The sequence below is a fragment of the Lynx canadensis genome, chromosome A1 (assembly GCF_007474595.2).
Source record: "Lynx canadensis isolate LIC74 chromosome A1, mLynCan4.pri.v2, whole genome shotgun sequence".
NCBI classification, from domain to species: Eukaryota; Metazoa; Chordata; class Mammalia; order Carnivora; family Felidae; genus Lynx; species Lynx canadensis.
The window spans coordinates 112701788-112990145 of record NC_044303.2 but is presented as its reverse complement, the minus strand read 5'-3'; the positions used below and the strand labels follow the sequence as shown (position 1 = coordinate 112990145).

The 288358-nt window shown below is 43.3% G+C and overlaps 3 protein-coding genes and 1 pseudogene across 3 annotated transcripts; 3 read left to right on the top strand and 1 right to left on the bottom strand.

Moving 5' to 3' along the window:
* The first annotated feature begins 72261 nt into the window (after nucleotides 1–72261).
* On the top strand, nucleotides 72262–203360 carry TRPC7 (transient receptor potential cation channel subfamily C member 7). Its single transcript, XM_030318729.1, is given in 15 exon segments — nucleotides 72262–72392; nucleotides 72907–73684; nucleotides 111728–111910; nucleotides 145984–146148; nucleotides 154336–154552; nucleotides 168217–168450; nucleotides 172923–173187; nucleotides 187877–188072; nucleotides 189970–189979; nucleotides 193572–193636; nucleotides 193638–193755; nucleotides 193758–193783; nucleotides 194427–194507; nucleotides 200987–201062; nucleotides 203191–203360. Coding segments are annotated over 15 exon segments (2715 nt in total).
* Nucleotides 203361–224899: 21539 nt separating this feature from the next.
* On the top strand, nucleotides 224900–225211 carry SMIM32 (small integral membrane protein 32). Its single transcript, XM_030299901.1, has one exon. The coding sequence runs from the start codon at nucleotides 224900–224902 to the stop codon at nucleotides 225209–225211; it is 312 nt and encodes a 103-aa protein (XP_030155761.1).
* Nucleotides 225212–235288: 10077 nt separating this feature from the next.
* On the bottom strand, nucleotides 235289–284723 carry SMAD5 (SMAD family member 5). Its single transcript, XM_030318698.2, has 7 exons — nucleotides 284610–284723; nucleotides 262999–263570; nucleotides 258019–258270; nucleotides 253713–253832; nucleotides 243815–244036; nucleotides 241659–241915; nucleotides 235289–240265 (listed from the first exon to the last, which is right to left on the bottom strand). The coding sequence occupies exons 2-7, from the start codon at nucleotides 263399–263401 to the stop codon at nucleotides 240122–240124; spliced, it is 1398 nt and encodes a 465-aa protein (XP_030174558.1). The 5' UTR covers nucleotides 263402–263570; nucleotides 284610–284723; the 3' UTR covers nucleotides 235289–240121.
* On the top strand, nucleotides 251794–252620 carry LOC115512259 (annotated as a pseudogene).
* Nucleotides 284724–288358: the final 3635 nt, after the last annotated feature.

The following is a 288358-nucleotide window of genomic DNA, read 5'->3' as shown; positions in this document are numbered from 1 at the left end:
CCCTACTTACGAGGGGTCTTCTTCCTTCTCTGTTCCCTCAGCATGTATGACTTCCCTGTCAGAAGTGGTTGCTGTGACACAATCTCCTCTGGGACCCTCCCAGGAAGGCTGCGGATGCAGTGATCGCACAGCCTCAGTCTTCTCTACCCAGAGAGGAACAGAGTAGGTGTTTTCTCACGTGATTGCTTTTCCGGCAAGAACTCCTCCACCTCAGGTCACTCACATGAGCGCATCATTTCCAACTGCTCTGGTGAGGGCCATACTGAGGACAATGTGTGTACAGGGAGGTGAACAACCACACAGGTGGGCGCTTAGCTCAAGAACAAAGCAGGAACTAGGTCGCTGGAATGGAAGCAGACTCTGTCCAGAAGCTTTGGGGTTTCCCCCTACGGCAGACCCAGAGGAACTCTAGCTGTGGAGGAAGGGGGGTCCTTTAAGGCTGCACCTATTCAACCCACAAGCAAATGAGCTTGAACACAAAGTAAAATGTACACATCAAGCTCGTGGTGCTCTATTTTCTGAACCACTTAAAAATAGCTTCTTAGAGGGGAAACAGGGAATAGAGATAGCCAGGTCTTGAGGGAACCGTCTATTTGGTCACTAGACATATGGATTAATTTTGCCCTGAAAGAAAGGCAGAACTTCACTATAGTAAGTGCTAGCAACATATTGGTTGGGGTGCGGGGGGTGGGAGGGAGCTTCTGCACTCTACTTCATAATTGTGCCTTCATGGTCCTTTAACTTTGTCCTCTAAAGAACATCACTAAAATCATGAGGCTGTACAGACTGATATAAGGCCATACTGCCTTGGTTAGAACACTGACTAGCTGCAGGATCTTGAAGAAGTTATTTCATCTCTCTGTGCCTCAGTTTCCGCCTCTGGAAAACAAAGACAATCACATTATCTACCTCATAAGGTTGCTAAGAATATTAAGCAAGATAATATCTCCAAAGTATTTACAATAGTGCCTGGTACATAAAAAGCATCACATAAGAATTCGTTAAGTGACATGATCATTTTCAGTACCATTTAACTTGTACTTAATTTGTGCCAGGTACTATTCTCACAACAGTTCTGAAGGGCAGGCAGTTTTTTTTTTTTTTCAACGTTTATTTATTTTTGGGACAGAGAGAGACAGAGCATGAACGGGCGAGGGGCAGAGAGAGAGGGAGACACAGAATCGGAAACAGGCTCCAGGCTCCGAGCCATCAGCCCAGAGCCTGACGCGGGGCTCGAACTCACGGACCGCGAGATCGTGACCTGGCTGAAGTCGGACGCTTAACCGACTGCGCCACCCAGGCGCCCCGGGCAGGCAGTTTTAAATTGCCTCTGGCATATAGCCAGGGAAATTGAGGCTCAAAAAGTAACTCACCAACATCACACAGTTGATAAATGGCAAAGTCAGAAGCTAAATCCAGGTCTGTCTGGCATCAAAACCCATCCTGTGGACTCTTTTGCTTTCCTGACTCCCCAAATCAAGTTTTAGAAAACTTTCCCTCCAAAAGTTTGTTGAAGACCTCCCTCTGCACCCAATTCCATCAGATATCCAGAGCCAGACTTGGAAGAACCTCTGGGAACTGCAGTTTACCCAGGGAGAGACACAGCCATGGGCAGGGCCAGCTCCCACCTGGTCCCTGGTAGGTGGGGTCTTAAGCCAAACTTTACTGCCTGATGATCAGCACATGCGCACATGTGCGCACGTGCACACACACACACACATACACACCCACTTTCAGTGCCTGTGTGGGAGCCAGCACTGTCATTTCTACCAAAACAAGCTGCTCCTTTCCAGCCTCTCTGCTAATTACACTCAGGAGAGCGCCTCCTTGAGAATACACTCCCATCTTTGCTGTCAAGGGACCCAAAGGAAACCTCAGATCCCCAGAGCCTGTTCCCTTCAGACCAGTCCTCCTTTCCCAGGGGAGGAGCAACACTTTTGACTCTGGGGGTAACCTGGAGGAGAGGATCAGGCAGGACAAAGGCAAGGTGAATTCCCCCAACCTAACGCCATAGCTGTTTCTGCAGATCAATAGTAAGAACAGTAAATATGACAGCGATGACCGTGGAAATAGGAACTAACATGAACAGAAAGAGTTACTGCACACAAGAAGCTATTATAGGCAACTCACACACATCATCTCTTATACTGTTCACAACAACCCAAGACAATATTAATGACCCTGTCTGTAAATGTGAAGATGAGACCCAGAAATGAGAAGTTATTTGCCCAGGACCCCACAGCTAGTGAGTGTCAGAGCAGGGGAGAAGGTGCATGTCACCTGACTTATGAGACCATAAGTCTTTCCCCTGCTTGAGGAGACATGGACTGAGGTCCCCACAAGGCCATTTCCCTCTTGAGGCTCTGAGGATCCATCTTCTCAGCAAAAGGCTTTGTTTCTCTGCCCCACCCACGTACCTGTCCCACGCCTTCCCCTGCCAAACTGAAACTGCCTAAGAATTCTCCAGAGCGCATGTGACCAAACCAAATAATGTTTCAGAGATAATTTACATAAATAAACGATTCTGTTCCAAGGTGAGAGACTGTATCAAAGCTTTCCCTGGGGAACATTAGGCTGGCTTTGCAAGCTCAGCAATCAGGCAGGATCCTGCTGCTCTGTATGATGCCTGCCTCTCTTCCTAAGTGATTTTGGCCATCACCCAAATGGGCCCCATCAGGGCATCTGTACTTTTCTGTGGACCTGGGCCTAGAGGGATGTCCCTAGGATAGCTTACACCCTCTGCTTCCTTCCACACAACCTCGGCCTATGTTGCAAACTCCCCTGCTCGTTTTTAAGCTGCTCTACACTGAGAGGTTTCCGCCCAGAGCTTTCCTGGGGTACTGAGACAGGCATTCATGATAAGTGCCCCCCTCTGCCTGGTATGTTTGCAGTTGGAGGGTCCAGCTCAGTCCCACGATCTATGCCCTTGGTGATGGCCATGAGCAGCTGTCTATGATAGGCCAGATCATTCCTCCAAAAGAGTGCACTTGGGTATGGGAACAACTCTTCACAAAGTTTCTCAGCTGATGGAGCCATGGTTGGCTGAGGCTTAGCCTCCTCCTCTCCCCTGGAGCTGATACCTCCAAATTCTTCCTCACCCTGCTAGGATGTCTCCAGGTTGTGTGGGTTTTATGGCTAAGAGCAAGCTCTGATTCCAGTGAGGCTATGTGCTAGTTACATGACCTCAAAAGAAGTTGCTTAGCCTCTCTGGACCTTGGTTTCTTCACCTATAAAAGAGAAATGATGTAACACCTAACCTCATAGAGCTGCTATAATGGCCATGTAATTTAATGCACACAAAAAAATTAGCACAAACCTGGAACAGAATTAGCGTCAAAAAACTGGTAATTGTCCATTCCATGTTGGGTGGTAACAGCCCAATGTACCAACCTCCTCACATAGGCTGGGGACTTGGAAGTCTTTGTTTCCATTACTCTGCCTCCTGGGCCTCTACATGTGGGGTATACAGATACGTCAGTCCCAGTACATCCACAAAGAACCCTCTTCTTTTCCCCAAATTAGCATTAACACATGAGACCTTCACAATCTAGTCTACTCCCTTACCTGACACATATAACTTTAACTCTCACTCCACAGGACTAGCTATACATTTCCAAAAAGAAAATAGTGTAAAAAAAAAAGAAAAGAAAGAAAGAAAAGAAAATAGTGTATTTCATGCCTCTGTATCTTTGTATGGATTTTTCCTATGTCTGGTATCCCTTTGCCTACTTTTGGGGGCTAGCTTGTTCCTATTTCTTTCCATATAAGCATCACCTTCTCTGAAAGCCTTCCTTGACATGCCTTCCACCCAAGCTGGATCAGGTGACTTCTTATGAGTTTCCATAGGCCCTTGTCCTTTTCCCATCATTGCCAATATCACATTGAATCAGAATGGCCAGTGTAGCAGGTAAGTATCTCAGCCTACAATCTAAATGTACACAAGGAACACCTTTCCTTTCATGCTCAAAAACTGAACTTAATTTCTACTGGAGCTTCCAAATCATAATCTCAGTCACTTCAAGTAATATTAGTGACCTTAACATATTCTTAGCCAATTTGGTGGCACCCTCAACACCCATATCTTCCCCAGTTTGATTCTGGGCTCTGAGGGCCTCATAGAGAATTGAGGCACGGGCGGGGTGGGGAGAGAGATGGATGGGGCACTGCTCTTCAGGTATCATCATTAATTTATGCTGGTATCTGCAGAGATATAGCCCATCCCCTTCTGATCCTCCACTATCTATCTAAAGAGGTCTTACCTCTGCTCCATCATCTGCCCCTCATGTCCAATACTATATCTGGTTATTTATGTTTCTGTGTGGGCACATGGGAATCACATTCTGTGCTCTAAGAAGCTGTCTCAAGGCCACCTACCCTACACACTCCACATACTCCTCTCCACTGCCACTATATGTCAAGATAAACGAAGAACAACTCAAGAATTCTTGCCATCCTTCCAGGCTCCCTCAAGAAAGTTAAGTGTAGGGGCGCCTGGGTGGCGCAGTCGGTTAAGCGTCCGACTTCAGCCAGGTCACGATCTCGCGGTCCGTGAGTTCGAGCCCCGCGTCGGGCTCTGGGCTGATGGCTCAGAGCCTGGAGCCTGTTTCCGATTCTGTGTCTCCCTCTCTCTCTCTGCCCCTCCCCCGTTCATGCTCTGTCTCTCTCTGTCCCAAAAAATAAATAAACGTTGAAAAAAAAAATTTAAAAAAAAAAAAAAAGAAAGTTAAGTGTAGATATCTTCCATCCACGGTGTGCCAAACCTACCTGAATACACTGTCAACTGTCCCACCCTGCCTCCCTAGAGCTCATCCCTGAGAGTTATGGAACCCCTTTTAAGGGAGAAGTGCCAATGTGCATTTCTTTTTCCCCCCAATGTACATTTCTATTGCATTCCATCCAATTCTCCTCCTTTAACCTAGATTATCCTTACATTTTATGGATCAGGAAAAAAAAAACCCAAACTCTGATTAGTCTTTATAGTCCCTGAGTCTCTTCAAGGCAAAGATTTTTGGAGTCTCAAATCCCTAAGCTTTTAGAAGTCACAAGTCTTTCCTCTCAAACTATTATCTGTGTCTTGAGTTTTCAAACATATTTTGAAACTTCAAAGCCAAGCCTTGACCCCTTGAGACTCATAGCTTTCTGTGTTCTGTTGTCAAAGTCCTTCCCAAAGCCAAGAATGCTTTACGGTCTAGTTTGAATAGGGAATGTGCCACAGGATTCCCCCCGACCCCCGCCACCCTGCAAAATGCAATAAACCAAATACAACAGTAAATGCATCAAAATAGTATCTCACTATCTCTTGACTTGTCTGATTCTCTACCAGACTGTGATCTCTGAAAGCAATTATTTCATTTCTTTGACTAATACCATCTCTGAAAGCAATTATTTCATTTCTTTGACTAATACCATGTGCTGAATAAGTTGTAGCTGAATAAATAAACAAAACATTGATTTCTGTTCATAGCATTTGAGATTTCAAGAAATAAACAATATAGTGGACTATTAAATACAGTATATATAAGCACCACAAAGAAAGCAAAACACCCTGGATCGGAATGGTAGAGCCAGCAGAATGGCTAATCTTGATTTTTCCACCCAGTGTTTACTAAGCTGTTACTCTGAGTCAGACACGGTTACATACATGATCTTCCTTAACTCCATCTTAGCAATGAGAACGTGTAATCTTTTAGGGAACAAGATTCCTAGTGGTCATGGCCCTGTTTTTCCACTAGAAAATGGGAAGGCTCTCCTTCCCCCATAATAGCCACCAAGCGTACTGTAAAGTGAGATGGAGAGCTCAGAGGTCACAGAAAACGAGCATCTTTCTTGGCACCTGTGGCTCTGACCTCATTAGATCTGCAAGTGAAAAACCAGCAAACATATTTATCATTTCGTTTCATGTTTGTATTATCAGCTCTTGCACTGAGATAAATTCATGGAAGTTAATATGGGGAAACTAGCAATAAGCTCAGGAAGGCTCTTAGAAACCTCATATTGCATTTGCCCTGAGGCTCATAATTTGACTTTCAATCAACACAGCTGAAATACGTGGCATGAAAATTTTATCGCAAGAGGGTAATGTGTGTGTCAGAAAGTAACCTCCTTTCTGAGTTAATTATTTGCTTTTAAAGGGAAAATAATATTGCAATGTAAATCACAGGTGCATTGTTCCTCGGATTCTGGCTGGAGTCTGGAGATGACTACACTCTCTAAAATCCCATGCAGTCACTGATTCAGGTTCATCCTAAAGCTATTGCTATCTAGCTGTATTACCAAATTGGAAACTAGGAAGGAGGCAATTGGGTGCAAGGGAATAACCACTAGACTTAGACAAAAAACTTAAACTCAGCCTTCCTCACTTTCTAAGTCACTCATGACCCTGACCCTGACCCTGTTTTCCCATCTCTCTCCTGGAAATAATAGTATGGACCCTGCCTATAGCGCACAGTCGCTGTGGGGACCAAACCAGCTGCTACATGTGAAAGAGCTTTGCGCACTGTGAAACATTGTGCCCTGTGAAAGGAGAGAAGGCAACCTGGCTAACAGACTGATGCTTCCTTACCCTCTTGTAGGAATTTGACAATAACAGCTTGCACTCCTGAAGTGATCACTTGGTACAAACAGGGTACTAAGTGATTACAAATATTAACTCATTTAATCCTCAAACAACCCAACATGGCAGGTTCTATTATCATTCCCATTTATACACATGGAAATGGAGTCAAGGAGAGGCTAAGTCCCTGGCCATCTGGTTCCAGAATCTCTGCTCTTCCTCCCCTGGGTAAGGATGTCTTCCTCTCTCCCAGGCTCCCCTCAGATGTCTTCATTTTCGATCCTGCTATAAAGCCATACTTCTTTGGTCCATAAAATAGCTAAAAGAATCTAAATATATTTCTTGAGGACAAAGTCTGCCTTGGGATCTGCTGCTCCTTCCCCGCTTAGTAATGTATTTATGTATCCTGTAGAGAGGTAACTTCTGCTTGCTGGTCTACCTTCTGCCCTCTGAGGTCATGCAGAGCAGTGAGCCATTCTTAAAAACCAAATATCTCAGACTCTTCAACTCTTTATCCCATCGGACATTCCTAGGACTTTTCCAGATGCTCACTATCCACTTCTGCATTCCTCTGATTTTGTCCCCTAGAACTGGAATGTCCACAATTGCACATATAGCCTCAAGGGTAGTCTGTCCAGGACAGAGGTCAGGACTACACAATCACACACCAAACACAGCTAAAATTCATGCTCAGTTGTCCCACACTGCCATAGCTACCCAAGCTCAGTTTCCCTCCAGCCTGGGGTCTGAAGTCCCTAAGGTATGGAAGCTCTTTCTGGGAGAGAACAAACTTCCTGACTGAGAAAGGCTCAGCCAATTCCATCACCCCAGAGACTGATGATTATGTGTTTAGATTATCTTGCTCCTCACCTTCCACAACCTTCTCGATTCTTCTTCTCATTCTCCTTCCCTAAAGCTCCCCTTTTTCAGCTTCTCTAATCATTTATTAATTAATCCATTCAACAAATATTTATGAAGACTCCACTAAATAACTGCTACTCCAGAACCTGGCACCATAAAATATGAGAACTCTTTAGAGGTTCCAAATAACATGGAGATGAAATGTATTCTTTGAAGTCTTTTGGGAATTTTAATAGATCGGATTTTTTTTTCAGTCACTCTCTCTGCTTACACAGATATGACTCTGCCTTTGCTTACGGTAGGTGTTAAATAAGTGCTTGCAGAGTTTAATTAAAAGTGCATATCTGTACAATGTACATACGTATGATGATCTGTGACATGTCCAAACACCTGTTGCAAAGAAAGCAACCGAGAGGCGTATCCACCTTACCTTGTGGGTTTTGACATTTATGCTTTCATCTTGCATCTGCATTCAAAGAGCAGAGGTGTTGTTAAGTCTGTCTATATTTATAAAGAGTTAGCAATTATGAAATATTTTCTTGGGCCTTGACTTTTACGTAGAATTTTTCTCTCCCTTTACGTACTATATCGCTTATCTATTGATGCGTCCCAAGCCACTTCAGGAGTCAGTGGCTTAAACAACAGCCATTTCACTGCTTAGAGTGTGGGTTGGCCAGGCTCACTGTGTATGGCTTGTGTTTGCTCTACACGGAGTCAGCTAGGATGACTGAACTAGCAACAGAAACCCAAGAAAGCCTCATCTACTTGGTGCTGGCCATGGGCTTGGATGTCTTGGTTCTCCTCTAGGTGACCTGCCTCTCCAATTGGCCTCCCTAGAGCACGATGACCTGGATTTCTTTACAGGGTGGGCTGGGTTTTAAAATAGACAGAAGCTACATGGCTTCTTAACATCTGGGCTTCCAAATACTAGAACATCATAACTACTATGTTGTCTTTCCCAAAACGAGTCACAGAGTCAGGCCAGATTCAAGGGAGGGAAAAAAAGACCCCATGAAGCAATGGGTGAAATGGCAAAGTCACATTGCAAGACACCAAAAAGACATAATTCACCGGATGCTATTTTAAAGAATCTGCCACATGCAGGCTTTCCAAATGGATGGAATGGTGTCATTCAGATGAGAACAGGAGGGTCTCTCCCTGCCAAATTTTATTAAGAAGTGACCTGCAGTGTTTCACCACGCCCAAGTATGCTTACCAGGATCAAAGCAGCCCACAAGGAGGACCAATATGAACGAAGGCGGTCCTCCTTGGGGTACACTTTGAATCTAGTGGGAAAGGTTTAGCTGAAATGGAGACTTCAAATCCCAGGGCATGGTCTTGCAGTCTGAGAGACCCAGGTTCAAATCCCAGTTTACCAGTTTCCAGTCCTGAGAAAGTTCTCAATCTCTATGAGCCTTTTTCTTCCTCAATAAAAAAGTGGACACAACATTATGAGGGGCCTCACAAAGGATTTTGCAAGAATTAAATAAAGTGTTTCAGGTAAAGTGCTTAGCACAGGACCTGATAAAGAGTGAGCATTTAATAAACAATAGCTCCCATTTCACCTGGAACAAAAGCTTTTCCTCTATGGAACATGTTCCTCCTATTTCCAGAAGCCTGGTGTTAGAAGGTAAGCTGGGCTCTCCTTGGCTGGAAGGAGGAGTGAAAATCAAAATACTGAACAACTCTCCATGTTGCCCTGGACTAGCCAGTGAGACCTGAGGCCAGTCTTAGGGCCCTGCGGTCTTAGCACTAACTCTTCAGTTGCTGGACTAGGGGGCCGGGGGGGTTGGGCACCTGGGACAGGCCAGGGCAAGCAGTGTGGCAGAGGAGGGAGGCCATGAAGAGTTTGTAGCAGTTGCAATTTACCAATAAGTACAGAAATATTTCAACATCATAACTCCACGTATGGCCATATGGGTATGGGCCAGCTAAAACAATGGCCCCCGTCTAGGACAAGAAGTGCCAAGATCTCTCTTCTGCAGGTGATTTGATTAGTGCAACCAGACTGGAGGAGAGAAGCCAAAATTTCATCCCTCTTGTCTGAAGAAGTGAGGTTGAAAAAGCAACGGATACTCAGCAATGATTCAAACCAGGGAACAAAAGTACAAACCTACAAGTTTGTCAGAATCCAGCTGCATCCAAGAGCCTGACAGCCAGCAACAGGAGATAAACAGTAGCAGAGAAACAAGGGAAGATGAGCATCAGAGGGAGTAGGACACCAAGTGTGCAACTATGAGTCCCCAGAAGCTAGGTCAGCCAAAGAGGTTGAGCTCTTTAAACTGAGTAGATGGAAGGAGAAGGGAGAGTTCCTTGGAAATGTCCACAACTGCTGCTAAGTCCAAAGGTCCGTGGTTAGTGCTGTGAGGCCCCAGAAAGTGAGACTGCCCTTGCCTTTGAGGGGCCTGTGTGTACAGTGACATGAGAGCTCACTGCCCAGGCCTTAAGTGGGGGCATCCAGTGAGGCCAGTGACTGCAATGATGAGAAGCAAGAGGCTGGAGGGTGGACTTCAGAAAGAAGGGACAGGATGAAGAACACGAATATGCTGTTAGCAAGAACCTGGTATGTGTGTGAGGGAGCCTGTCCTGGCTAAGCCTTGAAGGCTGGGAAAATGGGACAGCTTTGCCAGAGATTTTACCAAGTGACTGGAAGAAAAGTCTCCTAAGCCCACAGAAGAAGATCCTATTTCCCAAGCCTACAGTGAAGACATTCCACAATTTGGTTTCAACTTACTCTACCAGTACCATCCCCCCAAAGTAGAATTGCATGGAATAGGGAAATGAATAGCACATTCTTCATGGACAGTTATGAGGAGTAACACAGTTAATATACACATGACATGTAAGTTCCAATATGTGGAGCAAATGTGATGACTGTTTCTCCCCCATGTACACTTGAGCAAGCTGTGCGCTGCACAAAGTTGTTCAGTCACTGGAAGCCATGCTCCCATGAGATGTATCTCTGTCCAAGGGGTGCTATTTTTTCAATGCCCAAAACTGCACAGGGTAGCAGACCCTGAATTCTTCATAATATTTTATGAGAATTAACTTAGATTATGGTCATTTATATGCTTAGCTCTATGTATGACAAAAATTACATGTTCAATAAATGTTCATTGTCACTGCTTTCTTGTTGATGTTTGACGTTGAAAAATTTTTTCCCCCCCGTCCAGCCAGTTTTCCCATTGCTTGCTGAAAACGGAGCACACACTGCCCTCCAAGTTTCTCATCGGCCTGTTCAGGGCACCCTCTGATGGTTAAACCCTCTCCATGATCCAAACCCCTCTTCCCACATCCTCTGTAAATCATTCCCTGACAATTCTTGCCTTCCTCTTTTGAACCCTTGGAGCATCGACTGTCGGCATAATTCACTTGGCAATTAATCATTCTGTGCCTTGTCACAGCTCCCTATTGTAGTTAAACCAATTATGTTGAACTGTCTTTGTACCTTCCTCGATGCTTGTGTCCTCACCCACCCTCCCAACTCCTGGATGTCCTTAAAGCACCCAGCTCAGTATCTGCACCTAGGAGGAGCTAGGTGTATTCATTTGAAGAATCTCAAGAGATACGGTAATGGCCTAAAGAGTTAAGAACCAAGTGCTTATCCAAGGTTCTGGGATGACTACAAGGAAACCCGCAAAAAAGAAAATCAACCAGCACATCAATTGATCAAAACATCCACTTCGGGGGGCCTTTGCGGACAGAGTCTAAGCAGGTCGTTCATGCCTATGGGGTGCTCATTTTCCAGGCTGCTCCCAAATCAAACACACAGTCCCAATGAAACCCTGTGAATTCACAATGAAGTTCTAACAAACGATTTATTAACCAAGGGAACATGGCAGCCTTGGGCATGACTTAATGATCCTTTTGAAACTGGGGAGAAATAAACTCTTGTTTTACCCTTTGTGCCCTTGTCCCTCACCCGGCACCCCATTCAGTAAGAAAGCAGGTACTGACAATGGAATACTATGTAGCAATGTTAAGAATGAAATATGGCCTTTTGTAGCAAAGTGGATGGAACTGGAGAGTGTTATGCTAAGTGAAATAAGTCATACAGAGAAAGACAGATACCATATGGTTTCACTCTTATGTGGATCCTGAGAAACTTAACAGAAACCCATGGGGGAGGGGAAGAAAAAAAAAAGAGGTTAGAGTAGGAGAGAGCCAAAGCATAAGAGACTCTTAAAAACTGAGAACAAACTGAGGGTTGATGGGGGGTGGGAGGGAGGGGAGGGTGGGTGATGGGTATTGAGGAGGGCACCTTTTGGGATGAGCACTGGGTGTTGTATGGAAACCAATTTGACAATAAATTTCATATTAAAAAAAAAGAAAAGAAAAAGAAAGCAGGTACTGAGCATTGAGCAAAGTACAGAAGAGGACATAAGATGAAGATCATTTATGTGGACCCCCCCACCCCAGCCCCATCCCTTTCCCCAAAACTCCCTTCTCTACCTTGAAGGTTCATTCCAATACCAACTCCTTCTTGAGCCTTTTCTGGATTCTCCAACCACAGGAATCGCTTTCCTGTTAGCATCATTCAACATTTTGGTCAATACCTATAGCTACCAAACCATCTCACAAAACAATCTGCATTATGCTGCCAAATCCCACCAGGGTTTCGTTCTCATTTTATAAGATGGGCCATGAGTGTGAGCCTGGAAGTACCACCATAATGCCCGATTTCAAATATTTGTATTATTAAAGCAGACACACTGATTGACTGTAGAAACGGATGAATGAATGGTAAAACATAAAATCAATCTGTATTAATAAAAAGCGTTTTTAACTGTTTTAATGCACGAGGGGTGGCTGGGTGACTCAGTCAGTTGAGTGGCTGACTCTTGATTTCAGCTCAGGTCACGATCTCAGGGCCATGGAATCCAGTTCTGCTTCAGGTTCCATGGCGAGGATTCATTCTCTCTCTCTCTCTCTCTCTCTCTCTCTCTCTCTCTCCCATTTTTCTCTCTTTATCTCATGCTATGGCCCTCCCCAACTTGCACATGTGCACTCTCTCTCCCTAAAATAATGAATAAATAAATAAATAAATAAATAAATGTGTGAAATTTTGCTTGAAAATGGGTCCCACTGCTGACAACAAAACAAATAAAAAATGTGAAAAAGACTGCTTCCTATCATGCATCTGGTAATTAATCCTTAATGTTTTAAAGACTCTTTGGCATTGTTATCTTGTGTTTTCAATATTTAAAGACCATGCATTAATTATTAATTGTGGTGAATTTTTTAAATGTTCTGTAAATTAGGTTGTTGCAGAAACAGCAGGGAGCCGAAGCTGGCGGCTGTCATTCTGAGAGAAAAGTTCCAGCTAGGCTTGCTCCTCTCCAATTTGAGGAATTGGACCTGTTCACTTCAGAGTGTGCCCAGAAGACGGGAAAGGTGCTGACATCATTTTCTAAGCTTTCACAGAGATAACGCCATCTGCTGTGCTTCCCTAATCCATCCTAACAGTGATAAAATCAGTAATCCCAAAGGGGTCACTGGTGCTGCACCTCCTCCGGCTGAGCTAATTCTTCTTAATCAAACTGGTGTTCTAGACCTCCTTCTCCTAAGGAGCCTGCAGTGCATTGCCGGGGTTTAGAGTCCCGTGTGAAGTTGTTGGGCATTGTGGCCCATCCAGAGTTCTCTCCATGGCACAGATCAAGTACCACAGGTTGCCATGACCTACCATCAAGTATGTCTGAAATCACTCACCATCAGAAATACTTTAAATAAGACTTAAAATACTAGGAGGCAATTCAGCATGGAAGACAAGCATATTCTAGAGTTAGACTAATTTTTACTTGGATTCCCCACCAATTGGCTACATGACCTTGGGAAAGTGACATTAACCTCTCTGAGCTTCAGTTTCCTCATTTTCTTTTTTTTCTTTTAATTTTTTCAATGTTTTTTTTTTTTTTTTTTTTTTTTTTTTTGAGAGAGAGAGAGACAGAGACAGAGCACGAGCAGGGGAGCAGCAGAGAGAGAGGGAGACACACAATCTGAAGCAGGTTCCAGGTTCCAAACTGTCAGCACAGAGCCCAATATGGAACTTAAACTAGTGAACCGCGAGGTCATGACCTGAGCCAAAGTCCGCCACTTAACTGACTGAGCCACCCAGCGCGCCCCTCCTCATTTTTAAAGAAGATAATATTAATACCTGCCTCTTACACATTTTGAGATTAAATAGAATAATGTATGTAAAGTGTTCAGAGGGTGTCTGGCACTCAACAAATGGTAGCTATTATTTTTAGTGAGTGAAGTTTATAAATTACTTGCTTTTATAAAGTTAAATTCACAAGACATCACTTTCACCGACCCGTTTTCTAAAATGCTTTCTTGAATGACAGAGAAAGGCTGCAGGTGTAGTTAGTATGCAGGAAACTGCTCACAATCGCAGGAATACCAAATATAGCGCCTCACACACATAAACATTATTTGTCATGTGTTGGGGCAGGAGAGATTCACACACCCTTCTCTGGGTAAAGCCAGAGGCATTTCTTTGGAAGTGGAGGGCTCAAGGCTCAGTAGTGATTTTTCTTTCTTTTTAAAGTGTAAGGACTCAGAGATCATGTGTAGAGCTCAAACACATCAAGATTCCCAGCACTAAGAAGACATAGCTTTGGAGGGACAGAGATATGGGTTCAAAGCCTACCTTAACCACAAATTGTGAGACCATGAACAAGCTACTTAAAGTCTATCAGTCTCATTCTTCTTTGTTGTCAAATGGGACCAGCAAACATATCTTTGTGAGTTGCTGTAAGGATTAAGTCAAAATACATAAAGCACATAAGCTGGAATTTTTTCCCCTGTGTGCCATTAAAGGAAAACAACCTCTGATCATCAGTTTCCTCACAGATATGGGGATGAAAATAATCTCTTAGGGCTGTTTGTTTTACACTGTTATTACATCATAACTGACATGATAAACTGTATCTATTTCAAGTGTACAGATTCACAAATCTTGACATATGTGCACAGCTATAAAACAACTACCACAATCAAGATAATGAACACATATCCATCAACCTCAGATGTTGCCTCATATGTCTTTGCAATCCTTCTGTCCTGTCCCTCCCCATTCCGTCCCTACCTATGAATTCAGGCAACTGACAGCCACGCAGGGTACAGCATGTGCTCTATTGTTGTGTAAAATTTTTTGCTCAGCATAATTATTTTGAGGCTCATAACGGTGTGTAGGTATAGTTCATTATTTTTACGGTAAGTAATAATCCACTGGATGGATATAACACAGTATGTTTATCCTTTTGCTGCTGATAGACATTTGGGTTGTTTCCAGCTTGAGACCGTTTCAAATAAAGCTGTGCTGAAAATCTGTATACAAGTCTTTGATACCTCTCAGGTGAGTTCCACGCCTAAGAGCAGAATGATTGACTCACAGGGTGTAAATAATGTCTGACTTTTGAAGAAATGAAAAAACTGTTCTCCAAAGTGCACACACCATGACATTCCCACTAGCAGTGTATGAGAGTTCCGGTTTCTCCGCATCCTCACCAACATTAGATATGGTCAATCTATTTAATATTACCTATTGTAATCAGTGTGTAGTAATATCTCACTTGTATTTCCCTAATGATTATGTTGATCAGTTTTTCAAGTGCTTATTTGCCATTCTTCACTGGAGTGTATAATTAAATATTTCATCCATGTTTTTATTGGGCTGTTTTCGTATTTTTGAGTTTTCAGAGTTCTTTGTATATTCTAGATAAAAGCCCTTTATCAGATACAGGTTTTGTGAATATATGTTTTCAGATTCTGGGCTGTCCTTTCATTCTCCTACAGTGCTTTTCAAAGCTTTCAGTCTGTTACCATTAAGTATTTGTCTTTTTAAGGGTTTTTTTGTACATATCTTTTCAGTTGAGGAGCTTATATTCTATTTCTACTTTGATGAAAGTTTTCATCAGGAACAGAGTTTGAACTTTGTCAACTGCTTTTGCTCATACATTGACTTGATTATATGGCTTTTCAGTTTTGATTTGTTAATATGATGAATTACATTGATTTTTTAAACATTAAACCAACTTTGAATTCCTGGGATAAAGCCCCAATCTTTTTTAGATACTGTTGAATACAACTTTTAAAATTTTGTTTAGAATGCTTATGTGTATATTCACAACGTTGGTCTGTAGTTTTCTTGTAATGACTTTCTCTGATGTTGCTAACAGGTTGATGCTAGCCTCATAGAACTAAATGAGAAATGTTCCTTTTCCGTTTTCTAAAAGAATTTATGTAAGATTAGTGTAACTTTCTTCCTTAAATGTCTGGCATAATTCACCAGAAAGCCATCAGAGCAGTGACTTTTCTTTATGGGCAGTTCTCTTAAGATTTATAAATTGGATAGCATTATTCAACTTTATCTGTTTCTTAGTGAATGAATGCTGGTAATTTGAGTCATTTGGGGGACTGTCCATTTCATCTAAAGTGTCAGATTAGTAGGCATAACATTTTTGATAATATTCCTATAACATCGTTTTAACTTGATTCCTGTAGAATCTACAGCGATGTCATTTCTCTCATTCCTGATATGTGTCTTCTCTTCTTTTCCCCTTATTAGTCTGGCTTCAGGTTTAATTTTATTGATCTTCTAAAATAAATGCTTTTCATTTCATTTTGATTTTTATCTATTTTTTTTGTTTTGACTTTTAGCGATTTCTGCTTTGAACTTTATTATTTCCTTTCTTCTCCTTACTTTGACATAATTTGCTCTTTTTTTCTGTTTTCGTTTTTTTTTTTTTTTAAGGTCATATCATACCTGACGTCGTTGATTTGTAAATTTTATTTTTTATTTTTTTAATCTTTTTAACGTTTATTTATTTTTGAGAGAGAGAGAGAGAGTGTGAGTGGGGGAGGTGCATAGAGAGAAGGAGACACAGAATCTGAAACAGCCTCCAGGCTCTGTCAGCACAAAGCCCGACGCATGGCTTGAACTCACAAACGATGAGATCATGACCTGAGCTGATGTTGGACACTTAACCAACTGAGCCACCCAGGTGCCCCATCTTTTTTCTAACATCGGTGTTTAGCCCTATAAATGACACCAACTATAATACTTTTTAGCAGCATCCCACAAATCATCACATATTGCTCTTTTAATTCTTTCGAAATACTTTCTAATTTCTCTTCTGATTTATACCTTGATCCATGTGTTATTTAAAAATATTTTATTCAGTTTCTAAACATTTAAAGATATTTCAGAGTTCTTTCTGTTACTGAGTTCTTTTTAAAAAAATTTTTAATGTTTATTTATTATTTTTGAGAGAGAGAGAGAGACAGACAGAGCATGAGCTGGAGAGAGACAAAGAGAGAGGAAGACACAGAATCCTAAGCAGGCTCCAGGCTCTGAGCTGTCCGCAAAAAGCCCGACGCAGGGCTCAAACTCACAAACCATGAGATCATGACTTGAGCTGAAGTGGGACACTCGACTGACACTCAGGCACCCCTGACTTCTAATTTAATCCTATTATGATCAGATATCATATTGTTATCCTTCTAAATTCATCAAGACTTATTTTATGGCCCAGTGGTCTATGTTGGTAAATGTTCTGAGTGCACTTGAAAATAATTTTATTGATGCTAAGAAAGCTATATAAATGCCAATCAAGTTAGGCTGGTTGATACTTTTGTTCAAGACTACTATGTCTTTGATAAATTTTTGCCTGCATGTTTGAATAGAGGTATTAAAATCTGACTGTAATTATGCTTTTGTTTTTGTTTTTTTGTGGTTCTACCAGTTTTTGCTTCCTGTATTTTGAAGCTGTGTTATTAGGTGTATAAACTTATAGGACTGCTATGTCTTCTTGATATACTAACCTATCTATCATGATGAAATTACCTTCTTTATCCCTGGTAATATTCTTTGTTCTAAAATGTATTTTGTGTAACATTAATGTTACCACCCCAACTTCCTTTTGATTACTGTTATCAACACACATATTTCCCCCTTCTTTTACTTTTGATTTACATGTGTTTTCATATTTCTTGTAAATAGCATATTATTGGGTCTTCCTTTTTTATCCAATCTCACAATCTATGCCTTTTAATTAGAGAAGTTACACTGAATGTGCTAATTAACATATTAAGTTTTTCATCTTGCTATTTGTTTTCCAATTGTCTCCTTTGTTTTCTTTTTCTCTTTTCTTCCTTTTCTGCATTTATTTGCATTGGGTATTTTTTATAATTTCTATTGTTGGTTTACTAGTTTGCTATGTTGTTTTAGTGGTTTCTTAAGGGTTTATAGTATATATATCTTTAACTTACCACAGTTTATCTTTAAGTAATATTATATCACTTCATACACAGTATAAGAACCTAACAATAGCATTCTTTCATTTCCCACCTCTCAGTTTTTATGCTATTAGTGTCATAAATTTGCACATGTATGTATGTATTATAAACTCCAAATACATTATTGTTATCTTTGTGTGAATAGTCAATTATCTTTTAAACAGATTTAAATAATAAAAAATCTTATATATTTACCTATTAATTACCATTTCTTGTGTACTTTATTTCTGGGTATAGATTCTTACTTCCATCCAGTATCATTGTCCTTCTGTCTGAAGGACTTGCATCAACATTTCTTTTAATGTGGTTCTGATGGTGATGAATTCTTTCAGCTTCTGTACATCTCAAAATGTCTTTATTTTGTCTTCATTTTTGAAAGATATTTTTACTGGGTATAGAATTCTAGGTTGACAGCATTTTTTAAAGTCCTTTAAAGATGCTATTTCATTCTCTTATCACTTGCTTTTCTCCTGATGAGAAATTTTCTGGCATCTTCATTTCTCTATACACGATGTTTCATTTCCCTCAGCTTTCAAGTTTTTCTTTTGTTACAAATCTTGAGAAACTGGATTATGTACCTTGCAGTAATGTTATTTATACTTCTGATGCTTGCACTTCATTTAGCTTCTTAGATTTGTGATTATCAGGTGAGGAATAACTAACCTGGAGTTTCAAATAACATAGCGTACACAATCCACTGGTATTAGAGATAAAACAACTTATAATTTACCTACAGCCAACCTGAAATTTTTTCCTTTTTAGCCTTCCTGGATCAAAGGCTAGAATCAGGGATGGGATCAGGCTTCATGAGAGGTGCCTCAAACCTTTTCTGGGGGTCAATCCAGTACCGTAAGGATTTCTATCAATGGGAGACACTTGAGGAAGAGTCTTGTTTTCCACAAAAAAAAAAAAAAAAAAAAAAAAAAAAAGGATAGGTTGGATAAATAACAGAGACTTGGCATGGTGAGATGAGGGAGTTTTGGCAATTTAACACACATCAAATGGGACTCAGCCAATCAAAGAAGTCTCAAAATGTTTCCCAAGACCGGCTAAATTCACATGCATCTAAGGTGGATGTGGTCTGTGGTCCAGCCTTTTCTAAGAGTTTTAGAGTTCATTGCCAAATATTAATGCAAAAAGGAAGAGGAGAAGGAATAAATTGAAGAGGAGAGGAAAGGGGGACAGAAGGGAAGAGAAAATGTTCAAGTTTATAACTGCATTCTAAAATCATGGCTGGGACATATAATGTAAGAGTACCTGGCTATCATTCCCTGTCTCCTTTTACATGTCCATTGGGAATAGATGCCCTGGAGGAGAGCTGCAAATGATTCTTCAGATGCACCAGGATAGATGATATAGGGAAAGACAATTTTTAAATGCCTTTTTCATGGTAAGTGATCATAGATACTGGTGTGGAAATAACAGAGCTAGGTCTAAAAGACAGGGAAAATAATTACGTTTCTAAACTGTAGACTTTCTATATCTTTTCTGAGTAAGAGAAACAAACTTAGAAATAAAAGAACTCCAAAAAGATTTCATGATGAACATAGTACTGTCTGCTGGCAGGGACAATAGCTGGACTTGGGCAAAGTAACATGATTTTGGCAAAGTATTGAAACCTGGAACGGGCAGAATCAATACAAATGCGAGGCAGTGGCTTCTTGTGATATTGTTGATGCAGAGAGGCCTCTTTCCGCTATAAACTCATAGAAATACTTGATAAAACTTTCTTCACAAAACATATTTGAAGTTTATGTGAAAGAAACAAAGAAAAAGAAAGCCCTAGCAGTCAGAAATGAATAGGAAAGCATTAAGAGGAAGCTACTGTTGTGAATCAAGGGAGTAATGGACCATAGGCTTCAGGGTTTGGAAGCTGGGGTTTTAGATCCACTCAGGAACCTGGGATCACATGGGACACAGATCTACATGATAAAGACACAGTAACACATGGCACATAGCTGTCATGGGGATACAGAACCCCTGCTGTCTAGTATTCCACAGTATTACTACACCAAAATGTATTTTTCTGTTCTCCAACTATAACATTTCAGTGAATTCTGGTCTTTATGAATATAGACATTGCTACTATGAAAACTCTTATAAAATTCTCCTGGTGTGCACAAAAACAATTACTTCTTTAGGGTATATGCCTAGGAGTAGAACTGCTGAAATATAAGGTATTATAAGTTGTTTACAAAATAGGATATTTTCAGATGTTTTAATTTTTACTAACTGATGTGTATAAAATGGAATTTCATTATGGTTTTCAAACTACAATTGTTTGATTATTGGTGGAGTTGATCATCATTTATGTGTTTACTGGCCACTTAAGTTTCTTTTTCTGTGATATACCAGTTTATCTTTTGTCCATTTTTCTATTGAGTTTTTGAGAAGTTATTTATATATTCTAGATCCTTTTCAAGTACATGTATTATAAATATCCTCTTTCATCTTCTGGGCATTTTTCACTTTGTTCATGGCAGTTTCTGTTGAACTTTTAAAACTTTTAACTTTACTGTAGTCAAATGTAACTCTCTGTCCTTTGTAGTTTAGAATTTTTGCCACCATTTTAAATCATTTCCTACCCCCAACGTCATAATATATTCTCCAATATTGTTTCCCAAAGGTATATGGTTTTAATTTCACCCTAACTTTTAGTCATCTTTTAGGAAAAATCCAATTATACATTTTAATACATAAATGAAGCCAGTACCATTTATTGAGGTTCATCCCTTCACCTACTGATTTGCAATTCCAATTTTGTCTGAAATCAAGCTTCCATGTATGTGAAGTCTATTTCTGGATTTTCTATATAGATTCATTGGCCTATTTTTCTACCCATATACTAATACATCACTGAATTACTTTTGTAGGCTTAAAATGAATCTTAATATTGGCTAAACCAATCTCCCTCACCATATTTTTCTCCTTTGAGAAGTTGTGGTTATCATTAAACTTAATTCCCCAAACCAAGCAAAAGACCCACTACCCCCCCCTGCACACACACACAGAGACAAACCTGCTTTTACACTATTTTTTAAAAGTTTAGTAAAGAAAGATAAAGCAAAAAATATTAACAGATACATGACATGATAATATTAAATTATACTAAGGTAAAATGTACCCTTAGAGATAAAACAGTGTCTTACTTAATGGTGGAAAAAATTCACCAGGAAGATATAAAAATCCTGATCTGGTATAAATGAAACCACTCAGTTTCAAAATACATTAAAAAAAAAAATAAAGAAGTAGATGTGAGAGGAGAAAATGATCAAACCCCACGGGGTATTTTAGCACATCTCTCTTCAAAAGTGACAAGTCAAGCAGATAATTAATAAATAAATAAATACATAAATAAATAAATAAATAAATAAATAAAGGAATACAAGTTTGAACAACAAAATAAACAATATTGATCCTGCAGACATAGCCCACAAATGAAGTAAATACGTCCTTTTCAAGCACACATGGATAATTCACAAAAATTGACAACGTTCTGCACCATAAAAGAAGTTTCCATCAAGCAATCAATACCAAACACTACAGGATAATAACATTCAGAATCAATAGCAAAATGACAGCTTTGCAAAGTCCATATGTCCAGCTCCCACAGAGTTTTTCATAAATTGCCATGCTCTTGGAAAGGGACGCAGTGAATGGCCTCTTCCATGAGAGTAAAGAAAAAAGGACTCAACAATGTGGCCTGTGGAGTCGAGCAGACTCCAGGGGGATTCCAGCTCATTACTTAACAGACTTGTGACCTTAAGGAAGTGACACAACCTGCGTGTGCCACAGTCTCCTCACAGCTGGAATGGAAAGTGTCTTTTTCAGCACGCTGTGTGAGAACTAAATGAGATAATATACAGCACTTGGCCTAAAGTAAGCCCACATAGAAATACCTGATGTTTGGGGTTTTTTTAGGTTTTATTTAAATCTGTTTAGTTGTTGGTATTATTATTATACTAAGGTTTGCTCTTCAACATAACAAAGTAAACTCCTCTTAGGTTTTCTACCCAGTCACAAGGCACCCTTTTCCAAATCTACACCACGGATTTCCAGTTCAGACACAGCACCCACAGCAGAAGAGGCAAAGAACACTAGCTAGCTTCAAATTTCTCACACTTCATTTCTTTAGGTGTTCACTTCTCCTTTTCCAATTCCTTATCAAAAACATCCAAAGAGGTCATTCCGATTTGGCTACCTTTTGCCAAACATGTGGACGAAATGCCCCTGTCCTTTCCTCTTTGAAATCCTTTGAACTCTGCAGATGAGTGTGGACCTGTGGATACCTGAAATACTGATGAACTAGCAGCAAAGTGACTTGGATTAGAAATCCTGCCCTGTCTCGGTTGGTCTCTACATGACCCTAAAGAAGTCTAACAAGGAAAGTTCCTTTTTGAGAAGATTTGGTGACATGGGAGAAAGCCTGTGATTATCATAAATAAATAAATAACTGTACTGGAATGTGATCATGACTTTTGTCTTTATTTTGTTCTGCACCTGTCTCATTGTGAACCATAACCTGTGCTTCTTCTGTCATCATAGGCTGAAGCCAACCCACGGAGGGTCATGAATGCCAAAGTGAACTGTTGGACTTGCCTGGCTCAGTCTCCTCCAAAGGGCCACGGACTCACTGGGGAGAAGTACTGTGTCCAACTTGTATTTCTATCCCAAATACTTAGAATCTGGGCTTGCAGGGTGCTCAGAGCACATCTGTCCAAGAGAATGAATGATGACACGAATAGACGAAGAGGGATCGAATTGGACGTGCAATCAGGTCCATAAGAAAAAGTATAATTGACAAGAGTGTAAACAGTACATTAGACAAACACAAATAATGAAATGCACAAAGGGCACTTTCCTTTTTTCTCCCAGTGTCTCTCTCATTTTTTCCTTATTGAAGTATAATCAACATATACTTGACCACAAATATTTAAACGGAACTATAAGACAAATTTTAACATATAAACAGTATTTTTTAACCATCTGCCAAACCAAGACCACCCTCAAAACTTTCCTCCTTGCCCCTCTTTAATAGGCTTGGAAATGGGAGGTCTGTGGGTAGGTTTGCCCAGAACGCTGTCAGGAGCAACACCTGTTGCAGGAGCGAGGGCAGCACGACTGGAGGCAGGAAGGGCTTGGGTTGAACTGTGATGAAGAGATGGCTGAGTCCACAGGGAGACAAGCTGCCCCACATTGAGACAAGGGAGGCCATCCTATTGGCCACTTCCACTGGTCACTAGATATGGACTTCCCCACGAGGAGAAGCTTAACCTTGGCAGTTCCCTTTGGCCCAAGGCAATTTGTGGGGAGGGACTCAGCTGCCAACTTAGCAGGCAACATTCCCAGCAGTCGCAGGAGCCAAGAACCTGCATCCTGAAGGGGGATCTGTGCCAAGCACCACAACATACACCTCCAGCGGGGAAGGTAAAGGATGCAAGGGTAGCTCGGCATGGTCCCTGCCCTCCTAGAGTGAGGAAATCAATGGTTTTGACTTTATAGGAAAGAATCCATTCTAATGAAACCAAAGCTTCTGCCTGCATTGTGCCATGCACCGCTCTAATCTCTGCACTTCTATTACCACATTTCCACAACCACCTTATTATCATGACCCAGTATAGTAGATGAGGCACCTGAAGCACAGAGAGGCCACATAATCACCCAGCATCACATAAATAGTGAGCTCAGCTCTAACAATAGAAATTCCAGGCTGTTTCGTCCTATTCAACATCTCTAATACCACAATCTCCTGCCTCTCTCAACTTACATTTCACTCAGATTTTTTTATTATGTTTTATATTGCATATCTTATCTTGTAAAAGGTACTACTGTTGCATGTTATGTTCAAAATGGGAAACTGGCAGTTTGGCACACACTGATTCTGTAAATCATGCAATGCCTAGATTAGAAATTACCCAAGTAACATCTGCAAAGTTATGTGATATTTTGTCACTACATTAGGAAAGGATATCATTATAACTTGTAATCGTTGATGGAGTGAAAACATCACCCTAGAATTAGTCTGATTCAAAGGAATTGGAAATGGGAAACACGCACGCGCGCGCACACACACACACACACACACACACACTCCACGGGGAAGAAATTTAAGACCCAGGCACAGAACCGCATTTCTTATACCAGGAATGGTATACCAGAAAATGGTGATTTTTTACTGAACTTATCCTAGTAACTCAGAGATATCCAGCTTGAGCCATGCAGCTCTCTGACAAAATTCATTACCTATTGTGTCTGACCAGGCTCAATCAGAGAAGCAAAATCACTATGACAAATCAGATATTGCAAAAGATGAATCATATGGATTTGACTTCACACAACCAGTGGAGCAGGCTAAGTAATCTTTGAGAAACTATTCCACCTGCTTCTGGTATTGGAGGTTGAATCTGCAGACAAGGCCATCAGGAAGAGCAGGCAGATGGGCAACGGGGACAGCGAGGAGAAACTGGAAGCTATGAAGCCTAGAGAGGACTAGTACCCACTGCAGTCTCTCCCTGCCTCCAAGCTCCCACTGTGATGACGGCGGTATCCTGCAGGGGAAGCTGGCACCCTTCATCACAAAGCTAAGCACAGGTGTGATCCAAGCATCAGAGAAGCTTAAAGGCAGAAATGCAGCAGGAGCTGGAGGTGAGCCAGCAGATCATCTACCAGATGTGACAACATGTAGGAGGCAGCAGCAACACCTTGTGCCCTGTGGTGACCTTCTAGCATAAACAAATATGGCTGCTGCTTCAATTCCATCTGCCACATCTCCTGCAAAATGCCTCTGATGGTCCAAGTGACTTCGAATTATTCATGGGAAATGTAGTTTTAGCTAGGTGGACATAACATAAATTTACCACACCCATTTTTGAGGGCAGATCTGGCAGTAAAAGTTCCCAGATGCCCTACCTGAGAAAATGTTACCTTAGATCTTCTCAAAGTAGCTCTTGACATTATATAGGGTGAAACTTAGTCTTTGTTCCCCTCCTACCACCAAAAGAAATGTTGATTAGTTACTAAATACTTGACTGTGGATTTACAGCCATTACCTTAGTTAATTCTTAAGTTTAGTACTATATTTATTACCCCTACTTTGTAAATAAATGCAATAAAGCTTAGAGAAGTTAATAGGCTTACTCAAAGCAACACAGCAAATTGCAAATCTGGGACCCACGTATGGAGTTATGATTCCATAACTCCTGCCCATCACCAATTCACTCTGTTACTGCTGTAACACTAGAGAAAATTGTCTCAGTCATCACCTTTTATGAAAATCTGAGAAGATCCAGACTCTGTAGTGCATTGGTGTAGCCCTACTTACTTTTTCCTGAGTGTACACTGAAGAGTCAGAGACCCACAGAGAATTAGAACTGGAAGGGTCTATCCCTAGAAACAAAGAAGAGGGGGTAAAGAGGAATAAAAGTTCAGGAATAAAGTGAAAGGGGGAATCGTGGGTCTGTAAAGGGAATATTCAGCAGAACTAAGGTGAGAAGAAGAAAGGTGTATGAGCAGAGAAAGGAAAGTACTAGTATTTTCTAAAGGAAAAGAAAGATTTCTCTAGAGTCATGAGCAGGTTAAGACCAAATCAGGAGTGAAGGCTGTGGTGGGAGACAGAAGTTGTACATCTCTCAATAAGACCTCTGTAAACCTGCCAGCTCAGGACCAAAATGGCCCTATCATTCCCTATCTTGACTAAATGCTAGTCAGGTTTCCCTTTTCTTAGAGCATTTAACTTTAGAAAACCTGTAACTGTAAATCCTTTCTCTCTGCTTCTTTGAGATGTAAATCTGTTAAAAAGCTTCTCACCAGTTTTACAATCCTGTAGTGTCTTTCCAAAAGGGCCTGGGAGCCATTCCCTTGGAATACAAATAGGGGTGCAAGGTAGATAGCACCCCCATATCCTAGTTTCTGTGAGAAGATAGGAGCCTAATTTCCCATGGACACCTTTTTCCAAGCTGTAAAACTATCTCCTGTCACAAGGATACAGAAAGTTTAGTTTGGGGAAGGCCAATTAGCAAATACACATGGCAGATCATCCTCCCCACCCACCACCCCAGCTGCTAAAATGTGCCACCCCCATGTGTCACTAGAGTAGAACCCAGATTGGGGTCTAGCCTCTCCTCTTCTTGCAGTAGCCTTGAATCAACTCCTTCTTACATGTTGAACTTTGTCCAGTGCAACTTTTGCTTTGACTGTCATAAGCCCAATATGGAATGGGAAGCACTAAACTGTGGTCTACCTATGGAGAAGAGATTTATTATTCAAGGGAAGATAAAAGCATTAACCAAAAAAAAAAAAAAAAAAGAGGAATTCAAGCACCTGGGGAGCCAAACTGTGAGAAAGACAGAATAGAGGTTTAGAATACAGGCTTTGGAGTTCATGACTCAGGTCTAGGTCCTCTGACCCCCTCTTACTGCTTTTACTACTGTTGCAACACCAGACCCATTATTTACCCTTATTTTTTTCTATGGCCCAGCAAAACAGTGCTAGTAATAATAGTGCTGGTTGTATGGAGAATTAAATCAATGTGCATAATGCTCATATGACTAGGGTCTAACTAAGACTCCAGAAAATTATCCTTCTTATCTACCCAGAGGGAGGTTTTTCCCTCCCACTTTGCTATCTTGAGATATTTCAAACCTAGAGAAAAGTTAAAGAGTAATAAAATGCCCTCATTTCCTTTACCTAGATTCACTAATTGTTCACATTTTGAACCTCTCCCTCTCTCTTTCTGTATCTCTCTCTCTCTCTCTTTCTCTCTCTGCCATTTGAAAATAAGTTGCAAACATCATGCCTAAATACTTCATGACTGAACGCTTCAGCATCCATTTCTAGAAAATAAAGACATTCTCTTACATAACTGAAATGCATTAACCACACCCAAAAAGATGTAATAAGATCATCTGTTGGGAGGGGGGAGCAGTTAAAATGGTGAAGAAGTAGAGGGACCCTGGGCTTTCCTCATCCCTCAGACACAGCTATATTGAGGTCAGACCACTTGGAACACCCAGGAAATTGATCTGTGGAGTGGCAGAAGGATCGCCACAGTTGGTGGGAAACAGCTTGACAGGTGCAAGGGTTACATCAACAAACAAATCAAATGACACCTAATCAAAGGTCCAAACACTCCACCACCACAAGGAGGAGGAGCTCTGCAGAGGACTTACCAGAGAGAGCAGCCAAAACGCAATAGCAAAGTACACGCAGCAAATACCAGAAACACCTCCTGAAGTGCCAGGCCCTAGACAATGTATGACCCCTTTTTAATACAGCAGTACTCTCAGGTGCAGGAAACATAACAAGCTTTTAGAACATGCCAGAGACAGAAACTTAGCCAAAATGACAAGACAGAGGAATTCTACCAAAAAGAAATGTCAAGAAGAAACCACAGCCAGGGACTTGCTCAAAACAGATAAAAGCAATTTAACTGAACAAGAATTTAGAATAACAATCGTAAGACTACTAGCTGGGCTTGAGAAAAGCATGAAGACATCAGAGAAACCCTTGCTAGAGATCAAAGACCTAAGAACTAGTCAGGATGAAATAAAAAGTGTTGTAACTGAGATGCAAAACAAACTGAATATAGTGATAATGAGGGTTTAAGAAGCAGAGGAGATAATAAGTGATATAGAAGATACAATTATGGAAAATAATGAAACTGAAAAAAAGAGGGAAAGGAAATTACTAGATCACGAGGAGAGACTTAGAGAACTAACTGATTCCCTGAAATCCATATCACAGGAGTGCTAGAATAAGAAAAGCAGGAAAAGGGGGAAGAAGGTTTATTTGAACAAATTATAGCTGGGAATTTCCCTAATCTGGGGAAGGAAACAAGAATTCAAGTCCAAGAGACACAGAGAATTCCCCTCACAATCAACAAAAACAGGTCAACAACACACCATATCAAAATGAAACTTGCAAAATACAAAGATAAAGAGAATTCTGAGAGCAGGGCAAAAGGCCCTTTACCTATGTAGACACAAGGTTAGCAGCAGACCTGTCCACTGAAACTTAGCAGGCTGGAAGGGAGTGTCAGAAAATTTTCAATGTGCTGAATGGGAAAAATACACAGCCAAGAATTCTTTATCCAGCAAGGCTGCCATTCAGAACAGAAAAAGAGATAAAGAGTTTCCAGACGAACAAAAACTAAAGGAGTTCATGACCACTAAACCTGCCCCATAAGAAATTTTAAGGGAAACTCTGAGTAGAGGTGGGGAAAAAAAAGAAGACCAAGGCAACAAAGATTACATAGGACCAGAGAACATAACCAGAAACACCAACTCTACAGGTAACACATGGGACTAAATTCATATCTTTCAATAATCACTCTGAATGTAAATGGACTAAATCCTCCAATCAAAAGACAAAGAGTATCAGAATAAATTTTTTTTAACACAAGTGATTCTGCTATTTTTTCAACTTATTTTTTTTTAATTTTTTAATTTATATCCAAATTAGTTAGCATATAACACAACAATGATTTCAGGAATAGATTCCTTAATGCCCCTTACCCATTTAGCCCGTCCCCCCACCCACCCCCCCTCGTAACCCTCTATTTGTTCTCCATATTTATGAGTCTCTTATGATTTGTCCCCCTCCCTGTTCTTGTATTATTTTTGTTTCCCTTCCCTTATGTTCATCTGTTTTGTTTTTTAAAGTCCTCATATGAGTGAAGTTATATGATATTTGTCTTTCTCTGACTAATTTCACTTAGCATAATACCCTTCAGTTCTATCCACGTAGTTGCAAATGACAAGATTTCATTCTTTTTGATTGCCGAGTTATACTCCATTGTATATATATACCACATCTTCTTTATCCATTCATCCATCGATGGACATTTGGGCTCTTTCCATACTTTGGCTATTGTTGATAATGCTGCTATAAACATGAGGGTGCATATGTCCCTTTGAAACAGCACACCTGTATCCTCTGGATAAATACCTAGTATTGCAATTGCTGAGTCATAGGGTAGTTCTATTTTTAGTTTTTTGAGGAAACTCCATACGTTTTCCAGAGTGGCTACACCAGCTTGCATTCTCATCAGAATGGGTTTTTTAAAAAATCCATCTATATGCTGGCTACAAGAGGCTCATTTTAGGCCTAAAGACATCTGCAGACTGAACGTGAGAAAATGGAGAACCATCTATCATGTTAATGGAGGTCAAAGGAAAGCCAGAGTAGCCACACATATATCATACAAACTAGATTTTAAAACAAAACCATAACAAGAGATGAAGAAGGGCATTATACCATAGTTAAGGGGTCTATCCATCAAGAAGATTGAGCCATTATAAATATTTATGTCCCCAACTTGAAGGCCACAAACATATAAATCAATTAATAACAAACATAAAGACAGTCATTGATAATAATACCATAATAGTAGGACATTTTAATACCCTTCTTACAATAATGGACAGATCATCTAAGCAGAAAATCAACAAGGAAACAATGGCTTTGAATGACACACTGGACCAGATGGACTTAACAGATATATTCAGAACATTTCATCCTGAAGCAGAATATATATTCTTCTCAAGTGCAGATGAAACATTCTCCAGAATAGATCGCATACTGGGTCACAAGTCAGCCTGCAACAAGTACAAAAAAAATCAAGAATATTCCATGCATATTTTCATATCGCAACACTATGAAACTTGAAATCAACCACAAGTAAAAATTTGGAAAGCACTCAAATCCACAGAGGTTAAAGAACATCCTCCTAAATAATCAATGAGTAAACCAGGAAATCAAAGAAGAAATTAAAAAATACATAGAAGCAAATGAAAATGAAAACATGACAGTCCAAATTCTTTGGGATGCAGCAAAGTCAGTCTTAAGAGGAAAGTACATTGCAATTCAGGCTTATGTCAAGAAGCAAGAAAGGTCCCAAACACACAACCTAACCTTGCACCTAAAGGAGCTAGAAAAGGGGCAGCAAATAAAGCCTAAAACCAGCAGAAGAAGAGAAATAATAGACATTAGAGCAGAAATAAATGATATAGAAACAAACAAACAAAAACCAGAACACATGAATGATACTAAATGCTAGTTATTTGAAAGAATAAACAAAATTGATAACCCCTAGCCAGACTTATCAAAAAAGAAAAGAGAGATGACCCAGATAGATAAAATCACAAACAAAAGAGGAGAGACCAAACCAACACCACAGAAATACAATTATTAGAGAATACTATGAAAAATTATATGCCAACAAACTGGACAATCTGGAAGAAATGGACAAATTCCTAGACACTCACACACTACCAAAACTCAAATGGGAAGAAATAGAAAATTTGAACACATCCATAACCAGCAAAGAAACTGAATCAGTAATCATAGATCTCTTAACAAACAAGAGTCCTGGCCAGATGGCTTCCCAGGGGAATTCCATCAGACACTTAAAAAAGGGTTAATACCTATTCTTCTCAAACTGTTCAAAAAGAAAGAAAGAAAGAAAGAAAGAAAGAAAGAAAGAAAGAAAGAAAGAAAGAAAGAAAGAAAGAAATGTAAGGAAAGCTTTCAAACTCATGCTACAAAGCCAGCATTATCTTGATTCCAAAACCAGAAAAAGACTCCACTAAAAAGGAGAATTAAAGGTCAATATCCCTGACAAACCTGGATGCAAATATTCTTAACAGGTACTAGCACATCAAATTCAACAGTACACTAAAAGAATTATTCACCATAATAAATTAGTATTTATTCCTGGGATACAGTTCTGGTTCTATATTTTTAAATCAATCAATGTGATACAACACATTAATAACAGAAAGTGTAAGAACCATATGATCCTTTCAATATATGGAGAAAAAGCATTTGACAAAATACAGCATCCTTTATTGATAAAAACCCTCAAGAAAGTAGCGATAGAAGGAATATACCACAACATAGTAAAGGCCACATATGAAAGATGAACACTAATATCATCCTGAATGGGGAAAAACTGAGAACTTTTCCCCTAAGGTCAGGAACATAACAGGGATGTCAAATCTCACCACTGTTATTCAACATAGTGTTGGAAGTCCTAGCCTCAGCAATCAGACAACAAAAAGATTTAGAAGGCATACAAATTGGCAAAGGAGAAGTCAAACTTTGAATCTTCGCAGACAAGATTATACTCTACATGGAAATCCTGAAAGACTCCACCAGAAGACTACTAGAACCGATACAAGTATTCAGCCAAGTCATGGGATATAAAATTAATGTACAGAAATTGGGTGCATTTACATACACCAATAATGAAGCAGCAGAAAGAGAAATCAAGGAATCAATTCCATTTATAATTATTCCAGAAACCACAAGAAACTTAGTAATAAACCTAACCAAAGAGATAAAATATCTGTCTGCTGAAAATTATAGAAAGCTTATGAAAAAAAGTGAAGACACAAAGAAATGAAAAAAACATCCCACGCTAATGCATTGGAAGACAAATTTGTTAAAATGTCTATACTACCCAAAGCAATCTACACATTCAATGCAATCCCTATCAAAATAACACCAGCACTCATCACAGATCTAGAACAAACAATTCTAAAATTTGTATGGAACCAGAAAAGACCCTGAAGAGCCAAAGTAACATGGAAAAAGAAAACCAAAGCTGGAGGCATCACAATTCCAGACTTCAAGTTGTATTACAAAGCTTTAATCATCAAGACAGTATGGTACTAGCACAAAAATAGACATGTTGATCAATGGAACAGAACAGAGAACCCAGAAATGGACCCACAAACATATGGCCAACTAATCTTAGACAAAGCAGGAGAGAGTATCCAATGGAAAAAAGAGTCTCTTCAAAAAATGGTGGTGGGAAAACTGGACAATGACATGTAGAGGATTGAAACAGGACCACTTTCTTACCCATACACAAAAATAAATTCAAAATGGATGAAAGACCCTAAATGTGAGACAGGAAACCATCAAAATCCTAGAGGAGAACACAGGAACAACTTCTTTGACCTTGGCCACAGCAGCTCCTTACTAGACATGTCTCCAGAGGCAAGGGAAATAAAAACAAAAATGAACTATTGGGACCTCATCAAGATAAAAAGCTTCTGCACAGAGAAGGAAACAATCAATGAAACTAAATGGTAACTGACAGAATGGGAGACAATATTTGAAAATGACATATCAGATAAAGGGTTAGTATCCAAAATCTATGAAGAATTCATCAAACTCAACACCCAAAAAATAAATAATCCAGAATGGGATTAATGAATGGGAAGAAGACATGAATAGACACTTTGCCAAAGAAGACATCCAGATGGCTGACAGACACAAGAAAAGATGCTCAACATTGCTCATCATCAGGGAACTACAAATCAAAACCGTATTGAGATACCATCTCACACCTGTCAGAAGGGCTAAAACTAACAACTCAGGAAACAACAGATGTTGGTAAGGATGAAGAAAATCGGCAATATTTGCACTCTTGGTGGGAATAGAAACTGGTACAGCCACTCTGGAAAACAGTATGGAGGTTCCTTAAAAAATTAAAAAGTATTACTACCATGCGACCCAGTAATTGCATTACTAGGTACTTATCCAAAGGATACAAAAATGCTGATTTGAAGGGGCACATGCACCCCAATGTTTATAGCAGCAGTATCAACAACAATCAGATTACAAAAGAGCCCAGGGGCGCCTGGGTGGCCCAGTCGGTTGAGCGTCTGACTTTGGCTCAGGTCATGATGTCGCAGTTTGTGAGTTCAAGCCCCGTGTTGGGCTCTGTGCTGACAGCTCAGAGCCTGGAGTCTGCTTCAGATCCTGTGTCTCCCTCTCTCTCTGCCCCTCCCCTGCTCATGCTCTGTCTCTCTCTGTCTCTCAAAGATGAATAAACGTTAAAAAAAAAAAAAAAAAAAAGAGCCCAAATGTCCATCCACTGATGAATGGAAAATTACTCGGTGATCAAAAAGAATGAAATCTTGCCATTTGAAACAATGTGGATGGAAATGCATGTATTATGGTAGGTGAAATTAATTCAGGCAAAGAAAGACAAATATCATATGATTTCACTACTATCTGGAATTTAAGAAGCAAAAAAATTAACATAGGGGAAGGGAAAGAAAAAGAAGATAAAAATGGAGGCAAACCATAAAAGACTCTTAAATACAGAAAACAAACAGGATTGCTGGAGATGAGATGGGTGAGGGATGGACTAAATGGGTGATGGGCATTAAGGGGGGCATTTGTTGGGATGAGCACTGGGTGTGGTATGTAAGTGATAAATCAATGGGTTCTACTCCTGAAACCAATACTACACTGTATGTTAACGATCTTGAATTTAAATAAATACTGTACACTAAAAGAAAAAAATCATCTGTTATTCAGATGATATTTAAATTTCTTCAAATGTTTCCAAAATGCTTTTTATTGTTTTTGTTTTTTACTTCCTGATCCAAGATCCATTCAAGGATCACAAACTTCTCTGTGTTGTTCTTGCCTCTTTAGTTTCTCTGAAACTAGACAAGTCTGCCATGTTTTGTGTGTTAAGTGTTTTTTATGACCCTGACATTTGTAAAGACCAGTTACCTTTTAGAATAAACCAGATTCTATACATGCCAGTTATTTTCCTCATTAGATTTAGGTTTCACTGTAGCTGCAGAACACACAATCTTTTTAAATATACATGCAGCATTTGCCAACATAGATCATATGTGGGGCCATAAAACAGGTCTCAAAAATGTGAAAGGATAAAAGTCTTACTGGAGAAAAGCAACGGAAGATGGCAGCATAGGAGGACGCTGGGCTCACCACGTCCTGATGATCACTTAGATTCCACCCACATCGGCCTAATTAAGCCAGAAAACTAGCAGAACGGACTCTCCGGAGCCAAGCATAGACGAGAGGCCCAGGAAAGGGGGTAGGAAGGGCAGAGAGGCGTTGCGTGCTACATGGACTGGCAGGAGGGAGCCAGGGCAGTGGAGGGGCAGCCCACCTGGCAAGTCGGAATCCCCGAGTCTGGCTTGCAAAAGCGGAGGGGCCAGAAGGAGTGTGTTCTGACAGCCAGTGGGACTTAGTATCTGGGATGTTATAAGTCAAAAGCTCTGCTCAGAGAGCGGGAGGGAGAGTTGTTGAGCCCCGGAGGACAGAGCTCAGCTCAGCAGCGAAAAAAGGAGCTGGGAAGCGCCATCTCCCTCGCCCATCCCCCAGCTAAAATCCCAAAGTGAACCAGTTCCCATCACAGAACTTGCTTGCACTGCGCAAACACCCAACACTGTGCTTCTGTGGATCCATCTCTCCCACTGGTCGGCCTCTGACCTGGTGCTCCAGGGCCCCTCCCACAGAGGACCATGGAAGGCAAAGCAAGCTAAGCCTGCCCCTCCTGTCCCTGTGCACCTTGTGGATCCATGCCAGCTAATAGGCCAGATCCCATAGAAGCAGCACCACAAGCCATAGAAGCAGCACCCACAAGTGTGCAAGCAGCCCAGACAGGGGCCACACCACTCCACAGTGAGTCCTGCCCCTGGGAGAGGGGAAGATAAGGTACACACCAATCTGACTGTGGCCCCAGCATTGGGCTGGGGGCAGACATCTGGTCTGACTGTGGCCCCGTCCACCAACAAAGTTTCTCCGGACAGCACAGGGGAAGTGCCCTGCAGTTCTGCACCACTCCGGGAACTATCCAAAATGAAGAAACAGAAGAATTCTCCTCAAAAGAAACTCCAGAAAGTAGCGACAGCTAATGAACTGATCAAAAACAATTTAAGCAATATAACAGAAAATGAATTTAAAATAATAGTCATAAAATTAATCACTGGGATTGAAAAAAGTATAGAGGACAGCAGAGAATCTATTGCTACAGAGATCAAGGGACTAAGGAACAGCCAGAGGAGCTAAAAAGTGCTATTAATGCACTGCAAAACAAAATGGAGGCAACCACAGCTTGGACTGAAGAGGCAGAGGAGAGAATAGGTGAATTAGAAGATAAAATTATGGAAAAAGAGGAAGCTGAGAAAAAGAGAGACAAAAGAATCCAGGAGTATGAGGGGAGAATTAGAGAATTAAGTGATGCAATGAAATACAATAATATACGTATAATAGGGATTCCAGAGGAGGAAGAGAGAGAGAAAAGGGCTGAAGGTGTACTTGAAGAAATCATCGCTGAGAACTTCCCTGATCTGGGGAAGGAAAAAGGCAATGAAATCCAAGAGGCACAGAGAACTCCCTTCAGACGTAACTTGAATCTATCTTCTGCATGACATATCATAGTGAAACTGGCAAAATACAAGGATAAAGAGAAAATTCTGAAAGCAGCTAGGGATAAATATGCTCTAACATATAAAGGGAGACCAATAAGACTAGTGACGGATCTATCTACTGAAACTTGGCAGACCAGAAAGGAATGGCAGGAAATCTTCAATGTGATGAACAGAAAAAAATATGCAGCCAAGAATCCTTTATCCAGCAAGTCTGTCATTTAGAATAGAAGGAGAGATGAAGGTCTTCCAAACAAACAAAAACTGAAGGAATTCACCACCACTAAACCATCCCTACAAGAGATCCTAAGGGGGATCCTGTGAGACAAAGTGCCAGAGACATCACTACAAGCATGAAACCTACAGACATCACAAAGACTCTAAACCCATATCTTTCTATAATAACACTGAATGTAAATGGACTCAATGCTCCAACCAAAAGACATAGGGTATCAGAATGGATAAAAAAACAAGACCCATCTATTTGCTGTCTACAAGAGACTCATTTTAGACCTGAGGACACCTTCAGATTGAAAGTGAGAACTACCTATCATGCTACTGGAAGTCAAAAGAAAGCTGGAGTAGTCATACTTATATCAGACAAACTAGACTTTAAATTAAAGGCTGTAACAAGAGATGAAGAAGGGCATTATATAATAATTACAGGGTCTATCCATCAGGAAGAGCTAACAATTATAAATGTCTATGCACTGAACACAGAAGACTCCAAATATATAAACCAATTAATCAACATAAGTAACTTTATTGATAAGAATGTGGTAATTGCAGGGGACTTTAATACTCCACTTACAACAATGGATAGATCATCTAGACACAGGATCAATAAAGAAACAAGGGCCCTGAATGATACATTGGATCAGATGGACTTGACAGATATATTTAGGTCTCTGCATCCCAAAGGAACAGAATATACCTTATTCTTGAGTACACATGGAACATTCTCCAAGATAGATCACATACTGGGTCACAAAACAGCCCTTCATAAGTATACAAGAATTGAGACCATACCATGCATAATTTCAGACCACAATGCTATGAAGCTTGACATCAACAACAGGAAAAAGTCTGGAAAACCTCCAAAAGCATGGAGGTTAAAGAACACCTTACTAAAGAATGAATGGGTCTACCAGGCAATTAGAGAAGAAATTAAAAAACATATGGAAACAAATGAAAATGAAAATACAACAAATCAAACACTTTGAGATTCAGCGAAGGCAGCCCTGAGAGGAAAATACATTGCAATCCAGGCCTATCTCAAGAAACAAGAAAAATCCCAAATACAAAATCTAACAGCACACCTAAAGGAAATAGAAGCAGAACAGCAAAGGCACCCCAAACCCAGCAGAAGAAGAGAAATAATAACGATCAGAGCAGAAATAAATAACACAGAATCTAAAAAAACCATAGAGCAGATCAATGAAACCAAGAGTTGGTTTTTTGAAAAAATAAACAAATTTGGTAAACCACTAGCCAAGCTTCTCAAGAAGAAAAGGGAGATGACCCAAATAGATAAAATCATGAATGAAAATGGAATTATTACAACCAATCCCTCAGAAATACAAGCAATTATCAGGGAATACTATGAAAAATTATATGCCAACAAACTGGACAACCTGGAAGAAATGGACAAATTCCTAAGCACCCACATACTTCCAAAACTCAAACAATAAGAAATAGAAAACTTGAACAGACCCATATCAAGTGAAGAAATTGAATCAGTTATTGAAAATCTCCCAACAAAAAGGAGTCCAGGACCAGATGGCTTCCCAGGGGAATACTACCAGACATTTAAAGCAGAGATAATGCCTACCCTTCTCAAGCTATTCCAAAAAATAGAAAGGGAAGGAAAACTTCCAGACTCATTCTATGAAGCCAGCATTACTTTGATTCCTAAACCAGACAGAGACCCAGCAAAAAAAGAGGACTACAGGCCAAATCCATGATGAATTTGGATGCAAAAATTCTCAATAAGATACTAGCAAATCAAATTCAACTGCATGTAAGAAGAATTATTCACCATGATCAAGTGGGATTCATTCCTGGGCTGCAGGGCTGGTTCAGCATTCGCAAATCAATCAATGTGATACATCATATTAACAAAAGAAAAGATAAGAACCATATGATCCTGTCAATCGATGCAGAAAAAGCATTTGACAAAATTCAGCATCCTTTCTTAATAAAAACCCTCAAAAAAGCCCACAGCTAACATCATCCTCAATGGGGAAAAACTGAGAGCTTTCCCCCTGAGATCAGGAACATGACAGGGATGTCCACCCTCACCGCTGTTGTTTAACATAGTGTTGGAAGTGCTAGCATCAGCAATCAGACAACAAAAGGAAATCAAAGGCATCAAAATTGGCAAAGATGAAGTTAAGCTTTCACTTTTTACAGATGACATGATATTATACATGGAAAATCCAATAAACTCCACCAAAAGTCTGCTAGAACTGATACATGAATTCAGCAAAGTCGCAGGATACAAAATCAATGTACAGAAATCAGTTGCATTCTTATACATTAATAACGAAGCAACAGAAAGACATAACGAAACTGATCCCATTCACAATTGCTGCAAGAAGCATAAAATACCTAGGAATAAACCTAACCAAAGATGTAAAAGATCTGTATGCTGAAAACTATAGAAAGCTTATGAAGGAAATTGAAGAAGATATAAAGAAATGGAAAAACATTCCATGCTCATGGATTGGAAGAATAAATATTGTTAAAATGTCAATACTACCCAAAGCTAACTGCACATTCAATGCAATCCCAATCAAAATTGCACCAGCATTCTTCTCGAAACTAGAACAAGCAATCCTAAAATTTGTATGGAACTACAAAAGGCCCTGAATAGCCAAAGGAATATTGAAGAAGAAGTGGGAGGCATCACAATCCCAGATTTTAGCCTCTACTAAAAAGCTGTAATCATCAAGACAGCATGGTATTGGCACAAAAACAGACACATAGACCAATGGAATAAAATAGAAACCTCAGAACTAGACCCACAAAAGTATGGCCAACTAATCTTTCACAAAGCAGGAAAGAACATCCAATGGAAAAAAGACAGTCTCTTTAACAAATGGTGCTGGGAGAAGTGGACAGCAACATGCAGAAGAATGAAACTACACCACTTTCTTACACCATATGCAAAAACAAACTCAAAATGGATAAAGGACCTGAATGTGAGACAGGAAACCATCAAAACTCTAGAGGAGAAAGCAGGAAAAAAACCTCTCTGATCTCAGCTGCAGCAATTTCTTACTTGACACATCCCCAAATGCAAGGGAATTAAAAGCAAAAATGAACTACTGGGACCTCATGAAGACAAAAAGCTTCTGCACAGCAAAGGAAACAATCAATAAAACTAAAAGGCAACCAACGGAATGGGAAAAGATATTTGCAAATGACATATCGGTCAAAGGGCTAGTATCCAAAATCTATAAAGAACTCACCAAACTCCACATCCAAAAAAAACAAAAAATCCAGTGAGGAAATGGGCAGAAAACATGAATAGACACTTTTCTAAAGACAACATCCAGATGGCCAACAGGCACATGACAAGGTGCTCAACGTCGCTCCTCATCAGAAAAATACAAATCAAAACCACACTCATATATCACCTCACGCCAGTCAGAGTGGCTAAAATGAACAAATCAGCTACCGTCCTCAGGGCCTGAGGCACCATCGGCTCCTCCTCCCACCCTCGTGTCAGCACCCACTTCGGATCTCCCCACCAGTGTCTCAGGAGATGGGGATCTTCCCGAATTAAAAAAGACTCTCATGGTCCAACAGTCGCGCTCCTTGGTATTTACCCAAAGAAGCTGAAAACTTATGTCCACGCGAAAACCTACAGCAGCTTTATCATAGTTGCCAAAACTCGGAAGCAACCACGATGGCCTCCAGAAGTTTCTCAGGATCCACATAAGAGTGAACACATATGGGAGAGTGAAGGGAAGATGGCGGCGTAGGAGGACGCTGGGCTCACCGCGCGTCCTGCTGATCACTTAGATTCCACCTACACCTGCCTAAATAACCCAGAAAACCGCCAGAGGATTAGGAGAACGGAGTCACCAGACCCAAGCAGAGACGAGAGGCCCACGGAAGAGGGTAGGAAGGGCGGCGAGGCGGTGCGCGCTCCACGGACTGGCGGGAGGGAGCCGGGGCAGAGGGGCGGCCCGCCGGCCAAGCAGAGCCCCCGAGTCTGGCTGGCAAAAGCGGAGGGGCCTGACCGACTGTGTTCCGACAGCAAGCGCGACTTAGCGTCTGGGAGGTCATAAGTTAACAGCTCTGCTCAGAAAGCGGGAAGGCTGGAGGACAAAGGGAGGGTGAGCTGCGGAGCCCCCGGACGACAGAGCTCAGTTTGGTGGGGAACAAAGGCGCTCGCCAGCGCCATCTCCCCCGCCCATCCCCCAGCCAAAATCCCAAAGGGAACCGGTTCCTGCCAGGGAAATTGCTCGCTCCGCGCAAACACCCAACTCTGTGCTTCTGCGGAGCCAAACCTCCGGCAGTGGATCTGACTCCCTCCGGCTGCCTCCAGGGCCCCTCCTGAAGTGGATCACCTAAGGAGAAGCGAGCTAAGCCTGCCCCCCCCTGCCGCCGTCCACCCCAGCTAATACGCCAGATCCCCAGCATCACAAGCCTGGCAGTGTGCAAGTAGCCCAAACGGGCCACGCCACCCCACAGTGAATCCCGCCCCTAGGAGAGGGGAAGAGAAGGCACACACCAGTCTGACTGTGGCCCCAGCTGTGGGCTGGGGGCAGACATCAGGACGGACTGCGGCCCCGCCCACCAACTCCAGTTATACACCACAGCACAGGGGAAGTGCCCTGCAGGTCCTCACCACACCAGGGACTATCCAAAATGACCAAGCGGAAGAATTCCCCTCAGAAGAATCTCCAGGAAATAACAACAGCTAATGAGCTGATCAAAAAGGATTTAAATAATATAACAGAAAGTGAATTTAGAATAATAGTCATAAAATTAATCGCTGGGCTTGAAAACAGTATACAGGACAGCAGAGAATCTCTTGCTACAGAGATCAAGGGACTAAGGAACAGTCACGAGGAGCTGAAAAACACTTTAAATGAAATGCAAAACAAAATGCAAACCACCACGGCTCGGATGGAAGAGGCAGAGGAGAGAATAGGTGAACTAGAAGATAAAGTTATGGAAAAAGAGGAAGCTGAGAAAAAGAGAGATAAAAAAATCCAGGAGTATGAGGGGAAAATTAGAGAACTAAGTGATACACTAAAAAGAAATAATATACGCATAATTGGTATCCCGGAGGAGGAAGAGAGAGGGAAAGGTGCTGAAGGGGTACTTGAAGAAATAATAGCTGAGAACTTCCCTGAACTGGGGAAGGAAAAAGGCATTGAAATCCAAGAGGCACAGAGAACTCCCTTCAGACGTAACTTGAATCGATCTTCTGCACGACATATCATAGTGAAACTGGCAAAATACAAGGATAAAGAGAAAATTCTGAAAGCAGCAAGGGGTAAACGTGCCCTCACATATAAAGGGAGACCGATAAGACTCGTGACTGATCTCTCTTTTGAAACTTGGCAGGCCAGAAAGAATTGGCACGAGATTTTCAGTGTGCTAGACAGAAACAATATGCAGCCGAGAATCCTTTATCCAGCAAGTCTGTCATTTAGAATAGAAGGAGAGATAAAGGTCTTCCCAAACAAACAAAAACTGAAGGAATTTGTCACCACTAAACCAGCCCTACAAGAGATCCTAAGGGGGACCCTGTGAGACAAAGTACCAGAGACATCACTACAAGCATAAAACATACAGACATCACAATGACTCTAAACCCATATCTTTCTATAATAACACTGAATGTAAATGGATTAAATGCGCCAACCAAAAGACATAGGGTATCAGAATGGATAAAAAAACAAGACCCATCTATTTGCTGTCTACAAGAGACTCATTTTAGACCTGAGGACACCTTTAGATTGAGAGTGAGGGGATGGAGAACTATTTATCATGCTACTGGAAGCTAAAAGAAAGCTGGAGTAGCCATACTTATATCAGACAAACTAGACTTTAAATTAAAGGCGGTAACAAGAGATGAAGAAGGACATTATATAATAGTTACAGGGTCTATCCATCAGGAAGAGCTAACAATTATAAATGTCTATGCGCCGAATACCGGAGCCCCCAAATATATAAAACAATTACTCATAAACAGAAGCAACCTTATTGATAAGAATGTGGTAATTGCAGGGGACTTTAACATCCCACTTACAGAAATGGATAGATCATCTAGACACACGGTCAATAAAGAAACAAGGGCCCTGAATGAGACATTGGATCAGATGGACTTGACAGATATATTTAGAACTCTGCATCCCAAAGCAACAGAATATACTTTCTTCTCGAGTGCACATGGAACATTCTCCAAGATAGATCATATACTGGGTCACAAAACAGCCCTTCATAAGTTTACAAGAATTGAAATTATACCATGCATACTTTCAGACCACAATGCTATGAAGCTTGAAATCAACCACAAGAAAAAGTCTGGAAAACCTCCAAAAGCATGGAGGTTAAAGAACACCCTACTAAAGAATGAATGGGTCAACCAGGCAATTAGAGAAGAATATAAAAAATATATGGAAACAAACGAAAATGAAAATACAACAATCCAAATGCCCTGGGACGCAGCGAAGGCAGTCCTGAGAGGAAAATACATTGCAATCTAGGCCTATCTCAAGAAACAAGAAAAATCCCAAATACAAAATCTAACAGCACACCTAAAGGAAATAGAAGCAGAACAGCAAAGGCAGCCTAAACCCAGCAGAAGAAGAGAAATAATAAAGATCAGAGCAGAAATAAACAATATAGAATCTAAAAAAACTGTAGAGCAGATCAACGAAACCAAGAGTTGGTTTTTTGAAAAAATAAACAAAATTGACAAACCTCTAGCCAGGCTTCTCAAAAAGAAAAGGGAGATGACCCAAATAGATAAAATCATGAATGAAAATGGAATTATTACAACCAATCCCTCAGAGATACAAACAATTATCAGGGAATACTATGAAAAATTATATGCCAACAAATTGGACAACCTGGAAGAAATGGACACATTCCTGAACACCCACACTCTTCCAAAACTCAATCAGGAGGAAATAGAAAGCTTGAACAGACCCATAACCAGGGAAGAAATTGAATCGGTTATCAAAAATCTCCCAAAAAATAAGAGTCCAGGACCAGATGGCTTCCCAGGGGAGTTCTACCAGACGTTTAAAGCAGAGATAATACCTATCCTTCTCAAGCTATTCCAAGAAATAGAAAGGGAAGGAAAACTTCCAGACTCATTCTATGAAGCCAGCATTACTTTGATTCCTAAACCAGACAGAGACCCAGTAAAAAAAAGAGAACTACAGGCCAATATCCCTGATGAATATGGATGCAAAAATTCTCAATAAGATACTAGCAAATCGAATTCAACAGCATATAAAAAGAATTATTCACCATGATCAAGTGGGATTCATTCCTGGGATGCAGGGCTGGTTCAACATTCGCAAATCAATCAACGTGATACATCACATTAACAAAAAAAAAGAGAAGAACCATATGATCCTGTCAATCGATGCAGAAAAGGCCTTTGACAAAATCCAGCACCCTTTCTTAATAAAAACCCTTGAGAAAGTCGGGATAGAAGGAACATACTTAAAGATCATAAAAGCCATTTATGAAAAGCCCACAGCTAACATCATCCTCAACGGGGAAAAACTGAGAGCTTTTTCCCTGAGATCAGGAACACGACAGGGATGCCCACTCTCACCGCTGTTGTTTAACATAGTGCTGGAAGTTCTAGCATCAGCAATCAGACAACAAAAGGAAATCAAAGGCATCAAAATTGGCAAAGATGAAGTCAAGCTTTCACTTTTTGCCGATGACATGATATTATACATGGAAAATCCGATAGACTCCACCAAAAGTCTGCTAGGACTGATACATGAATTCAGCAAAGTTGCAGGATACAAAATCAATGTACAGAAATCAGTTGCATTCTTATACACTAACAACGAAGCAACAGAAAGACAAATAAAGAAACTGATCCCATTCACAATTGCACCAAGAAGCATAAAATACCTAGGAATAAATCTAACCAAAGATGTAAAGGATCTATATGCTGAAAACTATAGAAAGCTTATGAAGGTAATTGAAGAAGATTTAAAGAAATGGAAAGACATTCCCTGCTCATGGATTGGAAAAATAAATATTGTCAAAATGTCAATACTACCCAAAGCTATCTACACATTCAATGCAATCCCAATCAAAATTGCACCAGCATTCTTCTCGAAACTAGAACAAGCAATCCTAAAATTCATATGGAACCACAAAAGGCCCCGAATAGCCAAGGAATTTGAAGAAGAAGACCAAAGCAGGAGGCATCACAATCCCAGACTTTAGCCCCTACTACAAAGCTGTAATCATCAAGACAGCATGGTATTGGCACAAAAACAGACACACAGACCAATGGAATAGAATAGAAACCCCAGAACTAGACCCACAAACGTATGGCCAACTCATCTTTGACAAAGCAGGAAAGAACATCCAATGGAAAAAAGACAGCCTCTTTAACAAATGGTGCTGGGAGAACTGGACAGCAACATGCAGAAGGTTGAAACTAGACCACTTTCTCACACCATTTACAAAAATAAACTCAAAATGGATAAAGGACCTAAATGTGAGACAGGAAACCATCAAAACCTTAGAGGAGAAAGCAGGAAAAGACCTCTCTGACCTCAGCCGTAGCAATCTCTTCCTCGACACATCCCCAAAGGCAAGGGAATTAAAAGCAAAAGTGAATTACTGGGACCTTATGAAGATAAAAAGCTTCTGCACAGCAAAGGAAACAACCAACAAAACTAAAAGGCAACCAACGGAATGGGAAAAGATATTTGCAAATGACATATCGGACAAAGGGCTAGTATCTAAAATCTATAAAGAGCTCACCAAACTCCACACCCGAAAAACAAATAACCCAGTGAAGAAATGGGCAGAAAACATGAATAGACACTTCTCTAAAGAAGACATCCAGATGGCCAACAGGCACATGAAAAGATGTTCAGCGTCGCTCCTTATCAGGGAAATACAAATCAAAACCACACTCAGGTATCACCTCATGCCAGTCAGAGTGGCCAAAATGAACAAATCAGGAGAGTATAGATGCTGGAGAGGATGTGGAGAAACGGGAACCCTCTTGCACTGTTGGTGGGAATGCAAATTGGTGCAGCCACTCTGGAAAGCAATGTGGAGGTTCCTCAGAAAATTAAAAATAGACCTACCCTATGACCCAGCAATAGCACTGCTAGGAATTTATCCAAGGGATACAGGAGTACTGATGCATAGGGGCACTTGTACCCCAATGTTCATAGCAGCACTGTCAACAATAGCCAAATTATGGAAAGAGCCTAAATGTCCATCAACTGATGAATGGATAAAGAAATTGTAGTTTATATACACAATGGAATACTACGTGGCAATGAGAAAAAATGAAATATGGCCTTTTGTAGCAACGTGGATGGAACTGGAGAGTGTTATGCTAAGTGAAATAAGCCATACAGAGAAAGACAGATACCATATGGTTTCACTCTTATGTGGATCCTGAGAAACTTAACAGAAGTCCATGGGGGAGGGGAAGGAAAAAAAAAAAAGAGGTTAGAGTGGGAGAGAGCCAAAGCATAAGAGACTGTTAAAAACTGAGAACAAACTGAGGGTTGATGGGGGGTGGGAGGGAGGGGAGGGTGGGTGATGGGTATTGAGGAGGGCACCTTTTGGGATGAGCACTGGGTGTTGTATGGAAACCAATTTGTCAATAAATTTCATATATATATATAAAAAAAGAGTGAACACAAAAAAATAAAAAATAAAAAAAAATAAAATAAAATGAACAAATCAGGAGACTATAGATGTTGGCGAGGTTGTGGAGAAACGGGAACCCTCTTGCACTGTTGGTGGGAATGTAAACTGGTGCAGCCGCTCTGGAAAACAGTGTGGAGGTTCCTCAAAAAATTAAAAATACATCTCCCCTATGACCCAGCAATAGCACTGCTAGGAATTTACCCAAGGGATACAGGAGTGCTGATGCATAGGGGCACTTGCACCCCAATGTTGATAGCAGCACTTTCAACAATAGCCAAATTATGGAAAGAGCCTAAATGTCCATCAACTGATGAATAGATAAATAAATTGTGGTTTATATACACAATGCAATACTACGTGGCAATGAGAAAGAATGAAATCTGGCCTTTTGTAGCAACGTGGATGGAAGTGGAGAGTGTTATGCTAAGTGAAATAAGTCATACAGAGAAAGACAGATACCATATGTTTTCACTCTTATGTGGATCCTGAGAAACTTAACAGAAGTCCATGGGGGAGGGGAAGAAAAAAAAAAGAGGTTAGAGTGGGAGAGAGCCAAAGCATAAGAGACTCAAAAACTGAGAACAAACTGAGGGTTGATGGAGGGGAGGGGAGGCTGGTGGGTGATGGGTATTGAGGAGGGCACCTGTTGGGATGAGCACTGGGTGTTGTATGGACACCAATTTGACAATAAATTTCATATTTAAAAAAAAAAGTCTTACAAAAAGTGTACTCTGCACTGGTATTAAATTAGCGAAAAGATATTAGAATATAACAATAAGATACTTAGAAAAAAACCCAATATTTGGAAATTAAGCAACACATCTAAGTAATCCACAGATCACAGATGTAATTATAAGAAAAAAACTGAAAATAAACTGAATGTTCTTGAAAACACATCTCAAAATTTGTGGGATATAGCTAAGCACTGCTTGAAGGAAACTTTGTAACTTTGAATACTTACTTCAGAAAATAAGAAAGGTCTTCAGTCAGTGACCTAAAGTACAAGTCAAACCCAGAGTAAACAGAATGGAGGAAATAATAAACATAGATAGAAATTGATAAAACTGAAACCAGACAAACAAGAGAGAAAATTCCTCTAAAAAATAATTAAACTGATAAACACCAAGAATGATCAAGAAAAAAAAGGGCACAAATTACCAATAAAAGAGGTGACACCACTGAGAAGTTACTGATCTTAAGAGGATAATGAGAAAATGTTACAGTTTTATGCCAACAAACTGAACCACTTAGATGAAATGGGCAAATTCCCTAAAAAACACAACTTACCAAAATTGACCTAAGATTTACATTAAATATTTTTTAGCAAATATACTACCTAGATGATGTTTTTTACTTCTTCCTGCATTACTTCAGGAGATACATATGTTAGATTATCCCACTTGAAGATATACCAGGTATGATTACTTGGTTAAGGTATACAGCATCAAATATGAGCATTATAAGAACATATTTTCCTTTAGCTCAAATAATCTCTAGGGTGATACTTTGAGACCATGTAAATATCCTGTTCCCCAAAAATCTTTAACCCAATGATTTCAGCAGTCATGGATCATTCTATTTGGAATAACTGATAATTGATACTTAATAACAATTACATGATGTGAAATGTGGGTTTCTAATTGTGTTAGTGCATCTACATTTATTGGCCACTATTCTTTTATAAAAAGAGCTTTCTTCTATCTCTCTCGATGTCTCCCCCTCATCTCATCACTATGAACTCATGAATTCAGTTTTTACCTCAACATGTTATAATCAATGGTCATCATTCTTTTTAATGTGTAACTTGTACCAAGCCAGCTTTTGTACTTTTCTTTTAATGAACCATTAGTCTTTGTGCACTTACTTGCTTTTTGACATGAGATTTTTCAGGCTTACCTTGTAAATTCCCTGCTCTGGGCCTAGACATAGCCATTTCTCTAAGAAGCATCATTAGTATTTAGAAATCCAGACCTAGGAGCTAAGTGCACTCACTGCTACTGAAGTGGATTTGCTTAAAGCTCTTTCAGTGAACAGAGATAGGAAGTGTATATGTGTGTCCATGGTATCTATCAATCTATATACATACATAATAAGCTTGTATTGAGGCCCTCTCACTGAAATCCACCCTATCTATATCCTTTGTCCTCACCTAGGAATGTAAAGCTCTGCTTCCCAAAAACATCATATATTTACTCATTTGCTGTATCCTATTATGCAACAAAACAGTTTCAAAATTATACCACCCAAACCATTACCAAGAACAAAGCTGCTAAGCAAATATTAATCATTCTTTGAAGTTCTCTTTGACTTTATAATATGTTCTATTTAGGATGTATAGTCATAGCTCTATAAGCCCAAAGTTACTTTTTTTTCCTCTGTGTGATTATTATCAATTTGACATGAAGTTGGGTTATTCTTCTGTTTGTAATCAAATTTATTGTCTGTTGTTTCATGTGTTGTTAATTTTTAACTTTTCAGATATTTAGTTGAAAATTAAAACTATATAAAAATTTTCTACTAAAGAAATCTCACATTCACCCCTATATCCTCCACACTATCTCTACACACCTTGTAAGTAAATATTTTCATTAATTTCTGGTTGATATATCCCATTTCACTTTGCAAGAATAAGCAAGTTCCCCTTCTTTTTTACATGATATGTAGATATGCACACCACTGTATACTGGACTCATGGACAGCTTCTTTATTCTTCTTCTTTGGCTACACTTCATACAACTGTATGGAGCACTATATTTAATTCAATCGCTCTCCTTTGAGTCATCATTTAGAATGACTGTAATGTTTTGTTATTATAACTTATTCCTGAATGAAGACCTTGCACATATGCTATTTCATATTTGTAGGCAAATTTCTAGAAATGGAATTTCTGGTTCAAAAGGTAAATGCATATATAATTTTTGTTAAATATCATCAAATCCCCTACAAATGGGTTGTTATCATTTTGTAGTTGCAGCATAAATGTGTAAAAGTATCTGAATTTCCATAGCCTTGACAGATGTGTTCCTAGGTTTTGGACTTTCTATCAATCTGATAGATGAGAAATGGTCTCTCAATAAAGTTCTCATTGACATTTTATTATAAGTGAAGATGAATTATCTTTTTTTTTGCAATTAAAGCCCATTTTATATTTTTTGTGAATTCTTTGAGTTTTTATTCATTATGTCATATTTTGCCATTTTTTATTGATTTTAAGATTTTGTTTTTGACTTATTTATTTATTTTGAGAGGGGAAAAGAGAGAATCCCAAGCAGGCTCTGCTCTGTGAGGACAGAATCAGATGGGTTAACTGACTGAGCCACCCAGGGGCCCCAAGAATTCTTATGCATTATAGAAATTAGCCTTGTGACCATCATATAAGTCTCCTGATTTTTCTTTTTTTTCCTTTTTTTTTAATATATGAAATTTATTGTCAAATTGGTTTCCATACAACACCCAGTGCTCATCCCAAAAGATGCCCTCTTCAATGTCCATCACCAAAATGTTGAATGATGCTAACAGGAAAGCGATTCCTGTGGTTGGAGAATCCAGAAAAGGCTCAAGAAGGAGTTGGTATTGGAATGAACCTTCAAGGTAGAGAAGGGAGTTTTGGGGAAAGGGATGGGGCTGGGGTGGGGGGTCCACATAAATGATCTTCGTCTTATGTCCTCTTCGGTACTTTGCCTAATGCTCAGTACCTGCTTTCTTTTTCTTTTCTTTTTTTTTAATATGAAATTTATTGTCAAATTGGTTTCCATACAACACCTAGTGCTCATCCCAAAAGGTGCCCTCCTCAACACCCATCACCCACGCTCCCCTCCCTCCCCCCCCCCCATCAACCCTCAGTTTGTTCTCAGTTTTTAACAGTCTCTTATGCTTTGGCTCTCTCCCACTCTAACCTCTTTTTTTTTTCCTTCCCCTCCACCATGGGTTTCTGTTAAGTTTTTCAGGATCCACATAAGAGTGAAAACATATGGTATCTGTCTTTCTCTGTATGGCTTATTTCACTTAGCATCACTAAGTCTCCTGATTTTTACTGGTCTTTTGACTTTGCATATAGTGGTCTGCCATGTAAAAACATTTTTTTAATTTTTATATGATTTATATTAGCCATCTTTTCTTCTGTTGTTTCTGGATTTTGGATTATAGTTTGAAAGTTTCTTCATGCTCAGGTCAAGAGATAAATCAGCCATTTTTTTTTTTTTTTGTACATTTAGATCTCTGATCTACTTGGAATTTGATCTGGCAATTTGTATGAGATATGAAATTATTTTTTCCCAAATGACTAGCCAGTTGTCCCCAAACCATTTATTTTAAAAGGCCCTATTTTCCAGGGTGCCTGAGCAGCTGAATCAATTAAGCATCCAACTCTGGATTTCAGCTCAGGTCATGATCTCAGGGTTCTTGAGTTTGAGCCCCATGTCTGGCTCTGCGTTAACATCACAGAGACTGCTTGCTATTTTCTCTCTCTGCCCCTCCCCTGCTCATTCTCATTCTCATTCTCTCTCTCTCTCTCTCTCTCTCTCGCTCTCAAAATAAATAAACTTTAAAAAATAAAATAAAAGTTCCTATTTTCCAAAATAGAGGGAATTTGAGACACAGAATTCGTTTTATGAGTGATGGACAGCTGAGGAGCCAAACAAGCTCAGAGACTGACAACTACAGGAAACCACCACCAGCTCTGGGCTAAAGTATCAAAGAGAGAAAGAAATGTTCCTGAAGCCCTGGGTTTAGGGCCACCAAGCAAATGCAGCAATCATGACTGCCTGTCCATTGAGATCTGAAGACTCCAGAAGCTGCACTTGCTGCCTAAGAGAGAGAGAGAGAGAGAGAGAGAGAGAGAGAGAGAAATGCTTCCTTTCTTTCTGCCCTCCAATCTCCCATCAGTGGTTCCATTGGCCAAATTCAGATGGAAGTCAGTTAATGGAGGGCCTAGGACATGCATCCTACAGAGTTTAGCTTTCTTGCAAAATAGAACAGAGATGGAAGAGGGGCAAGAGTTGCCCTGAGGACAAAGGGGTCGCACAGTACTCCCTGAAAAATTAAGACAAATTCTTTATATTGTCATTAAAATGAATGCCCAGAAGATATCATGTAACTTATTTCATACTCTAGTAGCCAAATTTCCTCTAAGTAAATTTTAAAAGGTATATATGGATTTAATAGACAGACTGTAGGGGCGCCTGGGTGGCGCAGTCGGTTAAGCGTCCGACTTCAGCCGGGTCACGAATCTCGCGGTCCGTGAGTTCGAGCCCCGCGTCAGGCTCTGGGCTGATGGCTCAGAGCCTGGAGCCTGTTTCCGATTCTGTGTCTCCCTCTCTCTCTGCCCCTCCCCCGTTCATGCTCTGTCTCTCTCTGTCCCAAAAATAAATAAACGTTGAAAAAAAATTTTTCAAAAAATAAAGACAGACTGTAATACAATCTTTTTATAGGGCAATCATGTGTCCTGAAAATAATCTGGATCAGTAAGATATTTATTGTATATGTGTTTGGCATGAAGCAGGATTCAGGAAATTAGTAATGTGGGGATGCAATTAGAAAGATTTTAAAAATATAATTAATCCTGCAGAAATCAGAAACATCCAAGAAACTGATATTGAGATCAAACATAACTGAAAACAAATGAACAAAACATATTTAAATGTTACCTTAAAACATTAAAAATGAATTAAAAAAATTGTAAGTCATATACAATGAATGCAGGAGTTTCTAGATACTCTCCTCAGAGGAAGCAAAAATTTCTTCCTGAGAAGAAACTTCTTCCTTTCTTCTGTTTCTGAGAAGCATAGATACTTCTCAGAGGAAGTAAAAATTTCTTTTTTATCCTTCATAATTTCTCAAGTGCTGTATTTTTTTTTAAATTTTTTTTAACGTTTATTTATTTTTGAGACAGAGAGAGACAGAGCATGAACGGGGGAGGGTCAGAGAGAGGGAGACACAGAATCTGAAACAGGCTCCAGGCTCAGAGCTGTCAGCACAGAGCCCGACGCGGGGCTTGAACTCACGGACCGCGAGATCATGACCTGAGCCGAAGTCGGCCGCTCAACCGACTGAGCCACCCAGGCGCCCCTCATGTGCTGTATTTTTTAAGAAAGTGATTTGCTTTATTTTATTTTTTTTTTATTTTTTTTTTATTTTTTTTAAATTTTTTTTTTCAACGTTTTTTATTTTATTTTTGGGACAGAGAGAGACAGAGCATGAACTGGGGAGGGGCAGAGAGAGAGGGAGACACAGAATCGGAAACAGGCTCCAGGTTCCGAGCCATCAGCCCAGAGCCTGACGCGGGGCTCGAACTCACGGACCGCGAGATCGTGACCTGGCTGAAGTCGGACGCTTAACCGACTGCGCCACCCAGGCGCCCCTTGATTTGCTTTATTTTAAAAGTTAGTAAGCTTCATTAAATATTGATTTAAAAACACTTTTTATAGGTCTTGGAATTTTAGATATATATATACCTACCAATCATAACATAAAATCTAGACTGTATGACATACTCAAAAGAACAAATAATGCTCTGAAATTCAAATCTGGGGCATAAAATTTATATTCAATAATACATTCATCTCTGAGATTAGGCTGAATTATCTAGATGAGTCTAATCCAATATCATGAACCTTTACAACAGAGAACCTGTCCCCAGGCTGTGGTCAGAGGAAGGGATATGATGATAGAGGCAGGGTCGGAGGACCTGCTCAGCTATTGCTGCCATTGGAGATGGAGGAAGGGGGTCATAAACCAAGGCGTGCATGTGGTCTATAAAAGCTGGAAAAGTCAAAGAAAGGGAGTCTTCCTTACAAGCTCCAGAAAGGAATACAACCTTGCTGATACGTTGATTTCAGACCAGTGAGACTTTATCAGCAGAATTATCAGAAAACAAATTTGTGTTTTAACCAGCACCCCCAAAATAATAATAATACATGCCATCTCTAGGTGTTACATTTTAATGTAATTTTTTTAGAAATATGAACTTTAATAAATGTGACATTCTATATTATACCTTAAGAGATCCATTACAATAATCATCTATACATCCTAATCTAGCAAAATCCAAATATAGCCCTAATATATGATAGTTGTCATAAAACAAATATTTTGACTCTTGAAGGAATGATTTATTCTCAGAATTAATCCAATGAAACAAGATCACTTTCCCATAAGGAAACCAATCATGTATCTGTATTAAATTTCCGAAAAAAAGGCTCCAAATCAGATACCTTGCTGACTCATGATTCAGATACTCAGAAAAGAGTTCTCTAGGATTCTCTAGGGAATTCCTATTCCCCTTATTTCTTCTCCTTCTTCCCCTCTTCTTTCCTCCCTTCTCCTACTTGCCAGTGTCCTCTTCTGTACTGGGTAGCACCACCATTTGGGGGAAGAATCAAAAGGAGAAAAAAATCAGCTCAAGGAAAAACATCCTGGTACAGAGGAGGATGAAATAAACCACAATCGTGTGTGGGGCACCATTAGTCATTGTGGTTCTGCATACTCCGTCTCCAGTAAACCCATCTTAACCAAATACCCTGGATAATTGGTTCCAATGACTAATACATGCCCAATGATCCAGAGCCTGCAGATTGTGGATGACAAACAATAAACCTGCTTAGGATAATGTGATTGATTATAATTCCATTTGAAATAAATGTAACAAATGGCGATACGCTATCCAGTTAACCATGCAGCACAACTGTAATTGTTAAGGTTGTTCATTTCATTACACAGTGTCCTTTCTTAGAAAAAAATTCATCTGCTCTTAGGATGAGGAATTTTTGTTCTTACTTTGAACACATGGTTTCAACTAGTTACCTGGCTTGTTTCTATTTCACTCTGGCTTCTAGAAAATCTGGAACCTGTCTATAGTCTGCAGAGATAACTCAAAAGAAATATCTGCATGTTAGCTTAAATCAAGTAGTTTATGTCCGTATCCTTATTATTATTCTATTCTTTTTTGCCTATCTCTAATTTGTTTTGTATTTTAAATATTCCTGTAAGTCATCTGTCACAGGTTGACTTCTCCAGAAACAGATCAGACAGAGAGTTTGGGGTGCAAGATATTTATGTGTAGCCAACACTTCTGAAAGGAAGTAGAACTGGACAGAGGAAATGCAGGCTTGATCAAACTTTGGCCAAACTGGCAGGGTGCTGTGAAGTCAGTATGGTCCTGCAGCATGCTATATTGGCTGGTATATTCCCCCCTCAATTAGTCACCAGACACAGGATGCCCCAATAAGGATGTGAGCTCAGGCAAGGTAGGTCTCTAAAACTAAGGTAGACTATGAAGAAATTGAAATATGCCTGCAGATTGTAATACCCTCAGCTATGCAGCAAGTCCTTCTTTGAGGTGAAGCAGGATGGCACATCCACCTCTTTTTATTTTAATGTTTTATTTATTTATTTTAAGAGAGAGAGAGAGAGACAGAGAGAGAGAGAGTGTCAGAGAGAGGGGGAGGAAGAGATAATCCCAAGCAGCCCCTGCATTCTCAGTGCAAAGCCTGATGCAGGGATCGAACTCACGAACTGTGAGATCATGACCCGAGTCAAGATCAAGAGTCAGAGGCGCCTGGGTGGTTCAGTCGGTTAATCTCACGGTTTGTGAGTTCGAGCCCCACATCCGGCTGTGCTGACAGCTCAGAGCCTGGAGCCTGCTTCGGATTCTGTGTCTCCCTCTCTCTCTGCCCCTCCCCTGCTCACTCGCTCTCTCTCCCTCAAAATAAATAAATATTACAAAAAATATTATAAAAAGAAAAGATCAAGAGTCAGAGGCTTAACAAACTGAGCCACTCAGGTGCTCCCCACCTCTTTTTCTACTTTAGTCTCCTTCTCCTTTATAAAGGATGGAAGAGAAGCTCCTCCAGGTGTCTGGTGTGCCCCTCTTCACAAAAGAAGCTTAGGAGAGAGATGTTAGTGAGATAACTACAGTGCCTAAAGCAGAAGTGGGTCTCAGAGTCCCAAATTATACTATCTTTTTCTTCCACTATCCTTTTTAGATTTCATTAACCATTAGCTACCACCACTGCTGATCTGTCTACTTACTCATTAGTGTTACCCAGACCTTCAGCCCTAAAGATCTGAGCCTTGTCACCATGCTCTTTGGCTGGGGTCACTATACCAGCCCATTTACAGTCACAACTGGGCAAGGGATTATTAAGATAGATCCAAGTGAATCAATTGAGTTCTACTATATTCCTTCCTGCCTCCATTGTGTAATAGCAGCCCCATCTCCTCCAAATGATCAACTACCTCGCCAAGACAGTGACTCATCTTCTTTTTTTGATCCTTGAACATAAGGAAGTTGACAAACGAAGTGACAAGTGACAAATGAAGCTTATAATTCAATGGGACATTTTTGTATCCCCTTCAGACAGTATATGCACTTTGGAGAGCAGGATCTATAACCCAGAAGAACCTATAATTATGGGGGAAGGAAAAACATGACTCTCAGTGGGTCACTGAGAGTGATGGTTAAGTAGAGTCAGTACTATTTCCACCTCCTGATTACTGTGTCCATGTATTCTTCCTACTGGGATACACCAGATAAAGGTGATTGATTCAATGCATATAGAGTATTCTAGAAGATGGCATCCCAACTGTGTAGAGGATTGCCTCTGGGTTTCCAATGATCTGTTAGACTAGCAATTTTTGAGTGGAGTAGAATGTGATATGGCCAGTGAATCTCATGGTCATAGATTCACTACTGAACCTGTTTTGCTATAAAGTGGGTCCCCTGGTCTGAGGCAACCTTACACAAGTTTCCATGCCAATGAATCAAATGCTCTATAAGCTCTTGGATAGTAGTGCAGGCTGAGACTACATTGACAAGAAAGACAAACTCACCTAGAATACATGTCCATTCTTGTAAGACATATGAAAATAAACAAATAGCCCTTTCAGGATGAAATGAGTCCAATGTAGTCAACCTGCTACCTACAGGCTACTTGGTCTTCTTGAGTAATGGCCTCGTATTAACATTGTTCTCTGTTGCAGACATACTGGATATTCAACAGCAACCCCAGATTGTCAAGCCTTTGTAAATGGAAGTCCAGGCTGCTGGAGTCTTGCATATCTGTCATCTTTGTTACTGTCTTTCATGTGCCTGTTGTCCCAGAACTGCAGTGGGTGATGACAGAGACTGGCTGCGTCAGCTGGATAGGTAATTTTTCTTCCTTGGTTGTTAAGTATCACTTTCATGGTAAATGCTATCTTTTGAACACTAAGACATGGTACAATGATCTTCACAATTCATATCATATATCCATCCATATGTCTCTAACCCAGACTTTCTTGTCAACCATCTTCCATTCTTTCTTCTTCCAGGTCCCTGATCAGCTGACCAATCCATGCATCACTATCCATAATGTTGTATATATTTAACCTCAGGCTAGTTCTTTTTCTATGAAAAAGGTCTACCAATTCTCTGAGCACTGAGAAGATTTACCTTACCTTTCAAGACCATCTTTAAATGAGATTCTGGTATAGCTACCATCCATTTCTGATATGTACACAAATACTAAGCTAACTCATCTATATTGAATTCAGGCTTTTTCTCCTATTTATATTAAAATCTCCATATACGGGGAATAAATGATCCTGGTACCAGAGTGGTGGGTGCCATGAGGATCTGAGCTACCTGTTCATGCTCATGTCCCCCTATTACTCAGTCCTAGATATACCACATCCATTTTTCTATGGATTGTTCCTGGACCCAGCTATCCTTATGAATTGTCAATCTAAAATAACCTATCTCATGAAGGACCACTCTGGACATACAGTCACCTAGCTTCTCATGGTTGAATGTTCCATCTCTTCCAGGACCCAGTAACATGCCAGAAGTTGTTTTTCAAAAGGTATATAATTCTCTACTGCAAATGGTAAGACCATGCTCCAGAATACCAAAGGCCCACTTTATGATTCTTTCACTGAGGCTTAACACAAACTATACATGACATGTTTTCCCACCAGTGATAATCCCTAAGATTATTGGTCTGCCAGATTGTGTGGCCCAAGAGCAGTGCTGCTTGTACTACAAACTGATCCTACTATAGACTTTTTTCCTGCTCTGGGTTCCACTCAAAGATGGTGATCTTTCATGCTTCCTACAACACAGGCTGGAGCAGAACCCTGAGATGTACAATTTGCTGACTCCAGAACCCAAAGAGGCCTACAGTCACTGTGCTTCTTTCTTTGGGCAAGAGATTACAAGACATAATGACTGGTCTTTTACTTTGGGGGCGATGTACTGGCACACTCTTAATTCCTGGATGCCTAAAAAAATTATAGATGCAGAAAAACCATAAATCTTCACAGGTTTCACCTCCTATCTTCTGGAGTACATGTGTCTTACCAGGACCTCCAGCATTCTGGCAATCTCTTGCTCATTGGGTCCAATCAACATAATATAATCATCAACAATTTAATAAATTAATGTGATGTTCTGCAGTATGTCCAGACAGTCCAGATCTCTTTGCTCTATATTAGGACAATGAGTAGGCCAGTTAACATAAGTCCTCAAGCAAAACTGTATATTCCATGCAAATATCTGATCCTCATTTATGACCTGGGATAGAAAATAACATATTTTCCAAAACAATTACAACATATTTGAGGTCTATTAATCTACTCCAACAAAATACTACATCTAGTATAGTGTCTGTGACTGGGGCTACTATTTGCTTCAACTTGAAGTACTCTGTCACCCTGGGGACACTGGCTTCTGCAAGTATAGACTGACCAATTAAATAGAAATACCTTGTGGACTATAACCTGTGAACCCTTTAAATCCCAAAAGGTACCATTAATCTTCACTATTTCCTTCTCCAGGATGTCATACTGTTTTTCACTTTACTATCTTGGCTGTCTAGGGAGTGTGAGGGATAGTTTCAAAAGCCTTCCACTTTGTTTTCCTTGCTGTGATAATTCTTACCACAGAAGACTAAAACCCAATGTGGAGACTGCAACAACTGTCAAGCATTTCAAAGCCATTTAATATCCTGGAACTAAGGAAATGGCCATCAGGTGGGTTTGTGGACATGCTGGCCAACACCCCATTTATTACCTGGTCATTTCATACCACTACTCTAACAAGGGGACCATGATGACACATTGAGTCCCTGGATATTAATATCAACTCAGACCCTGTGTTCAACAGATCTCAAGATGGGTACTGCCTTTATTCTTTTCCCTAGTGTCAAGTTGTTCAAGTAAAAGATGGCAGGACCCTTTGGAGAAGGGCTAGATGAATAATCACCATGTAAACAACCTAGATCTTCTTTCTCCTAGGAATTTGCCCACCACTTTAATAATGGTTTCCAGAACTGAAAATAGGATCATCCAGAAGCTGAGCAAGGAATCATTATTTGTTTTATGAATACTATATTTTTTAAAGCAGTTTTAGTTTCAAGGCAAAGCTGAGAAGAAAGTACAGAGAGTTTCCATATGACCCCTGCCCCACATATGCACAGCTTTCCCCACTATCACCATCCTGTCAGAATGGTATATTTATTACAAATGATGAACCTACATTGACACATCATTATCACTCAAAGTCCATAGCTTATATTAGAGTTCACTCTTGGTGTTACACATTCTATGGATTTCAACAAATATAATTGACATGTATCCACCATTCTAATATCACACAAAAAAGTTTTACTGCCCTAAAGATATTCTGTGTTCTATTCATCTCTCCCTCCCTGCCAACGCTTGACAATCACTGATACTTTTATTGTCTCCATACTTTTGTCTTTTCAAGAGTATCATATAGTTATAATCATACAGTATGCAGCCTTTTCAGAATGGCTTATATCATTAAGTAATATGCTTTGGGGATCTTTACTTTTTATTGAAGTAAGACATCCAGGGCCTATTAGTCATCGTTTCTTAATTTTTCTGCAGCCATAAACTGAACAGTATCTTAGTCAGTTACCCATCTATTTTGTCCTTAGAGATGCTATTTTCTATTAACCATTTCAATTAGTCTGTGGGCTCTTGATTGACCCTCCATTCTTGCTAGTCCTGACAGCACTGAAACAGCCTGGTTTCAGATGTTAAAGTCCTGCCACTTGGCCTCCATTGTTTCAGGGTTCTATCATGCCCACCTCGATCAGTGAACCAAGCCCATAATGGACCATGCCACCGCCAGAATATGCTACTGCCAGCCCTGGCCTACAAAGAAGAACTACACTGAAAATTTAGATGATACTGGTGTTCTTCTAATCAGTGCATTTCTTATGACTTTGGTAAAAGATGTATCCTCTAGGGCCCATGAACATAATCGTCTCATGGGCCTTCTAGCCAAAATTACTGATCCCAGAATCCCCACATCCATAAGCATTTCATTCCCTTCCTTCTGTCCTCTGCCATGAAAATTCTTTCATTTCAACTTTGTGTATGTGAGCCACTGTTCTCTTTCAGGTTTTCAGGGGCCACCCAAGTAGTAAGTTCACACCACTTACTGGGATCCTCACAAAATAATAAATGCAGTAATTCAAGAGAACATTTCCAGGTCAGTTAACTGTTCAATATGCAATTTTTATTTCAGGCCCCCTGATCAAGCATCCTCAGAATCCAGGCCCACACTTACCTCCCTGACTCTTGCCAGTACATGTTGGCTATTTCTTGCAGCTCCTTTGGTGCACTGTCCCTCTCCTGCCTTACCAGGCTCAGAACATCCGCTATATTATGGGTCTCTAGATAATAAAGTCAATTCACATCCTGTGTACAACTTAACTTAGTTATAGGTGTTGTGGTCAGCAGAGAAAATGGTATGGGTCCTGAGACAGATACATGATACTTCATGGGTGAGAGGTCTATATAAAATCTTCCAGTCTCAGATGGGGGCAGGGGGTGGTGGTGCTAACTCTTAATGGAGATAAATGGACTGTGTATATAGCCTCAAAAGGTTCAGAAGTATACAGGGGGTCAAAATCTTGAGAGACACCCATGTAGATGTTCTCATTCCATCAGAGTCTTGGATTTTTCCAACCAAAGTGCTTGGCATGATAGACTTATTTTGGTTCAGCATTTAGTCATCTCTAAATTCAGTCCTCCAAATATTAATTCCTAGGCTTAGACCTTGACTTTCTCTATCTTCCCAATAGAGTTGATAAGAGCTTCTTTGTACACAACCAGGAGATCCTCTGGATTTTACATTTCAACTGCCAATTACACAACCTCAGCTACTCATTATCTTTCTTTTGGGTACCAATGGCATTTAACTATAGCCTCTGCTTGACATTATTATTTCTCCTGTAAGTTTCAAATGCATGATATATCACCCATGCAATGTATCCTCTTCCATAAATACAACTTCCCAATTCAATACCATTGAAAGTTCAGGATGTAGACCATCACCTTGTTCCAAGAGCTGTGAAGAGGTCTGCATTACCAGCTAGATGGTAATTCAGCTTCAAACCCCACATAATCACCTACTTTCTGAAACCACACCTACTACCAATTAACGCAGGTTCAATTCCCTGGAAACAGAAACTGAGACAGAGTTTGACATGAAAGATACTTATTAGGGAGCAACATTTATGAAAGGAAGAGAGAGTAGGTAGGATTGGACAGAGGAAGAAACCAACTATGATAATCTGGCCAATAAGGCAGTGAGCTATGGAGTTCCTTACAATAGTGTCTCTAAAATGGCTTTATATACCCCTACCTTGTTCAGTCACCAGATAAAGGCTGCCCAAGAAAAGGTGTTACCTCAGGTAAGATGGCTCTTTTCAGCTGAGGCAGACCCTGAAGGATATGAAAGCTGGGGTCTGTCAGATGACTATCATCCCTGTGCAAGTCCTTCCTTGAAAGGGAATCAGTGTGTATAAATAATTATCTATTTCACATTACTTTCTGCTTATGTTTTAGGGGGAGGAAGGAGCATAGGGAGAAAGAGAGGATCTTAGGCAGGATCTACACTCAGTGTGTAGCCTGATGCAAGGCTCTATCTCACAAACCATGAGATCATGACCTGAGCTGAAATCAAGAGTCAGACGCTTAACCAAATGAACCACCCAGGCACCCATTTTCTCACTGATTAAAACAAAAAACAAAAAACAAAAAACAAAAAACTTTTCATAAGTTACTGGCCAATTATAGCTGACATAAAGCCTGTAAAGTCACAACCACTGAAATCCACAAGTTTACAGCCCAAATTAGAAGATCAACAATTTTCCACAAAATGCATAAAATGAAGAGGATTAAATTAGCATTACTCGTAGCATCACTTTAAGACACAGCGCCATTTCTAGTCGCTCCCCACCTGTTCATGAATAAAGTCACAATTTTTCATGGCTTGAGAACAGTCTAGAGCACAAGATTTTTCTCAGATCTGTGCCCACTCTGGAGAAGCTTTGCAATGATATTTCCATCAACCAAGATGAAAGAGATTTCTACTCTTTTTTGAGTACAAGCTTAACATAGAGGCTTCTTGAAATTTCAACCAGATTTTTTTTTCCTGTAGGACTCATTTGTATCACTTTCTTAAATCAAAAATGTAAGAATAAATCTGATTACTATATTGTTGCTTCTACCTGGGAGAAAGAGCCAGGTCTGTCCAGTAACCAAACAAATTAGCATGAGAGAAAAAAGAGAGTAAGTGTCCCAAAGGATTCAGTCATTTGAAGCAGACTTTCATACTTATGACTGCAGTTTCTAAAACAAATCACTCTTCCAATGGACAAGAGCAGTGTTTCCTCATAGTATGACTTATGAACTTCCCACAACAGAACTGCCAGAAGTTCTGGAAGAAAAAAGGCAAATTCTCTCGAGCACCAGAAAATTGTATTTTTATATTTTCAACAGGCTGGTGAGGTGACAACAGAGCACACAAAGTCTGAGAACCATATATCAATAATATGTTCACTGTTCAGTCATAGAGTGAGCTGTTAAGCAATAATGAAAGCTGATGTATACTGAGCTCTGACTATATGTCTGACACTGCTGTAAGCACTTTATGTGAGTTGTCTCATTTTATCTTCACTGTAATTCTACAGGTGAGAGACTGTTATTACTTTCATTTTACAGGTGATAAAACTGAGGGACTACTTGGGAATTGGAGGATTTGGAATTAAAATACAAGAAGTTTGACTAGAATTGTATAAACTCTACTCTGAGCTAGAAGAAAACAAAGCTTAAGACCTTACACATGAAACTTAGACACCTATATAGTCTTCTAAACTTTCATCAATGACAGAGAGAACCTAATTACTTCTGTGTTTTACACACTGAAAATATTTTGATATGTATGTAACACTCTTAGATTACAAGTACTAACCCATTGAATGAAATGTGTATGACCATGATCCTCTGGAAGTGATAAAGCACTCTAATAATGTGGACACTGAAAGCTGGATTCTTCACAAATACCATCTTAACCTATCACTTTTGAAGAGCTAACTGGCCTGATTATGACCTGTCTTCACTCAATATATCTAAAAAATTAGCTCATTTCCTCCATATATAACTACTGCACTTTCATTGTCACACTTTTAAAAATATGACTTGTTTTTTAATGAGCTCACCATGAGTGGAAACAAGAACATAGTTCATATCAGAATTTCATGAAAACACTCTTTTGGTTATTTATGGCCAACAGGCACATGAAAAGATGTTCAGCGTCGCTCCTTATCAGGGAAATACAAATCAAAACCACACTCAGGTATCACCTCACGCCAGTCAGAGTGGCCAAAATGAACAAATCAGGAGACTATAGATGCTGGCGAGGATGGGAGAAACGGGAACCCTCTTGCACTGTTGGTGGGAATGCAAATTGGTGCAGCTGCTCTGGAAAGCAGTGTGGAGGTTCCTCAGAAAATTAAAAATAGACCTACCCTATGACCCAGCAATAGCACTGCTAGGAATTTATCCAAGGGATACAGGAGTACTGATGCATAGGGGCACTTGTAGCCCAATGTTCATAGCAGCACTCTCAACAATAGCCAAATTATGGAAAGAGCCTAAATGCCCATCAACTGATGAATGGATAAAGAAATTGTCGTTTATATACACAATGGAATACTACGTGGCAATGAGAAAAAATGAAATATGGCCTTTTGTAGCAACGTGGATGGAACTGGAGAGTGTGATGCTAAGTGAAATAAGCCATACAGAGAAAGACAGATACCATATGGTTTCACTCTTATGTGGATCCTGAGAAACTTAACAGGAACCCATGGGGGAGGGGAAGAAAAAAAAAAAAAGAGGTTAGAGTGGGAGAGAGCCAAAGCATAAGAGACTGTTAAAAACTGAGAACAAACTGAGGGTTGATGGGGGGGGGGAGGGGGGAGGGGTGGGTGATGGGTATTGAGGAGGGCACCTTTTGGGATGAGCACTGGGTGTTGTATGGAAACCAATTTGACAATAAATTTCATATATTAAAAAAAATTATAATAAGACTTCATCTCCAGAATTATCAACTAAAAGCCACAACCCAGTAGTCTTAAGAAAGTATTTATAATTAAGAGTATTTTATTCTATACTGTTTTGCTAATCATGATGATGAAGATCCCAATCAAAAAGATATTACCAGTGTCATAGCTAACCTACTAACTTTGTGACTGTGTAAGGCACTTTTATTGGTTTCATATATTTGCTCTACACTTCTATGTGATATTAAATAGCTCTTAATTCATTAACATTTTAATCAAGAGAATTCAGTGTATTTGTTCCTGATTCTAGTTAAAACTAAAATTATTTCTTTAAAACTAAAATTTTAAAAGAAAAAGTTTTCATTTTAAGACAATTTCTTTTTAAAAAGGTATTTTATCCAATAAAGCACAGTCACTTATATTGGAAAACCTGTATAGAGGCTTACAGGAATAAAATTAGTTTGTTGTCAAGCTTTTTAGAGAGTTGTAACTAAAGAATTACTTTAACTTGTCTAGTTATAAGGGGTAAAAACATTCTAACTTATTATTCACCTCTTAAATTAAATAACCCTTCTGGGTGCTTTGTACATGTCATTTCAATTAATAATCACCATGCATTTGGAAAAAAGTATTATTACCCCCATTATTACCCACCATTTATGTATGAGAAGACAGAGGTTCAATTAGGTTATGTATTATGTCCAAAGTCACACAGTTAATAAGTGAATCAACATTCCAGGGTCTTCCCACACACATCATGTTGCTTCCAGAGAAAATGCTAGTAGCATATTAATAAACTAATGCAACCTGATTTGCATATAAACATAGAATACCATTGTGCAAAATACATTATAAGCCAATTGTTTAACCCTAAGTATCACATTTACACACAGAGACAGTCTTTACAGACTGTTGTTAATCCATGAATTGGTTTCAAAGAATAAGCACTCTGATTTATTGTTCAGTGACAGAGGTAGATCCTGGAATTAATCCTGGTTTCTCACACACAGGCAATATTTCAGTTAAGTAGGTTTCTCTCCCATGAAGCCATCAAAATACCTTAGTGTTTAAGAATCACAGACCATTTGTTAACAAGGCAATTGGTGGGAGTGGGGACTGTGAGGAAATGGATTTTTGCATTAGGAATTTCCTTTCAATAAATGGAAAGTTACAAATGAAAGTTAATCCTTTTAAAGTCCTGTTGTTAATATCAGACTTGATCTATATCACTGACCTCTTCCTGATCCTAGATAAGGTTAAAAGATCATGAAACAAAAGGATATAGATAGAACATGCATCAGTCAGAGAAGACAAAGTCTTCTTAAAGCTTATTTAAAAAAAAAACTACTTCTGTCATTCTTCAGGTTCTCCGGGTGTTAGTTTTCTTTTCAACTCCCTTCCTGTGTAAACACACACAGACACAACAGGTAGGAAACCAATTCATTCCACATTTTTCATTTATTTAAACAGATGAATATTCTGCCTCAGGAGCCAGAACCTGCTGCCTTACATAATTGAGGTGTGTGTGTGTGTGTGTGTGTGTGTGTGTGTGTGTGTTATGCACTGTTCTGGGGCATGAGAGGGGGCAGGTAGAAATCGTGAGGATCTATGGTAGGAAGACAGAGTTGCTACCTCCCTTTCAAAGCTACTGTCTGCGAGAAGGGGTGGGAACTATACCAACCCATCACCACGCCACATGCCAGTCTCACACACGGATCCTTCTCCGTCATGTTCCCTGGGAAATTTCCCCCAGATTAGGAAAAGAACGGTAAGGCAAGTCTGCCTCGGAAGGGGAGTTTTTACCATTGCAGCACAAAGGACAGCGGAGCGCGCTTTCACATCTTCGCAACTCCACGGACTTGACCAGCTTTACACTTCAGCACCACGGAGAGCGGCATCCCCTCAGCTACCACCCATGGGGAGCCAGATTCCCGCGACACATCACCGGATTCCGGTCATCTAGAGAACAGAGACCAGCCTGCTTATTTCTCCCTCAATGTAAGCGACTATGATGATTCTTTCATATCGATTTTTCCAACAGAGATTGTTTTCTTGCTGAAATATAGAATTCAACTTTTATTTATTAGCCCTCTCCCTCCTGTCCATTGCTTGGATTTTTAGATATGAACCTGGATCTGAAATCTTTCTTATTTGTTGGGTTGGTAGAGGAATTTTTTTTTTTAGTTTTCATTGGAAGTCTAAGTTTATAAATCCATTTAAAATAGACAACTCATATTGGTAACCCAGTCCTTCTGTACTAGAGTGCAGGGTTGTTGTTTTGTTTTGTTTTATTCCTGGAAGAGAGTATATGTGTTGTCTGTTCTCCTCCTACTTCACTACTGACAGCTTTTTAATTTGCCAATTTTTTGTGATTGTATTTATCTTAACATAAATATAGAGGTAGGAAGAGGAAGAAGGCTATCTTCTAATAAGTAGCCACCATTAAAGAACTACAGGTGGGAAGAAAGAGGTTGTTCTTTTTCTTTCCTTTTATTTGTGAAAAATAATGACCTTTAGATGTCCGTTTCAACATAACGAATATGCTCTTAATAAAAGAAATGTAATCCAGGCAGTGCTTTGACACAAGCTTTGAAACTCTGAAACATAGAAACTCCTCCTTTACATGTGAAGTTGTAAATTCACTTAAGTATGACTGAATAGACTTAATCAAGATGCTATTGCTATTAATTGTAATTTAAAGGCTTAATGAATTCAGGGTAGATTTGAAAGAGGCAATAATGATTGACCCTGTCTGGTGGCACTCAGTGAATTTTTGCCTCAGAATGCCACCTGCTGGTGGGTCCTATTTCTGAATCACTGGACACACATCAGATTTATGAATGAATACACATTAAATCCAGAATATTCATTATGAACATGATACAAACTCACTCTCTAAGATTTGTTAAACAATGACATTGGTTTAATTATTTAACAATTTACCAAGTTTCTATGTCACAATTATAATTTCATAAACATTTCTTTCCAAAACACTTGCTCGAAGCTTAGGGGCATACAGACTAGCTAACTCCTTCAGGCAGCAATTAACCCAGAAAAAAAATGAGAGCTATGTGGAGCCTCACTGAGGCTAATTTCAGATACATGTGGTATCCTGGATGAGAACTGACAGGATCTCTTGCTCAGGAAAGGCAATCACCGTTCCCCCCCTCCAAAATATTCAGCATGTTACTTTTTTCAGTATTGTCATTTCACGATTTAAGGGCCTGTCTTATTTTCTTAGTAGTAGATGATCATTTCAAGCTCTTCTGTCACAAAAGTCAATGACATAGTTAAAAGGTTACATGGATCTATTTTATAACAAGACAAATCTTTGGGGGAAAGGCATGTAACTATAAGAACTTACTGTTTCAGCTCTATCTGGAGATATACACAATGAGATACAGACATCCAGTTTCCCCAGTTCCAAATAGACAAATAAGGATTTTTTTAAAAAAGAATAAAAGAAGCACACACAAAGCACTAATTATATTTGTATGGATACTATAGAAGGTAGTTTGAAAATATGGAGAATAATCTCTTCTCTAGATGACACTATTTGTTGAAAAATAAATTGCTGATAGAATCATTTGTTAACATTAAGGAATCTATATAATATTTTTCAATCCAAGATGCAATGGAAAAAATATATATCACACTAGCAGAATTGTTTGGAAAGTATATCTCGGGATAATGTATTATAATGAGTAGCAGAAGGATACTTGGCTATTCCATAGAACCTGAAGAGTAAGATATATAAACTCATGTATATTCATGGGTAACTAGATAGATATATTTTCTTTTATTCAAAATGGGTGTATTTTACAAGCAAATTGCTGTCACTAGCTTAGGTGAGAACTTGAATGCTATAGATCCACAATTTTTATGATTATATTAAACTAAGACAATTAATAGTGTCCAATGTTACTACAGCACTTACTAGGCACTATCATTTATATGTACTATCTCACCTCAGCTTCAACAGAACAAGGAAGGTGATACTTAGAAATTAATTGGATGCCTCTGGAAATACATAAAATTTTTCAGAAGTATCCTGAAGAAGTGGGAATGTCTCCGTTTTTTTTTGCCCCAGTCACCCAAGGGAATTAATACACCCTCTGGTATTAATGGTCTCATCTAGCAACCTATGGACCATTATTTACAGTGGAAGTGGAAACTAATTTGGCTTTGGAACTCATACCTAATTTTAAAACTTGTTGGCACAAATAGGAAATAATAGCAATAGGATCACATGGCTCCTATATTTAAAAGAAGTAAGACACTGGTAAACATTAACCCTTCTATTTTGTTGCTCTTCTTTAATAACCAACCCAAATTCAAGTATTTAAGAATTAAGTTATCCAACCATGTACCATATGCCAGGCATCACATGTACTGGGTACATATGCCATATAAATAAGAAATTCCCCTGCCCTCAAGGATCCTGCACTCTAGTGGAAAATTTTACAGTCTAAAGACATTTGGGAAAAAATGGAGGAAGAAGATGGATGGCAGTGGCATACCAGACCCAAACATTAGCTTTGAAACCAAAGAGATTAGACTCCTAATAGTGGGTCTACCACTCACAAGTTACGTAGCCTTAACAAAAGCAGTTAATTTATCTGAGCCTCATTTCACCATCTGTGAAATGGGAATAACACTATCAACTGTATCATATAGTAGTTAATGAGAATTTAAAATGATAATACATGTAAAGTACTCAGTATAGTGCCTGCAATATGGTTAATGTGTAATAAATGTTAATCATTATGATTAGTCATTGAGGCAAACAGCTAAGCTTATCATATGATTTGTGTGAATTTAAAACAATAATTCGCATAAAGCACTTAACAGAATGTCTGCAACATGGCAAATCTGTAATATATGTTAACTATCACTATTATACAGTCATTTAGAAAAATAGCTAAGCTGACTATATCAGTGTAGAGTAAAATGTAAGCCAATTTATAGTCATCTAACATTTGCATAAGGCTTCCTACAATCCAGGCCATTTGATGTACATTACTACATCTTCACTGTGGCTGAGGTGCACGGAGGATAGATTTTATTCTTCTCTTACTTTGGTAAGAGAACTGAGATTTTGGAGAACATTCCAAATCACTTGAATATTTCATTACTGTTGCCCTGGACTAAAACTCAGACTATGTACACTTGGGAGAGAATGCACAGACCAGAGCTGGGTTTTCCTGGGTGACTGACCTAACTCATGGATTTTGTTTGGCTCTACCTTTAGTTGTGGAATGTTACAGACTGAATTAGTTTCAGGCTTGGGTGATTTCCATGGAGCCCTATGGTGCATGTAGCAATTTTATAAAAAAAAGACAACAAATATCTCCAAAAAGACATTTTGATTAAGAGCCCTTTTCTTCATCAGTAATTAATCACAATTTCTGTCTCCAAAATGCTTAATGGTCATGCTTATTTGCAGTGGATTTAGGGTGCAGAATTCATACTTTTCATGGATCACTGACATCTGGCTTTCCTCAGACTAGCTGATGCATCTGTAAAAGCAGTTTGATAAAAATAGCAACCAAGGGATCAAGAGGGAGTTTAATAATCAGTCCTCCTCTCAAATATGGTTTTGTTTCCACTGAAACTCTTCTTCTCAATGACATCAAATGTCAATGTATGCATTTATGAAAGATGAAAAACACAGTATCTTAATTGAGGTGTTTGATGAGTTTGATCAGTCATTATCTCAGTAACATATGCAAATAAAAGGGCATTTGCATTCAAAGTTCATTTTTAAGAAAAATATTAGAGTAAGGGCAATCAAATGCTAATTGGATTTTAAGAAGATTAAGAAGATCATTTTGCTCATTACTGGTCCTGAAACTGTGACAATATCCCCACTCTCCAGCAGAGCAACACAGCTGATTCATGAGTGTGAGTTCTGGCCACCAGCTACTGTGAACCAAATGGCTTTGTCTTTCTGACATATCTTTTGTGGATTCTTCCCAACCCGTACGAAATGTATGGCTACAGACTCACTGTCCGCAATGTCAAAATTAAATAGTAAGGATATAAGGGCTAAATATATTCAGAGGTATAAAAATGCTTAAATTGGGCAAATAGGGACAGGTTGGTACAAGAGCATATTAAAACTTTCAGCTATAAGATGAAGCTCTAGTGTACCATACAGTGACTATAATGGTTGATAACATGGTATTACATAGACACAATCTTCTAAGAGAGAAATTAATGTTCTCACCAAATAGATACATGTGAGATGGTGAATGTGTTAATTAACTAGATGGTAGGATTCCTTCCATGATGTATACTTAGAGCAAATCACCACAATATACACTTTAAGTATTTCTCAGTTTTGCCAATCATACTTTAACAAAGCTTAAAAAAATAAAATACATGTTTAAAAAGCATGATTAGGGGCGCCTGGGTGGCGCAGTTGGTTAAGCGTCCGACTTCAGCCAGGTCACGATCTCGCGGTCCGTGAGTTCGAGCCCCGCGTCGGGCTCTGGGCTGATGGCTCGGAGCCTGGAGCCTGTTTCCGATTCTGTGTCTCCCTCTCTCTCTGCCCCTCCCCCGTTCATGCTCTGTCTCTCTCTGTCCCAAAAATAAATAAAATTTGAAAAAAAAAATTTTTAAAAAGCATGATTAAAGGGAAGAGGGAGTCAGCACTAATAAAAAGTCCCCACTGAAGTAAGAAATAGGCCCCCATCAATATCTGAACCAATTCATGTGGCTCTAGGTTCTGCTGTGAAACCCTATTATGTTAGAAGCAATCTCAGTGAGTAGGATGCCCCATTATATGCTTGTATGCATACATGACTTGAAGGCCCATAAGGTCTCATCAGTGACAAATTCTCCTAGGAAAATAGCAGAATTGACAATTCTGTGAGCATCCAAATGTATCTCAAAGCTGAGGTTTTAAAAGCTGGGAAAGAGAGGCTTGTTTATTTCTTACTATAGCTGGGTGTCTGCTTTCAAGGTCATTCAGAAAAACACATGTGAAGACATTTGACATTCTGGCAAATACTAGTCACACACATATATTTGTTCATGGATAAAAGAGGTTTCTAGAAACATCAGGATTTGTCCATGGATAATAGATGTTTATAGAAACATCAAGATTTATATGATGCTCTACTCTTGTGAATTATTTGTCCTAAGGTTTAGTCTTTTTGCTTCACCTAAAAAACAGGAATGCTCATACCTTGTTTTCATGTTTGTTTGTTTGTCTAATGAGGGAAATTATCAAATGATGCTTTAACAACCTTTACGTTTTTAACCTGCAGTGTCTACGATATTTATACGGACTCTGAATTTAGATTGGGTACTTACATGTTTCTTGTAAAATGTTTCTCTGCTCTGACTTGGTTCAGTAGTTATTATTATATTTCCTTTGAATTAATCTCTCCATGGCTTACTTCTGTGGATTGGTTGTGTACCTTTGACCTTGGAGTCTGACCTATTCTCCCTCTTGAGCAGACCTCTAATGGAAAAGTAACATAGAATCAACCTCAAGCCCTGGTTCCTTCTAGGACAGCCACCATCTCATCACTGACACACCACTCAGATGTTCCTGAGTGGAAACTGCCTTTTCTCAGGTTGAGTTGTAATGTCTAAATCCAGAGAGGCGCTCCTGAGCAGGGTATACGTCTCATCAGAGGGCAGATTGAGTAATTCTGTCAGAAAGGTAATTAATCTAAGGGCACCTGGGCGGCTCAGTCGGTTAAGTGTCCAACACTTGATATCATCTCAGGTCATGATCTCATGGTTCATGGGACCAAGCCCTGCATCAGGCTCTGCACTGACACCACAGAGCCTGCTTGAGATTCTCTGTGTGCTCTCTCTTTGCCCCTCCCCTGCTCCTGCTCTCTTCCTTCCAAAATAAATAAATCACCTTTAAAAAAAGATTATTAGTCTTTTGTAGGCTCAGTTCCCACCTGAGTATGTGTACCCAGATGACAGACCTTGAAACTGATTTCATGACATCCTCTGAAACAAGGCTCTTTGGGGATACAAATGAGGTGGCTGCTTAGCTTTCAACTCAGTCACTTCTCCTCCCTCTGGAAAACCTGTAATAATAAAGCCTGCTTCCTACTGTAAGTCCCTCTCTCCTCTAAAGGTCACTATTGGACTCCCAATCTCCAGTCTGCTTTGGCATCAATAAGCAGCCTCTCTCCCTGGAATGATGGCATTGTTGAGAGAAATGGGCTCAGAGGAGATCATGAACTTGAATCCCGAGAACCTTTTCTCCAGCCATCTTTTATCAAAATGCACTTTAGAAAAGTGGATGGCAGTTCTGATCTCTTCCTAAAGGAGCACAGAACTCTCTATCAGGATTTATCACCCACAGTTACCTTTTGAAGGAGTTACCCATAATTATTCCTTTTACTTTTTGCAGATGAAAAAGCTACTCCACTGAATAGTTTAGCAGCTTCTCCCAAAAAGCGTATGACTCAGCCCTAGGCAAGATTAGAGCATAAGCTCTGACCTCCAAGTCTTTGCTTTATACCACAAAGGGCCCCAGGAAGCAGCTAAAACCAAAAGGGTTTGAGCAGGTCAAAAGGTAAAATTAGCAGAAAACTAAATGGAGACGCAAAATTTAAAAATCACAAGACTGAGTTGTCTGTCGCAGACTATGAGTCTGGAGTTCTCTCTTGTCCAGCAAAAGAGCGTGTGCCAAATTGAATATGAGAGAGGCTAATGTCTGGGAGAACCCAAGAGCCCTGAACAGGGAGTTTCATCTCCACATTTTTTGAGATCACAAGGTATTTACCCACGTGGTGAATGTGAAGAAAACAAGATCTTAAACACGTGAACGTGGAGAAAGCAATCAGATAGTAATCATTAACTTGTGTGTGTAAGAAGCAAAGGATCTGGGAGCGAAGGGAGTTTGTGACAGAAGTATATATTGGAGTCAGATGGAAAGGATGTCCTACAGGTGATAACAACAAGTTACCCGTGATCCCATTACTTTATCTCGTTACCTAACCTGGGTGCTTTTGCCCCGTGGTGGCAGCTTTCCGCCCTAAGCCTTTTTCTAACACATTTATGTAAGTAGAACCTATTTCCCCACACTGAATGGAACATTTTTTTTTATCTCAAAACACAAGATTTAATTTAAAGGCCTTCCTTAAATTAAATACTGCATATTCTTAATGCATGGAAACATGACCCCTAACAAACAGACCCAGGGAAACGTGGAAAATGGTTCAAAATAAATCCCCAAGCACTTACTCTTTAGAATAGATACCATCTTATTGAAATGTATGCCGTTCTACTATCACTTGAATACTGTGAGTGAGGGGTAGACTAGAAAAAAAAAAAGAATAGAAAATAAGAAGAGGGCCAATTGGAGAATCAGATGCTCACGTTCATAGAGAGTAAGGGAACATCTGGCCCAAATCCTGCGTGACAGTTAAAGTATCTTGAGCCAGGGATCCACTCAAAGTCTCAATGCTAGCTGAAGCCGGCATATCTGACTCAAGCTCAAATTACCCTATAGCTATCTGCCCTTTTTTGAAACCCTGGGGAATTAAAGATCGGGTAATTTGCACAAAGTCACAAGGTTGGCCAAAGGTGAAGCCAGGACTCCTACTCTAGGTCCTCTGACTTCCAAGCCTGTCTCTCAGCCCTACTTGTGTCAGCATCATCACCTGAAATGAGGACAGTCATAGCATCTACCTCATGGGATAAATGCAAGAATTATACAAGTAATATATGTGAGTTTATTAACTTCTTAGTATATTTAGTAGCATGTAATAGGTGCTTAATAAATGTTAGCTGTTATTACTAGTAGTATTAGCATTAACCTCTACACTATGCCACAATAGCAAAGAGCAAATTAGGAATAAACCCACCATCTAAGCCGACCTGTTCTTCCATCCATACAAAAATCCAGGTTTGGTCTTAAGAAGCTACAGCTGAATTTCCTCAGGGGAGCCACCTCAGAAGCCACCACTAAGTGACAATGAGTCTAGGCCTGCTCCCTATCACATCTTGTCCTTCAGTATCTGCTTAGGCTGCACCGGTATCAGAAAGAAAACACAGACCCCATATGGCGTAGGCATACACTGAATGCAGAAAACAGAGGCGTGTGGCCATGCTTGCATGTTTTGTCACAGTGAGGGAGCTCAATGGGGAAAATGCACCTGAAATCAAGGCGGCAGTACCCAAAGTGGCCATCTCTACAGCAGACCACTTGGTGAACTGGGCAAGGCAACAGGAAGGAGGGTACAGAATAAAACCAACACTGACGATTTTCTAATACATGTTACCTCATTTAATCCTCCTATGGACCTTATGGCACACAAAAATCTACCCACATTGTACGGGTGAAATCACAGAGAAGCAATATACTAAAGCCCAGAGACGTTAGGTGCGGTACCAAACTTTGCACAAATGGAAATAAAATCCACAGTCTTTGGCCTGTTTCAACCACATCACTACCCCACACCCTCCCCCTCTAGCTCTCATTACACACCAACCTAAACCCACATTTCAGTTTGCCATCATTCCTCCATCCAAGCGTCACAGACGCTGGATAACTACATCAATATTCCTCTCTATGAATAGGAATAGTTAGGTTAGCCAATCTGTCTTAATCTCAGTAAGAGGAAAATGATTTGTCGTAAGATCCCGATCATGAGATTCTTTTTTATCTCAACAATTTTTGTTTGTTCTGCCCCTGGGGACCCCGCAGGCCCCTGGGAGAGTAACCAAGCATCTCTGCCTTGTTCCCCCACAGGCTGGGGAGCAGCACCTTCAAAAACATGCAGCGCCGGCACACAACACTGAGGGAGAAGGGCCGCCGCCAGGCCATCCGGGGTCCCGCCTACATGTTCAACGAGAAGGGCACCAGCCTGACGCCCGAGGAGGAGCGCTTCCTGGACTCAGCCGAGTATGGCAACATCCCCGTGGTCAGGAAAATGCTGGAGGAGTCCAAGACCCTCAACTTCAACTGCGTGGACTACATGGGGCAAAACGCGCTGCAACTGGCCGTGGGCAACGAGCACCTGGAGGTCACGGAGCTGCTGCTCAAGAAGGAGAACCTGGCGCGGGTGGGGGACGCGCTGCTGCTCGCCATCAGCAAGGGCTACGTGCGCATCGTGGAGGCCATCCTCAACCACCCGGCCTTCGCGCAGGGCCAGCGCCTGACGCTCAGCCCCCTGGAGCAGGAGCTGCGCGACGACGACTTCTACGCCTATGACGAGGACGGCACGCGCTTCTCGCACGACATCACGCCCATCATCCTAGCGGCGCACTGCCAGGAGTATGAGATCGTGCACATCCTCCTGCTCAAGGGCGCCCGCATCGAGCGGCCGCACGACTACTTCTGCAAGTGCAACGAGTGCACCGAGAAGCAGCGGAAGGACTCCTTCAGCCACTCGCGCTCCCGCATGAACGCCTACAAGGGGCTGGCGAGCGCTGCTTACCTGTCTCTGTCCAGCGAAGACCCCGTGCTCACCGCGCTGGAGCTGAGCAACGAACTGGCCAGGCTAGCCAACATTGAGACTGAATTCAAGGTAACTCTCCCACTCACCACTCTACAGACAGATTGCCCAGAGGGCTCTTCCAGGTGTGTCCAGTAGTCAAATGAGTTGTCTTCCGGTCTCACGCAGGGTGAGGGCCCTGGGGTCTCGCTGGCGCCCGGGGTGGAAGGGGACCTCCTCGACCTGGTCAGATGCAGGCCTGAAGGAAAAGCAGCCCCTTAGGTGGGATATTTGAAACCATATACATGTAAAATAGAGGTTGACGTAAGCCCAAATCCATACAAGACAAGCAGCACACAGGCAGGAGGATACTGCGGTCGTCCTGTAAATGCCTAATTCGGCTCTGCCCCCAGGGAGCTCTGGAGTGTCTAGGACACCTTGCATGTTTCCTAGTCCAGGTCTTGGACTTCTTGATTGTGTCACCTGAAAGGTTTTGTCTTGTCCATCCTGGACTGCATTGATCTGTGTTTGGTCTCACAGCCAGTGCTAGAAAGGCTTGCCTGCAGCCGTTCTCACTGTAGCAAGCTATTACTATTGTTCTGTCAAGGGGCTCAGGAAAAGGTGCATGGAAATGAAAATAAAACCATCTCTGTAATATTGGACTTGTCACCTCAGTAGACAGGCCCAGGGCAAAACTCTATCGATGCACCCCCCCTCCCCCACCTCCTGAGAACACCTAGACTACCAGGCTAGCCCAGGGGAGACCCATCTCCAAAGTCCACTGTTGAGTGGTGGAGGGATCCTGTGCGGTAATTGTCAACTGACACTCTCTGTTAAAGAGAAGACTGGGACCTAAATCTTTTGCCACTATTTAATAATACTTAGTGAGAATATTTCGTGGGCACTTATTGTGTGCCAAGCATTAACTGCCTTACCTATATGATGCTGTTTAGTCCCCTCAACAACCATTAATTTGGATACCATTATAATCCCCATTTTATGTGAGGGCACACAGGTAGAGAGATATCATACAGCTAGTAAGTAGCAAAGCCGCTGTTCTCATCTAGGCATTCCAGAGCTAGCTCTTAGCCTTTCTGGGAATTGTTCATGGGATTCTCGGGGTTCATTTGTCTTTGAATGATGAAGAAATTCTTGGCTGCAGAAGGTATGCCTGGAAGGGTAGGAGCTACAACTAGGTTCATAATTTCTCATCCTGAGCCATCTTATCAGAGCCTATGATGCCATGGAACATACAAAAAGGTGTCACATGCATGGCTGACCATGGAGCTGGGAAAAGAGGTTAACCTGCAGGAGAAAAGTGCATTGTCCAAATAAGGTGTCGCTGTAAGAGCTGTCCCTGGAGGGACACAAATAGGTGGCCGAGGATGGGTACCAATTCACAGCAAGGGAAGCCCCATGGACCACACAGTGTTCAGGGAGATCTCAAAGGAGGCAACAGAATGGGGCTGGGCCTTGCAGAGCAGGAGGAATTAGATCAGTGGGAAGAGAGAGGTGGGAATTTGGAGGAGGCAAGTGAAGGTGATATCCAGAATGGCCCAGAACAGTCAGGGGGCTTCTGAGAAGCTGCATGTGACCATAATAAAGACTTCCTGGAGGGGCACACAGGAGGCATGCTGCAGAGATGAGCTGGGGGCAGATCTCAGAGGGTTCTGTGTGTCAGATGCTATCCTGTAGGACATGGGAGAGCCACTGAAACTTGCAATAAGGGGGCTAAAATGATGAAGCTAAGTTCTGGAAATTTAGTTCACTGGTAGATGAATTAGAGGACCTGGAGTGTGAGGCCCTGGGACTAAAGATAGGGACAATTTAGTTGTGTATGCGTGAGACCACAGAGGCCTCTCTGAAGGAATAGATCACCCACAGCCACAGACAGAAAAGCCAGGCTCACAAAAAGCTGCAGGGTACCGCAGACTGTGAATAGATGAAGAGTCCTATAATTAATTTTACCCCATCTGTTCCCCCTATCTTGGACTGATCTACTGAAGCAGAGCAACTTCCCAATTCCTGCATTGTCCATAGCCTCAGCTAAAAAAATTGGTGGACGGAGATGGAGAAATTACCCAAAGAAGCTCCCAAGAACGTAGGTCTTGCCTGTTCTTTCCTTGTTTCTGTACCATAAACTCCACCCACCAGTAATAAGACCAATGATATCCCAAGGAAGCTTGGTGGGATTTTGCTTATTCCCTCAGCTTATTCCCTCAGCTAGAGTGAATCTTCACAGGCCTTGTAAAAGAAATGGCCAACCCAATTAATTTAGATATTTCTGGCCAAGAAAAAAAAAACAATTCAAGGAAAAAAATTTTGGATCAGGTTATGTGGCTAATTGCACAATCCTCTACTTATCTGGAATTTGGGAACATGCCAGCCTTACTAAATAAGACGATGCTAGACTAACATTTGGAATTCCATCTGAGACATTTGTTTCCTTTACAAAGACTAAAAGTCTAGCATATTTTAGTATATATAATATCTAAAAGTGGAAGTTTGTGGAAAGCATGATATTTTGATTTAAAAAGTAAATTAGGAAAATTAGAGACAATTAAGAACACTACTAACATGATGATAAATCCATTCCACAATGCAGTGACTTACTCAGAATAAGAGTTAGCATAAATACATTTGCTGGCTATTAACATCCCTCTAGTTACCTTTGTTTGAAATAATGTCTTTCACATTGTCGACAAATGGCGCATTATAAATTAACATAAGCGTTCCTTTAGAACTTTATTACTTATTCAACTATCCTTGTATGTGCATTCCTGACATTATAAATCTTCTCAGAGAAGAGAGCAGCTTAGCAAAAGACAAGTCAATTTGTAATAAAAGAATAAAGAGCAAGTGTGGTTCTAAAATACACTCTTTAGGAGTCTGTCCTACTTTAAAGGGACGACACACAGCTGACTGTAGCCACGTGTTATGCTGATGACCCAGTATCATCAGCTGTACAAAAAGATACCAGGTTCCGACAGGAGGTGTCATATGTCATCCTCCAGATCCTCTAAGACACTCACTCTGGGAATGGCTCCTCCTGACCAGACTCATGCATGGAAACCTCAATCAGTTGCCCAGTCTATTATTTTTGAAGTCATTGTAATTTATCACCAGAATAGAGTCTAGTCATTAGCAAGAAGTACAGCCAATGTCAAGGTCTCCAGTAAATTGTGGCTAGAGTCAGATGCCTGCTAGCAAACCATTATTTTTGTTGTGGAAATTACATATCTCCTCAAAGATTTTTCTCATGCATCTCTAATCTTCTGGGGTCTAAAAAGATGCGAAAATTCAATGAGACCTTCCTAATGCCGTGTATGGTGCTCAGTAATCTCGTAAGCATTCCAGAAATACTTGATGAAGGGAATGAAGGAAATCCTCAAAGGATAATCATTTCAACTGATGAAGCACGTGATTACTTTTATCTGTGATTTAAACTCTTCCTACATGTATGAATCTAATAGAGCAATTTGATAGACACAGTAAATGGGAAAGCTCTACAGAAGGGTACAGGGTGGGTAAGCGGATCAAACCCACACACATTAAATAACATAAGACCAATCATATGCTGCATTATATGGTGCCAGGAACCACTAAACTCCTGGAGGGCACCAATGACATTCTGATTAACTGGTTTATCTATATAGTAAGAGACAAGGAAAGGGAAGACTGGCGTGCGATGTTTTATCCTGATGGAACAGGCTCTATGTAGAGGCACCTGGAATAGCATGGAAAAAATTAGGAATTTCTCTATCCCCATTGAGTTACAGTCTCTGCCACCAAGAACACAACAAGGTCTTCACATTTCTCTCGAATTAGTCTGTTTGGCTATATTCACTGATCATCCTTCTGGTAAATCTGCTGAAGATCCTCTTTATTTCACTGGTATCTTCCCAAATTCCAGGGCATCCTGTATATGCATATGGCTTATCTATAAAGCTGATGTTTCAAAAGGATTAGAGGTGCTAATCTCTCTTCCATCCCAGAGTTATGCCAACAGCAGTGCCCAGTGGGAGCAGGAAGGGGTGGGGAAAACTGTGGAAAGAGATTTAGGGATTTGGAAGGAAAGAGAAAACAGGGTGAGGATTGGGGTATCCCTCCTGCTCTTTGACCTTTTGCTTAAATTTAAAAGTACCCCATGTTCCCAAGTCAAGGGACTGTGGAGGCCCAAACACTTTACCTTCATTACTTAAGACTTGGTCATTCTGAATAATAACAAAGCTACAACTAAGCAGGCTTTTCATGTTGACACATCAGTATGGAGGCTGCTGATTGTGCTTCCATCAGCAATTTATTCTTATAGACCAGAGATGAGAAAAGTAGGGGGGGCAAGACAGCTAAAGCTTGTAGCTTCATCTTGCTTCAAGTGTTGATGTCAATGGGTTGTTAACCACAGGTATTATGAAAAGTAGATGATGAATTATGTATCGATGTTTGTGTTGCCATTTTAAGACCCATAAAAAAAACTCTCTGGGCCTAAAATACCACAAATTAAAAATGCAAATAATGATAAATCAGACCAATTTGCCACCTGCTATGATCTCTAGTGAGGTCCCATTGTGTAAGGTAAAGGTGTTGAGATGACAGTTTGTAATCTGCTTGCAAACTTATCAAAATGGAAGAGAAAAGAGGAGGGGAGAGGAGGAGTAGTGTCTTTTTATTGTGGTAGGGAGAGCTCAAAGTACATCTGAATTCAGGCCATATGGAGCCAGGGAGCCAAGAAGCCAGAAAGCTTGAGTGAAGGCCCACCCAGGGCCTGAGGCAGTACTGAAAAGTTGAATACGTGGGTTGCCCCAGCATCCAGTGGAATCTGCATTTTGCACCTGTTTGTCGTGCTTTGAATATTTTTAGGATTTTTAAATTTTATAGGCCAACACTCTGGGAAAATAGATTTCCTTGAAGTTTGAAAGCCAGGCTGGTAGTATAAACAAATGCCTATTTAACATGCAGGAAATGACTTGAAAATTGTTTCCTTTTCCTTCAGGAAAATATTTTTTAAGCTGTCAAGGCTGCACATCTTAAAAGCAAGTTGTTGGTTTTTTGTTTTTTGGTGTTTTTTTTTTTTTTTTTAAAGAGAATCTGGCAGAAAACTCCTTAAAGCACTCACTTCTATATAAATCCCCAGTACCCTCAGGAATCAGACTGTGTCACCCAAGCCCTCTGCTTGAGCATCTGGTGATAGAGAATGTAAGAAGAAAAGGATCACAAATGTCACATGATGAACTGTCATGGGACCACCCCCCCACCTGAGCATATGCAGGTATGGTGAGAATAGGGCATACATGCCAGTCCACAGGTCCTGGGGCCAGAATCATCAGCTTCCATGTCTGAGAGCAAGATCCGGGGGACTGGCTGATCTCAGGAGAAGGGACAGACATGAATTCTGCGCACACTAGCTCTTTTTCTATTTTCCTACCTAAGCATTTGGAGGAACACTTTCACCAGGGCATTTGTTAATGAGTCATCATAGGAAGTGAGCTAATTAATGTATCCTTTCATGGCAATTTTTCATTGGGTCACAGCGAATGCCTGAAGTTATGTGATTGTCCTCTCCTAGGGTTTATGCCAAGAGTATCAGCCTCTAAAATATAGGGATAGTGTACGTTGGGTGACAAGAATTCAGGCGGGATAAGGAGGCCACTTTGCTTGATGAGGACAAGAGCAGGGAACAGGCTCTGCTGAGCACCCAGTGCAGCCATGCTTCATTTCCTCAAGCCTGTGGAATGGAGATCCAAGAACTTGGCTCTCTAATCAGACTGACCCAGCTTCTAATCCCAGTGCCATCTCCTGGTAACTGTGCAATCTTAGGCATCTATTGCAAATTCCTTTTCTTACTTTGAAAACTGGGGTATTAGAGCTGTAACATGTCTGAAATGGAATGCCTGTTTTCCCCCACCCAAACACTGGCTCTTACCCTAATCTCTGTAAATAAATAAATGAGTGGTGAGTGAATTAATGACAGCGACCTCCCAGGGTGCCGATGAGGATTAAATTAGATGAACAATATAAAACTCTGCAGGGAGGGGCGCCTGGGTGGCGCAGTCTGTTAAGCGTCCGACTTCAGCCAGGTCACGATCTCGCGGTCCGTGAGTTCGAGCCCCGCGTCAGGCTCTGGGCTGATGGCTCAGAGCCTGGAGCCTGTTTCCGATTCTGTGTCTCCCTCTCTCTCTGCCCCTCCCCCGTTCATGCTCTGTCTCTCTCTGTCCCGAAAATAAATAAACGTTGAAAAAAAAAATTTAAAACTCTGCAGGGAACCCAACCGACCCAGAATACATACATAATTCCTACCACCCAGAGCTCAGTGGAGATGAGCCCACTGGATTCCCGGCACAACTTTGCTCCCAATAAACGTAACTTAAGCTTCAGCACCTCATCTATTCAGAGGGTCTTCCTGATCTCTGCTAAGCTTCCTTCCCCCAACCCCTGAAGATCTTTCTGGAATGAGAAAAACTACTACCTGTGAACTCCCTGGTTAAAAACAGGCCAAGAGAATATTTCCAGTTGGAAAAATGCAGACCACTGAAAGTGCATAAGCCTCAAGCGCTGCTAAAATATTGCTGTGGAAAGAAATGGCATGGGCAGGAAAGATAGAGCAGCAGGGGAGGGGGAGGAAGGAAATGGGTAGGCAGAGCTCCTGCCAAATACAGACAGAGATTATTTTTTGAAAAATATCTCCGTAGAAAAGATTCATCACTACACATACAAAAAAAAAATGGGGAAAATATCATTTCCTCTGCAAGTGCAACTATCAGCGTAAAGTATCAGAGATAGGGACAAAATGGAGACAGTTCTAGAGAATATTAGTCGATGAGTAGCAGCACAAATTAAATCAAATAGAAATGAAGGATTTTTCTCTGAAAAAAAGTTATAATGCTATATAAATTAATCATCATAGGACATCATTAATCAAGTATGCTGCACACCCTATCAACACGCAGGCATGTATTTTACTAGAAGCAGTTTCATGGATTAAGTGTGGAAAACATGTCAGGAGGACAGGATGTGAGTATGGTCTGTAGGCCCAGAGAATATCACAACTGGGTGGACCTCGTTACAGAGCTATCTGAAAATCCAGCATTCCTGCAACAAACATTTATTAAGCCTGTAGTATGAACCAGGCTCTAGGCTGGGTGCTGGGATGATGATGAATAAGATAAACACAGTTCCTGCTCTCAGGACCTGATAATCCAGGGGAGGGGATAGGCATTCTTCATACAATCATACAGATAAACGGGGCTTTACAAATCATGCTGAGTGCTAAGCAGTAAAAGGGAGGTTTTATTTTATTTTTTTAAAGGGAGGTTTTAAAACTTGACTTAGTGGGACACCTGACCATGTGTGTTTAAAGATTTCTCTAAGGAGACATGTTTAAATGGAACCTGAGGCTATGGGAGACCTACACGGCCAGCAGGGAATGGGAAAGATGGCGCTAGGCATAAAAACTGCACATGAAATAGTTCGGTACTGATAGGGGAAAGAGGCCCTATGTAGAGAACTGTTAAGTCGCTCACGTTATAGGGAGGAAAAGGGAGAGGTGGCAGGTGACAGAGGCACTGAAGAACACCACCTCACCCATGGCCTTACCACCTAATAAGTTGGGCTTCATTTTCGGGTAAATGAAGAGCCACCAAAAGGTTTCAGGAAATGAGTGAGTGACTCATATGTGCGCTTTGGAAACACCCACTGTGCCTGCTGTAGAAAATGGACTGGAGGGGACAAGGCTTGGAGGAGTTGGACAAGTGCTGTTGGAAAGGGGGGCCTCCCAGAAAGGGGGTGAGTGGCACATGAGAGCAAAAGAACCAACACATCTCAGGGCAGCTGGATGGTTCAGTCAGTTAAACATCGGACTTCAGCTCAGGTCACGATCTCGCAGTTCACAAGTTCAAGCCCCGCATCGGGCTCTGTGCTGACAGCTCAAGCCTGGAACCTGCTTTGGATTCTCTGTCTCCCTCTCTCTATGCCCCTTCCCCACTCGTACTCTGTCTCTCTCAGAAATAAATAAAATACTAAAAAAAAAAAAAAAAAAAAAAAAAAAAAAAAAAAAAAAAGAAAGAAAGAACGAACACATCTCAATCTGCCGGGGACTCAGCACAGTTGGAGCAATGGCACAGTCAGAAAAGGTGACCATCTATCTCCTGGCTGTGTCCAGGACAGCCTGCTTGTCTGTGAGGTTGCAGGGACCCTGCTTCTTCTGTCCCTGGGGACTCTCCGTGCTTCCCAGCAGGGAGCTCTCACAGTGCAGAGACACAGAGAGAGGAGGCAGAGAAGTGCAGGCTCCTCATCTTCTCCTCCAAGACAGGAGCCCCATGGTGTAGCAGCAGGGCAGGAGAGCAATAAGGATTCCCATTTTCTATCCGGGTATCTGGAGGTAGAGAAGGGTGTGGCCCAGGCCAAACTGCTCATTGCTAGAGCAGAGGTATTGGAAAGTGCGTTCAGAAGTGATATCCCCAGAAGAAAAAGAATTCTACTGAGGGGCGCCTGGGTTGCTCAGTTAGTTAAGCATCTGACTTCGGCTCAGGTCATGATCTCACAGTCTGTGAGTTTGAGCCCCACATCAGGCTCTGAGCTAACAGCTCAGAGCCTGGAGCCTCCTTCAGATTCTGTGTCTCCCTCTCTCTCTGTCCCTCCCCACCCATGCTCTCTGTGTCTCAAAAATAAATATTAAAAAAAATTTTTAAAGAAAAAAAGAATTCTACTGAATTTTAATCTTTCCAGTGCATCTTCCAGATTCTGAAGATATCTTTTTCTGTTGGCTGCAATGACCACATAAACATTTCATTAGAGGAAAATAGCTAAATCTTATCTTACAGTTTTTTCAACTGGAACTAGTATTAGCATAAAAAAGTATGAAGTAGATCTCTCTCCCTTCTTCCTCCAGGTTTTTGGATGCTGAGAAAACCAGAGGAGGATACTAGGGGCAGGCAAGGCTTTTCTTGGCACTGAAAATCCTCCCTATGAACACCCAGTTGAGTATAGGGGGATATTAAGCTTAGCACTGCTGTGACAAAGTACCATGAATGTGAGCACTTAAAACACAGAAGTGATGGGGCGCCTAGGTGGCTCAGTCGGTTAAGCGTCCAACTTCGGCTCAGGTCATAATCTCACGGTCCGTGAGTTCAAGCCCCGAGTCGGGCTCTGTGCTGACCGCTCAGAGCCTGGAACCTGTTTCAGATTCTGTGTCTCCCTCTCTCTCTGCCCCTCCCCTGTTCATGCTCTCTCTCTGTCTCAAAAATAAATAAACGTTAAAAAAAATAAAAAAATAAAATAAATAAAACACAGAAGTGATTCCCTCACAATGCTAGAGGCCAGAAGTCGAAAATCAAGTTGTTACCAGGGCCATGTTTACTCTGAAGGATCTAGGGTAAGATCCTTCCTTGCCTCTTTCTTATTTCCTTGGAGAGCCTTGTCTTGTTGACAAATCACTTGAATCTCTGCTCTGTTGTCACATAGTGATCTTCTGTTTGTTTCTGTCTTTTATCCTGTTCTTATGAGAACAGGCTTATACGGACCAGTCATTTGGGATTAAGGGCCCACTGTACTCCAGTAGGACTTCATCTTATCTAATTACACCTGCAACACATTATCTCCAAATAAGGTCCCATTCTGAAGTTTCAGGGAGGATGTTAATTTGGGGGAGATGCTATTCAACCCAATATAGTGGGGTAGACTACCAAGTTGGGATAAACTGGGGAAGAGTGAGAAAGGAACCAAAACAAACCCTCAGAACAGGGCAGGATAGAAGGCCAGAGGTCAGTTATTTTAGGAAGCCAAACACAGTCCTAAAACTAGGAGGTTAGTCTTGAAGAAAAGGGAGAGATTGCTAATGCTTTCTACTGGTCAAGGTAAAAGCAGAGACAGAGATACTAGAATTCTGTAAAAGTGTGTTATGTGTTGTATTGGAGGGAAGTGGGAGGTTGCTGGCAGAAGCAATGGGGGAACCTTGGTATTGGGGCACTGCCCCTCTCAAAGACATTTTCAAGTGTTGGGTTTGGGAATGATGAACATAAAATACATTGATTACAGATTTTTAGAAAATCTAGAAAAGCAGTGGGAACAAAAAGGTCAGTGTTAATTCCCACCATCTAAGAATAATTCATATTTTGGTATTTTTTCTCCTAGTGCTCCCCCGACACCCAGGCACAAAAAAAAAAAAAAAAAAACGTGAATAGAACTATGAGTCAGATGATAAAACATTATCATCATTTTTTGTTTCTCACATACACTTTATCCTCATTCCCATTCTCCCCCACCCCCAAAAATCACCCACTTGAATGTATTTATATTAATTATGAACATACATATGTATTTATGTGTTGTTCACTCAAGAACTATCTCTTTTGCACCTACCATGTGCAGAGTCCTAGAGATTGGGAACACTTAGAGACCATCGAAACCCTAATTTCTCTGCCCTCCTGGAGCTTACATTCCAGTGGGGGTATGGAAAAATATATTGTTGGGTGATTGTTAGTTACATAAAAGGGATTACAGTACAAAATTATGACCCGTCTTCTGTTTCCCTTAACACCATGGTTTTTACGGCCTATCCATGTCAAGCTAGCACCCTGCCTCTGTCTGCTGACTATCTGCAGCCTTCCACTTCCTCATTGTCACAGTGATGGACACCTAAACCGCTCTGTCGCCACAAATGATGCTGCAAAACACACCCCCATGGCTGCATGCGGTCCTATTTAAGTGTTCCTATGACACACCCAGGAAGGAATACCCAGGGTTAACGCCACTCAGCACAGCCGACTGCTCCCCAGAAGGCCTGCCCTTGGTGGCTGTGGCCTGCCACGTGCTGCCAGCTCTAGGTATTATCCCGCTTTCTCACGTTTGCCGGTGTGAGAAATGCAGTTATTGTAATTTGCATCTCTTCAGTAGTTAATGAGGTTGAACCTTCCTTCACATAATTGATGAGCCATGTGCATTTCTCCTCTCGGTGAACTGCCTCTCCCTCTCATTCCCTCATTCGCTTTTTAACAGGATTTCTGTTTGGAGTATTTTTAAATCTTCTTTCCAGAGTTCCTCATCTGTTCTAAATACTAGCCCAGTGTCTATTTCAGACACTGCAAATATCTCCTCCCTGTCTATCACTCGTCTATTAAATCTGTCTATGGCACCCTGTTTTGAAGAGGAACCCTTATTTTTGAAATAATTTGTGTATTTACTCTGAGTAAAAAAAACTCTTCCCCACACAAGGTCACAAAGATATTCTCTGACATTACATCTCTTTTTTCTTCTATTACCTTCACGGATCCACCGTTCACTTTTAAGTCTTCAGTCCAACTGGAGGTTGCTTTTGTGTGGAGCATTGCATTTTTGCCTTTGTCCTTCTAGGGAGCTGGTTCCCCCTCATCATCTATTCAGGAACCCAACTTTCCCCCCACTGTGTGCCACCAGCACACATCAATTCCCACATATATGTGTGTCAGGTTCTGGACCTTCTGTTCCATCCCAGCATCCTAACTCTTCCTCTACCCACTCCTCCACAGTTTTATTACTAAGACTTTGCTTTATGACCTATTACCACATATGGAGAGTCCTCTTTTTCGTTTTCTGTGCAGAGATTTGTTTTGTGCGATGGTGACAAAGTCTGTTCATAAACACTTGGAATCCTGGGCTTTCTTACTGAATATTGTAACTTTGGCCTTGCCCCCATGTAATGGTCAACACTTTATAATAACAGTTCCTGGAAAATTTTGGTGTCCTGTGTGGGAGTAAACGTCTCCTTAAGTTGTACTGCGTGGAGCCTGTAAATTAACTAAGAAAAGGCAGATTAAAAGGAAAAGACCGAGTTTATTCATAGACATATAGAAGTGCAGAAAGAAATGGCTACCTTTAACAGTTAAGATGGGGGTTTCTATACCACCTTAGCAGAAAAAAAAAAGGGAGGGGAAAAGAGTTTCTAAGGAAAGAAGAGGATGTTTAGATACACATGAGCTTTTGAGGGAAAAAAAAATGAAAGCATGAGTGTTTTGTGATGTTCTCCATCTGGGTGCAAGCAGACAGTCTCCTTTTTAGCTGTTAACCCTCCCCCCACCCTGACCCACAGGATTGTGGCAGTTACATTTTGGGAACGTGCTGCTACGAAGTTTTTGTTTTGTTTTTGTTTTTTTTAAAGTAAAAGAAGTCTAGCTGCTGGTCTGTTCAGATTTTTTTCACTTAAAATAATCTTCATGACATTCTGATCAATAAAAGTCAATCTCTGACAATTAATTCACTGAGTCCCCACCACGGAACAACGTCTGCAGTCTAGTATAAGGGAAGGGTGGGCCTCAGGGACTGAGGAAAGGCCACATGATGAAGGATATCCAGTCCTGGCCAAGGAGACAGACAGACCTGTGTAGAGGAGGAAAATATTTTCCCTCCACCCTTCTGAGTGCACAGTTGAGACCCTTGTAGGAAAGAAAGATTAACAAGAGGAAAATGGAAGTTCAGCAGCAAGTATATCTGATGTATACAAGGGAAACACCCAGGGAAAAATGAGTAACTCTCTGAGGTGGCTTAGAATTCAGAATTAAATACAGTCTTGATCAGGAAAGGGAGGCGGATGTGCACCTCTCAGAAGAGGGTAAATGATTTTTAGGTAAGATGAATGGGCCCTCAGACGAAGAGATGGGAGATGGGAGAATTTGTGACTGAGTCTGTCCTGGGTGTGGGGGGGCCTCTTCTCCTATGATGACTCCACCTTCCCTGGTTGATGAGGCTCCCATGGAGGGGATTCTTAACAATTGAGTTCCTTTTGGAGGATCTATTTCAGGCAGATAAGGGGGCACTTGCAGAGACCCTCCCCCTCATTTGCTGTTTTTCAAGAACCTACAGCTCAAATAATCAATATACCAAAAGGGCATATTTTGGGGTGGGCATGTCCTGAACTTCTACAAGTCTTTTTGGGGTGGCAACATTCTGCTCTCCTTCACTGTCTACCTGGTAATGTCTGCACCAAGACTCAGTTTCCACAGTGGTCACCTTCAGTCATTTTCTCTAAAACAGAACCCACTGCTCCCAGGGGCTGTGACAGTCCATTCATGAGGGAGAACGGGGCACCCTTGTTTTGTGAGAGGCTCCTTCTTGTAAACACCCCCAGCTGGCAGCCCTGAGCAGAATCAGAAGACAAATCCTGAAATCCTTGATACTCCAGATGGCTCTGCAGGACTGGCTTGGTGAGAAGGTTGTGAGTTCACATCCATCCACTAACCACGCCCAGCCCAGCCAGCGGGTGGGCCAGGCAGGACCAGGCAGCCTCACAGTCAGCTGCCAGTGGAGTTTTCACCATTTTTGTTGAAGTTCTATGAAAAGACGCTTAAGAGACCCCTAGAAATTGGCACATTAGGGTTTAAAGGATTAAGTGTAGAACAGAGATGGGAGAAGCCTAGAAAATGTGAATGAGTGACCTGAAGGGCTATTGGAAGAAAGGAGAAGGCCATTGTCTGTATTTTCTAATGATCAACAAGAGCTGGAATTAAAAATCAATACTAAGAGGACAAAGATCACAGATTGGTTTTCCAAATGGCTTCGGCAACATGACCCAGATAGGCTTAATGTGTTTCCGCTAAATTAAGCCACAGTAAGGACCAGCACCGAATGATTAGAATAACGTGTGTTGGTCCTGCCTTGCTGCTGCTGCTGCTGCTGCTGCTGCATCCAAAACTGGTTGAAAAGTTCCTTGTCAGATGCAACAGCTCAGCCTGGAGCAGTCCAGAATTTGGTTTCCCCTTGAGGTTCCCTATATGGTGAGAGGTATACAGGAATAAGGGACAAATGAAGAAATCACCCATCTACTTCTCAAGTTTTTATCAAAGGAATGTATGATGTAAAAAATAATAATAGTAATTCAGATAGCACCCAACAGTATACAAGGAGAAGTGAGCCCCACCCTTCCTTAACACTCTCCCTCGCCCCAATCTCGACTCCCAGACTCAGCCTTATGAAAAATGTCTTTTATATCTGGGCATAAACATTTTATTCGTACACAGGCATGTATTCATATGTAGGTGTAAGTATATATGTATTCATTTGAGTTTTGCCTTAAATATATTGTGACATTCTCCACATTCAGTTCCCGGCTTGCTTTTTTTCACTTAATAATAAAATCTGCAGAGATGTCGCTCCATATTGGCATCTACAAGTCTACCCCTTCCTCCCCAAGAGCTATAATAGAAGTGCTCTAAGAAATAGACACACTGTAATTTCTCTAACACTCCCTTCTGGGTGGTCCTTTAGGTTATTTCCAGCTTTTATTTCAGTACACAATGCTGCAATGAGCATCCTTGCAGCTTTGTGTACTTCTGTGTGTATAACTGCAAGCTAAACTCCTTCACATGGGATTGCCGGGTCCAAGAACACAGACATTTAAAATCATGCTTCGGACCGACGACTGCTCTCCCAAAGGGCGGTCCCAAATTATACATGTCACCCATGGGCTATAAGAGTACCTTTTGTACTTCTCTTGCCCACAGTGAGCATTATCACACTTCCTGTGGGTTTTATAGGTAAGAAATGGCCACTCAATGCTCTTTTACTTTGAATTTTTTGACTAAAATTAAACATTTTCTTTATTATTCATCTGTGTTTCTTTTACCATGAATTGTTGGTTCCTGTTCATTGTTGGTTTCTTGGTTCATTCCTCATTTAATTTTAGTTTGTAAAAATTATTTGTATGAAAAAGAAATCAGGGGCACCTGGATGGCTCAGTCGGTTGAGTGCCCAACTTCAGCTCACATCACGATCTGGCAGTTTGTGGGTTCGAGCCCTGCGTCAGGCTCTGTACTGACAGCTTAGAGCCTGGAGCCTGCTTCGGATTCTATGTCTCCCTCTTTCTCTCTGCCCCTCCCCGCATTTCTCTCTGTCTCTCTCAAAAATAAACATTAAAAATTTAAAAAAAAAAAAAGAAAAGAAAGAAAGAAATCAGACCTTTCTCTAGGCTGCATGTTGCAAGTTTTTTCAGCTGGTTGTCTTTTCAGATCTCTGAGGGTATTCTTTCTGAACGGCAATGTTGTTCAAATTCTATAGGCTCCTCTCTGTCATTCTTTTGGTTGGGATTTCTCAGTTTCACGTCATGCTCGCAAAGGTCTCCTTACTCACAGATCATCAGGAAAATGCACCCGTGTTTTCTCCAGTGTTGTTACAGTTTCACTTTTGTGTATTCCACTATTCACTCCATTGGGAATTCATTTTGGTGTAAGGAAGAAATGCTCTCACCTTCCTGACGGCAACATTCCTCACCTCATTCCAGTCAGTCACCAAGATTTGATTCCATTTGGCAGACTCCAAGACACCTATCTACAAATATCAACCAGAGAAACTTAATGTCAAATGAAGCAGCAAGAAGGTGGCTGCCGGTCCACATGACTACCCCTTTGCTCATCAAACCCCAGCTACACAGATTTACACCATAAGTTTCTTTTCTTTCAATGTTTATTTATTTTTGAGAAAGGAAGAGCGCAAGCAGGAGAAGGTCAGAGAGGGAAGGGGACGGAGGATTTGAAGCGGGCTCTGACAGCAGTGAGCCCGATGCAGGGCTCAAACTCACAAACCGTGAGATCGTGACCTGAGCCACGAGATCGTGACCTGAGCCAAAGTGGGACACTCAACCAACTGAACCACCCAGGCACCCCTAAGCCATAATGTTTTAAAAGACACAGCCAGAAGTTACAGTCAGCTCATTTTAAATTTTCTTAAAAGGCTGCTTTTTTTTTTTTTTCAGGATATGGATGATTTTAGTGTTTTGTTTTTAGGTTGTACAGTGGTAAAAAGTCATGGTTCTTTTCTTTTTCCATTAAGCTGCTTCTACCCTTGGATGCTGCCTCCCTGGAGTCTGGTAAATGACACAGACAAAAGTCAGATTGACAAGAGAAAAACAAATAGGAATTTATAGACAGGTGCACCCCATAAACAGATGAGAGAAGTCAGAGATGAGTAACTCAGGAGGGTGAGTAGGAGCTGGGCTTAGATGGCACCTCCACAAAAGAAGAATACATTTTTAGAGACGTGACAAGGCAAAGGAAAAGGACTTTGAGCTTCTGGGGCATTAAATCTCAGGAAGACTAACGGAGAGACTAATGGTAGATGAGGGCTAGTTTCGGCAAGGCTTGTTATGTAGATTCCTCTGGCCGCTGTCTCTGGGCTGATGGGGGTCTAGAATTGTCTCCTATGATTATCTTCTGTCCTTCTTGCTACAGAGAGGAAAGGGGAAGTCCTTTACAAATTTATGTCCTGCTTCTAGTCAAATAGGGGGAGGGCGGAGGGCTTTTCTTGTATCTGCTTCTTCTTCATTGTCTTCAGCTCAAAATAATCTTTAAGCCAAAGTTGCCTATTTTGAGGTAGCACATTCTGCTGCCCGCCAAGTCCATGAATTATAAGAAGCTGGCAAATGCCACTGCGGCTTCTGGATCCAAGGCAGACTTCCACCTAATACCAATCAAGAAAACTGGCAGAACTGCATTTGATTACAAAAAGGAAAAAAAGTCTCTATCATTCAGAAATTTCATTGGGCATTGATAAACTAAGTATCTCTCCTCCTTTCCCATTTATAAATTATGTGATCAGCACCTACTGTAAGTGTTATGTACCCAAACACGGTGCAGGGATAGGAGATTCTGCAATAAATAAATCCTAGCACAGGCTTCCTTCCAAAACATGTATTGCCTGAGCAAACACACTTTTCCATCAGTTGTCAATGAGACAGATCGGGTGGTATGGCGCCACCTGCACTCTTTTGCTGACCCCGAGGGGACTGGAGGAGCTGGTAAGTACTGGCTCTGGTCACAGGAGAAGCAGTACGGCAGAAGACCCAGGAAAACTAAGAAAACGAAAGTTGTATACCTGGTCCTAAAATTACAGCAATGTGAGGATGACTGAAGCTAAAACTTTCTAAATACTATCAATTCTCACACAGAAAAGGGCTCCCCAAATGCTTGCTGGCAAAACTATCTTTCATATTATTATGATCACTTTGTCTCTCCTACCTTCAGTGTGAAATTAATACTAATGCCCTGGTTTTCTGGGCTCCAGAGCAGGCTTGCTAATTACTGATGGATAAATGCTTTGAAAATTAATAAGGGCCATAGTGAAATGTTAAGCACTGCTTCCCTCTCTCTCTCTTTCTCACATACACACACATACACACACGCACACATACATATACTGGAAATACAACACACTCCACGTTTGCTAATAATACAGCTGCTTGAAACTGGGGGTTCAGAGCTCATGCTTGCATTCTTGGCAACAGATACATGAAGCAACTGGCCTTTTGCATGAGGAAGACCAGGGCTTTGCCTGTTGAGTTGACAGCTCCCTCCAGCTTCTCCTACATAGCCTGTGAAAACAGTAGCCCAAGGATCTATCTGATGACAATTTCTCTTCTCTGGTGATGATTAAGTTTGCTAAAAGTTTATACTCCAAAGGATTCACCCCAAACCCTCCATAACACATCAGAAACTTGATGTTTTATGTGCTTAAAATGGATATTTTAACACAAACACGGAGATGACCTCCAGGAAATGTGGAGGAAGAAGAAAAATGTTTAATTTGGCTGACAAAATTAGGAGCAAGAGTTTATTTCCCTAAGTGATAATCTCCTCTAAGGTTACAAATTTGGAAACCAGATTTCAAACATAGAGTTGGGTCTTTTCTTCACCTAAAGCAAATATTTGAGGTATGTTCTCATGACGGTCTTAGTTTTGGATATTACTCAGGGGAACCAAACACCTTGAGCCTTGTGTAACATTCTCCCCAGAACATGGGAAATGTCAACAGGCGATATGGCATCATAAAAGAAGCTCCTTCAGCGCGATGCTAGGATGGGGCCTTGACCAGTAAGGCTCCAGAGCAGAAAGGTAGAAGGGAAGGGCATTGAGTGAGGAGACCTAGGGCTATAAACTGCTGTTTATATAAACAGCTCAGGCTCAGTCATTTCACTGTTTGGCAGCCCATCTTCCCCATTTACAAAGCCAGGTGCTTATAACCCCTTAATGAGTCCCCAGTTCTCTAGCCCTTTCTGTTTCTCATTTCTACAGAGCATTTTCATAAACAACAACGAAGTGGAGATTTAACAAGAGATTGGTGTTCCCATTTTACAGATGAGTAAACAACTGAGAGTGGCTGAATGATTTATCCACAAAGGGGGGTCTTCCTTCTCCATGCCAGACACTGTACTAAGAAGTAGGACTAAAAATGTGGATGAGACCCAGACTCTGTCCTCAAAGCAACAGGAGAGACAGGAGTAGTTAAAGGATAATCACAAGGTAGTAGAACGGGATCAAAATGCTGTGAGAACACACACACAACACAGAGTGCAACAAATGGACTGTGAGACAAGGCTTCCCAGAAGAGATGGTATTTTGAAGTGGTTCTTGGAGGGTGAGTAGGAGTTTGGCAAATGGAGGAGAGAAAGAGAAGCATAAAGGAAGAGGAACGAGTGTGTACAGGAGCATGGAAGGCTTAGTGTACTACTTGGTGGACAGGTGTCACCAGGGGAGAGCAGGCTTCTAAAATGGGGCTAATGTTAGTGAAGTATATTGAAGTAGGATAATAAAGATGCCAGGACTTTATCCTGCAGCTTTTCAGCCAAGGGGATGATGGGCTGGCATTTGGGTAGAAGAAAGAACTATTGGTAAAGAGACTAATCAGGAAGCTAGTTCAAAAGTCCAGACGCTAAATTACAAGGACTTGAATGAAGATCATGATGAATATGGGTGTCAGACATAAGAGATACTCTGTGTCATAATCCATAGATCTTGGTAACGGATTGGCAAAGAGAAAGATGTTCCCAGGGTTTCTAGCTCAGGAGGCCGAGTGGATAGGGATTCTACTTCCTGAAAGAGAAAGCAGAAGATCAGTTTTGGTTGTTACATGGAAAACCCATATGTTCAGTTTGGGACATGCAGTTTGAAGTGTCTGAGAAAACCAGAGGAGATGACACCTGGGAGCTGAACATGTAAATCAGCTCCTTAGAATACAGGTTGGGGTTGGAGATAAAACCTGGGAATCATCAGAGGTGACAGTGGCATCTGTGCAGATAAATGGAATCACATCGAAGCCTCGGTCTTCTTTTTTCATATTTACAAAGTGGATATAGGTCCTACTTCCGAGAGTTATTCAGTCATTCATTGGATGAATCAGTTTAAAGCAAAAAAAAAAAAAAAAAAAAAAAAAAAAAAAAACTAGAATATGATTTTCCTGATTAGATTTGAACTTATTTAAATGCAATCACTTACTCATCTTTTTCCTATGTCTTCTGGGACTTTTAGAAAGTCACTGCAGATGTCTGTGCACAAGATAATGAGCCTATAACAGTCAGCTTTGGCTCCAAGACCACCTAAAGGGCCCAGTATGCCCTCCGTCGCTGCTCCTAGGTCAATTCCTTGGTAGCAACACACTAGCCCTTTCTTGCTCCTCAGGTTTCTTCTATAAATAAAACTCTCAAATCAGACTATAGGTATAGGTCATTTTATACAGCATTTATTAATTCTTATAATGTGGCATGCCCTGAGCTGGAATACACAAATGAACAAAGTTGATTTGCTAAGTATGAAAATGTCAAAAATACAAAGAACACTTTGTCAGGGCTGCTGGGCTCCAAGAAGAAAATGCAGTGGGGGCCCAAGCATGAGATAGTAGATCTCCCCAAGGATATCAGAGAAGTCATCCTGGGGTTACGTTCAAGCTGGTCTTGACAGGGTGGGAAGGGATCTTAGAGGAAGCGAAGAGAGCACAGTCCAGGCTTAGGAACACAAGGCAAAGAGGCACCACAGTGAAAAGAACGGGGTGTGCTCCTCCAATTGGAGAAGTTATAAGTACTAATTTGCCTAACTTGGTTTTACTTTTCATTTTATGAGCAGAGCTCTGCAGTATGTATGTATGGACATATGTATTTTTAATTTTTTAAGTTTATTTATTTTGAGAGAGCTAGAGACAGCACAAGTGGGGGAGGGGTAGAGAGAGGGAAAGAGAGAAGCCCCAGCAGGCTCGGCACTGTGAGCACACAGCCCGATACAGGGCTCAAACCCACGAAACCGTGAGATTGTGACGTGAGCCAAAACCAAGAGTCGGACGCCTAACCCACTGAGGCACCGAGGTGCCCCTTTATTTATTTTATTTTTTTAATTTAAATCCAAGCTAGTTAACATATAGTGTAGTTCTGCAGTTTTTTTAATTGCTACTTTGCCATGTAGTTATTAGCCCCTCTTAATCAATAGCATTTTCAGCAATCACAAGCAAATTTTTAAAAATTACTTCTATACACACACTGTGCTATAATTACTCTTGAAAATGAGTCCCATGAACATGTACTATTCTGAATCTATAATCAGGTGAGTCATGACATAATCCTCTGGAAGGGTATGTTATCTGGTGATGCCAATTCAACATTCGTGCTTCTCTGAAATGTTTCCACAATATACAGTTGATGCCAATAACATGCGCAGGTCACATTTGCTCTGAACTTCTTTTTGGATCTTATTTTACTTTCATATTAAAAAAAGAAACAAAGTCATTCGCTATCAAGTAGAGAAGACTACCACCATGGCCAAGATAGCACCAAGGCTGGATACCACCTTGCCAACACTCAGGCTTAAGGGCTCAGCAAACGTCATCCAAAGAATATTAGACAAATTTAAACACCAGAACACACTCAAAATTTTTTTTCTGATTATACTGGTAATACACAATTAATGTAGAAAATGAATGTGTGCATAAAAAGAAAAGAAAAATCATCCTTTATCCCACCAGATGTTAACATGTAAAGAGAATCCCTTTCCAGTGTTTTACGTCCCAAGCATGCTTCACATGGAACTCTCGTTTTCTCTCCGTCCTTTAGGTCCTGTTAGTATTAATACTTAAATGTTTCCCCAATCCATTTCCATCCCTACATCCTTACCACTGTACACTGAAGCAGCTCCAACCACGATCCTATCTCCAGGCCACAATACTCCCCAACACCGAGGCTATCCTTCACACAGGGCCAGAAGGATCCCACTGACATGCAAACCAGACCATGCCATTCTCCCTCCTAAAAAGGGTTGATGGCTGCCCACTGCCTATGGAATAAAGTCCAAGCTCCTTATCAGGAAATACAAAACACTCCATGTCCCAGCTCCTCTTTACTTCACCAGACTCATCATCTTCTGCCACCCTCTACCTCTACTTGGATAGTTCCCTATATATTTGTATAGCATGGCTTTGTTTCTCTTGTATAGCATGGCTTTGTTTATGTTCTGTCCCAACATGGAATGCCCTTTCTCTACCTATTGAACTGAGTAACTCTGATTTATCCTTCAAGATTCAGCTATGACTTATTTCCTCCGAGACAAGTTCCCTGAATACCCAGACAGTGCTAAAAAACCTGTCTTTGATGTTGATGTCCCAAAGCAGTAAGCCTACATCTATCCCTTTATCGGTCCATTACTGCCACAATATCGTTGTGTAACAAACTACCCCAAACCATCAGTTGTCTACATGTCAGTGTTTATTGTGACATTCACAAGTCTAAGGGTAAGGGGAGAAGGCTCCTCTGCACATCTCATTCTGGGGTCCAGGACAGACAGGTAGTGACACATTCTTCCCTTGGTGGAAGTCACACTTCCCACAGGGCCAAGGGAATATACATGGTGCCTCTTACGACCCAGGTTTAGAAGTCACACACCATCAGTTTCATGGGCTAAAGCAAGTCCTATACTAAGCAGACATCAGTGCTGATGGAAGTATACTGGTCTTATGGAGGTGGGGAAGGAGGGAGAAATATCTGTGAAACAATGAGCTCATCTAACAGTATTCATCTCAAAGATGGTAACTATCTTTCTATTTGCTTGGACCAAAAACCTCATTCACCCTATCTCTCCTCTGTTTGTGTCTTTTCATATCCAACTCATCAGTAAATCCTCTTGGCTCTATATTGTAAAGATATCCAGAATTCTATCTATATTTCTCACCAGTTTGACCATTTACCTTTCTGGTAAATGAGGTGGTCCAGGCCACCCTCATCTCTCTCCCGGGTAACTACAACAGCCTCTTCGTTGGTCTTCACGCTTCTGCTCTTGCCCCTTAAGTTTATCCCATCCTAGCAGCCAGAGTGATACTCTTCAAGCATTCATCAGATCATGTTAACTCTGCTTCTTGAAACCCTCCAAGGACTCTCCACCTTAATAGAGTAAAAGCCACAGTCCTGACAAGTGCTATTAGGCCTTTGGCCATATGTCCCCTAGCTGTTCCTCCAGACCCATCTCTTCCTTTCGTCCTGCTCACCCACTTTGCCCCAGGAATGGGCTTCTTTGCTGTACCTCAAAAATACCAGATCCCCTCCTCTTCTGACTTTGCACACTTCTCCTTTTTTGCACTGGTAACCATCTGTCTGGAACACTTTCCTTGTACATCTTCATAGCTGCCTCCTTCACCAACTTCAATTGTCTATCCAAAAGCACCTCCTCAGGGAGTTCCTGCCACACCATCTGTGTAAAACAGCAATCTACAGTCCCCATGCCCCCAGAAAAAAATACAAGCTCCTCAAGGGCACAGGTTCTGTTTTGCTTATGCTGAATCTCAACAATCTAGACCACTGCCTGGCACAGGGTGGGTACTCAATATCTGTGGAATGAAATGACCAGCATTGCAGCCTAATACTGAAATGACTGGGTTATGTGTTGTCCCTCCCATGGGTGGGCAGCGACTGCATCTCACTCCTCCTTGCATCTCCAGTGCTGGGCACAGCTTCTAGAATATGGAAGGCTCAGAAAGCACGTGCTGAACTGGATGGAACATCTCTGTGAGGATGAATCACTGGAAAGCGCACAAGTTTTCGAGCTAACAGACTCATATTGTTTTTACTGCTTACCAGCTGGGTTTATTTGTAAGGAAATATTTTCCCAGGAATTACGATGAGACTCAATGTACAGAAACTCAGGTCTAGTTTGCACAAAAAGGTGAGATCCTCATCACACTTCACTGCAGGACCTCCACTGTCTACCTTTTCCTCTGGCCTGTTGGCTCCATGAAGACAGCAGCCATGCCTGCCTTGCTCTTCATTGTATCCCCAGGGCCCTAGCACAGAAGTCAACATGCATAGACTTCTGTTCATTTTTTTGAATAAATTAATGAATATGCGCATTCTTCCCTGAGCCAACCCACAGACCAAAGTGACTCAAGTGTGCTTGTGGACTAAGGCTTAGTAAAGATCCGAGAACAGGGAGTTGTCCATTCAGCACCACCCCACAACTATACTGTATGACAGTAGATAGTATAGTACAGTTTGGGGCAAACAGACCCCAAAAACACAATTGCTAAAAGCCGGTGCCCCATGAAGAGCGGTCACCTTGCTGCCCGCTTTGGAATTCACCTGGCACAAGCAATGGCTCCTCACCCTACCATGCTGTTTCTCTGCATATCTGAGGAATGAGCTACGAGGTCCCCCAGCCAATGCAGGGAGAAACTCTGCAAACCCTCTGCTTCCCATCCATTCCCAGAACTTCTCACCATGAAGACAGGAGAACCCGTTACAGAACAGGGGTGGGTGACATCCTGCTGGGAGTCATAAGACCAGAAATATCATGGGGGGAAACATCATTAGGGGCTCCTCAACCCATCACCATGACATTGTGAGGTCCCAACTCCTACTCTACTGGGTACAAAGACCAACCAGTCATGCTTAGGCCAGCCCCATGTGAGCAGGACAGGAAGGCAAGGGACAGAGGGCTGTTTCTGTGTAAGTGGAACCACCAGGGTCCCTCTTTCTCTTTCAACCCACACATCCTGAGCATTGTCCTGACTCACAGTTTGGAGCAATCACACCAAATACAAATCACTGGAATCGCTGACTGATAGACAGTTGATAGAGTGGTGTGTGTGTGCAGGTGAAGGCCTGGGAGAGGAGAAAGGGAGGGAGGGGTGCAGAGGTGGCTGGGAGGTGTGGGGATGGAACAAGTCTCACATGGGCACACCTGTCTTCCAGTCTCAGTTCCCTGTGGTTCCAGTATAAAAAGCAGAAAGCTGAGCAGAGGCACTGCTAGGGGTTCCATGAGAGAGAACCAAGTAGCATCTTTAATCTGAATAAGGATGTGCAGAGAGTGTGCAGGAATTCTTTGGATACCCAACCATGTTCATGCTTATTTAATGATGAGAAGTTAGAGAAAACAGTGGATAATGTGCATAATGTATGCACATACCTATGCTATGGCAAGAGTAGCTAATACCCATCCCAGTCCACACACAGTCCACATGTTCTCTCCCCTCTGGCCTCTGTACTTGCCAGTCGCTCTTCCTGGAGTATCCTTTCCCTGTTACCTCTCCTCCCCACTCCCGCCTGGTCATGCCTCACTTTACACATCCCCAGGTCTCAGTTTATACTCTGCTTCTTCTAAAGGGTAGCACTTTTAGTCACCTTGTGGTTCATACCTGGTTACATGTCATTCCTCAAGAGTAAGGACTGTTGTTTTGTTTAGGTCTGTATCCCCAGTGCCTGGCACACAGTGGGTGCTCAAATATACTTGCTGAATTAGTGAATAAAATACTTGAATTGCTCATCAGCCACTCTTCTTAGGCAGGCCTCCGACTCCATCAGAGGGGACTTATTATAAAATCAACAAGCAAAACTATCTGTTACTTTTGGGACCTCACAATGTCATGGTGATGGGTTGAGGAGCCCCTAATGATGTCAGTACCTGCCAATTAAGTAAACCAAAAACCGGGTTGGAAACCAAAGTACCACCAGAGGCACTGTCAACACTGCCTAAGAAAGGCAGTGCGGTCACCTGAGGAATCAGGCTCAGTACCTACTGTGAATGATCAGGGACTCTACTTCATGTCTGCACCTTGGTCCTGCTGTCTGCACGTTCCACCTGAGGACTGACACAGCGTGAAGCTGTGGGATTGAATCCAATGATAAAATGTGTCAACTTTACTAGAAAAGGCACTTTTCCATGCTCTCCACTAACCTACAAGGCACAAGAATCATCATACTGGTTAATACCTGTCACACATTGTGCTAAGCAACCTATAAAAATTATCTTATTTAATTTACACCTTGCAGCAACCCTACAAAGCAAATAGCATTATTATCCCCATTACACCAAATACCAACCCCCGTTACACATCGAGAGATTAAGAATACACTCACAATCACACAGGCAGCATGTGGCAAAGCTGGGATCAGAACCCAGACACTCTGATTCTGGAATGTAAACAGTGACCTCCCAGTCAGTCTTTTCATGCAAACATTGACCAGGCCTGTGCTGAAAAGTTCTGAGATCACCAATGGCTCCCATACAAACAACTTCCCCAAATCGTGAAGGACACGGAAAACCCACTGGGAAATGCAGGGAGTAAGTATGGGATGGATAAAGGAAGGCCTCCTCACAGAAGCAAATAATAAATTCAAGGAGGCAGTGGGTGACCAGTGGCAGAGTTAGAGTCGGGCCTTTGAGCGGGTCACTGGAGCAGGAGGCCAGCCCCGCCCCACTCCACCCTCAGGGCACAACCCTGGATTTGAGGACCTGGGGGCTGTCTAAATCCCCCTGGGACAGTCAAGGTGAGAAATGCTGCTATCTGAGTCATGTACTAGACTTAAACCACCTTCCTTGGATCTGCATTCCTAAATGGAGATTAAATGCTGAAGAGTATTTGTCTTTTATGATCCTTTGGAGCATGAGCTTATTGATACGGTGAAGGTTAATGAAACAATTAAGTGTATGCATGAAAGCTACAACATGGGTTGAAGCTTTTCAATGTTCATCTGCAATAATGAGCACCAGGCTCAGGTTCTTACCCCGCATCTCACATCCATTAATTATTTCAGTGATTCCAGCTACAATTAATGAGAATTCAGCCATGTGTGTTAAATCTTAACATTCAGTTTTCTCATCCATCAAATGAGTGAGGGGATGTGCAGAAGGGAGTGCTAGGGGCAGGAGGTGGCTTTGAATCCTTCTCAGCTGAAAGGTACTGAGTGCAACCTGTGTGGCCAGCACCGTGCCAAATGTTTAACCTTGCCTCACTGAATCCTCACAGTGTAAGTGTTGTAATCCTTCCTTTTGTTAATGCCATCTCTGAGGTCACCCCCTCAGAACCTGTACTCGATTCTCCACAAGGCTCCTTCTATCCCCTACTCTGTCCTCAGATCCCACATACCCTTCATCTCCAGACAGCCCCCACTTCACCCTCTGGAAGTCATAGTTCCTCCTTAGCAACATCCCCCATCACACTGCCCCCTCTACTCAGAGATGCATCACATCTCCCTCTTTGAAAGGGTGTGCTCCTTAGGGACATATTTCCCCTGTAACCCTAGCGAGGTTTTGCTCCCATGGTCCCCACACCCCTGGGCCTGGAGAAGTGGAGTGGGCATATCTCTCTTGCTGCTCCTTACTACTTCCAGACCTTCTTCCTTCTCTCCTCCCCAAGAATATTCAGCTTTGAATCATATTTCATCAGATTATATTACCCATTACCCCTCATCACTGCTGCCTACAACAGTGGATCACTCTGTCCTCCAGCAGTCTGAATGTCGTCACCAGGAGCCCATCTGAGCCTGAATCTGTCCTGATGAATAAACGCAAACTCTCCATAATCTCAGCATCGTACTCACATTCTCTGACCACTCACTCAAACTTCTCCTTCTGCCTCTAAAATCCCAACTCTATCAATCTTTTGCCTGCCCCATGTCCTCCAACCCACTAATCTTTTTTTAATAACTACTTTTATAGCAGTTTTAGGTTCCCAGCAATATTGAGGAGACAATACAGAGAGTTACTGTATATCCCCTGCCCCTCTAAGTGCGTAGCTTCCCCCATTAGCAATATCCCCCACTGGTATATTTGTTACAACTGATGAGCCTACACTGACACATCATTATCACCCAAAGTCCGTATTTTATATTATGGTTCATGCTTGCTGTTGTGCATCTTAAGTGTTTGGGCAAATGTAGAATGACACACATTGCCATTACAGTATCATACAAAGTAGCTTCACTGTCCTAAAAATCCTCTGTGCTATACCTATTTAACCCTCTCCACTCTCCTGTCCCCATCCCCTGACAACCACTGATCTTATTACTATTTCCATAGTTTTGCCTTTTCCAGGCTGTCATATAGTTGAAATCATACAATCTGCATCTTTTTCAGATTGGTTTTTTCACTTAACAACATGCATTCAAGCTTCCAACATATATTTTCATGGCTTGGTAACTCAGTTCCTTTAAGTGTTCAATAATATTCCATTGCCTGGATGTACCACCATTTATTTATCCATTCACCCACTGAAGGGCATCCTGGTTACTTCTCAATTTTGGCAACTATGAATAAAGCATCTATAAACATAAGCATCTATGTACAACTTTTTGTGTAAACACAGTTTTCAACCCCCTTGGGTAAATACCAGGGAGTACAACTGGTGGATCATATGGTAAGATTATGTTTAGTTTTATAAGAAACTGTCAACTTTATATTTAAAGCGGTATCTTGTAGACAACGTGTAGTTGCATCTTGTTTTCCTAACCTTTCCACTTTCCTCTCCACTGAAAGTCCTGTCCCCCTTCATAACAGCCTCAATTCCAAGGACTATCATTACAGTCTCTCTCTCCCTCTCTCCCTCCCTCTCTCTCTCTCTCTCTCTCTCTCTCTCTCACACACACACACACACACACACACACACACACACACACACATACACACACCCACCCCTCCACTCCTCTGCCCCTCTCCTGATCTGCTGTATTCTAATTCTACCTATTCCATGCCAGTACCCAGGGAGGTTAATGTGGTTAGAAAAAACCAACCACAATAGCTGGCTTCATTTTAAATTTCTGACCATGAACCTCAAATAAACTCTTTTTGGTCCTCCAGTAATTATATCCTATTTCCTGAATTTATTCACTCTTAAATTTTCCTAAAACCTATTTAGACCTCTTCTCAAACTTCTATCACCTCTTCCCCAATTCTTACTCTCAGCTGTTAATTTTTAGTTCCCATTTCACTGAAAAAAAAGTGATACAATAGAAAGAAAATGTCTACAGATTCCCACCACCAATTCATCTACCTAATGGCATGCTCACCCACATGCTTGACCTTCCCTCCTACTATAGATAAACCATATGTGATTCTATCTAAATCTATTCCTTCATTTATATATGAATATCTAATCTTCTGTCATATATTCTTTTGAGCTACTGGATTAATACAATGATCTACTAATATGATATACAATGCTCAGTATAATTATCCACTGAAAAGTTCCTAACAATATACAAAATATTATGGTTTCTCCCATCAGGAGAAGGAAGGAAGGAAGTGGGGAGGGAAGGAGGGAGGGAGGGAAATCGGGAGGAAGGGAAGCAAGAGGTGGGCAAAAAGAAAGCTTCTCTTGACCCTACTTCTCACATCAGCTAGTTTGCCAGTTCTCTGCCTTCCTTTGCAATAAAATTCCTCAAAAGAGCTGTCTATATTACTGGCCTAAATCCTCTCTCTTCCCAATCTTTAATCCTCACCAGTTATACCCTCTACTCTCCCAAAACTGCTCCCATCAATGTGACCAATGACCTCCAAGTTGTTAAATGTGATGGTCAATTCTCAGTCATTCTCTTAGGGGAATAATATTTTCACCATCTTTAAAGAGTAATTGTTACCACTTAATGAATTACTAAAATGTTTAGAACTCTTTTATTGTAAACTGCTATTATAATACTTTTTTAAACAAACTCTGCCTAAATATCAAAGGCAGAAAACCTCCCAGCATGCACACAAATGTTGATTTACGTCCAACTGTATTTCAGTTGAATCTTTCAATGAACATTCCTTTCCCATAACTGTGTCCCTGAACAGAGGAGAAGGGGGAGTAGACTTGAGGCCCACACCCTTGTTTAATCTAATTTCTAAGGTCTCCTCTGAGGAATAAGTGTTAATTATCCCGTACTATGTGGGTGTCTCCACAACATCAGTCTGAGAAATTCACTTAACTTTTGACCGATCAGCATAATGAGCTTCTCTTTTTCTCTTTTCATTTAAGTTTGTCAGTAGCTTTGAAAAAGTTTTAGAGTTGGGCTTTTTAACCAAAGTTAAGCAAAGTAGTAATTTGTGTTGTTGTGTAGTAGAAATTGTGGTGTTGTCGAAACAATAGCTTTAGCACTAAAAATTCAAGCATCAACATACCATGTTAGATGGCTTTGGTTCGTCCTCTGTGTTAGAGACTGAGATTCATCCCAATAATAAGTGAGCTCGTGACATTTATGAACCATAATAAAGGAGAAGAAATTCTGGATAGTTGAAAATCAAAGAATCTCTAGTAATATCCGTGTTAAAGAGAGCACAAGAAATAAATGATGAATACTCTAAAAACTGTTCAATACATTAACCAAGGAAAAACTTTTGAGCCAGTAATTTGAGGTTGAAAGACAGCAAAAATCTATTGGCAATATTTTGTTGAGACATAATACTTTATAAATCTTTAAACCAATATAAAAGCATGTGACTATTTTAGTACTTATAATAATAAATGCATCTAAGTGTTCATTCAAGAGTAAACAATCCATATTCACAGATAACATGCTGATCTATGTAAACATTATAGGCAATCTACAAACCACCAGTAAGTTTATCCAAGTCACAAAATATAAGCTCAACACAGAAAAAAATCAATCATACTTCTATACATGGTAATGAACAATTAGAAACTAAGCCTTTTAATTTTTTATTATTTTTTAAATGTTTATTTATTTTTGAGATAGAGAGAGAGAGAGGGAGGGAGGGAGGGAGGGAGGGAGGGAGAGAGAAAGAGGCAGAGCATGAGCAGGGGATAGGCAGAGAAAGAGGGAGACACAGAATCTGAAACAGGCTCCAGGCTCTGAGATGTCAGCACAGAGCCCAATGCAGGGCATGAACCCACAAACCATGAGATGATAACCTGAGCCAAAGTTGGATGCTCAACCAATTGAGCCACCCAGGCACCTCGGAAACTCAGCATTTTCAAAAATATATTTCCCATAGCTAAAAAAAAAGGAAATACTTAGATACAAATTTTACAAACCACATGTAGAATCTGTATGTTAAAAGGCATAAAACACTAAGGAAAGAAATCAAGGAAAGTCTAAATACTGTAGAGGTAGAACATGTTCATAGTTTAAAGGACTCAATGTAGTTAAGATGTGAGTGTTCCTCAAACTGATCTATAGAGTTAACACAATTCCAGTAAAAAGCACAGCAGAATTTGTCGTAGATGTGAACATGCTTATTCAAAAATGCATATGAAAAGGAAAGGAATGAGGAAAAAACAAAACAACTTGAAAAAGAATAACAAACTTGAAAGACTCAAAGTACCTCATCTTAAGACTTAAAGCTACAAAAATAAAAACACCAAATACTAGTGAAATAATAGATATTCGATCAAGGAAACAGAACAGAGAGCACAGAAATAAACCCACACAAATACGGTCAACAATCTTGACAACTGAGTAAAAGCAACTCAGCGGAGAAAGAATATTTCAACAAATGCACCTGGAACAAATGAATACGTATGTGCAATAAAAGGAACCTTGACCTAAACCTTACAAGGTTAAAAGTTAAAACAAAATGGTTCATAGACCTAAATATAAAATCTAAACTATAAAACTTTAAGAGCAAGACAGAGGAGAACACATTTGTGAACTTATGTTAAGAAAAGATTGCTTAGCTATAACACCAGAAGCATAATCATAAAAGAAAAAAATGATAAATTTAAAACTTCTGTTCTGGGGCGCCTGGGTGGCGCAGTCGGTTAAGCATCCGACTTCAGCCAGGTCACGATCTCGCGGTCCGTGAGTTCGAGCCCCGCGTCAGGCTCTGGGCTGATGGCTCAGAGCCTGGAGCCTGTTTTTTATTCTGTGTCTCCCTCTCTCTCTGCCCCTCCCCCATTCATGCTCTGTCTCTCTCTGTCCCAAAAATAAAAAAATAAACGTTGAAGAAAAAAAAAATTAAAAAAAAAAACAAAAAACAAAAAACTTCTGTTCTTTGAAAGATGATAGTAAGAGAATGAAACTACAAGCCACAGACAGTGAGAAAATATTTACAAACCTTATCTCTTATAAAAGAATTATATCCAGAATACATGTAAGAATTCTCAAAACCCAAGAAGAAAATAAACTCAATTAAAAAAAAAATGGACACGGGATGTGAACAGACACTTCATCAAAAAGATACAAAAATGACAAATGAGCACATAAAAAGATGCTTGACATCATGAGCCATTAGGGGATGCGAATCAAAACTAAAATGAGATACCACTACACAGAAAATAAGTTGACCATAACAAATGCTGGCGAGACTATGGATGAACTGGAACTTTCATAATTTGTTGGTGGTAATATAAAATAATATCCATTCCAAAAACTAACTGGCAGTCTCTTACAAAGTTAAACATATTCTTGCCATATAGCCAGCAATCCTACTCCTAGATATTTACCCTAAAAAACTAAAAACTTACCTTCACACAAGAATTTGTACATAAATGTTTATAGAACAGTTATTCATAGTTGCCAAAAACTGGGAGCAACCACATGTCCTTCATTGAGTGAAAGTATAAATAAACTGACACAAGCACACAGCAAATGTCAAATAAAAAGAAATGAATTACTGATACATGCAACAACGTGGATGGATCTCAAAGGCATTAAGCTGAGTAAAAGAAGCCAGTCTCAAAAGGTTATAAATGATTCCATTTATATGACATTCTGGAAAATGCAAAACTCTACGGCCTCTTGATTCCAGGCTTAGCACAGCCCCAGCTCATGGTCCCAAAGAGCACTGTATCTGGACAAACTGGGACGCTTATTCTTTGTCCATTCGCCGGTGCCCACAAGCTAAGAATGGCTCCCCCTTGTTACTTTCTTTAAACACAGATTTGAGTATGCCCTAATAGTAAGTAAAGAAGATTTGCATATAGCAGTTCATTGACATGGATGGCAAGGTTCACATTGATATAAACCACAATGCTGGTTTAATGGAAGTCATCAGCAATGACAAGACTACAGTGAACTTCCATCTGACTATGACACCAAGAATCACATTAATGTTCATCAGATTAGTCCTGATGTAAGTTGTGGAAAATAAGAAAGATCTACGCGGGCACACGAGAAATCTATTATCTGGTGATGCATGATGCTGACACTACCCACTACCCTGATTTCATCAAGTGGAACAAATTCATTCAGATTAATTTGGAGACTGGCAACACTACAGATTGAATCAAGTTCAACACTGGTAACCTAGGTATGGTGACTGGAGGTGCTAACCAGGACAGGATTGATGTGATCACCAGAGATAAAGAAAAGTGAACATATTCAGAGTATATTTTTGATATACGGATTAGAACTGGAAGGAGAGGGAGGGAAGAATCAAGGATTTCTCCAGTATTTTACATTTTCCTCCCTATGAGCCAGTCTTGCTCTCACTCCAGCATTTAAAAACCGCAAACACCAAGAGGTCAAGACTGTAAAATCAATGGCCAAAACAAAGTGGTAACAATAATAAAAACTGCCTAAACATAGACATGTTGAATCACTATGTTATAGACTTGAAAATAACATAACATTGTGTGTCAACTATAAAAAGTTTTAAATCGCCATTACAGGCTTTATTTTTAATATAAATTTTTATTTATTTAGGTTTTTATTTATTTTGTAATTTGTGTTATTTATTGTTAACTATACTAAGCATTTTACATTGTTTTGGTATTGATTCTCCCAATGATTACATGGTGTGTATACCGTTACAGAGTAAAAACTGACATGGAGAAAAGTGGAATGGCTTGTTCCATTTCCCACAACTAACAAGTAGTAAAATAGGACTTCAAACTCCATGTTCTCCTGACTTTAAAACCTGTGCATCCACTGACTATATGACAGAATCTGTTGGGTGTCCAAATTTCCATATCCCAGCCCACCCTTTATTGCCCCAAGTTAGTTGAGAGCTCCAAGTAAGCTTCCAGTTTTTAAAGTGTGCTAGAGAAAATATCCTATTCACCAAGAGGCGACAAGGTGAGAGGGAAGACAACAGGATTTGGGTCAGACCTACTTGTTTTGAATCTTGGCTCAATCACTTAGTAGCTATGTTAGACAAGTAAACTGCTCTGATTGACTCAAAATTTATTGAACACCTATTATGTTCCAAAAAATGTTCTAGACTCTAATTATATATTAGTGAATAAAGCGGCAATGTTTCCTAACCTCAAGAAGCTTACAATCTAGGGGAGGACATAGACAATAAATATAATAAATAGATAAAATATATGTCATATGGTCATAAGCAGGAAAGGGTGATAGCAAATGGAGAAGGGCTACAATTTTTTAAAAGATAGTCAAGGAAGGCTTCTGGGAAAGTGACATTTGAGCAAAGACTTGCATAGGTTGCAAAAGTTATTCATTTAGATACCTAGGGAAAGAGCATTCCAAGCCAAAAAAAAAAAAAAAGCCAGTATAAAGGTCTGGTCCAGGCCAAATGTGCTGTGAGAACAGCAAGGAGATCAGAGTGGCTGAAGTACACTAAGGGAAGGAGAGAACACAAGAAATAAAATCAGGAGGAGAATGGAGAGGCTAGAAATGTATGTCCTTATAGGACAACATAATGACTCCACTTTTACTTTGAGGGGATGAGAAGCTGTTGGAGGGTTTGAACAGGGTAGTACCATGATCTGACTATTTTTTCTAAGTTTCCCTCCAACTGATGTATGGAGAACACACTATAGCCGACCAGGACAGATTTTTTTTTTTTTTTTTTTGGCCTGAACAAGTGAAAGAATGGGAGAAACTGAGGTGGAGAAGACTAGATTCAGAGTTAGTTTTGTTACGTTTGAAAAGGCGATTTGGCATCTAAGTGGAAATATCAACTTAGCAATTGGATGTATAAGTCAAGTTCAGAAGAAGGATGTGCTAAGGATATAACTTTTGGAATCATCAGCAAATGATGGTATCTAATGCTCTTATATAAGATCACTAAGGCAATGAGTTAAATAAATAAAAGGAGAATTCAAAGGATCGGGCACATCTTTGGGCATTTCAAAACTAAGACATCAGGGAGATGAGAATAATTCTAGAAAGAATACAAACGTAGTCATTCAGGAAGAAAAAACGCAGAAGAGAGTGTTACGCTGGAAGCCAAGTGAAAAATGTGTATCAGAGAGGAGGAAGTAATCATCTATTTCAAAGCTCTTGATAGGTCATATAATGTGAGGATTGAGAATCAACCAATGGATTTGGCAACCTAAAAGTCACTTGTGACCTTGATAAAAACCATCTCAGTGGAGAAAGTGGATGTGGGTGTGAAAGTCTCATTGAATGAAATAAGAAAAAATGCCTGGAGGACATTTGGAAACAATGAGTGTAGACAACTCTACTGAGAGTTTTGCTGTAAAAGGGAACAGAAAATTGTAGTGGTAATTGGACAGGAAAGTGGGGTCAAAAGAAATTCTTTTTTAAGAGAAGAGAATAGTTCCATGTTTGTACACTGAGCCAGTAGGGAGAGGGAGAAATTGACAACACAGGAGAAAGAAAAGAAGATTGCAGGAGTAGGTGTAAGGGGCTGACATCCAGCACCAAAGTGGACGAGTTGGCCTTATTTAGGAACAAGAACACTTCATCCACAGAAAGAGGAGGAAAAACAGTCTATGAGTATAGATGCATGAAGGCAGAATATGTGATGGTGTCAGCATGTGGTGCTTCTCTTCTGGTAACTTCTATTTCCCAAGCAAAACAGGAAACAACGTCCTCATTTAAGAGTTAGGAGGAAGTGGTGAGGTGTCAGAAGACTGAGGAAAGAGAAGGTATGAAATTCTTGTTAGGAGAGAGAGAGGATAAACAGCCCAGAGGCATCAAGTACTACTTGAGGTTGGAGGTACTCTAGCATGTGTGATCAGTGCAGTTGTGTGTTCTCCAGCCACATTTACTATTCAGAGGTAGGAACAGGGCAGTGGAGAGTTAGACTCAAGACCGGCTTTTGTTCAATGGGAAGGATGAAATAAGAGGAGGGCAAGAGAGCTGATGATATATGTACAGGGATTATTTTAACAAATGCCCGTGAAATATAAGCACTGCAAGGAGGGAGAAAGACTTCTAAAGGGAATGAAAACCGGTAAAAGGGAGGTATACTCAATGGCTTGTAGGTATGGTGTAATCAAAGGATTGCTGGGGTTGGGGTACCAGAGGAAGTGAACTTGCCCCATAGGAGGCGGTGGTCAGAAACGGGGAGACTTGAAGGTGGAGTCATGAAAGAGCTGAAGTTGTGGGGAATAAGAGAATGAACGGCTGGGTTAAGAGTTAAGGAAAGATGCTGGGGTCATTGGGAAAGATACTATCAAGGAAATGAGAGAGCAGACTAACGGGAGGGCCATCTTTCTGGATATTAGAACCACCAAGAATAACAAGAGCAGTAATGTTGGAAGAGGGCAGTGAGACAGAAGCTAAAATCTTCAAGGAAGGTAAGAGTGATCCAGAGATGAGTGAGTTACTAACAGAAGGGAAAGTGGATTCAACCTGTTAGTTTCTCCCTCTGGGTCTTGGTTTCCTCTTTTTAAGCTGGAAATGCTGATAGTCCTTCCATCATGACATTTTTATAAGGATTGAGTGAGATGCTGTAAGAAGAACATCTGTCACCCAGTGGGACTGACAGAATTTAATGTGTAGAAATAAAAATATTTTTAAAAGGGCACCTGTGAGGTCCTGGGTGAGTGTCTCATCTACCCCCAACTAAAGTTGGAAAGTGTGACTTGGAAGGCTCACTGAGCTCCGTGTTGGCCCAATAATTACATTCATCATAATTCCCCAGACATGTTCGCCTACAGTTCTCTCTGATAAGCCTGGGCCTGGCCATAACCACCCCCCACCATCTGCAGCTGCACGTACCCATGTCATCTCTGTCCTCCTAGCAGGCCCAGGTTCTCCCTGACTCTTCCAGCCATCTGCACACACCAGGTTTGTTGCCTTCCAGCCTCAGTGTCTAATGCAGGAGGCAAAAAGCAAACCACGCGCTTTGGCTGCTGTGTCTGGTGTGTCTCCCCTTTTTATGGCCAGGCTAGCTGAAAGAACCCAGGGAAGTAAAAGTCTCAAATAAAACGGTACCTGGTATTCTGAACTGCACGGAGCCCAGAAACGTACAGAGGCTCTGGGGCAATACAGCCTGATATATTCCTAGCATTGGGAGCTTGGGCCATGGGCTGGGTCAAGCCCTTTCCACTTCTTTTCTGTGTCTCTCCATGCACTCAGTTCTAGGCAGGAGTTTCTACCAAGAATATGAGGTCATGTCCAACTAATGGGGAAGTGTCTGTCTTACCAGGAACAGGCAACAGTAGTCAGATACTGCTTCTTTTCAAGAAAGAGACAATAACGGTGATGGAGTGGGAGCCAGAGACTTAGGGAACCTGAGTTATGGTAGCAGGACCACCAGAGTTGAATAGGTCCCTTTTGCTGAGCCCAGTCCCTGGAGTTTCCCACCTCTGGCTCATCAGGCATCTCAGAATATCCTAGCTGGAATAAGCCCTGAGCAAGTTTTACTTAGCATTACTGTTATGCAATCCAGAGAGTGGATACCTAGGCTCCTCTACCCACACACTACTCAGAGACCACAAATGCCTTGTTCATTGCCAAGTTTTCATTGCCTGGTACGTGGTAGGCCCTCAGTAGTGAGAGAGGGAAGGAAGGGAGTGAGGGAGGGAGGGGTGCTAAGGATGAGGCACACAGAACACAGCTCTTCATAACACTACCCAGCTCTGTGCCAGATACCGAAACCTAGAATACTCCTAGCATCTTCCCTGCATTTCTCTCCATGACAATCTCCCTGAGCCGAGCAGTCATTTTCCTACCCAGAATTCCCTTCTTCTCTTTAAATTATATATAAAAATGAAGGGTGGCACCTCCTATCAGAAAACATTTTCTTGATCCTTCTCCCAGCAAACAAACATTTACTGCCTTCTTTCTCTAATGCTCAGTGACATTTTGACGCAGCAGTGCTGGAAGGAGACAAGAATCATTAATTCAGAAAAATGGCTAAGCTTCTACAGCTTGCCAGACTCCTACCTATTTACTCAGGAATCCAAATTCTGGAAAAGCAAACCTGCATTCCTGTTGGCCAACTACTATTTACCAGTCTGGACTGCTGACACTGATTAACACTAAAAGTGACATCTGGCTCTTGTGTCCCCTCTGAATAGACTTGTTTCAACTAACAAACGAACAAGGAAACCTCTAGAGAAAAATATTTGGGGGAGTAGTGACATGAGGGTGACAAGAAACATTTTTTTGTCCAACATTTTGGATCATTATGTGGAATTGAAGCAATCTGTTTTGGGGAGAGCTAGGTTGGCATATCTCTAGGAAAGGAATTGCAGCCTCTCGAAGAGAATTCTGAAAGGTACACCTAGGGAAGAGTACAGGGAACTCCAGAGGCAACTCATTAAAAAAAAAAAAAAAAAAAAAGACTGAACAAAACAAAGATGAAGCTCTAAAAATGTTTATTCAACAGGCAAGTAATTTAAGGAGCCATGTTTGCCATATAAAAGGATTTGTGGTAAGAAAGGATCCTGTTAGATTTAAATTACATTTGATATTTAAATTTACAGTTCACTAGCAGGTTTTCCAGGCCATAAAAAGAAAGCTCACCTGTGTACATTTTTTTCCAATTTTAGCCTATCAGCCATATCTTTCCCATAAACTTCCTGTGTAGAACAGTTACCATTATACATTGGAGCTAAATGAGCAAAGTGTTATTTCCAGCCTTAAAATTAAGTTCATTTATCACCCCTCTCCCAGAACTAAGAACAAAGAACTGCTGCTTGGAAAGAGCCCAGGATGGGCTTCAGCAGCCATCAGAATCACTTAAGAGAGCGAGGTTAAAAGACAGATTCCTGGGCCTCTGCAGGAATTCTGACCAGCCAGTCAGTCGGTGACAGGACCCGGAAATCCGCAGTTTCAGCATGCACCAAAGGTGACTCAGACGTAGGTGGCCCATGCAGCACACCCTGACAAATCCCAGTGTAGAGATGCCCTCTGGGTTGCTGTGCCTTCTGGACGCGGCACACCCTGGCTCCAGTGCTCTCTGTAAGCTAACACTGGGTGGACACTGCTGTGCTGGGCAAGCCGATCTGCGGGGCTCAGTGTGACACACCCCTGATTTCTCTTTATTCTGTTAGAATGATTACAGGAAGTTATCTATGCAATGCAAGGATTTTGTGGTGGGCGTGCTGGACCTATGCCGAGACACAGAAGAGGTGGAAGCGATTTTAAATGGTGATGTGAACTTCCAAGTCTGGTCCGACCACCACCGTCCAAGTCTGAGCCGGATCAAACTCGCCATTAAATACGAAGTCAAGAAGGTAAGCTTCCCCACCTCTCCAGGCCTTCCTGCCTTGCAGGGCGGTGGGCCCATGCACATTTTACGTTCCCACAAGGTGACCGTGAAAACACCCATTGCCCAACTTCTTTCTAGACAGAGAACTGCCTGCCTTGCAGGACTGCTCAGAGCCCCTCTCAACACCCCATTCCTTCACTCCCCGAGAGAGATAGCTAGCATGACTGTAATTCCATGAACAGGCTTTGAGCATGGAAAACAAAAGAGATTTTCAGCCTCCAAACTACTGGCAGGGACAATGTGACATCACATCAGCAAGTAGGCCAACTCCCAAGTTTTCATGAGAAGCAATATTACTCCAGTGTATCAATAGCATTGGTTGAGCTTTCTCTGCGGGCCTGGGGACTTGTTGAAAACGTTTGACTGTGGAGACTTCATGGGATCCGTGGTTCTGGCAGCCTCAGAGGAATTTCACTCCAAAGGCTTATGACAGTACATAGTAGGAAGCTCAAGTAGACTTTGACAGGAGTAATACTTGTCCCACCTCCTCAGTCAACCTCAAGGTGTCTTTGATGGTCACAGGCACCCTGTAGCCCTCAGACCCACAGTGGGTGGTCAAACTGAAGTCCTAAGCAGCAAAACTCAATGATGCTTCCACTCTAGATGTATTCCACATTTTTGAGACTCTGCTCTTATGTTAGATGATGTCATCCACCCCGATGAAAACTGCAGAGCAGAGCTCCCAAGATCCATGTGTTTAAATACCATCGTGCTTCGCATGTAAGCAAAATGGGGGACCAACCTTTAGGGGTTTCATTTTTTTCCCCAACTATTTCACAGGGTCAATACTGGGGGTAGTTTCAATGCCCCCAAACTGACCTCTGGGCACTTCTCCACTTGCTTGATTCGCTTAATTTGTGTGGAGTGAACCATCCTTCAATGAGTCACATATATCTGTGGAATTTAGCCAGTGAGAGCTTCTAAGTTTGAAAAAAATCTTCTTGTCTTTTTACTTTTAATAATAAAAAAAATAAAAATAGCTTTTTCAAAGACTCTGATCCCAAAGTTAAACTACACAAATCATGAGAAAGGTGACCTTTGATTACCATTTGAAATCACAGGGCTACGAAAAGAGAGGGAGAGAGCTGCAGCTTCAAGTACAACCCTCTTTTCTTAGCTCAGAAAAGCTCATTTTTTTGCCAACCCCAAGAGCTCACTGAGGCTTTTCATCAGAGCACAGCAATCCATTCCAGCAGCTGCTGAGATATCCATGGCCTTGGAGTTCACACAAACCCTGCTATGGTGACTCTTTAGCAGTGGTAAAGATGAGCTCGAGTTTCCAGAACCCCAAGCATTTCCTCCCTCCCCCAGGTCAGTGTGTCTGGCTGCCTCCAGACACAGGGAAGGAGCACGGGGTGGAGGCAAAGAACAAGGGATGTTTGGCATCGGCCAACTCTACAGTGACAGTTTTGGCTATTCATAAACAATTCCAGTGGCCCACAAAATGCAAGTATTCACCATTTCTCTGAAACACAAATCTAAACCTCTTAGCAAAACTGTCACTGAGGGTAGATCAGTAGCTAGTCCAGAAGTCTGGCCACGACCTCTTGTTGTCACCTACCAAGTACGAAACAGCCCTGGTGAGGAATGAGAAGAAAAAGTGAAGCACTCCATGCACATGACAGTTTGGAGCAAAATAAAAAGGCTTTATGAGGGAAATTATTTAGTGGTATTTGCCCATTAGGGGAGTCATAAAGGTCTCAGGAAACATCCATCATGAATGTCGAATGTCTGGGGCAATCCATAGGTAGGAAGATGATAAAAAACTTGCATAAAAAGTCAGCGTTGCTCATATCAAAGACCTACAATGGGTAGAAAGTCTCTCAAACCATGTATGCCATTATGCAACAGCAGACAGACTCAGAGCTTTCCCTGACATTTATTCATCATGAATTACCAGTGAAAATACCGAATATTAAAAAGGTGTATTAATATTATAATGAGATTTCATTTTTAATTTATGAACTTTAGCATGCTTGCATGGGCACAATCTAACCCTGGGTCATTGAGCTATGAAATGACTAGCACCAAGGCCTAGTTATAAAGACATTGCCTTTTACACCTGATATATACGTTAGTTTCAAGGCTGGAATAAAAACCATAAAAACTTCCTAAATCTTTGTCTACATGATATCAAATCAAACCATGAATTCAGTAATTAATGCAAACTAGTTGTTCTTGGCAGTTTCATGGGCTGCTAATAACTATGACCTTAAAAAAAGGTTTTGTGTTCAAATGAATTTGGAGATCTTGAGTAGAGTTCAATGGATTTCTTTGCTTAAAGACATTATAGAACTTTTAATACACATTTCTACTCTAATTAAAAGATGACTACAATATGTATTACTTGACCAAAGAACTCTATTTCTCATGGAACATCTGGTGAAACTAGTTTTCCATGTAACAGTCTTGGGGAAACTTTAATACAGGATCAGCCTACATGGTCTATGAAATGCATAGATTCAAGTCTGGTGGGTGCCACCCTGTGGCTGGTAATGAGCCCTGGATCATGTCCTTCACTTGAATGTCTGCCTCTCTTCAGGCAACACACTAATGTCTAGTCTTCTGGCTGGCTCAATCATAATGTCAGCCTCCATTAGATAAAGACAGCTATTCCACCAGTGCACAAGGGACCACCTAGTAGAGAGAAAAGAATCATGACATGGGTGTCAGGAAACCAGATGTTTAGCATGATTATTTCACTTCAAATCTTTGAAGCTCTCTGGGTCTCATTCCCCATATGCAAAATGGGCATATAAGCTTTTGCTTCAGAGTTTTCTGTGAACTTTCAAATGAATGGATATGAGAGGAAATGCTCTGGAAAGTGTAAAGTTCTCTGGAGTTCCACAGGGAAGCATCATTGCTGTTACTCAGTGATGTCCTCCTTCCTTGGAACTAGACAATCTGTCTATTTCCAGAGACATCCCTATCTTGTCCTTTGTCTTCTCCCTAGAAAATGCAAGAAACTTCCCCCTGGGTAAGGACATTGTCATTATAGCCTAAAATTCCTCCAGAAAAGACAAAAGGCCCTGTGAGGATATGGTTGTCCTTCATGACTTTTGCCTAAAGAGGGTACCTCAGCCTCCACAAAAACCCAGATGTGTCATATGAAATGTTAATAAGTGTCTCCAGTAGGCAGTGTTGGAGAAGTGGCTAAGAAGATGCCCTTTGAGCACCTGGGTGGCTCAACTGGTTAAATGTCTAACTCTTGATTTTGGCTCAGCTCATGATCTCCTGGTTTGTAAGTTTGAGCCCTGTGTCAGGCTCTGCACTGACACCATGGAACCTGTTTGGGATTCTCTCTCCCTCTTTCTGCTGTTCCCATGTTCCCATGTACATGCACATGCATATACTCTCTCTCTCAAAGTAAATAAACATTAAAAAATAAAAATAAAAAAGATGCCCTTTGAGGTTAATCCTGGTCCAACCACTTATTAATGGAGCCACTTAAGCAAGTCACTTAGCCTCTCTATGTCTGACTTGTCTTATCCATGAACTTTGGATAATAATACCTACTTAATGGTAGGATTATGATAGAGTCAAATGGGATAAATTAAGTGTACCACAAACAGCCTCAGGCCCATCAGCCTGTGGATATAAATGAAGCAATATAATACACATATTGCACTGGCCTAGAGTCAATGTTCACATTACTTAATGCATTTCTGCGACCCATCCCAGTCCATCCCAGCCTTTATAGACTACAGTCCCTCCAGAAGCCAAGCCTGCCTTATGAAGAAACAAGGATGCTTTTTTCCCCATGCTGAATCACACTTAAGCTCAGAAGCAAGTCTACCTGTGCCTCATGGATAAAGAAAACAACTCCTCCAGCTTTGGCCTACAGCTCACCTTGGTCTTCTCCTTCAGGGCCAATGTGACTAACAGGCATCTTGCTGTTTTTTCCATCTCTCTCTGTCCCCTTGGAACCATGACTAATAGCTTTCTTAATTAAAAGCATTCTTCTCCCTCTGCATATCAACTCTAATGCTTAGGAGACTTCCAGCTCTACCACTGGGGAAGATCCAACCAGTCTTGAAATTCATTTAGACTCAGCTGGACCCAGGCTGCACCCATAAAGGGAGCCCAGTGTCTGGCACATGGTCATTGTTGAGTGGCTGGTCACAGAGATCCAGACACCGTCCTTGTTGCTCTATTCAACTTGTCTAACTGAAGACACACATCTGGGCTCTTCACTCCCATCTTTCTCTCTCTCCTCTTTTTTGCTTCTTTATCTCTAGGCTCACAGGGATGCTATTTTCCTTTCCTTCCCCTCCATCATCCCTTCCTTCTTCCTGACTCCAGGTCTACCATAATGATGATCATATTAATCTATTTTCTGAAAGAAATTTGTAGACATGTGTCCTCCAAGCTCAAATGCCATAGGACAGTGGGTCAGAGAGACACAGAAGGTCCTGGTTACATGACAGAAGCCTTAACTCCACCTTGTAGAGGTGATAGAGGTCCCATTGGACATAACAAAGCAAAGATCTACTACAAATTTTAAAAAGGAGAACACATGAATACAAGCTGTTTCAGCCACTGCCTGTGAGCTCTACAGCCTGCTGGGTATCCCAAGGTTGGTACAACAGTACTAGCCTGAAAGAGCCACTGGGTGGTGGGGAAGGTGGGGGCAGGGATGCTATGACTATGGCAGCAAGAGCCTCTGCACTTCACTAGCTGAGCAAAGTAGAATTCACAGCAGTCACCTCTTTCAGACTTGCAGATAGCTCCAGTTCTAGCGTCCTGGCCTGTGGCTTGGTTTGTGGGACCCAAGCATGGCACTGGCCATCTTTCCTTCAAACTGATGAGACTAGTAAAGGTGTAGTTCCATTTTGCCTAGGCTTCCAGACTCTGAAAGTTCAGAGGTTCCCTTTCCTGACTCTGCCAAGCTCCTGGGTGCTTCCTAGCTCAGAAAGCTAATCTCACATGAAATAAAGCCTTGGGACAGGACCATGGGAAGGAGAAGGAATGAAGGTGGGGTTTGGGGTAGGGGGGCTGGTTCTTATTAGCCCTACTAAGACAGTTCCATTTTTCTCCACACCACTGTACTAAGGAAATAATAGCCCCTGTAATTTTCATTCATTTCCTTAGACAACATTTAACAAACATTCACTATGTCTACTACACCACCAACTCTGTGCTGAGCACTGGGGAGAGTGAGAAGACAAAGACCCAGGCCTCACCCTTGAAGAGTATATATAGCAAAGGAGAGAGAAGTGTGAACAATGGTTACAATCCTGTCTGAGTCGGACAAATAGAAATGGGAAGGGGCAGCATGGAGGCCAGAGGAAGCAGTGACCAGCTCGGTCATGACCCCAAGAAAAGTTTCCCAGAAGCAGAAATGCTTGAGATGGGGCTAAGAGGATGAGAGGTCCTGGATGGGATGTCAATTTAGCAGAGAAGTGAGGAAGGACAATTTACGCAGAGGGAGGTAAAAGCTGAAAAGTCACAGATACCTGAGGGATAGTGGCATGTTTGGGGATACGCTTAGAGAGGGACAAGTGCTTCCCAATGGCTATATCACTGTGGGAAAGGAGCAGGCTGGAAAGCTTGTCCAAACCAAATCCTTGAGAGGATTTCATTACACAGCCGCTAGGACTTTATCCTGGCAGCACTATCCCAGGGAATTTTCTGTGATGATGGAAACTGACATGGTAGGCACTAGCTTCTTATGGCTAGCCAGCACTTGAAATGTGGCTAATGTACTTAGGGAACGCAAGTCCTAGTAATTTTTAAATTAACTTAAATATCAAAGCCACATGTGGGCAGCGGGTACCACACTGGACAATATGGGTGGATATCCCCAAGCATGCCTTCAACAAGCTTTCAGTGAGGACTACAGAGCATGCTGTGCTAGTCGCCAGGGACATGATGGTGAATACAAATGACACGATGTCAGCCATGATGGGAAAGACAGGTATTAATCAAAACATCACACCAATAAACTGTCATGTTGCAACTGAAGTAACTATTATAAAAGAGAAGAGCGTGATATTATAACGTCTAAAGCTAGATGTGACCTAATCAGGGAGGTCAGTGAAGGTTTCTCCGAGGAAGTCATATCTGCTCCGAGAGCTAAAGAATAAAAAGTTAACCAGACTTTGGGAGGACATTTCTGAGGGACAGAACATGCTCAAAGCATATTCGAAGGCCCTGTGGTGAGAAAAAAAAAAATACAGCATATAAGAGAAACTGAAAGGTAAAGGTGGCTGAGTTGGAAGGCGTCAGGAAGAGCAGGGTACATAAGGGATGAGTGTAGACCTTGCGAAGGCTCCTAGACTATGCTAAAGGCTGTTGTTCTCCTTCCTTTCTAAGACTAAGAGGAAGCCAGTGGAGAACTTTAATCGGAAGTGGTTGTAAAGATGAAGAAAGATGGAGAGACAGCTTTTTGTCAGAGAAAGGCTGGAAGGCAAAAAGGGCGGGTATGGATGCAGCATGGTTGCTGGGCGAAAGAGACAGGATATTAATGAAGACAGGCACCATTACGCTGTGTTGACAAGCAAAGCCGAAGGTAGTGGCTTTTAACAAAAGGTGGCTTATTTGTTGCTCATTCTGTTTCCATCTTGGAACAGATTTCACCCAGGAACCCAGGCTGATAAGAACAGCTACCCTGTCCAAAGTTCCCACCTTGCCAAAGGGAATTCCGGCAAGGGAGAGTCCCACACCAACAAATAAATGCTTCCACCTAGAAGTGACTCACATTGTTTCCACTTACAACTCATTGTAAACAACTAGTCACATAGCCCACCAGCACCACGGGAGAAGCCAGGAAGTATAACCCTGCTGTATTTTGAAAGGATAGGAAAATGAAGCTAGCCGGCAGATACCCCAAATGACTATCAAAAGGACAAAAGTTGAAGGAATTCATATTAACAGCCTCAACTTCTCTATAAATAGGAAGCAGAATCACCCTCTGAGGTAGAAGGCAGCCTCAAAAAAGTGAGAAAAAAAAGTTGAGGAAAAATTCCGTGGGAGATGGAAGAGACAGCTGAACAGTAGAGCTGATATCCCAGCCAAGACTGGAGAGATTGTAAATTCTCTGCCAATAGCCTGTGTTCTTAATAAAAATAGAAAATCTCTACCACAAAAATGGTAACATGCCAAGTCAGTGTCCTCCATGAACCTCAATTCCATGCTGTCAACTTCATTTCAAGATTTCTTCATACACACGGGGCCCTGAAGTGCACAAAACATGCCCACAGTTTTCCCCTCAGAGAATAAGACCAATGAGCTAGGGGTGAGCTGGGGGGCAGGGGGCCAACTGCACCCATATCACCGCTCTGTCTAAAGCTGGGCAAGGGCTCTAACCCCAGCAGAAGTCTCTTTGCTTCTTTCTTCCAAAAATCACCACCTTGTGCACATGTGACAGTCGTGCTGTAAATGGGCCCATTTTCCTACCTGGAAAAACGGCCAGGAGAAGAAAATAGAACGTGTTATGGTTGCAAGTCTGCCTGCTCAAGTTCTCTGCTTACTGAGTATGTGGCTGTAGTTAAGCAACCTAATCTGCTAGCCTGTAGCAGCCTCCCAGGTAAGGTGGACCTTGATGCTCAAGAGTCTCCCGACCTAAATTTGCACTACAAGAGACAACGAGGTCCAGCAGAAGCACAAGTGACTGATGCCCCTCACCAAAGTGCAGTGACCATGGGGAGGGACACTAGAGAGAGGGAAGATGACCTCTGCTGCGGTTCTGTTTCATTTCCTCTGTCTGCACGGAGCACAGGGACAGTGAGCAAAGGGGACCTGGGGACACCAGAGGTTTCTAGAGGACATCTGAGAGTCCATTCAGACACTCACATGCTCTAAGCAGACATTCTCCCACTGTGTTTTCCTGCTGAGGCATCGTTTTACCAGATGCTCAGAGTTAAGAAGATCAGAGTTGTCACAAACACAGTCTGGCTGGTCAGGCACTACCCCAAACTGCACCACGGGGTGCCCGGTAGCTGCCAAACACTGTTAGAATCCATTGGTGTTGAAAGCATCAATCTGCATCCTCTTTGGGGATCCCTCTCAGCACTTGCGTAGCCCTAGCCTGACCACATAGCACAAAAATTATCAATGTCCATTAATCTGTCAGCTCAGAGGGGCTATCTTTTGCATAGATTAAAGGAAGTGTTGTTTTTCTCAAGCAGCAAATCTTAAGAAGGACTAATCCAAGTACGCATGTATCCCTTTTCTGCCTGGCAAAACTCTCAGAGGAAAAATAGAGTCTGTTGGACAGCAGTACAGTGTTGCATCTGGAAGCCTGACTGTGCATGTTCAAGTCATAAGTCCTTCTCCTACTAGATATGTGGCCTCAGTTTCCTTACCTCTATAATGAGAGCAAATAATACCTAATAAAATGATAATCGATGTTTATTAACACACATAATGCAGCCAGAACAATGTAAGTGCATAATAAATGTTAGCTAGTGGAAGCTGCTTGCCATGGTGGTTTTACAAGTAGAACTACTCTTCAGTCTAAACCAGTGTTTCTCAAATTCAGTACTCAAATTTTGGGCCAGTTTTTTTTTGTTGTTGTTGTTGTTGTTGTTGTTGTTGTTTGTTTGTTTGTTGTTGTTGTTGTTTTTGCTGGGGGCACCATCCTGTGCATTATAGGAAAGTTAGCAACGTCCCTGGCCTCCACCCACTAGATGCCAGTAGCCTTCTCCCCCCATGTTGTGTCAACCAAAAATGTCTCCAGATAGTCACTCATGTCCCTGGGGGAAAGGGTGGGAACAAAATCATTCCCTGTTGAGAATCTCTGGGATGGTTTTCAGAATCCAGGCCACAATCCCTTAACTACAAACCCCAGGGGCAGGGATTACAGTTCTCCAAGGATGTATTGCATCTCTCTAGACCAAATCCAAGGTTAAATCAAACTCAAACTCACTGTATCTCTTGGAACTAAATTCTCAAACTTAGCTGCACCATGAAACCACCTGAGAGCTTTATTCAAAAACACCAAAGTCGGTGCCCCACCCACAGAGTCTCTAATCCAATTCTTCTAAGTGGAAGCCCAAGGAATGTGTTTTTTAAAGGCTCTTATGATTCTAAAAAAATAAATAAATAAATAAAAATAAAGGCTCTTATGATTCTAAATTTCGGAAAGACTGAGCTCCTGCAAAGTAGGACCTCTCCTCATTCATCTTGGTCTGTGAACAGTACTTACCCGGCACATAATGTACAGGCTCCCTGCTGAGTAAACGAATAGATGGGCACAAAGTGCAAAGTCATACAAAGGCTTTAATCGTTCTCAAACTAAATATAACTCCTTATAATATTCAGATGATGTTCCAGGCTGGTCTTCAAGTATGAGGCCACCATCTCCACTTTCTCCATGATGACATGTGTCCTCTGGCGTTAGAACACCGGGAAAGAACTCTTACTATCCAAAGAAACCCTAACATTGGTTCTGGCCTGGCAGTCTTAGGGATGGAGCAAAGAGGTGGGTGGTTCCCAGGGTGTCCATGCATAGTCTCGGAGAGACCCTCTGGGGCCTTTGTCCCCCAAAGGAGGACTCAGATCACTTACTGTTCCACAGTGGATCTCAGGATTGCTCCCTGCACTCACTAGCATGAGTTGCTAGCCTACCCCCATATCCTGCCTGGCTGTTTTAAGAGGGAAAAGCACAGCACCTGAGGCCTCCTCTCTGCCCTTCCTCAGGCCTGCTGTGAATCATCTGATACAACTTCCTCTAAAGATCAGATACTACTATGCTTTTGCAAAAAGAGATTTCAGATCCTCAAAGTAACGGCTGTCACAATAGGGGAGAAAACTATTGCTTTTTGGTTATTTTGCTGCCTTTTGTTCAGCTCTTTCACTATATAAATATTTGCATGAAACGATAATCCTTTAAAGCATTTTTCTTCTTGGTTATCATGTTTCCTAGGCTACGCAGCCTTAGCTTCTGAAACTATCATGATATTCATCATATGCTGCATTTGTTAAAATAGTCAGAGTCTGATTATTATTACATCCTGATTTGGAGGTTAACAAGAAGAGAAGAATTTGAGGAGCATTCAAGGGAGTAACATAAATCCCCAGTGCCTCCAAGAAATAGATGCAAATCAGATGCATTTACTAGCCCAAAGTGGAAAGCACAACAAGAGCCATTTTCAAATTGTCACTTTTATCCCAGAGCCAAACAGATCTTAGAAATGATAGTCCCCCCAATTACTAACTCCAGTAATTAAGCTAAAGACAAACTCTCATTATTTCTGTACTAAGTGGTCATATATAGATTCAGAGTCTTAACGAGCATTTGATCTTTTATATGTTCCTCCCATTATGTACCATAATGCATTATTCTTTTATTAACATTCATCTGCCTGGGCGCCTGGGTGGCGCAGTCGGTTAAGCGTCCGACTTCAGCCAGGTCACGATCTCGCGGTCCGTGAGTTCGAGCCCCGCGTCGGGCTCTGGGCTGATGGCTCAGAGCCTGGAGCCTGTTTCCGATTCTGTGTCTCCCTTTCTCTCTGCCCCTCCCCTGTTCATGCTCTGTCTCTCTCTGTCCCGAAAATGAATAAACGTTGAAAAAAAAAAATTAAAAAAAAAAAAAAAACATTCATCTGCCTAAGGTCATTTGTAAATTCCTTGATGGAAGGGGAGTTTTTTAAGTATAATTGTGGATGAAAATCTGTGCTTACTAGAGATCCCTTGACTTACATAATCCAGGCCATAGGCATACTGTACTTAAAAGATTGGAAGAGCCTCCAAATGTTCTTCTTACCTCTTCCCTCCTCCCCCTGCCCCCCACACAAGCTACAGTTACAAAATTTTTTAAGTAATCAGATCCTGTCACACCCTGCTCCCTTCTTCCATCTCAAAAGGAAAAAGCCAGGTGGAGTCCCTGCCCTCAGGAAGCTTTCAGTCTAATAATCCTCACTGTAAGAAGCAGAGCCTGAGACAAGGATCCTTGTGCAAGTGAGCAATCTTAGAAGAATCCTACAATGAGGGGGCAGAAGCTGGAGAAGAAGCTAATCTAAGAAGTGATTTCGGTGAAGCTAACTTCAGCCTGATCTCGTGGGAGAGCTCTGATGTATGAGTAGCACCGTAGCGAAGCAAGGGGCTTCTGTATCAGTCGGTCATTACTTGCAGGTTGCCCCCAGGGGAGAGGCATAACCTGCCAGGCATTTCTGGGCAAAGCAGCTCCCAGGGGCAGAGGTAAACTTCTGGAGAAGGATTCATCAGTGAGCCCTCGGCAGCCAACACCCCCACGAGCAGGGGATGGGAGGGCCTAACAGGTAAAGAGATCTAGGCGGGCCACCACCACCATCTTTCATGCCGTTAAAGTGCTTAAAATCCAAACTACTAACCATGCCCTACAAGGTGCTTCACGGCTTAGCCTCTGCTTCCTCTCCAAATTCACCGCACACCAAGATCACTCCTGCTCACTCATCTCCAACTACACTGCCTCCTTCTCTCTCCCTTCAACACTCCATACTAATGCCCAACCCAGAGAAGTTATTGATGCCTTTCCCTCATATCTCTACTGGCTGGACCTTCTTCATCATTCAAAACTCAGATCAGCTATCTCCTGAGAGAGACCTTCTTGATCATTCTATCTGAATGTCACCATGTTGCTCCCTCCCTCATCAGCCACTGTCTATCCCAGTACGTGTTCTGTTGTAGTATCATTTGTTTACTTGTTTACTGTCTATTTCCCCCAACACACTAAACTCTGTGGCAGCAGCTCACCTCTGTATCCCGAGCCTATAGCAGACCCGAGCAAGCAAGAGATACTCAAAATTATTTACTGAGTAGGCGGCTGAGTCAATGAATGAAACATACCTGAGTTTTCTTCCAGGTTTTATTTTTCTGAAATACAGTAAAATCTCATGTTCTAGATGATGTGCATTCCTAAAAACTGTTGAGGAAACTCTCAGGGTTCTCTTGAGAATCAAACAGCAAAGTAGCCTATGATGAGTTATGAATATTAGCTATTATTTGTCTCATTCTTGGACTCCTATAACTACTGGCAATGAGTCCATGGAAACTCAGATCGCCACTGACATGGTTATTTTATGAATAAATGAATGAATGAGAGAGAGGGAGGGAGAGGAGGGAAGGAAGGAAGGAAGGGAGGGAGGGAGGAAGGGAAGTTATTTAAATATAAAATACCACTACTTGATTAATAAAGTTCATAATATTTTGGCCCAAAACTGAATCCTGAAGAAATTATCAATTTTTATAGTATTATTCCATAATAAACCCATCTGATGTATCATCATTTGACTGCTTTGCTTGCTCTCCTTCTAATAGGTGTTAGCTCTTTCTGAACAGGCAAATTTGCAAACTTCAAGGAGGAGATAACCATATGACACCTGTTATCAGCTAAATCTGTGGGCATTAAAAAGAAAGACCCAGCCCCTGGCATCAGGAGCTTACCTCCTAAAGGGCTACCCAGACCTCAATTCAGCCCTTTATCTAACAAAGAAAGGAAAGATTAACTCAGGCAAAAATGATGTGGGAAAACTTTAAGGAAGAAGAAGGGGTAGCTTTCGAGTCAAACCCTAAAAGATGGGTCAGAGCTCAAAAGAAAAGGGGAATGAAGATGTTCCAGACAAAGAAATGGGAGGGAAGCACAAAAGTGTGATAATATTTGGAGAATTGCAGATGGTGAGAGTGAAGGCATATGGGAAGAGAAGAGCCTGGGGAGGAAGGGACAAGATGGGAGTGGCAACTGGAGACCAGAAGCCTGAGGTCAGAGAAAATGCAGCCTGCTAGGGATGTGAGGCCAGATGTGACAGGCTATGAAGATGTGCTGAAATGTATGACCTTCATTCCATAACAGAAATGGAATCAATGACGTTGTCTTTACAGGTTGCCTTTATAATCATACTTACTTCATTTGTTACACAAACAGCCTAAAAATAGGAAAAAATTTTAAAAGGAAAAGAATAATCTACAATCGTGTCCACATGTTGATTGTTTTCATTTCTTGACATGCCTCCAACTATTTCCCATACAGACACATGTATTTACATACTTACAACCATAGGATAAATAATTCTGTGATGTGATTCACCTAGCATTAGAACACTTTTCTATTTTTTTCTATAATTATTATTTTTATGACAGGATAAGACTCATGTATCACAGTTTATATCTTGTCTACTGATAGACATTTGCTTTTTTCATAGATTTATATTTTTTTATTATCTTCATACATATCATTTTCTTTCCTTCTTTTTGTTATTTCCAAAACTGAGTTTGTGAGAGTGAGGCTCCTGGGTCAAAGGACACAAATATCTGTGGAACACATATTGCAAAATTATTTTTCAAGGGCTACACTATTTTTCAATATCAGCAGTATTATACAACTGAGCCGGTTTCATCGGTACTTTGCAAGTATTAGATATATTAAAATGTATTCCTCTGGTCACTATGCAGATGAGCATTTTCTACGTGAATTCTCCCCACCCACAGCCATTCACTACACACCACCACCAATATCCTTTAGCATTTGCATATTGGAGCCTTGACCTTTTCAAAGGTGACATGAATGGCTCTTGCGCAATACAGAACTTTTTACATATATTTGTGGCTAAGTGCTAGGTCATGACTGTAGGTAGCCTTGTTACCATAAGACAGTTCGAGTAGCAGGGTTTGATAGTGTATAGAACGGGAACTAAGATGCTACTGGAAGAGTCGAATGGGAGGTGATGCAGGCCTAAAGTAAAGTGGTAGCTGTGTTCATGAAAAGAAAGAAGAAATCTTGCATAACTGGTTTTTTGGAAGTAGAAAATGGGTATTGCAATCCAGCACACAAATTCAACCTAGAAGTTTCTGTAGGAGTCTGGCCTATCAATCACAGGACAGACTGTATTACTCAGATCCCTAAATTGCCCTAACAGAGATTTCACTTAGGTGACAGAGGGTATTGGAGGCCATCTTGGAGCCTAGGGGACTTTGTGATAGGATGTGGCAGTGCAGAGCCCTGGGCCCACATGGGTGGGGGAAGGACTAGGCAGAGGACAAGGAGAGAAATAATCAGAACTCAAGAGAAATGCTCAGGAAGAACACATATAGAGTATTTCTCTCTCAGGAGTGCCAGCCCTGTCCCCACACTTCATGTGCGTGCCTCAGCCTCACAGCCTTGGTCACATGTCCCCATATTACTGATGAAGGTATGGGGGCCCAGAGAGGGAATGCGACTCTCCAAAAGTTGGGCAACTGGTACGAAGTAGAAGAGGAATTCCAACTTAAATCCCTGGTCTCAAAGCCTCTGTTCTTAGGCACCAGACTGTGCTGGGACCTGAGGGGTTAAGACCAGCTTCCCCCCCCAGAGGGTGCCAAAGGGAAGAGGCATGGGGGGCAAGTGAACCCACAGAGTCAGGTGCTCCTACTCAACCCACAAGCCCTGTGCATAAAGGCAGAGAAGTGCCGGAAACTGGAGGCAGTCTCTGACTACAGAAACTAACTCAGCCAAGATCCTCAGAGAAACTAAACCTCTCAGTGGATCCTTCAGTTTCCCTGGATTATTTTCAGTGGATGCAAAATAGTACTTGGTTTTCTAACAAGGACCCTCATTCAATGAGCAAAAAGATGTTTAAATGTTCACTAATTTGGAAGCTGCTTTCAGTAACCAGCATGCTGAAATTTAGTGCTATTAAGGCCCATTAGGGAGGATTTATAAAGACAGAATTCCAAAAACCAGATCTGTCAGCACCAGTTACAGATCCCTAGCCGGTAATAGCCCACTGGCCAGAGAAAATGGTGTACTATGAGGGTGGGGGACATACACGTATATATGTTCTATTGTAATTGTAACTGGTTATTATGTTTATGAACATTGCACATATATGCACAACTATGTAATACTGTTGTTAAAGACTTCTTCCTGAAATAATGGGCTCCCTCCCAGAAAATCAAAGAGTGCATGATTCTGTGGAAAACCAGACCTTTCAACGTGTGGATCATGGTGAATCTTTTCTAGGTGGAGGAGGGGTTAGAATCATGAGCTCTGGATTGAGACAGCCTGAAGTCACCTTAAGCAAACCACTTAACCTTGTTTTTCCTTCATCTCTAAAGTACGGGTCATAATGCGTGCCTTATAAAGGCCTAGAACATAGTAGGTACCTGATAAATGTGGACGACTAGCACATTGCAAATGCTATCTTTCAGGAATTATTCTAATCCGCAGCAGGTACTAGTTACAGGACTGGCTACACATTATCTAGGTAGCAGGCACAGCACAGCCCGCTCCAAGGTATTATACTCTATTATTAGAAAACAGTTTTCTATTTCTAACCTTAATCTGTTCCGTTGGAAATGTCATTTTATTATACTATTAAAATTTTATGTACATAGATATATAGTACTATACATGTAATTAGTGGAGAAACAGATATAACCAGTATGAATTTGCTTCAGGACTCTTGGGTTAAGAAATCTCATACGTGGAATGGGAGTATTTGGGTGGTTGACATCTTGGTTGTGTGACCTTAAACAAGTGACCTAGCCTCTCTGTGCCTCAGTTTCCTCACTTAAGAAAAAACATAAAAGGGGCGCCTGGGTGGCTCAGTCGGTTAAGCGTCTGACTTCGGCTCAGGTCATGATCTCGCGGTCCGTGGGTTCGAGCCCCGTGTCGGGCTCTGTGCTGACAGCTCAGAGCCTGGAGCCTGTTTCAGATTCTGTGTCTCCCTCTTTCTCTGACCCTCCCCTGTTCATGCTCTCTCTCTGTCTCAAAAATAAATAAATGTTAAAAAAAAAAGAAAAAACAAAAAACATAATGGTGTCTATGCCGTAGGATTAGTGTGAGGATTACATTAACACATGAAAATCACCTAGAATAATGCCTGGTGCATCATATATATCCAATAAATGTTGGCTCCCTAACATTTTTTACTTTTCTAAGCCATGTGAAATCTGGCCCCATATCTCCTACCCAGGTGGCCAGAAAATCCTGTCTCAGTCACTGTGGAGCATCCTCCTCTGTGTCACACCACGGTCCTGAAAACTCACCTGTATACCCAAAGGAGGGCTCTTGGCCTATCCACTTCTTATGGATACCCAGTGCCCCTAGCACGCACTGATCACCACCATCTGCCCAAGCTGTATCTCCATCTAATTCATTTAACAGTTTGTTTGAGCACCCACTCTGTCCCAAATAGTGTAACAGGTATTGGGAATACAATAACAAAACAGTACAGACAGGAGTCCCTTCCCTCATGGAGCTTCCAATGAAGCAGGATCTCTGGGCCAGACTACTGCTCGGGTCCTCCCTTTCCACAAAGAAGCCACTTGGCACTGGTGAATCCCCCAGCACTCTGGAATGACCGCCATCTGGGGGTCTTTCTACCTATGGGGCAGAGTTCAAGGGCAATCTGATGTCTACACCCCACAGAAAACTCATAAAGCCCAATTTCTTCTTCTAGTCTCAGGAAGCATCTCTCCAATATCAGATACCCTTCTCCATCCCCTCCCCCTCACTAGACCTTGATACCCCAAAATGGCCAGCATGTGGTTTTTGGAACCAGTCCCAAGAACTGTGTACTTCCTCCTGAACCACAACTACTTGGCTCACAGAATCCTCCTGGACACCTCCACAGGAGGTAGAAGGCCAATCATTCTCCCGTCATGATACTTCAGCTGAGAAAACATGACAGGCTCATCTCCCAGGAAGGTTATTCTTTTTATTATTATTTTTTTGAGAGAGAAAAAGTGTGGGCATGCATAGGCGAGAGGCAGAGAGAGGGAGAAAAAGAATCGCAAGCAGGCTCCACACCCGGTGCAGAGCCCTGTGCGGATATTGATCCCATGACTGTGAGATCATGACTGAGCTAAAATCAACAGTCGGCCACTCAACAAACTGAGCCATCCAGGTGCCCCTCCCAAGAGGGTTATTCAGACACCCAGTGATGCAGAGGAGATTAAGGGAAGGGCATCTAAGATTAAGTGGGCAGGAGGTGGTATCTGGGTTATAGAGGTATCCGAGGACAGGAAGACAGAGAACAGACTATCAGGTCTGAGGAGTGGAGGAAATTAACATGATTTTGAGAAAGCAATTGCATCAGAGTTCAGGGACCAGATTTCAGATAGTCCAGAGGCTGTGGGGAAGGTCAAGAACACAGGTGAGAGCCAGCTGCGATTAGGAGGAACACTTCTTCTGTGAAGGAGAGGAGGAGACGAAAAGAAGATGAGTGTCCCAGGAGAGAAGAGTTGAAAGCTGTGGAGGGAGCTCTCACCCAATAGTCCCATGGAGAAGGAGGTAACACGGAGAGCTGGGACTGAAAGCAACACAAGCATTCAACTTATCTTCTGGTGCTTAATACTCAGTGGCTTAAAAAAACAACAAATACTTTCATCTGCTTACAATTCTGTGGATCAGGAAATCTGGCATGACTCAAGTGAGAAGTTCTTATGACCACAGTGCATCAGCTGGAGTCCTTTGCTCAGCTGTATCAAACTGGTGTAAGCTAATTGGTGGTTAGGCTGAAATGGAAGATTCTAGAAGGCTTCACTTACGTGTCTGGCACATGAATACCCTTTTATATAGTGTGTTTCTGTCTCTCTCTTCTCCTCTCCTCTCTTTCTCTCTCTCTCCCTGCCTTCTCCCCCTCCACATGGCTATGTTGCATTTCCTAACAGCACAGTGATCTCAGGGGGGTGGTCTCCTACAGGGCAGTTGTCTTTGAAGAGGGAGCTTTCCCAGGAGTGAAAAGAGATGCTGAAGATCTCTAAGGTCCAGTCTTGGAAGGTTGTGCAGCATCACTTCTACCACATTCTGTTGTTCAAAATAGATCACTGAGAGCTAGCCCTGCATCAGTGGCAGTGGAAATAGACCCCACCTCTGTCACACTGCAGAGCAGGTGAGATGGGAGAGATTATTACCACTATCTTTAGAAAGGCCATCTACCCCCAGGCGGAAAGAAAGGGTTAGACTTCTTATTTGTAGGGGCACATGGTAGAGTTAAGGAGATGAGCTAGAAGATTCATTCATTCATTCATTCACTCATTCATTCAGCAAATATTTATTAAAAGGCTACTATGTACTGGACACTGTTCTAAGTACTGTGAACATAATGCAATTAAAAAAAAAAAGTCCTTGCCATTATGGAGCTTACATTCTAGTGCAGTGACAGATGATAAATGTGTATCATAAAGTCTGGTGGTTACCAAGTGATATAAACAAAGCAGGGTAAGAGGCAGGAAGGGACTGATTGGCAGGTAGAGGGAAGACTTCTATTTTGGTCAAGGTGGTCAAGTGAGACCTTAGTATGTTTCAGGAAGAGTGGGGAGTGGAGCTACATCACACTGAAAGAAAAAGGAGATTGGCAGGATGGGAAGTATGCAAGAACCAGATTATCAAAAATCTCAAAGATATGGGAAGAAATGTTCTTTTTCTCTACCCATAGTGGGCAGTCATTGATCAAGCCTCTTGTCCAGATGAAGGGAGCTCAGTTCTTAGAAGAAATCCATCCTTACTGGCCCCTTCCCTGTTCTTGGGGAGTTGAGGAGAGGGGAGATTACAGAATCTACCATCATCCCTGTGTCCTCTGACCCAGGTCTACCCTTCTGGATTCTCAGAGCTTGGGAAAGTGTCTTTGCTATATGTCGGACATTATAGCAACCAGAAGCTATCCAAACTTGGTCTGGAAATAATATACAAAGAATTCTGCAAAGCTCCAGATGGCTTTGTAAATCCAATTAAACTCACAACTGGCCCAGAAACTTTCCCCATCATAATTACATTATTGATCATTAACATTTAAAGAAGTTGCAAACAGAATCCTGGACAATGCAATAAATTATAATTGTCTGCTGGGCAGGTTCCATGAATCAGGTGCCTCTGGAGCCTTTTGAGACTGTCTGATGCTGTAATTTAAATGATGTTGTTCTGCTCTTTGGTAAATGGGAGTACAGCAGGGGCGGAAGTGGGGACAAGTGTGTGCATACAATCTACATTATGGGTTCCTGCCCATATATCTAAAAATGAAAGACTATTAGCTGCCAAGACACCCTGTTTTTCTGAGGCACGTTTAGTCTCCATGTTAGGGTGATGCAAGACTCCTGAGCAGCTCCTACCTCCTACTGCTCTCCAATGGTCATCCACCCTGAGCTATCTTCATCTCTCCTGACACACTAGGTTCCGAGGCATCACTAATAAAACAACAATCTATTAAGTGCTTAATCTGTGCCCTTAACCATACCAAGTGCTCTGAATACCCTCATTCAGCGCACCATCAATATCGTCATCCCCACTTTCCAGATGCAATAGCACTGCCTGAGAGGCAAAGTCAAGATTTAAAGCAAGATCTATCTGACTTAGAAGCCCAAATTCTTTGCAGGTCCTTCTTTTCAGAATGCCCTTCCTGACTCTCTTGATGGTCTCCTAACAGACTCTCTACTCAGCTCAAAAACCCTCCTCCTCCAGGAAGCCTTCCCTCACTGCCCCTCCGTATCCCCTCTTGGGATGGGTGCTTTTCTCTGCTCTTTCATAGCATCCTGATAGCACTGCTATAGCACCGACTGAGCTACAATGAATCTTCCTGTTTACCAGTCTCCCTGACTAGACTTAGAGGGCCATGAAAGCCAGAACATTATTTTTAACCTTTGTGTTCGTGGTATCTGGCTCAATAGGTATTTTCTGGACGAGCATATGGGTGAATGGATGGATGGATGGATGGATGGATGGATGGATGGAGGGATGGACAGACAGATACAAATTTATGCATACATACATACATGTAAGCTTAAACATATCACAATTGCTTATGAGATTCAGTTTCAACTTCTGAAGAATATGAACATTCTGAGAGAAATAAAGACATTATTGCCATGGGTTGATTAAAAACAAAAACAAAAAACAGCACCCAAAGTAAGACCAAAATTAACTCACCAGGAAATTTTCTACATATATATACCTTGGGGTGTGACCCCTGAATGACAAAGGGCACTAGTGTCTCTTCAAATACTAAACAGAAGTGTCAAGGGGACCTTTCCATTGGTTGCTGAATATTCATACCCATCATTTGACATGTAAGAATGACAGCCAGCGGTCACCTGCATGACCAGGGTTTGCCTCCACCAGAAATAAACACTTCAGGTTTCCCAGTGTCTGGGATGTGATAAATTTCCAGATTTCCTGGAGAAACAAAAGGTGCAACTGGGGATGTCCAGGCTGGAAGCATTAGTGACAGAGCAGACACAGGTACCACCAAGAGGAAAATACAGCAACCTTTGCTACGTATCTGGCTAAGGTGTGTGCCAGGCTTTCTGTCAAGTAACAATGTCCCTTCAAGTATCAGATGATAGAAATGGAAGCACGACATCAAGAATTAGGAAACACCCCTTAAAAGTTGTCTGTGTGCTCTAGATGTGGAAAATCATGGTAGCTATTGGGGAGGGAATATTCATCATAGATACACTCTACTGTTTGCATGGGGCCCAGAACTTTGTGAGAACTAACCTGAACATTGTCTACACTGGGTTTCACTTTGTTGGTCAGGTTGGTGCTGGGAAGCGGAAGAGCAGGAAATAAGGTTAATGTTAAGGAAAGACTGAAAGACAAATTCCCAGAAACGAGAAGTCTGGGAAAAACCTGAGTGTAGGGGCGAACAGGAGTTCAGAGTTCAGCATGAAGTGGTCCTCAGGTCCTCCCTGACCTCCCCATAAGCCAAGACAAGCTAACTTTATATAGGGAGCTAAGAGTACTGGCTCAGGTTTTCACACCTTTGTCCATCTGGCTTTTGGGAAACTAACTCATGTAGTCAAATGAAGGTGACATGGAGGTGACATGAATAAGACGAGTAATCTACTTCGGATCATCAAAACAGAATTATGCAGGCCTGAACCCTGAGAAGGAGAAACTGTGGAACAGTGGAAGGCATTACTTCACCCTGGGCATTAGTTCCAGTGACTCTATTGAGGGAGTGCCCTCTAGAAAAGATGGGCATGAGAAGATACAGGCATTTCTGGGGTAGACAGATGGAAATGTGGAGATTAGACATGATGGTGAGCAAGTGGCCACATGTCCTGAGAAAGTAGATGGCCCTCACAACAAAGGCATTCGAGGTCTTGAGGAATTCAGCGTCCACTACCTTGTGGGAGCCCCCCAGGCCAGCAGCAGAACTGCAGGAGAAAGAAAGTCATGAGAGCAGAGTAGAGGGCAGAGGGCTAAACACACTACAGAGGTAGGTGCAGGCCAACCCAGGAGGCGTCCATGCAAGCAGAACAACAGAATAACGAGCTGACGGTAGGACAGCCAGAACAGAGCTACAGGGACACAACAGCAGCTGTACCTATGCACTGGATCGGCCACCTGGGGACACTTCAGGGAACATTTAGTATGTGACTCAAGTAGAAACACATAGGAGGCCATCATAAAAAACTGCTTGCCATCCAGCCTGAAAGGGCTCTGACGTAGCAAGTTTTGGAAATTCACAATCTTCCCAAAGGCAAAAAACTTGACCGCCTCACTTACTACTATATTCTCCACACCTGAAGGTGCTTGGTGCAAAGTATCAAATAGCATTTACTACATGTCTGGTCGTTGGACAGACAGATGCATGTCAATGGGGCTGGTCTGTACTCACCAGCTGACAAGACCGTTAACATTTGGGTCACATATCTGCTATTTCTTATTCCTGAACCAAGGGCTTTTCAAGATTTATGTCTCATATTATCAAAATACTGGTAATGGTATGTCAAGATTTATTTCAAGATTTATGTCTCATATTATCAAAATACTGGTAATGGTCACATTTCATAAGTGTTGAAAATTCCTAAGTTTAAGTTTTAAAAAGCTTAAATTTTAGGGGCACCTGGGTAGCTCAATCGGTTAAGTGTCCAACTTTGGCTCAGTTCATGATCTCACAGTTCGTGGGTTCAAGCCCCACGTCAGGCTCTGTGCTGATAGCTCACAGCCTGGAGCCTGCCTCGGATTCTGTGTGTCTCTCTCTATGCCCTTCCCTGCTCAGGCTCTGTCTCTCTCTCTCTCAAAAATAAAATAAACATAAAAAAACTTTTTAATAAATAATAAATAAAAAGTTTAAATTTTAAAAGACACTAAATCCTGAGTGTGCTTTAAGTGTAAAACTGCATATACAAATAAAAGCATCAAGTAAAAATAAAACATGGGCAAAATATATGTTACACATACACGAGCATTGTAATATAAATTCATAAAAGATGAAATTAATTTTAAAGTGTGATTTTTAAATAATTACATAAAGGTAAAATGTAAAGTGTGATTTTAAAAAGTAAAGCATATCAAATACTTCATTGCTGAATTATATGCATGTACACTTCTCTGCAAGACAAACTTGAAAATTTTGGTATCATAAAGTTATAAGTCAACTCCAAAGAGCTCCTTCTGATTTCTTCATCTGCAACTGACCTAATATTTTAGTAGATAATTTGATAAAGCCTTTTTGGAAAATGCATGACCACTTCACCCTACTACCTACCACTAGTTCCATCAACACAGGAAAAGAATTTTTGTTTTGGTTGAAACCTGTGTCTTTTATCTCAAGAAAGTATTTCCAGTCTTTGCTTTCTTTTATTTCATTAAATATAGATGCAGATTACCTTTATCAAAATCAGTACCTTTAAATATATGTTCTCCTTGTTGATAAAGTCTTAGAACTAGAATAAGAATTATTCTGCAAGAAAAATTGAAATCAAATTTCTTCCTCTACTTAAAAACCATGAAAACTGTAGGTGAATATTCTGTAAGTGAGCATACCTTTGATTGATAAAAAAAAATTAATGTTTTATATAATTCTTTGGACAGGGCTTAACACGTAAATGATTTGTATTTCTGACTTTTATTACAGAAATAAAATATTATACCAGAAGAAAAACAACAGTATTTCGGCACTTCAAAATTGAACCATAAACCAAAAATTGAACTGCATTTTCTGAACCCCTGAAAAATCCTTTGAGTCAGGCACGACTAGGGTCATTTTATAGATGGAGAAACTGAGACCTGAGAAGTTAAGCCACTCAGTCCCTCACCAGTCAGTGGTAGAGCCAAGATTTACACCAGGTGGACTGACCCCAAAGCCAGTGCATGTTCTACGCCCCCATGCATCTTTACACCTAAGGCACAGCAAAGCCACCAGGAAAAGTCTGCAGAGTTACGGGTCCAACTTGGGAACATTATTCAGTCAGAACTCAGGCTCAAAGAATTATGTGAAACTACAGCTCTTCTAGTAAGTTGTGTCAGGTGGGATTTGGCAAGAGACCCAAGATACTAATTAGGTCCTCAGCAAAGCAGTTTTTTTACTGGAGTCTGTACTTTTCAATGCTGTAAATCTGTGCTTAGGTGGCCTCGACATTAACCTAGTCCCTGGCAAAGTGGTGACCAGGCATTAAGCAACTACTCAATCAGCTGCTGCTGCTCTTGTCTTTATGCAGGAGAGAGCACCCAGGATTTTGTCTTTGGTGTGATGATTTATTCCGTTTAGGAAGATAAAGTTGTTGAGGAAACTGGCCTGAGTCCTTCCCCTTATGTATTCCTGATTTTTATCTCCACTGGGACTTGGCTGGCCCACAGACAGAAACACAAAGAGATGAGAGTTCTAACAGCATCTGAAACCATGAGGTCCCTGGGTCTCTGTGGGCTTGGAGAAATCACTGTGGTCCCTTGTGCTTTGACATGTCTCCCTGATTTAAAATCTACTTTATGGGAATACAGGGTAACAGTTCCAACCACTGTCTTTGAAGTCAGAGTGGCCTGGTTTCAAGTCTAGACCATGTCATGATCGCCTTTGTGATTACAGGCAACTTCCTGAAGTTCTGTGTCTCAAACTTCCATCTTTAAAATAAGAACATAATTGGGGCACCTGGGAGGGCTCAGTGGGCTAAGCGTCCAACTTCAGTTCAGGTCATGATCTCACGGTTCATGGGTTCAGGCCCCGTGTCAGGCTCTGTGCTGACAGCTAGAGCCTGGAGCCTGCTTCACATTCTGTGTCTCCCTCTCTCTCTCTGCCCCTCCTCGGCTTGTGTTCTGTCTCTCTGTGTCTGTCAAAAATAAATAAATGTTAAAAATTTAAAAAAAATAAAATAAAATAATGACATAACAACAGCCATCTCAAGGAACTGATATGAGGGCTAAATAATATGGTGACTGTTAAGGACAAAGCCTGACATACAATAGATGCTCAATAAACATCAGCTATTCTTTTTTTAAGTTTTTATTTATTTTGAGAGAGAGAGAGAGCATGTGGGAAGGGAAGAGAGAGAGGGAGAAGAGAAAATCCCAAGCAGGCTCTGCACCGTCAGCACAGAGCCTGACATGAGGCTCGAACTGATGAACAGTGAGATCATGACCTGAGCTGAAACCAAGAGTCAGACGCTCAACCGACTGAGCCACCCAGGTGCGGCAGCTACTCTTTATTATAATAATAATTATTATAATTATTGTGTGAATATTTCTGGATTTATGTTAGCTTGCAGTGGTAATGGCATACGTAGAAATTAAACAATCCTCATCCAATCCAAAAGAAAATCCTCAAACCCTACTTTAGTCTCATGCTTCAATCTTCTCCTGCACAAGAAAACAAAAGCCTGGTTTAGTTTGTATCACCTCTCCCTGTTTGCCTTCTAGTAAAGATGTGAAGACAGTTAAGTGTTCACCAGAACCTGAGTAATACAAAATTTGTTACATTTAGAAATTGTTCTGAAAGATGAGTCACAGAGAAAATCATAAAGAAAATCTTAGAGGCTTCAGAAGAGCACACGATTTATCACTCAACAGATGTTTAAGATTATGAGCACCTGTTATGTGCAAAACATAAGGCTGCACACTCTTGGGGATACAGACAGTTGGTTCCTTCAAAGAGCTTAATAACAGTGGAAGAGATAAGATGTAAACACAATAGTACAGCTCTTCACGACTTGACCCTTAAGCCATGACTGCCAAGTGAGTGGGCCGTAGAACAAGACCCAGAGGCGTCCAAGACATCTCAGGGGGTTGAGGGAATTGGCAGAACTTGAAAGTGGGAGAAAGTTGTGTCTCAAAGGCTTATTAGGAACTGAATCAGAGAAGGGCAAGATGAACACAGGCAGGTAGGCTACACTGGCCATGTTTGGGAACAGTATGTAGAGCAGCTTGGCTGGAGGGGAAGGTCCAGGAAGGTGAATAGTTGAAGACAATCTAAGAAGGTCTGCGAAACGCTGCCTCCATTTCTGCTATGGTTTCAGGCTATGACATAACCCTTAGTGGGGACGACAGAGTCACTGCCCAGGTATGTTGAGTGGCTTCTCTGTGGCATTGCGAAAGAGCAGAGGCAGTCATCTGGAGCTGGCTAGAAGCTCACTCTGAGCCCACAGTGGGACTCTGGCTGTGAGAGTGAAGGCAGACTGGAAACCAAGTTTCGTCATCAGCACCCTCTGCGCTCAGGGCTGTGGGAGGACTCCTGATGAGCACTGGAAAATCATATACTTAGCATTCGCCTCCACGAGGGTCAGGCAAGGCCCCTTGCCATTGCACCTGCACTCAGGAAATGGCTCACCCACAGCCCTGGAAGAAGTCCAGCACCATTCGTTTAGGTCTCTGTGCCCCGGAGACTAAAGCGCAGGCTATTCATGAACAACTGTCTTCATCGGAAAACCATTCTGTCTCTGGTAAGAGAGAAGCTAAGTCAGAGATACAGTGCTCAGAGTAACCCACCAGTTTGGGGCATTTATGTAATTCCAGTTGGTCTGTGAAATTGGAGGACTGCTTAATTTAAGGTGGGAGAGAGTTTCTTGTGTCCTGCTGTCCCTGGAAAACAGGCACAGAGAACAATGGAGTAAGCTATTCAACTCATCAGATGATATCAAACCTTCATAGGGGTGAAGAGCCTTCAGAAGTGCTCATCTCCTCTTGCTGCACAGCAGATTTGCAGGATGGCTCAGTGAGTAGCCAGCTGCCTGGCAGGACACCCAGCTGTAGGAATAACTAAGAAGCATGCCAGGGCTGGTTAAACTTGCGGGTGCACATGTGGAAGATGAGGTAGGGGAGGCCGGAATGGAGTGAGAGACATCTATCTGTACAGGCATCCAAATGGATTCTCCCATGAATGAGAGGGATGTCTGAAAGACACTTGACTAGTAAGAAAATGGAGAATTTTGAAAATGGCACTGCAAAAGGTGGGGACAGTGAGGCAGTGTGCTGAGGCAATGCATACCAAACAAAGAAGCAAAAATCCCCTAGACCTGAGTGCCAACACCTATGTCCCTTGTTGGCTCAATTCCTGGGTAGCCCCTCCAGATAATGGTATGAATTTTTTCCTGATAACATCTTTAAACTTCTAGTTCCACTGCCTTCTGAAATGAAGCAAGTTGTTGTTATTGTTCTCCTATCTCCTGGCACGTCCACAGTGAAAATAAGTTCAGTTGAGACGTGAATTCAGTCATCTGTCTGTTCATTATGTCTGCTGGAGACCAAGCAAACTTTCAGCCTTTTATATCCATATGCCTATTCCAGATTTGGTGACATAGCCAGAAGTGCTGGGAATCTACCAAACAACTGGGATGATGAGTATGGAAGGTCTATAGATGGTTCCAGGTTTTCAGTCTGGACCCACCTTCTAGCTATGCCATTTACTCATTCAAACAGCACTGCCTGAGTACCCATTCATTGAGCACCATACTAACTAAGGACCATAGGAGCCAACCAGGAGGAGTTTTCTCTCTGGTAGAGGATCACCCAGGCATATAACTATGATAAAAGGGAGAGACTAAGAACTGCATGAGAGGAGAAAGATTCTCACCTGAGTAGGGAAGGTGAGCTTTCAAGAAAGATACTGAGCTGAACAAAACCTGGATAGTGAAGATGAAAGGGGAAGCAAACTGCGTAGCAGAGATACCTTGAGCAAAGGGTCTGCGATGGTCAAGCTTGGGGTAGGCTGTGAGAACAGTGCTGCTAGAATCTGGACAGAGACTAGGGATGGGAAGGAAAAGAGTTGGAGTCAAGTTGCAACAGCAGCTGAAAGTCAGGTCTGAACCAACTCCTACTCTCCCTTCCTTTGCTCTGCTCTTCTTCTTTTTTCTTCCTTTCATTTCCTTTCACTTGCTTTCTTTCTCTCCAGTTAAAATCCCCTCCATCTCTGCCTCCATTTCTCCATCCATCCCAGACAGTGCGAAGGAAGGGGACATGGGATTAGCATAGGACTCTCACTGCTCTGGAGAAGCAAGTCCGAGATTGACTGTCCCCCCTCAAGAGGACAAAGCCCACCACCAGAGAGTGAAAAGGAGACACCCAGAACTCTGGCTGGAAAACCCTATGTGCATCTCTGTGGCACAGCTGAAATCTGCAGGCTCACAGACATGCCTTCCTGCTTGGCAGAGAGAACAAGATGGTGAAGGGACCCAGAAGAGATGCAGGAAGCTTCGGCCATGAGAGGAAATATAGGGAAGTGGTTGAGAATGTCAACTCTGGAGACAGATGTGAACAGTTATGGTACCACTTTATAAAGGGCGTGAGAGTTCCCACCCTAGTGTGTTAAAAGGATTAAATGAGAAAATGTTCACAAGGTGCTCAGCACAAGGCCCCATCCACATGAGTGCTCAATAAATGTTAGCTTTTTACTGTTTTATTTATGACAGAGAACTAAGACCAGGAAGGACTAAAATCTAAGCCAAACAAATCAACAGCATTCCAAAGGGAAGTGAGTGGAATATAAAGACCTCAGGCTTTGGAATCAGAAAGACCCAGGTTGGAACCACTTTCTAGCTGTGGGACTGTGGCAGCTTGAGGTGACTCCGTCTCATTTTCCCCAGCTGCAAGAGGGGGATGAAAGCACATCTTTAATTGTATATGAGGATATATATATATATATATATATATATATATATCCATTTTTGGAAGGATTATTATGAAGATTATAGATAACATAACTAAAATCCCTTGATGTGGTAGGCCCTCAATTATTAATAGTAGAAACACTTGAGCTGTGACTTCAAGAATTTTTACTTTGTCTAGTGCCCAGGCTGACAGGCTCCTTGAAAGAGGTCTGATTGTTTGGATTCCCCATCCAAAGTTCCAAGCCCCGCACCTTTCTCTTCTCACCCCCACCACCATCCACCCAGATCTATCACAGACTATCCTCTTGTGGTGGCCACTTGGGAGCTGCATGGCTAAATAAACAGATTCGTTGAGCATGGAGACAATGTTGACCCCGTACCAGAATGCTGCATCAATTGAAAACTTAAAATTAGTGGCAATTTCTGCTTTTTTATTGTAATCAAGCATACTAAATTTTTCAGGAATTTTTAACTCTAAAAACACCATGGATACTCAATACTCTGCTAATGACATAAACTCAGCAAGGAAAAGAACCAAGAGCACTATTTAGACATCCCTAGAGTGGGAGTAGAGTGGGAGTAATAATGGCAGCAGTAATAATACCAATGCCCACCTTTATTTATTTATTTATTTATTTATTTATTTATTTTTAAATTTTTTTTTTCAACGTTTATTTATTTTTGGGACAGAGAGAGACAGAGCATGAACGGGCGAGGGGCAGAGAGAGAGGGAGACACAGAATTGGAAACAGGCTCCAGGCTCTAAGCCATCAGCCCAGAGCCCGACACGGGGCTCGAACTCACGGATCACGAGATCGTGACCTGGCTGAAGTCGGACGCTTAACCGACTGCGCCACCCAGGCGCCCCTGCCCACCTTTAATATTAAGCACCAGGCCATGTTCTGAGCACCCAACACACATTCTCCTCTCCCATGGATCATGAAACTAGGACCTGGGAAGTGGCATGCTCAGGGTCACACAGCTAGGAAATGGCAGATCTGGGACCTGAACCTGGATGGGCCAGCCTCAGAGCCTGTGAATGCGACCACCCTGCTAAGTGCTGGCACAGAGAAGAGCAGTCTGAAGGTCATCAATGGAAACAAAGCAACTGGCTGTGCCAAGGATGTGGGGCTCTCGGTATTAGGTCGCATGGGAGAAAGCACACCAAGCGCACCCAATGATGGAGTGATCACTCATCATTCATGCATTCACCCAACACAGAGAGTCTACTCCAGAATCGGCAGGGTGTTGTTACTCCAAAGCCCCATTCTACTTGCAGAGTCACAGAGCTGAGATCTCCAAGTGCACAAGGACTGCGACTTGGCTCTGTATTTCCCATGTTGGGCACAGCACCTGGTGAGAGAGAGCACTGAGGAGAGGTTTGTGAAGTGAATGAGAAAACAAAGGAACCACCAACAAACTAAACTAGTAAATGACTGACATTTCTGTTTCTCTTCTTCCCTCCTCAACTTCCACGACTTGAGAGCTTTCCCAAGACAAGATGGGAAGGAAAACAGTAGCACCCCTGAACCTAATCCCATGAGATGCTCCAAACAGGAAATGGCATCACAGAATCATTCTAATTCAGACGGATGGTCCACACTGAGAAAAGCCACTTGGTGATTGTAGCTTGAGACAGTGTCTGTGGCCTACATAGACAGTTTCCAGGAAAAACGGGTTTCTATAAGTAAACACTGGTGATAAGCCAAGTGGAAAATCTTGACCACAGTCACATCAGACATCACTGGGCCCTTTGATGGTTTATCTGTATAAAAGAAAGTAATTTTCTCTATAAGCACTGGATTTTATAAATTTTGCTCCAGCTAAGTTATTCTTCAGCTTATCAAATCATGCATTGCCACATCTCATCATTCTGTAAATGATACCTAGTGTCAGAGAGAAAAATCTGTGCTTAAACGATATGGAAATCACACAGTCTCAAAGCCTCTGAGCTCAAATGTAGTCATGTCGTCCTCTTTTCCTCCCTGCAAAAAGTGCAAAATGCAGGACTTAAAAGCTTTTAAGGTGGTGGACGGGGGAGACAGGGCATTGGGGAGGGAGGAGAAGGGCTTTCCACAGGTCCAGTGACCTGCACTGCTCCTTAATCAGTAGAAGGGAATGAGGGTACAGCAGAATACACTTGACAGCAGAGACCAGCCCATTTTGAGCTAACTGCATGGATAAATCAAGCTGCACCTTTAGTGGAGGATGAGGAGGGAGGGACTAGATAGAGACGGAGTGACCTGACCCACACGGTTAGGCTACATGGCCCTTTCCAGAGACACCAATACTTCAAGAACGTAGCTGCTAAAACAATGTGGAGGTAAGAATAAAGACAGGGTGGTGAGGAAGAGCTGTAGCGAGTAGGAGAAAGAAACTGAGGGAGAGGGGAAAGAGAAAATGGGCAAGGAAAGCAAAGTCATGGATTTATTTTTATTTACTCAACACTGATATAGGGCTCACTATTTGCCAGGTATTATTCTAAGCACTTTACAAATACTAATTTACTTAATCCTCATTATTAGCTTCATTTCTAGAAGAGAGAAGGAAGCTAAGCATGGAAAGAGTCAATGAGCTGACAACATATGGCCAGCAAGTGGCAGGGCCAGGACTTGAACCCAGGAAGCTATGCACCGGTCCATACTCTTACCCACCCCACATCAGGAAAGTCTTAGACCCTGTTGCAATGGGAGTATCTGGCCCAATGGCATTAGCATCCCCTTGAAACAGCTTTAAATATAGTTAGTTAGTTAGTTAGCTAGTTAAGGAATGTATCTCTTCAACAACTAGTCTTACAACATCAGCTATGTCCTTGTGTATGAATATAAATCAGGGAGACAGTGAAGGGGATGGTTCTCCTTTGAGCTGTAAAAAGAAAATGGTAGCCCATGATCAAATAAAAGCAAATAACAGCCATAATTTGGCTAACATGCCCAAGAGTTCCCATATGCCAGCATTATATTCTCACTATGTCACCAGGGGCTGGGAGGAACAAGACATTTAGGTGAGATATCAACAGAAAAGTAGCTTTGGGTATAAATGCTATCATATTAACGATGAAGTCTGGTCAAACAAGCTGCTGGGAAAACTGGCTTAAGATGGACTCAAAAACCGGCAGCCAGAAGACTCCCGGTCCCTCCTGCTTCTCAGGTTCTATTTTCCAGCAGTCTCCTCATCCATCGCAGGGAATTCTGTCTCAGGCCCCCTTCCTATCTCTCTGCAGTTTTACTTCTCTCAAGTTCCCTCTCCGGCCCCGGTTCTTGGCACAGTCCATCCCCATCATGGGCGTGGCTGGAGTTACCTTCTCTGAAGAGACTGCTCAGCTCCACGTATGCCCACCTTACCAGATTCTCAGCCCCAGGCCATCGGGAACTCCCAGCTATGACGAGTGTGAATCACGCTGCTGGGAAAATTGAGGAGTTCTCATCGGTTCTTCCCGTGAATAACTTCCATAAAAGTGTGCCACACTCAGTCCAAGATGGTTTGGGGCAAGAAGGGCCTGGACAAAGCTCTTGGTATCATGTATCCTTTTGCGAGCTAGATGCCAAAGAAAGCAAACCCAAGACAATACTTCCTGTGTTCCCGTTCTATTCCAGCTGTGGGCTCCTCTTCCCTCCATTCCTTTGTGACCCTACTTTTGAAAATCCTTCCCCTGCCCACCTCCTCACCCCAGCCCCACCCTGTAGGAACTCTTCCTGCCTTAGTCCCTAGCTAGAGTGCCTTTTTGGTTAGAGTGTCCGGCTCTCTGTGTCCGGATGGCATGTCTCACGTTACTCTAGCCTTACTGGGATCACAGATGGTATTTCCCTGTGCTTCAAAAGCACAGTAGAAAAAATCTTTTGGGACACACTGAACTACATGTCATAAAGTTGTCTTCAAAGGCCCACCACAACTATAGAAAAGTGCCCATATAAAGACAAACAGTTTGGGCTTTAGCTATCCGCTGCTGTCAGCTTTCTGGGAGCATTATACCATAAAGACTGTCCGCCAATACACAGCATGTTTGGAGCTGGGGTGCTTTATTATGGGGGAAGAAACAGAGTTATAAAAATTGGGACATGTCTGACCACAAGAAGACAGAGTCTCAAGAGAGCCCCTATGTTTTAGTTGTGACCAGTGTTCCCTGAGGCAGGCAAGGGAGACTGGGAATGGTCCCCGTTGTGTTCTCTCTCAGCATTTCTTCCCCTCCAGCTGTGCTGCTCAATCTTTTGTCCTGACTTCTCTTCAGGAGGCAACAGAAAAAGCATGGACAGACTCTCCCAAGATACAGAGACGCCACTGGAGGGGATTAGCACTGAAATCCTTCCAGAGCAGCTACAGGGCAGGGAGCCAGAGGGTGAGCCAAGGGGTCTTCTGCTATTTCATAAGCGTATGTCTCACCCTCTAATTGGACTCTTTCTCCAGAGCGGAGCCATTTCAGCACCCAGAGAAGGCTGACTGTTGAAAAACAAAACTGACTGGCTCACATGCGCACCCACCATCCCTCTGTGGGACCTCAACTCTCAGAAAGCTGATAATTACTAAAACACCCACATGATTTTCTGTTGCTTGCTCCACCGTACTGTGAGTCAGAAAGGGCATAGGAAAGCCTTTCACCTGCTGTCCTGGGGTTTCCTACCTTAGGTAGAGGAGAATCCACTGCTCTTGTCCTTAGAGGGAAAGACCAGAGTGGTTGCCATGGATCCAGTAACGCTACCCAAAAAGCCTCATTTTCACTAATGTTTGAGTAGCGGTATTATCGGGGGCTGCTGCATGGCCAAACAAACCACTGATAGTGTACTCACAGATCACTTGGTCTCTGCCTTGAGTTCCCAGAAACTGGAAACAAGAACATGCTGCCATTTGCACTGAGAATGTTTTAAAACAGTTGTATTTACGTTACTCTTAACAATGAAAAGGAGTTGTTTTTCATTTCCTCAGAACCACTATACATGTTTCCTTAATACCCAGTGAGGCACATGGGATGAAAATTGGCATATTATGCTCCTGTGTAATCATATGAAAAGTCAGACCCTTTAAAGAATGCCCAGTCTGCCTGTTCCAATCCACGGATACATGGCTAAACTTTGCAGGGCCAAAAAGCAGGACTACCAAAAGCAATCAATGGCTTCCTCCTGTCACAAGGAGAAAATAAGCTAAGGAGTAAAGTTTTCTCAAACGTAAACTTCATTCCCATAAATTTTACTTACCAATTACCCATTTCCAGTGACCAGGACTCAACATCAACTCAACACATGGCCAAGTGGCACCAAATATTTGCAGAAAAAGGCTGTTTGGTGGCAGCAGCTTAAGCCAACTTGCTGGATAGAGCAGAACAAGGAAGCCTCTGTATATGAATAAAAGAGTGTCTCATGGACCACGTGGGCAGAGTGGAGCGAGGCCCCAGAGAGGGGCACACACTATCTATCTGAGCCTCTTTCTACACATCTTCATTCTTCTTTCCTTTGAATTGGCCTGTTTTGCTACTTAGTCCATGCAATAGAAGATGGTTACCCACACCTTCCAAGATTACTTGTTAACTTCCCAGTAAATAAAGAAACTGCCCCTCTCAATTAGTCGCAAATATCGCAGTGAGAAAACCTGATAGGCCGGTTTAAGTCAGGGTTCTTCACCTAGTCCAGTAAGCTATATCCAGAGGGGTGAGGTCACGTGATACAAAATGGCCATAAGAGGTCTTGTAACCTGGGCATTAAGGCAGTTGCAAGAGAGAGAGGTAGCAGTGAGAAGCTACTGTACCAGGGACACCATATATCAATGCTCTAGCAGGCCACAAAAAGTTCTATGTGGCCAAGCAAACACCACTAAAACCCAGAAGGGAAATACTCAGTTTTAATATGTTCTCCAGAACACTTTTCTTAGTAGAGGAAAAGAGAGAACAGTTCTGCAACCACATCTAATCCTACAAGATAACAGACTGCTTTGCAAATAAGGTAGTGAAACTCACAGTGATTAGGTAAGTGACGCGAGGTCACCTGGCTAGAAAATGGTAGAGCAAATTTCAAACCCATCTGGGACTCCAAGACCCCATCCGTGCTCCATTCATTACTCATGCTGCCTCCCAAATGAACTCTGCCCCAGATAAGTACCAAGCACTGATGCAGCCAGTCCTGTCAGGCTTCTGACCTCAGCGCCAAGACACCCGGCATCCTCAAGCTGGAAGGGCCCAGCGGGCACCTGCCCGCTGCTCTGCTCTAACACCCAGGCCACGTCCCAGGTAAACCATCTCAGCCCTGAGCTACTCATAGGTCGTATACTGTTCAAGTGCTACCGATGCCATTTTCCTGTTTGCGTTTTGTTTTTGTTTTTGTTTTGTTTTTACAGTTCGTTGCTCATCCTAACTGTCAGCAGCAATTGCTTACCATGTGGTATGAAAATCTCTCAGGCTTACGTCAACAGTCTATCGCTGTGAAATTCCTGGCTGTCTTTGGAGTCTCCCTAGGCCTCCCTTTTCTCGCCATAGCCTATTGGATTGCTCCGTGCAGCAAGGTACAGACTGCTTAAGGTGCATGTCGTTTGCAGTGATTTCTTCTCTCTTCTTAGCATGACCTCAAGTCCATTTGTTCAAATCAACAGCTGAGCACTTCCCGTGTTTAAAGAAAATAGTCCTGAGATACTCAGCTCAAGTAGAAAACCACACAGACCTGGGCTTTTTGTTTGTTTGTTTTTTCATTTTTTTTTTTAAACAGAGAGGAGTGATAACATGGGGAATTTAAGATACATGAGCCATAATCTGATCAATAATAGAAGAGAGAGGGAATACAAGGCACTTCTGCTCTTCTAATTATGCGATGTCCTAGACATGTCCTCTACACTCACTTTGATAATTATAATAATGGTAATAGGAAGAGCCAACATTTATTGAGTACTTTCTTTTGGCTAAGCCCTTTTCATGGAATATCTCATTTCCCTCCCTCAATTACATTCTGACACATATATTTTATAAAGTAGGTTCAGAAAAGAGAAATAACTAATAGGCTGAGAGTCCGATGCAGCTCATCTGGGGACACTGCAGACCCATCTCAACATCGTCCCAGTTTCCCTGGCTTCCTTCATTGGGCTCTGTCCCACACAGGCAGCTAATTAGGTCACAAGAAGGAAAAGACAAAGGAAAGAAAGAGAGCTGGAAAGGTGCAGAGCTGGGTTCTTTTCTCATGGGGAAGGGGCATGTCCGGTGCCTGCTGGTGAGGGAGGGAGTGGAGCCCACACGAGTGCCAAGCTGCCAACCTTGCCACACCACCGTCCCTACAGCCTAGCCATCTGATCCTGAGCCTCAAAGAGCCACAACAGTCACTGCAGCTTCAGGCAAGGTTAGCACGTATGGGACTAAATCATGGAGAAATGATTCCACAGGGAATGCGATCAGCAAATGTGGTTAATGAAAAATGGAACCTCTCATTTAAAAAAAAAATTGTTTTAAATGGAACCTCTTGTCAACACCACTAAGAGGAATCTCTTGCCAGGATGATGGGCCCAACACTTCAGGGCTGCTGCTGAGGCCACCCAACCAGGCAGGCAGTGAGCTCACTGCCTTAGAGTAAGACGTGGGCCACCGAGAGAGGGGAGGATTCGGACTCCTTTTTCTGTAAAATGGTACTAAATATAAAAGGCCTCAAACTGAATACGTGTGGTATTCAACCTTAAATCTACTGAGGATTTTGTTTCTTTGACAGTCTACCATGTCATGGATTTCTAAATCAGAACTCCCCAAATGATACATATATAAATGAAGGCAATTTTTTTCTCTTTCATTACAAGCTGAAAAAAGTACAGTGCATAAAAAAACCTAACCAGACTTAAAACTGGGTTAGAGTAGGTCACTGGTTTTAGGCACATGTTTTCATCCTGGAATTCTCTAGTCTGTACTGCAGGTTAGGTCCTTGCCTTCCTCCAGAGTCATCACAGATGGACAGGGATGCTCACCTCCATACTCTGTGATCCCCAAACTAATTTCAGGACATCCAGTCATTAAAATGATAGCCAGTTGGTAGACAAAACACTGACAATCCTCACTTTTGCTTTTAAAACCAAATGTGACAGCTACCAGAAAACGGACTAGCCAACATCAACAAATTGGTTTGCCTCTGCCTGCTTGGTGGCCTAGGGAAATATTGAGGAAGAAATGATATTGCAGTTGCTGACTAAATTGTTTAGATTTTCAGTAGGTCTAAGAAGAATCATCTTGGCCAATATCATGAAGATGTGATGCCAAAAAAAAAAAAAAAAGGTGCATGAAGGTGGAGGGAATTCTGGACTTTCCTGGGGTCCGATATAAATCCTGGAATCTGATACCACCATGAAACATACAGTCACACCTACAGTCGACTTCTAGAACATTCTGGAAGAAATGATTGCAGGAAAATTTAACCCAATGGCTGAGGCTTCCTCTCCTCTGTTCAGACACCTGTCTGATTGATATCGGGTGTTCCCAGAGCTTCCAGTAATACTCCAAAAAAGAGCACTAAAGATAAATATGAGCTGGCCATTATGCCACCTGTGCCTTCTGGGCACTTTCTGGGCTGCAAGTCTGAGTTCAACACTTTGGAGGATGTGTCCATATTGGAGTGACAAGTCTTAGTCTGTGGCATGTGATAATTCTTGCTGGCACTGCTCATTCTGAGGAAAGATTCTCTCATTAAAGAGGGAAACTTTAGTTGTCAAAGTGGCTCTGAGGCAGTCAAAGGACAGATAAAACAGCCAAGATATTTTTAGTCTTTCCTTTCACCACTCTGAAAGAAATCCTTTCAAGTTTGGCAAATATATTGCATTACTGGGGATTATAAAAGGGTCACATCTTCCATGTGAAGAAACCAGGACTCTCCAAAGGCTCCAGAATACAATGTCCTCCCAAGAAAAGTGGCACAGTGGAGAATTCTGTTAATGTGCTAGCATCCCTCCTCCCAAGGGGTCACTTCCTTTATACCTGTCCAATAAATCTATGGAAAAGCCAGCGTCATTCCAGCAACTTCATATTCTAACCACAATTTGACACCTGCCTCAAAGAAATTATACGCTGATTTTTTTATAAACATATTCGTAAAATGTTACTGCTAAACCTCATCAGTCAGCTAATGTCCATCAATGTCTAACAAATATTGAAGTTTCTGTTTCCAAATTAACACTGCATTTACACTTAATAGCTGCTGCCCTAATTTAGGGACCATTAGGGACACCAAAATTACTTGATTGGCTTGCTAAAATTATCTCATCATTTCTTTCCCATTGAATTCCCACTGCTGTCAATTCTACTTTTATTTAAAGTTTTGAGGGTCCCTATGAAAGAAAGCTAAATAAGGATATTATAAGGATTATAAGAGTGTCAACAGAAGTTCAGCTTAGTAATATAGTGGCTGAAGAGGGTAACCAAATCACAGATGTGTACCTAAAGTGATAATGCCAGGTCTGGATCATGGGACAGGCCTGTCAAGGTCAATAAAGAGAACAGTGACATTTTTTTGATCACTTCTCATCTTAATCACGAACACGGCTGAGGTCATGCAGCACACTGGGAGGCTGGTGAGTTCTAACCTGCACCAATGCTCTCAGGTCCATCTTTTCCCACCAAGCTCTTCCTGCTCTCAACAAGGGCTCTCTGATGCCAAGGGTGTGTATAGCCTATTTTCCACCCTTTGCTATTCCATTCCAATTCATAATTTAGGTTGTCTGCCTATTAAAATCTGAGAGCTGAAAGAAGAACAGTCATCCTCAAGGGCTCAAACAGTGTCTCTCCAGCAGGTGGACTGGGGCAGAAGTCCACATGATGCAAGTGTTGAGGAACCACACAAGCTTTCATTATAAGGGTGTGAGAGGTGAAACTGATTTCCTCCAAGCCTGTTAACCTTGACTGTTTAATTATCCTTATAAATCAATCCCAGGACTCAGACAAGGAGAGCTGTAAATACCTTCAGCCTCCTACCTGAGGTCTCTGCATTAGACGATCCATCAGTCCACATACTACCACATAACTCTCAACTGAGGAATGCCAAAGTGTTAGCTGCCACGCCCTGACCCCTCAGCCTGGTGCCAAACAAAAACACCCAGTGAGGAGGTGCAAGGAACTCTGCAGCTTTGGAAGATCCCTGCTTTGCCTTGCCAAAGCTGAAGTGGTTTGACACAAGGGTCCTCACACCATGCAGTCCAGGGCCAACCAGGAGAGGACAATGATGTCAAAGGCCTCTGAGCCCCCCTCATTCGCCCCTAGCAGACAGCACTAGATTAAAGAAAATGATGCTGCAATTTTTAAAGCATTGCCATGGAGCGGAAATTTGTGCCAGGAAATAGAGCGTATTTTGCTCTTACATTACAAAAGTGTCTGCTCTCAAATCCAAAAGGAGAGTCCCTCACCTGACACCTTGCCAGGACAGGATTTAAGAGTACCAGAAGGCTGATCACTTCCACACGTAGCCCGGTCTGAGTCCTGCAACATTCTCTCCCCAACTCTCCATTGATAGTAGCAACATTGAAAGGAAGAACCAACCCTTACAGCTTATTCTAGGCCCTCCAGTGTCCAGCAACATGTTGCACATAGACAGGACCCCAGAAGAGCTCATGGCATAAATGCACTAGGACTCTGTGTAGCTTCCACCTCGTGAACCCTTGTGTATAAGCGTTTTAAGAGCCAGCTGAGTTTAAGTTTCCCCTTAGGAGAATTGCGTGAGGCCCTCCAGTGTCACATAGTAAGTGCTTCCTGGCACTTCACGTGTGCTTCACATGTGCCAGGAGCTGCTCTGCTTTCTGCACGTTATTCACTTCTTACATCAACCCTATGTAACAAGTTATATTGTTATCCCCTTTTTACAGATGAAAAAACTACGACACAGAGGAACTAAGTAACATGCCAAAAACTATGGAGCTGTGACTGAAATTTAGGATCTCTGGCTCCAGAGACCTGACCTTAACCATTGCACATGAGTGCACACGCACGCACACACACATAGGCCTGCCCTCCCACACTTTCCAGTACATCAGCAGCACTAGAACCTTCAATACTGAATATAAGTATCTTAACTGTTGCTTACTTGACTTTGCAATGCATCTGATTCAGAAATTTAGAGATGGCAGGACTTTTCTAGAAGGGAGGAGTCAAAACCATGACATGAAACTCTACTCTTTCCTCTTCTTTCCCGAGAAACCCTACCTTCAAGAGTCCATTATCACTCAGCACCTCTTCAGCCCGCAGGACAAAGGGTGGATTCACAAGGTAATGTGAGAACACCCAGATTAAAGACACCAAGTGAACAACCAACCCCCTGCCCCGATCAAAAAAAAAGGAAGATTCCTGAACCCCAGGTTAGACATTTTGATTAAGCATTTGAAAGGGAGCATATGGAGAAATCCACCCCTAATTTAACCAGGATCTCTAACATTTGAGAACCACTCTGGCCTTGAAGCTGTGCATGTTTCTTTTTGGAACATGATCCATATTTTTCACTGAGCCCTTCCTTGATGCCACTGGCACGTAGTGGCAAGTGAGGGTGGCATTTGCTGAGGGGGGCTCTGGTGATACAAGACTGGGGAGAGATGTCAGAAACATTCTCTGGGTCCCCTTCTGCAGATATTACCTACCTTGCAGGCATGTGGCTACCAGGTCCCCATTTAGATGACTACACTTATGGTTACGGCTAAGAGCCCAGTGGCATGGAACACAAAGGCTTGCTAACCAATAAAACTCCACCTCTGATTGCTCATGAAGGCCATTCATTTGCAGCTAATTCAAGAGCACTACTCAACTGCTCTCATATTCATACACTTCTCAGAGTTTAAGAATAGTACACAGGAGGTTTGAAGTGAGCCAGAGTACTTGGATACTACAAGCCTAGATTTCCTGGTATCAGTTCTCTGCTCACAAGGTCCAAGTAATGACAGAGCTGCTTAAGCCCATTCATTATTCAGACTCACCAGTTTTGCACCGGTGAGCAAACGGCAGACCAGACCAAGGTCTACATCTCCCAAAGCTCGACCATCTTTTTTTTTTACACCTACCACTGTTACTTGACCCAGCTATGAGCTGCTCGCATGTTTCGCTGACTTTTCTCCTTTATCTCACCTGGTGGCCTTGTGAAAGGAGGAAGTTTTCCCCAGGTGTAATTTGTTTCAAAAATTATCTTTGTGAGACAAATAGGAAATGTCACACACACAACAACAAAAAAAGAAAAAGAAAAAAAGAGAAAAAGAAAGAAAGAAAGAAAGAAAGAAAGAAAGAAAGAAAGAAAGAAGAAAAAAAAGAAAACCATTAACATGATTTGATCTTATCTGACCTTTATCAAATTTTGACCATTTAAAAAGAAGATTTGAAGCCCAGAAGAAAAAGAGGAAAGGAGCATTAATACCTAACCTCACCTTTCCTCCCTAGGGCTCAGATCAAGTGGGGACTGAACCCAGGCTCATCTTACACGGCACCACAAGAGCCTTATCAGAGTTTTTTCTTATGTTTGTAGTAGATACAGTAATTTTTACAGTCTCGTCTTCTGCCAGACAATAAGAACCTGAAGGAGGTAACAAAGAGAATATTAAATTCCTCAAACCGTGTCTTCTGGGGAATACCAAGGCCAGCTCAGGTTCAGCTGTCTGTAGCTTCCTGGGTCAGGCACCTCACATGGGTGAGAAGGAGCAGTGTCCCTGTGTCCTCCTCCAGGTTGTCACCAGAAGACATAGAGCCTAATGATAAAGGACTGGGGAAACCTGGCCATTAATCCCTGAAGAGCTGGGTCTCTCCCCATGGTCCCTATCTCTTTCTGATATTTCTGGGACCCTGCTGGGGCACACAAGATCTGACATCCCTTTCCCTCTGCGCAGCCTACCCCACTCCCCACCCTTCAGTCAGGCTCCACCTTCCCTCGACTCTCACCACTACCCCAGCTAGGACACACTGACAAGAAACAATGCAGTGACTGTTGAAGGATGACTCCTGGGTACACGAGCATCCTGGCTGGGAAACAGGGCTTCAAGATTCCAACACAGTCAGCTAAAATGGCGAAAAATTCAAACCAGCTATTTGATATATAAATCAAAATAAGAAATGGTTTAATTCAGTTTTCTTACTGAATTTATGTGAGATGTTTTATTTGTCCTTGGATTTAACCTGTGCATTCCAAATTTAACACATCTGTGTATAATCAAAACTAAGCTACAGTCCTATCTTGTAAATAATGAACATTACAAAGGAGTGCCATTTATAAAATGTCTGTAGGCCACTAGAATTAGTGCCATATGATATTTGACAATGCAAATGAATTGAAATAAGTTTTTTCCAGCATAGTAGGGATTCCCAATGTCTAGACCTGAGATGCCAAGTTTTTTTTTTAATTAAAAATAGCATTTTTTAATTTCAATACATAGGTTCTATAGCATTAGAATCATAATAAATCACGTTACAGTCATAACCAGAACAATTAAAGTGGATGATTACCATGCTGAAGCATATTAAAAGAACATTATCAAGCCATCTGATTTATAAATGTTATGTCAAACATAGTCATAATTAGGGAAATTTTACCTGCAAAAACCCCTGTAACTGATCTTCTACTGAACCAATATTCTATCTCCTGGGTGACATTTCACTCTAGGACTCCTGAATGAGTCACAATGTGAACATCAATTAACCAGGCACTGGCTACAGATGAACATCTGCTCTGGAGAGGGAAGCGAGCTTCAGAAAAGGTTCCTCTCTTTGCTCTCGTCTGACTGGTGTACAGGGTGAGGAGTAAGTTTCGGTGCTTAGGTGCAACTGATGGCAGTGACCTACAAGGGACTCACACGAGTTCATCAACAGGGGTCAGGAGACTCACTGTGTAGCCTGCAGGTTAGTTCTCAAAGACTTAAGTAGCCTTTGGATGGCACACCAGGGCTAGAGAAGATGTGGCCAACACTTGCTCCCTAACAGGGCATCTCCTGGATCATCTCAGGCTCACATGGAACAAGCACACAAGTTAATGATGCACTAGAGCCACAAGGGAAACCTCAGTAAGTTTTACAGCAGCATCACAGAGGCTATGATAGACACACAAGCTGTAGTAAAAATATAATTTTTTAAAGCACGGGGGTGAGGGGAGTCCTGTATGTCTGGAAATACACCTGTGAGTTAAAAAGTGAAATCAAAAGGGAAACTGTAACATATTTATAACTGAATATCAATGAAGATACTACCTGTCCAAATTTCTTGGAATACAGCTAAAGCAGTACCTAGTGGGAAATGTATAGTTTAAACAAATTTACCAAGTTAAAAGCAACACTGAAAACAAAACATCAAAAAACAAAACTCAGAAAAACGGAAAAAAGAGCAAGGGAGCATATCCAGTGTGTAATTTTTTTAATTCTGAACTCTACTGAGATAGGTTATTTTTCTCCAGATTTGAATGGCATAAAATGTGTATCCATGTGGTTGGGAGATGCTGTGTAGATTATAAGATGATGATACATCAGTGTCTTCTACTCCTGCTCTGTACCACTCCCACTAAATCTCTTAAATAGAAAAAAATGGAAGTCAACAGAAAATGTATTTGGTTAAGCAGCATCTCACATAAAAGTGCAAGAGAAAATGTGGTCTGGGTTCAGTTAGCGGCTTCTGTCCAAGATAATGGATTCTCTGGCTAAACTTTTGGCAAAAGCATTTTAAAGAGAGCCTGCACCCACCTACAGCTGCCAGTTTAATATGTCTTGTACATATTTTGTTTCCAGCTAGGAAGAACCCTGAGGAGCCCTTTCATGAAATTTGTAGCCCATGCAGTTTCTTTTACAATCTTTTTGGGACTGTTAGTTGTGAATGCATCAGACCGCTTTGAAGGCGTTAAAACCCTGCCCAACGAAACCTTCACAGACTACCCGAAACAGATCTTCAGAGTGAAAACCACACAATTCTCCTGGACAGAAATGCTCATCATGAAGTGGGTCTTAGGTAAGCAGTCACTCTGTCCTATATTCTCTCCTCCACTAATGATAATAGGACATTACTAAACTCTGACTTCTGAACCTCTTCCTCTCCTCTTGAGTGCCCTCTGGCAGGCAAAATGGCAAGCAGATGACCAATACGGAAGCCAAAGTCAGCTTCTGTATATGCTGGTGTAGAAGATGCACAAACCTTTAATATAAATCCAAATTTCAGAAGAAGATGTGTGGAGGAAATGTGCTACATACTTTTCAATACACATGTATTGAAAGTGACTGTAAAGTAGACTTGCATGGGAAAATGTATTTGAACCATTTTAGTCTATAAGAAGCCTCAGGAAGTCAAGTTTTGTTTCTAGTAAAGGGTATAAAACTTCAAAGCTTAAATGAAATTTTTTATCACTGACTACTAGTATAGAGTAGAATCTTGATGATAAATATAAATCTAAAAAGTTAGGGGAGTAACATTTTCTCACTGTTTGTGTTAATGAACATCAGGACCCTGTGCAATTCCTCCCTGCGGTGATATTTTGTGCTGCCAAGTTCTACCACTAGAATTGCCAAAGAAAGTGTTCCCAATTTCCCCAATGACTAGCTAAGACCATCTCTCTTTAGCCTACTTCATAAGAACTATAAATCAATAAGATAAACTAAAATGGTAAAAGCCACACCTGTATAGGCAAAATGTGACAGAGGTTTTTCTAACACTGAAATTTGCAAAACTGATAAAAAAAAAACATTAGACATGGAGAAAAAAACAATTAACTGTAAAAGCTATAATCAGTGGCACTGTACATAACTAAAATCTAATCAATAAATTATAATATTTGTATCAAAAAATATGAATTTGATCAGAATTTTTGAGCAAAACAAAACTGAAGACAGAACTGCAAAATTTCATCTCTGCAGTATCACGATGTGTTCAATTAATTAAACCGCCCTATGGTATGCACCCCAGATTTTTCTTTTGTCACAAAATTTCAGTATTCGTATAATTTTCACTGTGTTTACATTAACAAACATGAGTAAAACTGTACACAGGGTCAAAGTGTGTATGCCATCAATCAACAAAATCACAAAAAACTAAGTACTTGAACACAGCCCAACACATGACCTGCTGCAATTAAATGACATAGCCTAAGCGAGCCACAGCAGTCAAACCACATGAGAACATCCTACAGATGGCCAAGCTGAGAGCAATGGGGATATGGACTCTGGGCTGGGTCTCTAAATAGGAAGAGGGAGATAAAGGTTTGATCCAAAGGACAGAGGCTGGAAAGCATACCGTGCTTACCAGAGGCTTTCCATCAACCAGCAAGTCTATGACCAAAGGCTCATTTAGTGGAGTCACCGGCACTAAAGCTGTAGAGAGACATTAAAGCCTGCTGCAGTGAGTTCTGGGGTCTAACTTTCACAGTTCAAGGCCTATCCCAATTCTCCCTAGTATACCCCCATGGATAAACTCAACACTTTCACACTGCAGTGGACTGAACGTCTATATTCACCCCCCCCCCCAAATCCATATGTGAAACCCCTAACCCCAATGTGATGGTATCAGGGAGTGGAGCCTTGGAAAGGGATTAGGTCATGAGGACAAAATGCTTATGAATGGCCTCAGTGCCCTTGTTAAAGGGTCCCCGAAGGTACCATGTGAGGGTACAACAAGCAGTCTGCAACCCAGAAGAGGGCTCTCAACAGAACCCAAATATGCCTGGCAATCTAATTTTGGACTTCCAACCTCCAGAACTGTGAGAAATAAATTTCTGTTTATAAGCTACCCAGCCTGTGACTTTGTTATAGCAGTCCAAATTGACTAAGACAGAGATTCCATTTTTTTTAATATAATTTATTGTCAAGTTAGTTAACATACAGTATATATACAGTGTGCTCTTGACTTTGCGAGTAGATTCCCATGATTCATCGCTTACATACAACACCTAGTGTACATCCCAACAAGTGCACCCCTCGATGCCCATCACCTTCCCGCTCCCCCACCTCCCCATCAACCCTCAGTTTGTTCTCTGTATTTAAGAGTCTCTTATGGTTTGCCTCCCTCTCTGTTTGACACTATTTTTCCCCTTCCCCTACGGTCTTCTGTTAAGTTTCTCAAATTCCACGTTATGAGTGAAAACATATGGTATCTTTCTCTGACTGACTTATTTCACTTAACATAATACCCTCCAGTTCCATCCACGTTATTGCAAATGGCAAGATTTCATTCTTTCTCATTGCCAAGTAGTATTCCATTGTATATATAAACTACATCTTTATCCATTCATCAGTTGATGGACATCTGGGCTCTTTCCATAATTTGGCTATTGTTAATAGTGCTGCTATAAACACTGGGGTACATGTGACCCTATGAATCAGCACTCCTGTATCCTTTTGATAAACTCCTAGTAGTGCTATTGCTGGGTCATAGAGTAATTCTATTTTTAACTTTTTGAGGAACCTCCACACTGTTTTCCAGAGTGGCTGTACCAGTTTGGACTCCCACCAACAGTGCAAGAGGAGGTTCCCATTTCTTCACATCCTCACCAACATCTGTTGTTTCCCAAGTTAATTTTACCCTCTCTGATTGGTGTGAGGTGGTATCTCAGTGTAGTTTTGATTTGTACTTCCCTGATGATGAGTGATGTTGAGCATGTTTTCATGTGTCTATTGGCCATCTGAATGTCTCTGGAAAAGTGTAAGACACAGAACAAAACACAAACAAACAAACAAGCCATAACTCACATGTTGGGTTTATGTATAAAACTTAAAGAGTATTTATGGCACCAATCACTCACCTACCACCTTTCCCACTGGCCTCCAGGAAGAAGACTGTGGTGAGTGTGACCTAACTTGCTCTTAAGTGGGTAGGTAGAGCTACCATATGTTACTGAAGTATGACTTCCTCCTGATTCCTCATATTTCTCTTCCTGGATATCAGAGTACTGTCCCAGTAAGAGGCATGTATCTCCAGCTAGAAAGGACCCCACTTCTATAGCCTAGTCCCAGTTTCCACCCATCAAAGCAGAGCTGAGTTTTTAAGACTGTTACATGAAAAGTACTGGGGAGGAGTGGACTTGTTGACCTATTACCTATTATATTTCAGGTAGAAGAGTCTAACCACTTTGTCTTATTTAATTTTTGTCAAACTTTTTACTATGAATAATTTCAAGAATATATAAAAATCAAGACAAGAGTATAATAAAACCCATGGACCAATCTCTCATGTTCAACAACTAGGAAGTTATGGCTAATCTTTGTTTCATCTATGCCTTCACTAGCTCCCTTCCCCCAATGCTGTAGTATTTTGAAGCAAATCTCAAGTACATATCATGTACAAACATTTTTGTGTGTATCACTAAAAGATAAGTTCTCTTTTTTCAATCTTTTTTTCTCTCTTCAAGTCCACTGATACTTTTTCCTCATTGTCTGTGATTCTAATCCCCAACTGGTGAATGTTTCCTTTCAGCTATTATATTTTCCAGTGCTTGAAATTCTCTTTGGCTCTCTTTTTATCTTTCATTTCCTTCTTCATGACGTTTACATTTTCCTTTAAGTCCTTGAACATACTGGGCATACTTATAGTAACTGTTATAAAATCCTTAACTCCTAATTCTATCATTTCTGTAACTTCTGGGTTAACTTCTATTACCTAATCTTTCTCCTGACATAAATCCCATCTTCCTGCATCTTGGTGGGTTAGTAATTTCTGATTGAATGATGGGCACTTGATATGTTATGTTGTTGATCATCTAGATTTTGTTGTCTTCCTTGAAAGAGTGTTTGGCTTTATTCTGACAGGCTACTAAAATTACTTGCAGATGAGTTTGGTGCTTTTCAAGCCTTCTTACAGTGAATCTGGAGAAAATTAACCATAAGGATTGTTTCTCCTTATACTATAGAGACACACATCTGGAGTCTCTACTAAATGCCCTGAATAATCAACAAGGAACCTCAACTCTGGATGGTTGGAGCTCAAACATCTCTCCATTGTGGGTGAGCTCTGGAAACTATTCAGCTTGCAGCTCTCTGGCTGTTAGTGGAGTTTTATTCTGGGCATTCATAACTTAGTATTGAAATGTTCAAAAAGACCCCTATGTAATTTTCTGGACTTGGTGGTTTTGTTGTTTGGTTTGCATAGTATCCTTCTCCCTGGGACTCTGCCACACAATGTCTAATTACCTCTACCTTCCTGAACTCTAGACTCTGCCTCTTCAACTCAGTAGGACTGCCTACCATGCTTCTGGGATCCCTCTCCATGCACTGCAGACTGGAATGTGCCACCATAAAGAAAGATATGGTGATCAAATGGCTTACTGTGCTGGTTTCCCTTTACTGAAAGACCACTGTCCTATGCTACCTCCAATGTTTGAGGATAGTTTCTTTTTTTCTTTATCTCTTCTCTTTTTTCTAGTTTACTAATCCCATCATGTCTGGTAATAGAAATCAGAATTCTTTTTTCTAAAACAGAACCACAAACATAAAAAAAGTTTCATAATGATTTTTTTTTTGTATCTTTAAATACCTAGTCAGTACTCAAATTTCTCTGATAGAGGAGACAAACTGAATAATGACCTGAGTAGCTTGCTTCTCTCTTCCTTCTGATCTGTTCATATTTTACCTTCTCAGAGTAGCTGAGCAGATAACAGCATGTCCTCTCATCTGCCTACTCTGAGAAGATGAAATTTTAACAGAGACCTGAAGGTAAGCTTTGCAGACATCTAGGAGGAAAACATTCCAGACAGAGGGATCAGTATGTGTTGAAGGCTTGGATTCAAGGGAACAGCAAAGAAACCAATGTGGCTGAAGCTTAGTGAATGAGGAAAGAACACAGATGAAGTCAGAGGGGTAGGCAGAGTCAGATCACGCAAGGCCTTGTAGGCCATCGTACACAGTTTTGATTTTATTCTGAGCACGACAAGAAACCATCAGAAAGTTCTGACACAAAAGTGACATCATCTGACTTAAGTTTCTGATGGGGTTCACTGGCTGCTATGTACAGCACAGAGGATTCTGGAACAAGAAGAGAGGCAAGGAGACCAGTTAGGAAGCCAGTACATTAATTCAGACAGGAAATGGTTTGTTTTGAGGAGGTGGTAGGTGGTGATTACATTCTGAAGATAAAATCGATAATATTTACTTTTGGATTTTGTGTGGGGCATAAGAGAAAGAGAGCAGTCAAGGAAAATTCCATGTGTTTTAGCTCAAGTAATGGTATAATAGAGCACCATTCACTGAGACAGGAAAGACCAGGGGAGGAGCAGTTTGGAGAGAGAGCAGGAAAGGAAATCAAGAGTTCAGTCTGAGATACCTACTAGACAACCAGGTGGAAATGTCAAGGAGCACTTGGCTATACATGTCTGAAGTACATAAGTATATAAGGAGAGGCTGGTGCTGAAGACATAAATATGAGCATGTCAGTACATTTAAAGGAAATTACATGCAATCACCTCGACTGTAAATGTGGTCAGACAAACTGAGGACCGAGCCCTGAGGCGTGATGATACTTAAAGGATGAAAGACGAGAAGTATCTAGCAAAAGAGATTGGGTAAGAGGAGAGCCAAGAGAGTGGCATTGAAGTCAATCAAAGTAATAACTGTGTCAAGAACCAGGGAGTGATGACTTATGTCGAATGCTGGCAGATTAAGTCACATGAGGCCTGAGACCTCACCAACAAATGTGGAAGCAAAGTTCCTGAGTAGTCAGAGGGGATGGAATCCAGTATGCAAGTGGAGGACATGCACTTAGCAGGGCCATGAACTCCTCATCCAGTATAATAGGAGGGAAGCCAGGATTGAGGGCACAGGGCAGGTGGCTTGCTAGATGCAGTGGTGGGAGCAATGTGGAACTTCTTGGGATATTTCTTCTACTTTCTTAATTCTTCTGTCGATAAATATTTTCTAGTTATTAGGCATTATATTATGTATCAGGCGCTGTACCAGATACTGGGGAAGCAGTTGTAAAATATGACTAACATGACCTTATCCCTAAATACATTCTGGAGCTCTTTAATTATTACAAAGTACTACTAATCTTTGAGAGAAAGATTCTGAACACTGTGTGCACTGCTGGCACATCCTAAAGTCTACAGTCTGATTTACCCTCTGCTCAGACATGGAGAGCCTTGAAATGGCAGGAGGCCTATACTGACAGAACTTTGAATTCTACTTGGGCGGGGAAGCCTTGATCATCTAGATACACAGCAACACGGTCTTTTCTCCCATAACTATCATACGAATGAATGTGGGACTTTGGACAGACTGATTATAAAAACACCATCATTCCCTCTACCAAAAGCTGCCCTCGGGCTGAAAAGAACCTTAGGACCCTAGCAAGTTCAACTTGCTCCTTTCATGGAGGAAAACAGTGGCCACAAAGAGGTGGATGGCCTTCTCCAGGTGGCCTGCTTCTACTCTTTGAACCCCCAGGCCTCAGTAAATTCTCCGCACAAGACGTAGAGTGATCCACTTAAAATACAATCAGGTTTTTTCACTCTCTGCCTCAACACTCTTCAGTGGTTCCCCATCTCCCTCAGAGTGACACCAGTGTCATTATAACAGCCTACAAAGCCTTCCACCTCTTCACCCCACTTCATTTCCCACCACTTCCTACCTCACTCTCTCTGTTTCGGCCCCACTGGTTTCCTTGGCTGACACCATTTCTACCTCAGAACCTCTGTTGGGGCTGACCCTCTACCTGAGAGCTCCTCCAGAGAGTGCATGGCTCATGCCCTCACCTCCTCGGGTCTTCTGCTCTAAAGTCTCCTTCAAAGCGAGGCCTTCGTAAACCAACCTGTTTGCAGCGGCAAGTTCTTCCACCCTGTCCTCCAGTTCTCTGTGCTCCTTTTCCTCCTAACAGTTAACACCTCTGACAAGACGACATGCTTTCCTTTGTTTCTTCCTGTCTCAATGATGTTAACATTTCTGTAATCATGTAAATGTGTAGTTGCCCCTTTCCATCCTTTGCTATCACCATCTCCATCTGGTCATGTGGTTTTCCCAACGACCTCTTTCAAGGGCCATGTCGTGTGACAATGCTCTAGCTCACTTCCCCAAGCCTCTACTCACACTGGGCATGTATGCTGTTCCTCTTCTGCTGTACAGTTCTGCGGAAAAGTCAAACCCAATGAGAAATGTATTCTGCCTTCACTCTAGATGCTTTAGGTGACTACCAGCAGGAATTTGGGAAGAATTCAATCCCAGAGAGTTAAAACACAGGGTGGGGGCCACAAGGAGACTAAGAAACATACCGAGAAATGGAAGAAAAACCAGAACATGGTATTAAGAAAAGCAAGAGAAAAGTAGGAGTGAGGAAGGAGGGCTAAATTTGCCAGTAGACATGCATATTCTGTAGCACTGTCAAACAAGCTGCTTTCTGGGGGCCTAAATGAACCAGGGACCATCATTCCTTCCACCCCAGAGAACCTCCAATATCAGTTCATACCATAGGAACCTCCTTCCTGCCTATCAGTATCAGTGGCAACTCTGGGGTAGCTGTTAACAGCTTATGATATGTGGCTTTTCAATTGGAGATTGGGGCTCCAGAGACACTCATCAGAGGACTGTGTAACATTAGTGATTCCCAAAAAGCCATTGGGTTTGGAGCGCAGGAAGCCTCTCCACAACGCATGCCATTTCTCCATCAAGGAATAGATTCATGTCCAAAGACCTGTTCTACAGCACTCTTAGACCCTGGCAGTGTTTTCTAAAATAGACATCCCAGTATTGAAAGTGAACTGAAGATATATATGCTCAGCATAGTAAGAAAATACATTTGTGAAAGGGCTGTAAGAAAACACTTGGGACTGGGTGTCAGGAAACCCAATCCCGTGTCCCTTTCTCCTCGGTGGCCCCGCCTCTCTGAACTTTAGTTTTCACACGGGTAAATTGTGATGATCAACCTCTCCCTCACTCCACTCACCCAGGGTTATTAACTCTTCAAGGACAGTGCTAAGTCCTGGCTCCAGAACCATATGGCAAGGTTTGGCCAAGAATCATAACATTTTATGTGCTGAGTTCCTCACCTAATTCATTCTTCTGATCATTTCCCCATTTATTTAGGTAAAATTCCCAAGCAGATTGCTCCAGTCAACTTTCCAAAGTTTCTCCCAACAAGTCAGACCACGTAGCTACTCTGCTTACCACCTTTAGGGGCTATCTAGCTGCTCAGAGTGCAGTCCAGCCTCCTCCTCATGGCCTGAAGGAAGGCTCTTCACTGACCTTCCCTGCTGCCAACCGCCAGCCCCACTCCCTGACTCTTGAGCCATACTCAGTCTCTTCAGGCACGCGGGAAGAGCCTGCTGTCCCGCACTTCCATGCCCACTATCTAGAACACCCTGCCAGTCCCTCCTCCCTCACCACGCTAACTCCTGGTTCCTCACACCAAGTGTCCCCTCCTCCATGAATTCACTCCATTCAGTGAACAAATGGAAGTTGTTCCAGGCACCCTCCTGGGTCACAAGATCGGAACACTGACTGCTCTTATCCCTGTGTCTGTGTCTCCACCAACAATCTCTGGACATTTGTATTACAGCATCTGTCACCGGGAGTATTCATTATTGCTTATGATACATTTGTCTCCAGCGCTAGGCTGGTCTTGCTAAGGAAGGGCTGACATCTTGGTTATTGTATCCCCAGGATGGGGGCTGGAACGGAGTCTGCACTCAACAGTGTCTATTAAGTGGGTGGAGGAGTTTCCTAACCAGTGAGACTAAGCTTGTGCCTCCCAGAGGGTGTGGTAGGTGACAGCACAGTGGGCAGCAACGGTCCTGAACTGCCTGTGTGGCTCTGGACAACTTACTTGCCATCTTGGCATGAAGGTTTTTTTTTTTTACCCGGAAGGTGCAGATTAACTGCAGTTTAACAACCTCTCAGGCTGCTAGGAAGGTGTACTGGGGTCCACCTGTGCTTAGCACAGGGCCTTGGCACTTGCACAGTAACTCAGCAACTCAAATGGGAGAACAGAAACAGGATGAGTTTTGTTAAGAAAATTTTAAATCTATTAACCTCATCTTCCTGCCTGGAAAACAGCTGAATCCCAAACATGTCTGAGGCCCAGAATTGTTGCCAAGACCTGCCATTGAGATAGTGTTTGCGTGTCAGGGCTTGAGGGCATATTCTCTCTCCCTCCTGCAAGTTCACAGAACACCTACATTTTGGCCCGGTAATGAGAAGCTGACCTGAAAGAACAGACAGTCCCCCCAGGAAGTGGTCTGGGAAGCCTGCTCCGCTGAAGACCCTGGGGCAGAGTACAGAAAGCCTTGGGGCTGAGACCATTGAAGGAATGTGCACGTTTAAGTCCCTGAGGATTCGGAAGGGGGAATCCCTTCTGAATAGAATCTGAGGCTCAGGATGGGAGGGAACCACCTTTTGAACTCTCAAGCCCCATCTCAGCAGCCTGCAGGCCATTATTCAGAACCTGCCCAAATGTCGCTATTCAATTCTCCCAAGGCTTCCCAGCATTTCCCAGCCTATTCCACTGTCACCCACCCCCCATTAATTTTCATTGACCTTGTTCTCTGGACTCCAGGCATCCAGAAATGAAGGGGATTTTGCTTGAAGGAGGCTCCAGTACCCAGCATCCTTACCCCTGAGCCCCGGGGTTTTAACACTCCTCTGAGGGACAAGCTGGAGGAAAGGGACCATGATACCCAGCACGGATATAAAATGCTGAACCTCGGAAGCAGGGGGCCTAATTTCACTCACTAAAGTACTTAATTTCACACATTTCTTTTTTCATTAAGCATTCCTGCTGCTCAAACCCTTGGGCCCATGCTACTTTTACTCATGGCCTTGGAATAATTTAAATTAGCCTGGGTGAGTTAATATTTAAATCTAGTAAAACTGATGAGGGCATTTGACTATGGAGGAAATGATTTGCAATGCCCAAGGAGGAGCTACTAGATTGGTCAGAAAAGTCACTCTTCTATAAACAATCTGCTTTTCAGATTCCCAGAGCTTTTAGTGCTTGAAATTACCCCAACACCCAATATTTTAGTGCTTGTATCATGGAACCAGGCTGGAATACTGGCAGAAAAACCAAGCGGCACTCAGAGATCTTGGTGGATCGGAGATTTATTTACCACCGGCGGGCTCAGAGGAGACCGTTTCTCCAAAGATCTGAGCGCCGAATGCAAGTGGGGAGGGTAACTTACAGTTGTCAGCCTCCGTATCTGTGGGGGTTTTTGCACACGGGGCAAATGAAGGAAGAAGAACCCGGAGGAGGGGTCTCCAAGTAGAGACCAGAGTTTGTTTTAGTCCCATGGGCCATCTTTGGCACAGTATTTTATTCATCTCTCCAACACTTGAAATACCCAGTAAGTGGCCAAGCTAGAACCTGAACCCAGGACTTCCTGAATTAAGGCCAGTGATAGCCTGCAACTTGCCTAGTGCCCAGCTAAAAGCAGTTCCACTAAGACACTGGGAATTTTAATTTGAGGGGAGACAAAAACAATAAACATTACTTCTCCCAGCCTATAATGGTTTTTCTAAACACATTTTTAAAACATCTATTTGAACTGGCACAATCGAAAGTGATTTCAGTGTTAAGACAATTTTTACTTTGCTGAACTACCATACAAATTTTGAACAGGTAAGCTTGAGAAGTGTAGCTTGATTAAGAAAAAGAAGGTAAGGCAGCAGTGTCTTATAAACAGACCTGTAATCTTTGGGATATTTCCTGTTGTGGGGACTCAGATTTCAAACAGACATGCAGATCTTAGAATCCACTGCTTCAAACAAAGCCACCACTTGTCTAAACAGCCTTTCTCCTCAGAAAAACATTTGGTTTCAATTCCTTTTATATAATGGACCATTTTCACCAGAAAAGGGAAAACTCTGATTAAAACACTGCCTGGGCAGGGGTGCCCGGGTGGCTCAGTCAATTCAGCGTCTGTCTGTCTCCAGCTCAGGTCTTGATCTCGACATTTGTGAGTTTGAGGCCTGCCTCGGGCTCTGTGCTGACAGTTCAGAGCCTGGAGCCTGCTTTGGATCCTGTCTCTCTGCCCCTCCCGCACTTGCTCTCTGTCTCACAAAAACGAATAAACGTTAAAAACAAACAAACAACAACAACAACAGTCTCTGGGCAGAGTAGAGATGATCCACTGTGGCCGGACATGGGCCTGTGACCAAGTCAGCCATGCTTCGGTGCCCATAACTCTTTGTCTGCTCCTAGTTTCATTCTTATTTATTTTGAGGGAGGGAGAGAGAGAGCACGTGCGTGTTTGGGGCGGGGGGGGGGGGGGGGGGTAGAGAGAACATGGGGGAGGGGCACAGAGAGAATCCCAGAGCCTGCTTGCTGTCAGCACGGAGCCTGTCGTGGGGCTTGAACCCACAAACTATGAGATCAGGGCCAGAGTCAGACGCTTAACTGACTGAGCCACCCTGGCACCCTCCTCCTAGTACCATTCCTGACTCCAAGCTTTTTAGACAGGTGCATCCTCAAAGTCTACCAAATTATAGTGTGGTCATCTGCCAGTGTGCTTGGGTTTGACGTATGGAGGAGACAGAAAAGGGGACACCGGCAAACGGCCGGGGCGGAACTATTCAGGGAGACCAGCATTTGCTCAAATCCAGGGTGTGCAGTAAGAGATCACAGGAAGGTCTGACAGCCTAGCCCTTGAGTCCAGACTTCATCTTAGGGACGAGGAGTACAATGCAGGGGCAGGTGACCATGATCTGACCTGTACTTGAAGAGGTAAGGACATAGAACTGAAAAACTGAGAGTCCAACCGGAGGAGGGTCTGCAGAACTGTGGTGATTCATGGTGACAGCCTGAGGAGTTGGGGCCACAGGAAGGAGTAATGGGCAACGGCGGGGCTGTGAGGTAGGGGGAGACGGGGCAGCCAACTTGGGATACGTGATATATCTGGCACTGGCAGGACATCCACTTAGAGCAGTCTCTCTGCATAGCAGAAATGTAGCCTTGAAGCTCTGAAGAAAAACAGCAAGTTATTTACCTGTGCGACATTTGCAAGGAAATGAAGAATGAAGCTCAGTCAGGGACAGAGGGAAAATTGAGAATGGCCCAACTCTTGGAAAGCAACAGCCTAAAGGGCTGTGGGACAGGATGAGGACCAAGAAAGGAGGCTAAGGAAGAAGAAGAAGGCTGTGGGAAGGCAGGCCGCCTTGTCTGATGCGCAGAAGCCAGGGCAGTGCTGACCTCTTGGAAGTGAGGCATTGGTGAATGAAACTGTTTCACTAACCGACCACTTAGCAATTCTTTTACTACATTAACCTCCTAAGTATGCAGGCCAAGTGTAGTACATAGAATGGGCTGGTACGACGTCAAGTCTTTCCCAGGTTTGAGAGGCTATAAAACTCCTTAATGTCACTTACAAAATATTCAAGAGTCTTTTCCACACAGTCCTGGCTCTGAATCCATTTTTTAGTTCTGAAGACGCAGAATAACACAGTGGTCAAGGCACAGACTTTAGGGACAGGCCTTCCAGATTCAAATTCCAGATCTCCTGCCTCCTAGGTGGGCACATTACAAATCTCTCTGCCTAAGGAACATTAGCTGTGAAAACGAGATAACAACAGGATGTACTTCACAGGGTTGTTCCGAAGATTTAACTGAGATAATATACACATACACGTACACCAAACAGTGCCTGACACATAGTAGGTGCTCAGAATGTTACTGAATCATTACATTCTAAAAACCTAAGCCAATTTCATTTTACATCATCAGTGAAGAGAATGACAGTATTCAATATAGTACAAGGCTGTACACAAGCCACATATTTAAAATTTTCTAGTAACCTCATTATAAAAAGGTGAAATTAACAATATTTGATCTAACCTAACTTACCTAAAATAGTGTCACTTCAACAGGTGATGGCTATTAAAAAAATGAAGTATTTTACTTTTTTTTTCTTTTTTTACTAAGTCTTTGATACCTGGTGTGTTAGAATACACTTACACAGCACCTCGCATTCAACTGGCCACATTTCATGCGCTCTATATCCACATGTGATTAGCCGCCATGATATTGGCAGTGCAGATATAGAGAAACATATACCAAACTGTTAATTCTGGGTTACTTCACAAGGCTGGCTTAGAGGTTAGGTAGGGGAACTAGGAACATTTCATTTACATACTTCTACACTGTTTAATATGTTACAATGACGAGATACGTTTTTAAAACCCAGTTATGTTATAAAAAAAAATTATGAAAAAACTAACAACCCAAAATTAATGTTCACTGAATCACAGACATATAGAAAGTGTTCAAATGTGTGAGTTAGGACAACTGGGCTCCAGGCCATATGTGGGACCTTCAGAAAGCCCTTTCCCATTCCTCGCCCTCAGTCTCCTTCCATTTCGTTTAGAAAGGGATGTTTCCTTAAAACCTCTCAGTTCTTAAAATGCAAAAATGTTGGACACTGTATTTCTCCTATAATGCCTCCAAGAATCTATGAAAGGATGAGAACTTTCTCCTCAATCCTAGAGAAGGTTTATCTGTAAACAGAGGGGCAGGTAACAGGTCTTCTGGCGATCTGAGAATTTCCTGTCTCTAAATCGGCCCTCGAAGACACGTTTCCGCTTTGCCGCTGGCTATCAAGGTTCTCAGCTCTTAAGAGCTCACATGTACATTCATACCCTGGTTCCCTCCGTGCCGCGCTGTGGTCACAAATGCCAAGGGAAATGGAAAATGAGCCTGACCTTCTCACTCTCCCGCAGGAATGATTTGGTCCGAATGCAAGGAAATCTGGGAGGAGGGGCCGCGGGAGTACGTGCTGCACCTGTGGAACCTGCTAGACTTCGGGATGCTGTCCATCTTCGTGGCCTCCTTCACCGCCAGGTTCATGGCCTTCCTGAAGGCCAGCGAGGCCCAGCTGTACGTGGACCAGCACGTGCAGGACGACTCGCTGCACAACGTCTCACTTCCGCCGGAAGTGGCGTACTTCACCTACGGTGAGCCAGAGGGCGCTCTAGCGAGTCCTGCCTTGTGTTCCCGGGGCGTGGCCCAGGGCCCTGAGCTCGGCTCCACCTGCGGATCTGCTCCAACATAGCCCAGCTCCCTGTAGCACAAGCAGCTCGGTAGAATGTGCAATTAGTGACTATAAGAAATAAATTTTCGTGTGTTTAGAAGGATAGATTTGTTTTGGAAAGGCTCTTAGAACGTTTTCTGGGAGATTTTTTTTTCCTTTATTATTTTTTTTTAGAGCGTGAGCAAGGGCACGTGCGAGCAGTGGAGAGGCAGAGAGAAAGAGATTCTCAAGAAAGCTCCATGCCCAGCACCGAGCCCCTCTCAGGACTCGATCTCACAACCAGGAGACCGTGACCTGAGCTGAAATCAGGGGTCAGTCGCTTAACCGACTGAGCCCTACCCAGGCTCCCTGCTTTTTTTTTTTCTTTTTTTTTTTTTTTTTTAAGAAAGATTTCATTTCTGATGTGGCTCCAGGAGCAGTAAGAGGAAATGTATAGATGAAAGAATTTTCGTTCTGTATTTGATCCCTGTATTTTGTGCAGAGATAGGCCCTCAATTGCCCAATCCGAACGTTCTTTTCTCATGGCAAAATTAGTTTTTTTGGAGATGACTTAATTCTTTCAAACCACAAGGCCATATGGTGGGAGGTAGTAGACTGAAATTTTAATAATAATAAGAGTTACAGCATCCATTTATTGAGGACTTGCTAGGTGCCAGGAACTGTACAGACATTTTAAACCATAAACTCCAATCCTTGAAAAAGGCCTCAAAAAAAGGGTGGGGGGGAGGGTCTCTTCTGCCCCTATTTTCAGATGACGAAATGGGCTTCCATGGCAGGGCTTACAGTGTTCTCAGAAATACAGGAATACCTTGGATAGCAAGGGATCCTGGCCCAACATGAACTGAAAACCATTCAGAATGGCATGGTGCTTATGTTTCCAGGCTTTGGAGTTAAACTTAGATTCAAATTCTACTTCTACAGCTTACTCTGAGATTCTGTTTATCTAACTTTTCTGAGCCTTTATTTTCCCAAATGTAAAACCAGGAGAAAACCTATGTCAGAAAGTTTGTCTTAAATAAGATAGTGCATAAGAAGAATTTTGCATTGTGCTCTAAAAATATTAAAGGTTCACTAAATGGTAATAGTTATTATCAATACTGCCTATAAGGTCATTTTCCTGCTCTAACACTGTGCTTTCTGTACTAAAAGAGAAAGGGAAGTGGGGAGAAGAAACAGATTTGTGTTATTGTTACCAGTAAACTAGTTGAATAGGCATTCATTAATGGCAGCCACTACATTATGAAAGGTTTGAATGTCAAAAGTCCCTGTTACGTGAAGTCACACGGCTCCTGTGACCTCTGAATCTTCACAGTCAGGTAAAGCAATGAGCTGCAGAGGGCTGGCCATTTAATACAGCTGTTGAGTTGCTACCCATATTCCATATGGATTGTGTTACGCAGATTGTTACATGTAAATGTGGTAAGGAAACACCTACTGAGAAATGGCGAGTCTGGTAGTATTATAAGCCATTAGCTTTTCATTTGTTGGTTTAGCAAAATTAGACTTGTTAAAAGCAAAATGGGCTTGTACGTTTTCTCCTCTGTGCTATTCAGGGTTCATCAAAGAAAGATAAGAGAATCTTGATACTAAATTGGACAATTTTCTTTTTATTATTATTTTTGAGGGAGAGAGTGTGAGCAGAGGAGAGGGAGAGGGGGAGAGAGAGAGAGAGAGAGAGAGAGAGAGAGAGAGAGAGAATCTTAAGCAGGCTCCATGCTCAGCATGGAGCCCTACAAGGGACTCTATCTCACAATTGTGAGATCAGGAACTGAGGTGAAATCAAGAGTCAGACACTTGACCCACTGAGCCCCAGAAATTGGATGATTTTCTTTTCTTAGAGAGAGAGAGAGAGAGCAAGCAAGCATATGCACGAATAGGGGAGGGGCAGAGAGAGAGAGGGAGAGAGAGAATCCCAATCAAGCTCCGCATCATTAGTGCAGAGCCCTATGCGGGGGCTCAGACCCACAAACTATGAGATCATGATCTGAGCCAAAATCAAGAGTCAGAGGCTTAACCGACTGAGCCACCCAGGTGCCCCAAACTGGATAATTTTTTGAATTCCCTGATTCAGGCTGCAATATTGTCCACTCGTACCTTCTGTTTCTTTTAAGGATTGTGTTCAGGTCTCACCCAACTGCAAAGTACTGCACCTTGTTGCCCCTGCTTCGAGGTTCACCCTGAGTCTTGGAAATCTCTTGGCTCTGTCATAGTGTTCACTTGTGCTCCAGTTGCTGGGCAAGAGAGCCCCCTTGTGGCCATCTGGGCAGTGGTACCTTCCAACCTCTACAGCTCCGAATGGACAGATTCCAGTTTTTCAGGTTGTGATAGGACAATTTTTCTCAAGGAAAGAGCTCCAAAAAGAAGAAAATCCCTTTGTCTGAATTGTCACACTGCTGTCTGCTTTACAACAATCATAACTCTTACAAGGCAATGTAAATAGAATACTTTTTCACTAGAAATCCTGACCTGATCACCAGGGTCCGATGACAGCTAAATCTATCTTACTGCATTATAGAAGCAGCTTTTATTATTACAGTTAAGGTTTAATATGGTAAATTATAGGAGGGAAAAAAAGAAATCCCTTTTGGTGTTTCTTGTAGAAGTCATTTCATGTTACCCAAATGTGTTATTTATCCTTAGAGAGTGACAGATACATTTGAGAAACATAATTTGTTCTCCTTACTTGTCTTTCCTGGACTTCTGAGTTATGACCTTGATGAGAACATAGAGTCTATAATTGTGTTGTATCTCCAAATGTAATTTAGAATGCACTCCATGGAACTTTGTAGCAAACAGAGGCCTGGCTTCCCTTACTAAATGTTTCTTACTGCTCTTTATTATTATAATTGTTTAACACAGTCTAGCTTTGAAAATAAAGAAAAAGTTTCCTCTTCTTCCATTTCCCTTAGGGTGCCAAGAATTGCTATGTAATCTCCTTGCTATCTGCATTTACCTGGCTCTGAAAAAGACCCCATACCCCAAATCCAATCTTTAAAATGGCAATAATAATATCTACTCTACAGGACTGTCACTAAAATCACAGCTAATGTACAGAGTAAGGGCTAATTTAGGTTTCTCAATGTTTCCCAATTGATGTTTCACTTAGCACTTCTCAACAGGGAGACTCTTGGCTTTTTTAGCAGAACAATTTTCGTGCTACGGGTCTGTCTGGAGCGATGCGGGATATTAGCATCCCTGTAATCCTCCTGCCCCTGCTTCGTGAAAACAGCCGACACCCACATACAGTTCCCCAGGATGAAGGCGCCGCCCTCACCCGAGAAACACTGTACGTGCCGACACATAGCAGGGAGCTTTTCAGTGACAGACACTGTTTCTTGCGCCATTAGAACTGCAATAGGAACCCTTCACAGCTCTGTTCTGCTGCAGGAAGACACTCGGGGCTGCTGAGACTCACATCAGAGACCACAAACAGAAACCTGACCGCCCAGGACAGGTCCCAGGACTCTGGCCACCTGGAAAAGCACTCTCATAGCAAACCTGGATGACTGGTCACCACTTTGGAGACCCTAGCTCAAACACAGAGCAACTCTTCCAGACACACACTGCCTGAGGAACAAAACCCCAGAACGTTTTCTCGGGCAAGATCCTTCAGATTGCCGGCCCTCATGGGTGCTCATCTGTTTCGATTTGTGGCTAGTCCAAACTTGTGGTATTTCCTTCAGTCATTTAACAAACACTTATCAACACCCATCAGGTGCCAGGCCCTAGGCTGACTACGAACTTTATATCCATGATTTCATTTTACCCCCCACTACAGCTCTCTGAGGTTGACGAAATTACACCCAGTTTACAAATGGAGAAAATCCGGCTCCAAAACGTTAACTGACTTGCTTGCCATCATACAGCATCTGCATAGAAAGGCCACTGTCAACCTCAGGTCTGTCTGACTGTAAGCCCGTGCCCCGCCCCACCACCTCCTCGTGACGCTTCCCCAGTGACTAGAGCAGCCCCTGCTTGTGGAGCTCACACAATGGTAGGGAGGACAGTATAGGAAGCAGCACGGTAAGTTCCATGACGGAGGGTGCACAGATAACAAGGGAACCAAGGGGAACCGGGAGCCCATCTCAGTTTGTGGGAGTCACACAAGGCTTCCTGAAAGAGATGTCACTTGAGCAGAGTCTTAAAGGATGACCGGGAATGAGGCGGTCTTAAAGTGAGGGAAGAGCGCTCCAGCCAGATGGACTAGCACATTCCAAGAGGGAAGGTGTGGTACCTTCAGTGCATTGGAATCAACTTCAAGGGCAGGAATGGCAATGATGAGGTTAGAGGCCTCTAAAAATGCCTACCTGGTTTCTCCGCCAGAAACAAGTCACTACAGCAGATCCTGCCCCCCCCCACCCCACCCCACGAGTAACCCGGATTATTTTCTTTCAGCCAGGGACAAGTGGTGGCCTTCAGACCCTCAGATCATATCGGAAGGGCTGTATGCCATCGCTGTCGTGCTGAGCTTCTCCAGGATTGCATACATCCTGCCAGCCAATGAAAGTTTTGGACCCCTGCAGATCTCGCTGGGGAGAACTGTGAAAGATATCTTCAAGTTCATGGTCATTTTCATCATGGTATTTGTGGCCTTCATGATTGGAATGTTCAATCTGTACTCCTACTACCGAGGTGCAAAGTACAACCCAGCGTTTACAACGTGAGTAACCCAGGGCTCTCCTCGGAGGGTCTCCCTGCCCCCTCCCCCCTGGAATCTTTAGGAGTCTCTTCCAGGTGGCCCCTGGCACGTGTTTCCTTGGTGTTTCTACAAATTAACAGCAACTTTATCCAAGGGCAGCTTAGAGTTCAGGTTCTGGAGTTGAAAGAATCCAGTTTTTACTCTGTATTAGACCTTCATTTTTGCCACTTACGTTCCTCAACTTCTCTCACCTTTAGTTTTCTCTTCTTTAAAATGAGGATAAAAATAATACCTGCTTAATAGGGCTAGTCTGAAGATTCATTGCAAGGATACAGCTTATTCTCAATACATGAAAGCAAGGACTATTACTACCGTTCTTGCATTTGCCTGTGTTGCCTAAAAAACAGAGCCCAGGGCCAACGTTGCATGCCAGCGCTTTACTGGAGAAAGGCAGTCGCAAGCCAAACAAAATAAGACTGAAGTAAAGAGGAAAGTGGGGGGTGGGAAGGAGAGCAGATACAGGGTGCTGACCTAGCCACCATCTATCACAACGTACAGCATGGTCATGACATACTCTCTGGGAAGATTATATGGAAATAGCACATCTCAGAATAGCCCATCAGGATGAGAAATAGCCGGTTGATCAGCCACAGCCTTTCCATCTGCTATCTTCCATTAGTCACATTCGAAAACAAAAAGATTCACTCCAGAGGACACCAACTCACCTAGCACCTTGAAGACAGCCCTGGGGGAGCCATATCCACAAAGCATGAGAGATAGGTCTGCGTGTCGGTACGCTCAGCCGCCCTCTGCACCTGGCTGGGTGAACCAGTGACAGTGCATGGACACTGAACAAGTCCAGCGACATCGTGTGCATCAGCAGCAGCTGGGAAGGCCCAGGCAGGGAGGCAAGAGGCATGGGTACAAGCAGAGGCAAGGTGCTGTCAGGTCGACTGACGTTAGGGTCCAGTAGCGGCTGCTGCCCGCAGAGCAAGATAGTGCCATGGCCTCCTGCATGGAGGTGGTGTTGGAGCTCACTGAGCCTGTGTCCACACAGACCCAGGGCTCTTCCCCTCTGCGGGCAATGCCAGGCAGTCTCCTGGAGGGCCATCAGTAGCATGAGCAGTGGTCTAGTGGAAGACTCAAGGAGACCTGAGTTTACAACGTGACAAGGGCGTTTACTAGCTGATGGCCATATGCCAGGTCACTCGATTTATCCATGCCTGTGTCTTCACCTGGAAAATGGAAATGACGCTCTGCCTTGTTCATAAATCCCTTTAGGAATACTTGAAGTGGTTGTGCAAAGGGCCCACAGCACACAAGTATTACTGGTCTAGGTCTTCTCCTTGGCCCACCCAGGCTCAGGACTTCCCCCTGCTTCTTCAAGCTCCCACCCAGAATCTTGAAGGAAGGACAGTCAGATCTCCAGGCAGAAGCACAGCAGCTGGGACCTGCAGGGCCAGCACTTCCTGACATGGGTCCCCAGGAATCCTAAGTGGCCCAGAATTTGTTTCCTGGCCAGTAAAAATGGCTGAACCCAGCCACTGAGGTTCCCTGAGCAGTTCCCAGCTTGCAGCCCTTCTCCTGGAGAAATCGCCTATCAGGGGAAGACACTTAGCGCCGAGAACCCAAACCAAGAACAAGGAGCACACTGTACCCCTGAGCTGAGAATCATGGACTCGGCTGCCTGGCCCACAGGACCTACCTAGAAGGGCGGGACCCTGGTGCTGCTGAGCCACAGAAGCGGTTACTCTCTGGCACAGAGTAGTTTGTGTTTACAAAGAGCAGGTGCCTAGCCCAGGGCTGAGAAATGCACCGGAGAGATGCCTGGCTCTGCCCTCAGCCCACAGCAGCCCAAGGCTCAGACAGACCAGGTTTCAGACTGAGCTCTCCTCTTCCCAGAGGGGAAGCCGGCCGCGTGGCCTTGGGCAAGTGCTTAAATCCCCTGGGCCTCAGTGTCCCCAGGTCTGAAGTAAGAAGACCAAGATGACCAACCTCACAGGATTGGTATCAACAGTATCAAATGCAGGGCATGGTGTACAAGGGAGCTCCAGTGAATGGCAGTGAGGAATAAGGAAGCGGGGGAGGGTTCACTGCAAGAGCAGACACCTGGGTACTGATTTGGCTCAACAGGACCCTTTCTGAGCAGCAGCCTCATTTACAAACTGTTGTGCAGATGAGGCCAAGTATATTATTGAATCAGCTGGACTACTTTACATGACTCCAATACTCAGTGATTAGCTGTTGCAGGAACGAAATAAGCTTGAATCACCCAAAGGCAAGTTCGCTCTAGATCTGCTAGATGTACCCACTCAGCATGGGATGTGGGGGTTATTGAACAACAGTCACGATGTCCACCAATGAACAAAGGCTCTTAACGCTCTTTGGTCGGGCCTCGGGGTCCCTCCTGTGTTTCCAGTCTAGCACAATGCCTCGTGCACGCGGTATGGCTCACTAAATTCTTTGTGAACAAGAATGATGGAATGAACAGGGGAAACAAAGCCAGGTTCTAGGCAGTAGAGTTATCCAAAGACTGGGGATCTGACCATGTGAACTTCTGTTCCTTTTCTCAGAAAGGACCCTGGGTATTCTGTGCAAGCCCTCTCCCTGTTCCTCACAAGGAGCCTGTACTACTGGCCCACAGTTGCTCAGAAGGTCAGTGCAAGGACACAGGAGAAAATGAAAAAGGTCAGACCTAAGAGCAGGGCTCACCTGGCCACAATTCCCAGCTAGACGCACCACCGCTAATCTCTAGAAGGAATCAGTGGGAATCAGGAAAGTCATGGGAAAAGATGAAAGCAGAAGAAAGGGGCAATGCGGTTGGCTTGTTCCATGTCCTGGGAAGCAAATGGAGACCTTCCAGACACGAGAGATCCAACCAAAGAGGACCCAGGCCCTCCAGGATGGGGAAGGGAAGAAAAGGTGTGGCAGAGGCAAGCACAGTGGAGAAAGGACAGGGAATTTATGGCCTTGGCAGTTCCTAAAATGGGATGTGCAGCTGTGAGGGCATGTGATTGAACAGGAAACAGTCAATAGAGCGGTGAAGTAGAGAAGAAAGAATGGATTTTTGTAAATGTCATCTTTCACCCTTTGCTCTCTAGGGTGGTTCCCCTAAGAGATCTTTGATAAGCAAAAAGCCACGTTAGGATAAATGAGATGTGCGCTCTCAGGGACTCAGAACTGTGTACCAACTATGCTGGTGATAAAGTTGAATGACCCCCTCTCAGGTGAATGTGTGCCCTTCCCCAGGCCACCCTGCCTAGCTCCAGATCTTCCCTCTAGACCTCCCACAGGCTGGGGGCTTCTCTCCTGTAGAATTTGGAGCTTGTAGGGTAAGATGGGTCCCCTCATCTGCTTCTAAAGAGTCAGAAGACTCAATCCTCCAGAAAGGAAATCTGGGCTGGAACACACTGCAGGCATCACCCCTCCCTTCGCTGGTCCCCCAGCCCCACACCTGCCATGTTCAAGGGCAGCTGGGGTTCCTAAAGGCTGTTCAGAACCCACTTTGGAAGTTGGCTGTGAGGCACCAAGAGACAGCTGCCCCTTCAGAGCCCTGCTCACTGCTCACCCTAGGGGTGCAGTCCCAGTTTAGATCACAATAGCCAGTCCCCCCTGCATCTCGCCAAGTTACAGCCTGTCCCAAATGACAGGGCTGGGAACAAAAGGAAAGAGAACAAAGGTTTCAGAGCCAATTGCAGACCCTCAGGCCTCAGCCCAGACCTGAACACCCCCCAAGTGTTCCAGTTCTTCCCTCCCCACCCCAAATTCCCGTTCCATCCATCCAGCAGACCTCGGTGAGGGGGTTAGAAGAAAATAGACAGACTGAACTATTTCTGCTCAGGTATGAATAAATGCACAGTAGGAACAGTCTTAAGTGAGATCAGTGGTTCTCAAACCACATAACCATCTAGGGAAACGGCTGAACTGAGGACTTCTGAGATCCCACCCCCTAGAGACTCTAATCGCAAAAGTTCCAGGGTAGGTCCCAGAAGTCTGGATTCAGGGGGGCTCTGTGAAGGTGGTCCGAGGGCTACAGGGTGACAAACGCTGATGCTATCCAACCTCATTACTCAGATGGGGACAAAGAGGCCGCTCTCAGCGGTGTGTATTTCAAAAGCAAAGGGCTTGTTCACCTCAGTAAGTGTCTCATTGGTAGACTCTCAGGCTCTGCAAGTGGGATTTGTTTTTGTAAGTACGAGTCAGAATAGGTAGCCAAATCCCGTCAGCTCCGGAGTCCGATCCTATGAACACTTCGCAACGTGTCAGCCTCCGTCCACTTCAGAACCCAGGGCACTCTCAAAGGGCTGGGTTATTTTTCTCAGTCGCTTCTGTGTCGGGCCGCCGGCTGAAGGGGGGCAGGGAGGTGAGGGCATGGGTCATTGGCTGGTGAGCTGGGCCTGTCTGTGCATGACAGATAGTGCACCTGCTGGCAGCTCATTATCTCTAAGCGGCTCCTATGAGAAACTGTGAATGACCGAAGGGGAGGAAGAGACAGCGCTCAGACAAGTTTTATGCTCTCAGAGTACAAAATCAAAGTATTCCAAGACAGGGGTCAGGAAGTAGAGACAAAGTTGAAAAAGTCGCCAAAGAGTGCTCTTCTTTAAGCAAGTCTTTAAGAAAAGTTGCTGATTCTGTTAGGAATTTTGTTCTTATTACGAACACATCTTTAACTTTATCGTGGAAGTCAGCAGGCAAAGAGGATCTGCCTTTTGAGGGGGTTGTTTTGAGATTTTCAACTTACAGACTGTATGGAAACCATGGGGTTCCAGCACTCTGGTTACAGTGTTAGAGAGACCAAAAGCCCTGGGCTCGCTGATGAAACACAGCTAGGCAAGAATGCCTACAAAAAGGGTTGGCTTGGGTCACTTAGATGTCTTAGTTGGTTAAGTGTCCAACTTCAGCTCAGGTCATGATCGTCTGGTTTGTGAGTTCGAGCCCCATGTCAGGCTGTCTGCTGTCAGCACAGAGCCCACTTCTTTGTATCCTCTGTCTCTCCTGCCCCCTTTCTGCCCCTCCCCCATGCTCTCTCTCTCTTTCTCTCAAAAATAAATATTTTTTTTAAAAAAGGTAGGTTTCCTTGTACTCTGGTTGTGACCATAGCAGGACAGGGACACAGAGGAGAACAGGAGCAATGGGGGGCAAAGAGGTGGCCCAGAGCAGGGAAGTGAAATTATTAGCCAAAAATAATACCTCTCCTAAGGTTATTCTGTCTCCCCAGGACTCATTTTCATGGAAGGAGTTTCAGCAGTGTAAGCAAAATCAGAAGCTTCTGTTTTCCATGACGGTTATGGAAAATTTCCACATACTATAAAGGGAGAGATTCATATGGCCGCCAGGGGCAGGAGGTGCTGATTCAGCTCCCCCAGCCCCATGGGGCCACAGAATAGCCAGGTCCTCCTTCCTGGAGGGGCACTGGGGCTGGGGCAGAAGCTCCTGAAGACTCTGCCTCACATAGCCCACCGCACCCCAGAACTGCTGTGTCACCCTGTTGCTGAACAATTCGCGACACACACATGATCTACACTCTCACTTAATCCTCCCAAGACTGGACTGACACAGACACTACTACCCAAAAACTAAGGTTCAGAGAGACATTAGGCTTTCCCAAGACTCCAGAGCCAAGAAAAGGACCTGAACTCAGATCTGCCTGACTCCTATTCTTGACCTGAAATTCCCAAAAGTGGGATCCCTACCCCCATACGACAGCTCCAAAGTCAAGGGTGAGTCTCTGTAAAAGTTGGGTGACTTTCCTGTGGCACTAAACTCTACAGAAGATCCTACTGGATTCAGATGTACCTATTGTTGAGAACCTAAGAGCTCTACATACCTTATTTCTAAATATCTCTTGATTTCAGCTCAGGTCATGATCTCACGGTGTGGGATCAAGCCCTGCATTGGGCTCTGCACGGGTGGCACATAGCCTGCTTGGGATCTTCTCTCTCTCCATCTCTCTCTCTCTGCCCCTCCCCTGCTCACACTCTCTAGACAAACATTAAAAAAAAAAAAGACTATCCTCCTGTCCCTGAGGAACTCATAAACAAGTGGGGAATTAAAAAAAAAATAGCATCATTATTTCACCACATCAAAGGGTACTTGGGCAGCACGGTGAGGAGGAAGCACTGAACTGTGCCCAGCAGGGTCAGGGAAATCTTTATGGAGGGGGTGGCCTTGAAGGATCTTGGAGGATGACTAGGAGGTCATTCAAAGTAAAGGAGCAGAGAATTTTTGGAGGACTTCCAATAAGCAGGAGTTTGGGGAAATGAGAGATTACATAAAATAATCCAGGAGAATCCAGGTCGTGAAGGACTTTACGAGTCCGGAAAAGCTGGTGCACTTGTTTGAAGGGTGCTTTGGAAGGGGTGAGACGGGAACCCCAAGATCGGGATTTTATCATGAGTGAAAATACCCACAGCCCCTCCCCTCAAGGAACTTGCAGACTGGCTGGGAAGACAGGTCACAGGAATGAGGGCATGTTTACAAAATGAGATGTCCTGAGAGAAAGGACCTTAAAAGAAGGGCAGCTCCCAGGAGAGCTGAACTAGGTCCATTAGGTGGCTGCAGCAGGGAGCCATGGGAGAGAGGACAGGACCCTGACCTGGGCAGTGCCCGTGGGATGGAGAAAGGAGATGGAAAGGGACCCTGGGGAGGCAGGAGTGGAGATGTAATGACTGACTGAACATTGGGATTCTGAGGGAAGGAGGATGTTCTTTGGGTTTTGACAGTTGGAAGGCCCTAGAAGGACCTGGGGGAGGCCATCTGGAGGAGCATAGGATGGAGAGAAAGGCAAGAGTGCTGGTGGCTCAGGGGAGAGATGGGGGCTTCCACCATCCCCGGGAACCATAGCCAGCAGAGCCGAAGGCAAACACTCAGATTCAGGCAGATGCCTGGAAGTCTGTGTCCTAAAGGGTTGGAGGAAGTGTAGGGCCTTGAGAAGGAAGGCCCCATGCTCACAGCGCCAGGGGCCAAGCAGAGACTTGCCGAAGGAGCAAAGTAGGCTCTTCAGCTAAAAATGCCATATTGTTCTTTGTAAACAGAAGAGAAGAGCCTGAGATTTCCCTGGCCCGAGGAAGAGAAAAGAAAGGGAGACAGATGAGCCATACAAGCCCCGAGATGTCTAAAAAGCAGTGATGAGCCCCAGGGGGGGAGGGCCTCCTGACAGCAAAGGGTCATAGGGCCAGGAAGGATCTGGCTGCAGAGGAGGTCCTGCTGGGGCAGCAGAGGCTGGATGCTATTGCCCACTAGTAAGACTCGCTATAACCAAGCGCTAGGTAAGAGAAACCAGGGAAAGCCCACGTTGTGGCATCGCCGGACTGTGGCCTGCTGCCATGCACACTCTTCTGGCACAGCCCAATGAATGTGTCTGTAGGTGGGAACCAGGAACGGAACCGGCCAGCTGGGCTTTAGAGGGGACACATTCTCCCAGGATTCCGGGTCGGTGGTGAAATCTGGGCATCTCTCATACAGAAGTGTTATGTCATAGTTTACTATATTCTGAAAGCTATAATCTCGCCTTTCATCTTTGAAATTCAAGCTAGGCGTAAGGGTTTGGGGGAATAAGGGGGCTTATTATGACCTCTGTCATGGGGGAAAAACAGTAGGAATGTTCTGAAACTTGGCAAAGCAGGCAGCAGGGGTCACTGAATGGGGTCCGGGTCAGGCTCAGAGAGGCCGGGCATCTGGAAATGATCATTATGTTTCAAAAAAATAGTTTGAGTCTAATATAAGTTCTCATCTTTGCATAATTCTCCAGGAAGTGATAAAAACATAGATCTTTTCCCGGACCAGTTCAGAAGCATGAGTGCACCCATTATGGCAGCACTGTACTCTCATATGATGTTCATTTAGCCTGCTCTTCCTGCTTATTCATGACATGACATTTTAAAAGCCTGGTTGGTACCTTTAAGCTTCTGGAACAGGCTGGGAGCCCACAAGTTCATGAGCGAAAGAAAAGCTTGAGGATAGACAGAAGATGTGCTCTCTTCGATGGCAGCTTCATAGCATATTTCCAGGCCCTGCTCCACATCTCCCATCTTGTTCTCAAACTGACCATCGCCACGTTAATGTGGAGAGAGCCCTACCTTTCTATTCACTAACACTCGATCCTAGGGTGGCAATAAGAATGATCAAATTGCCCTTCCCCAAAGCGACAGAGTGACAGGAAACGGCTGTCCATGGTTGGCTCTAGAGATATTATCAGAAGCGCTATTCCTTGGGTGGGTCTGAAGCCGGCCGGCTAAGACCAAGTCACCTCGTGCCTCGGTTTCCCAGCATTCAATCATTTATTGACAACAGGTGTTTACTGAGTCCCTCCTATGAGCTGGGGCGGGGGGTGGGGGGGAGCACATGTCTGGGCACCCATGACAGAGCAGTGTGCAAATCAGTAGGCGCTGCCCTCATGGAGGTCACACTCCTCCATGGACGGGAAAAGAAGGACAAGAGGCAAAAAAAAAAAAAAAAAAAAATTTAAAAACTAAAACAGAGATAAAGAAGATCATTATAGAGTAAATGCGGAAGGCTAGGAAAGAAATATAAACACTGCACGCAAGAGTAAGCTAGGGAGGCCTCCTTCAACAAGGGCATCAGGCCCTGTCTGAGCCCCTGACAATCAAGTTTACAGCGTGATGCCTGAGGAGAATGAGGGGCGGCCACTGGCCACTCATAGAGAAGGGGGAAGGGCCTTCCAGGCTGAGGGAACACTGTGGCTGCAGTCAGGGAACCCTCAGGGAGTCAGACTATGAGGGGCCTTGAGGCATCCTCAGTGACTGAATGGATCCTTTGAGGGAAAACCACTAAAGGGGAGGGGCAGGTTCCCACTGCTATTTTCAAAGGATTATGCGGACAGTTGATTGTAGGCTGTGCGAGACTCTCAGCCTGATGCTGGAGCCTAATGCAGTAAAGAAAGGAAGAAAAAACGCATAATAACAAGATCAGTAACATTCATCGCATATTTGTTACCTGCCAGGCAGTATTTTAATGCGCTTCACAAAGCATTTGAATTAATTCATCTAATCCTCACAACAGCCCTATGAAGGAGAAACTGTAGAGTTTTCCCATTTTACAGCTAGAAAAACAGAGGCCCGGAAAGGCTGTTATTTGGCCAGAAGCTCACATTCAAAGTCAGGTTTGCCTGACTCAGAAACTGCTTCTGACTACCTCCCCAGAGCCCTACCTGTCCTGACAGTGGGGTCAGTGCTCCACATTCTATACTAGGGTCTGGAGTTCCAAGGGTGAAGAAGAGACAGCTCTGCCCTCCAGGAGCAACCAGGCCCCCAGTATGAGTAAGTCCAGGCTGCACAGGGTTTGTGGACCCCCGTTCCCTGGCACTGATTCTGGGGCCAGCCTCATCTATTTCTGGACACTCTAAATCAAACTTCTCATTTAGGACCCGGGATAAACCAAGAGGTAATTCAGGGACACAACCTTGCAGAACATGAGGGGCAAGGTTCAGACTTCCTTGGGTGTCTGCCTCTCTCCGCTCACCTTTGAGCCTGGCCCGGCAGCCCTGGGTCCCCACAACTGGGCATTAGAGAAACCCAGCGCTCGTGCAGGGTCTCTGTATACTCCAAGCTCTGTCATCCATCTTCCCAGCCTGGATGGCAGGCAAGCATCATCTCTACCTCAGCAGATCTCTAGCACAGGACCCGCTATTGTCTTCCCAACTTGAGAAGCAGCCTTTCGGGAGCTAGTCTCCTGCTTAATTTTAGCCTGCTATGTGCAGCTTTGGGTGGATAACCGAACTGAACTGTTTGGGGGAATGGGGGGGGGGGGTGCTGGGCAGAGTTCCACCGCCCGTGGGGAGGGCATCATGACATTCTGAAGAAGCGGCAATTTTCCTAACAATCTCCCCAAACCCTCGCCTTGTTGATCAGTTTGTTCTCTGAAACCCATACACAACCGCCTCTTCGGGCAACATGTTATTAAAGCCCCATTATCCAGGCGAGACAGACCTGGGAGAGAACTGATTACCATGCCCCGGCCTTCTGCCTGACAAATCAGTCCCAGCCTTCCCCCGACACACACCCCCGCACAGTGGGAGCAGGGGTGAATCACAGCCTATTCAACATCACTCACAGGCGCTTTTCCTCTGTTCCTTCATTAGGAGCACTTCTTATGCTAGGCTGGCCTATTGACTCAACTTTTCAGTCCCTTCCAATACAAGCCAAGAGTCAATGCCACAAGACAGCCTGGGCTGGAGAAGTCAGAAAGAGGATTTGCATGAAATCAAGGGTTTGTGATGATCTTTGCAGGTAGGAAGGAAGATGGGCTTTTTCAGTGAGGTCAATAAGCACCTGAATTATTAGCTGCATTCAGCCCTGTGTGGCAGCACTGGAGGGGTTGGTGTGATGCCGGGTAAGGCCAGGCCAGCAGAGCACGCGTGCCTTCTACAGCCTTGCAGCATTCTGTCACCTAGCTGGGGTTGCTTTAGACTGGGACCTCCACAAGGACAGAAGCAAGGTCTGGGGTACACTGCCTGGCACACAGAGTTCAGTGCATATCTGGCAAATAAACAAACAAAAATAACAGCTACCATCTTTTGGACTTGCATTATGTACATTACATAAGGACGTTCGGTCAATCTTCACGGCAACTGAGTAATAGAGCACCTCTATGCCCTTTCACAGATGAGCAAAGCGAGACCCAGAGAGGTTTTGTAACATGCCCGGACTCACACAGCCAGTACCTGGTGGAGCTGGGATTTGAACCCAGCCACGCACCTCTGCTCTTACTTACTACCCCTCCAGCTATGTCTGTGAAGCTTCTTGTGATGGACACAGTTGAAGGAATCTGTGACAAACTCGGTAGACAGGCAGAGTGGTTTGGAAGAGGATGTGGAACCGATGGCCACTATCTCTGGGAGTAAGGAACCTCACATTTAGCCTTGAGACCAGCTGGTTGACACTAGGGGCTTTGTGTGAGACAAGTGGCTTCACGGCGATTATCAGCTAAGCCAGTTCCAAGACCCTATCTTCCTGAAAGACAGCCCCCAACCTCCACAGTGACTGGCCTTCTGCCCCATGCCCTAGGTCCCCTAGCTCCTGAAAATTGTGGCTAATAATTAATACATAACGCAGAGAGCATCACAACCTCATGAAACACTGAGGCCAGCTTCCGTGCCCACGCTCTTGACACTTGTAATATACTACTGGCTCCTTTCCAAGGCCAGCCTTCTGAGAATATATTATGGTAGGTTTCCAAGGTCAAAGTAACACAGCCTTTTCCCACTCAGGGCAATGAGGACACGTTTCATTTATTTCCTGCCACATATTAAACCAGAAGATGCCGCTAGCATAGCATTTCAAGTTAACTGTGAAGCTCTACTTACCATAAAAAGCATCAAGTTTTCATAGAAGTTTCTTTACCCCCCTTTTGCTTCCTGCAAGGATGTCTGCCATTTTTCTGTTGATTTATAAGATCTCTTTATATAAGAAAGACATCCAGTGTCTGTCACCGTATCACAGATAAAATTTCTTTTCTCACTTAGTCTTTTGCATGTCATTGTTCGTTATTATGCCTTTGTTGTATACATGTAAAGTTTTACGGGGTCAAATCTCTCCATCTTTCCCTATCTTCTGAAATGTCTCCCAGCCCAAGATTATATAAATAACAGTATTTTATTCTTTTTTTTTATTTTGTCATTTTGTAACATTGACCTCTTCGATTGCATTCAGAATTTACTTATATGGCTTGAGCTATGGGTAAAATATTGTACTGACTACCGTTTAGCTAATTGCACATAATTCAGCCCCTAAGGTCCCTCCTGAGAAACAACAAGAAAATTAATCTATTCAGTTAATCTAGTTCATGTCAAGAAGGGTAAGTACACAAGAAAGACCCAACAGATACCAAGGATGAATCTAGCCATTTTGGATTATTCATGCTGATGGACCCAGCTTTTCCTAAAAGGAGGTCTTTGCTATGACAACCCATTTTTCCCCATAATAGGGGGACACAGGGCTAGGGACACTCCCTAAAGAGTTTATGAGAGATTGTTAAAAACGTATACTTTGGCTAAGACCCCTTCCTGCCCAGTCAGGTGCATATGTTAATGAGCTGGAGGGGGTCACTTTCATGCTGGGGTCATAGCCAAATTCCGATGCAGAGACTGATCTTTAAAATATAGAAATGAAACAGGTATGAAGATTGTCTGGAAGCCAGATAACCAAAAGTGTCAGCAGTCCAAGGGGGCAGGAGTAGAATCTGATGGAGGAGGAGCTGAGCCACGAATTGGATTTAGGGATCTGTAAATATTCTTTTACTAGAACACATACCGCTTAGCGGGCTAGCTCTGCCTCCTTCAGATTATTCTGTTACATAGAATGCCTAAGTGAAGGCATCAAGGATAAATCAGAGCTTAGTGGCAAAATTCATAGCAAGAAGCAAATGAGAAAAAAAAAAAATACATGCTGAATCTAGGCCAGTTTCCCTAATCAAAATTCAGAAGACTTTCCCTGAATGTTCTATAATTGCCTGCTTCATTTGTGTCAGCCAAAGGTTTGCGGGGTTTTCCGAGGTAAGCAATGGAAGATGAATTTCTGTAAAGCATCTCCCAGTTGCATATGTTATCCGTTTCTTAGGACGTTCATGGTAAGTGCACAAATCCTGGACCAATGCCTGCCTGCCCAGTCCCTTGCTGAGATAGTGTGCCCTCCGGTTTTCTGCTGATCCGATTGGGAAGGGAACAACTGTCAGAGAGATCACATTCTGCCGTCTCCTTCCAGTTTGGGATTTGGGGCTCATCCACGGGTTCTCTGCCACTGTTTCCTTCCACTAGGGTGATAGCCAAAAGCTTACCTCTTAATCGAAGGCAATACCTGCATGGAATCATGCCCACACACTGAGTGCCATCTTTTCCACACAAAATGGATGCTTTATCTCACAGGAAGAATAACATCTTTCTCATAATAGCATCAGGAGCTGGGGCTCTAAAAGAATGGCCTGATACCCAGTCATTACTTCCAAACCCTTCACTAAATTCCTTCCTATTAAAAGTAAAATGAATTAAATATTCCAACCTCACAGTTTTCAAAGAAACCAGAAACAAGTGATGACAACAAAAACCCACTTCAATTTTCAGTTTTCAGACTCGGGGATGCATAGGGAATGAGTCAAACAGCTGGCTAGACGCACACATACACGTACGCCCACACGTACTCACACACAGGAGAGCTGAAAATTCATGCGAGTCAGAGCTGGATTTTTAGCCCAAGGGACAAACACTAGTATTTTGTACATCTTGTCAAATAAATACCAGTCCTTAAGAAACACTGATATTTTTTTGAGATCTAGCTAATCCTGGCCACTGTGGGTGAGTGTTGAAAACCTGAAATGTTAAAGAGAAAAAAGAAAGTGCTTTCTCATCATGTACCTCAAAACTAGATGCACACCAGAAGAACTGCCTATAACCCTTCGGATGTTACCAGATGCACGGGTGTGTTCTAAACCACCCAACCCAAACCCAGCTTTCTCATTGGATTCTACGTTGTAAACCTCACGCAAGGACCTAGCCACGAAGTATAGACCGTGAAACATGCTTGGATCTGACTGTAAACACTAGGGTATTCTCATAAGTTCATAGTCTCTAAAGAGTCAAAGATCAGTGTCCTAAAAGCCAGATCTTCCCCGCAGTGCCCTCCAAACACATGGAATGTCAACCCTGAGTGAGCTGTAGGGTGAGGCTTAGACAGTTGCCTGGTAAACGTGAATAATACGGACACACCAAACTCCCTGTTCTCGTAACTCAACTCCAGTTGAGAGGATGTGAGCTATGTGGCTGGCCACACTATCCAGAGCCAGGGGGTGGGAAAGCGTGGTAGTTAGAAGTACATGCTTTTGGAGACCTCAGATGTGCGTGGGCCTGCACCCCACCTTCCGGTAGGGCGCCACTGAGAAAGGGTAAGGCTCTGAGTGCCCGTGCTTCCATATGTAAATGGAGGTAGTAAGATGATCACGAGGCTTAAGTGAGCTGCTCTGTGACCAGTGCCAGGAACTGATGATGCTGCCTCTAACAGTGGACACCATCCTTCCCCCCCCCCACATTCACGTGGGGCTGGGAGGTCTGAGAAGAGACACTCAAGAGGAGATTTTAGGAAGAATGTGCTTTCTGAGGCTGATAGCGTATAAGAACAAACATGTGCCCTGGTGTTGAATTTTAAATGTTTAATTTTTTAATTTTTAAAAATTAATTTTAAATATTTAAATGTTTAATTAGGGGCCCCTGGGTGACTCAGTCGGTAAGGCATCCGACTTCAGCTCAGGTCATGATCTCACGGTTTGTGAGTTCCAGCCCCGCGTCAGGCTCTGTGCTGACAGCTCAGAGCCTGGAGCCTGCTTCGGATTCTGTGTCTCCCCCTCTCTCTGCCCCTCCCCTGCTCATGCTCTGTCTGTCTCTGTCTCTCAATAATAAATAAATGTTAAAAAATTTTTTTTAAATAACTTTAAAAAAATGTTTAATTACTTGCAAGATTAAAACGATACCATAGCCCAGAGTCCCAATAGATGGACTGAATGGAAAAGAAAGAGACTGCCCTTTATAATATTTTTGTCAAAGTCTTCTTAGAAATCTGAACCTGCTATTATTTCAGAAGACCTGTCTCCACCAGCCAGCCCAGCCCCACTCCGGGATAACCACCAAAGTCTGGGTGACGGGAACTTTTGTGCAAAGAGTGTTAGCAGATGCAGAACTGCCTGAAGAGACTGTCTTTCATTACAGGGTTGAAGAAAGTTTTAAAACCTTATTTTGGTCCATCTTTGGCCTGTCTGAAGTCATCTCGGTGGTGCTGAAATACGACCACAAATTCATCGAGAACATCGGCTACGTTCTTTACGGCGTTTATAACGTCACCATGGTGGTCGTGCTGCTCAATATGCTAATAGCCATGATCAACAACTCGTATCAGGAAATTGAGGTAAGACCAGCTAAGTGAAACTGTTCTCTATCCTTTGGTTTAATTTGCGTGGCTGTTTGCCGCAGTGAGGGTAATGATATTAGAAGCCCGTGAGTTATGACATGTGAAGCCGAAACAGCAAATGACCAGCATTCTTCCTACGGGGCTCCAAGGAGCTCTTTCGATCAACCCGCCACGTGGCAGGGTGGCCACCACACATAAAGTGGCCCAACAAGGGTGGGAAGAATCAGGGTCTTGAAGCTTCCCTCTTTCACATGTCCCCTCAGGACAGCATGCAGGAGGCCCATGGCAAACTGGAATGACTGTATCTTTTAGCCAACACTCCCTCTGCCTCTCACGTATTATTTATTAAATGCCTACTCTATGAAATGCCTGTGCTTAGGCACTGGTGACACACAGACAACTAAGACAGTCCCTGCCCTCTAAGAACTCTGTCCTTTGAGAAAACCAGCTACATCAGTCAACAAAGTGCAGTGTCCTGGGCCCCGCACACCCAGAGAAGTCTTACCAGGTGCACGAGATCGGCAGCAGAGAAGCATCCAGAGATGATGCGTCAAGGCCATTCGAGGACTAATACAATTTTTCCAGATAGCTAAGGGAGTGCAGAGAATGTATCAGAGGGGGCGGCTTATCAAAATCTAAAAGGCACACACCGTAAGCTAGTGATTGCAGCCTTTTTGGGAAGAGCAAGAAGTTAAAAACAAACAAATGAGCATTAACAGGAATCTAGTGAAGTGGATTACGATGCATCTGGACAGCAGGATGCTGTGTGGCCTGTAGAAAGAACCAGAATGCTCTCCCTGTACGGACGGATGGGGAAGGACCTGCAAATTATAGCACTAAGTAAAAAAAAAAAATCAAGTTGCAGGACAATGTTTGTGGTGCGCTTTCGCTGTGTGAGAAAGGAAGAAAAGGGCATCCGTGCTCATTTGTAATTGGGTAAGCATTTGAAAAAGAAGCCTGTAAAAGTACCCAGACCAAGCATAGCAGGGGGATGCCTGCTGAGAGGCGGTAGCTGGGGGGCAGAAATCTTATTATTGTTTTACTTACTATAACGTAAAATAAATAAGCTAAAAATTAATGAAACACACTAACCTCTTTTGAATTGACTCAACAATTCCAGTTCGAGGAATAGATCCACGCAGAAATACGATTTTAATAGATGTTCACTGGAGGGAAAACGTGGAGATAGCCCATCAACATCAGAGCATTTCAATAACCTCTGATACAGTATAGACTTCAGAACACTGTATATACAAGGAGAAAAACTTGTTTGTGCTGACAAGACAAAATCTCTGTGATATTGTTAAGTGGGGAAAAAGCGCAAGTTGTAGAAAAAATACAGGATTGGAAAATCTTATCTACATAACAATACGAATGCATATGAAGAAGAGAGGGCATCTCTGCCCCTCCTCTGCTCACGCTCTGTCTCTCTCTCAAAAATAAACATTAAAAAAAAAGAAGAAAGAGAGAAAGAAGAGCAGAGAAAGGTAGAGAAAAAGTAGCACACTCTTGACCCAGGGCATCCTCTGGGGAAAGCAAGAAAAGGAGAGAGATTGGAAGGGGACTGTCACATCTGCCTGGTATATGCCTGTGTACTCAAGCCTTGTATAAGACAAGTATTAGTGTATTTCTCACACAGAAAATAATTAAAGACCTCCATGCATTCGTTTGCTAGGCTGCCACAACAAAATACCACAGACTGAGGGGGTGAACACAGAAACGATTTCTTCACAGTTCTAGAGGTTCAAAGTCCAAGAGCAAGATGTTGGCAGAGTTGGTTTTTTCCAAGGCCTCTCTCCTCAGCTTGCAGAGCGCTGCCTGCTCCTGGTGTTTTCAAAGGGCCATTCCTGTCTGTGTAAGCATCCCTGGTAACTCTACCACTACCACTCCTTAGGAAGACACCAGTCATGTTAGATCAGGACCCACCCTAGCAATGTCATTGAACCTTACTCACCTCTGTAAAAGCCCTGTCTCCAAATCGAGGCACATTCTAAGGCACTGGGGTTAGGGCTTTAACATATGAATTTTAGCGGACACATTTGGCTCATACACCCCCCCCCACACACACACACAGTCCAAAACAGTTTTCTGAACAGTAGGAACATGTGCCAAGGAGGGAAGGGTGAAACAATGTGGTATTTTGGGCCTACAGGAGGGCAGGCTGTACAAGGAGAAGAAGGAAGAGGTAAGAGGAAGAGGTGAGCCAGCATGAAGCCTAGTCTCTTCCCCACTCCCCCCGCTGCCACCCACAGGAAAATGCAACACTATATCCCTGGACAAACACCTTTTTTTTAATGGTGTACATATTTGGTCTCTTACGTGGATGAGCTGTTGCTAACCAGCCCCCACCCCACCCTTCTGGGCCTCAGTTTCCCCATATGTAAGAGAAACCACATGGCACCTAGAGAACGTGCAGACCTCTGTACCACTCACCCTGGGCATTGTACTCCATCCTAACAAGCACGCCATGCTTTGGTCCAAACGAATGTGGCACGTAAATCACTGTGGCTCAGTGTGGAGAGACGCCCACTAGTTGGGGGCGGGGGTGGGCAGAGCCATGATGTCACGTGGGCTTGTCACGTCCAGTTACCCAGCACTGCATTGCATCACGGTTCACTGCAGCCCACACCTCCCCTCGGGGCTCTGTGCTCCTTCTCAGGGGAGAGCGCTTGTGCCCTCCCAGCCTGCCGGTGGTGCGGGGACAAGGACCCTGAGACACAGAACGAGGCCACTAGATGCTGCCCAGTGTTCATGGTCACACTGAACTTTGATGAGGTATAAATTTGTGAATCCTTCCACAAGAACGCTTATTTACTCGGTCAACAGATCTCGAACACCTACTCTCCAAATCCGCGGACCCACCTGCCTCTACACCTGCCATGCCCCCACCTGCCCTCCCGTGGCTGAGAGAGAGGCCTTCTCCATCCGAGCTGCCCCGCCTGGATGCCCTAGCTCCTTGCCCTCTCTCTTGCCTCCTCAGGGGCCACCAATGCACTCATCCCTGCTCCACGCATATCTTCGCCCTACCTGTCAGCATTAAATGAGACTCTGGATCTTAAAAAAAAAAAAAAGTAACAAAAAAAAATCCTCCCTCCATCCTGCTTTCCATCTCTTTCTCTCCTGCTCTTCCTGGCAACTTTCTCAGAAAAGCTGTTTACACTCCTCATGCCTTCTCTACTCATTAACTCCCACTCTTCTCCACCCCCCACCCAACGCACACCCGACTTGGTAGAGAACTACTCACCCCCTGGAGCCCAGCTCCAATACCAGCCATCAGGCAGCCTCCCCGACCCCGGGGCCGGTTCTGGAGCCCTACAGGCAGCATCCCTTGCATTTGAGCCCTTAGCACAACTCCAGGGGAAAGACCAGGGGATGAGTAATTCAACATAATCATGTCACGGGCCAGAGCACGTAATCCACGACGGCACGGAAGGACTGTCAACCCCAGTGCATACCTAGTCTGGCCACATAGCAGGTACTAGACACGTGTCTGCTGAACGACTCAAGGCTGAACACTAGGCACTGTGTTAAGCTATGGGAATAAAAATAATACTTCCTGAGGGCGTGCTAATATCGGACACTAAGCGGTCCTCATGTGTGACCTCAGGTAACTCTCACAATGACCTACGAGGTAAGCATCTTTATCCCCATTTTACAGATGAGGAAACGGAGGCCCAGAGCAGCCATGCCACCATGGCTGCAGAGCTAGGGAGGAACAGAGGCAGGACTGGAACCCAGGCAGGCTCCAGACCCTTTGCTGTCGCCGCGATACCAACTTTCCTCTCAAGCCAGGTGTCCCTGTCACATCTCTCTGTCGTATAGCAGAGGCCGGGAGCAAGCCCTGGCCTCACGAAACTTCCAGTCTAAAAGACTCCAATATGATGTGTCCCATAGACCAGGCCAGCTGCTGATGGGTTCTCAGCCAAAGCAAACAAAATGGCCAAGCCTGCAGGTGATAGCCTTAAGCACATGGTACCTCCTGGAAGCCTCATGTGGGCCCCTGCTAGGCTCACCGTCCTGAGAAGTATAGCGAGCATCTATGCGGAGAGGAACCCACCCCTCACGGAGCACATACTCGATGCCAATCTCAGGGCTATGTGAGGGAGGTGGCATTATCTCCCTCTACTGACGGAGCTCTTGCTGAGGTCCTACAGCTAGTATGGGCTTGTGGGCCCAGGTCCAGGTGACTCCAAATTCCATGCCTCTTTCCTACTCTCGGACTGCCCCACTAGGACAGAGACCCAAAGAGCCTGCCTATAAAATACAATAAAAATAAATAGATAATAAATGAAAACACCTGCTACCTCTTGGAGGGCCCACTCAGCATTCCGGGATTGACACCAAGTCAGAATCAATCTGGGGGTCAAAACTACCTCCACCACCAGACAGCACGGCCGGACTGCCTCCTGCTAACTCCAGTCAGGTCTGTTTCTCTCTTGAATTACATATGCAGAATCTCTCAACATCCTCTGTGGCAGCACTTCGACCGTAAGCCATATGGGTTTCTAGTAAGTACACAGCGGTACAATACAACATGGGAGATGGTCACCACCCGTGTCTGCTGAGTACTTGAAACGTGGCTGGTCCAAATTGGCATGTGCTATAAGTACAAAATATACAATGATTGCAAAGGACTCAGTATGAAATAAAAATGTGCACCACCTCAGTAAGATTTTTATAATGATTACCTGCTGAAGGGGTTACATTTTGGATCTGCCGGATCAAATAAATGTATTGCTGAAATTAATTTCACCTGTTCCATTTTACTTTTTACAATGTGCCTACTAGAAAATTTAAATTTAATTAGGTGGTTCACCTTCGTGGCTCAGTATTATATTTCCACTGGGCAGCAATGCTCCAAAATATTATACCTTGATGCTGTGGTGGACTGTGAATCCAGCAGAGCTCTAAAATGTTAATGGATAATGAGATTGAGTGGCAGTGAGAAAAGTTCTCTGGTTAGTGGCAAGTTGGAGAATGTTTGTGAAAATTCCCAGTGGAGAGTCAAGGAGGTATGAAGAGGCTGAGGTTTTCAGCACTAAGTCCTGAGGAGTTAGGCAGAGATTGTTAGGAATAACTAATTTCACATGGTTTAGCAAGAGCAAATGCCCCATCTTGTGTCTTTGTAAGAAGGAGAACATCCACAGATATATCAGTCAGAGTCCTGTTTAGAAATCTGCCGTCACCAGTTCATGAGATCAAGCCCCACATCGGGCTCTGTGCTGACAGTGGGGAGCCTGCTGGGATTCTCTCCCTCTGTCTCAAAATAAATAAACTTGAAAGACAGAAACAGAAAGGAAAGGAAGGGAAGAAGAAAAGGAATAAAGAGAGAGAGAGAGAGAAAGAGAGAGAAAGAGAAAGAAAGGGAAGAAGGAAAGGAGAAAGGAATCTGCTGTCATAATGTGTAGACTGCATCCCCACTCGTCACACTGAATTCTGATGTGAAATCGGGCCCTTTGATGTTGTGTCGTTTCCCTCGTCCCACAGGAGGACCAGATGTGGAGTGGAAATTTGCCAGGGCAAAGCTCTGGCTGTCTTACTTTGATGAAGGAAGAACTCTAACCTGCTCCTTTCAATCTTGTGCCAAGTCCTAAATCATTTTATTATCTCATAATGAGAATCAAGATGTGCCTCATAAAACTCTGCAAATCTAAGACCAAAAGCTGTGAAAATGACCTTGAAATGGCATGCTGAATTCCAAATTCAGGGTAGGTAGCGCGGGGTTTATGGGGCAAGAGAAGGTCGCAGGAGGGGGGAGGCGGAAGGTGTGTGTGCTTGATCCGCGCAGGTGCCCCTGAGATGAGGGAAGTCAGAGAGGGGCCCGCGCTGTTCAGAACAGGCTGGCACAGCAGCACAGAGAATGCCCGTGGCGGCTGCCCTTCTCCCCACAGCGCCCTGCAGATGTGCCCCGCAGGGGCTGAGCAAGCTGCCTTGCTGAGCCGTGCCCCCACAGAGGGAGCGCCTTAGAGGGTCCCAGGGAGCAACAGCTCTTCCCAGAAATGGGAAGAGAATGATCCCTGGAAGAAAGCTTCCCTGCCATTATCTCCCCCTCCTGGAGACTCTCAATGTTTATTAGCATATTAAAATCTCTGAGAAATCCCCGAGCAAAGACACCCCCTGCGGCTTTAACTCAGTGCTTCCCAAAGTTGACCAAACTATATTCCGTAAGCTGTTGTCATCCTACAGAACTCAAGTCCCAAGAACAGTGTTCCAGGCAACCTAGTAGCAGTGGGCATATCAGCTTCTTTTAGACACAGCCTCATATATGGGTGTCATATGTGTTATTTGAACATATGTGTATGTATTATTTATTATGTATTTGTTCTTTCTTCTCCCCCCCCCCCCCCCCAGAAGACTCGCTACCAGGCTGGCACAAGGAATTCTGAAAACCTAACAGCAAATAACAGTTTCAGCAAGCCCACCAGATACCAGGTAACCACACCTCTCCCAGGTACGGGGAGAAGTGGACCCATCCAGACATGGATTTAGCGACATGGCTGTCAGCCCCCCAGAACACAGCTTCATTTCTCCCTTCATTCAGCAAATATGCATTTGAGTGGCAGCTCCATGAGAGGCACTGCGCTACTCACTGGGGACGAGGACAAGGCTCCTATCATAGCGGCACTTCCAGCCCAGTGAGGGATAGACACAAGGAACAAGCAAACACACAAGTAAATATGTAACTTCAATTTGATAAAAGTAGAAAGAAGAAAACAATCTGGTGCGAAAACAGAGGGAAAAAAAAGGGAGCCCCTGCTTTGGTGTAGTTATCAGAGGAGGCATCTTCAAGGACAGGGACACTTAGCTGAGACCGCATAGTTTAAGGAGGCAGGCATGGGGGGCCTCCCAAGCACAGGAAAGGCATCAGCAAAAGCCAGAGGGGGAGACGCAGGCGCCTGGTGGCTCAGACGGTTAAGCGTCCAATGCTTGCTTTCAGCTCAGTTCGTGATCTCACGATTCATGGGTTCGAGCCCTGCATTGGGCTCTGTGCTTGCAGCACAGAGCCTGGAATTCTCTCTCTCCTCTTTCTGCCCCTCTCCCACTTGCTCGCTTTCTCTTGAAATAAACAAAAATAAACTTAAAAAAAAAAAAAAAAAAAGCCAGAGGAGAGAAGCTTGGCAGGTCAGAGCAGCTGGAGCTCAGCAGGCAGGGGCCAGTCATCCAGGTGCAAGGGAGGGGGGCTTGGACTGGCTGTGAGTAGGGTGATGGAGGAAAGTAGACAGATTCAGTCTATGTTCCGGACATACAGGCAATGGGACCTGAAGCGTATCTGCAGGGATGGGGGGTATCCCGCGTGACTCCCAGCCATCTGTCTTAAGCAACCAGGTGGACACAGGGGCCATCTGACCTAAGACCACCAGCCTGCCCAAGTCTGTTCTCATACATAAACCTTAGAAGATTTTGTATGCTTGCAACCCTTTGCACCGCTTTTGGAAATTAACACCACATCTCTGTATCTGTTTGAATCAGCCCATGAGCCAGTGATAAATGCTAACTACAGGTTATTGATTATAAAAGTACAGGCCATTCTTTTCCTGTCCTCCCCTTCTCAGAGATCAGCAGTTTTACCCATGCTGATCATTCTTATCAGAGGTAAATTTGACACTGTCCTGAGCATTCCCGGGGCCGAGGAGCTATGTCCCTGGCCCACCATCCCAGAGGGAGCAATTAGACTTCAACATAGCATCTTCCAGCCACAGATCTCTAATTGTATCTCCACCCATATTTCAGAGCCAGCTGTGCAGGTAGGAGGATTTAAGGGCACAATTAAGAAATGGTTCATCCTTCAAAGTACTTTACAGTTTTATGAGATGACACGGGCTAAAACTGGAAATGGGCAAATCTTATATTTAATCGTGTACAAAATTGGGCCTGACCAGTTTGATCTGCTTTGAGTTATTTTACGGGACCAACCCTTTGGTCAGTGGAGGATTTTTATTTCCCAGCTTCTCAGAGAAAAAGTATAGATTATCTGTGCCCCAAAAGAGATAGAAACCCTAATGAGTTAGGGTTAATCTCTGATGGGTTTCAGGCAGAATCAGCTGCAGAGATAAGGAAGACTGATTACCTGGTGAGAGCGTCCTGTACCCAGAATGAATCCTTTATGAGCAAGACTGTTTTCAAAAGCAGCCTCAGAGAGATCTCGTTCCCGTCTTCCCTCATCACTGGTTGAGTCCCTGCTGCTTCAATGTCCCCAAGAGCTTCCTGCTCGGGATTACAGAGAGTGGTGGTATTCAGCTTGGGCTACTGATGACCTTGGACACTTGCTCATCCTGTATTTTGTGAATCCCACCAAGAAAAGCCCAGGGCTACTATTCAACAGTTTTCACAGAAAAGAAGAAAGAAAACCAGGGCCAGTGAGCATCAGAGGGACGGGGCTGGGAGGGCAAGTAAGAGGGGAACAGAGAGCACTTTGCATTTGCACATGCAACCCTTTGCTCAGCCCTGCAAGGTGCAGTCGGTCACCTTCCTGAGCCATCATCTGCTCAGACAGGAGGAGTGAAGCAAGACATGGCATGAAGGACACAGGGGCAGAGGCCAGACACTAGCCTTGGGTGTAATCTCACCATATGCTGGTGAGAGAGGCAGTATCTCTAAACCCATTATCAGAGGAGACAACTAAGGCTCACGTGGTAAAGGTCCCACAGCTAGGTGAACTATGTGACCTCACAACGGCACCCCTCCGTTACTACATCACATTTCCTAGGTGCCCAGGCCTTGCTGAGAACCTGTCCCGCCTGCCAGCAGCCATCTGTGGAGGGGTGAAGGGGAGGAGGCAAGGGTAGAGGAGGGAGTTCTCGCATGAAAGATTGGGGCAAGGGTCTGACAAAGCCTCTTTGTGTTCTTGGGCCCGCTGTAGGACTTCCAAGTTGCACTGCTTTCTTCCCAAAGCAACTGCCAAAGGTGCAGAGATCAGAAGGAGCCCAAGTACACTTCCTCTTTCTTACCGTCCCAGCCGCACCCAGAGCAGGCACCTTGCTGAGGACTGTGCTGTCCTGTCTTACCTGGTCATGGTTCAGAGTCATTCTGTAGCATTCCCAATAAGGACAAAAGCCCCGTTGTTCATACACATGGGGTTTTAAACTCACTGCCTTTGTGTCTCTTCAGCAGATCTGCTTGAGTGTTCAAACTTAGTCCTTGAGGTGTTTCCATTAAGCGTGTCAATCCCTCGACTTCTGGGGGTTCTCTGTTTAGGGAAGGCAGAGGCTCGCTGTGCTGTAACTTAAGGCATCCAGGCTTCTGATTGCTAGACTAGTCCCTTGCTTTTGCAATGTTTCGTTTCGGTTTTTCTCCCATCTGGGCTCCTATGGAACTAAACGGTGACACAAAACCAAGATACCGGCGAGGGGGTCAGAGTGTGCCTCCTGCCAAAGTGACTCTGTGACCCGTAACACCATCCAGGGTGTCTGTTTGCTGGGGCGTGTGCAGACACAGACTCTCACACTCTGAGAGGTATATTTCCATCACGGGCAAAACAAGCCGCATCCCAAATGAACCGCAGAATCCAGGCGCAGTCTGTAAGTCAAGCAAACCCCAGGGTTTGTGATGCAAGCCCTTCCCCAAACCAGTGGGGACTCCTCTTGTCCATGTTCTGGGTCCTCTTCTAAATCCCGCTTTAATAACTGACATGTCCTAGGATCCATTTTGCCCCTCTCTTCCAAGTGTCCCTCGATTTCTCTTTTCCTGGGTGGCACCACTGCTTCCTCCTGGATTCTGCTTCATGTACCATCTTCGACGTACCGTATATGTGCCCTTCGTTTACATCTTTAACTGCCCTGGCTGTGCTGTGCAGAGACATGTCTCTTCTGCAGAAAGGCTTTCTGTTTCCCCAGCACCAGCAGCATGGAGAGGCCATTTGGGCCCCAGGAATGTGGGGGGAGGGGGGCGAGAACTGTGTGGCTCCTTCCCTGGATGTGGGTCTCCGTGTCATAACCCTTCTGACCTACTGTCCATCTCCTTCGCATCCCCTCAAGTGTCATGGCACTACATATACTCATCCCCAGCACTTGCTAAGGGCAGGAGGGCAAGGTGGGCAGAGTCATCACTGACCGGGACTCATTAACTTGGGCAAAGTTTATTATCTTCTTGAAGTGAAAGAACTCTGTGAAAGAGAGCAAGGAGACATCTCAAACCCCACAGCAAAGGAACATTCTTTTTCCCCCTACACAGCGAAGGAGGGGAGACTTTTGGTGTCCATCTTCCCTGAAAACAGATCTCCTCTGTAGCATCCGCATTACATAGATGGACACCTTCTAACCACTTTGGCGTTTCTGGGGATAAGCCTGGCATGTCATTCCTGCATACCCCAGGCTGTCTAACAGGTACACCCCAAAGGGGAAACCAGGTGCTTATCCGGACACAGGGTCTAAGCAGTTGCTCAGCAGGTCATACTGTTCTCCTTTTGGGTACCTGTCACTCCTGAGTGTGCAGTGGGGGTGGGAGGAAGGTTAAAGGGTCCCCGCCTGTCTGCAATGTTCAAGAGATTCTGCTTCCATATTAAGCCTCTGTAATCCTGATGCGTGGTGAGAGGCTTAATAACAAGCGTTTGCTTCTCTCCCCTTGGAGCCACAGATGTGCAAACCTTAGGTCGTTATGCAGGCCAGCGATCAACAGTGGGCCATGAGCGTTCATGACAATGACATACCGATGACCTTCTTCCCCAAGGGCAGCAATATTTTTCATTCAAATATCCCAAGGGGTAACAACTGAACGAAGCCATCAGTCCTCCAAAATCTAGCTGAGGCTTCCTCCTGCCTAGAACACTGTTGTTTTAAAGATCAAATGGGTACCTGAAAGCAGCCCAAACCCCCACCGACCAGTGGGAGCCAGTTTCCTGCATCATCCCCCAAAGCGTCATGCACGTAACCTTTTCCTGAAGGGTAGAAGAAGGCCCAGCTTTGGTTTCCATTTTGGTTGAATCTCGCCTCTGGGCTGTATGACCCAGGAGAAGTCCCCTGGCTCCACAAGCCTTGGTGTCCTCATCTATGAATGGAGACAACCTCTCCGATCTCACTGAGTTTCTGGGAGGATTCAGCAGGGCCATTTGGTCAAGGAGGCTAAGGGGACTCCTGGTCTGTAGGAGATACTCACTACGTCTGTTTCTTTGTTTCTTTTTCACCCCTTCCTTCTCCCCTCCTCTCAGAGGGCCACTCCACAGTGAAGGGGGGCTTGTGAGCAGTGTCTCACCTACTGAAAGCAAATGGAGTTGGAGGGGCACGTTGTGTATTAATAACAAACATACCATGGAATCTTCTCAGCTAATGGGTTGAGTTGTGCTGTACTAAAACACAGCGTGCACCCTAAGCCAGGAAGACGGTCATCACTGCCGTGGCTGTGAAAAGACTCCACTCAGCACATCATGAGAAAGAGAACTCTCCACCTCCAGTCTCGGGCTTACGCTTTTTCCCTCTTACGTACAAAACTTCTTCAATTGATGAATCCAGAAACCAAAGAACCCTTAATTCTTGAGGTTTTCCTTAAAATAGAAACAAACTTTAACTAGATCCCCTGGCCCTGCCTCAGCCTGAACATTTGCAGAAAACTTCTGAATCCTGTGTTCAGTATGAATTTTACACACTTGGGTATCTGCTTTTTGGGGTTTTGTGCTTTTCCCCACGAGGACCGGCTCGGGATAAAGATGGTTTTTTTTGGCTTTACGATTCCAAGTGAAAAGAACCTTACTGAGTCCCAGAAAAGGCATAGATATTCTTAATAACTTGGGCAACCTGCCTTACTGACTAGGAGAATGTCAAGGAGAAATCTAGCCTAGCAGCCTGACCACTAGCATGGCAAGACCCAGGGCTCTCTGACAGAGGCCAGCATGAAGGCAACTTGCTCATTCACTGTTCGGCAAGAAATAAGGTCACTAGTCAAAGTGAAGAGTCAAGTGGACCACCAGCCCGAGGGCTGAGGACAGGCAACACTGGCCTGCAGGTGTCTCAGGGAGAGAACTTAGCAACCTGCCTGATGACACACAGCACAGCTAGGGACAGAATTCAGGTCCCTTCCATCTAGAAAAACGCTGCCTCTCTCCCCTGAGTCCTCAGGTCTGAGCAGGTGAGCTAGTCACAGGCACAGATGAGCCAGGAACAGGGACTCCCTCCATCTCTGCCAGCTGCTCAGCTCGTGCAAGATTCAGAAGTCTCAGCTACCAGAGTATTTCTAAATCCTGCGATCTCCCAGGAAGCCTCCAACGACTAGCTGGCAAAATCCAAAGTTCACCTCCTGGAGTCTTTCTCACACTTGGCTCTATTCTGGGTGTCTCTTGAGTGTTTACTCATACCTCCTCATTTGCTTAAAGAACCAATATCTGCATAATGCATGACAGCTGAGGGCGCAAACCGTCTCCCCCAGCGTGACCGGCGGCCCAGCGTCAGGCACGTGGCATCTCAGGAAGTGGTGTTTTGGCAAAACCTCCCGAGGCCCGGCTGTGTCTGTTGCTGCCTCTGGTCGGAGTTTTCCAAGGTGCAGTGGACTTGTCCAACCTGGTCCTGACTCTAAGCCCTGAGGAGAGGACATGACTGGCTAAGGTCACAAAAAAGATGAGGGTAGAGTTGGGCTTAGGACCCTCAAGCAGCACCTATGCATTTTAGATGGCGCTCCCTCCCCCTCCCCCTCCCATTCTCCCTCTCTGTCTCTCTCTCTCTCTCTCCTTGGCTTGGCCTGCCACCACTAAGTGTCCTGTTCTTACACCCCAGGGTCAGGATCATGCTATGGGGAGAGGTTAAACAGAGTCAAGCCTGGGTTCCACCAACAGGCAAGTCACCCTCAGAAGAGAGACACCAGGTGCAGGAGGACTCCCGGCTACGGACCGGGCACTCTGCAGAAAAGAGGAGCCACAAATACACCAGGCAGGCTGCTTCTGTCCTTGGCCGGGCTTGTTTGACCCTTTCCTTGTGTTCACATTTCAGAAAATCATGAAACGGCTCATTAAAAGATACGTCCTGAAGGCCCAGGTGGATAGAGAAAACGACGAAGTCAATGAAGGTAAGCGAATGGATTGGTTTCCTACAGGCTGTCAGTGGGACGGGGCCTCACCAGGCTAAAGTCAAGGTGTCATCTACAGGGCTGTGTGCTTGTCTGGAGGCCCTGGCGAGGCCTGGCTGGTTCGGGTGTGGGCAGAAGGAGCTTCCAGGCAGCCGTGGGGCGGAGGTCTCTGTTCCCTGGCTGCTGTTGGCTGAGGCCACGCCTGACTGCATACAGCCGCCTCATCTCAGAACCAGCCCCCCGGGTACTGAGCCCCTTCTCCAGCTGCCATGTTCCTTCCGCTTCTGTCATCCTGCCTCTTTGACCCTCTCTTCTGTCTTCCCCTTCCACTTTTAAAGACTCACAATTAGACTGGATAATCCAAAATAATCTCCCTATGTAAAGTTGGGTGATGAGTAACCTTAATTACACTTGTGACCCCGGCTCCCTTTTGCCATATAAAGTTATCACACACAGTCTGGACACCAGGGATTAGGACCTGGCCACCTTTTGTGGGGGAGGGGGTTGGTAATAATTCTGCCTCCCACCTCGTGTCCCATGAGTTCCAAAATGGCCCAGAATTCCTCATTCTGTGAGCGCACATACAGAGAGCTGCAAGCGGCCTGCCCACCGCTTTCAGAACCTGCCACCACCCTGTCTCACTTCCAGGCTCTCAGAATCTGACAACTAGCAGTGTTGCTCGAAGTATCCCCCAACTCAGAATCACTTGTTAACATCACAGATCCCAGAACCCACCCAGGCCTAATGCATGGTCATCTCTGGTGGGGGGCGGGGGGTGAGGGGAAGGGGGGTGCTTGCAGGGCAGGGGGGGGGGTGCATTTTGATAAAAGCACCAGGTCATTATGATGCACACTGAAGTTTGCAGACTACATCATATTCACTGTTTGGGTTATTTTCCAGTCCATTTAATGCAGTTACTCTTAAATGAAAAGCAAACTACCTTAAACCAGGTAATTAATCTTCATGAGACACACAGGACAGATCTTCTCCCTAGAAGCAGCCTCCTCCATGAACAAAGGCATGAAGTCTCACCCTCCCTTGGGCCACGGGGGCTACCCAAAGAGCCTGGTCATGAAGTAACCCTCTGCTTCATCCTGAGGCCATCCAGCATGCAGCCTGAAGATCAACAGTGGCTGAACTCATTCCTGGGCTGACACTGCCTAGGGGCTGAGCGGGAGCCCATCCAGCCGCCCCTACGTATGGGTCTGAAACGTAAAACGGCCAGCCTGGCAGCCAGCTGTGATTGACAGGAATGTAACTGATTATACAGGTTGGGGCTGCCAAACGTCAGGCCACTGGGGTTGTACCGTGCAGCTGAGGCTCCAGTAAAGCACCCGACATAAAGGAACTAGGGGACGTATGCATTTGTCAAAAGTGGCCAAACTGTACCTTTAAGATCTTTGCCTTTTCCGTATACAACACATGAGGAGAAAAGAGATAGGAATATCAGAAAGAACATTTGAGCCCTCCTAACTACAAGAGTTCCACAGCCTAAGCCCAGGGGGTTTCGGCCCACGTGGTTCACTGTGGAAATGAGTGCAAGTTCCCACCTGGTGGTCCCTTGCAATGGAAGGAGGAGGAGGCCTCTGCCAGGTGGTACCGCCTGCATGGTGCAGGGGACCCTGCCCCTGTCCCTGTCCCTGTCCGGCTCCATGGCCACATGCACTGTGCTGAGCCATTCCCTTCACGCTGGGGAACTTCTCCTCTCTGCAGATAAAGACAGAACAAAACATGGAACATCGTGGAAACGACTGTCCCAGTGAAGGAGGGTGTTGCTCAGAGTCTTGAAATCTGCCTTTAATGGCTCCAAGGCCAACATTCTAACAATCATGATGTGAAATAGGTGCCAGAATAGGAATTCACAACCTGACCTTGACTCCTCTGTCTACCTGAAACCCTTAACAAAGACCTTGACCAGGAATGGGAAGAAGAAGGTTTTAAATGGACGGACGTGTCCTTCAGTGGTAGGAGCTGGGTGTTACTTAGATCCAAACACAACCCCCATGCCCTCACCTCTGCCCTTAGTGGGCAACCTGAAATTACACTGGAAAGATGCATGCCCCAAACTGATGTGGAAGGCGCCCCTTCAGCCTGCTCATGCTGACCAAAATCTCATCTGTCCTTGCAGGTGAACTGAAGGAAATCAAGCAAGATATCTCCAGCCTGCGCTATGAGCTTCTGGAAGAGAAGTCTCAAGCTACCGGTGAGCTGGCAGACCTGATCCAACAGCTCAGTGAGAAATTTGGAAAGAATTTAAACAAAGACCACCTGCGGGTAAACAAGGGCAAAGACATTTAGCAGCCTGCATCGGCATCTGTGACTTCTACCAGCCCATTCCCAGGCCAGGATGGATTTCCTAGCCACCAGCCCTGGTGGGGAAGGGTCCTGGGCCCACTCCTCTAGGACACTAAGGGGACCCATTGGCTCTGTCCTGAGCAGAGTCGCTGACATGTGCAGTATAGTAGCCTGCCTTGACCCAGAACTGTTGTGAATCTAGGCTGTTGGGTAAGAAAGGCCAGCACAGGAGGAGGAGGAAACGCTCCCTGACACGTGAGACCTTTGGTCCAGTCACAGTGACGCATGTCCCTGTGGCCAGCACAGGAAGAGGCCTTCTTGGATGCACACACATGCCCTCCCACCGCACACGGACCACATCTCTGTGTCCCAGGAAGACAAACCACCTCATCCCATGCACCCCTTCTCACTCCCTCTCCACCACCTAATCACATCCAAACAGAACCGGGAGGTGACCTGTGATCTATTCTTAAGTGCCAGATGAGAACACAGATAGCCTAATAGCAAAATAGTTCTATTTGTTTATAAAAAAAAAAAAATTAAAAATCCTAAATCAAAAATTGTACTGTAGGTAGCACTGTTTAGAGAACAACAACAAAATCCAAATGATGTATTTTTACCTTTATTATCTTGTATTTACTATTTTACCTAAAATGGAAAGAAATAAAATTACCTCATAATAGCCTGTGGAGCCTCCATCAATGTGCCGCCCTCCTGCCATCCTGTGGTCTGTCTGGAGGTGGCCTTGGAAGCCCATGGGCCCACTTCTCTGGGAGGAGAACAGGGCAGGTGTGGAGAGGGAAACCAATCCCCTAAGATCATGCAGCGAGAACGCCTACCTTCTAGCCCTCCTCCTATCCCCAGACCTACTGACCCCAACTTGACCAATGTCAGGAAGGAGGTAAAGAGAACGGTGAGGGAAGTGAAACATTTCCTCCCACCCACCTCTCACCCTCTTTCCCTGTGTGGGAGGAGAAGGGATGCCTGACCCCGCACCCCCACACCTTTCGGGAGGGACCTGAGTGTGAGTGCAGAGAGCGGCCACCAGAGGGAGTCCTAGTCCCAAACAACTCCCATTCAGAGCAGGTTGGAGAAGATGCCCTTGGATTCAGGGAGAGGCCACTGGCCTTACAAGTAATACTAGCCAGATGTAATGAGTGAGCACTTGCTGTGTACCAGGCACTGTGCTGAATGCTCTCCCGCATCCATCCACTGAACCCTCACAGCAACCCTGTGAGAAGAAAGACGCTCAGGGTCACAAATTCAGATACCTTGCAGATACCCTGGAAGGGCTAAGTGTGTGTGTGTGTGTGTGTGTGTGTGTGTGTGTGTGTACGCACAGGTGTTTCTTATACATGGATGTGTATGAGGGGGCTTCTGTTTCAAGATACAGAGTGCATCTTCAGAGATAAAACACGTTTTACTTAACAGCTGCTCTAGGAAAAGAGCAGATCAGGAGCACCAAATAAAAGTGAGGTTGGTCCCAACACTGAGGCAGTGGGGTGGACCATGACAAACAGGGCAGCTGAGCCCTACTGAAAGTGGGCCACAGACACTCAGCCCGGCCCACTGCTGCCATAAAGAATACAGGCCCAGGTTTGCCAGATTTTCCCAATTTCTGGGCATGGAGTAGGGGAGCCCATGTTTGTTGGGCCCCTGGCAGCCAAGATGAGTGGCTCGAGAAGATGCCCTGAAATGTGGTTTCACACCTGGGCTTTCCTGGCACCATTCATCCAACAAGAAGGAAACAGGCGCCTGATGCATACTGTAAGTTTACGGGCCGGGAGCTGTTCACCTGGGGTCCTTGCGAGGGGCCATAGATGGATCTCCAAAACCCTGCAACCCCTCAAGTGCCCGGCATATTGTGTGCTTGTCTTTGTAATGGTGCGTTGTTCTGGACAGCACACCTGCAGTGTGCCCCAAATACTCATCCATGGCCCCCTCAAAGCCTGCAGCTGATGACCGAAATCATTCAGCAGATGTGTACTGAATCCCTCGTCAACCACTGGGGGTGCAACACATAAGCGTCCAAAGGGGCTCCTTTTTATGCCTGGACTCCGACTACGAAAGCCGATGTGCTTTGTAAGAAGAGCAATTGATTTATCCAGGGGACAAATTACCAGCACTTCTGGAAGATTTTTCAGATCCCTCACTTATCTTCATCAGAATGCTAATAAACGCTTCAAAGATGCATTATTCAATTTCCCTATCTGCCTTCAACCAGAGGCAGGTGGCAACCCTGCCCGGGATTTGAAAATCCTGGGGTGCCCTTTTCCCTTCAAGCCTAAGCCTCAAATTCTCCCTTTCAGGAGATAAAGAAAAACAAGTCCCACTAAGGAATTAAAAACGTCAAAGGAAAACTAGCACCATCCATTAGGTTTTTGATGCCACATCTTAGGGGTGAAGGCCGTCCCAGAATGGATTCCGAGCTGCCGGGTAGATGTCGCACAGGAGAGGGACCCCAGGCTCATGGAGAACTGTTGAGAGGCCTTGGAACTGATGGCTGGCAGACCTATCATCTGGAGCTGAGGCAAGAGCTTAGTGATTTTCCAGGCACTGACAACCTCCCTCCCCCACCCCCATCTCCTTGCTCCTGTTGAATGAGCCAGATGAGGGAGGCAGCCGTGAGAGAAAAAACAGGAGAGTGAAGAATGGAGTCAGAGAAGGGCTCACAGACACGGGAGGAGAAAGGGCCCAGGCCCTCCGTGGAAAGTCCACAGACCCCCCAGACTTGCACACTTCCCAAAGCACCCTATCCATCCCCTTGGAGCATGCCGCACAGCTATCCATATAGAAGTCTGTAACTTTCATGTATGCCTGTAATACCTGTCTCCGCTGCTTGCCAGGAAGTTCCATGAGGCGGTCTGGGTCTGTTTTATTCCCACTGTGCGCTGGCACAGGGCCAGAGAGCTGCCACTCCATGAATCATTGCTACGCCCAGTTTTCAAAAATTCCTTCAGATGGCACCACTGGGCTCTGAAAATGTGAGTTTACAAGAAACACCAGCCATTGTTCTGTGCAGACAAGCAAAATGCTGCAGCTATTTCCCTCCCTGTCACAGCGTGGAAGGAGCTCCAGCTTCCAGTACCCTCTCTTACTATGAAGCTGCTTCAGACTGGGCTGGGACCAGATAATCACAGCACAGACCAGGTGGCCGGGGGGTGGATGGGCAGGGCAAGGGCCTGGCAGCCCCATCCAGGTCTCTGGGGAACCAGTGGTGAAGCAGAGAGTTCTCCAGTAACTTGTCACTTCTGATGGCTCCTAAGACGACTCGGCAAATCCTAGTGACACATCCTGGACCAAAACCCCCAATTAGTCCCCAGAGCTATTCCTAAAGGATGTGTGCTCACACACTTGAGAAAGCACAGCCTGCCTCCTCTGCCCATCAAAGTATCTCCCTCCCTCCCTCTCATGAAGACTGGAAGACAAAACAGTGACTGACACAACCAGGCTAAGGCACATTCCTTAATGGAGGGGCAGCTGTGCGAAAGCCCCTCCAAATGGCCGTAGGCCTGGAAAGGCCCGGAAGGACACCTTCAAGTCCACTTGCCCCCAGGAGGCCAAGACTCGTTGCCCTGCTGGGACCTGTTGTGCTGGGACCTGCTGGGAGCACTGGGTGTCCAGTTACAAATAAGCAGCCTCGGGCCCATCACTGCTCAAAGGGTTCATTAAGGCTTGTGAAAAGTGTGGAGGTGGAGGCTCCCAGAGAGTGACAGGAATTAGGAGTCTGATCCTCAGAGGCAAGGAGGCAACGCCCCCATTCTGTTTCTGTGTCTTCCCCTCATCCCTAGGAGGGTGAATGCTAGAGGGAAGGGACCAGGAGAGACACAGGATGTAAATCAGCTCAGGCAACAAAATCCCTTGGGCCTGGCCTGCAGACACAGCAAGGGCCCAGGCTGACCCAGCCTCATCCAGCTCTTGGGAGCGGAGGCCGCCCGAGCCGGCTCTTCCCGGAGGAATCCCCAGCCACTCTTTGCTTGGGGATTTCTCCCTCTGCTTCTCCACTGCAGTCAAGCAGCTGGGAAGTCCCTCTGCTTCCGGGAAGGAAGGATACAGACACAGGTAATGAATACAGGGGTCCGGGGCTGGGGTTTCCAGAGCCCTGAGTCTTCAAAGAAGGGAGAGACAACTGAGGGAAGAATCACAAAGTTGGAAAGAAATGGCGTTGGAGGAGCATAGGGCTCTCCCGTACCCAGAAACGCCTCCCTGCAACAGGGGTGGGACAGGAAAGGAGGCCTGCTGCTGAGAACTGAAGGTCAAGGCAGCCTGGCCCTGCCGGTGGAGGAAAAGTACTCCATGCCCACAGACACGGGGCCGGCAACTAGAAGGCCACATCCTCGTCCCAGCCCAGACACCCCCCATCCACGTCCATGGAGGCCAGAGAAGGAAGAAGGAAGGGCTGCCCACCACACCATCCCCCACCCCTGCCTGATTAAGGGCAAAGTACACTCGCAGTACAATATGGTTCAAAAGTGTGGATTCCTTGTCCTCCAAGTGAGTCACAAATAACTGGGTGAGAGGCACCTGGGTGGCTCAGTCAAGGGAGCGTCCGACTTGATTTCGGATCAGGTCATGGTCCCAGGGTTTGTGGGATGGAGCCCCCAAGTTAGGCTCTACGCTGACAGCATAGAGCCTGCTTAGGATTCTCTCTCCCTCTCTCTCTCCCCCTCCCCTGCTCACGCCATCACTGTCTCTGTCTCTCTCTCTCTCTCAAAATAAATAAGTAAACATTAAAAAAGAAAAAGAAAGAACTAGGTCAAGCAGAACCTGCTGTGTCTGGACAGGGACCAGCATCAGCTGTGCCCACTGAACAAAGAGGCCCGTGGGTCCTGTGGTGCTGACCCCAGACACACCAGGCCCAGTGGCCCACTGGCCCCAGCAGTGTACTGGTAAGCAGAAGGCAGAAAAAGCAACTTAGATCCAAATAAAAGTTTATCAAGACATTTTCAGATGTCTGAGTGTAGATTCGGACGCTCGCTGAGTAGACAACACACCCACTTTGCCACCCCCCGAAATCTGTGTGAACTCACAGATTAAGCAGGGGGAAGGCAGGGTGAGGGGGGCGGGAGGGGCGGCCATGGGGTACATAGGCTTTGTATCCACACTGCCCCATGAGTAGAAACACAATTCACCACCGCCCCCCACCCCAGGCAGAGGCTGGCACCTGACCCCAACTTAACCAACCAGAGTACCCAGCACCCCAGAAACCACCATGGCCCCAAGCAGGGCAATCACGTTCCTGCCTTGAGATGCACATACACTCGGACACCAAGAAAGAGAAGTCATTTCTTCCTACTGGGGTTGCTGAACAGGGGAATGTGAATGTGAGCCAGCAGCAGACCCCTCCTTGCCTCACAGACAGGGAGTGTCTGGGAAGGAAGTGAAACCAGAGAGGAGGATTAAAGGAGAGGGGAGGAGACAGCAAGAAGGAAGTGAGCAGAGGTAGTGGAGGGGAGAAGGAGGGAGCAGGTGAAAGGTGTCCCCCTATCGCCCTTCTTCCTGCAGCTCCTCCTTATAGCTGGGGAACTGTTCCAGAAGCCGCCTGAGCTCAGCAGGCAAATAAACCCCACTGCTGAAGAAGCTGGTCTGCACGAGAGTTTCTGGACAGCTTTTACATTCCCAGAGTCTGATGGACACAGAAATGACAGGATTTCTTTGCCCCACCCATCCCCTTGGGGCTGTTTGGTTTCTGTGGTTAGAGGAGCTGGGCCAGAAACTGACCATTCTGTTTTTCTTGAGATTGAGTGAGGTTCTGACATAGGTGATGGCCTCGAGCTGGTTAAATTGATCAAGGGCAAATCTACAAGACACTGGACGTGAGGGCTGGCCAGGGGCCCAAGCGATGCGAGTACCTCAGGACTGGCGGAATAGGGTGCTCCCCGCTCTGCCCAGGCTCCAGCTCTGAAGAATGCAGATTTGGGACCCTGGACACCTCTGGGATGGGGACCCGGTGAGGCACCTCTCAACGGCTGTGCGGGCAGCAAGTAGTGGGGGAGGCTGAGGAGGGCAACACAGAAACGGGGACAAGGCAATCAGCTGGTCACTAGATGTATCATCCTTGTTGGGGGTGGGGGTCAGTACTGAGACATTCTAGAAATAACCAGGAGACACTTTGAGGATGATCAGGTGCTGGCTGGTGAGGTTCCTGCTGCAAATAGGAAATATACAGCCTTATGTTGTAGGTACAGGCTGGGGAAGCAGACTATCTGAGTTACATAGAGACAACTCAATATTGGATGTGGGGGCATTCTTCTGCCTTCCATGAGCACAGATGATGCAGAGTGCCATGAATCCCGGCAGCTAGGCCACAGACTCAGAGGGTTTTCAGTCTGCTGGTGCCATGGGGATCAGACCTGAGCCGGGTCAGTCTCAGAAAGAGAGAGGAGGTAACTCTTTGGATTATTTCGGTGACAGAACAGAGCCCCAGGGTTTCGTGCTCAGCTCCAATCAATCACAGGAGAGACAATCCAGCAAAACACAGCCTCCAGTGCTTTCCCAACCTGCACAACTAAATCAGAAGCCCCCACAGCCTGTTGAGCCCTGCGGAAGGTGAACATTCTGAGAGCCGAGCTGTTTTTTTAGACACATCTTTACATGCAAATGCTCACAGCATCGTCACTGTCTGTCACCAACAGCGTGAACAGAATGCGGATTCTGTGCTCCGGCAAAGGCCATGGGGGTTGGGGCCAGAGCTGCTGCTCATGACGGTTCCCCTCCAAAGATACACTCAGACGCGCTTGCTGAGTCCTGGGACTTCTGAACCTCTGTGTCCCCAAGCAGCAGCTCAGGGTGACTGATTTCCATTGGACCGAGGCTGCACCGAGAGGACAGTGTGTATGGATCAGTATTCTAGTCACTCTGGACAGATGTTTCAATTCTTCTCCCAAAGGGGAGAAATACCATTTTCCTGATCTTAAAGACCTCCCAGTGGGTCCTCCCCTGAAGACACATGACGGGAAAGATTCAGCCCGAGGCGAAACATAAGGGACTGCTTCTGGGAAACGGAGTCGACGGTCTGAGACAAGAGCACAGGTGTGTGAGAGCAAACCACGGGAACGGTCGCTCACACACAAGGCCCAGGTGTGTGTCACCCACAGGGTGACAGGGCAGAACCCTGCAGGCCACCACAGGGAGGCGCACTGCCTTCACGTAATCCTGGAGCAGACCAGGAGGGGGGCATGTCTGCGGCTCCATGAAGATGAAGCCCCCGGGGGGGCCCTGTGCAGGGACTCCACGGGGCTCTCTGGAGGCCACCCCCAGAAAAAGGCGGCTGGAACTGATGTCAAAGAGGCAGCAGAGAGGACAGAAGAGAGCAACTACCTACCTGCCAGGCCTCGGAGTCTCCTCCAACACCCAAGGGCAGAAACCACCATCAGCACAGAGCAGAGGAGCCTGGGTCCAGGGAAGCTCCCCAAGTCACACCACCGGCCTCCCGGCCCAGGAAACGGCAGGGCAAGCCGCATGGGGTGCCAGCGCAAAGAGAGCAAGGGGGCACAAGGGCCTGGCCTGGCTGCTTCTCCTGGTCTACGAGGTGTTTGGGTGACTTTCCAAGAAAGCAAGGAAAATGAGGGTTCTGTGAATTAAAACCTCAGTGGTCCCCACGAAAACGGGCCTCCTGTCCTTGGGCCCTTGCTTATTCCCCACCCACATCCACACTGGCTCGGTCATGTGACCAGCATGAGCCAACGGGACACTAGCCAGCATAGTGCTAGCAGAGGCTTGATTAGCACGTGCCCACTGGGGCTCATCTCGAGGAAGCCAAGCTGTGTCCCGAAAGGGCTGGGCTACCGAATGTTGAGAGGCCACGTGGAGAGAAACCTTGCCTCGCTAGAGTGCTTTGCAGTCTAGCCACGCTCCCAGCCGATGCAGCCGCAAGAGAGACTCAGCTGGGCGGAGAAGAGCTGCCCAGCTGAAGCCTGTCAACCAAGGAATCATGGCAAGTAAAGTTTGGAGGTACTATATTACCCAAGCAGGAGACAAACAAAGAGACTGAAGGGGAGCCCAGGAACTTTGCACATCATGCCCAGCCCAGCCACAGGAGAGGAACCTCACCCGCTCACCCCAAGAAGGTGACTTAACTCCAAGGACCTCAATTAACAGCGCCTTAGGAATGCAAGTCAGCTGGTGTTCATAATACGGGCACAATCGGGGTTCCCAACGACTTAGATCGACAGAAAGAAACCCTGTCTCTGTCCACCAGTAGATACCCCAAAACAGCGCTGCCTTCTTCTAGAAGGATGACCCCGGTCAGGGCAGCCCTCCCCTCCGCTCATGCGTGGCAGCGTGTGGGGCGGCCGAAATGATGCTGTGTGCTCTGGGGGGCGCTGGGCAGGCTGCAGGCTCCCTGGAGGAAAGGAGGCGAGTCCAGCCACAGTTAAGTGGATTGGTGAGAGTTTAATAGAAGCGTGGACAACACAGAGGTGATGTTCTCAGGTAGTCAGTGAATCACTGCCAGCAGACAATGATAACACCCCTTAGGTTTCCAACCTTACAGGTGTCACAGCAGTTTCACATCCTTTACCTCTTCTAATTAAAACAACCCAGCAAAGTGGGCAGAGGAGAACTCATTATCGTCTTTGCAAAGAATTGAAGTAGCTCAGGGATCCCACTGAGTAGAACCACCAGGAACTGGAAGTTCAGCCCCTGAGCCCCGTGAACTGGCCTGGGTGCAAGGGGGGTGCCCATGAACACAGGGTGAATGGGAAGACTGCCCTTGGGCTGGACCCCAAGTGTCCAAGTGTGGATCTCCAAGTATGGCAGCCTGGGGGAGGAAGGATGCTCCTTGCAGGGCATTTCTCCATGTGTTCTAGAACTCCCTGCCTCAGGAGGACAGCTGTCCTCCTACCTGGGACACTCATTAATGATGTACATCTACAGACTGGAGTGGGGCTAGCAACCTGTATTTCAAGATGCTCCAGGTGACTCCAAGGGTCCATCAGGTTTGAATACTAACGCCGCAGAGGGCCCTTTGCCGCATGGCATGGGTATCAGGTTACTTGACTGGTAAGAATGGAAATGGGGCCAGGGACTCATGGTCCAGTGCTCTCACTAACTCTCCAGTCTTCACCAAGGAGGTGGGACTGATCCAATATTGAAGGCTCTCTGAGATTTGGGCATAAAGGAAAGATGTAGGGTAAAACGTGGGAGGCACCAAGAAAAAAAAAAAGGTTGGGGTGAATAACTCAATCCCAGTCTACCCTATGCTTCATATCCATTAATAAACATCATATGAGGCAAACAGGCATAGCAAAGGGACAGGAAACACTAACAAGGGTTAGGCATAGTAATGTTCTCCAGGGGTCTTGTCTCGTTTCCCCGGAGGTGAGGAGATGTCATCTTGCACTGGGGCATGGGCGGGGACTCTGCCCACTCTGTTCCTGGGGTCTCCAGATTCACCTGATGTCAGACAGCAGAGCTCAGGTGGACCACCTGCCCGAGTGGGACAGCAGGCTTCCCGGGTGCCCTGGCATCAGACCTCCTCTGCGGGGCCGCTCATCCCCCATGTGGGCAGCTCCTGCCCATGGAGACAGGTGCAGGAGCGAAGCGCCCACGATGCACAGTGAGTGGGCATGGGGTGGGAGTAGGGGCGTCCTCTCCTCTTGACCTCACAACTAAGGTCATCATATTTGAGACCCATCTCTTATTTCTTATTGTCACCCTTTCCTTCTCTTGGTGATGGAACCAGAGCCACTTCGGTCTTTATCCGGAGGAAATGTGCTGTTTAAGTGTGCTCATAATTGGAGCTGGTAATTCTGCTCCTTAATTCTCAGCGTGTTTCCCCCGCTCGGCTCACCGAGCCCTTCCTGCCTCCTGTTCTATTTTCATCCTGGCCTTCCCAGGTGGGGACTCCTTAAAGGGGCCCAGCTGGCATTCTATCTTTTTCCTTTCTTTCTAAATGGCCCTCACAGAGCCAAGTGTGGGCCTTTTCCTCCTCATGGTTCAGAGCGAGGCTCTGATCAGGGCTCTGAGGGGCCAGAGAAGCACCTTCCAAGAAAGGACACTATTTTGGGAGTTTGGACAGTGGAAAGGCCCCGCCTACTCACCCTCTGGCTTAGCAGAGCCCAGCTAGGACCCTCCCGCCTGTGGGGGAGGACAGACGTTCTCTCTGACGCCAAAAATGGTGAGTGTCTCTTCCACCCTGGCTGTCCTCTCAAGTGAGTGCAGAGAGGGTGGAAAAGTGTCCTTGGTGACATCATTGGCGGTGCCATTGTGAATCAGAGCTCTTGGCTCTAGGACTCCCAACTGGGCCCACTCCCTTCCTCTCTCCAGGGCCCAGCCCCACCTCCAGCCTGGGCAGGGCCGGGGAGCCAGGGTGCTCCCGAGGGGCTGAGGGAAGCACGTGAGGAGCAAGGACCTCAGAGAGGGGAGAGAAATAAAAAAGCAAATGACTTTTGCTGTTTCATTTTATACCGTTCTTTTTTAAAAATTATTATTCTCATTACAAAAGTAAACCGGAGCCGCTGGAGAAATTCTTCCAAACCTCAGCACTCAGAAGCAAATGAAAATTGTCTTTAATCCCAGGGCACAGAGATAGTTACTGGGGGTGCCTGTGGTTGGTTCCGCGTATTTATATCAGCCTTCACCCACAAGCTCGAGTGGACAAGGACTGTAACCTTACTTTTCCATTAGCCAGTCTCTGGGAGGAGCCCACCCCACTCTTCCTCTGAGGTAGTAGAGATCTCAGCTCCGGATGCCCACACCCACTCACCTGACACCGTGCTAAATTCTGCGGGCTGCTGGTACGTGGGCGATCGTCCCATACACAGCCTTCCCCGCGCTGGCATCCGCCAAGCACCTGCTGTCCTATCGGCTTCCTAAAGGTCAGTCCTGGAAGGTGCTGTTGCGTCGACCTTCACCCCCATCCAGAAGACATCCTCCGACGCCTCCACACGGCTTGCGCGCCCTCCCTGGAACACTGGCTCAGAAGCTCTTCTGTCTTCAAACCATGTTGGAGCCGGAGGAAACTAGCTGTTGGCCCTTGGCACTTCCCAGTAGGCAGAGGTGGGTTTGCAGAAACTATTCTACCTTCTTGCACCCGGTGTGGCAGGGGGAGCCAAACCATCCATACTCTGAAAGCTGCCTCCCTGGGGCTCTATCCAAGAAAGGTATTTATTATCTCCTTCTGTACCCTGATCCTCAAAACTATCCCTGTTCCTGCCACCCCCCCTCAAGGCAGAGTGGTCTCCTTGTCTCCCAACCAACTTCCCACTTCACCCTGCGCCGAGAGCAGGAAGGTCTCCTGTGACGTCGAGGATGGGAACGTTTGCCTTTACACAGCGCTACCGTGTAAGGTGGAGTGGTATACGCACTGCACAAACACGTGCCCCTGAGTGGTGAGGATACAGCAGGAGGCTCCCACCTGCCCTGCCCTGACAAGGAGAAAGGCGTCTTTTTATAATTCACCCAAAGCACCATACATGGCCGGCACAGCCCTGCCCTTAGTCCATGATGTCTTGTTCCAAACCTTATACCCAGGTCTAGACTCGTGAAACTCAAAAGCCAGCCATTTGACTCCTTGTGAGTTGAGTCCTGCCTGTTTTCCCTTCCCTGAGGCTTCTCATGTCAGGCTGAGTGTTGTCTCCGTCTGCAGGCAAGAATCATAGGTGTCAGGAGATGCCTGACGATATCACACACACCCACACAACATGCACACGCACACTCCCAGCTCCAATGTCGGATTTGAATCTTGGGTTTGAGGCCAGAACTTCCATTTAAAAATCTCCCCCAGGTAGGGATGCCTGGGTGGCTCCGACTCCTGATTTCAGCTGAGGCCATGATCTCATGATTCGTGAGTTTGAGTTCCACATCGGGTTCTGCACTGATGGTGTGGAGCCTGCCTGGGATTTTCTCTCTCTCTCTCTCTCTCTCCTCCCTCTCTCTCTGCCATGCTCACGTCTCTCCCTCTCAAAATAAATAAACTTAAAAAAAAAAAAAAAAAACTCCCCCGGTGGGTCTGCAGGGGGTCGAGGAGAAGCCGCGCCATGAGGAGAACCTGAGACCCAGTCCCTGGAGCACACGGCCCCACAACCCTCAGCTCCCCTTGAAGGGGGTGCTGTGCAAGGGCGGTGTAGGCCATTACGTTTCTTGCCTCGGTGGGTGAATTCGGTGGGGCTGGATGGTGAATGGTCATATCTCAGAATGCCCTTGACCTCCCCCCCTCCCGCCACGAGCATCTCGTTGTTTTGTCTATTTGGCTCCAGTTGAGATGCTGAGAAAATCCACATCACGCCATCTCTGGGGGAGACGCACCCTAAAGGCTTTCGTAAAGAAGAGCCACATGACTGGAGTCATTCAGCCCACTTCCCTCATCCAGCAGAGCAAGCCCATGGCAGCCTCCTCAGGGGGTGGTGGCAGGAGCCCCTGCTGCGGGGACCACACGTGCCTCCCCAGAGGACGGAGGAAGCCTGTGGGGATGGAGACATCCCAAATTCTGACCTGAAAACCCAACCCAGTAGGAGAGCGGGTCAGATTTCTATCGCCTCAGCATAAAATGGCAATGCTAATGTGGTTTCCAATTTCGGTTTTAAAATGCCACTTAAAGGACAGCGTCAGTTCCCTCACTTAAGACTTTTTTAAAATAATCACATTTCCTCATGAATCAGGCCGTGGGCATATCTGTCCTTCCTTCCCTGTCAAGAACTGGCAGAGCAAAAAGGATATTTTCTCAGATCTTTTCATAAGCAGTTGCTGCTTGTTTGGTCTGTAGGTCTTTCTCACTCCTACCCGGCACCCTCTGTCCCTCCTGCCCACGGCTTTGGCCCTGGCCCAGGAAGGCCCCCGCCTCTCCCCTGTGGAGGCACATGGTACCCCCAGTGACAGAGGTGCAGGAAAGACCAGGACGGAAGTGGCCAGGGGCAGGTTTAGAGCAGGGGTAATTGGACTGTAGGGAGGAGTTTATCCAGAATTAAAATTATAGGGACCCCTCACGGTTTTATGGGAAAGAAACCAAGTTGTTTAAAAAACAAAAACAAAACGAGATCCTTGAGGAAAAAAAAAGAAAACATAATTTCAAACCCTGAAGGAATATGATCCCAAATACTGTCAATTTGGATTCTCCCCCCTCTTTCTAAGCAAGAATGGAACTCCTTCCCTATAGTTTTAAGTATGGGTGGGGGGAGGGACATGAAGCTTGAATGTTGTCAAAAGGACATCTCTCCTTTGCCACCTTCCCATTAACTTAAGATGTGACTTCAGAATTTGTGCCCATGAAGACAGGGTGGGCAGAAGGCCCAGGCCAGCGGCCAGGGACCCATCGAGAGTCTTCTCTGGAGGATCGGGTTTGCAGGCTTGGCCTGGTCTTTGCGGAAGGAGGTGAGCAGGGAAGGGGTCAGGCCTCTGACGGCCCACGGCCCACGCAGGACTCAGCTCGGGAGTGGGATCCAGAGGCAGAACTCAAGCCCGCACCTGCTGCGGTGCCCCCACCTGGCCACGCTCCCAGGGCCCGCCCAGGGTGCTCACTCTGTAGGCAGCTGAGAGAAGGACGTAGTGATGACAGGAGCCGGTGACACCCCTTCCTGGGGCAGGTAGGGCCCCAGCCCCAGGGCTTCTTGCAGCTGCACAGCTGCAGGCCTCAGCCATGCGTGAGGCCACAGGTGCTCCGGAACACTCCACGTACCTCCCAGGTATCCGCTCAGCTGTACCTGAACCATCAGAAGGTTGAGTCCAATGGCCCTTACCAGTCCTTCCTTTGGGGCACCCCCTGCCCCTCCTGTTTCCCACACCCCAGACATCAGGCATCCCTGACCAGTTGGAAGGAGAACAGTCCCTCAGCTTGTCTCTTCTTGGGAACGCTCAGCCTCACAGACCTGGGTCTGCAAGAATGGAAACACCTCTTCCCACCACCTCAAACATGCTGCGGGCAGCATCTCACTTATCAAGGCCTCAAATGCGCTGCATCTACCGGCCAGGCCTTATTGAGCTCTAAAGGGCTCCGTGTAAAAATAATAAAGGAGGCTGAAAACAGGAATGTTCTAGAACAACCACCCAGACTGAAGGGAAGGCCATAACTTGAGTCCATGAGCTGACTGATGTCGGATGTGTCAACTTTCTACCACCAGTGTCCTGTCCAATTCCTAGCAGGGGGTGGGAGAAGAGGAGAATTCTAAATGGTTACTGTTTGCCTCCAAGATGACTTTTATTTCCTTCTTTACCCTGGTCTGTATTTTCCACATAACGACCAAACGCTACTTTTATAAGCAGGATTAAAATAAGAGGGAATGAATTTTACTTTACAAAGGTCATTGGGAGCCACTGTAAGTCGTTGACTCTGGCAGTGACCTGAAGATAATCTGGGCTCATGCTGGCAGGGAAGGGCACCCAGGACGGATGGAGGTGGGTCTCCCTTGAGGTCAACGAAGCTCGAGCTTGCGGGCCCCGCTCATGTTCACCTGGTCAGGCATTTTTGTAAAATTTGCAAAGGTAAGGCATTTTATGAGGTAAGACTACTGTCTTCCTCTACAACTCCCCTCTACCACCCTGGTCATTCCCAGGAACATGCCCACCACCCACTCTCTGGGCTCACTCGTGCCAGGATGGGAAGGTACAGGATCAGGGGTGGGGGTGAGGTGTTCCTAAACAGCCGGTAGCAGGAAACATGGCTAAGGAAGGGAACTGAGGAAACGTAGGGCGCCAGAAGCCAGTCCGGATTGTTCTCCACAATTGCTTTGGATCTTTGTCAGCTTTTCAAAATTTCTAATTTAGGGACACCTGGGTGGTTGGTTAAGCATCCAGCTTCATTCAGCTCAGGTCATGATCTCTCGGTCCGTGAGTTCGAGGGCCACATTGGCTCTGTGCTGACAGCTCAGAGCCTGGAGCCTGCCTCGGACTCTGCGTCCTCCCTCTCTCTCTCCCTCTGCGCCTCCCCCACTCATGCTCAGTCTCTCTCTGTCTCAAAAATAGACATTTAAAAAAATAAAATTTGTAATTTATTTTGATTGTTTCTCTTTCTAAGTAAATACTCACTTTAAAACCTCATTTTGTGCTGTCATTCTCAAAGACAGCCCCTAAGATGCATAAGGGCCCCACAAAACCTTGCCCCACCCCTGAGGACAGGCTGCAGAAGGACAGGGAAGGGCAGGAGACTGCTGTGATGGCGGTGTCTGGTGGGGGGGGGGGCGGCTTGTACACCCACCATGCAGAAGAAGTCCCTATGGAAACGCCAAAAGCAAGAAGAGAGAGAAGGTCCAGCCGTGACACGCAGCCTGGGGCACTCATGGACCTTACATTGCTGGCCATGAAAACAAGGCACTGACTGTGGGGGGGAGGGTATCTGGACTCTGACCTCGGCCCAGACCTCAGGGACCAAAACCCAAGGATGTGACTCTCAGCCTCGGAAGACTCTGAATCTGAGGCGCACAGTCTAAACCAGCTGTAAACAGCCGGAGACTGCCTGGGTCTCACCCTCCCAGGAGAGGGGAAGGGTTAGCCAGGGCCAGGGCTAGGAGAGGGGGCTTCTGAGGAGAGGTGACTCTTGCTGGGACTTCAACCCCTGGCACCTGCCTCTGCCTCCAGGCCTCCACAGCCCTCTGAAGCGGGCCAGCAGCCCAGCCCAGGCAGGGGAAAAATGACTCTACTCCTGACCACCCACGGAGCCCCAGCCCTGCCCTGATCTGCATACATCTTGCCTGACAGGCGACCACTGGCCTGGCTGAGGCAGTTTTAGTCTCAGCCTCTCGCTGCCAGGGTCCCTCCCTCCTCTCCATTCCGAGAGACCCCAGGAGGTTCTCCTGTACCTTATTTTTTTATGTATTCTCAGAGAGAGAGAAAGAGCAGGGGAGGAGCAGACAAGGAACAGCAAATCCCAGGCAATGCTCCACACCGTTCAGCACAGAGCCCAACACGGGGCTCAACCCACAAACCACGAGATCACGACCTAAAGCAGATGAAGAAGTCGGATGCTCAAGTGACTGGAGCCACCAGGCACCCCTGACTCCTGTACCGTTAATCCACTGGCATTTCCACCATTAATCTCTGCCAGGTACTTCCTGTGAACCGGAACTGACACAGGGCCCAAGTAGATTTTTCTTCTTTGCCACAATCAGAGTATTAAGGAGATGAAGAGCCAGTAACTCTTGCATCGTGTGATTCACGCTTTCACAACGTGCTATCTAAAAGGATACTGCATCTCATCTGATGTCTCATACTCACCTTAGGAAACACAATTCTAGAAAAGAACCACCTCTTCCCGAATGAATTCTTGTGCCCTGGCCTCACCACCGAGTTCCAGATCTTTCCATGAGTAGTTCTCCCTCACTGCCACAGAAGAGGTGGGTTGGGGGGGCCTCTTAATGGAGCGAACAGACCTTCTCCTTTGAGAAGGGGTCTCCTTGCTGCCTGTCTCTACTTCTGGGCCTGAGGCATCTGCTCTGGTGCCCAATCTCTTCCCAGCATAAACTCACAAACCGGGCACTACCTCCCCCTGGAAATACAGGGGCAAGACCAGAGGACCCAGCCAGACTCCCAGGTGCCCCTGAGCCTGGCTATGGGTTCCAAACACCAGCCCTGTTCCAAGCCCTGATGCCCCTTTTGGTACATGCTGGCTCTATCACAGCTTTGGCCTACTTCCCATTCTTGGCCACGATGGTGGCCTGTTCCTCAGCATGCAGCGACCCCACTGTGACTCCACGCCACCTGCACCGGCCGGGTCCAGGCAGCAGGAGGAATGCAGCTTTGCCATCATGCAAACCTCTGTCCTTCCCAGAAAAGCCTAGGTGATCCAGCCCAGGGGGCGGCAACCAGTCACCGTCAGTCTCAGCAGCCCTGGAAGCTTAGTGTCCCTGTGGTCTTCTCAGCCAAAGGGACCCAGATGAGCAGATGAGGTCACAGGTTATTGGATATCAAGGCACGAACCAGTGAGACTTTGTCCAACATGTGGTCCACCAAGAGTCAGAGGCACCCACTACCTGCAGATCCAGACTGGCACCGTCTTCTGGGTGTCCCTGGGCACAACCCCAGCCAGCCCTATGGATCTTGTCACTGACTCTCTCCATCCCGCCATCTGATCCCACAAAAGAACCCGCAGGCCCCCGGCATCAGAGGACAGCGGTTGAGACCCCCTTTCTGGGAGAAGGGCGTCTGGGAGCGTTCTCTTTGCAGCCGGCCTCACGTGCACACCCCATCCTTTCCCCCAAGTATTCCTCCCCACAGACCAGACGGCAACCCCACACGGGGCCAGGCCTGACCGTGCCCCAAGCCACTTTCCACTTGGAAAAGTGCTTCCTTTCAAGAGCTGTGCTTAGCCTACTTGCTATTTAGTTCTCAAAAAAACGGTCCTTCTAAAATGCAACCTTAATCCGCTAGGCACCGTGGTTGCCAAAGCCATCCTGTAAACAAACAGACAACCAACGGAAAGCACTGCCCAGGGGGCGATGGTTCAAATGGAAAGGTCTGCAAGCAAGGGTATCATCAGCATTCGCGGAGGAACACTCCACAGCCACACAGCACACAACACACACCAAAAACCATCCCAGCAGCAACAAACCCCAGACAGCAACATTTCACCCCTGACCTTCACCCCCGCCTCTCGGTGCCGCTGAGTGGTTTAATAATAATTCCCTTCACATGCAGAAGAAACAGAAATAGCCTCCCCAAGCGCCACAGGCCACTCAGCACAGTTGATGAAATCCTGGGGCTCTAATGCTCCCAGGCTCCCAAGTTTCCATTAAGCAGCTGCCAAATGGCTCTATCGTGGCCGGAAAGGCACCCTTGCCTCGCCTGCCTTGGTCCCTCCCCAGACAGGCCAGAGGGGCGGACACGTGTGTCACTCAGCGACCACGTAATGGGAAGAGGTCGCTCTGGGGTCCCGGCCCTGCCACCTCTGCCTGTCAAAGCCAACTCGGATCCCCTTTATGATCTTTTCCGAGACTTAAATGTATGGGTACACAAAGCTCCCTTAATGGAAGGTCGCTCTGGCTTGTGTAACAAGCTGTGTAAACTTCATCCCTGCATTTACTCAGCACCAGCCTTGTTTAATTTCCTGTCCGGGGACGTTCGGGGAACGTGACTGCCCTCCCAGGGCTCTGAACATCTTTTGGAAAAGAAACAGTGCCCTCCCCACTTCGAGACCAAAAGACCCCCAAAAAAGGGCAAGATGCCTTCTCCAACTTTACCAAAAGGCAAGGCAGTTTGACCACATGCTTTTTTGCTGAGTTTCTCATTAGAAGTAGCCTAAGACCGAGTAGACGGGGCGCCTGGGTGGCTTAGTCACTTGGGTGTCTGACTTCGGCTCAGGTCATGATCTCATGGTTTGTGAATTTGAGCCCCACATCGGGCTCTGTGCTGACAGCTCAGAGTCCGGAGCCTGCTTCGGATTCTGTGCCTCCCTCTCTCTCTGCCCTCCCCTGCTCACACTCTGTCTCTGTCTCTGTCTCCCTCAAAAATAATAAATGTTTAAAAAAATTTTTTTAAGAGGGGACAAGTACAGGCTACAGAATGTCAGCTCCTTGCATCCTGACCCAGCTGTGTGGCCTTGGCACATGGTGTCACTTCTAGAAGTGGCAGCTTCCTCCTTAGGGAAACGGCGGGATGCAACAGTACCTGTCTTCCAGGTCCCTGTGAGGAGAAAGATCACACCGAAGCCCAAGCCGGAGCTCAGCCTGTGGGGAGACATCCGTGAATGGCAGCTACCGGCACCGCTCTGCCCTCGGAGGTGGTCACAGTAGGGGCGAAGTGTGTGGTGAAGTGAAGCCTGGCTGCCCAGGTTCAAGCCTCAGCCCCACCACTCACAGCCTGCAAGCCCTTGCAAAATGCAATATGATGCTGAAAAGCAGCAGCTGTGGGGAAGGAATGGGCGTGTCGGGGACCCCAGGTTCAGGGATTTCCCCTCCCCCCATCGAGAGCAGCGGTACCGCAGAGAGGCTCCATCCACACCAAACCCTTGGCGGACGCCCCTGCTCCATGCTGGCTTCCTGGATGCTCACAGCGTGTTGCCAGAGCAGGACCAGAAATCACCTACCATAAACCCTCATCTTACAGCCCAAAGGGCTGGAGCCTGCCCTAGACTCTACTTAGGACCTCTCCACTGAGCCGCCCAGACTTCCTGCCCTCGCCTCGTGTCTGACCTGATCTCACGCGTGGGGCAGAGAGGAAGTAGAGACAGCAGGGCCTTGCTATCCCCCGTACAGAGGCAAAGACGAAATTCCGGGCAAAATCCCAAACCCAACTACTCAAGCCCTGCAATTCAAGCCTCACCGAGACCCAGGGAAATAAGACAGCAGTGGCTTCACCTGGATAAAATCTCTTCCATTCAACCCACACGCTCTCCCTCCCCCTGGCTGACAGCGTCAGTGAGGAAGCCTGTTCTGAGGTCACATAATGTCCCCTGGGACCCTGCTGCCTGAGAAAAATGCTGTCCAAAATAGGTCAGGCCTTCCAAGAGAGGGAAACCTCTCCTCACCGGAGTCGCCCACTTGCACGGCTACTGCCTCACTTTCTTGTGGTGGCCGTCCGTGTGCCACGGGTAAACCCCGCTCCCCTCAGAGCCAGCTTTCCCATCTGGAGAATGAGGGGTTGACCCAAGAAGCATCAGTCGGGCATCAGGGCTCAGCGTCTACACCCTAGGAGGACACTGGGCAGCTCCTCAGAACACTGGGCAGACGAGGCGGTGCTGCATCCTGCCAGGTCCTGCTGTCCCCTCCATCCCACACACATCAACCTCCTGGCCCCGGGGGGGCCCCCAGGCGACTAAGAGGGAAGCACTCTGAGCCGGAGGCCTCGCTCAGCAAGCAGTTAAACACCGTGTAGAGTCGGGACATGGGACCACAGTTTCGATGTCAGACAAAGAGGTTGCGGAGGTGTTTCTCCGGGGCTGAGACGGGATTTATGGGAATGAGCTCTGGCCAAGATTGGCCTTGCACACCCTGGTTTCTCGTATTGTGGCTGCGGCCAGGTGGGAGGGGTGGTGAGGGCGAGGGGGACTAACTCACTCATCTTTCCCCCTGTTCACTCAGCCAGTGCTCACCAAACTCCCCCATGCACTGCACCCCTTGATGGGATGAGAGACATAGCTATGAACTTGGCTGAGCCTGTGGGAACCTCGGGAGAGTGACCAGGCAACAGAGCTGAGACTACAGCGAGGGTTGAGGTCTCTAGGGTGCAGAACTTCACAGCTTCATGCCCCAGGCCTCTCACCCGCCTCCCGGTAATTCTGGTCCTGTCGGACGATGACAGTCCAGGCTGACCAGTGCTTCTAGAGAAGTGCAGGGGCTACCGTAGCCAGGGCAACACCTCCCATTCTAGTCTGGGGGGGGCGGGGGCTTGAACAGTTTCTCAAAGGAAGAGAGGAATTTGGACCAGGAGAACCCCTCAGTCCCCCTGACTGCTCACTTCTGTTCTGGCCACCAAGCCTTTGCCTGGAATGTCAAGGGCAGGTGGGGCCATCGCCACTATCACAGCCTCCTCTGCCCCCCTGTGCCAGAGCAGAGCTGACTCACAGTTCGGGAGGGGGGGGGGCACATGTGCCCCCAGGGCACAGCTAGAGAGGCGCCTGGGCCCATGCAACCAGTCCCAACTAGTCTCCGAGTGCCTCTGCCACCGCCCGGGGCCTCCCCCAGAGGCAGTGTGCCCTGCCTGCGCTACCCAGCAGCCAGTGGGGCTCCGCGCCCACCCGGCCTCACCGGGAGGAGGATATCTAGGAGAACGAAACCAGGTGTCCACGTCCAGCCGCGCCCTGCCTCTGAGTCGGTCTGCTGTCCACAAGTCTGTTTTGCGCGTGTCTCTGTTCACAGGTCTGTAACCGTTTCTTTGCCCGTCAGTCTTTCTGTGACCCTGTTTTTCCTCCCTCCCTCTCTCTGTGTGTCCCTCTGGCCGTAAGTGATGTGAGGCCGGGCCGGGCCGGGGCAGTCGCAGCGTGTCCCCTCTCGCCCTCATTGGTTGGCAGCCGCTCCCCGGGGGCAGCCGCTGTCAGTCCCCGCCCCCTCCCGTCCCCCGCCCGGACCTGAGCGCGCTCAGAGCCGCCTCGGAGCGCAGTCTCCTGCTGAAGATAGGAGCGAAGCAGCCAAAGCAAGTGGGGACAGACTCGCCGCACACCGGGCATCTGAACAGGGACTCGCGGCTGCAGGACCGCCTGCTCCGAGACGCAGCAGCCGCGGCGGCGCCGGAGGACTCCCCGCCACCCGCCCTCGGTGCACCTGGCGTCCGGCGCCGAGCAGGCAACCCGAGCTGTGGCCGCACTCCCCGGGCGCCTCCCGCCGCCGCTGCAGCCTGGGGGAGCCCAGAGCCCGGAGCTCAGCAGAGCTGGGGGCCGGAGCCGACGAGCGCGGCTGCAAAACCGCAAAGCCGGGTGATTGGGCACCGCGGGTGGCGACGGCAGGACACAGGGAAAGCCCGAGGGTCGCGCACTTGGGGCCGCCCGGCTGCGACCCGCAGGGACGGCAGCTGAGCGCGGAGGCGAGGGAGCGGCGCGGCCCCGGCTGACCCGAAGGCACCGGCTCCCGGTCAGGTGCGCGCAGCAGGGCGGGAGGGGCGCGCCATGGAGGCGCCCGGAGGCGCTGGTCCGCGCGACACCAAGTGAGGCGGCCCGGCCGGGGTCGGCGGCCTCGCGGGTCATGTACGGCGACGTGTTCAACGCCACGGCCGGCCCGGAGGCGGCTGGAGGCGGCGCGCTGGCCCTGGCGGCCACGGTCAAGGCAGAGGGCGCTTTGCCGCTGGAGCTGGCCACGGCGCGCGGCATGCGGGACGGCGCGGCCACAAAGCCCGACCTGCCCACCTACCTGCTGCTCTTCTTCTTGCTGCTGCTGTCTGTGGCGCTCGTCGTCCTCTTCATAGGCTGCCAGCTGCGCCACTCGGCCTTCGCCGCGCTGCCCCACGACCGTTCGCTGCGCGACGCCCGTGCGCCCTGGAAGTCGCGGCCGGTGTAGCTGCGGGGTGAGCCAGAGCCGGCCAGCGCAGTGTCCCGGTCTCACCCCCGGCCGCCGGTAGGAGCGGGGCAGGGCGAGCCCGACGCCGGGGGTCGCTGGCCCCTGGGCACGCCGCGCCCTGATCCAAAGACCCTTTACGACCTCGAGCGGCAAGGCGGGCGTAAAGGGAGTCGGAGGCTTCGCGGGCTGCGTAGGGTCCCGATCCCAGCAGCCGCGGGCTTCCAAGGTTCTGATCCCCTGGAGGAGTCTCTTCCCCCTCCCCAGACAGCGGGTCTAGCCGGGGTGCCTTCCTGGAAGACGGCGCGCCAGCCCAGACGCAGGAGCCTTCCCCACCGTCTGCTGACTCCCTTACTTTGCACAACGGAGGGGCAGGCATGGCTCGGCGAGAGCGTAACTAGCCAGGGGGGCTGCCTAATCCAGACTCCCTGGCCGGGTGGCTGTCTTCCCGCGGCTGCTACCGCCTCTTCCACCCCTCGCCACGAGGACCCCAGTCCCCCGAGAATCCGAGAGTGAACCCAGCCGGACTTGCAAATGATGGCCTTTGGGGGCTGCGTCCCCTCGGGGAAGTGAGGGGATGCTGACTTTAAGTAGGTCTCGCTCAGGGCCAAGGGTTCAGTTTTCTTTGTGGGCACGGGAGGGGAAGCTAGTCTAGAGGCACAGGGTCGCACCTGCAGCACCCTGTGGTCGGAGATCCGCGTCCCACATCTCTAGGGACCACATTTGTACAATAAAACCTCACCGAATTGGACCCAGTGCTGAGTACGCTCTGGTCATTGGTCGCGCCACTTTGGAAAGGGGGTTAAGGGCAGAGCTAGCGGGCAACACTCAAGCTCAATCTGCCTCCTACTTCGCTGTAAGCCAGATCAGTTTTAATGATACTTTCTCCTCTCTAGCTTTTACTCAGCGTCAATCAGGTAGTTGTTCTGCGAAGTGTTTTCTCAGAGCCCCTCTCAAAAAAAAAAAAAAAAAAAAAAGGAATTGCTGCCTTATCTGCAGAAAAAATTCCCTGTAAAGGCTCCATGGAGACCTTCTCCACAGGGCAGTTGCTTCCACCTGGCCCTCTCTTTTGCTCTCAGAGCCTTTTGGACCTGAACCCTTCTTTTTTTTTTTTTTTTTAATTTTTTTTTCAACGTTTATTTATTTTTGGGACAGAGAGAGACAGAGCATGAACGGGGGAGGGGCAGAGAGAGAGGGAGACACAGGATCGGAAACAGGCTCCAGGCTCTGAGCCATCAGCCCAGAGCCCGACGCGGGGCTCGAACTCACAGACCGCGAGATCATGACCTGGCTGAAGTCGGACGCTCAACCGACTGCACCACCCAGGCGCCCCAAGACCTGAACCCTTCTAAGAGCCAGTTGTAGACCAGCACCATGTGGTGATGGAAGGGCCTGAGGGTCCAGCAATGGGATCAGCTGCTCACGGCTTCTTCCCACAGTAGGCAGGGGCCAGCGCTGGAGAACATGGGGTTGGGGGGGGGGGCGGTGCAAGGAGCAGTGGATGAATAGAGCCAGCTGTGAGGAGCTGATTAGAAAGACCCTGAGAGGGAATAGAAAGATTTGTGATAACCTTGGCCATTTTCAAAGTTAACCTAATTCTAGGGAGTCTACTTTATGGGGGTTTAAAATAGTTTCAGGAGGTACCTGGCTCAGTAGGGGCACTAGAGCTTAGAGAATGTTTCACTAAAAATAGATTTGGTAGGTTATCTGATTCAGTAGGGCTAAACCATTGGGGGGGGGGGTCACTCGGGTTTTCAGAACCTAAAGAACGCTAGGATGTTGCATCAGGCAAAATGCAGACAGGCACACAATTCCGCATACCGTTTGTGACTGATGTCTAAGGACCCAAGCTGGGGAGGATGGGGGGGGGGTAGGGGAGGTTTGCTAGGGCCAGAGTCCTAGGCCAGTGAGCGCCCAAGATTCCCTCCTGGCCCCTATCCAGGAAGCAGGACACACGAGCTGTAGACAGGGTCTCACCTGGATTAACCACGTCTTGGAATGCTAACCCCAACCACCCCCTGATGGTGCTAATTCTGTGAAAACCTCACAGAACATTTTAGTGAGGTCTTTGGAAATGTAGCCAAACCTCTCCAGCCTACAGTAATGGTAACCCAGCTAATCTGCATGACCCTTGGTTGCAGAGAAGATTAAATGGAATATGTAAGGAAATATGAGGGCCCCTGACTGGCATCCTGAAGTGGTGCCCAGCTGATAAGAGGAACCCCTTTTTTAGCTGTGATGTGGGGGACTGGGAGGGGGAGGAGACTGTAAAGAGGCAGAGTACTCCTTCTCCACATCTCCCAATGGGTACATCTAAAGGCAGTATGCAAAGTAGTCAGAGCACAAGCTCTGGAGTCTGAGCGGCTTGAAATCCCAGCTCCTCTGTTCGCTGGCCATGGGACTCCACGCACATCATTTAATCTATTTTGGCCTGTTTCCTCATGTGTGAAATGGGTGCTCTTTCACCTAGCTCTACAGGGTTGAAAATGAAATGTGCTAACAAACGTGAACACGCCAGCTAGCATCCAGACGTTAGCTCGTCCTCTGAGCCTCAGGCTCGAGGCGGCAGTGCCGAAAGGTGAAGTTGAACCCAAAACAGGATGTGCTCTCACTAGGGCTGTCTACTGTGACCACACCAGTGCAAAGGCTGGTCCCTGCAAGGGAAAATAGGAGTGGATGACTGGCTTAGAGGCTGCCTAAGCTTCCCAGGCCAGCATCGGCTACAGCCAGAGAGATCCCACGAGGCGCTTGGGATCCCTTGATACAATACAGGCCCAAGGCCTCCAGAGGTTAAAGCTGAGAAGTGCTAACGAAGACGGAGACAGCTGGCAAAGTATCTCTGTCTGCTGCCTTGCACTGGTTTCGCCACCTAAATCAATGGCCTGGCCACTTCAACTACACAGGCACTTTTTTTTTAATGTTTATTTATTTTTGAGAGAGAGAGAGAGAGCGAGCACAATTAGGGGAGGGGCAGAGAGACAGGGAGACTCAGAACCTGAGACAGGCTCCAGGCTCTGAGCTGTCAGCAGAGGCCCACGTGGGGCTCAAACCCACAGATTGAGCCCCACAGAGTTCACGACCCGAGTCAAAGTCAGGCACTTGATGGACTGAGCCACCCAGGCGCCCCTACACAGATACTTTTGAAATAAACTCTAGGTAACTGGGCCTATGTAGAGATCAAATCTAGAAACCAGACAGGGTTGGTGAGAGGGACTGGACTGGGGCTCCGCTTTTGCCAGCACTGTGACCCTGAATAATTTCATTCGCTTCTCTAGGCTAGAGGTAGACTGGTTGAGCAGTAATGGGCCTAGCCCCACATTCTCCCCCTGAAAGCAGCGATGTGGCTGAGTTCATGTCTGCCCTCTATTGATAACGCAGGGTAAGTGCACTACAATGTGGCAATTGGACATTTAGACGGATAGCAGGGCGGTAAGTCTGTATGCACACATCCTTCTGCCCTTTGCTCTTCCATCAGTCCCGTGAAGTCTTGGAGCCACCTCTGGAGAGCTGGACCTGGCAGGCTAGAAATATGAACGGGACCCATGGCATAGGCATTTGGGCCGCTCTGCCCATAACCAGCCACTGGGAGCAGACAAGAGGGCTGAGCACAGGTTTCTGATGGGGGCTTAGGGGGAGGTAGGGTGGAAATTAGGGAAGGTGCCTGCAGATGCCAGGGACCAGGGAGAAGCAGCATAGGGCAGTGACTAAGAGCTTTAGCCCTGGCACTAGGTAACCTGACCGTGGCCATCCATGCTACGCCTGGATCGTGTTTCTGGATTTCCGGGAGCCTCGCTTTCCTCACCTGTAAGATGGAGATAATAACAGGACCTGCCGCACAGGATTTTCAACATCTCGTGAGACATCCCGAGCTCATGTTTGACATGCAGGAAGTGCTCTGAAGGCAAGCTGTTCTGATCATTAACCAGGATGACCATTTCAGAAGTGTTCGCAGCAGCACTAACGGCAACTGCTCTTCCTCGGTGACGAAGCTCTTCAAATGGGACATGCTATTGCCAACTGGTAAAGGAGCCTGCCCCTTTCTGGCAGGTGTGCCCAGAGCAGGAAGGCAGCTGTCCCTGGTCTTTTCTCTCTCTGCACATTCTCACTAAACTAGCTCCTCCACTCTGATGGCTTCAGGTGCTTTTCAAATGACTCGCTCCAGACCGGTCCCTGAGCCCATTCGATTATCTTCATTTGGACAGCTCACAGGGAACCTCAAGCTCTGAAACTCGTCATCTTTCTATAAACATTAGATCTTCCTTCAGTCTTCTCCATCTCAGTAAATTGCACCAGCACCTGGCTGCCCGAAGTGAAAGCCACAGTGGTCCTCCTTGACCCCAAACTCTTCATCTTCCCACACGCAGTCTACCACCTTCCACAAACCAGCCCACTCCATCTATCCCCTCCATCTCCACCATCGCCACCCAAATTTGAAGCCCAACATTCATTTTTTTCCCCTCTCCGATCAGAGCAACATCTGAGCCCAATGTCTGCCTCAGGCCCCAGCTTATGCTCCAGTGGCTTCTCTCTGCCCTCAGGATTTGCCACAAAGCCCTAATCTTGGCCTACAAGACCCAGCACCATCTGCCCTTCCCCCCACCCCCCCTGCCCAACCACTGCAGCCTCATTTCCTCATACTCTTTTGTACTTTTAACCCTTAGGGTCTCCCTGCCTGAGCTATTTGTCTCCCCTCCCTCATCTGGCGAATGCCCTCTTATCCTCCAGGAGTAACTTAAACATCTCTCCTTCAAAAGGACTTGCCTGAGTTCTCAGAGAAGATCAGTTCCCTTCATTCATAGGCCCCAGTCAGCTCCCTTATCAGTCAGCTCCCTTATCATAGCTATTAAATAACTGTGTAATTTGGAGCCTAATGCCTCTCTCCCTGCTACCAAGTAAGTTGTATGAGGTCAGGGACAACATCCACCGTGTTCGCTGCTGTCTTCCCAATGCCTAGCACAGTGTTAAACACAAAATGGACGATGAGTCTTTGTTGAATGAATTACAGTGGAAAGACAGAGCTAGCAGGTAAATTTGCCTGTGGGCTCTTCACCTGAACCCTTTGCCTTTCATTTTCAGCCTTAAACTAAACTTGTACGAGATACAATATTGAGTTGAACTCTCCTTATTGATTGGCCCTTCAAGTGGCCAGTTTCCTGGAGGTGGTAATCCACAAAATTGTGAGCAACTGACATCTCCTGTCTCCATCTATGTAACACCACAGTTATTACTGGGTCTCCCGCAGAGACTAAAGAACATGCAATTTAAGTTTGTACCCTTAAGCTATTTATACTTGAATCACTCCTTTGCCTGCAGGGAAGTGGAGAGCTACTTTGTAGGATCATTCATGCTTTCTGGATTGTCTTGACTAAGAATCAATTAAATCGCTGCTTCACACATTGAGTTCCTCACCTCTTCGTGAACTTTATCAAAGATTTCCTTCTCAATGAGACCGTCCCCGGATCCTTGATCTGAAACCTGAGCTACCTTGCCCAACCCTAGATGTTTCAAAGCTCCCTTTCCTCCATTTACTCCTTAGAACTTCCCACTGCTCTATATATTTCATTGTTCTTGTTTTATGTCTCCATCGACCAGAATGAAGATCCTTGAAGGAAAGAACTTTGGTTTTATTCAGTTTACCCTACACCTGACATCTAATGTTACTCAAATGAATGAGCAAACCACCTGGTGAAATGCTCAAAGCCAGAACAAAAATAGAGACATTAAAAAAAAAAATAGGAGCAGTCTTTTTCGTAAAGTCTCCTTCATTCTTCGTTTCTGCTGCTTCTCCACCTTCCAAACTGATCCGATAACCCTAACCAGATAGGGGTCAAAAACACTCAACTATGTTATAGCTTTGCCTCCCATGCGACAACGGACTCTCTTGCCACAGCTCTACCACACTGCCTGGCGTAAAGCTCGACTTGTAGTAAGCACTCGGGGAGGATCTGGTGAGAGTAAGTGAATGAGCAAGCAGTATGTACCGTCTGAACTGTCATAACAAAGGACAATCCCCACCCCTAAGTTTTTCACGTAACTTTCCAGGAGAACAATTGTGTCATCCTCACCCCTTGGCTTCAGTGTCCATCTCAAGGTGGCTTCTCTAGCTCCTGCCACCATATCTGCATCCTAGCCATTGGGAACGGGAAAGGGCCAAGGAGAACATTCCCCTTGGGAGCACGGCACTGAATGGTACCTATTTCTGCACCTATCCTTAGTCACGTGACCATCAGCTAGCTGAAAGGGAGGCTGGGAAGTGTGGTTTGCAGTTGGACACAGTGCTCCATAATTGAGGATGGGGAGGATGGGTATTGGTTAACTTCCAGCAGTTTATTAAACAGACAATAAAAGGAAAATACCTTTGTTTTCGTATGAAGATCTTTGCAGTCTGCAGATCTTTACGTATACCATTTATACGTAACTAGCTGGTTTGTATTCACCATCTTCCCCCTCACTGCTCTACTTTGGCTGAAGCCAACTCTGTAAAATTTAAAGAATTTTATGTGAAGAAAATGCAATTGGGAGTGTTTATCATTAACCTTACTAACGGATGCTGGGACAGCCCTTTGAACTCCTCTGCTTTTTTACCGCCTACAATCCCACATACACCCTTCAGCAAAATTAATCTTGTATTCGGAAGTACAAATATGGTCACTATGCGCTGTCTCTCAAAGGTGTTACTTGTGGTACCCGACCCAAATGCAGTTAAAGGCCTGTCCCTCATGCACAACAACTGGGGGTGCTATTATGAGATCTAAATGAGGGTGCTAAAATCAAGCTACAGGGTTCGTAACACTGCCACCCTCACAAGCCACGAAACATAAAAGCACTTCTTGGTTATTTCTCTGGTCAAACACATCAAGTAAACTGTGCCCTTCGACTTTCTGTGGGAAATATTAAGTGCCGACAGGGTAAAGCTCCAATTAACAGCGTTAGTTTTGTAGTTTCTCTAACCAACGATTCAGGGAACCTGATAACTTTGGGGCAAAGATCTCAAAGTTCAAGGAGAAAGAAGAGATATTGGTCTTAAAATTTCTGAGTCTCCAATGAGGCCTGCAAATAAGAGATCTGATATTTAGGGGCGCCTGGGTGGCTCGGTTAATAGTTTGACTTAAGCTCAGGTCATGATCTCCCAGTTTGTGAGTCTGAGCCCCCATGAGGCTCTGTGCTGTCAGCACAGAGCCCATTTCAGATCCTCTGTCCCCTTCTCTCTGCCCCTCCCCCACTTGGGCATTCTCTCTCCCTGCCCTCAAAAAATAAATAAAACACTTAAAAATGTTTAATTACAATTAAAATACTTAGTGCTGAGCTATAAACCATTCAACTGAGATCACATTACATAATTGAAAAGATGAATTCTACTATGAGAAATCATAGCTTACTCTGTATTCTCATTCATTCCACAAATACTGGAGGCTTAGAATTTGTCAAGAACTGCCCTAACAGTGGGGACACAGGCCTGGCCTCAGACAGCTTCTATTTCCATGAGATGAGACAGTCTCTAAACAGGGTAAAGAGATAAAATTGGCAGTATGTTAGATGGTGACAAATGCAATGAATGAAAATCTCGTTCTTTCTCCCAAACTCCCAAGGTCTTATCTTCCTTCTTTCTGACAGGCTGTTTTGAATCCCAACTGGCTTGGTCACTTCAGCAATCTCATTAAAATACCTGGATAGCTAGGCTTGATGTTGTACATTTTGCAAAAAGTCTGCCATTCAACAAAAGAAGACAGTTAAGAGAGGACAATATTCTCTCGGGCATATCAAATCCAAGAAACGCTCTCGAACCAACTTCTGAGAATTCTTTCAAAAAAGGAAGTACAACTCTGTTCACAATCAGCTCAATTTTTGCCAAAGACAGGAGAAGACAAAATGGAGGGCGTCTACCCCAACAGGTTAGAAGGGTACACGTGCTACAACACGTATTTGTGTACCAATTAGCTACTGGTTTGTGGTTTTTTTAGTTTATCCTTTTCTGTACTGTTAAAACCCTCGGCATGGGGCACAGACAAAAATAGTATTTAAAATGAAGTAACATTTGAGGCGCCTGGGTGGCTCAGTTGGTTAGGCGTCCGACTTCAGCTCAGGTCATTATCTCATGGTCAGGGAGTTCAAGCCCTGCATTGGATTCCGTGCTGACAGCTCAGAGCCCGGAGCCTGCTTCGGATTCTGTGTCTCCCTCTCTCTCTGCCTCTCCCCCCCGCTCACACCCTCTCTCTCTCAAAAATAAACATTAAAAATTTTTAAAAAATAAAATGAAATAAAATAAAATGAAGAAACATTAGGTGAGATTTTTATTGGGTAGGGAAAGGGGTAAAAGATAAAAACAAAAGTATGAGGAGCTTTCAAAATAGATCCCCCACTATCCAAAAACTGGCTCAGGAACCGCCTCTCACAGAAATTTTACACACATCCAGGTGACACCATTCAGATAATGAGCCTTGGCCACCAACCTGCATGCCCCCTCCACCTCCCATCCCACATACCCTAATACGAAAAGCGACCAACAACTCTCCCTTTTGATACCTTCCCTGTAGTCCCACCCTCCTTTCTTTAAACTACAACCACAAAGTGACTTAGATCAAGGGAACACACCACCTTTTAAAAAAATCAAATCTTTATTAATAATAGGCTTACCAATTCAACAAATATACAGCAGTAGTTAACATGTTAAATTGAGGAACTTTAAACAAAAATGCTTCCTTCTTTGAACGATATATACTCCAGAGCTCTAAGTACTTTCGTATAAGCTTGCCCTAGCCTACTGACAGCCTCCTTATAAATATGTATAAAATCGGAACTGCATCGCAACTGCTGTAAATGTGGAACAGCATTAGCTATTGAGTGTCATATCTGAAAGAAAAATGAAGCAGTTGTCACAGCTGATCCCCTCATCACCTGAACTGTTTGGGCTGCAGCAATTTGAAAACTAATTATCTTAAATCAGAGAGAAGCCAACACCTCTCACTGTTCAGTGAAAGAGCATGCCAGAACAAATGCTTTTGAAAATGCTTTAAAAAAATGTTTCCAACACAGCCACTGAAGTCACTACTAAATACCTTATACTTAAAGTAAAAGGGCATAGGGAACTGATTTGCAGAAATGGATTCTTTTGATGAAGGCTTTTCTCCAAAAAGAAAAATAAGAGCTTTTGGATTTATTCTTTTGGGTTGAAATATTTAGTGTGAGTTTTTCTCCTGTTCTAGTGGGGAGCACAAAGATTTACACCATCCTCTTCTAATTAGAATGAGGTTGCACTTCTCCTATATACAACACAGTGGTGGTAAAAGTATGTACTCGGTGGGGCTAATAAAACCTGTGATTTAAAAAAAAATTTTTTTAAGGAGAAAATAATAACAAAGTCACCTGGCAAGGTGGCTAATCAAGGGTTGATCTACTGAAGTCAAGCAGCATCAGAAATAATTCCTGTCAATTAAAGAAGAAATACAAGAGATAATAAGAATAAAAATATGAGTTCTTATGTGCCAGGCACTGCTCTAAGTACTTTATTTGTATTTTCTTTAATCTTTCCCAAAATACTATACAGTAGACTTTCACTTTACAGATCAGGAAACTGAGGTACAGAGTGGTTAATCAACTTGCCTAAAGGCACAAAGCGAACAGAACTATGAGGCCCAGGACTCCCACGGAGGCAGGCAGAACCCACAGCTACTACTCTATCTCCCAATCATGCAGTCAAGACCGCTCATTTACAGATAGATCTACAGAAGGGAAATTAGCGGTTAAATGAAAATACCCCAGACTCTAGATCTAAATACTTTTTCCAAATCCAACTAAACTACACTAAGCTAAACAAAGAAAAACACACCAACTCTCTTACAAACAGAATGAAGAAACAGTACATTCTGAGCCAATCTCCCACCGAGGAAGGAGGCATGGTATATCCATTTCCTATTGTTAGCGCACACAAACAGATAACACAGCCAGTCACAGCGACTGGTTAACTCACCCTTTTTACAAGTCCATTCAGTCAAAGACGTTAGGTCAAAAGAAAGTACCGAAAGAAACCCCCTTCCCCCCCAACACACACACACACACAAAAAGACCCAACAGACACATAAGCAGGTTTTGAGATTTATTAAAATAAAGTATTAGCAAACAATATGCAAAAACAAAGTTCTTAAGAGTTATGGCTTTGAAAAAGCACGGTATAGTAAAACCTAATACATTTTTATAAGTATCAAAAAGGTAACAGAATTGAAGCGTATTGCTAGAATTTCATTTTCTACCACATAAACAGAAGCAGAACAAGAAGCGGACCTATACTGCAGCCACTGGTTTGGTCTTTATCATCTGCATATGAGTATCTTTTTAAGAGAAGATGGGCAGGTACACACATACATCCAGTTCTCATGATTACAATCCGATCCAATTTTAAAATAAGTGATCCTTAAAATGCAATTTTAACCAAACAGATTAAGAAGACAATAGCTTGCCCAACTATTATCTTCAAGAGTCCCTACATATAAAATACTTCATGAATAAATCAAAGCAACATTATCTCCAATGATATTAGAAAGGAATATCTGACTCTAAAAATGTCTTCTTTATACGGAAAGTAGGATTGTTTGGCCTCACTGTAGTTTTATTATAGTTAATACCAGCTAGTATCAAGAAGGCACTACTTATTAATGGGGGGCAAGAATCTACCTGTACACAAAATTCTGAACTTTTTAATAACAGTATCTTCAAATAAATCCTTAGAGGACAATGGTTTATAATGATTGCTAACAATTTCAAGAATTGAATTATTTGGATGAAAACCATGCACACCTTTTTCACTCTGCCATGAATGACAGAATGGCTGGATGTTTTCACCCAAACATCCCATCATTTGTTTAACAGCAATTGCTACCAGCAAATATTGTATCACACGCTCTTACTTTAAAAAAAATTGCTATGTAAAATACCTCTCATTGGTTTTTACAAACCATCCAATTTTAGGGTAACACTTCAGTTGTAACACAGTTGTATTTTAGAAGTTAAGTTTCTATTGTGAATAATCCAATAAAACAAAGGCTTGATAAACACTGTTACCTCTCATAATTAGGAAATGCTGAACTATAACCCAGTGAATTCCAAAGAACTGTCCAAGCTTCTGTCCAGCAGGCAAAAGTCTTTATGCAGAAGAAATGCCTTGAATTCTCACTTTCCATACATGCATCTTCTGTGAGAAGAAAACCTCTCCCAAATCCCATCTCTATCAAAGAGGAAAATGCTGCTGCTCTGGAGGAAATGGGTCTCAAATAAGAGCCTGCCCCCCAGAAAGCTGCCCTAGTTAGTATCTCAAGAGACCACCCACAAACCAATGTATAGGAAAACTACCTCCCAGAAAAATCACCAAACATGCCTGAAACCACCATGCTAACTACTATCTTAGAAGATCCTTGCTTATCTAGCTGATGGGTATGAAGAGAACACACATTTATATTCCTACCTGAGAGAGTGAACAAGGATTTAAGTAATACAACAAAGAAGGGCTCTGATCCTCTTAAAGGTTAACAGATCCAAAACTGAAGTCATCATCGGAAGCTCAATTATCAAGAGTCTTCCTTCTTCAGTAAGTATAAAAGACATTAACACATTTTAAGTGGGGAAGTGATAACGATTCAAAGGAACACTGAGCAAACAACCATAAAGAGAATAAAGAAATGGATCCAAGCTGGCATATCAGATGTTTTCTAGAACAGAAATAGAGTACTTAAACAGGTACCATCAGACTTTCTGGAGGTTCTCTGCTACTGGTAGGAGTTCATATTCTCTACAAATCTTCTCCTTCAACAGAACACTGTGACAGAACTGTTTCCCACAGGTTCCCTGTGAGCCCCAGTTCTCATCTTGACAAGAGATTTCAGATGGGACCACGTCTTGATCATTTTACATCTTAAAAGGATATCTTACTCTCAAATGTTATGAAAAGTACCAAGTAGCTACATCCTCTTTCTATACTATTAGGTATAGCTCACTGAACTACCTAGGAATCTTACTGTGGATTTCAACTAAGAAACCCAGCCAATTCTATTACCATAGGTTCCTTACATAATAATAAAATGTGAAAAATGATTTATATTCTGATGTATATACTTGACATTTTGATTGATGTCTTAATCTCTAAAGAAAAAGTGTTAGCTTCAGAAGATCAATAACATGCCTAATAGTTTACATTCTAAAATATAAGCCAGGCAATACCAAACAGACCATAATACTTCATTATACAAACACGCTGGTCCAAATGCAACTCTTAAATTGTTTTTCCAAATACCTTTTTCTTGGGTTAATTCATTACTCAGATGAATTTTCATTCTATTTCTCTTTTTGCATTTACCAACCTGGTTGTAATTTTATTATTCCCAGGCTCTAGTCTTTTCAGCTTGCAAATATTAATATGAAATGTCTGGTTGTTCTAGTGGTGATGTTTTCATAAATTTGACCATGAAACATTCCAAAGTCTAAATAAAAATTTAAAACTGTAATTTTCTATAATGGTTTCTTTCAGAAGTGTCTTCATTGGTCAGAATTTTAGTTTTTAAAATCTCACTGGCAATTTTTACTTCCCATCCATAGATTTTGGACACATCCGGGAATTACAGAAGCAACTGCATAAAATTTTCAGTTAAAATCCAGGGGTATATAGTTAATGACTTTTAGTTAAGACCACAGGCTTCTACTCTTCCATGGAACTCTGAACGGTCAATAGCTTCAGTAATGACCTTCATGAGACACAACTCCTTAAGGAAAAGACAGAAAAGACCAATCGCATAAAATCTCAACAACTCTAAAGACCATAACATGAATAAAAACAATTTTTAATTAAATCAATTGAAAACATCAATAAAACAATTCAACAGTTTCCACCAGTTCAAGTCCATGGAAGTTGATTACACGTATCCGTCATTCAACCTGGGTGGTTTCTTCCTACACATTTGTTCCAAAGATTATGCCATAAGCCTGGTAAGTAAAAGAATGACATAAATAGCTAGGTTCTAACACTAGGCAAATAATTCTCTTTCATGTGGCTGACACAAGTGTGGAAGATTAAGAATGCAGGTCACGTAAAACTTACTTATGTTGAAGGCTCAGGTGACTGTCAGAAAGTATCCTTTGACCCAGCAAAGGACTGTGAGCTGAAACATATATGGCACTTCATCTGACAGAACTAAAGCCATCCACTGGCTGCACTTTGTAAAAGCAATAAATAATGTCACAGAAAAAAGGAACTGTATTCTCCTTTCCTCAAAAAATGCAGAAAGGGCAAAGGAGAGAAAGTCAAACCAAACTAGCACTTTAAACAGAAGACTGACATGGCTCCATATACTTTCAAAAGGCACCAGAAAATAGCTTTCTCTGAGAGGTAAATTAGGTCACTTTTTTTCAAAATAACATCTTTGTTCTCATGCCATAACCAAGTGTCCATTTGGCTGCTCTCTAGAAAGAGAGGTTAAAAGTCCTTCCTTCAAGCATGACTGAACGAACAGGTATTTTAGAGTTTTCGTGTCTTTCCTCTCCGAGGACTAGTGTTCTGGGACATTAGCATCCATGGAAGTGCTAATAAATGGGAAAAAACAGAGCATACGTGGGAACTGAGAGAATAGTCTGCATTCTCTGATATGTGACTATTTCAAAATCAACTATCTCAACAACCACTGCTTACTCGTTTAAGTACCAGACCAGCAGCCCCAACCCAAGGTCAGACCGACGAGGTTCTTACGGCTACCGCACACAGGTCCTTTCCTTACTAGGGGCAACTGACGCCAGTAAGAGCAATGGGAGGAGTGTGTGACTTTCCAACACGAGTGACACCCAGAGAGTGGTAGGCAATTAGAAAGGCACCTTACATTGGAGCTACAGAATAACAGTCTTATAAACTAGGTCGAAAATACAAAAAAGGTAGAAAAAGTCTAACTTCCTACAACTGTAATCTATAAACCGTAGTGTTTGTTAATACAAAAGGGGTACCAAGTAAGTAAGGATGAGCATCGAAGTCCAAGTCACTTGAGTGTGTTACACAAAAGGTTACACTAAAAACTGTCACCCATCAAAGTGCAAAACAGAAGATTAATGCCTGTCAAAGTTAGAGTTCTTGCAACAGTGGCCAAAAGTAGCCAAGCTGAACAAGGCCGCGCATGCACTAGCTATAAAGTAGTACTTGGGACAGACTCGGAGTAAATGACATATACTGGAGATCTGGTGTTTACAATAATTTTTCTTAAAAAAAGGAAATGTTTTACAAAAGATATACTGAATGAAGCCACAACAGACAAACACTTAGCTGTAGTAAATGTACATTTTATGACATCATCTAGAAAACTATCACTTTGCTTTTACTGAACACTACTTGTGAGAGCAGTGCATAGTGTTCCTTCAAATAGAAGATTTTTTTTTTTATAGTTTCTTTTCAGCTCCTACCACATGCTTTCAGAAAACAACGAACTACACTTTCTTAACACTGGTAGGACAAAGAAACTGGAGAAAGTACATTTCCTGTAGGGTTAAAAGTAGAAGGGAAGAATTTTCACCACATACTTTCTTTTTCTATTATAATTTTTCATCATGTGACGCATTATATTTTTCCAATAAACTGAACAAATAACAGGTTGTTGGGACAATAAGGCAAAATTATGTTCCAGTTTAAGATCAACGCCAAACCTGTGAATTTGGGGTACAATACTTCTACTTTACATTTTTAACAACACTTTTGAGAGTTAATCACATGAACACGAATAACAAACAAATGTAGATTCGTCACAAAATACAAATGTATTGGTCACAATTATGTAGAAAAAAAAAAAGCTGTAGTATCTGTTTTCCATGTAAGCTCACAGTATCTGTACTGAAAAGTTTCCCTAAAATTAAAACGAGTCCACGAATAATATAATTGAAAAGACTACTTCTGCACTATGAGACGGAAGATATGGGGTTCAGAGGGGAACCCATCTGAGTAAGGACTTTATCCAGCCACTGAAGAGGCCCATGAAGATGAATCTCAATCCAACACGGGGTGCTGGTAACATCCTGCCGGTGATATTCTGCTCCCCAGCCCTAAGAAAATGAAAAGATATCACAGCAAAGCCCTCTTTAAACTGTAAACCAGTCTAAACCAATTTTAACATACTAACAAAAAGATACTTTAACAATAGAGATCACCAAACCAATCTTAGGATTCACCATGGAATTCAAAGCAACAGAGTTGCAGAACTTTTGGAAAGAGATAGGAGTCCCTTAATAGAAATCCTTGGAACAAGATAGGTTTTAGAATTCTTTTTTTTTTTTAGTTTAGAAAGTTAATACAGTACAATATCTCATAATTAAAACATAAGTATTTCTGCAGTGAGATACATTCTCAATGAGATAAACAAAACTTACAGTCTCATGAACATTCACATCAGATTTTGTTAGGAAAAAGCTTTTAGTTTTTAGGTTTGGGGTTTTTTTTTTTGTTTTTTTTGTTTTTTTTTAACTATCAGTTAAGGAAGGCACTGTAGATCTCATCAATGCATGCAAATGTAATTAATGTAGCTGGGATGAAGGAAGCTGGAATATTTTAACCTAAAACTCTAGATAAAGATTAAAATATATTTTTTCACTTTTATTTGCCTGGATTTACCAAATCCTCTGCTTTACTGCTTAAAGTAGTGCTGGCATGGATAAATTAGGCTTAGGGGTGGTGGAGTAGAAATTAAATATACAAAAGTTAGGTTTCTACGGAGAGGGGCATGCCTTCGGGGCTGCTGATAAAGTGATGCATGAAACAGACCTATAGCAAAACAGTAAGGAAACACTGGACTATTCTTCTGAATGTCAAAAAAGAAAGTCCACATGCAGCATTTCACAGATGCTCTTCTTTGGCTAAACCCGTAAGGACCAAGTGGATGTAGTACAGGATGCTCAAATGTATCAACTAAAACTCTTCCCTAATTTTACTCATGAACCATCATCTTTGGAATGCCAATGAAATCAGGCCAAGAGCAAATGATAAATTTGAAACATTCAACCTTGCGAATCCTTAATAACAGAGGTTAAATACCTGGAAGATAATATTAGTATTCTGAAGAATTTTTTAAGTCACTCCAGTGGGATCTAATAACAATTGAAATTGCAGAGGTTAAGGAACTTGAAAAGCAATTTTAATGTGAAATGCTTTCTAGCAATTTAGTCTTTAATTGAAATTCTTTATAAATTCAGCCCCTATTCATATCAAAATCATGGTCAGTACTATGCATTTTATAATGTCTGGATTATAAAATTACTACTTAGACCTAGTGAGTGGTTAAAGCCTTAAATTCAACAGCATCATTTAAAAACCTATTACGTCAAGTCAAAAGTAAATCCCACCTTGCATTTTAAGAATTACTTTTTAGAATCATAACCTATAGAAATATGAACTACATATTTACAGTGACTCAAATTAAGCTACAGCTTACAACCCACTCACCTTCACAAAACTCATTCGAATGGTACACATTTTGGTGAGCTCATACACCGCCTCAAACCCATGGTTGACAGACTGAGCCAGAAGCTGAGCAAACTCCTGATTGTTAAAAATTTTGAGGCTGCAACTGCTGGGAATCTTACAGACTGTGGTAGGATGAAAGCCGTGATGAAAGTTGCAGTTCCTACTCTGTACAAATATGCTGCTGTCACTGAGGCACTCCGCGTACACCTCGCCACCAACGTAGTACAGATGAACACCTTAAAAAGACGAGCATTCCAAGACTCACCTTAATAAATCAGTATAATGAAATCAAAGAGGCTGTATGGGGTGCAACCAAGAACACCCACTAATCCACAGCAACCGCGCAAAGTCTGGAGGTAGAAGCTACCACTAGAGGGCCTATGGTGCCGAAGATAAGGAAGAGGTTAATGTCTGCCTAAATTCTACAGTGGTCCTCAAGTAACCAAGACTTAACCCTCAGGCTGGCAGATTATTACGTTTATCAGTTCTTAGGTTGTCTTCTCTTTGCCAACAATCACTTGTTAGCTCTATGAGAGAAAGCGAAGGCAAAAAGACAAAAAAGACACCTATGATGAGTCCTTTCAAAGGAAAGCTGGCACTCTTAACTATCATAGAGTCAGTTGGCAGAGGGTTTTGCACTCTTTTTACTAATGGAGGGTACAGCAGCATTCAAAGACGCTAAATCCTCTCTGCTGTCAGCACAGAACCCCCCCCTGGGATCCTCTGTCCCCCCTCGGTATCCTCTGTCCCCCTTCTCTCTTCGTTCTCTCCCTTTCAAAATAAATATATAAACTTAAAAAAAAAAAAAGAGAGACCCTAAACCACATATGTAATTTCAGTTCACAGGAAGGGATTCTAAACAGATTTATTTCATTTCCCCTAAAAAGAATGGTTTTTCTATTTAAAATATATATATGTAAATAATATATAAGTGTAATTTCAATACTAAAACTTCAAATTATGTAGTTAAAGTTTAGGTTATTTCCAACTTTTCACTACCCAAACAGTGCTAATAAGACCATCTTTATAACACATACCCCATACACATGTGAGTCACAGACTTGTATCAGGCTGTGATACCAAAAGCTGTGTTTTATTTCTGAGCAAATAAAAATGGCACACAGAAGAAGGGATCCTAGAACTGGGTACTAGAAAAAAAGGGAAAACAGATTCCAGAACTAAGAATTCACCAAGTAGATTTCTCTTAAATTACCCTACTGTACTGCGAAAATCAACGCATAGAAGTGAGGCATTTCACCTACAAAACTGCACCAAGATGGCAAGAGTCAAAAAAGAATGGAAACTTTCTTTTCAACTTATTTTTGGCCATAGTATTTTGCTGAATCTCTTCTACAAGAAATCACTTTACAACGATAATTATGTACATCTTCTCCTAACTTGGACTAAGACTTTCTCAAGTCAAAGAAGCCAAAAACAGCAAGTGGTAAAAACTACACTTCTTAGGAGACAGGTAATACACTCCACCTGGGATAGGTTTCCTTCCTGGCCACTTGATGCATGGGACTCTGCCCTTTCACGGAGGTGTGGAAAGTTCCTTGTTTGTTGTGGCAACTGTCTTGCAGGATGAAATATAAATAAAACCTTGTTACCTGAATTTAAAAGGCAGGAGGAATAGTGGTGAAGCCACTGGAAACTTGTATCATTCAAACTGGATTCCCTACCTGTAACCCGGCTCCTCCAACATAAGAGAAAATTCTTACAAGGCACTTCAACTCAAAATACTCCACAAATACCTCAATTAATAAATTCTACTCTTCCACCAGCACTCCTATATTTCACAAATATTTGCTGTGTATTTACTATGAGCCAGGCACTGCTGAAAATACTGCTATGAACAATGCGTATTTCTGTAAAGCTTACATTCCAATCAGGAAGATACTCAAAAAATAAACACAGAAATAATATAATTTCAGATCCTAAGTACTAAGAAGTAAAACTAAGCAGGATAAGGAAAAGAGGACTGATTAGGTCTTAATACATTCACCAGCAGAACTGGAGAGCAGCACCCATGCTCTAGGCTCATCTTCTGCGCCAGCACCTTCCATGATACATAGTAAACGGCAAGTACAGCAAAGGACTCATTTCAACTGAACGCAGGGAAATGACAAAATTACCTTTTCCAATATGTCGCCTAGTGTTTTCAATTGTTGAATTACGATTAACATTTGACAACAGCCCCAAGCAGAATCTACTTTTGTTATTTGAAGGGTCTGTGAATCCATCCACTAACACGCTAGTAGAAGATGCATGAAAAGCCTCCCCAACACGATTGTTTAATTCATAGTAGACAATTGAACACCAATGTTTGGGCTCCTCATAGGCAACAGGCTGAACATCTGTAAACAAACCAGACAAAAATACAAAAAACAGAACATTTAATGAGTGAATTAGAAACCCCAGATTCTTTGTTTCCCTTTAACCAAACCCAAGCACTCTATGAAAAATACTTTCAGATATTCCACTTAAATCTCATTGTTCCTCCCTGACTTGAGTCTGTATCAAAAAAAAAAAAAAATGCCTTGAATATGATGATTTGAAAAATTATCAAATACAAATACAAGGATAGGCAACATCACATTTATTTTTTTTTCTTTAAAATTTTTATTACTGGGGCGCCTGGGTGGCGCAGTCGATTAAGCGTCCGACTTCAGCCAGGTCACGATCTCGCGGTCCGTGAGTTCCAGCCCCGCGTCAGGCTCTGGGCTGATGGCTCAGAGCCTGGAGCCTGTTTCCGATTCTGTGTCTCCCTCTCTCTCTGCCCCTCCCCCGTTCATGCTCTGTCTCTCTCTCTGTCCCAAAAATAAATAAACGTTGAAAAAAAAAATTAAAAAAAAAAAATAAAATTTTTATTACTGATGTATAGTTGACATACAACATCACTTTAGTTCCAGGCATACAATGCAGTGATTAGATAATCCCTATACATTAATCACCGCACACCACAATACGAGCAGTTACCACCAGTCACCACACAACATTATACAACACATGTGTAAAATCATATGGTATTTGTCTTTGTGACAAATTTGCATTTGTGACTTATGTCACTTAGCAGAGTAGCCAGCCTCTAGATCCATCTAAGTTGATGCAAAATGGCAAGATCTCATTTTTATGGCTGAGTAATATTCCACTGTGTATAAATCTCCTTTATCCACTTATGTACCAATGGACACTTAGGTTGCTCCCATATCTTGGCTATTGTAAATAATGCTGCAACAAACACAGAGGTGCAGATATCTTTTCAAATTAGTGTTTTCAAAAAAAAAAAAAAATAGAGTTTTCACTTTCTTTGGATAAATAACCAGAAGTGGAATTACTAGAAAATACAGTGTTTCTATTTTTAAATTTTTGAGGAATCTGCATATTGTTTTCCACAGTGGCTGCCCCAATCTACACCCCCCACAAATAGTGTACCAGGTTCTCTTTTCTCCACATCCTCGTCAATCCTTATTTCTTGTCTTTTTGATACTAGCTGCTCAGCCTGGTGTGGGGTGGTGTCTCACTGTGATTTGATTTGCATTTCCCTGATGATTAATGACACTGAGCATCTTTTCGTATGTCTGTTGCCATCTTTATGCCTTCTTTGGAAAAATGTCTATTCAGATCCTCTGTCCATACATGCAAAAGACATATCTGGTACAGGACTATTATCCAAAATATACAAAGAACTCTTAAAATCCAACAAGAAAATAAATAACCCAATTAAAAAAAAATGGATTAAATACATAAACAGCCACCTCATTCAAAGAAGATAGACACATAACAAATAAGCATATGAAAAGAGGCCCCACATTGCATGCCATCAGTAAATGCAAATTAAAATAGCAGTAAAATACCACTATAGATGGCAATGACATTATAGGGACATATAGGGACATTAGAATGGCCAAAATCCAAAAGAGGGCCAACACCAAAGGCTGGTGAGTATGTGGAGCCATAAGAATTCTGATTCACTGCTAGTGGGAACGTAAAATGGTACAGTCACTTTGGAAGACAGTTTGGCAGTTTCTTACAAAACTTAACATACTCTTACCATATAACCATATACCAGCAAACACGCTCAGTATTTACCCAAAGGAGCTAAAAATTTATTCCACATAAAAACCTACGCATAGATGTGTACAGCAGCCTTATTCATATTTGCCGAAACTTAAAAGCAAGCAAGATGTCCTTCAGTAGGTGAGTGGAAAACAAACTCTGGTACACCCAGATGACAGAATATTATTCAGCTCAACAGAGACATGAGCTATCAAACCATGAAAAGAGATGAAACTTAAATGCATGTTACTCTGTGAAAGAAACCAATGTGATGAGGCTGCATACTATATGATTCTAATTAGATGACATTTTGGAAAAGGCAAAACTATGGAGACAGAAAAATTACCAGGAGTCAGAGGGAATGAGGGATGAATGAGGGATGAATGAGAGATGAGCAGGCAAAGCATAGAGGATTTTTAGGGCCGTGAAACTATTCTGTATACCACAGGTATACTTCCATATACTTCGCTACTACATTCATTTGTTACAATCCACAAAACACACACCAAAAACGGCCTCTAATGTAAATTATCAATTTGGGATGATAATGATGGTAAAGGCAGGTTCATCGATTGTAAGAAATGGACCACTCCAGTGTAGGGTTTTGGTAGCTGGCCAGGCTGTGCATGTGTGGAGGCGGGGGTGGGGGTGGGAGGTGAGAATGACCTGTACTTTTATACTCTTATTTGCTGTGAACCTAAAACTCATATAAAAAATAAAGTTTGTTGAAAACACACACACACACACTCACACACACACAACTAAGTGAGCATTAACTTTGGTAAAAGGTGGTATACATACTAATGTTAAAGGCCAGAACTGCCTATGGAAAAAGATTTATACATCAACTATCGGCCAAAATCTTATTGTTGTGAAAGTCAACAATTCCTAATGGATGCAATGGACGGGAGGGACACATGAAACTCTTCTTCCAATGCTCACAGGGTTTCTTTCTTGAGGCTGAAATGAGGAAGATAAGTGATGAACCCTCAAGTTTTCTTTCAAAAAAGACAGACATAAAAAAATGTCCAAAAACCCTTAAGAGCGGCTATGTGGCCAAGGCAGGCCATGCAAAAGAACTGGTTAACTTTTATAAACTCAGCACTGGTTATTCAACTGCAAAGAATTCAGATAAGCAGGACCAGAGAAAAATAAACCAATGTGGACCCATAAAGAGAAGTCCTAAGAGGTCAGAATTTAAAGAAGTTTATACAAAAGATGGAACAGGGAGGGGCCCATAACCAGACACAGACAAATGAGTTTCAGGCAGTTTTAAGAATAGTATCAGGAAAGCCAGAGCCAAGCAGAAGCTTGCAGAGAAAAAATGCTAAGCACAACTAAAAAGACAATTTTGGTTTGGAAAAAAAGAAGAGAATGAAGAGCTTTGTCTCTGCTCAAGGCAAGGGACACACTGTCAACTGGCAATTCAAGGTGCTACAGTTTAACTATGAGTTCCCTTCTGTCACCTATCTGTCAAAGAAAACAGAGAGAAAAAACACAAAATAGGACTGAAATGACAGGAAACTTCGGTGAAAAAAGACATCTAAGGAGGGCAAGAAGGCTTGAGTGCCAAGTTCCTCTAAAGGGACTAAGCTGTTAGGCCGAGACAAACAGTACAGCAAGGAGTGTCACACACAACAGCAGGAAACTGCACTCCGCCCTCTGCACAGTCAGGAGAAAGAGGAAAAGGAAGATGACAGGTGAAGTAAATCCTCTCCGTATTTTCAAGGAGGATGAGAACACCATTCACTGGGTATTTCCTGACGCGGTATGCGATGGTCATTACACAGAGCATCTAATCCAATCAACAACTAACAATTCCTGTGCAGACATCCTCTCTGTTTAATTTACAAATGGAGAAAGGGAAGCTGAGAGATTTAAAAAGCCATCTTAGGCTGCAAAGCGAATAAGGGGAGGTGCAAGAATTCACATCCAGAAATTCATGTCTGAGACATTTTGATCCAAATGAAGGGAGATTCTATGAATTACAAGAAAATTAGTATGACAAAATTCCCAGATAAATTCTAGACCTTGAAAAAGCAAAGATATTATTCACACATTAACAAAACTACTAGGGAGGCCTGAATTTTAACTATTTTGAGAAATGCGGGGGTCCTGGGAAAACACATGTGACATACACTCATACGGTATCATCACAAACACATGCAAAGTACACAAAAACACCATCCTTTTAAGAAATGTGTAAAATGGCAGTACCTTACTTCTTCTAACTGGTCATATACTAAGGAGTTTAAGGTCTCAAAACACAGTGACTTTAGAAAGACAATGAGATACCACTTCACACCCATTAGGATAGCCATTATATAAAAAAACAAAAATGAAACAAAACAAGAAACATGGAAAATAACAAGAGTTGGCAAGAATGTAGAGAAATGAGAACTCTAATGCCCTGCTAGGGGAAATGTAAATGGTACAGCCGCTGTGGAAAAAAAGTTTGGCAGTTCCTCAAAAAGTTAAACAGAATCACCACAAAATCCAGTCATTCTACTCCCAGGGATAGGATCCAAATGAATTAAAAGCAGACAGTCGAATAAATACCTAGACAACAATATTCATAGCGGCATTATTCACTATTCTACCAAAAGGTAGAAACAACCCAAATGTCCATCAACTGATAAATGGATTAACAAAATGTGGCACAGAAGTGCATATAATAACGTGCATACGAGAGAACACATTCAGTCTTTAAAGACATGAGATTCTGACACATGCTATAACATGGATAAACCTTGAAAAGATTAGGCTAAGTGAAAGACGTCAGCCACAAAAAGACAAATATTGTATGATTCCACTTAGGCAAATTCAGAGACAGAAAGTAGAATGGCAGCTACCAAGGAGCTAAGTGGAGGGGGGATGGGCAGTTACTGTTTAATGGGAAGAGTTCTGTTTGAGATGATGGAAAGTTCTGGAAATGGATAGTAGTGATGGTTGCACAACACTGTGCATATACTTAAGGATACCAAATTGCTCACTTTACCAACAGAGCCCTCAAAGTATATGAAGCAAAAACCAACAGGAATGGAAGTAGAAATAAAGGATTCAACAGCAATAGTTGGAGATGCCCCAACCTGCAATCTCACACTCTCAATCACTGATAGAACAATTAGAAAGAAAATAAGCAAGGATACAGAGGACCTGAACAACACTACTAACTTGATGTAACTAAAATCCACAGATCTTAAGACATCCTACGGTATCAAAATAAACAGTTTTTTTCCCACAAACACATGGAATTAGTCTCTAAAATAGACCACTGCTCTGCCAAAAGCTGGCAAACCTTTTCTGCCCGCTAAATCCAGCAAGACACAAGAAGGATTAAATTCCATGACCAAGTGAGATGCAAATATTTTAGATTTTGAAAGCTACAGACTATCTTTGTCGTGTATTCATCTTTAACAACTTTTTCATTTTTTTTTAATGTTTATTTATTTTTGAGAGAGAGACAGAGTACAAGCTAGGTAGGGGCAGAGAGAGAGGGAGACACAGAATCTGAAGCAGGATCCAGGCTCTGAGCTGTCAGCACAGAGCCCGACGCAGGGCTTGAACTCACGAACCGTGAGATCATGACCTGAGCCGAAATCGGACGCTTAACCAACTGAGCCACCCAGGCACCTCAACGACTCTTTAATAATCTAAAAACCATTCTTAGGTCACAGGCTGTACAAAAACATGCATAAAACAATTCTCAGTAAGTTTTAAAAAGAACGGAACTCATACAATTTAGGTTCAATGCTTTATATTTCCACAATGGAATTAAATTAGGAACCAACAGAAAATACTGGGGAAATCCTGAAATATATGGAAACTGATGAACATGTTGCTAAATAAAGGGTCAAAGTAAGAAATCACAAGGGAAATTTAAAAATATTGTGAACTGAATAAATCCGAAAACAAAATGTATCAGAAGTTATGGGTTTGAACTCCTATGCTAAAAAAGAAACAACTCAAACCAATAACCTTTCACCTTAAGAAACTATAGAAAGAGAAGCAAACTAAGGCTAGAGTAAGCAGAATAAAGAAAATAAGACAGACTGGACTGGAAATCCATGAAAAAGAGAAAAGCTGGTTCTTTCAAAAGATCAACAAAATTAACAACCCTTTAGCTAAAAACCAACCAAGAAAAAAAGAACAAGACGCAAATTACCAAAATCAGAAATGAAGACATCACCACTAACCCCCACAGAAATGAGAAATACTAAAAAGTGTACCACAAAAAACTTTATGTCAACAATTAGACAATCTAGACAAAGTAGACAAACTCCTAGCAAGATACAAATTACCAAAACTGACTCAAACAAACAAACAAACAAAAAACCCAGAGACTCTGAATAGAATGACAGAATCAAGGAAATTGAACAGGAATTAAATTTCCCCACAAAGAAAAGTCCAAGCCCAAATATCTTCACTGGTAAATTCTATCAAATATTTAAAGAAGAAATAATACAAACAAACTCTTCCAAAAATAGGAGGGAACAGTTACCAACTCATTCCATGATGTCATTATTACCCTGATATCAATGCTGAATAAAGACAACCCAACAAAACTACATACCACTATCCCTTCCTCATGAATACACAAGTAAAAACACTCAACAAAATATCAGTAAATCTAATCTAGAAATATGTAAAAGAAGATTATACACCATATGGAAATATCCCAGGAATAAAAGATTGGTTTCAAGTTCATGTAATACACCTTACTGTTAGAAAAAAGAACAAAACCTCATCTGATCATCTCGACAGTTGCGGAAAAAGCTTCTAACAAAATCCACCATCCATTCATGGTAAAAATTCTCAGAAAACTAGGAATAGAAGAGACCTAGTAGTTTACGGCCAGAACAGTGGTAAGTACAAGTGGTGAGAGCAGGCATCCTTGTCTTTTTTTTTCTTTTTTAATTTTAGTTAGATAACATACAGTGCAATATTGATTTCAGAAGTAGAATTCAGTTGACTCACCACTTACATACAACACCCAGGGCTCATCACAAGTGCCGTTCTTAATACCTGTCACCCACCCAGCCAATCTCCCACCCACCTCCCTCCATCAACCCTGTTTGTTCTCCATCGTTGAGTCTCTTGTGCTTTGTTTTCCTTTCTTCTCCTCCCCCACCCCACCTTCCCATATGTTCATCTGTTTTGTTTCTTAAATTCCACATGAGTGACCTCATATGATATTTGTGTCTCTCTGCTTATTTCGCTTAGCATAATACATTCTAGCTTCATCCACATTGTTGGAAACGGCAGATTTTCATTCTTTTTGATGGCTGAGTAATATATTCGTGAATATATTCATAAACATAAATGTGTGTGTGTGTGTGTGTGTGTGCGTGCCACACACACACACACACACCCCACATCTTCAATTGTATGGGGAAAGTAATCTAGAGTTTTACCATTAAAGATGGTGACAGCTGTAGGTTTTCATATATGCCCTCTAATAATACTAATGAGAGAGAGAGAGGTTAAAAAGCATCCACATTGGATAGGATAAATATAATGCTGTTTTTTATTTACCTGTTCCTGTATTCATAAGACCCTAAGGAATTTGCATACACACAAAAAAAACCCTACTAGAATAAATGAGTTCAGCAAGGTTGCAGGTTACAAGATTAATATACAAAAATCAATTGTATTTCAATGTATTTAATTAAGAAGAAACCAAATATGAAGTTCTAAAGAAATTCCATTCCCTCAGGAATGCATCTATAAAGAAAAGCAAAAGTAAAACAATACTGAAAACTGGAAGATGTAAATAAACGGGAAGACATATCACATCTGTGCACTGGAAGACGATAGCAAACCTCTCAAACTGATTCAGAGATTCAACGTGATCTCTATCAAAATCCAAGGAAGGAATTTTGGGGAGGCAGAAATTTACACACTGATACCAAAATGATACGGAAATGCAAAGAATGCAGAAGTGCTAAACGATTTTGAAAAAGAAAAAATTCTTCTCGCTTTCAAATTTCAAATTTCAAAAAAACACTTCTCGCTTTCAAAATTTACTATGAAGCTTTAGTAAGTATCCTAGACTATGAGGTATAGATATACAAATCAATGAATGAGTTGAGAGTCCTGTAACAAACTCTTACATATATATGGTCAATTGGTTTCTGAAAAACATGCCAAGGCAATTTGTTGGAGAAATCGTAGATACCTTTCAACAAAATAGTGCTACACCCAACTGGATATCTACATGCACAGAGAGGAATTTAGATCTTTACCATACAAAAAGTTTACCTCAAAATGAATCACAGACCTAAATGTAAAAGTTAAGGCTATAAAATTTCTAGAAAAAGACGAAATAGAAACTATTTTCACAACTTTGGGATAGACAAAGATTTTCTAAATGCAGCACCACAAGCATGATCAAGAAAGAAAGAACTGACAAACTGGACTGCGTCAAAATTAAAAACTTGCAGCTCCTTCTGCCATCTTGCAGCCTGTGGAGGCCTGCTGGGAACAGGACTCCTAAAATGACAAATATGTCTGAAGGCTGTGGTCCAAGGCCATTTTTGCTGGCTCTAAGCGGGGTCTCCAGGACCAGAGGGAGCACAAAGCTCTTCTTAAAACTGAAAGTGTTTATGCTCGAGATGAAACTGAACTCTACCCTGGAGAGAGATGTGCTGATGTGTACAAGGCATAGAACACAGTGACTCCTGGTGGCAAACTGAACGAAACCAGAGTAGTCTGGGGAAAAGTAACTCATGCTCATGGAAACAATGGCATGGTTTGTGCCAAATTCCAAAGCAACCTTCCTGCTAAAGCCACTGGTCACAGAATCCATGTGATACTGTACCCCTCAAGGATTCAAACTTACTGAAAAGTAAATAAATAAAGGTATAGAAAAAAAATAAAAAATTTTCACGCCGCAAAAGAAAATTCAAAAACAAGCATTAAGAAAATGCAAAAATAACCCACAGACTGACAGAAAATGCCTCCAAATCATACATCTAACAAAGGAATTCTATCCAGAATATATAAAGAACTCTTACAAGTGAACAGTAAAACAAACAACCCAAATAAAAAATGGGCAAAAGATTTAAGTATTTCATGAAAAAAGATGTATGAATGGCTAATAAGGACATGAAGAATGTTCAACAATCATTACTCATTATGGAAATGCAAATTAAAACAACGAGACACCACTTCACGTGCACTAAAATCGATAGAGTGGTGATAAAAAGATAAAAAGATTGACAATAACAAATATCAAGAGCATGTGGAGAAACAGGAACCTCCTATGTTACTGGTAGGAATATGAAACAATACTGCCACTTTGGAGAAATTGGCAGTTTTCTTAAATAGTTAAATTTATCATATTGAGTCAGAAATTCCATTCTTAGGCATTTATCCAAGAAAAATAAAAAGAAAGCACATACAAAGACTTATATGCAAATGTTCCAAACAGTACTGTTCATATGAGCCAAAAACTAGAAATAAATCAAATGTCCATCAACTGATGAATGGATAAAAAAATGTGGTACATCCGTACCATGGAATATCATTCAGCAATAAAAAGGAACAAACTACTGATAAGTGGTTCAACATGAAAGAACCTTGAAAACATTATGCTAAATCAAAGAAGCCAAGATGCACAAGACTACACATTATGTGATTCAACATACACGAAATGTTCAGAAAAGGTAAATCTATATAGACAGTAAACAGTCTAGAGGGTCTCTGGAGCTGACGAAAGGAACAGGGATAGACTGCTAATAGGCACAGGGGATCTTCTAAAAAGCTTATGAATACGTTCTACAAGCAGATTGTGATGATGGTGCCAAACTTTATGCACATTACTAAAAATCACTGCATCGTACACTTCTAATGGATAAATGTTAGGGTATATAAATTATGCTTCAATAAAGTTGGTTTCTTAAAAGTGGCTAAAAAATTAAAAACAAACAAACAAAATAGCAACAACAATAAAACATGGTATTTTTCTCTTACCTCTGCTGGAGATACTGGGCATAATCTGAGGAATCATGTTATTGCTTGTATCCATGGGCTGGGAATTATCTTGACCCATTTGATCATCTGGTGGCATATAGGCAGGAGGAGGAGTATCAGCTAAGAAGAAGAAAATGAGCCAAGTTAAAATCCCAAAAGAATAGTTAAAACCTTCATCCTGCTTACATGTATTCTTCAAGCATTGGGAAGTTCCTAAGATCACCAGCAGAATTTTTAGTGAACATTACAGACAAACAAAAATGTAGGACACTATCTTAGGGCATGAGAAAATGAGAAAAGACAACACACCCATTAGCTACTGAAAACTGTTACAAGTCGACATGTATTTGGTCCAATCCAAGAGAGTAAGATCAGTGCTAAAGTTCCCTAAAATAGAATTCAAGATCAAGAATTTTGTCCTTATGTGCTCAGAATTGTATGCTTGGAGAAACTACAACTATTACAAACCAATCTGAAGGATGCAGATTATCCTAATTTGAGTACATACCCACAGAGACACTTTTATTTTTTATTTTTCTTAAAATGTTTATTTATTTTGAGAGTGTAAGAGAGAGTGTGTGCGAGCAGGGAAGGACCGGGAGGGAGGGGAAGAGAGAGAGAGAGAGAGAGAGACAGAGACAGAGAGACAGAGAGACAGAGAGAGAGAGAGAGAGAGAGAGAGACAGAGAGAGAGAGAGAGAGAGAGAGAGAGAGAGAGAGAGAGAGAGAATCCCAAGCAGGATCCACGTTCAGCATAGAGCCTGACACGGGGCTCCATCTCACAACTGTGACATCATAACCTGAGCCTGACTCAAGAGTCAGATGCTTACCCAACTCAGCCACCCAAGCACCCCTAGGGAGACACTTTCAAATTATCAAGATCATCACATATTGTGTATTGTTAATGAACACTGGAAAATACAATGGTCATACAAAATGTACCAACACGAACAGCAGCAAAACACCTAATTCTTTTGCAACATCCTAAAATGGCTGTCATGTCTTATTAAATGACTAGGTAATTCTCTTAGGAAACTGAATGTTAACTAGAAAATCTTTTGAGTTCCAGCACTCACAGTTGACAATCATTGCAAAAACTAGTTATATCTTTGTCTCGGTAGCTATAAATACTGAATATAATTTGTCTCTCACCCGAAGGTTTGTACAAAATATATTTTGAGAAAGAACTGCAGTCAGACTGAATTTAGGACAAAGTACGAAAATTAGTTTTTAAGCAAATACCTAACAGCAAGTTAAACAGCTGACACTTAATTCCTTTTAGAAAGACAAAAAATAAATAACTGCATCAACTGATATTTCACTGCAGTAGAGAAACCAGAAATAATATACTTCCCTATGGCTCCATCTGCAAGAGTAGGCATTCAAAGTGAGAAAACAATGCGTCCATATGCGACACGCCATTAACAAAATTTGGGAACTTTATAAAATCTACTTATGATCTTTCTCCAGGCAAACCAGTTCATCAGACCTAATTAAAGATAACTGGAGTGCATTTTAACCTTCCAAAGTCTATGATGATGTGACAATCATTAAAGTTAAAAAAGCAAAGACTTCAGAGTCAGAGAAACCTAGGTCTTAAACCTTAGGCAAGGTACTTAAACTCTTAGAGCGAATATCAACTTCTTTCTCCACCTATAATAACAGGGACACTATCTCACATTGTTGTTCTGAATTAAACGTAATACACTATCTTTTATCATAGTACCAGTTACACAAAAGGCACTCAATAAATGGCACTTCATATCATAAATTACATGAAAATATTTAAGTCAAATATGGTTACTTCCATATTTTGGTAGAACTTTTATTATTTTTTAATGTTTATTTCAGAGAGAGAGAGAGAGAGAGAGAGAGAGAACAAGCATGCACACGCAGGGGAAGGGCAGACAGAGAGGGAGACACAGAACTCGAAGCAGGATCCAGGTTCTGAGCTGTCAGCACAGAGCCCAATCTGGGGCTCGAACTCATGAACCGCAAGATCACCACCTGAGCCGAAGCTGGCCACTTAACCACCTGAGCCACCCAGGCGCCCCTAGAACTTTTATTTTTAATTCCTGGTAATACAGAATTTAGTTGTTTGGTCCAATAAATGATCCAGTGATAATTAAACAACATTTCTGTTTTTCCAGATTACCTACTTTACTTCACAGTCATCGAACACAGTCTTTGTCTGTCTTCAGAACATTGATAACCTATTAGAATACTCTGCCTTTAACGTGTATAGGACCCCCTATGAAACCTTTCAATTTAGCAGCATTTGGCTTCACTCTGAAGTCACAGTGGCAGCCACTCAGTGTAGTTAGTTGTACATATATATTTCTATAATTTCATCCATTCATTTAATAAATATTTACTGAGGGTCTATCATATACCAGGCTCTGATGCAGGCTCTGGGGATGAAGCAGTAAACAAAAGAAGCTAATTACCCCCTTTTCATGGAGTTTGTAGTCAAGATAGGGAGAGGAGGGAAGGGCAGAATATAAGATCATCTATATTATGTTGGACTGTGATACACACTATATACAAAAATCAAGCAGTGAGAGACAGAATGTAGGATGAAAGGAGAAAGTGATTTTTGTTTCATTATTCTTAAAGGATTATCTCCCCCAAAACTGTGTTTGCTTTTTTAAAAACATTCAATTTATTCAAACTAAAAAAAATAAAACCAGTTCATCCATTTCTCCTACCCTTTGTCTCTGGCAACTACCAATCTGTCCTTAGTATCTATGATCTTGGTGTTTTGTTATTGTTGTTGTTTTTCAGATTGCACATATAAGAAAAATCTTATGATATTTGTCTTTCCCTAACTTACTTTACTTAGCGTAATAGCCTCAAAGTCCAGCCATGTTGTCATAAATGACAAGATTTCATTCTTTTATGGCTGAATACACCACCATTTCTTTATCCATTCATCCCTCAGTGGACACACAGGTTGCTTTCATGTCTCGACTATCATAAATAACGCTACAATGAACACAGGGGTGCGTGTTTTCAAGCTGGTGTTTTTGTTTCCTGCAGGTAAGTACTGAGAAATGGAATTAACAGATTATCTGGCACTTCTATTTTTAATTTTTTGAGGAAACTCCATACTGTTTCTCACAGTGACTGCACCAATCTGCACCAACAGTGCATGAGGATTCCCTTCCCTCCACATCCTCGCCAACACTTGTTATTTCTAGTCTTTTTGATAGTAGCCACTCTAACAGGTATAAGGTGATAGATGACACATTTTGGTTTTGTATTTCCCTGAAGATTAATGATGTAGAGCATATGTGGTGGTGGTCACGTACATGTCTTCTCGGGAAGAATGTCTATTCAGGTCCACTGTCCATTTACTAATTGGAATGTTTGTTTCTGTGCTATTGATTTGTAGGAATTCTTTATATATTTTGGAGATTAGTTCCTCATCAGATAGATGATTTGCAAATATTTTCTCTCACTCGGTTGGCTGCCTTTTCATTTTACTAATGGTTTGCTTTGCTGTGCAGAAGCTTTTTTGTTTGATGTCATCCCACTGTTGCTTTTTGCTTTTATTGCCTTTGCTTTTGGTGTCAATCCAAAAGCCAGCACTAACCACTGTCAAGGAGCTTCCTGCCTATGTTTTCTTCTAGGAGTTTTATGGCTTAAGGTCTTAGGTTCAAGTCTTTAATCCACTTTGAGTTAGTTTTTGTGTATGGTATCAGTTAGTGGTCCAGCTTCATTCTTTTGCATGTGGCTGTCCAGTTTTCCCAACATCATTAGTTGAAGAGACTGTCCTTTCCCCACTGTACATTCTTAGCTTCTTTGTCGTAAACTAACCCTCCACCTAAGTGTGGGTTTATGTCCAGGCTCTCTCTCCTGCTCCAGTAATCTATGTGTCTGTTTTTATACCAACACCACACTGCTTTAATTATGATATCTTTAAAACTGTATGTTAATTATACTTCAATTTTTCAAAAATTGTTTAAAATATTACTGTAGCTCTTTGAAATCAGGGAGTGTGATGCCTCCAACTTTAGTCTTTCTCAAGATTGCATTGGTTATTCTAGGGTCTTTTATGGTTCTATACAAATTCTAAATTTGTTCTATTACTGTGAAAAATACAGCAACTCTCCTTTTTAAAAAACATATGGTCCATGGCAAAATAAAATCTAAAACTCTTCTGGATATCAAACAATTACCAAAGGATATAGTCAAAAATAGCTACCTCTTAGCATGTAACAGTTCACTTAGAGGGCCAGTAGTATAAAAACAACTGCTGATTCTCGAGGAGTAATTTTTTTGTATCAATAAAATAAATTCTTACCTGGGAGCTGAAATGGACTTCCTGGTCCAGAACTTGCTGGGGAATTGGGATATGTGCTGCTAGCGGGGGAAGGCGGGTAAGGGCTATTTGGAGATAAGGGGAAAGGAGTGTTGTTGGGCTGGTGGAAAGAATCTGGAAACGTTGCATTTTGTGGCATGTGCGGCTCGTTGTGGCTCAGGTTTCTAAACTGAACCAAAAGGCTGTGTTGCGGATTGAATTCATTGTGACGAGGCACTAATACTGGAGGTAAGACTGAAAGACAAAAATCAAAAGTCATCTGTCAGCAATAACTAAGGCAAATATCCCATACACATTAAAGGGTAGATAGAAAGGATTCAGTACAATTATAAGCCTATTAAAACAATTCACTTTCAGGAAGGGCTGCTCTGTAGAACCTTGAATGTGTATTTACATAATAACTAAACCAAAAACTCTTTAAGGATTTAGGCCTGTATAAAGAACTCTGGAAAACAGAAAACACAGAGAAGACACCACTCCTGTTCAATAGGAGAGAAGGCATGTTTAAAAACAATAATAATACAGAGAATTTAATGCAGTGAGAATTCAAAGAGGTGAGCAATTCCAGCTAGCAAGGGATCAAACAACACACTATGGGAAAGACAATACCTGATGGGACCTTACAGAATGAGGGGTGTCAGGGGCAGAGATAGTAGAGGAGGAAATGGGGAGACTCCAAGAGGGAGACAGGAAGGCACAGACAGGTGCCCCAAACACTGAACTAGGAGCTGAGATTAGAGAAAGACGTTGAGGTCAACTATGAAGATGCCTTGAAAGGCTCTATGTTTTCAATTTTGAACATTTCATTTTTCTTAGTTTGAGAGATAACACATTTTAGGTTCTTCAGTAAAGTTTTCCCTAGTGAAAACAGTCACATTTCCTAGGCAGAAATCTTCCATTCAAAATCAGTTTTCTAAACATGATCATAATGAAAATACATCCAACAAAGCCTAAGTATTTTAAGAGACGTATTTTTAAAGAGATGAACTTTATTCAAACATTCACTTTCTTTAGAGACCCAAATGACCAATCACATAGAAATGTCTACCTTTCCCTATAGGAAATCAAAACAAACCTCATTTCTTTAAACTCCTACTGGAAGTACCAGTTTATCTCTTTTACAACTTTCCCGTATTTGTCAGTGCAATTTTACTTCCAACAATCTCACTTTGACTCTGACATTATTCAGCAGCAATAAAATCAATCTGTTTTTAAGTTAACTAGGTCATAGTAGGGATGTACCTGAGGAATCAGAGGCTATATAAGTCAGCATTTGTACTGTTTTTTTGTCTCTTTTCTTCGTACTGAATCAGTGTTGTAATTACATAGTTAACATCTGATTACAACTGTTTTGCTCGACAGTGTATTACCAACTGCTGTTCCCTCACAGAATGATGGGACAGCTGCCATGGGAGAGCAGAGCATTAGATAGTAAGAATTTCTATGTTTAGCTGGCTAGCAATCTGAAAGACTTAGTGAAATAACTATTTAAGAATTCAATCTAGTAAGGATTCCTTTCCTTCTTTTTTTTAGAGGCAGAGCTAAAATCAGTGACTTCTCTCTTTATATTATTTTTACACACTACTTATTTAGAAATTATTTTATTTTCATGCAAAATACATGGATAGTTTAAAAAGAAGCTACAAAAGATAAACACAGCAATTTCTAAGCCTTCTATACTGCTTTCAGAGACAACAAATTTAAAGTCTTACCCATTTCTTCTAACATTTATTTTGTGCATTGCTAAATAGTATGCTTATATTGCTCTTATTAATTTGTGAAGACACTGCAGATTTGCTCTTGTGGCAAAGGAAGTAGCTTTCTTATATCATTCTACCCCACTCCCATTCACCTTCCCCACAAAAAGTTCCAAAAAAACTTTTGGTTAAATGTACAAATATTTAATCCTGAACCAGATATGTACTATGATTATATGTTTTCTTGAACAGTGCTTTTAATAAAGCTGATTATTGACCTATTCCTTCATTTGTTTAATCTTAAGTATGTACCACTGATATTTCCAGGGTCTAAGAGTTTTGTCAAATTCCAGTCAATACTATTTTCCAGATGCTACAAATAAACAATCTACTAACTCATTTCTTCCCCTGGACCCTTCGCCCTTCATTCTTCTACAATCTACACTGGTTGCTGTGTTAAGTCTCCTAGAGCTCTCAAGTCCTTAGATGTCCCTTCTCTTTTCCCCTGCTGGATCCCATTTCCCAGATCTCATCCTCTATTAGTTTCCTAAAGAAGGGTAAAAAGGAAGGTGAATTTTCAGTCCTTGCATACATGAAAATACCTTGTCTTTTGTTCATCGGCTGACAGATTCCAGAATAAACAACTTTTTCTCTCTTAATTTTGGGGGCACTGCTTCACTGCCTTCCAGAATCCAGAACTGCTTTGAGAAACCTAACAGTCTCACTTCCAGTCCTCTGTATATGTCCTTTCTTTTCTCTGTGGGAGCTTTTAGAATCTTCTTTTTTAACTGTGCTATACCAGAATTTCACGTGTGGGTCTTTTTTTTTTGATCTCTGACAGCACCATCACTGCCATTGTTTTTGCATTTTCCAGAGACTTTTTTTTTTTTTTTTTTTTTTTTTTTACCATTCTGGGCTTATATTATCTCCATGTGAAATCCAGACAGCCTCTAAGGTGGCCACCGTGGTTCCCAACTCTCAGTATTCACCCCTGCATAATCCTCTCCCTTTGAGTGTGAGTATTGTATCCGTGACTTGCCGCTAATAGAATGTGGCAAAGGTGACAGGATGTATGTGATGACACAGTATAAGAATGTAATGCCCTTCCATCAAGAAGACCCTCTCTCTCTTCTTGTCTCTGAAGTGGGCTGCCATGAATGTGAGCCACCTATGAAAAAGTGGCAAGCACATGAAGGCAGCCTCTAGTCAACAACCAGCAAGAAGAGCCCAAGAGCCCACAAGGAACTAAACCCTGCCAATAAATCACACGAGCTAGGAAGCAGGTCCTTCCCCAGCTGAGCCTCACATGAAACCCACGCCCTGACCAACATTTTAAATAGAGTCTTGCAAAGGACCCAAATTAAGCCATGCCTGGACTCCTGGCTCATAGAAACCGATAGTAAATGTGTATTAAGCCCCTTAGCTTGTGTTAATTTGTTATACAGCAAAAGATAACAAATGTACCAAACTAGTATCTCAATTTATACAACTCATTCATTAAAACAAAACAAAACACAAACTACTGAGTGCAAGGTAATACTACTATTCTAAGCACTGCTGATGCAGTATAGAATGAGACAGAGGAAGTTCCTGCTTACATCAGTCAATAAATAAAAGAAAAAGCTAATTCGGCATCAAGTAGTGATGGGGGTATTTGAGCAAGGGCTGAATAAAGTAAGAAAATGTGCCATGAAAAGATGGTAGGGGAGAAGAAGTAGAAGAAATAGAAAAAAAAAAAAAAAAGTCTAGCTGCAGGGGTAGGGCAAGTCCATGGAAGAGAGGAAGTCTGAAGAGAGGTTATGTAGAAATCTGTTCTAAGTGTGATAAAAGTCTCTTAAGTGTTTTGAGCAGGCACTGACATGATTTGGCATCCTCTAAAGATCACTCCGGCTGCTGTGCAGAAAACAGAATGGGTTGGAGGGAAAGAAAAGAGGCAGAGAGACCTATCAGGCACTACTTAAGATGAAAGATGAATGTGGTCTATACTAGAAGAGTGGTATGAGAGATGGTAAGAAGGGACATTATCAAGATATATTCTGAAGGCAGGCAAAGAGCATTTGCTCATGGCTCAAATTCAGGACTTCGGAGAGGTAAGTAAAAGAAGACGTCAGTAGTGATTACATGAATGCTTGGTGCCATTTGCTTCAATAGGGAAAACTGGAGGAAGAAAGCACTTGGTGAAGGAAAAAATCAAAAGTCCTACTGAGATATAGTAAATAGGATATGTTTATGAGAGGGATCAAGTGGAGGTGTCAAGTGGGCAACTGGATACAAAAGTCTAGAACTCAAAGGAGAAGTTCGCTCTGGAGTTCAAAATGTAAGCACGAGCTTTCAGACAGTTTTATGACAAGTGAGAGGTAACAGAGCCCAAAGAGGAAAAATATGGATGTAGAAAATGTCTAGGAACTGAGTCATGTGAAAACAGGAAAATAAGCCAATGAAGAGACTAAACAAAAACAGCCAGTGAGGTAGGAGAATGAGAAAAGGGTAGGGTTCCAGAAGGCAAGAAAGAAACAGTTGTGAGCGGGAAGGAAGGAGATCAACCATCAAATGATGTTGAGAAGGAAAGGAAGAGGAGGACTGGGAATGAGCCCTCTATCCAGAAGAAGGCATCACAAGCGATCTTCACAAGTCAAATGGTAGGGAAGAGAGACCAACTAGGGAGGGGTGTCCAGAAAGAAGGGGAGGGCTAAAGTCCTGTGGAGGTAACAAAAATGGAGACTCCTATAAGAGGACTAGGGGAAAGAGTGCAGGAGACTGGGGGTGAGGCGATGTAAATGAGGTCAAGACCAGCATTCTTTCTGAACTTTTATTTTAGGATGGGCAGTATCAGGACATGCTTGTGTGCTGACAGAAATAGTCTAGTAGGGAGGGGAAATATAATGCTGGGGAGAGGGGGGTACCTGGAGGAACAAAGTTCTTGAATTACACAAAAAGGAGTGGGATGCAGTACACACACGGAGCTCAGGTTTTAGATAAAATAGAAACATGTCACCCACAGGAAAGGCAGAGCACATATACAACTACCTCTGCCTGATTCACACACACATGACTGACTGCTTAAGATGGACATGAATTAGAATTAGCCACTTGGGAGCTATATTATCTACATATAAAAAGCTAAATTCAAAAGCCACTATTCCTTCCGAGATTAAAATCTTTAAGAAGGAAACACAAGGCTAATATAGTCTTTTAACTACTAAATCACTGAAATGTAAATCAGCAAGAGACACGTTTGTTCAATTCTTCTTAGAGTAAAACCTACCTGGACTCTCCACTCTCTTATAGTGGTATGGGTTGATACAAACTTCCTTTTGCTTAGATCCAAAAGGAAATTCACAAATATCCAACGGCTTTAGCTCGTGATGACTCTGCAAATCAGGCCAGCGCCAAACACGACAATATATAACATGGGGTAAGCCTTTTCTGTGAGAAACCTGCAGGCGTCCATCTAAAGATCTGGGAATAGTGACACATTTGCTTGGCTGTCCTGGACTGCTCAAGGCTTTCTCCAGTTCTTCCATGGCACCCTTTTTCTTTTTTAGCTTTTTCACCAAAGCATCGACTGCCTTTTCTGCCCATTTCTCCTCTTCATCACCTTGCTTCCAGCCCAACAATCGCTTTACTGCTGGACTAGTAAAGGAGAACAAGCTGGCCATTGACGTCATTTGATATAAATCTTCAGAGACCTTCCTGCAACTCAAAGTCAGTGGCTACTCAAAGAACAGCTCACAGATGAAAAGTCATATACAGGTTCTAAGCAGAAGTTCCCATTAAAAAGGGAGGAGTGACATTTATCTTCGTAAGTGCCATAAGATTCTTTCATTGGTTCAAGTCCTGAAAGAGAGAGAGGAAAAAGGTAAGATCCCTAACTTAAATGAACACAATTAACACACATCTAAATCAATATAAGCGAAAGGTATATTGTTTTTAAATGAGAACAGAAAACCATTACAAAGCAAACAAACAAACAAACAAACAAAAACCTAAGTCTAGAGAAAGAAATTTTCTCTAAAGTCCTGTGACCACTCACTTCCTTTCTTCATACGTGAACAAATAATTCACTGGCAATGCCAAACGATAACCAAAAGCAAAAACAGACTGCTTGCTCTACTTCCTATGTATTAGCCAAAAAATAGCCTCTAAACGTTTCCTTTCCTCAGGCCAGTAAGCCCCCAAATGCCCTTCAAAACTTTTGATTCTGAAGTACTTCTCTTCACTGAAAGTCATGTCACGTTATGTCAATTTTGAACATGACATGTCCTAATCTGAACAAAAGTCTTCACATAAATCTAGCTTTTCCCTAAGGTCATTATTGTCCATAAAATGTCTCACAGACTTTTAAGGTTTGGGCAAAAGCCATAGTACTACTTAAGTCCCATTATTAGAAACAAATTTTATCAAATTCTAGCTTAGTTTTTTTCTTAAGAGATAACAAGCCCTCAAATAAATCGTAACACACATAATTGCCAGAAAAGTGGGAAGTATCTATTTTTAAAGCTAAGAATGCTGAGCAGATTTAAAGGGAATAAATGCAAAGTTTAACCCAGAAAAGGGCAGTTTATAATTTTATAATGCCCATTGCCTTCTGTGATTATTTTCAGCATATTAAGTTAAAGAACCTGCGCTAGGCAGACCGCCCCTCTGCACCCTTAAGAAGCTCTTGGCAATGATGACAAGAGGAAGTGATGTGCAGTGGCACCGCACTGATAAGAAGAATGGGTATAATTCCCTGTGGTCAATACACAGCCAAGTGCAGACAATGAGTAGCTGGTGAAACAGCACGAGTAATGTTTGGAAAAAGGATGTCAGTAACCAAAGATGCTTCCTTTCTTGTGCCCAACATTGCAAATAATGCCGCAGCTCTGCCTTTGACAAATTCTAGTCAACTCTATTGTCAAGACCATCCTGGATCGGGATACATCTTCCCAGAAAAGAATATGTGCGTTCAGTTAAAACCCAGGTAAATATAAATTAAAATAAAACGGAGTTAAAGTCAACAAATAATTACTGACTGCTTGTTACGTGCCATGTACGGTGAACTGCCATGATGGTGCTTAAAGAAGTCACTTCAAGTATGGCTTCATCTTAAGAGCCAACATGTACTTACTGAGAACCTACTAAGTGCCAAGCATTGTTCTGGATGCTGATCAACCAGCAGTGGCTATCCAGACTCCTATGAACCAAGGTTAGGACCTGGAACCATGCGGGGAAAGGTGTACAGAAGTAGAGGGAAACTCCTGTGTGGATGAACTTCCCCAGCCCAACACAGGATCATTTTAGCCAGGTAAGCAAAACTGGCTATATTAAACTAAAGAAATAAAACGAGAGACTGAAAGTGTATTTGTCGGTAACAGTTCACAGACTATAAAGTGTTATGTGCTAAACATAAAGAAGGGCTGAGCTCAGGTGTAGCTACCTCAAGGAAAGAGGATAAAAGCCATTTGGGCCAGAGAGTTAACGTAAGAAAGTAAACCAAAATATGGTTTGCTTGTCAAGACGAGAGAAATTTCAAAGGCATAGGGGACACAAACAACAAACAAAAACACGTGGGCAGACAAGAATAGAGCATTTCCTAAAATAGAGTAGACAGGTCTGGCTGGATTGAGATCTTTATTGAGTAACAGTGGAACATAATGATGAAGGCTAGACAGGGTAGTGCATGCGTGTAGAAGACAGAATAGATGAGCAATGGAGAGGTTAAGCTGAGAAGGGGAAGACAAATGGAGAGAAACTTAAAGACCAGATATCAGATTAGTAGTGAACCACCAGAAAATGCCTAATAAATTTTAACTACTCATCTAATAGCACTATCATCATCATCATCATCATCATCATCAAGTACTAACCATATTGCATATTTTAAAAAAGGAAAAGTTATTTATGCATGTAAACACAGAACAAAGTCTACAAGGCCACATAATTAATCACTGCATGGAATGGAGGAAAGGAAATAGAAAGGGGTCCAGTGTGATTTGTTTTATATACTTCTGCATTGTTTTAACCTTTTAACAAAGGGAATCTATTGACGCATTACTTGCATGATATTAAAATAAAAACAGTAAACTAAAATTATGGTGAACAGAATTGAGTTACGAGTGCTGGCACTACAAGGAGGTAAAACTAATGCATGCTGTGCTACAAGTCAGGAAAGGATGGTGGTTTCCCTTTCAAAGGAAGGATATTAATTAGAAGGGAATCAGAGTTTCTGCCATCCTGGCGAAGTTTTACTTCTCACTATGGGTGATTATATGGAAGAGCTCAGTTTGTGAAAATACAGCTGGTGAGATACTTAAGATGTGTACTGTGCAGGGGCGCCTGGGTGGCGCAGTCGGTTAAGTGTCCGACTTCAGCCAGGTCACGATCTCGCGGTCCGTGAGTTCGAGCCCCGCGTCGGGCTCTGGGGTGATGGCTCAGAGCCTGGAGCCTGTTTCCGATTCTGTGTCTCCCTCTCTCTCTGCCCCTCCCCCGTTCATGCTCTGTCTCTCTCTGTGCCAAAAATAAATAAATGTTGAAAAAAAAAAATTAAAAAAAAAAAAAAGATGTGTACTGTGCACTCTTCTGTATGATTTAAAAATATTTTCTGGACAGACAAAAAGGATTGAGTGCTTAGTTTCCTTCCCATTTTTCTTCCCATCATCAATCAATTCCCCTTCTCAGAGATCATCCTTTTATTTTGTCCTTCATGGCCTTCCAGAGAAAATTAACACAAACACACACATACACACACACACACACACACACACACACACACACACCCACCTTCATTGACATGAACTGTGGTATTCTAAAAAGAAAAAAGGTACAGAAAAACATATGAACGATATATCCTCCAGATCTTCCCAGAGCAATATAGAAAGAGCTCCCACATTCTTTCTTTTGTCAGTAACAGTTCACAGACTATAAAGTGTCTACAGAATTCTACACAGAATTCTAATATAAAAGTAACCTTCAAAGTATGTCAAACTCTGTCATACCTCTGCTCAAAAATTATTCTGTGGCTTCCCATCACACTTGGTATCCAAATTCCTTAACATCACTTTAAAGGGCCTACATGAGCTAGCCTTTGGCTTCTCCTCCAAATTCATTTCTTTTTTGTTGTTGTTGTTATTTTTAATTTTTTTTATTTTACACCCAAATTAGTTACCATATAGTGTAACAATGATTTCAGGAGTCGATTCCTTAGTGACCCTTACCTATTTAGCCCATCCCCCCTCCCACAACCCCTCCAGTTGCAGATTCATTTCTTACCATTGTTCTAGCTAACTTAATCACCCTTGACTTCTTTCCATTTCTCAAGTGTTCCAAGATCATTTCTATCTCAGGGCCTTTGCACTTGATGTTTTCTCCCCTGGAATTCTCCCTGATCTTATTTAACACGCTTACTCTTTCAATTAATTCAGCTACTCAAATGTCACCTCGTGAAAAAGGACTTCCCTGGCCACTTTATCTAAAATAGTATACATCATACTCCCACATCATTCCCTAGTCCCTGATTCTGCTAAATTTTCAGGATATTTATTTTAACCTGACCAAGATATCAATTTTATTACTTTTTAGATATTTTCCCCACTGAAATGTTACTAGGCAGGTAGCTTTATCTTCCTTATCCACCATCATAGTCCCCTGGACCTAGAACAGTACCTATTTATTCAGTGAGTGAGCAAGCAAGTAGTGAGTGAGTGAACTAAAGAAAAGCAACTTGGAAAAAAATACATTCCTTTGTAAGAGCAACTATATAAAAGTTAAAACATGGTATTTATGCATATGCACACATATGATAAGAGAATATAAGTATGAATAAAAATGATACATAACCAATCTCAGGACACTGAGTACTAGGTACCACTGGTGAAAGAAGGATGAAGAATGGAAAAGCTTCAGCTGTCTTCTTTTAAAATCAGATTAAAAAAAAACCTGGCAAGTAACCAGATATGTTATTTTCTCTCCTGTTTTCTATGTTTAAATAGGTCATAACTCAAAACATTAACTATTTTTAATTTTTAAAAAGTAGTATGATCAAAACAGAAAATGACCAGATTCAGTCCTTTATAAGACAGAAGACCATGAGCAAGTATCATTCTTTCCAAGTCTACTAACTTATCTGTACAAAAAGGTAGATGGTTCCTAAGTCACTGAAATGTTTAAGTAAAAAAATATGTGTGCACATATGTGTACACACAGCACACATACAATAAATGCTTTATAAACTCCAAAGTGCTATTTAAACATGAATTATGGTCATTAGTATTCAAAGGAAGAGTCAAGACTTAAAAAAACCTAATGTACCCACCACTGTACCACTATACACACTTTCTGATCCAGCACAAATTCCTGTACTTTTGCCCATCAGTGTCCAAGAGAAATCTCTGTCATCCTTAGTGATAAGCTCAAGTCCACCCCCCTTTGTGAAGAATTCCTTCACCACCCTATTCTAAAAAGGCTATGGTCATTGAATATTTATCATAAAAACTAATTAATAAGACAGTGACAAGGGGGCTCCTGGGTGGCTGAGTCGGGTGAGCGTCTTGATCTCAAGTTTCGTGAGTTTGAGCCCCGTGTCAGGCTCTGAGCTGAAGGTGAGGACCCTGCCTGCTTGGAATTCTCTCTCTCCCTCTCTATCTGCCTCTCTCCAACTTGCACCCACACTCTCAAGATCAGGAAGTTTAAAAAAAAAAAGTGACAAGAACTATCTTAACTTCCCAAATGGAGTACAAAATCCTTCCGGGAGGAAGTCTTCAGGACCTGGCACCATTCCGTGCATCGTATCACATACTAAAGGAGTATTTAATGAATGGTCATTGACTTTTCTATCAACTATACCTTGAAATCAAAGATAACTTCAAATGTTGAACCAAGTGACTAAGATAATGATAACCCCATTAGCAGAATCAAGGACACTCAGAAGGTAGTTTAGTCAGTAGAGAAGAACGTGAACTCTATCAGAAAAAAGTCATAACTGGACACATAGGTTGAGCAAGGAAAAGATGAGAAAGAGATTTAAGATTTTCTACAAAGAACTGAAACAGTAATATAAAATAGGTTTTCAACAGAGTGAAAAGAGCAACACATTAACACGGGCATATTAGGGAACATTCACTGGTAGGGAAGAGGAAAAAGTTACCGATGAAGTATTGTTAAAAAGGAGGAGATTAAAATTACATACAACAGTACTGCAGAATATCAAACACAAGGCAAAGTTTAAAGAGAATGTGAACAAAGAAAAGGCCAATGACTGGAAATCATTAGTTCAACTTCAAGAGACTGATTTCAGGAAAAAAAAAAAAGGGTGTCAGATTCCAAAAACTTAAGACTCAGTATTAGTGTTTTCTTAAAACGAGAAATGGGAAAGGAGTAGGGACAAATCATGTATTCAACTCTAAAAATGGAATGACTAAAAATTTCAGAAAACTTTCGTGCTATTCTTTCTAAAACTATTTTGTAACTTTGCAACCTGCAGAAGTGATATGTGCAACTAATTCAAGTACTCATTATCTAAGTCTCACCTTACAAAAGTCATCATAAGAATTTACTGGTGTTTAAACAAAAGAACTGAAAACAAATTTCACATAATACCCCAATGGCCATTAGATGGTAAAATGGACTCAACATTGTTATGAGAAACAAATTTTTTTTAAAGAAAACAGTGAAATATCACTCCACATTACACATAAATCCCGATGACCCAGCAATTCCATCCCTAGGTATATATAACTAACAGAAACAAGTGCTAGCGCCACCAAAAGGCAAATACATGTTCACAACAACTTTATCTGTAATAGTCCCAAATTGGAAATAACCCAAATATCCATCAACAGTGGACTGGGTCAATAAACCATAGTAACAAATTCATAAAACAGAATACTTTACAGCAACGACAAAGAGCTAACACATGAAAAACATGGATAAGTCACACAGATAAAATATTGAAGAAGTCAGATACAAGAGATTACACATTTATCATTCCTTCTCAGAAAAAGGCAAAACTAACCTACGTCACCAGAGGCAAGAAGGGTTAACTAAGTGGGGACAAGACAGTCTTCTGGGGAGAAAGAAATATTCTACATCTTGATGTGGGTGACGATGACATAGATGTACACATATGTAAATGTTCAATAAGTTATATACCTGAGATTTATAAAATAATCTTTAAAAAAATTTGTTTGTGAACTGATCACTTACAAAATTAGTTCCCATTCACTAACATTTCCCTCACCATAATGGCTTACCAGCCACCAGTGAAAGTACAAAGTTTGCAAGATACTCTAAAATTTTACAAAGTTTATTAAAATAACGGCCAACAATGTAGGGTCAGGGATTTAATTTTACCCTACCATTCCCCACCCCCAAGCAAGTAAGTTAGTCTGTTAACTGTTTCACGGATGCTGACGAAGGACATGGGACTCCAGATTCAGAGACAAATGACTTTAACACTCATGGACAGACAGCAAGCAGCATAAGCATCAGATTTGCAGTTCCCTTCGCCTCCAAGAGACCCGCAGAAGTGATGTGATATTGCCAAGATGGATGGTACTTCTGCAGTGGGTTTACACTGATAGGGAACAATGAGCTGAAAGAATTCACCATGTTTACACTTACAGTAAGCAAGCCTATCTTAGTGGAGAGAGAACAGCTTCACTGACAAAGGATTAAGAGTGATCCTTAGTAAAATCAGTATGTATTTTTTATGGATATTTTCACAAAAAACACAAAAAAGCTCTTCATGTTAGTAGCACGCATGACAAACATAAGGGATGCCCTATCTTGCTAAATTATCTTGTGAGAAAAATTAAGCCTATCCATCAAACTTGATCCATTCTTTGTTCATCATAAGAATACATGTTTACAACTGTAACTTAATGTTTTTCCCAAGTTTTAATTTTTGAAGATGAAGTACCAATCAGACCTTTTATTCAATTTAGTATAAAATACAGATCGAATTTTAAATGGTTTCATTTTAAATGGGTTTCTTTAGAGCCAATTATCGTTAGTTCAGGAAGACCTAAATGTAGCATGAGCTTTTCTTAATGACTTAGTTATCCTTACGAAGCTCTCCGTTGCTGTGCTGTGCTGGAAATTCTCTGTACAAAGCATGGAACATGGGCTGCAATGTTAATGACTGAAGAGACAACAGGGCATGAATGATCTTAAGAAGTTACCTAAAGAGGTAGACTTTTGTGGGACATTCGGCTTTCTTAAAAAGAATATAGCTATTTCAAGGAATCCAACAGCTTCCTTTCTACAAAATCAATTGCTAAAGCAAAAACATTAATATTCCTTTGATGATGATGATGATAGTAATAAAAAACCACTAACATTTATCGAACACTATGTTAACACTGTTAAGGACCTTACTCTGAGAGACAAAAAAATCATTAAAATCTCGCAACAGCCATATCAGGTAAATTCCACTATTCTCATTTTACAGATGAGAGAACAAGGAAAGAGAAATTAAAAGTAACTTGCTTATTTATATAGATTAGAAATAGAGCCAAGAATTGAAACTTGGCAGGCTGGCTCCAGAACTCACACTCCTAAACACTGTACACACGGTACCCTAAAAAGAAAAGTCTCCCACCAAAGAATATTCTTTGCTTAAAGACCTTCTCTACTGTTCTCCCTATCTCTGACTTCTCCAAAATACTCAAAGTGTTGTTATCACAACATTATATAGTTTCAGAGACCAAGGATAATCCTGTTCAATATGCTCACTTTCAAAGTGATTCTTTATACCACTTAACATACTTCATTAACCTCTTTATCTACTTCAACCCATTCTTCTCTCAATTGAACAAAATGAGTCAATATGTATGAAAGACTAGTGTTTATTACTATTATAATAAAATTATAAAAATAAAATTTATATATTATTAAAATTTAATTAAAAATTTATGTTCATTATGGTAGCCTTACTCCAAAGCCTTTTTATCTCATTAGGACATTTTTGCCACACTAATCACTAGAACACATAATTTTAACAGCCTAAATCTCACTCATTCACTTCATTAATATTTAACATTTAGGTTTCTAAATAAAATTGTTTTACTGGGATCAAAATTGCTGTACTGTACCCGTATGATAAGTTTTCTCCTGTAAACTATTCTGTAAAATCTATCAGATTCGAGACAATACCTTGATCCTCACAAATAAAACTATCACAGTGCTTTGGATACAGCAATAGATTTATTTTACTATCTTAAGTCCTTGGTTATGAAAAGAATTTCTCACTACATACACAAAAAACAAAATAAATTTTTTTTGAACGTTTATTTATTTTTTTGGGGACAGAGAGAGACAGAGCATGAACGGGGGAGGGGCAGAGAGAGAGAGGGAGACACAGAATCAGAAACAGGCTCCAGGCTCTGAGCCATCAGCCCAGAGCCTGACGTGGGGCTCGAACTCACGGACCGCGAGATCGTGACCTGGCTGAAGTCGGACGCTTAACCGACTGCGCCACGCAGGTGCCCCGCAAAAAACAAAATAAGATATTATACTTTTTTCTAGTATGCATATATTAGCATCTGTAATATGAACCCCAAGTAAACATTCAATCCTTTGAAAATCAGGGTATGACTAGGTTTTCTAGTAATCAAAATGTAGAATTTTGAATCTATTCATGAAAAGTTGGTTCAATTTTTCACACCTCTTTTGCTTTTCACTAAGTAAAATGAATTCACAAACACTGAGAACACCAATTTTCAGCTCAGTCAGCTGTGTGCATAACCATCCATAATACCTTCCTATAGTATCTCTAAACTTATCTTAGTAATAGAGGAAAGTCCCCAAAGCTATACTGAATAACTTCAGTCTTCAGAGGTTACATATTGCTGGGCAATTAATCTGGTTCTCTGTGCTCCCATTCCACAATGCCTTCAGAGTCTACTGAGGCACAAACAGACATAACCAGTGCTAATCTTGATCTCAGAGTCACGGTCTTATTTATACAACACACATTCACTGAGAGCACCTAAAAAGGGCAAACCACTAAGCAAGAAACTAAAAGGCTAAAAAAGATAAATCAAGTCCAGACTAAAACTTTAAAGAATTACAAATCGATAAGCTATGAAAATATGCCCATACCTCTCTGCAATACACAATGGAGAATGGCAGATGCCCTAAGGGTGTAGAAGGTGCTACAATAAATTAAGGGGATGGCCCTTTGGGGACAGGGGAAGGGAGACAAGAACCACCAAGTAGCTTTATCAGAGGCATAAAAATAATTGTGAGTAAAGACACAAAATCTGAGTTTTCATCCACCAGGATGAGAAAATGATTCAGTTTGCTAGAACTGAGGTGGTAGAACTAAAGAACTGGCTAGAAATGTACAATAAAATAAGGCTAATCTACACACGGATAACAATATACGCATTGTAACACATAAAAACACCAGATCTAAAAAGTCTAATAAACTTGGGTTCAAATTCTGGATTTAACATTTACACCTAAACCTCTATTTTTTCCTATTTTGTATAATAAATATCAGTTCTGAGAATTAAATGAGATACCCACTTAACTCAGTGCCTGGCATGGCACATTCTCAGTAAAGGAGAACTGCAGTTACCACTGTTGCAATTATCATGAACATTTCTGAGATCAGGCTGAGGATTTCAAATATATAGCTGAGCTACTTTATTTCAATGAATATACAAAGCCATCTACTTAAGATGTACCATTGTTTTATTAACCTTGAAGGAAGAACAGGTTGCAAATTAAACTATCACACAGTGCTTTCTTATCACTTAATTTTTTTCTTCACAGTATCAATCTCTGCCCTCAGACTGCAGGTCTGAAAAGTGTTCCCGTATTACCCCAGTATTGTCATTCAAGCTATGGACATCCCTCCTGCAAGTTCTGATACTTGCCTGATCTTCCCAAAGGGTGTAAATGAAAGAAATGACAGCAACATAAACAGAAAGGCAGAGTTTATGCACCTGCAAGGACAACTGCAACACAAATGTCACCTAGCTAAAACCAATACTCAAATGCCATTGATTATAAGACACCTCCCAATTTCAGAGATGTTACAAGGTGAAAAAAATGTAAGTACACCTTATAAGAAATAAGGAAATAATGCAGCTTTTTCTTTTTTCCTCCCCCAAAGTCCCTTCTCCTGCTACCCACCCCCCCCTCCATCACTTCCCACCAGTATTTTGCTGTTCTCCTTTCTTTTGTTCTCATCCCTTTGACTCTTCTTTCCTGCCTACTCTTTATTCATTCCTCATAACGTCTCTCTCCCACATTCCTCGTTGCTTACTTCTGTGCTCTCCTCTAAGTAAAAAGGAAAATGCATTTCACAGCCCAGATATATGAGACAGTGTTCTACACGAAAACCTGGCTTCTAAGCAGATTCTATTTGTGCCTCTGCCATCTTCATCCTGGGCCAGTGATCACATTAAAGCTATCCTAATGTACACCAGTGGGAATAATACATATTTGCTACTATTGTTTAAAGGTGATATAATTAATTCCTAGGAAAACAAGGAGACTTCAAGGAACTGAAATCATGGAATTATTTTCTTTTGCAATCAACATTCATAAGAAGCTATTTCAAATTTGTAACATTTAATGTTTAACATCTTTTACATTTTAACCTTTATTTATAAATATCAAAGCCTTATTTCAATAGCCTAATCAGGGAGAGAAGACAAATTCTGTTTTCTCTTTTTTGCTCTGAGGTTGTACTATACCAAACTTTTACAATTTTAAGTGTCAAAATGAGCCTTTTCCTTAGAAGTCAAGTCTTATGACAGTAATGCATAGTGGGCTAACCAAGTAAAACAAACCAAAAAATACAAATTAAACTGAACAGTACCCAAAATATTCCTTTCAGGGATTTTCTATTTCTAGCTTTAAAGCCAGAGAATGTCCCCAAATCTAAAATCCTGTTAGGAAATACCTGTGACAACCTGTGTAAGTTGAGCCAGTTAATTCCCATCAATATTGCAGTTTGAGTAAATGTAACTAAATCTGGTGATCAAACACTGTGAAACTTAGATCTATTTAGGGGGATCATAAATAAAACAGAAAGAAAGAGGAATTATTCCAACATAACTGGAAAACAGGAGAGAAAGAAGGTAAAAAGATATATTTGTAAATACGAATGAAGAAAAAATTAACTAGGCTGCAAATGGCTAGTGACAAAAAGTGGAAGGCTTCACCAGTATATAAAACATCTTAGCTCTGCCTAGCTCTGGGTCCTTCCCCCACCACATACATTGCAGGGAAGTGGATAAAAGTCTTAAGGATGAGGCGAGGATAACAGCACATCATTTCTGCACATATTTTGGGAATGCTTATCACAAGCTCAAAAGAGGAAGATGACAATCTATAAACCACAATACAGTTGTTAATAAAGAACAAGAATAAGAAAAACCAAGTATTATTAAGCCAAATGAGGCAAGAAGAGGACAATTAGTTTGTGAAGCAAAAGGGGAAGGCCCCAGAATGAATGCCAAACAGGGAAAGAATGAATACAGGGCTACAGCCCGGCTGCTAGAAGGAACCCTATGTGCAGTGTAGAGTTCTAAGCAGAAAGACACGTCCAAAGAGGAATTTCGAGAAGTGACAAATGGCAACAGCACATGACTAAGTAAGAGACTTAATTCAGGAGGCAGAGGGTAGATGGAATATATGGTAGAAATCCAACTATGACAGGAGGACACTCCAGCACAGTGGTACACAGACCAGGACAGGGATGGCAGTAGAGACAAAAATGAAGTGATGTGATGGGCATTACAAATAAAACATCAACAGGATTTGGTAACTACCCAGAAGAGACCAAGGGCAAACAAGAAAGGTAACGGTTTAAAAGCTGAAAAATAAAGACATCACTTACCTACAAAGGACAATTCTAGGTCTAGCCAAGAGGAGGCTGTGGAGGGCTGGGAGGAAGTAAGCACAGATGCACGTCCCGGCAATAGTGAAACTAAAGCTCAAGAGAAGAGGGATGTGTAGATTTGGAGGACCATAGCAACAGAAGGGAGAGCTGACTCTGAGAGGGCAGGTTTCCTTTACTCAAAACCGGCTGAGTATCTAATAAGCCAAAACGTCAGGCTGAAAAGACACTATCTGTAGTATCAAAGATCTTAAAAAGTAATGGAAAGAAGAGAAGGTGTTGTGAACAGCTTCATATGGTTAGTACACCGCTTCATTTTCTTCTAGATTTACTTTCGTATGATAACCAAGAAAGATGAGCCATTAAAGTAAAATTAAAAATATGTACAGCAAGCAGAGAAGGCCAGTAACTGAGCAGGCAGGAATGTGTGCTACTTCTTATATCAGAACTTGGTGGGACTTGAGAAAATAACTATGACCTATTACCTGCCATACCTTGGAAGTTTATAGTCTACCTCTGTTTATGAAGACCTGACTGGATGACTTTTTCATTACAGTGGGTTTTGGTTTTTTTTTTTATTTCTTAGAGAAATGACTCCTCCCCAGAGCTAAAAAACAAAAACAAACAGGTAACAGTAAGATTGAGAAATCCTTGTGTGTTAAGTTCCCTGAAATTCTTCTGCAAACTTTCAATTAATAATGCAGAGTACCTTGGAAATACAAAGAAAAAGCAGTGGTACCTCAGAGATATATTGAGAACATTATACACATTATAAAATTAAGAAATATCATGCATTACAGAAGAATCTAGCATATTACAAAACACACACACACACACACACACACACACACATATTAATTCTATTTCAGCTCAAGCATCCCTTCTTCAGGAAGCCTTCCCAGATGGTGATGCACAGACAAAACCCCCCCTCTTAAACACTCTTACTGCATCACATAACTCTACTCTGTAGCACTTAACACACCATATTTTTACATTTATCTGTCCAACTCCGTAAGAGTACAAATTCTGCATGAATGTATATTAGAGGAACCATACCTATTTTCACTCATCACTGTAAGCCTGGTGATACACACGCTCAAGAAATATTTGTTTAATAAATGAAAGAGAATGAGCACAAAAAGCTTTTGAAAGGGCCTTAGCTGAAGGGGTAGGGTACTTCTCACTTTCTGCTTCATACAATTCTTTACTTCTTAAAACAAACATACTTCCAATATAGTCAGGGGAAAAAACAAATTTTAAAACCAAAGTGCAACTATACCTCAGCCATATTAAAATCCTTACTAAAGAGAGGACTTGTATGTCAAGAGACATTCATATTTCAAAAAAATTATCTCCAACAGATCTATCTAGGACTATTCAAATTTGGAAGCTGAAATTTAAGAAAAACCAATGAGAAACTAGGGGCAAACACTTTCTGCTCTCAAAAAATATTAGTAAGAATTCATCTTTCAAAGGAATTTATCTTCCTATACTGGAATGTCTTTTGTACCTCCGAGATTTTACAAAGGCCATTCTCTGCCCAAACCATTCTCCTCAAGCCCCAATCACTAATTTCCAAGCTCTCTTGGCATTCAGACTTCAGCTTCAGTGTCATCCCAGAGACCTTCCCTGATCACCTCATAATCCTATATAAAGTAGGTTTTCCCCAATCCCTCATCTAATACCATGTTCATTTCCTTCAGTGTATAAATCAATTTGTAAGTGTTTGCTGACTTACATGATTTTTATCTCTCTCACCAGAGAATAATCTTTAAGAAACAATACTAAGCATATTCAGAGCACCTTTGAAATTTATTCAAGTAATTCATTCAGAAGGATATTTTCTGAGGTAGCATTCCAGGAGCTGGGAATATACACATGAATAAAGAGACCCAAAACGCTTGTCCTCGGTAGATTACACTCCAGAGGAGGGAGACAGACAAAGGCAATAAATAAGCAATACTGTAGTTTGTTTGGGGAAAAGTGCTAGGGAGAAAAATAGAGCAGAGGAAGGTGAATGGGAAGTGTGGTGGGAGAGGTGTGATTTTAAATAGGGCAGCTGAGGTGGGCCTCACTTAAGCAGACACCAAGGGAATCAAAACATGAAGGAAACAGGAGCAAGACAGGCAGACATCTGGGGGAAATCACGGCAGGCAAATGCAACAGGCAATGCAAAGATCTCAAGGTGGGAGCACGTCCGGCACATTCTGAGAACTGCCAAGACCAAGGTAGCATGAGAATAAAGTGAACGAGGAAGGGAAAATAATGAATGGGGTTCAGTAGGTAAGAGACCCAGATTGGACATCCTGCATATAAGGGCAATGGCTTTTACTGTAACTCAAATGAGGACCCATTTGAGAGCTCTGAGTGGAGACAGGACATTTTCTGACAAACATTAAAGAACTAACTACTCTGGCTGTGTTGAGAATAAACAGCAAGGGTAAAAGTGGGAGACCAGTTCAGAGTTGCAGTAAGCTAGGTGAGAGATGATAATGGCCTAGATCAGAGTGATGGCAGTTCAGTGGGGAGTAGACAACTTCACATGCATTTTAGGGAATAGTAAGTTTCCTGATAGAAGAGATACGGGGAATGTGAGAACACAGGCGTCAACAATGATTCCAAGGTGTCAGCCCTGACAACTGGAAGAACAGGATTTGTCATCAACTGATTTGGGGGAAAACTGATAACAAAGCTAAAGGAAGATCAGGAGTTACATTTTACGTACATTAAATGTATAAATAAAATGTTATTAAGCTTCACCAGGCTTCCATTTCAAATGAAATCATATTAATACGAAAACCCAAAGATCCTGTTCTTACCTCAAGATACCTAAGTAGGACCTCTGACCAACTCCCAGAAGATATACACAAACCACCCTCTAAACTCATCCCTAGACACACACACACACACACACACACACACACGGTTCGTGCCCAGACTTGACAAAACAATTCACAGAAACAGCTCCTTCACTTTCTGCTCCAACACCTCTCCAACTGCTTCAATCCAAAGTAAAAGGCAAGCAACCAATACAAAAATTTCATCCAACACTGTTAGTCAAAACAAAATCTCCTGAGCACATCAACCCATGCAAATAAATGCCCATACGGTTGTTTCACAACCCACCATGATCTCAGCCAAACCTGTACAAAAGAATTACAGATGGGGGTCCTCAGGAAATGCATTTCTCATAACCATCCCACAAAATTCAGATTCGTTAGGTTTGAGATTAGAACCCTACCTCCCACCATTTCAACAAGAGTCTTAGGGTTTATAGCAGGTCTGAGAAACAAGGTCCTTAGAACCATGTAAAGAAGTCACTTGCAAAGGTAACTGTTTTTGTGGCTGGTGGGGGTAAAGCTCTAAAAATATCTTACCCTTATGGCTCTAACACCAATAGTAGTCACCATGTATCAGCACCACCAGTGTCAAACCAATCCTAGATCCAGACATACAATTACTAAAACACGTAAGCCACATCCCTGGCTGCAGGCAGAGAAGAGAAACAAACCAGGACCAAGTTTGCCCACAAGCTTGCTTTCTTTCTTCCTTTTAAAAAAATTTTTTTAATGTTTATTTATTTTTGAGAGAGAGAGAGGGAGACAGAGCATGAGCGGGGGAGGAGCAGAGAGAGAGGGAGACACAGAATCCGAAGCAGACTCCAGGCTCCGAGCTGTCAGCACAGAGACCGACGTGGGGCTCAAACTCATGGACCGTGAGATCATGACCCAAGCCGAAGTTGGACGCTTAAACGACTGAGCCACCCAGGCACCCCTCCCACAAGCTTTCTTGATTCAGAAATCCTACTATTCTTTATGGGAACATCTATGAGGAAGAGGGGATACAACCACATGGGCACCAAAATAACTTTCCTAGAGAAACATTTAAATCACTACTTTTCCAAATCGTGGCTCTCAATTTCCAAAGATATCAAAAATTCTCACAGTGGATTTCAAAGCCAGTCAGGAGCTGAACTCATGTTCCCTGACACTTCTCACAGATTATCTTGCATAGTCTCTCTTTGTGCCCACACAAGTCTCTACGTTTTTATCTCCCACATCCAGACTTTTGTTTCCCAGTTTTTAATCACTCTTTAAACTTCACCTGCTCCTCTAAGTCCTCTAATTAAGCAGAGCCTGATCTAGATGTATACTCACCCCCACAGAGCCTGCAAGATTTCCTCTATTACTACCAGATGTGTTTGAGTATACTTGTACAGGCCTGTAGGCACAGGAATAGACACAGAGCTGGTCAATCATTATGGTGCTTTCCTTTAAATTATAAAATCGTCAAGGGATACCAAATCATTACATTACCAAATGTGTCTCTGGAGCACCAAGCACTAACCTGAGTACACAACGCTTTAGGAAGATGGTCTCCACATACCTCATGTGCACCCCAGAGTTCAAGTCACCTACTCAGAAGAAAAGGGAGCAAATATGGCTCTGGATACCTTTTCAGCTGTTGTCATCATTCATTTAATGTACACTCAGCTCCAAAGAGTGGAAATGGAAATGGTCAGTGAGTTAAGTAGGTACTCACTTAAGTGGGCAGAAAGAGGTGAATAAGGGGGAAAAAAACAAAAGACTAGCTTTGAAATATTTCCACAGTACCCCCTTTTCCTGGGAACACAGAAACCAGAATAACTAGATCTCAAGTTATACAGCCCACCAGATAGGATGCAAGGCAGATCCTGACACATCATGAAAACAAAAGTGAACAAAACAAAACTTGCCTTGAAAGCACCAGCCATATTCTGAGATCATAGTTAAATGGGCAAAGCGTAAGGCACTTCTCAGGACTCCAGGTGCTAAGCTCAGAGAAAAGTGCAATGGTGACACTAGCTTCTTTTCTTACTGTTATTTTCAGCAGTAACAAAGTAACACATATATACAGAAATCAAAAGGGGAAATCCAGTTCAAATCAGACAACAGATCAAACCATTGTCAGATTTTCAGAGTATACTCCTCTGTAAATTGGATGAACATTACAGAGACTAGTACACCAGAGAATTCAAAAGCAAAACCTGTTCACAAAATGTACTTTAACAACTAGCTTCCAAAAGTGAATTTCAATTTTAGTCTTGCCCATACAGAACTGTCTGATAAATAATTCTTTCTTCTAAAATACTGTCACAACCAAGTCAGGAATATCACAGTAAAAGCAGGAAGAAAAGTCACTGAAACCCCCTCCCTCCTAAGATGGGGCCAAAAATGTCTCCAGCTAGCTGCCCAAGACAAACACAAACAAACAAACAAAAAACATTGAAGAGCTGGAAACTAGGTGATTATTATGAAAAACCTACTAACTCTGTAATTACCCCCTCTTTCAAACAATAAAAATATTAGAATGTAAACGTGATGTATGAAAATGGGAAATTAGCTGGTCCTAACAACAATCAATTCTTCAAAACGAACTGTGTATCTTAACCTTCCAACTAGTACACATACTTCTCGGATTCAGAGTTCTAGATAACGACAATAAACTAGATAATCTAACACTAAAAATTTCAATTACTGTTATTCTATTAGGTTTGGAAGTGGAAAAACAAGGCGTGAAAAGACATGGATAGGCTTCCTGGGGTCGTGCACCATCTTCTTTGGTGGGAAAGCACCCTATCTCCCTGCAGCCTTCCTGGGTTGTAGCCTTCCAGATAACTCTCCTCTCCAGAATAATCAGACTGGTGGAGTTACAAATCATCTCTCAGGCTGCAACTGTCCTTTATAAAAGGAAATCTTCAATGTCTTTGACCTTGAGTCAAGCGGCACACCCATCAGATATAAGGCACTGGTAACATGTGAAGAAATAAACTATTTTGGCTTCTTCTTTGTGATTAGTATGGAACATACACACACAAAGAGAGAGACACGTGGGACGCCTGGGTGGCTCAGTAGCTCAGGCATCCGACTTGGGCTCAGGTTATGATCTCGTGCTTTGCGGGTTTGAGCCCCACGTCGGGCTCTGTGCTGACAGCTCAGAGCCTGGAGTCCACTTCGGATTCTGTGTCTCCCTCTCTCTCTGCCCCTCCCCAACTCACTCTCTTCTCTCTCTAAATAAACATTAAAAAAAAAAAAGAAAGAGAAAATTTTAAAAAAAGACAAATGAACACAGACCCTCCAGAAGTAAAGAGAACAGGCAAAAATGATAAACCAAAGGAATAAAGGCGGCTATATCCTAAAGTACACTCAAGCAGACTCTGAAATTTATCCAAATGTGTGGCTCACTGCCTAAACCAACATATACATCTGGTAATAATAAACACTGATAAGTCATAAACAAAAAGGGCTTTCTTAATTCACACTCTACAAACTACTGGTAACATTAAAATTTACATAAAGCACTATCAAACAAGATGTGTAAAATAGATTTTTTAAGATAGCATTAGTATTTCAATTTACATTACTAATAAGTGAAAAACTGGTATTTTACTGTTTGGTCTTCAAAAACAGAGAATCCAGTATCTTTGATTTGACCAAGTTACAAATCTGTTTTCAGTAGACAGAGAAAACATATTGCCTCTGTTTAACGCAAAGGACAAAAAAGATCATCACTGCAAATCATAATGTTTGGGTTCATGATGAAAACAGGAAACAGACAGGCTGCCCAGGTATAATTATGGTTATAGTGTAATGTGCCTTCAGGTTCAGCCAAGAATTAAAACTCAGTGAAGAGTAAGCAGAATTTACTTGCCTCTACCTTGCTACAGAAGGCAACTTTTAATAATACTTCCAGCAACATGTTACATAACTAACAGTAAACAACATCTGATTCAAACCTCATTAGTAACAACATTCTGCCACTGTCTCCCACTGAAATTAATAGCTGACTTTGCCAGAGGGGAAAGAAATGCAGCACATATCAATCTACCCATTTCTGTGGCGCCTACCGAGGTGAACCAGACGAGTAGATAATACCAGCAAATCTGCACGTATTCTACAAAAATATTTTATTCTTTTTTCAGTCCACTGCTGACTTTCCTTTTTACCACACTGTATCATATGGATGCATTTAAAATCTAAGAGGAAAGTCAGTAGAGAATGTTCACCTAACTTTTGTTGCCGATCTCAGCTATTTCAAACCTGAAAGGAATGGAAGGATAAATAATGAATGAAATTTTGTAACAAAGATACAGGGTAACATTCATGCGGTAAAAACACCCATGTGAAAACGAAAGGCACACTGACCAAGGGATCTGCAATAGAGAGGGAATATAGATCTACAAACAAACAAAACAAAAATTAAAATTTAAAACTCTAAAACGTATTATGCACCACTTTTGTGAAGGTTATATTTCGGTAAATTGTCTCTTATGACGTGTGCATTCTTGTCATCTTGGGGTTCCCCACAGAGGGAAAAAATAGTTACCAAAGAAGGAGTAAAAGAAAAAAAAAGAAAGTTGTACAAATCTGTAAAATAATCCCTTACTTACTGACTCTGGAACACACTAATTTCACAACAGTATCCTGATCAATATCAAACTGTCACACTGTGTCTAAGAACTGTTTTGCCTACAACGGCCACTTCCACATTGACACCTTGCAGAAATCTTAGAACTCCTTTCAATTAAAATTGAAAACTAACTCGCTCCGGGCAATTCGAGTCCTCTTAAGGAAATTCAAGCGCTCTATTTAAAAAGAACTTAAATAATTTTTAAAACAAGAACCCAAGCATCCTTTACTCTCAACTTCTGTGAGGCCAAGCCACGACCTCCACCTACCCAGCCTGTTGCTAGATAAGAGCACTTTAGGCAGTGCTAGGCAACAGGCATGATGTGACAAACCGAACCAGACTTCAAAACTTTTTCCACAGAAAGATAAGGTAAACAAGATATACTTAGCACCACACCCATTTAAACGCACAAGCAGCCAGGAATGTTCCCCCCTCCCCGCCACCCCACCACCCCAACAACTCTAGACCTCCAGCTGGTCAGGAAACAATGTCTCTGCAATCAAGATAGCGATCTGGCCCAGGGTGTTCAGGCATTCCTCACCTCCAGGCTGGCCTACAGCTCCATTCTCCAATGCCATCAAAACCAGAATTGGAACATTTTGTTAGGAATCGGGCAAACGTCCAAATACCCGGACTATCCTCGCCCCAGTTCTTTTTTGCAACCAAAATCTGTTTTGGCTACTGAGCATGCTCCGACTTAAGACAGGCGCCACATGGGAGTTTTCAAAGCTTAGGCTCCAAACTCCACGTAATAACAGCAGCTGAAAGGGGAAGAGAGGAAAACGGGCGGGGGAGGGGGAGAGCCCGGAATATGAATTTGAGTACTGATATTAAAGTGAAAGACCGGGCAGAGGCTGAATGTGCAAACAGGCACGGCTTGGCTTTCTCCTTGCAGCAATGCAGAAGTTAACACGAAGGGGAAGGAATCTTTGCAATGGTGAAAACTGGCACGGCAACGGGCAGAAACCAGGTCTAACTACCAGCTGAGTGCAGTAGCAGGTCACAAGTGCCCAGAGTGTAATTCCCACCGATAAGCGTGGATCCTTATCTTTGAAACACAAAGCGACGGCGGCACGGATTCATCAAGCCATTGGACAGCTTTGCAGTGTAGCAAGCAGACCGGACGGCTCGACCGAGCACGGCGATCCTACCAGGGGTGTGACTGAGGGTGGTGCTTAGATGAGGTAGAACAAACCGCTCCTCTGGACACAAGCAGCGCCGGGATTTCCCCCCCCCCCGCCCCCACCGCTCCTCCTCCGCCTCGAGGGCGTCCCGAGCGCCTCCCTCCACAGTCCGGGCGGCTACGGCGGCGCAGGAACAAGGCCAGCCACGGGACGCCCCCGGCCGCTGCACGGCCTCCGCAGCGGGACGGGCCGCCCCATCCCCGGCCGCCCGAACCTCTGCAGGCCGGGAGTCGGCCTACCTCTCCCGCCCCGCAGGCCCGGGCGGTTTCCGTTCCGCCCGCGGCCCAGCGCCCCCACCTCGGCCGGAGTCCAGCCACTCGGGCCTGAGGGCGAGCTGCGTCGCGGAAGAAGCTGCAGCCCCCGGCCCGGCTCGCCCGCTCGCCCGCCCTGGGCCCCACACTCACTCACCCGCCGGCTGGACGCACTCCCCCGGCGCCGTCGCTGCGCTTTCCCTCAGTGCAACTTTATTAGCAGCTCGGCCGCGAGACACGCGCACGGCGCCCGCTCGCCCAGGACCCGGATGAGGGAGGGAAGGAGCCGGGGAGGACGCCGCTGGGGTCTGCGCATGCGCGTCAGGGGTCGAGTGTCCGCTGCGGTGCCCGAGGGAAGGAAGCCTCCGCGCCTGGCTCCGCGCGGCCAAGTCCAGCTTCCGATCCGCCGGAGGCTCTCGCGGCAACGGCCAGCCCCCGAGTGGGAGTCGGTCAGCTCCCACCGCCACGACGGCCACTAGTAGTCTCCACTCACCAAAGCAGCTCAGAAGATAACAAAATAAAACTATTGCCCTCGATAGGGACAATTGCGGATTTTCTCAACTGCAAAAACTGTTAAAAAAAAAAAAAAAAAAAGATCTTCCGACACAAGTTTGCTGCTTTCATTGATTTTTAAAGTAACTATATAAATCTAGGTGAAGAGAGTCCTCTTCACTTAGATCTTTTTATGAAAACTAGCTTCAAAACAGACTTGAGAACAGTTTCTTACTCAAGGCAGCCCTGAATCACCTCCCATTTGGAAATCTTGGAGCCTCTACTTTCCCAACCCCTTTCGAGTGCCTGAACTTGGAGTTCCCCGAAGTAGGACCGTCCATGTTGGGAGATCAACCCCAGTAGTTCGGGATACACACGCCCTTCTGGACAGGTGAGGCCAGTGAGGTGCACAGAAGTCACCAGTAGGCTGGCATCTCTCCAATCCGCCTCCTGGGACAAGAATCTAAGTCTCTTTCTTAGTCATTGGGGCTCTTCTCATTGTTCTTTCCCTCAAAATTCCCCAAAGCGGCAGCGTTTACCAGACTATGATGATGGCACTACCTAGGGCACCCAGGTGGAAGAGTACTAGTGAAGAAAGACTTTTAAATGTTCTTATTTTAAGAGGTCAATACTGGTTTTCCAATACTCCACCATAGGTTTGCTTTTTTTTTTTTTTTTAATTTTTTTTTTCAACGTTTATTTATTTTTGGGACAGAGAGAGACAGAGCATGAACGGGGGAGGGGCAGAGAGAGAGGGAGACACAGAATCGGAAACAGGCTCCAGGCTCCGAGCCATCAGCCCAGAGCCCGACGCGGGGCTCGAACTCACGTACCGTGAGATCGTGACCTGGCTGAAGTCGGACGCTTAACCGACTGCGCCACCCAGGCGCCCCTAGGTTTGCTTTTTAAAGAAATTAAGTAAAAATAAAAATTGGAGTCATTTCCAAATCCTCTCCCTCATAGCCTAATCCAATCCATCACGAAATCTTATTGACTACCTTCAAAATATATGCCAAATCTGACCATTTCTCACTGCCTCTATTATCACCTCTGTGGCCTGAGCCAGCATCATCTCACACAAATGAGCAGCTGCTATTTTGCTCAGGGCCCCAGCAGTTTGTTTCCACGGTGAGAAGACAAAGTAAATGTTGCCGAAGTCTCTGCATAAGGGGTGGCCAATCTCGAATGGGACAGAGGCCTGGTGAGGAAGTGTAGTGGGCCAGGGTGGGGACCCAGAGAGTGCCTGTTCTGATCAAAGGGACAGCTGCTGTTCCACTCCAGCCGACCACCACTGTAGGGAAACAGAATAAGGGCCAGTGTTGGCAGATCGTCGGATTTTTCAAAAACAGTTGGAAATCTGGATTTTAATGCAAAAAAAAAAAATCTCTGTTATCTAAAAGCTTAGCCACTTCTCTCATTCTTTCTCACTTCTTCTCCCTTTCTTAGACACGCTGGAGGCCAATTCTCTCCAAGCCAAGCAAAACAAATCCATGGTCCTGATTTAGTCCTATTGACCATTGGTTTGCAGTCTCGGGTCTACATCTTAAACCTCTTTACTACACCATAAATTTTGTGAAAGTAACGTCTGTGTACTTTAACTCTTTGTCACACTCACTGATTATTTGTTGGCAATTCAGAACTTTCCAGCCCTTGGAAGGCACATATTTCTGGAGCCTGCATAGCTTTACAACTCCCAGAAGTGCCCATAACCCTGCCTTGGAGGGTGCCTTTTTTTTTCCCTCAGAACTGATGTTTGCAGAGTGTTTTGTTGAACATTGTAAGACATAACAATTTGGTTTAAACATTTTGTACACTAGAGCCATTCCTCACTTCAAACAGCTAGTAAAATCCTCCCCCAAACTGTTGGCCATCTTACAGTCACTGCACATTATATAAGGAACAATTTGTGATTGCAGGATTCCTTTTAATGCTCACATTTGTAATCTTAAAGCCAACAGTTGTGTTTCCTGAACGATGTACACACCTACTGATCATAGCAACCAGACTCCAACCTCTCCAAGTTGCTATGTGAGCTCAGCTTAGGTCTGAAGTGGGAAGAAATGATACCATAGAAGAAGGAATGGATGGGGTGCCTGGGTGGCTTAGTCGGTTAAGTGTCCGACTTCAGCTCAGGTCACGATCTCACGGTCTGCGAGTTCGAGCCCCGCGTCAGGCTCTGGGCTGATGGCTCAGAGCCTGGAGCCTGCTTCCGATTCTGTGCCTCCCTCTCTCTCTGCCCCTCCCCCGTTCATGCTCTGTCTCTCTCTGTCTCAAAAATAAATAAACGTTAAAAAAAAATTTAAAAAAAAAAAAACGAAGAAGGAATGGAAACTTGAACAGCACAAAAATGCCTCCCAAAGGACTGAGAAATTACCTAGGCTCAAAGGGTATAGAAAATCAGACAGATTGCTAAATATCTAGATAGTTGAAAAGATTATCAAATGGGAAATGAACAGGCACACCAGAGCCATAGGAATGGAATAAGGAAGTTCCTGTTTTTAACTATCAAATGGATTCTAAAAACAAATGTAGAATGGGATGATCTGAACAAATAGACATAGTCTCAATGGGGCATCACAATAGATAAACTGATTTAGCATTCCCCCATGAGAGCAGATAAAAGCAGCTTCAAACTTCAATCTTACTATACTTGCAGAGAAAGCTATTTGTGGATAATTTAGGCCAGTGCTTCTCAACCAGAGGCGACTGTCCCATCCCAGGGGAATATTTGACAATATTTGAAAACAACCATGACTGTCACATACAGGAGGGTGGTGCTAATGGCATCTACAGGGTAGAGGCCAGGGAAGCTGCTAATTTCTCTGCGATATACAGGACAGCCTCCTTCTACCAAGAGTTATCCCGTCCAAAATGTCGCTACATACAAAAAGGTTTTGTGTGTTATTTTTTTTTTAATGTTTTAAAGTTTATTTATTTATTTACTTTGAGAGAGAAAGAGAGAGCACGTGAGTTAGGTAGGGTCAGAGAGAGAGACAGAGGGAGAGAGAATTCCAAGCAGTCTCCACTCTATCAGCACAGAGCCTGACAGGGGCTTCAAGTCACAAACCGTGAGACGATGACCTAAGCCAAGAGTCTGATGCATAACCGACTAAGCTACCCAGGCGTGGCTGTATGTATTGTTTTAAGCCCCAGATAGGTTTTCTTTAATTGGGGTTGATGGGGAGAAAATGGGCCCTTTGCTTGAATTTTTCTAATAAATAAATAAAAATAATTGCTTTAATTATTCATTAGGTGAAAAGAATTAGCCAGAATGTTTGGTTCATGACCTACTCCCACCTTGAATTTTCCAGAACCAAAAAGGAAGTAATTTTCAGGAAATAGGGGACCACATATGGAACATGAAGAACTGGAATCATTAATTCAGTGTTTCCCTATTTTTAATTTTTAACTGAA

Bases quoted from the DNA above. Each gene is read 5' to 3' on its own strand.
- SMIM32 (XM_030299901.1), top strand. From the start codon at position 224,900: ATGTACGGCGACGTGTTCAACGCCACGGCCGGCCCGGAGGCGGCTGGA.
- SMAD5 (XM_030318698.2), bottom strand. From the start codon at position 263,401: ATGACGTCAATGGCCAGCTTGTTCTCCTTTACTAGTCCAGCAGTAAAG. The intron at 241,916-243,814 runs GTAATTTTGTCA...CGTCTTTTTAAG, and splicing joins TAGGCGACATATTGGAAAAG to GTGTTCATCTGTACTACGTT. The intron at 240,266-241,658 runs GTGAGTGGGTTG...TCATTTTCTTAG, and splicing joins TTCGAATGAGTTTTGTGAAG to GGCTGGGGAGCAGAATATCA.